The sequence below is a fragment of the Brachycentrus maculatus genome, unplaced genomic scaffold, assembly GCF_059751285.1.
Source record: "Brachycentrus maculatus isolate JH-2025_06_01 unplaced genomic scaffold, ASM5975128v1 h1tg000213l, whole genome shotgun sequence".
NCBI classification, from domain to species: Eukaryota; Metazoa; Arthropoda; class Insecta; order Trichoptera; family Brachycentridae; genus Brachycentrus; species Brachycentrus maculatus.
In genome coordinates, this window is record NW_028280964.1 from 1 (window position 1) to 288,358 (window position 288,358).

The window sequence follows — 288,358 nt, forward strand, 5'->3', positions numbered from 1 at the left end:
AAAACAAAACCCTGTTTATCTCGCTCTTCTTTGAAAGCGGCCTTAAAATCGAGTTTAAATTTTCTTGTTTTTTTTTTTTAAACTGGTATTTTTTGGATTAAAACAAAATAAAAAAGCGTTCAAAATCACGCCACCTTTTAACGACAACAAAAAGTCGTTTATGTTTAGTTAAATGTATATTTTCTAATGCCTTTTTATGTGCTCTTTTACTTCTTTTCAACTTGACTAGGCACAGCAACGCATGGCCGGGTACAGCTAGTTTAATATACTAATGCATGCATTATGAATTATGGAATAAATATTGGAAAATAAAATAAAATAATAATTCGTGTAAAAATTATTATTTAAAAAATAATTAAATTCGTGTTTGTTTTCACCTTCTGTTTAATTAAATCAACTGTTTATTTATTGTATACAAAATTAGTAGAGTCTAAAATGATCACAGTAATCGAATTCCTTTATTTTAATATGATTTTCATTATACTAGAATAATACTGTGTTCAAGTTCATTATTGTTGATTTTTGATTAAAGAGGGATTTGAAATTAAGTGCGAAAAATATGCTCCTGCATAATGCCAAATGCGTCATGGATATTTTTGCATTTCCATAATTTTTGGATGCTGCTAGGTTTAAAATTACACAGCGCCCTGCTTTGTACCTATAGTACATTTCAAATGCATTATTTGCATATAAAGCACGTTCGATGGTGCATTTGATAAACAAAATGTAATCATATTTGCAATCTGAACAGTGCGTCCACTTCTATCGCCGTGATGGATTTGTGTGTGATTGAGCGCTGTGAATTAAAAATAATTTTTTGGATTGATTTTCATGTAACGAAAACTGCAATTATTTAGAATGCTTAAATAAAGATACGGTTGGATGTGTGCAATTTTGTCATTAGATAATAATAATATTTATCTTTTTTATGTAGCGCCAATTATAGAATGTTATTAACGCTGTATTAACAATTTGTAACATTCTTTAAACATAATCATATACTCGCCCAGTTGGTTTTTACGTTAAAGAAAACTTTATGGTAATATTTGTCCATTTTTATTTAAATTTTACTGCTTTATACCTATGGTACATTTCAAATGCATTATTTGCATATAAAGCACGTTCGATGGTGCATTTGATAAACAAAATGTAATCATATTTGCAATCTGAACAGTGCGTCCACTTCTATCGCCGTGATGGATTTGTGTGTGATTGAGCGCTGTGAATTAAAAATTTGTAACATTCTTTAAACATAATCATATACTCGCCCAGTTGGTTTTTACGTTAAAAAAAACTTTATGGTAATATTTGTCCATTTTTATTTAAAATTTACTTGGTTAATACCACTATTTCTTCAAAGTAATTTGTTTCAAATATGATAAATGAAAAAAATAATGGTGATGTTATCATGCGAGTGGACCCAGATTCGATTCCCAGGGGGGTCAAAATAAATATGCATAAGTGTTTTTTCATTTAAAAATGTACTAACGTGGACTGGTAACTAAATATCAAGACTGATCCCCCTGCCTTAATATAATTAACAGTCAACATTACATTGCTTCTATTTAATGCAGTGCCCTATGCACCGTTGTGTGCATATAAGGGTCAGTAGTACAAGTATGTAATATTAGTATTTCATCCTTGCCTTTTCATTTTAAATACAAATCTTATTTGTATAAAGGAAGTCCTGTGTCAAAAATGTATAATTCGTTATACATATCGCTCACTCCTTTCAAGAACGTCATGAATCAAAAATCGTCAATTTTCAGTTGTGCATGTTTTCGGAATGTCCAGAAAATGTAATATATCCCAGCAAAAGAGGCATATTTTTAACTCAATATTTACCCGCTACAGGAGAGAACGTGTTGTTTTTGCATTTTTAAGAAAATGTATTGTTTACTTATTTTTTTTAAAGTATACAAAATACTTTTCAAATGGTAAAAAACCTTCACGTTTTACCTAAAAAGATCTATTGCACAGTAAAATGTTCAATAAGTGGCTTGATATTTATTTTGATTACGTTGTATTATATTTTTAAACTTTAAAAACGTTCTCCTAAAAATCTAGTTTTTTGATTTATGACGTTCTTGAAGGGAGTGAGCTATATATGTTCTTGTTCCTAAGTATACTCCTAATAACCTTTTTTTAAGTGTTACATTGTAAGTTGGTTCTACTGAGCTATTTGAATTCATGCCATTAGTTATAAATTTTTATTTTTGTCAACAGACGGTGTCTATATCGATGCTGCTTCGATACTCACATCATCAGATATTCGTGTTTATTGGTAAGTTTTAATGTTTTATTATTTCAGTATTAGAAATTTATACGTAATAAAACGAGAGTGTTTTAATACATTTATTTGGCCCAGTGAAATGAAGCCTATACAACTGACAAGTCTTATTTTTTTTTCAAATGAATTAATCATAAAAATATTTTATAATAAAACTAAAAACAAACAAGTACTTGAAATGCGTTAAGTTTTATCATTTTAAAGATGATGGCACCAATTTTAGAATGAGGATTAGAAAATATCTCTACACGTAGCCTGAATTTTATTTAAATTTTTCATTTACAATTTTATTTTTAATTTGCCTTAAAAATTTCCCTAGCATTTTATGTACAAGGATTTATAATTTATAGCATATTTAATTTATATGTCTTATAAATGTGGATATGTATAGTTAATAATAAATAAACAAGGTTGATCCCCAAAAACAATACAATGTATACGATGGATTCAATATCTTATTTCAATCAAGATTTTTCACATACAGTATCGAACAGACTAATTGAAACAAAACTTCTTGTTGTTGTATTTTCGTAAAAAGTTTTCTAAAATCTTTTGTTTATTAGTTAAATCACAAATTAATATTTAATATGATCTCATTTGGGCTCAATCAAAGATTTTACTCTTCTTGGCATCTATTATATAAGGTTTTGGCACGTGGATGCCATTTTTTCGTCTCGAAACCATACCTGAAACTTTTGTCCATACAAAATGAGCTTTTCCACGTAGTGCAATCAATTTTGGAGAGCCGATTCTTACAGATTGCCGATAGATTTTCAATTAGGTTTATGTCAGGCAAAATTCTTGACCACTCCTACACATTTGATTGTTTTTGTGTGAAAAATATCATAATTTTATTCGGATTTGTAATCCTGCTGAAATATTCCATTACCATTTGACCTTCGTTTTTGTATCTCTGGTAGTATCTTTTCCAGTAGAATTGGGTGATACTTCTCGCTGTTCATGATCTTAGTCACCGAAAGAAGCAGCCCTGGTCCATAATACGAGGAACATCCCCTAAACATTTTTTTTGAGAGTGTTGAAAATACGAGAAAAAAAGTTTTGTTTCAATCAATCTGTTCGATACTGTAGGTCATTTATTAGGTTTTTCCGTGGAGTCATATTTTTTAAATAGGACACCACTAAATCTGATTGATCTTCATGTCCTATAGTTTGCAGTCGGTAGGAGTAAGTACGAATGTTTCTGTCTCGGATATACAGTCCCAGCGGCAGTTAATCCATTTTCCAGCGGGCCGAGACGCTGCGATATTCGATATTCGCCATTCGATATTCGATTATTTACCGTTTCATTTTTGTGCTGCCAGATGAAACGGAAGGGTGAACTGGAGGGCTGATCAAGGGGCGGGGGATTGATAACAGAATAAACAGAAACGGAATTCCTACTGGAAAGTATAACAAGGCAGAAACTAAGTGTACAATTTTCAAACGGAATTAAAGGAAGTTTTAATTGTCAATAACTAGTGTGTCTTTGGTTTCCGGTAAAATAGAAGATTGATATAGTTGAATGCAAAGATAGCAATCATAAACATAAATTATTCAAAATATATTACTCGATTCTTAAGTTGTTTAATCGTTATTTTTCTTTATTTTATCTTTTTACTTTGAATAATTCCTATCCTTGTTTCATTCAAAATGCTTTGTGTTCTATCATTCAGAATGAATGAAATATATATATATTTAAAAAACCATCAATAATTTCTAAACGGGTGATTTTCAATCAATCAATTTGGCTGTGGAAATTCCCGTTACTTAATCTGGTTTTAATTAATTTTATTTGTTTTGGTATTACGGAATGATTGAAAAAAATGCTTTCTGAGGTTGGGAACGGCATTCTTGCTGTAAATGATCCTGTCTGATTTATGTTTGTTTTTTTATACGAAATCCAGTGCCATTGCATATCCCCCCTTTCCACCCCTTCAACCTTGTATTCCTTACCACTGACACACCCCTTATACCACAAATCCCCTTGTACTTTTAAATTTAATTATTTTCTTCTTTTTCCATTTCGTTGCGCTTGCTTGATTTGTGATCTGAACTCTTATCAAAGCATTTTTAACGCTTTGTAGTTGATAATTCGCTCACTCCTTTCAACAACGTCATTTTTAAAAAATCGACAATTTTCAGTTGTGCATGTTTTCGGAATGACCAGAAAATGTACTAAATCCCATCAAAAGCGGCATATTTTTAACTTAATATTTACGAGCTACATTTTGAAGAAAACGTATTGTTTAATTTTTTAAAAACATAAACTCAATATTTTTCAAATGTAGAAAAAAACATTCAGGTTTTACCTAAAAAGATCTGTTGCACAGTAAAAAATTAATAAGTGGCTTGATATTTATTTTAAAACATTTTATTATATTTTTAAACTTTAAAAACGATCTGAAAAATCAAGTTTTTTATTTATTTATGACGTTTATGTATTAATTTTAAATCAAACACAGATTTTTTGAGTCTACTAAGTTGTATTTTATTAACAAAAAACACATAAAAAATTATATTGTGACAATTGTTTCGCCTTGTTAGGGCATTATCAAACGAATGTGAAGATCAAATGGACTACGGTCCTTATGTAGCTATACAATTCTAAGTGACAGTTTTAACATGTGCAGCAATAATTTATGGGAGACAACAGCAGCTAATGGGGGATGTAGGTATGTACCCTTATATTTGTTTTCTGGGAAAGGAAGAATTTATTGACATGGCCATATTTTAGAGATTTTAATACAATTGTTGGTAATATTATTTTTAAGAATTTTTATATGTAGATGTAATTATTAGTTTATCAATAACGCATCATGCAAGCGTTTACATAGAGAGAGATGATGTACAGTAATAGTCTATTTAAATATATTTAGCAGTAGTGAAGACCTAAGGTTAGTTTGTTCATTAAGGATTTTGTTCATTTTGGGGGATGTAGGTATGTACCCTTATATTTATTTTTCCTTATATTTATTTTCCTTCCCCGAAAATAAATTATTGCTGCACATGTTAAAACTGTCACTTAGAATTGTATAGCTACATAAGGACCGTAGTCCATTTGATCTTCACATTCGTTTGATAATGCCCTAACAAGGCGAAACAATTGTCACAATATAATTTTTTATGTGTTTTTTGTTAATAAAATACAACTTAGTAGACTCAAAAAATCTGTGTTTGATTTAAAATTAATACATAAATTAAAATGGAGTTCTACAAATTAAACGCCAAGTCAATAAATAAATATTTATGACGTTGTTGAAAGGAGTAAGCGAATTGTACTGCGTTTTTTTTTCTAATTAAAGTAATGGGTTTCGAAATTAAAATAAGTAAAATTCGGGTTTGCAGTAAATGAATTATTGATGTCATATGATTATTTTTTATTTAACCATCGTCAACGCTATTTAAAAAATTAAGCTTTTTTGTAATTAAAATTTAGATGAATTTTATATTACGTGTGCCGAACAAACTCGTAGATTTCTTTAGAAAAACTTCATAGTTAATTTTTCGATTTATGGGAATTGGAACCAACAAACAAAATCAATTTATTTTATTCTTATTTAAACGAATTATTCACGGTATCGTATATAATCTTTGCCTTACTTTTTATTAAAAGTAAATTAAGTAAATTAATTAAATGCCAATTTTCTCGCACATGGATGCCTTTTCGTTGTACGTTTGAACGAATATCCATTATAATTCGGTAAGTCGTATTGAAAAATAAAAGTGTGCAATATATCACTCACTCCTTTCAACAACGTCATATATCAAAAAACTTGATTTTTCAGGAGATCGTTTTTAAAGTTTAATGAAATGTATTAAAAATAAATATCAAGCCACTAATTGAACTTTTTACTGTGCACCAGATCTTTTCAGGTAAAACTTAAAGGTTTTTTCTCCATTTGAAAAATATTTAGTATATTTAAAAATAATATAACATAACCTTTTCTTCAAAATGCATAAACATCACTTTCTGCCCTGTAGCGGGTAAATATTAAGTTAAAAATATGCCGCTTTTGCTGGGATATAGTACATTTTCTGGGCATTTCGAAAACACGCACAACTGAAAATCGACGATTTTTTATATATGACGTTGTTGAAAGGAGTGAACGATATGTGACTTAATAAAATGAACAGAAATTCACTTTTGCTTTTTCCTTCCCGCCAACCCCTCCCGCTAAACCTTCTCCCGCTCTTACATTCAGGTGAATTCAGTATTCACATCTCACTGAATTACAAGAAATTCAATACTCCTTTGTGTACACTTCTTTCTTCTTCTATATGAAAAAAATCTATTTGACTTTCCGTGGCATATTTTTCGTCATTTTATTACTTTTATTGAAGATTATGAGCGCAGAGTGTTGAGAAGCCATTCTCAGTTGATTTTTGAATGTACGAAAGAAAGGCACATAGAGCTACAAATCTGTAAGTAGCTATAAGTAATATTAGAAATTTATGTCGTTCACATATTTTTAAATAAAATAATAGCTCACTCACCTCATCATTTTATATTCCTCGACGCATATATATATATACATATATTTATATGTATGTATATTTATATATATATATATATATATATATATATATATATATATATATATATATATATATATATATATATATATATATATATATATATATATATATTATATATATATATATATATATATATATATCTATATATATATATATATATATATATATATATATATATATATATATATATATATATATATATATATATATATATATATATATATATATATATATATATATATATATATATATATATATATATATATATATATATATATATATATAGATATATATATATATATATATATATATATATATAAATAAATATAAATAATTTTTATTTTTTAATTTTTTAATTTTTATTTTTAATTTGCATTTACTTTGTAGAATAACATAACAATTAAAATAATAAAAATAAAACACTTTTATAAGATCTTAATAAAATTTAATTAAATTTTTTAAATTAAATTAAATTTTATTATTATTATTCAAGGTTGAATTGAATTCTACATAAATAAATATGGAATTCAATAAACCTTGTCTAATTTTACTGACTTGACCGTTTGTAATGGGATTCATATTTTTTCTGATATATTTATTCTTCTGTATTTACAGCGGACAAATAAAGTTCCCTCATAGACCCGTGTTAATTTTTATATTTTTATCATGTAGATAAAAAAAAAATGCTCCGAAGTGAATTTGCTTTCAGAATTCTAAAAATCAACATTTTTGTTTGTGTTTTAAAGTATCTATTTAATATATTTGTGAAATATTTTCACTTAACCCTAAAACGAACGAGAAATTCATTTTGTATGAATATTTTCAAACGTTTATTTTTATTTATGAAATATCCATTTCCACAAATCTCAAAAGCTATGTAGCGTGTGAATTTAACCCATTTTTTGGTCAATATGAAAATTCTTTACTGTCAAGCCAAACCGAAAACGCTGTCAAAGTTTAAATATTTCACTTTTAAATGTGATGTGGCAAATAAATATAAGTGATTTTTTCACTGTAATATTCATTCAATATTTCGCTGGACTGGAACCTGAAGCGGAGGGCTGATCACCTTTCCTTCATGTGAACGATCAAGATAACACTGCATTTATATGAAACAGTGCCCTATGCACCATTGGGGTGCAGATAAGGATTTTATAATTTATTATTATTATATGTTCATTTATTATTAAGAAATAAAGATTTTTCTATTATTATTTAATGTATATGATAACGAAAGAATGCAAGGCTGAGATTAGCATTATCGATAAAATGAATAAAACTGTGCCCAGATGGTTTTGGCATCTGAATCGAATGAGTGTAGAATGAAAAGTAAAACATATATAACAGTAGAGGAAGAATGAGGAAAACTTTGCATGAACAAGTATTTAAAATACTTGAATGTGGTCAGGTCAGGACACGGAATAATCGGCGGGTGTGTATGAGGAGATGCATAAATGTGGAAGAAGCGAAGTCAGAGCGGTTTGGCGTTTTATTCTCTCTGCCTATCCCCGCGATGAAGCGTCGTGATGATTAGTTGATCAGTAAGTTTTAGTATTAAAATTATTGTTTATTAAAGTGGTATTTCACAAAGTAAACGATGAATGATAAGGAGAGTGTTGTTTTACCATACCACAAAGTAAACAATGCTTTTTATACAAAAAAAGTTTAAATATTATTCCTAAACGCGTACCCAGCATTTTACACCGCAAATTCTCATAGAAATCGTTGTACGAATTAATGTATTATGATATCTACTAGTTTTAGATGGTAGTATATCTATCGCGTACCCAGCTTTTTATACCGCAAATGCTCATAGAATTCGTTGTACGAATTAATGTATTATGATATCTACTAATATGCATTATCGATAAAATTAAGAAAGGTGTGTTGAGATGGTTTGGACATGTGGAGCGTATGAGTGAAGAAAGAACGGTTAAACAAATTTATGAGGCGAATGTAGTTGGAAAAAGAAGCAGAGGACGACCGAGGAAAATTTGGCACAATCAGGTATGTCAAATACTTGAAAGCGGCCGGGTCAGGAGTCGTAATAATCGTCGGGTATGTATGAGGAGATGCATGAATGTAGAAGAGGCAAAGAATGTTTGCAAAGACAGAGTGGTGTGGCGTTCGATTCTCTCTGCCAACCCCTGCGGGGAAGCGGCGTGATGGTTAGTTAGTTAGTTAGTTAGTTAGTTAGTTTTTGATATCTACTAGTTTTAGATGTGGTAGTATAATATCTATTGAAGCGACTAAGGTATTATAGAAAGTAGGTCGCATTGTGCGGATGTATCCGATTTCCTTTTTTCCCCCTTCATTTCTATCCGCGTACATTTTCCGGGGACCTGTTCATTTATGTATATCCGTTTACTTCCTTGTCAGGAATTATGAATCGGCCTTTGATGCCCGCTAGTGCGTCGGAAGACCACGTCGAAGATTTCAAAAGATAAGCCGATGCAAATTTTTGTCCGGCTCATGCGATTTGTTTGAAGGAAGGTTTATTTTGTGTTCTCGTTTTTTGTTGTTTTGATTAAAAATATACATATGAAAATGCTTTTGGGATCATTCAAATAGAATATTATGACTGTATCTGATATGATGTGTACCGCCATAATATTTTTAATATAAAAAAATACTATAATACCACATTTTCGGGTTTATTAATGTAAACACATTTGTTTACATTAATTAACTCGATAGAGTAGTCTTATACAAACGTTTCATTTATATAAATATTTCAATCATGTTATCTTACAAATTTAATGTTAAGGTGGGATAATCGATATCTTGATTTTCTTTCTACTAAACCTAGGTAACATTTAACGTTTTTAATTTAAAAAAATACTTAGTAAATACCACACGTATTTCGATGCATTCCGCATCATTTTCAAACACCGTACGGTGTTTGATATTAATTAATTAAAAATGGATAGGTTTTACGACAAAACGACTGCCGAATCAATCAATGAAAAAAATTAACGGATTTGAATGTTTTTTGTTGTTGCTTAAAACACTGTTTTTGTATTGAACATGAACATGAAAAAAAAAATTCAATAATAATAAAATTTTTCAATAATATATATATTATTTAAAAAAAATCGAATTCCAATTTATATTTAAAAAAAATAATTGCGTGGACATATCTACGTGTTGTTTTCTTCACAACATTTCGGGTGTGTTCAAATCCTTATTCACAAAATCTGGATTTCTCCACTAGAAACATCATTTACATTTTCATCATTGTGTGGCATTCTATTCTCTCTGCTTACTCCTACGGAAAAGTGAATTTAAACTTGCGCATTTCAAAAAGGGTCTCTGCTATTTTATTTGATTTTGATTTGATTTTATTTGACTGGTTATTTTACTCATAATATTTTGGATCAGTTGAGAAATATTTTTTTTAAAAATATGAAATTAGGTGGGGAAAAAACAGATTGGTGTGGCATTCTATTCACTCTGCCTACCCCTGCAGGAAGCGGTGTGATATATCATATTTAAAAAAAAGTATTTGACACGATGTTGATAGAATATTTCTAGAATATTATTTCCCAAATGCTATTAAATTATTAGTTTAGCAATTTTTCCTCGTCAATTTTGACAACTTCATTTATCGACGCGCAAAGCTTTCCAATAACCTGATTAAATTATCAGTTGACCCGTCCTCGTGACGCCACCAGTGCGAGCACAATGACAAAGGTGTGTCCAATATTCGCGCACACATGGTCGGGGTGACAAAATAGGCATCGCCATTATACTCTGCTCGTGTCACCGCCTACGGTATCCGATGGTCGGACTGCCGGAAACCCTTTCAGAGGATGTTCATGCCCGCCATGTGACAAAAGGACTCTTCGAATCGACGCTAAATGGTGTCGCTTTATCGGCGCCATTTCAGCGCGGCTTTTTGATGACCTCATTATTTTTTTCAGATTTTTTTTTGCGCTGTATCGATATTTATTTAACTCTCTCCTTATCACACGCCCTTATCTTGTCCGCCTCCGTAGTGCAATGGTCAGTACGCTCGGCTACCGTTCCGGAAGTCCCTGGTTCGATTCCCAGTGGGGGAGGTCTTATAAATATATGTGATTTATTTACTCTAATATTTGTTTGATATTACCCTGGACTGGTATCCGAAGCGGAGGGCTGATCATCACCTTTCCTTCATTTGTTGACGATCAAGATAACACTGCGTTTATATGATGCAGTGCCCTATGCACCATTGGAGTGCGGATAGGGGTTTTATTGAAACAAAAACATTAAGTTAAGTGTTTTTGCTGTCGGTGAGAATTTTTTTAAAATTATTATTATTTAATTGCTTATTTTAAATTGACACTCCCAATTTGAATATTTTTTCCGAGAAAATGTTTTAAGATAATTATGATTTTACGAAAAGAATTTTTGCTTTCTAATTAGTTGTTTTTTTTTCAAATTCAAGACCTAAGCCTTTTTTCTCTGGTGGCAAATCCCACTCCAATTACTCCATAAAAATAAGCAGGAATAATTGGGCATTACTAAATGTTTCCCAGAAATTACCTACTAAGTCTCAAAAACCGCCGCCTTTCATCTTCGCTCGTTTTCTTTTCGCTTTGAAATGTACAGGAATAAAACGTCCCCATATGATCCACAGGTAACGATCTTTCAATACGATGGAACACTTTGTATAGAGCGTAAGCTCGCGTTACTATGTTACCAATCCCTTCCAATTTCCTTTGCCACAAAGAAGCAAAGTTCTGTGTATTTTTTCCAAAGCAAACCGAATAATAGTATCAACTTCGCCCCGCGTACTGAAAATATTAGAGATACAATAATACCACCCGCTTTTATGAAGCTCACATCCAATGACTGTAATACACCGAAGAAAATACACCGAAATAACGTTTTGTGTGAACATAAATGCAAACGTAACGTTTGATAGCAATATTTCAAAAGTTTTCAGATTTTACCCTCACAGCCCATTGTCGGGACAATATGTCGAGTCGTTTGTGTCATATCTACAAACTTCTTTGCGGATGATAATAATCACCAAAACATGAATATTTTTCATATTATTTTTTGACATCTTATCAAAAATGAAGACGAATGTGGAAGTCTTGGCATTTACGGGGCTGACGACCGTCATTCTACCTATTATTGACAACCACACTTGAATCACTAGAACATCACTAGAGACATCTATTGGTGAGATGAAAAGAATTATTAGAATATTCATATCACCAAAAGATGTCTCTAGTGAAGTTCTAGTGATTCAAGAACAATGTTTCTGAATTAGTTCATATATATATACAGAACTTCCAAGAATTTGAGTAGTGTGGTTGGTAATAATGAGTAGAATTGGTGAATGTTACACGTGTGTAAAGTGATTACTCAAACCAGCCTATGACGGTCGTCAGCCCCGTAAATGCCCAGACTTCCATATTCTTCTTCATCTTTGATGAGATGTCAAAAAAAAGATGATAAAAATCACCAAAACATGAATATTTTTTATCATTAGCTTCTTCCTCTTCTTCCTGGCTCTATCCCAACTTATCGTATTTGTATTCTGTTAGGCAGGCGCCACCTCCGTAGTCTAGTGGTCAGCGCGTTTGGCTACCGTGCAGGAGGTCCCGGTTTCCAGGGGGGTCAAAATAAATATAGATAATTTTGACTCTAATATTTAATTAATATCATCCTGGACTGGTACAAGAAGCGCAGGGCTGATCACCTTGCATTCGTGCAATTAACGATCAAGATAACACTGCGTCGCTACGATGCAGTGCTCTATGCGCCATTGGGAGCAAATAGAGGTTAAAAAATATACTGTTTTGGTCAGCTCTCCTCGTCCTCAGGTTTTTTCCCCTATTTATTTATCTATTTTTTTCTTTTATGTAACATAACAATTTCCATAATATATTTCATAAAACATATTTAAAAGTTATTACATACACATGCATACATACACACATACGTAAATTTACATACATACATGCCTATGTATGGACTGGTAGATAAAATAATAAGGTAATAATCAGGTAAACCGAGAATAACACCTCTGATATTTTATTTCAACACCTAAAGTAATATTTTCCTCTTAAAGACACCCTCGCCGAAGTAGGTCCTTCTATCATATACAACGTCACCTAGTTCATGCCTTTAAATCATGTTATCTTTTTGTAGCATCCATGAATTTTTTAGTCTTCCTCTAGATGTCTTTTGAGGAAAATCCATGGCGATCGTCTGGTTAGAATATGGTATAATAGCGAAAGTAACATATTTTATTGAGCGTGTTATTGAGTATCTCGTTTCAGGGAAAATACACGATTCAGTTAATTATTTTCAAGCACCCTACATTAGGCATTGGAGGCAGCCTATTTCGTTGCATAAAAATGCCACCATTAATTTCAGTCAGCTTCCATTAGCGATGTAATGAGCCTTAGAATACGTTACTTGCTTAGTTGAGTTTTTCTTTGTGTAAATGACTTGTTTTTCACAAACACGTTGCATCCTATGCTAATTAGTTTCAGCCGTACGATTCACCTTTATCTGCCTCATCAAATATTCAGCTTTAAATATTCTGCTACATTGTTATTGGATTATTTACAAACTCAACTTTCGACCTGCTCGCATAGGAAGTTCAGTTCTATGGATTTTTTTATGTAATCTAAAGTAACGGTTCTCAAAGTGGGCTTTGCGGAGCCCTGGGACTCCACTAGGCTCTTTTAATTCAATTGAATGGAAATATGAACAAAATAACGGTGGAATCAATACAGTGTCATTTTGTGTATTGTATTGTTGTATCTTGGTTCGCAAACTGTCATACATATAAGTCCGTAGGGTATAATGTACCTTTTTTTATGATTTTCATTAAATTATTAAAATTAAATCGTCAATATGAAACCAGGTGTTACTTAATTTAGAGCTATGTAAAATATTTATTGTTCAATGGATTTCGTTAGAAAAAAAGTTTATGAAGCGCTGAGCTAAAGCACTCTAGTATTTTCATAATTTTAATCTTTTCTTGTGAAAAATGCAAAAAAAATCCTAAATTCGAGTTACGAAATCTACTAAATTGCGATTTAATATACAATCTCATTTTAATTAAAAAAAACTTAATGAAACGTTTTAATTTGTTTATTTATTAAAAAAACTAAAACTGAAAAAAAATAATGTTTTGAATATTGAACGCATTAACTTTGTGGATCATATTGATATATTATTTCGAGAAATAAAAATACTTTGTGTTCTGATCCACTCACATTTTTACTAACCAACTAGTTTCGGCAACAACCTGTTGCCCTCTTCAGGGTTTATTTATTACTACACATATATATAAAAAAAGAAACAGTTTACATGTGGTTGGGTATCAAAAGGGTAGGGGTGAAACCCAACAACTTTTGAAACCCAACAACTTGTACACTGTTTCTTTTTTTATATATATGTTTAGTAATAAATAAACCCTGAAGAGGGCAACAGGTTGTTGCCGAAACTAGTTGGTTAGTAAAAATGTGAGTGGATCAGAACACAAAGTATTTTTATTTCTCGAAATAATAAAGAAAAAAATAAACCCACCAGAAGAGTGACCTAGGTGTACCCTGTTCTAATTGTCTTGAGTTATATAATTTGGATGTGTAATATAACTCAAGAACATATAAAAATATTGATTCGATGCAACTAGTATTGCATCCGCCTAAAGGCAAAAACTAGAATAATCTTCGTGTTATTCTTCTAGCCCTTAGCCGCACCAAATACTGCACTGAGCACTGCATCACTTGGACACAGTGTTACATCGATCGTCAATTACTTGAATGCCAGGTGATCAGTCGTACGCTTCATGTACGAATCAGTCCAGGGTAATGTCGAATAAATATTAAAGTGAAAAATCATTTACATTTTTCACTCTAATATTTGTCGTACGACTATTTTGGCTCTGATAATATTTTTAACCAATTTTCGTCAAATGATCGCTATTTTACGTTTCACTGGATTATTTAGAGTCCCTGTTACAGGTGAGCAATTTAGGGAACGAGTGTACTTTTAGAGAGGCTTTCTACATGCAGTTTCGCGACCCACCGTTTGACTAACTGTGCTATCAACCCCCGCTCCTCCACCTTAAGTACTCGAAGAGCTTTAGTAGGAGCTCTCCGTAGTATTATTACCCAAAGTGCTTTTGAATTTTTCCATAAACATTTTTTAATTGCTCTCAAATGTGTGTTCCGCTTCTAGCAACAAACGCTTTTCTGTTTTTGTCTCTTTCATCCGTTTTTTTCGTTTCTTTTTCTGTTTGTTCTTTCTTGCGCCGACAGGTTCATGGGAAGAACATAGTATGTTTTTTTTGTGAAATAAATCTTATGACATGTGGCTGAAAAACGAATGAGCCCGAACGGATGGATCGTGAGTAACCGTTTTGTCATTTTTATACTTAAAAAAGATAATTACTGTAAAAAAAGTAATTTATGATAAATTCTGCTCTTGATTAAACTGCGAAACATATTAATAAGACACGTTCGAAATGTCATAGTAATGTTTCTTTTCATGACATTGGTTTTTTGCCATTTACTATTGTATTATTTTTAATTTATTATCCTCACCATGAATAATATACCCTTTGATAACAATTTTTATGAGGTGGGGCCATTTCTAATCCAATAATGATTATGTCATACTTAAAATATTAATAAACACAAAAAAAATAAATGTATAAATAATACAGTGAAGTGCTTGAGGTAGTATTTTAGGAAAATTGCGCTTTATAAATTAGCCAAAATTATTTTATAAATTAATAATATTGTATAAACAACTTATAGTACATGTTAATATTATTATTAGATAATGATGTTGCGTATCGACAAGAAAGATTTTCTTATTTATTTACAAGATATCGCTAGATGTCGCATTCACACTGAATACGTGCTTGTATATATATAAGTTCTAAAACTTGGGAAGTATTTTGTCAAAACATGGACAGAATGGCGAAAGTAACGCAAGTGTAATCACAATTAAAATTTATTCAACATATTATATAATTACAAATTACAAATTACAATAATGTGCCCTCACCGAGGTTTCCCATGCCGAGGGCACAGAATTGTGTTAGGTATTATTCTAGATAACAAAAAAACTCACAACATTAAACAGAACGAGATTTATATGCTCATTTTCTTTGCATTGATTTAAAAATCTTTCATAATTAATTTTTTTCATTTCAATTATCTCAGTAATTAAAATGTAAATAAATTGTGGAAATTAGCTAGAAGACTTACGAAGTTTATATTCTTGAATATCTAAGAACGTTCTGTTTCTCAAAGAATTGATTACGATAAGTATGACGTCAAGCATTTGTTTGTGAAAGATTCGTTATTATGGAAAAGCGTCATCACTTATCGACATTAACATAATAAAGCAACAAAATAGTTTAATAACTGAGTTGCAGATGTAAGCTCTACGTTATAACAAATAAATTATACTCTATAATTTATTTGTCTTTCTTTTTGCTAACAGCATTTAAGGGGTTTTTCCCTTGCCGGATGTTGTGAGTTTTTCTCGCATCTCCTTCTATTTCAACACTCCTGCAGTTGTACTCCATTTCCGGTTTCCCTTGGGACTATTCTCCGCTTCCCGGAAACCCACCTCCATTTTTCGATCCCCCTCTTAACGTCCTCCAGAAAATAAATATAGGGTGCCTTACGAAATATTTTTAACTGGAAAATTACGTCGTGTAAGAGCAAGTTCAAAAGAAAAGTTTTCGTAAGAAAATTGAGAGTGGGGCTATGGACAGCATTTAATTGATTTTTTAATTCAGATTTTTAAGTTGCTTTAACCGTAGGTCATACTTGCAACTTGCTTGCATAGAAGACTAATGCGTAAAGGCAAATAAACTAAATACCACTATTTCTGAATATCTATTGTGACACGTATTTCGATGCATTTCGCATCATTTTCAAATACCGTATATGAAGCTAATTCTAAATTTTAGAGTTGGGTCCTTGGGACGTTGAAGGTTGAAGGGAAGGAGCTGTTTATTTTTTATTTTTTCTTATAAGTGGAAACATAGACAATAGGGGAGAGGCTTTAGTCATTGTCAATATTTTTACTATTTACTTTCTCATAATCAATTTTCTTAGCGGTAGAACTCCGCTTCTCCGTTTAAGATTTTCTGTTTTACAAACCTTGTGTATCCTTCGACTGTGGCATATCCTGACGCATCGCAACGTATAGTAACCCTACTCTAGCCTCGTCGTTGGCAGGTCCTGTTACGCACGTGTAACAACATATTCTGACGCTGTCTTAGGTAATTATTTGAACCCTGCAAACCAATGTTCCGCGTGATTGGATTGTCGATAACACTTGTCAACAATACTTAAATGTGTTATTAACACATGTTATCGGATTTTCTCGCGAATGCTTAAGTGACACCTGGAAACAAATGTCTTTGTGGATATTATTTTTATGTCCTTTTGACAAAGGATATTGTTCCTAGATCTAATGAACATCGTCATAATCAATGTTGACAGGCAAGAAAGTGCTCCGATTCGAATTAAAAATTACATACACGCCGTTATTCCTCCTAACTTGACCACTCTAAAGTATTTGAAATACTTGATCATGCCATATTTTTTCGGTCTTCCTCTGCTTATTTTTCCAACTACATTCGCTTTATAAATTTGTTTACTGTTCTCTCTTCACTTATTTGATTCACATGCCAAAATCATCTCACTACATCTTACTTAATTTTATCAATAATGTTTATCTATTAGCCTTGCGTTCCTTCTTTATATCACTTTTCGAACAACTATCATACGTCGTTTAGCAGCGCATTCGTCTGAGAGATTGAATTTTAACTACGTTAAGTTTATTTTCACCCTTCTTTGCCAAATACATGCTTCAATTCCATTAAAATAAAAGTAGAAATTAATTAAAAATTTTATTGAAGTTGTTTTTCAATATTTCATTCCCAGATTTATTTTATCCGATGAAAAATACACATTTTTAATAACCTTCAGCCCATTTTTTGCATTATATAAAAAATATATATATATATCTTATGGTTTGTTGAAATACTCCATTCGCTGTTGATATAGCTACGCACCATTTAATCGTTTCACTGAAATTTAAATAAATTTGCTTTTATGAAAAATTTAACCTGTTTATTTAGATATGTGTGCGTTCGTAAAAATAGTTTCTTTGAATTATTTGTTTACTTATACTAACTGCACACGCGCGTTTGAGCAAATCAAACGCAACGCAGCGTTGCCTGCGCATGTATGCTTTGATAAAACGCAAACCCAATTGACACTTTTGTTTATTTTCAGTTCGTTATTGACCACGATAGAAGTCTTTCAAATAAATCGTGTAATTTTACCTTAACTCGAGTAAAAAATATATTTCTTTCTTCGTTCTTCATCAAACCCTCATCCGCACCCTATGGTGCATAGGGCACTGCATCATATAAACTTTCATGAGTTAACTTGATCGTTAACGCATGAAGGAAAGATGATCAGCCATCCGCTTCCAGCCCAGGGTAATATTGAATAAATAGTAGGTTGAAAAAATCACTTACATATATTTATTTGACCCGACCTTGGGAATCGAACCCGGGACTTTCAGTACGTGGTGACCATTACACTACGGTGGCGGATATATTTCGGTACGATAATATAGAAAATAGAAACATTACAAGGTACATCATGGTACTGATTCCAGACAAAGAAAAGCTTGATTTTGTACAATTTATTTGAAAATCTAAAGGAGTTATTTTTTTACAATTTTTTTTGGTTAGTCCAAGTCCTAAATCTGGGTTTCACCACACAAAAAAAAATCTAGACATTTCAACATAGATGGAAAAGAGTATGGAATTCAGGGTATTTACAGGTTTTATTACCTGTCATAAGTTGGTTTTGTGATCACTTTACGTTTTTTTTTAACTACACAAAGTATATTTTTCTTCTCGCCTGCATCCGCACCCAACAGTGAATTAGGGACTGTATAAAAAATCTGACTTATCCAAATTTTATTCACAAAATTGTATCTGATAAATTGATTTTAGGAAAACTTGCAAAAACGTTACGAAAGGTGTCGTGCGTTTAATTAACGCGCGTGTGCATGTACTGTTAATAGAATACACGTACAAATACCGGTTTTGCAAGAAAAAATTAAAAAGCTTTGAGTTATTTGCAATGTTGTTTGTGTGTTAACATTTTTTTGTTTGCTTTCATATGTTGTACTTGTATGCTCTCGGTAATCCTTCATTCGAGTATCTCTTTTGAAAAGCATAATTACCTAACTTCCCACGTGTTACCGTTTTCACTTGAACTTTGTTTATTCATACTATGTACTCAGCTACGGTTGTGATATAAAACCCCTCGTGTGCAAATAGATATCTTTATTTGATATTACCCTAGACCTGTGGTAGGAAGACTTATTTATAAATTTGGCGTTTAATTTGTCGAATTCTATTTTAATTTATATATTAAATGTTAAATCAAACACTGATTCAATGTTGACATTCAATGCCATAATTAGGCGAAACAATTGTCACAAAATTGTTTTTTCATGTGTTTTCATGTGGTTTTGTAAACAACAAAATACAACATTTAATACTTTAGTAATTTTCATGTTGTGAATAAATTATCTGGTCAAATAATAAGCTTAAATAATAAAAATAAATATGATATATCCTGGCGTTTATCATGTTTGTGACTATAATCCAGGATTTGGACCTCACATACTAATAAAGGAGTTTCTGCTCAATAAAAAGCTTCTTTTCATCTCACCAATAGATGTCTCTAGTGAAGTTCTAGTGATTCAAGAACAAGGTTTCTAAATTGGTTCATATATACAGAACTTCCAAGATTTTGAGTAGTGTGTTTGTCAATAATGGGTAGAATTGGTGAATGTTACACGTGTGTAAAGTGATCACTGAAACCAGCCTATGACGGTCGTCAGCCCCGTAAATGCCACATTTCCTTCCACATTCTTCTTCATCTTTGATGAGATGTCAAAAAATAATATAAAAATTAGGTGATCAAATGCGCCTACATTATTTTTTACATATGATTCAAACATATGCACATTTATACAAAATACGTGCACATTTCCAAACAATAATATTTCGACCCCAGGCTGTCGTGCGGCGGGGTAGATGAGCAGCGGCGTCCACACTAATTCGTACTCACTTCCGGCGACGCGACGCCGGCGGCACTCGAAGCAAATGGCTTGGCATTATAGCGCACTGTTCGACGATGTTGAGGCCAGACGCCACTAGTGTAATCTCCCCAGTACTCCATGTCAGAAACCACTATAAACTCGCCCGACGATTGTGATTGTGTGACGATCTCATCAAAGATGAAGAAGAATATGGAAGTCTGGGCATTCACGGGGCTGATGACCGTCAAAGCGTGGTTTAAGTGATCACTTTACGCACGTGTAACATTCTTCAATTCTACCCATTATTATTGTTATTATTTTTTTAATAGAGAAATATTTGTGTTTTTGTTATTTACACAAATATTTCAATTTCATACTATTTCTGTGAGCCTAAGCGGCTCATTATAAGAAATAGGTATCGAATTGTGGTAGAGTGGGTTCGAACCGAGAAACTCTGACTTAAGAGTCCGCGACACTAACCACGGGACCACAACCCGACACTACCCCCGACTTTATTGACAACCACACTACTCAAATTCTTGGAAGTTCTTTATATATGAACCAATTTTTGAAACATTGTTCTTGAATCACTAGAACTTCACTACAGACATCTCGGCTGTCCAAATTTAAAACACAGTTAGGGACATTTTTTTTGTATAAGTTTTTTTTGCATTTATGGATTAAGTGACTCTACTTACTCCAAAAATGCAAAAAAAAACTACTACAAAAAAATGTCCCTTTCTGTGTTTTAAATTTGGACAGGCGATCTATTGGTGAGATGAAAATAAGCCTTTAATAGAGCAGAAACTCTTTTTATTAGTATGTGAGGTCCGAATCCTGGATTATAATCACACACGTGAGAAACGCCAGAAAATATCATTTTCTTTTTTATTATTTAAGCTTATTAATAACTTCTATAATTGGAGATAATCCAGTTTCGCTCAATACATTTTGGTTAGCGTGTAAATTAATCGTAAACGATAAATGATGAAATTATAAATAATGTAAGGCTGAACAAGGAAAAATTTAATCATTGTCAAACACCGTATGTGAAGTTAATTCAAAATTTTACAGTTGTGTGTTTGGGAGTTTGAAGAATAAAGAGAAAGCAGAAGCTGTTTCTTATTTTTAATGTATTAATAATTAATAATAATAAAACCCTTATCCGCACCCCAATGGTGCATAGGGCACTGCGTCATATAAACGCAGTGTTATCTTGATCGTTTACACATGAAGGAAAGGTGATCAGCCCTCCGCTTCAGGTACCAGTCCAGGGTAATATTGAATAAATATTAATATTGAATAAATAATTTAATATTAAAAAAATCACTTATATTTATTTTACCCCACTTGGGAATCGAACCCGGGACCTCCAGAACGGTAGCCGAGCGTGCTGACCATTACACTACGGAGGTGGACTATATGTATTAAAAATAATAATAATTATTATTAATTAACTTAAATTTAAAATGAATTGATTTTATCAAAACATTTTGAGTGTGTCCAAATACTTGTTCACAAATTTGGATGATTTCCAATTAAAGGAGTTATTTATCATATTATTTTTTGACATCTCAACATAGCTGAAGAAGAATATGGAATATTCGTCTCACCAATTGATGTCACTAGTGAAAATTCTAGTGATTCTTGAACAATGTTTTAAAATTGGATAATGTACAAATAGAAGTTCAAAGACTATGGATCATATTTCGGTAGTGTAATGGCAAAGGGAATATCTGTCGAATTTTTCATTTTCTAAGTTTGTTCCACAAAATGTCTAAAATAATGTATTACATAATCTGGCGAAAAGATATATCTGTAGTTGCAATACTTATTTAGTTTTTATTAAGATGTGTACATACAAAAATACATAAAACAAATGAGTTATTTAATTTCACAAGTTTGTTTTTGCCTGTAAAAATTGGTCTGATACAGATATACCCCTTTGCCTTTACACTACCGATATATAGAACTTCCAAGAGTTTGAGTAGTGTGGTTGTCAATTGTGGGTAGAATTGGTGGGTGTAACACTGTGTAAAATGATCACTTAAACCAGCCTATGACGGTCATAAGCCCCGTAAATGCCCACACTTCCATATTCGTCTTCATCTATGTTGAGAAGTCAAAGAATGATACAATTTATATTTCGTTTATCCGGTCGCCAGAAAGTAGCGTAATTTCATATCGACGCATTTGAAAAAAAAACCCTTTTTATCACGTGCTTGTAACTTATTTGGCGATGTGCTGGTAGTCATTTTCAGCAAGGTGTGCAGTCCGTAATTGAGTTAGGTCAGTGTGCGCGGCGCTTCAATTACCCCGACGCCTGGCCGCACCCGTCTGATGTGTTTCCGACTTTTATTTATTCTGGACCCGGAAGTGCCACCGTCGAGTTCCGCATTCTGTGCGGTGATTTTAAACGCCCCATGTCCGATATTGGTGGAGTAAATCGAACACTATATATTCATTTAAGAATGAAAAAATTGGACAGAATTTGTGTTAATAAATGGTACATTTGAGGTGATTTTTTTAGGCGTGATAGTGCGTATTGGCCTGGATTAAACTAATACTCATACGCTTCGCCATCCCCAAATTCAATTCGTTCGTTTCTTTCAACAACGTCATATATAAAAAATCGTCAATTTTGTCCGCCTCCGTAGTGTAATGGTCAGCACGCTCGGCTACCGTTCTGGAGGTCCCGGGTTCGATTCCCAAGGGGGGTAAAATAAATAAAAGTGATTTTTTCACTGTCATATTTATTCAATATTACCCTGGACTGGTACCTGAAGCGGAGGGCTGATCACCTTTCCTTCATGTGTTAAACGATCAAGATAACACTGCGTTTATATGACGCAGTGCCCTATGCACCATTGGGGTGCGGATAAGGGTTTATATTATATTATATTATGTTTTTGGAATGCCCAGAAAATGTACTACTTATATCCCAGCAAAAGCGGCATATTTTTATCTTAATATTTACCTGCTATAGGACAGAAAGTGTTGTTTTTGCATTTTGAAGAAAAGGTATTGTTTAATTATTTTTTTAAATATACTATTAAATTTTATGGAGAAAAAACATTCAGGTTTTACCTTAAAAGATCTGTTGCACAGTAAAAAGTTCAATAAGTGGCTTGATATTTATTTTTAATACATTTTATTATATTTTTAAACTTTAAAAACGATCTCCTGAAAAATTATGTTTTTTGATATATGACGTTGTTGGCAGTGAGCGAATTGGCAAATCAAAGGGAAGAGTGGGAGAATTGTTTTCACTCTATTAATATGCCATATATTATTTTTTGATATCTCAACATAGATGAAGAACAATATGGAATTCTGGCTTAATAAGGCTAAGTTCTACAAATTAAACGCGAAAATAATAAATACATTTTGTATATGATTAAGGCCTTACTCGCAAACCAGTAAGGGCTGACGACCGTCATAGGCTGGTTTAAGTGATCACTTTACACACGTGTAACATTCACCAATTCTACCCATTATTGACAACCACACTACTCAAATTCTTGGAAGTTCATTATATACGAATCAATTTTGAAACATTGTTCTTGAATCACTAGAACTTCACAAGAGACATCTATTGAAAATAAAAAAAGGTTATTTTCATCTCACCAATTTTAATTTGATCTACTGATTACTAGTAATCATGTTAAACCGTCCGTAAAATACGTTAATCGTCATACTCGTGGATTATTTTTTTTACGTTCGTGTCCCCTCGCGTATAGTAAATAAATATCACAGTCTAAGATATAATTATTACTGTGTGTATGGACAACAGTGCACTTCCTCAAACGGTCAGCGCAGACCATATGTGGGCGGCAAAAGGGGGTAAGTAACTAATAAAATTGTCCCAAGTACGTCGCAGAGCGCGGACGAGGCGGTATAGAGTTACGGTAATACGAGTTATTCGAGCAAACAATGCGACGGTTAGGGTAGACACCGAAGCAGGGTAGACTAACCACTCGTGGACATTGACCAGATTATGGACATATCGTAGTCGTACAGGAGAAAGTGACTAACTACCAAAACGTAAAATGTTCAGGAGGGCCATTTAAGTCTCTTTTGCTTGGCAAGAAAATAAACACCAATGCAGTTAGTCATTTTTAACAAGTCAATATATTATACTTCCAAGTTTAAAATTCTTTGGGATTTTTTCAGGGCAATATTAAGCAAGTAGGATATCAAATAGTCAATGATCACGTTTTTATAAAACAATGCACTTGGACACTTTCTCCTGTATGACTACGATATAGGAATTCACAATATTAATATTATGTACTGTATCAGATACTGGTTTTTTTACCCTACGGATGCAAACACTACAGTGAATCTACAGTTATTTTACATCTAGTTGTTATGTTTTTTTTGTAAATATAAATCAAAGGTGAAATAAATATGAATATAAATAAATCAGAGGTAATATAAATATGAACGGACAGTAAATGAACCCTTCACGAATTTCTCAACAGGTGACATAATCACTCATACTTCCTTATCTACCCAGTCGTACCAACATGGGGAAGGTAATCGAGAGCATTGCATATATACAGGTTTCAAAAATTAATACAATATGGGCAGAGTGATAACATTACACAAGTGTATAAATTAATCGCTTTAGACAGCCAATTGCCCGGTCGTAAGCCCAGGGATACTCATATGTCCATCTTCCTTTATAATGTCCAATAATGGTTCGCCTACCCTACTGCATACTCCGTCCTTCAGGGAGTGTTTGAAGAATTTTATGACACTCATTTATTCATTCATTATGACTCCCATAATGTTAATTTGTCGATTTTAAAGACATGATAATTCATATTTTTTGTAATATTCAACAATTTATCTAAAACGCCAGTTCCCACAAGTCGATAATAAGACGATATGATTACAACGGTCATTACGCTGTCCAAGAATGGTTCGCCTACCCTACTGCATACTCCGCCTTTCAGGCAATGTTTGAAGAATTTTACGACACTCATTCGTCGAACCCTTGAAGGAGGGAGTGGTTGGCCGCGCGACGGATAGAATGCAATCCAATTAAAGGTTTTTTTTTTACCTTTCGAATGACACCAAAAAATATTTACTTCAACCGAAAAATAAAACCCCAGTAATTGGCATGATAGATTTTTGTGTAGTGTTTTTTTTATGAATACGACTAGCTATACATACACGGCCACGCGTTGCTGTGGCCCAGTATGGTTAGTTGAAGAAAAAAAACACGTATTTCTGATATGCTATGCTTAATTTAACAATTCATGTGGGTAAACAATATTTCATTTTTATTTTATTTTATTTAGGAATTTTACAAAATAGTCATTCACATAAATGAGTTAAAAAATAAGTAGGTACTTATTTTTATTATTCCAGTTACAAAATTCAACATTTGTTAATTTTAGCAGCGGTCAAGAAGCACGCTGCCCGCCATTAGCAAAGCTTATTATTTGCGCTTATTGCTGTTACGTTTAACAGATGGCGCTGCTATTTTGGTAAACAAAACTGTTTTCATAGTAAAAATAATGTTTAATTTCACAACGCCTGTGGGTAAACAATATGTTAACAGCTGCCAAGAAGCAAGCTGTCCACAATTAGAAATGTTTAGTATTAAGCGTATTTCTGTTACGTCCAACATATGACGCAACAATTGAGGTAGAAAAATACTATGTTACAAAGTAAAGCTTTTATAAAATTTTAAAAAATTGACTGGTCATAAGCCCCGTAAATACCCAGACTTCCATATTCTTCTTCATCTATGTTGAAATGCCAACTCCTAAGTGGAGGAACCCAGGTTTGTAAACAAGGATTTGGACATACCCAAAATTTATTGACAATATGATATTTATATTATTTATTAAAATATAACCCTTATCCGCACCCTAATGGTGCATAGGGCACTGCGTCATTTAAACGCAGTGTTATCTTGATCGTTTACATGAAGGAAAGGTGATTAGCCCTCTGCTTCAAGTACCAGTCCAGGGTAATATTGAATAAATATTACAGTGAAAAAATCACTCATATTTATTCTTACCCCCTCTGGGAATCGAACCCGGGTCCTCCAGAACGGTAGCCGAGCGTGCTGACCATTACACTACGGAGGCGGACAATTATTAATAATATGAAAATAACTCCTGTAATTGGAGATAATCCAGATTTTGTGAACAAGTATTTGGACACACTCAAAATGTTTTACACCCAAAATGTTGTGTTCTTTATATTTTCCACCTGGAAATATGAATACAGACAATGTAGCGTGACTTTTAGGGTGTTTTAGTATCCCGGCAGTACGGTTCGCTTAGAGCTCGAAACTTGACGTATTAATTCGGAATTAGCGGGACTGTTTGCCCGTCTGTTTGTCTTGCCTCACTCTGTAGGGAATTTTTAATTTAAAGTTTTCGGACGTCCGGAAGATGGCGTCTACTCACCGCGCCTCGGATAGAAGTGAGGAAGATCTTTTCACTAATCCGGTTTCGGTAAAAACGAAGTTTTCATTTACGGGGAGATCCCTTCGTTAGAAAAAAGTGATGCGGGTTCGTTTCTTTGGTAAATGTACTCTATACAAACTGATATACATATCGTAGTCATACAGGAGAAAGTGACCAAGTGCATTTTTTTTTACAAAAATTTGATGTTACTAGCTAAATATTGCACTGAAAAAAATCCCAAAGCGATTTTAAATTTGGAAGAACATATAATATATTATTCTCAATATTATTAATATTTAAAGCATTTACTTTGTGGTTAACAAAAATGTTAATAATATTAGTATATATCCACTCTCCGAGATTTTTATGTCTACCGGTTTCGAGACGTACCCGTCTCTTCGCCAGGACAATCACTACCACAGCATGCAAACAATACCACCTTTCACCACCATAGCACCATTTACACACTTAAAACTACACAAAATGTTAACACGTGCAATTTTTGGTCGACCCGAAGACCAACATGCACTAATTTTTTTCAGCACAAACATGCGTTACGAGCCGAGATTAAATATGCAATGTTTAATCATGCAATGTATGTGGCGAAAAATGGTAAGAGGTCTCGAAACCGGTAGACATAAAAATCTCGGTGAGTATATACTAATATTATTTTTTATAACATCTTTGTAAAAAAAAATAAGTAAATAAAATATATTGACTTGTCAAAAATGACTAACTGCATTGATGTTTATTTTATTGCCAAGCAAAAGTGATTTAAATGGCCCTCCTGAACATTTTACGATTTGTTAGTTGGTCACTTTTTCCTGTACGACTACGATATATACTCTTCTTTATTTCTTTTTTTTATCTCTTAATATTCAACAGTATTCATAACATAAATGTGGAATTATTTAACTGGGTTTATCATTGTCAATGTAAGTATTTAAAAAAAAAATTAAGTACAAACTGTATATTTCCCAAACAAATGAAATAAATACAACATTTTGAGTGTGTCTAAATACTTGTTCACAAATCTATCATATTTATTCACTCGTATTTATAAAACATTGTAAGTTAAAATTTGTGCGTGGACAACTTACCGTGCAAAAAGTTAAAGGCTTAAGTTGTATGGGGAAATTTCAATTTCTTTTTCCTTGTAATCTAAAGAAGTCCACGATACGAACTATCGAGTGGCTAATAAAATCCACACCCCGAACGAAACGAATGTAACACGAAACGGGCGATCAATCATCGCGCTGAGCCGGCACACCCGGTACCGAGAACTATCGCTCGGCCTTACACATTACACGGATGAGGAAATTATAGAAACTTGAAGTATAGATATAAGCCCTGTAAATACCCAGACTTCCATATTCTTCATCATCCATGCTGAGATATCAATTAATTGTAAATAATTAATCAATTGAAATTGAAGAAAATACCATCCTGTAAGTGATGAGGTGCAAGAATGTGGAAGAGGCAAAGAATGATTGTAAAGACAGTGGTGCGGCGTTCTATTCTCTCTCCCTTCCCCTGGAAGTGGCGTGATGGTTAGTTAGTTATTTATTGAATATTTGAATCCAATCATATAAGTAGTAAATATGAAAAATTGAGGGCATAATACTATCAGATCGTATGAACAAGAATGTTACGGAAAAATAAAGTTTTAAGGAGGAAAGTATAGTTTAACTTGGTAATGCCACTATTTTTTAAAATCCACCTTGACGCGTGTTTCGATTCTGCATGATTTTCAAAACACAGTATGATGCGGTGTACACCAAAACACGTGTCAGAATGGATGTTAAGGTATTTGCCAAGTAAAACACCAAGTAAAACATGAATAAAAAATGGATAGATATTACCACAAGGCTACTGGCAAAAAAATAATGCGAAAAGTATATTCTAAGCATTTTTATGCCCTGCTCTTCTATTTGAATGAAATTATTACCACAATCTTAATACCAAATCAGTAACTAATGGAATTTAATGGTAATCCTGCAATTTAACAAGTTATTTTACAGATGAATAATATCATCAATTGAAACGAATTTTAGCGATAGATAATTCTATTTCAAATGGTTGTTATTTTATCAAAAATCTGCAATTTTCAGTTGTGCATGTTTTCGGAATGCTCAGAAAATGTACTATATCCCAGCAAAAGCGGCATATTTTTGACTTAATATTTATCCGCTACAGTGCAGAAAGTGTTGTTTTTGCGTTTTGGAGAAAATGTTTTGTTTAATTATTTTTTAAATACACTCAAAAAAATTTCAAATTGAGAAAAAATATTCAGGTTTTACCTAAAAAGATCTGTTGCACTGTAAAAAGTTCAATAAGTGGCTTGATATTTATTTTAAAAACTTGTTATTATATTTTTAAACTTTAAAAACGATCTCCTGAAAATCAAGTTTTTTGATATATGACGTTGTTGAAAGGAGTGCGCGATTTATTTGCCAGTAGAAAATTATCTTAATTTGATGAAATCTTCATAAAATAATAAATAAAATATAATAAATTAGGTCGTTATTGTCAATACATTATTCACTTGAACAACAAGCTTATTACACTATCTTGGATCAAAACAAAATTATTATCTCTAATGAGTACATTTGCGAATTTAGGTCATTTCAATCTACATAGTTTTCTAGAAGTCACATTATGGTGATTGCGAGCTAATGATTTGTTTACTGATAATCTTTGTAAGGATTTTACTTTTGTTCGACAAATTGGCGTGTTTTATACAACTTTGTCGTAAACACATCAATTATATTTGTCCTGTTCTGACTTTCATCAGATCTGCGTTATATTAACCGTATTTAACATTTTTTTTGTACATTAAAAGCATTTTTTAACTTTTTGGCATGGTAATATAACATTAAAAAACCGGTAGTCACGAAGAAGTGTTTTTTAAGTTTTTTTAAAAAGTGGTATTAAACAAAGTGATCGACGCATGATAAGGAGAGTGTAAATATCAATATTATTTATTATTTAAATTTTACTTATTTATACTGTTTATTTACTAAGTAAAACTTAATTTAAAAATGAATAAATTTCACCACAAAGTGAGTGCCGAATCAATTAATGAAATTATTTATTAAATCGGACATTGGATTATTGTTAATTTTACGGATGAGATGTTAATTTTAAAGGTGTCTCAACTTAATATGAAACATGTATATGAATGTCTGAGCATCCCTGGCATTTGCCTGGCTAAAGTGATCACTTAATACACTTGTGTTATGTTCGCCATTCTGCCCATTATTGAACATCCATATTGCACTTATTCTTGAAACTAGTATTTACGCAATTATCTTAGATCCTACAGCGTACTAGTAAGGTAAGCCTAGCATTTGGCTTTAGCCATCCAAATGCCAGGTCGTAAGCCCTGGGATGCTCAGACATCCATATATATACATGTTTCATATCAAGTTTAAAAAAATCTTAAATGTTACTTATATGAACGTGACATAATTAGTCTAAGATATTTAGTAGTGAATTATATGAAATAAGTATAATAGAAGTAAGAGTTTTAGTTTTCTGACTCTTTTTTATTTTATTTAAAAAAAACACGAAAATTGAGTGAGGCCAACTTTTCAAACAGTTGTGCTTTTCAATAACCAATTTTTTTTTAAATATATATATTTTACTTTGCAAATACATTTTATTAAATTTACTACTCCTATTATACGTCATACGATGCATTCAACATCATTATCAAACACCGTGTTTAACACAGTGTTTGATAGTAATACTAAATGCGTCGAAAATTTAAATTTAATAGTTTTTGGTGCTGGCGTATCAAAAACAAAATTTTGTTTTGATTTTTTAAAATTTAATATTGATCTGCTATCATTAATTCATTCTGCAGTCACTTTTTGGTAAAATCTATCCATTTTTTAAATTTTAGTTTTGCTTAGTGAATACCACCATTAGATTTGAATAAGTTTTGTACTGACATTTCTTGGTGGAACTGCATTTTATAGAATAAAATAACAAGTTAGTATGTAGTTTTTTCCACATGAATTTTAATTGACCAGCAACCGAGTTTCGTCGTAACCGACATCACCAGTCTGATGATGTTACGACGAAACCCGGTTGCTGGTCAAATAAAAATTACATGGAAAAACTACATAGTGTTATTTTATTTTATTTATTTAGAAATTTAACACAACATTAACATAATACATTTACAATAATGAATAACAAATAAAACAGGTAATTGTAACATTCCAATTACAAAATTGCACAAATATTAAATGAGTTAAAAAAACAGTAAGAATAAAATATAGCTAAAGTTAAGAAGATTAATAGGCATTAAAAGTACCACTAGTTCTAAGAATCAAGGGTATGTCGTAATACGGTGTTTGAAAATGATGCGGAATGTATCGAAACACGTGTCACAATAAATTTTAAGAATTAGTGGTATTTGATGAGTAAAACTTTAAATTAAAATTGATATGATCTTTGGTCATGGCTTTTGTTTGAAGTTATTCCGTTTCATGTGCGACATACGACTTTAAAGAAGCGTTGACATTCTCTGACAAGGGTCCATTTATCTTGGTACTGTATTCCCGTAATTGTGTGATCTGTAGCAACCCCTTGCTGTGCGGAACGTGGGGCGAATTACGCGGTACACGGGACAAAGGCTCTTGATTGGGTGGCGCCAGACATATGAAGAGATATGAATTTTCTAGAATGTATTATACATCCGTAAACAAGTCGCTCACTCCTTTCAACAACGTCATATATAAAAAAAAACTTGATTTTCAGGAGATCGTTTTTAAATTTAAAAAATATAATTTCATTCATTGATTCGGCAGTCACTTTGTGGTAAAATCTATTTTTTTTATTTATTTATGTTTTACTTATTAAATACCACTATTAAAAGTGGTATTTACTAAGTAAAACATTAATTAAATATTAAAAAATATAATTCAATGTATTAAAAATAAATATCAAGCCACTTTTTGACATTTTTACTGTGCAACAGATCTTTTTAGGTAAAACCTAAGTATTTTTTCTCCATTTGAAAATTATTTAATAAATTAATAAAAATAATTGAATAATACATTTTCTTCTAAATGCAAAAACAACACTTTCTGTCCTGTAGCAAGTAAATATTAAGTTAAAAATATGCCACTTTTGATGGGATGAAGTGCATTTTTCGGGCATTCCGAAAACATGCAAAACTGAAAATTGACGATTTTTTATATATGACGCTGTTGAAAGGAGTGAGCGAAGTGTGGATACTGTCATACGCGACGTATCTCATGTATGAAAAATAATCAATTCTCTATTATTTTCTATACGTGTATCTAGGATTATTAGTATGGTAAATATTTTATACTACGGTATTCATAAATTCATTAGGGGTTGATTCAAATGGAGTATGCCGCCTTCTATAACTTATGAGTTGCGTTTCAATTTCTCCTCTGATTGCTGGAACCATTTCACTCAACGTTTACGTAACTAACTAACTAACTAACTAACTAACCATCACGCCGCTTCCCCGCAGGGGTAGGCAGAGAGGATAGAGCGCCACACCACTCTGTCCTTGCAAACATTCTTCGCCTCTTCCACGTTCATGCATCTCCTTATATATACCCGCCGATTGTTACGACTCCTAACCTGACCACTTTCAAGTATTTGGCATACCTGATCGTGCCATGTTTTTCTCGGTCTTCCTCTGCTTCTTTTCCCAATAACATTCGCCTCATAAATTTGTTTTACCGTTCTTTCCTCACTCATTCGTTCTACATGTCCAAACCATCTCAAAACACCTTTCTTAATTTTATCGATAATGCTTATCTCAGCTTTGCATTCCTTCCTTATTTCACTATTCGCACATCTGTCATACATCGTTTTGTCGCACATTCTTCTGAGAGATCGCATTTCGCACACGTTTACGTGTGTTGTTTAAAACGAAATAAAATTAAACAAAAATCTCAACAGTATTATCTTTGCTCTGGTTTTCACACGTCCCTTTGCATCACAATTTTACATCTTCAAAGGAGAGAACGAGACGCGATATAACACTATATAATTTGATGATTGGACGCAAAACTCCCCACACGTTCATGAAATGCATATTATTTTATAAAAACAAATATAATTAATTTATTACTAGATGTGAATTATACGATGGTATTCGTATATGAACATTTAACATATTATTTTTTGACATCTCATCAAAGATGAAGAAGAATATGGAAGTCTGGGCATTTACGGGGCTGACGACCGTCATAGGCTGGTTTAAGTTATCACTTTACACACGTGTAACATTCACCAATTCTACCCATTATTGACGACCACACTACTCAAATTCTTGGAAGTTCTATATATATGAACCAATTTAGAAACCTTGTTCTTGAATCACTAGAACTTCACTAGAGACATCTATTGGTGAGATGTAAAGAAGCTTTTTATTAAGCAGAAACTCTTATATTAATTAGTATGTGAGATCCGAATCCTGGATTGTAATCACACACATGAGAAACGCCAGAAAATACCATTTTCATTTTTATTATTAAGCTTATAATTTGACCAGATAATTTATTTACAACATTTTGAGTGTGTCCAAATACTTGTTCACAAAATCTGGATTATCTCCAATTACAGGAGTTATTTATTTATTTATTTATTTATTCTTCTCCATCTTTGATGAGATGTCAAAAAATAATATGAAAATAACTCCTGTAATTGGAGAAAATCCAGATTTTGTGAACAAGTATTTGGACACACTCAAAATGTTGTAAACATTTAACATATAAGGGATGTCATAATAATGCTGTGTAATTTTATTTGGGAGGATAAAATAATATGTTAAGGCAGTTTCTCTTGTGATATTTATATACTCGATTCTTTCTGGTGTCTAATGGTGCGTTTATAATGGGTTGTGTGTTTTATTATTATTTCGTTCTCGGGTGAATTTAAAAAGCAAAATATATAACTATATATATTTTTTTAAACTTTGTGAAATCAAACAACCGGTTGGATAAAGTGTACTAATAAAAAGTGGTTAAAACAATGTTGTTTAATTTTATAAAGTTTATAAAATGTTTTTGTCCGCCTCCGTAGTGTAATGGTCAGCACGCTCGGCTACCGTTCTGGAGGTCCCGGGTTCGATTCCCAAGGGGGGTAAAATAAATATAAGTGATTTTTTCACTGTAATATTTATTCAATATTACCATGTACTGGTACCTTAAGCGGAGAACTGATCACCTTTCCTTCATGTGTAAAAACGATCAAGATAACACTGCGTTTATATGACACAGTGCCCTATGCACCATTCGGGTGCGGATAAGGGTTTTTATTTTTTATTTTATTTTTTTATAAAATGTGCCACAAAGTATCTGCGAAAAGCATTCAAGAAATATATATTTATTTTAACAGACGATAAAATTGCTACTATTGTATTATTGTATAAGCAAAAAGGAGTAATTATGGCATATAAAAAAGAAAAAAAATGTAAAAATTGCAGAGTTAAATATGTACATAGAAAAACAAGTAAATACCAAAACAGTTAGTTTTAAGTATAGGAATCAAATAATGTATGCGAAATGAGAAACAGTAATATATAAAAATAAATGTTACAACATACTTAAGAATATTTATAAATTTCATTAATTGATTTGGCAGTCACTTTGTGGTAAAATCTATCCATTTTTAATTAATGTTTTACTTAGTAAATACCACTATTTCTTAAAATCTACTGTGGCAAGTGTTTCGATGCATTCCGCATCATTTACATAAATAAAACATCAAAATAACCAAAAAATTCCCGAATTATATAAAACCAGCATTTTACACAAAAAATAATTTAACCAAAATTTTTAAAACACAAAATAATCCTGAAAATATATTGGACAATAGTGGCATATATAAATTAAACTGTGACTGTGGAAGTTCGTATATTGGTATGACTTCCAGAAAATTCAAAACAAGAATCAGGGAACATGAATTATGTTTGAGAAATAATAATTTTTCGGAATTCGCTTACCATTTAATAGATAATGATCACAAATTTAACCACAATAACGTAGAAATCATAAAAATAACCAATACGAAAAGCCATAAACTGCAACATTTTGAAACAATAGAAATTCATAAGAATATAAATAACAATAAACCCATAATTAACAATATGACAATGACTAAAGCCTCCCCCCTTTTGTCTATGTTCCCTCTGATAAGAAATAAAAATAAAAAATAAAAATTAAATTAATAAATAAAAATAAGAAACAGCTACTTCCCCCTCTTCAACCTTCAACGTCCCAAGGACCCAACTCCAAAATTTAGAATTAGCTTCACATACGGTGTTTGAAAATGATGCGGAATGCATCGAAACACGTGTCACAGTAGATTTTAAGAAATAGTGGTATTTACTATGTAAAACATTAATTAAAAAAATATTTATAAAATTAACGTACGTGTTAACTATGTTTTTCAAATAGCTTTATTTCTGAACATTTATTTCTAACGACTTTTGCAACAACTGGTCGGCGATCCGTATTAAGATGAAGTAAATGTTACCAATAATTTTTTTGTTACATTTTAAACATCCTTATTTTACCGAATAGGAGTAAAGTAAAGTTTGTCCATACCACGTTGTAAACGGGTTTGTAATATCACCTAAGTTAACGTATGAAATTTGAGTGCAAACAACAATCATCCTTGTGACACCCTCGGGAGAGGATAATACCGCGTGCGGCGTTGTACATTCTGTAAATTGCATTTAGAATATGCATTCTATTCGTTCCGGGAAAACCTCTCTTAGTTATCCACTTGGTGCATTAGTTTCTCCATATTTCTGACATCTCAACATAGATGAAGAAGAATATGGGTTTGAAAATATAAACACTCTCCTTACCATCCATAGTTTGCTTTGTATAATAGAAGGATATTTACTGGGTTTATGACTTGTCATAGGCTGGTCAAGTGATCACTATACACACGGGCAACGTTTTCAATTCTTTTGGAATCCTAGATAAATATATCATTAATCTCATGACACAGTACAAATGTATGAGTTCACAACAACCATTTGTGTTGGATTGAGAAAGTCTCAAACTCACATGTGAAGCGACGTTAGAATTATTTGATAAATTTATTCTATGATGGAAGCGACGTGATGGTTAATTTTTAATATTTATATTTTTGGAAAGTTTTTTCGTTTTTATTATTTGTATACATTTATTTAAATCACAATTTTACAATTTTAGAGCTTTTTTGCAGAGACCCTTGTGTGTCTTGTCGGTGGAGTTCTTTTTCAATTAAGTTTTTATTGTTTTTAACCTAATTTACACACAAAAAGAGAGAAAAATTAAGAATATAAACATTTTACAATTTTCACAAAATGAACTCTTGATCATTTACCCATTTCTTTATTTTGCCTTTGTTCCATATTTTATTTTGACCTCTAGTATCCTGTATATATGCACCTTTTTCACAGATATTGTAAAAAAATAATGATTGTGAGAAATGGCGTCTTTGTTTGTTCGCAAGACGAAGAAATGTATCGCCATTTTCTTCATTTTCTTTGTTTGTAGGCAACGTGGAAATTTATTTTCTCTGCAACGAAATGCACTGCTAATTGGTCGCCTCGGGGTTTGTTTTTAAAAATGTCCTAGACTCGCAAAAGTCAACAAAACCAAGAATAAGCTTCTAGTTAAAAGGAATAAAACGCGATCTCTTTGGATAAGTTTAGAGACTAGAAGGAATGCGTAATTTACAATAGTTTAGAGACTAGAAGGAATGCGTATTTGATTACGCATTTTTATCGATTGTTGCGCGGTATGATCGATAATCCTGAAATTATCCGGAGCATTGGTCTGTATGTTCCCGATAGTTACCTAAGACAGCGTCGGCATAGATTGTTTCACATTCCTATACACAGGACCAACCTGCCGATGGTTATGCCTGTAGGAAGAGCTACCGCTATGTTGAACAATATCACATTGGATATTGATCTGTTCCATGTGTCCGAAAGAGTTTTCCGAAGCGAGATTCTTCTACACATTTAACAAGAGTCTTCTTGTGTAATTTTTAATTTGTTTTTTTAATGTATACGCCTTAAATGTTTGTTTGTAATGTATATATTAATTGTTGAATAAATTGAATTGAATTAGGTTATCTCTCACAAATCACAAATCTAGGTATCTCCAATTAGGAGTTATTTTTGCATTTAGACATTTCAACATAGATGAAATGTGTCGCTTACTTTCAAAATCCGCCTGATCCAATTTTAAAAGATTTAAAAATAAATACTCTATCGAAATGCCTATTGTGGGTTTTATTGTTTAAAATATTTATATACTTGAAAACCCTGCTAAAAATACTTAAAAACAGCGTTGTATTTCAAATCCCGCTATATTCATGGAACTTGCCTTCTGACCCGTATCGGCCAATCAGAGAGCGGAGATAGGTCAAAAATTAAGATGACGTCATTATTGGTTTGTGTCTCGTGTTTTTTTTTTAAATACTGAAAAAAAATATAAAAAATGGGAAAATTCTCTATTTCATAATATTTTATCTAAAGATAGACAAATCTTTGAAACATAAACGTTACCCGGAGAATTTTGCATTTTTTGTAAAATCGACTTACATGGATCTGGCGGATTTCAAAATTAAGCGACACAAATGGAGGTTTGGGTTTTACAGGGCTTATGACCTATTATAGACTGGTTAAGTGATCATAATGCAACGTTCATCATCATGCCCATGACTGTTTTCTAGGGATGGAAAAATCGATAAAGACATAGAAAGGAGAGTGAATGCTGGAAACAAAGTGAGTGGTGCACTGAAATCAGTCATAGCAAATAAAAACCCATCAGCGAAATCTAAACTGGCAGTACATAACGGAGTCCTGGTTCCGACTCTAATGTATGGAAGTGAAACATGGAGTTGGCATAAGAAGGATGAAACTAGACTGAATGCAGTCGAAATGCGATGATCTCTCAGAAGAATGTGCGACAAAACGATGTTCGAATAGTGAAATAAGGAAGGAATGCAAAGCTGATATAAGCATTATCGATAGAATTAAGAAAGGTTTGTTGAAATGGTTTGGACATGTAGAACGAATGAGTGAGGAAAGAACGGTTAAACAAATGTATGAGGCGAATTTATTCGGAAAAAAGGAGCAGAGGAAGACTGAGAAAAACTTGTCACGATCAGGTATGCCAAATACTTGAAAGCGGTCAGGTAAGGAGTCGGAACAATCAGCGGGTATGTATGAGGAGATGCATGAACTTGGAAGAGGCGAAGAATGTTTGCAAAGACAGAGTGGTGTGGCGTTCTATTCCCTCCGCCTACCCCTGCAGGGAAGCGGCGTGATGGTTAGTTAGTTAGTTAGTTAGTTAGCCCATGACTGTGAATTAAAAAATAAAAATTCTGGATGATGTAATAATAAAAGACACTGTTACGAGTCAAAACTGAAAAGTGTAAGTATTTTCAAGGCTTAATACCTGTCATCGGCTTGTTAAGTGATCACTTTACACACACGCAACATTCACCATTCTACCCATGATTGTGTAGTGATCACTTAACCACCCTATTACAGGTCATAAGCTCTGTAAATACTTAGACTTGCATATTCTTCTTAGTCTATATTGAGATGTCAGAATGCTTTATTATTATTATTATTATTATTACGAGTATAATTTGACCGTGCACCACTGGTCAGTGTTCGACGTTCAGTGCCTATGGGCGCTTGTGCACTCACGGAATTTTACTGTCTGGCAGTCCGGTTTTTTCAAATTAAAGCGACTACGACAGTTAAGCGTGATCGAATTCACGCGCACCGTGATCGTGCACCGAGCGATCGCACCGATCCGGAGAAAGACGGACAAGTGCACAAGCCAATCATCCGTTTTTTCATGCTAACCGGACTGCCGGACAGTAAAATTCTGTGTAGTGCACAAACGCCCATTAGGAGTATGTGTAGTATTTACCGTCCGGCACTTCAGTTAGCGTGAGAAAACGATGATTGGCTTGTGCTTTTGTCCATCTTTCTTCGGATCGGTGTTCTTGATCGGTGCGTTAACTCGTTGCGCGTAAATTCGATCACGCCAAACTGTCGTACTCGCTTTTATTTTTCAAAACCGGACTGCCGGACGGTGAAATTTTGTGTAGTGCACAAGCGGCTTATCCGTCTGCATTTCCGTCACCCCGGAACAGGATTCCGTCGCGGTAGTGGGGGAAGTCCTAGGCCAAGATGAGACAGCAGCCTGTTCCTGATTTCCCTTAAGATTACCTTTCAAATTAGTTGATGCGAATGAGTCAAGCCGCCGCCCGGAACTTGATCAGCATTTTATCGGCACTCCTGTATTTTGAATCGTGAATAAAGTAGGAAATAAAAATCTTTATGCCATCCGCTAGCTGTGGAATAAATTATAAAAATGAAAGAGGGTGTATTTTTATGTAATCGAAGGAGGATGGGAAAAAATGTATGGGATATGTCACTTCGACAAAAAAATAATGCCAAGGCATATGGCATCTTTTGATGCACTTCAAATTGGTACTATGACGGTTCATCTCAAACGTTATATGTAGGTGAAAAAATATACCGGTATTTATGCTTTTTAATTAATGTTTTAAACAGTAGTAAAAGTAAGTTTGGATAGTTTATATAGCGTCATTTTCGTATATTATCACCTTAAGGGCGCTTTACTGTGGTTGAATTAGGGAAAGGAGAAAAAGGAAATGATTTAGTCAACACATGCGTTTGGAAAGCGCGTGAAAAATTAATTGGATAAAAGAAAAAAACCAAAGTTACAGATGTGGCTCAAAAAATCGCGGAATAAAAGTCAAACTGGGCAGCTTATGTGGCACGTTCTCGTATGTTTGATGATAGATGGACTTATTATGTACAAGGTTTATCGATAAATTAGTGGATATTTGTTTCTTTAATCTAAAAACATGTTTTATTTTAGGATAAATTAGTGTGGGCCAATTAGGAACTTCTCAGCACTTGCTCATTGCTGGGAGAAAATCACGTAAAACTCCCCAGGAGAAGCCGGACTGTTGACTGTCGTCAACAGGCGTTCCGTTCCACTAGAAGAGGGTTCGTTTTTGTGTCTTAGCTTGGTTCATGGTTCCTTCACTATTTTTATCATAAATGATACCACCTCTCTTCAGAGGTCATTAGTTCAACTGCTGTCGGTGGGGAAAAGGAAGGGACAGACGAAGAGGGGACGGGAACAGGTTTACCAGTTTAAGTGGCGCCATATCCGTTTTGGCTACTGCGTATAAAATGTAAATCTACAGTAGCCATGGTAACAGTTTACTTGATGAATATCTGTTGTGACATATTCAGTGAAAATGTCTGAAAAATTTAATGTCGCTTTCTTCCTTGCTTAGCTTATGTTTATTTGTGGATGAACACATCATTTCAATCTGTTCGGTGGATGGGGGATGGTCATAATTATTTCTTTCGAATATTCATTAAAAACATTGCCTGCTGATTCGGAAAATTTATGCGGAGAGAAATAATGTTTTTAACGACCATTTCGCATATTGTGCGCAATAATTATGAACTATCGAGGCGAACACATAATTGACCTGACATTTTGAGGTCGCTAGAAGGGGGAATCTTCCCGATTGTTGTTTGGTAAACATGTTGTTCACAGTTTAATTGAACACGTGTTGTTATTATGCAAATTAAACACGATTCATCTGGCGCCATAAAACCTTACACGCAAAACTCGAAATTTGCGCGTCCTCATTTTACCATTACTTCTGATCAATTTTCAGAAAAAATATTGAAAATTTTACAGTGAAACCTCGAAAATCCGAACTTATTAGGGCTGTGGCCTGTTTGGATTTGGAAAAGTTCAAACTAGCAAATAAATTTGTAAAACAGTACATATGTACGTAGTACTTAACACTATAGCAGTTACGTTGTACGCGCCGCCCTACGCCGCCTAATATTCATCTGTACTGTTAATGAGGTACTATATGACGTTTCTTTAAGGTAAACTTGCAAGTTTTTACATTTTAATAAAATTTTACAGTATTTATATAGTTATTTATATATTTTAAAATCACTATAATTATTTTATTATAACTTAATTGTAATGTCTACCGGTTTCAAAGCTAATCGCTTCTTTATCGAGACTGATTAAATACGTATTAATCAGTCTTATCATTAATACGTATCAATCAGCCTTGATATAGAAGCGGTTAGCTTCGAAATCGGTAGACATTATAATTTAGTTATAATAAAATGTTTATAGTGATTTTAAAACAATGATACACTTTAATTATAAAATGGAGAATCACGAAGTTAGTGCTTCAAATATAAATTATAATATTACGCTACTTAAGTAGCAATACATGTCGTCCAGTACTGTATAATTTTTAAAATTTAAAATAAATTATTCATAGATTTGACGTTTAGTTTATAGAACTTCATTTTAATTTATGTATTAATTGTTAAAATCAAACACTGATATTTAGAATCTTTTAAGTTGTATTTTATTGTTAAAAAACAAAAATAAAATTTGTGATAATTGTTTCACCTTGTTACGACATTAGTTTGAAAATGCCATAACAAGCCGAAACAACTGTCGTAAATTTTATTTTTATGTGTTTTTAGCGATAAAATACAATTTAGTAGACTCTTAAAATCAGTGTTTGATTTCAACATTTAATATATAAATATTTAATAATTTTTAAATAAAATTCGAATACATACCATATAATTGTTTTATGTATTAATAATGGTGTTCTTCAGACTTAGCGTGTTTTAAAAAAAAATCACTACAAATGTTATTCTTTGAAATCTGATTTCTGGAATTCCACTGTATGACAAATCGTTTGACACAGAAAATAATGATAACGCGTTTCTTTTCTAAATTACCTAACGTCCAAGTGACTCTGAAATCTAGCTACGCCTTATGCAACACCGTTTATCATGACTCTACTCAGGCTTTAACTTTTTATGTTTTATAGCCTATGCCTACTCGTGAGTAGATTTACTCTTTATGTTTAAAGTTACTATAATTTTGTTATTCATGAGTGAAAATTCTAGGCAAAAACACTCGCTTGATAACGCGTTATACCGATTTTCATCTACATACGTGTCTTTAAAAAAACGTCTCATTGAAAAAACGTATCTTTTGATTTTTTTAACTCAACCACCAACGACCGAAGGTTTCATCGACTCGAGATTACGTATTCGAAAGACCGAACGTCACTAGGCGAAGAGGAAGCTGGGTGATCCAGTTTCTTTTTCAAAATATATTCATTGAGATCGTAATAACGTAGGAGATTCTCTTCTCCCCCCTTTGGTACTAGGTGCTCGGTCCTTTACGTTATAATCAGATTTTCATATAAACTTGAGATTGCAGAGGCTGGTTAAGCGCTTCTACATTCAAATTTGATAAAAAATTTATAAATGTCCAAATTATCCTATATTTACTTGTTTTTGTTAGTCCAGTGTATTGGAATTTTCAAAAATATGAAGTGAATAATCATATCGCGCACTCCTTTCAAGAACGTCATAAATAAATAAACTTGATTATTCCTGAGAACGTTTTTAAAGTTTAAAAATATAATACAATGTATTAAAAATAAATATCAATCAAATATTGAACTTTTTAAAGATATTTTTAGGTAGAACCTTAAGGTTCTTTCTCCATTTGAAAAATATTTAGTTTATTTAAAAAAATATTTAAACAATACCTTTTCTTCAAAATACAAAAACAACACTTTCTGCCTTGTAGCGAGTAAATATTAAGTAAAAATATGCCTCTTTTTCTAGGATATAGTACATTTTCTGGGCATTCCGATAACATGCACAACTGAAAAATGACGATTTTTTATTTATGACGTTCTTGAAAGGAGTGAGCGATATATGTTATTCAAACGTCAGTTTCCAACCAAAGCTTTTTTTTATCTTTATTCTTTGTTTTATAAAGTATATTATTTTTTTGTCGAAAGCCGTTTGATTTTCATGAACATGTTGAGTGTGTCCAAATACTTGTTCACAAATCTCGGTTTCTCCACTTGGGAATTATTTTACATTTTTGACGTCTCAACATAGATGAAGAAGAATACGGAAGTCTGGGTTTTTACAGGGCTTACGGCCTGTTATAGGCTGGTTAAGTGATCACTTCTCATACGTGTAATATTCACTTTTATACCCACGATTGATAACTTACTCAAATTTTAGAAGTCATACATGTATGATCAATTTCATGACGTTCCATGATTAAGTTCACAACAGTCATCTATGATTGGGTTTAGACAGCATACATATTAAAATATATGGCTCTGTGAAGTCATACATAAAGCGTTATGAGATTTATGATAATTATAGGAGTTCCAAAAATTTGAGTAGTGTGGTTGTCAATCACGAGTAGAAAGGTGGTTGTGTAATGTGTTACTATCCGTTACAACAATAACACCGTTTATGGTTTTAAAATAGGTCGTCAGCCCTGTAAATGCCCAGACTTCCATATTCTTCTTCATCTTTGATGAGATGTTAAAAAATAGTACCGTTTATGGTGTTTGAAATGATGCGGAATGCATCGAAACACGAGTCACAATGGATTTTAAGAAATAGTGGTATTTACCAAGTAAAACTTAAATTAATAAGGATAGATATCACCACGAAGTGACTGCCGTATCAATTAATGAAACAATGACTAAGGTCAGAAAAAATCACCCTTCTTCTATGGGTAAAGATATTTGCCAAACTTGAGAACACCATTAATCCTATCTTAGAGTCCATGACTTCGAACCTAATTACAAAGCCTTTCTGCCCTTCCCTCTCATAACGACGCACTGCGAACTCTAGAATTTCATTTTTTAATACGCCAAGATTATGTTGAATTCCTTAAGGATCTTCTTATCTCGGCAATTCGGAGACTATTTTTAATTAGCGCGGATTCCACCCTTCAAACTGACGAATTAATTTTCGATAAGAAACGGGTCGAAGTATGCTAGAGATGATTTAGGGGATTATTATAACCGACGAATTATTAGAATATTGGACATTTTTTCGTCAATTTTAACATTATTTCGTGAACCATTTTCTAATTATGTATCGTCTTATTAGACAGCCCATTTATTATTACTCAGACAAATAAATAAAAAATCTCAAATTTGATATAATTTTGCATTAAATATTGTCCAAGAATTTAATATTTTTTATATATATACATATATCAGATCATTAAATTTAAGGCTTTTATCAATTTTCACAAGTTTTTTCTTGTATTTGATTAATACATCGATAGTTCAGGCGAATTAAACGTAAACTTAAAAGTATTTTTTTTCATCTTATTTTACTTTCATAAAAAGTAATTTAATCTTATTTAACTTTCATAATATCTATTGTATTCTTGCCAGTGCCCTTACTATGACCTAAAAAATAATGTGTACTCACACACACAGGCCATGCCTTTGTGGGATCTTTTTTTGTATTTATATATTTTTTGTAATTGCGTTTATGTTATGTTGTGAAATGCAAAAGAAATTAAAATAAAGAAAAAAAAAACATATTTTTAGGTACGTAAAAAATATTTAAAATTTAAAATTTACTCGATTAATACAATTATTTAAAAAAATCTACTGTGACACGTTTTTCGATGCATTCCGCATGATTTTCAAACACCGTATGTGAAGCTATGTAAGTTTAAATTTTAGAGTTATGTCCTTGGGACGTTGAAGGATGAACAGGGGGAAGGAGTTTTATCTTTATTTTTATTTGTTTTTTCATTATTTTCATTAAATATTAGGAGGCTTTATCCTGTTAATTATGGGTGAAATTTTTTATATTTTTTTTATAAATTTCTATCGTTTAAAATGTTTTATTTATTCCTTCATGTACAGAAAATAAATATGTACATTAGCGAGCTTATTGCTAAAAAGCAATATCTTCCAACCAACCAAAATTAGTGATATTGACCAAATCGTTTGATACCATTTATAGCTGTTTGTAATCAGAGGGTAGATAGTACTTGAACATAAAAAAACATAAATTACATATGGATCATAATAAGGAAGTCAAAGGAAAAAGGGAGTTTAGGGAAGGAGGTAGAGGGAAAAACTAAGGGAAGAGGTTTCATGGACAGTTAGGATTCTAATGATAAATAGTAATGTCTCAGACGTTTCTTAAAAATTGTTAGAGAAGGTGCATTTTTATAAGGAGAGGTAATTCATTCCATAGTCTGGCCGCTTAGACAGAAAAGGAATTACTGAAGAATGATGTGTTATGGCGAGGAATGACAAGTGTTTTTAGTTGTTAAAAATGTTGCACAGGTTTTAAGAAATAATGGTATCTACAAAAGAAAATATATAACAACATTTGTGAACAAAAATAAATATTATGAATGAAAATAACTTGTCAAATTATAAGCTGCATAAAAATTCGTCGCCTTCCTTTGCTGAAAAGGCGTCACCTCTCGTACCGAGACAGGTTCACGAAGCTTCATTTTTCCATATTCCAGATTTACATATTCAGAATACTTTTCATACTTTCTATATGCACAAGACTACATGATATGTTTGCTATTTCTTTCAATTGTGTGTTGTATTGGCGAACAACTAGTTTTCCACCGGGAGAGTCAACAACCATATTTTTAAAAATATATTTCATTACTTTATTATTTTTAAATGAAAGTCATCCACCAATCAGAATATAAGATATGACGGTCGTAAGTCCTGTAAATGCCGATACTAACGTTTTTTTGTTCATGTATATTGAAATCTTTAAAAAAAATAGTGCATTTATTTAAAAGAACAATTGTAAACTAATTTAAAATATTTTTTCGCAGAGTGTGTCTTGTCAGTGGAGTTGTTTTAACACACATTTTTTATTGTTTTCATCCATTTTAACCTAATATACACTAAAAAAAGAGAGAATGAAAAAAAATTAACTGTTTTACAATTTTCATAGAATTAACTCTTGATTATTTACCCATTTCTTTATGTAACACTTGTGTAAAGTGATCACTAATTTCAGCTTAAGACGGTCGTTAGTCCTGTTAATGCCCATAATTCTATTTTCTACTTTATCTTTGTTGAGGTGTCAACAAAATCGTAACTTTTCGGGTGATGCTTCAGCCTACCGGAAGTGCACTCAGGTGAATGCATTCTTTTGAATCTCCTCACATTCAGAGAGTGTGAAAAATTTCCTCGCGAATTTGGAATTCCATCTTTATCTAATATTGTATTTGTAATGCACCGAGATGCTTTCGACTTTCATATGCACGTATAAGATTATTTTCCCGTAATTCCGTCCTCAAATTCGATTACTTGTATTCCATCTTCATGTGTTCACATTAATTTATTTGCACCCTTGTATAGAAAAATATTTGTGTAAGGTAAGTATTAATGATGGGATTAATAGTATGTATTGTTTGATTTCAGAATCGAATAATTCGTTCGAATAAAAATATTTAACAAAAAAGTATTAGGCGGACCAGGAATTACGACATTATTTTGAAATCCGGGTTTGAACCAGTTTGCGTCCGATCTACACCATCAATATCAAACATCAGTTGATATTTTAACCAGTTTATATATAAACCCGTAGATGGAAGCATCTAAGCTTCTAAAAGTAGTCAATACAAAATATAATACTTAAGTATGAAAAACAAGAGTTTTATTTATAATTTCATTAATTTATTCGGCAGTTACTTTGTAGTAAAACCTATCTATTTTAATTAAAATTATACTTACTTAATACCACTATTATAAATGAATAGTGGTGTTTACTAAGTAAAATTAAATAAAAAATGTTTAATTTATAATTTAAATCAAACACCTTTCCGAAAGCAAGGTCCCAATAAATGTTTTGTATATGGTGTTTTTATAAAGGTATACAAATTCAAATTTCTCACAATAATTTGATGGTGGCACCTGCCGTGTGGCATGTTGCGCCATATTGTTGAAACCACAGCTCTGTCTCATCAATGCCTTTTAACTGGGGTACGAAGAACTCAGTAATCATGGTTCTGTAGCGCTCTTAATTGATCGTAAAATTCTGACCGGGTATATTTAAACCCGTCGATGGAAGTGGCATATGAAACTAGTCGGTAAAAAATATAATATTCTAGTAGTAAAAACAAGTGTTTTTTTTTTATAATTTAAATTATATACCCATTTCTGCAGCTGAGTCCCAATAGATGTTTTGTTCTTCCTCGATGTAAAAGAACATGATTAATGAACTGATGGTGTGCTACCGATACTGATAAAGCACCACGTTGGAACATCACACGTTGTCATAACCGATATTGCTATCTATAAAGGTTCGATTCATGATTAAGCGATACATGTTGTCACTTGATTTTGATGAGATTGAAAACGAGCAATATATCGGTTTAGCGAGAATATTAATTTGCAAATCAGCAGGAAATAAAACAATGATTAAAACTAAAAACATTTTATTTAGTATGTATTGATTTGGCGTTTAATTTGTAGAACTCCATTATTCATGTATTAATTTTAAATCAAACACAGATTTTTACTATTTTTTTTTTAACTAAGTAGACTCAAAAAATCTGTGTTTGATTTAAACTTCATACATAAATTTTATTTGTTGATTTGGCTTTTAATTTGTAGAACTCCATTTTAATTCATGTATTAATTTTAAATCAAACACAGATTTTTACTATTTTTTTAAAACTAAGTAGACTCAAAAAATCTGTGTTTGATTTAAAATTAATACATAAATTTTACTTATTGATTTGGCGTTTAATTTGTAGAACTCCATTTCAATTCATGTATTAATTTTTCAATCAAACACAGATTTTTTGAGGCTACTAATTTGTATTTTATTTAAAAAAAACACATAAAAAATAATATTGCGACAATTGTTTCCGCTAGTTATGGCTTTTTCAAACCAATGAACATTTTACGTGAACATGAGATAATCATTGCTGTGAATCAAATAACAATATCACAGAACTGACATTTTTAAGGGACTGCATTTTATATAATCTTTAAAAAAACACTATATAGCTACAGGGTTATCACCAGTAAATAAAGCAATGCTTAAATCTATAAAAAAATTACCTAAAATTTAACTAGAGGCAATCATTGCTATGAATCAAATAAAAATATGTCAAAATTTGAGTTTTATAATGTTATTTTTTATCTGCATTTTGTATAACAAAACAACAACTAAGTAGGTATATGTATTAATTTTAAATCAAACACAGATTTTTTGAGTCTACTAAGTTGTATTTTATTAACAAAAAACACATAAAAAATATATTGTGACAATTGTTTCGCCTTGTTAGGGCATTATCAAACGAATGTGAAGATCACATGATCTTAAATGAAAATAAGTCATACACTTTTTGTTTTATTTTATACAATATATCATTAAAAAATAACTGTTTACTACTGATTTCATATTTAAAGCGAACGGTATTTTACTGTTTTGAATACGAAGAAAGTTTTTAAAGTTTTTTTGATGTTATTTTTTGGGTAAAACTAAAAGTGTGACTTGTGGGTAATTGTTACTTTTTCTGTTACCCGATTAGGATGTGTTCTCGGTTCATATTTCTTTCCAGCTTAAAATTTTTATGTCAAATTATGAAATATTTCAAAAGCTAGAAATATCCAATACGCAGCCAAATTTTATGGAAGCTTTAAATGATCGAATCCGAAAACAGAATTTAGTAACGACGTTTAAAAATATGTTTTTGAATTCTTTTATTTTTAATTCGATCGTTAATGTTTAGTACTAACACGTTTGATACTTGTTAGTACTAAACATGAACGAAAAAAAAATGCATTATAATTTATATTTTTTAATTTCATTAATTCGCCGGTCACTTTGCGGTAAAATATATCCATTTTTTATTTAAGTTTTACTCGGTAAATACTACTATTTCTCAAATCTATTGCTTCGATGCATTCCGCATCATTTTCAAACACCATATATTTTTAACTGATATTTTTTTTGCAGTGGACTTACTACAAATGATGGAGTTCAACGTCACAGTCTCATTTCCGGCAGCTCCTCTTCTTACTGTTATCCTGGCTCTAGTTGGTGAGTAAAAAAAATCGTGTCCATACTTGTCATGACCAGTTGTTCTTAGGTTTCCTTTTTGTTATTTACCTCTAGGATTTTTTCCAAAGAATTCTCGGTTTAACAGCACTTTTTTGACTAAGCCAAAAAACAAAAAAAAATACGTCTTCTAATCTGTTTCTAATTTATTATTCTCTGGCCCCAAAATATTGTTTTTGGTGACTATTTTAATGGATATTTTGTGATCACTTATTATTTTTGCCATCGAAATTTTAAGCAAATGACCAAATATTATAATTTATAAATCATTTGAATTTGTTTATAATTATGACTGAACCGATTTTTCTGCTTCTTCTTCTTCCTGGCTCCATCCTAACTCATCGTCTTTGTAGAATGTTGGGGTCAATTCTCTTCGTATTTAGATTGTAGGTCTTTCTATCATGGACAATGTCACCTAGGATATGCCTTCGAATCATGTTATCTCTCTGTAGCAGCCATGAATTTTTTGGTCTACCTCTGATGTCTCTTGAGGATGATCCATGACGATTGTCTGGTTCACATTATGTTCAGTAGTAGTAACTGTACTAACAAATTTAAAGTTCATTTAATATATCATTTGTGTTTTACTTGATAAAAACCACTATTTGCCACGTCAAACAAAAAATAATAGTGGTTTTAAACATGTAAAAATAAAATTAAAAATGGATTACAAAGTGATTGCCGAAACAATTACAGAGGTTTAAAAAAAAATAAACATATTCATACATAACTCACATATACAAAACTTCCGATGAGTAATTTCGTTTACTCATTTTGGGACATGAGATTAAGGAAACACAATTAAGAAAACACAGGACAAGATATAAAATATAAACCAATAAAAGGTACAATAAATAGGCATGGAAAAATCTAAGGTTAAAAGCATGTTGAAAGGAAAAAAATAGAACATATAACTAACACTAATATCATTCCATTTAGTATTTTTTCAATGCATTCATTTCGGATCCCTGACTGGATTCTATTTTACATATGTCAGGCAGCTGGTTAATTTGGGTACAGACAATATATTGTAAAGACCTTACTCTAAATTTGGTTGTGTTTATCATCTCCACATGTATTTCATTATGTCCTCGTGTGATGATGAATTTTCTTTTTAAAAATCGTTAACGTTAAGTCAATAAATAAATAAATACTACCGTGCAGTTTTCTACTTATCTACTGTTTGTACAGATGTACCTTGATGTAAGTTGAAAGAAAATACAAAATGGATTTCGATTTTGGGAATTTTTTTCATAATCAAACATATCGACGGCCGCCACGTAAAGTACTCTATCTGCAAATCTGTTACTTTACAGAAGAGAGCTTAGAAGATTTTTTCAACGTATTTTTATTTATTAATTAACGGTTTTATCTGAAATTCTAAACTAGTATTATACATTCAAAAACACGATTAAATAATTTATTAAATCGTTTTAACACTTTATTCTTTGTCAAAATAAAATAGTTAGCGTTTTATGAGTTAAGTTCATTTCGAAAATTCGATGTAGATAGCGTCTTATACGCCTGAAAACTAGACGTTAAAGACGAATTTATTTTATATGTATTTTTATTTTTATTTTTTTATTTTATATTTGTAGATAACGGTCAGTTGATAACATGCACCAACTATCTCAAAATTGACAAAAATGTAGTAAGAGCACTTTACGTAGGGCACGTCGATATAATATCCGTAGAGCGATGCATGGTATGAAGGCACTCGAGTTAGAGTTATACAAAAAAGCAACACGTGGAAACCGTAACGATGGATCGCGACCTCTTTCGGGGGGCGCAAGAAGGATGATAGCGCGCAACAGGCGCCCTTGGCAGGCGGCCAAGCGCCCGGGGGGAGGCCAGGGAGTCGGCGGCAACAGGCGACTTGTTGCCGCTTCTTCACTTGTTGCCGGCGCGCAACAGTCCTCCAATCTGTCGGGATTTCCTCTTCCGCTTCCTGAGCACCGGGTAGCGGAACCGCCGAGCGCTACGTGTCTTGTGCGGTGTTAAGGGTGTGAATATGAGCACATATGCTTTTGTCAGTACTTTCAACGTACAAATTGATTTACACGTTTTTAATTTAGATTCCACTCGGTACATACCGGTATTTATTGTTACATCATAACGCTATTTATTTTAACATATCACATATAGAATCACATATCGTAGTCGTACAGGAGAAAGTGACCAACTAACAAAACGTAAAATGTTCAGGAGGGCCATTTAAGTCACCTTTGCTTGGCAACAAAATAAACATCGATGCAGTTAGTCATTTTTACCAATTCAATATATTATACTTACAAGTTTAAAATCCTTTGGAATTTTTTTTTGGGCAATATTAAGCTAGTAAGATATTAAATAGTCAATGATCACGTTTTTGTAAGAAATGCACTTGGTCACTTTCTCCTGTATGACTACGATATATTATATAATATTCCCGATGAGTAATTTGCATTACTAATTTTGGGACATTAAGGTTAATACGACTGAAACACAAATAAGAAAATTATAAAAATATGTATTAAAACTAACACAGGATAAAATATGAAATATAAAATAATAAACGGGTATAATAAATAGGCATACAAAAAAATAAAATACTATCCTTACCATCCATTGTTTACTTTGTGTAATACCACTTTTTTAAAACCCTTATTTGTGACTACCGGTTTCGGAAAATCTTTCCATCATCGGGTCATTAAAATGAAAATAAAATTATTACGATTTGACGTCTGTATAAAAATATTTGATTTTTATACAAATGTCAAATCGTAATAATTTTATTTTAATTTTAATGTCCTGATGATGGAATGATATTCCGAAACCGGTAGTCACAAAAAAGTGTTTCAAAAAAGTGGTATCACGCAAAGTAAACAATGGATGGTAAGGAGAATGTTTTATTACCATACCGCAAAGTTATCAATGCTTTTCATATACAAAATATTTAAAAAAACATAAGTTAAGAAGAAGCGTGTTTAAAGGAAACAAATAAAAAAATATAACTAATCATGAACACAAATATCCAAATTTTTTAAAATTAATTCATTCACTGGGTTTTATTTTATATAAGTATGTCGAGCAACTAGTTAATTTGGGCATTGGCATTAAACTCTTATTCTAAGGACCTTACTCCAAACTTAGTTGAAGGTTCAGTCTAGAAAACTTAGCCAAAGAAGAAGAAGATGAAGTATAAAACGTATCGGCCTCTTTTGGAATACGTTTACTCTCATCTCCCAAATTAATTTCAGCTTTCGACTCCACTTTCAGCCCTTTTCCGCTCCAACTACGCCGTACATCTTAGTAGCCCTCCCCTAGCAGTGAGTATACGACCGTCCGCTTGCCTACCTTTAACCCTTTCCGGTCCATAAAAAAAAATCCACCAGGTCCACAATAGATTTACAGCATTTCAGGGTTAAACAATACATCCAAATTTAAAAAAAAAAATTAAAACTAAACTTGTGTTAAAAAAATATTTTTATTTTGAATGTATACAATCTTTTCTCTCATCATTACATTTTACACTAAATACGAGTGAGAAAAAAATATGTTTGCTTGTATTTTAACACAAAATGATGAAGAAAAAAATGTCCCATGTCGAATGACATTCGACATGGGACTCACCGGAATAAAGTCGATGTCGAATGACATTCGACATAGGACCGGAAAGGGTTAAAAGCCGAAACATCGTTCTCCACGAGAGCCGTACTTTGCGGATCCATAAAAATGTGTGACTCGAATAGGTAGCTGCTGGATACGATTCGGGGAACGTCTTTGCGAATTAATTGTGAGATGCGAGATATCCCGTGTAGTTAGAGAAAAGAGTGGAGAAATTGCTCTACATCCGTTTAATTGAGCTGACTGCGGGCGCGCATAAAAGACAATATCTTTATATTACTAACATACATTACGGTTAAGCTTCATAGAATTCCCTTACAAACTCGGTTGTATACAGTAACTACCAAAAAGTCTTGTTTTTACTTATTTTTACGCATCTTTAACTTAACTGAAGATACAAAAACGTTTTGAAATACAATTTTCTTGAGTAATTTAGTAGTAAACTTAAATGGAGAGGATTTATTCGAATTAGAAAAATGTATTTCAATTTATCTAATATTTTAGATAAGCATGATCGTCTTAGAAAACATTCTCTTTATGACAGAATACAAATGATTTTGGTAATTTTTATTTATTATTTTCTTATATATTTTTTTATAATTATGGTTTATATATTTTTATAATTATGGTATTTCAAAAACAATATATAAATAAATACATAAATCATACAGTCGTAATTTTTTTTTTGAAGATCAGGTTTGTCAAATACTTGAAAGCGGTCAGTTTAAGTGTCGAAATGATTGGCGGGTATGTATGAGGAGATGCATGAACGTGGAAGAGGCGAATAATGTTGGCAAAGACAGAGTGATGTGGCGTTCTATTCTCTCTGCCTACCCATATATATATACATATATATATATATATATATATATATATATATATATATATATATATATATATATATATATATATATATATATATATATATATATATATATATATATATATATATATATATATATATGTATATATATATATTTATATATATATATATAAATATATATATATATATTTATATATATATATATATATATATATATATATATATATATATATATATATATATATATATATATATATATATATATATATATAATATACATACACATAACATACCGACGCACACGTATACACTCGTATTTGGCAATAGCAAAGCTTCGCCGGCTTCAGCTAGCATTGTATAAATGAAAGCCTTTTTTCACGCTTGATGTTAATGAAAGGTGCCTTTGAGTGTCGAGTTTACCTTTTGGCAATATAAAATTTGCGATTATTCTTTAAAAGACCTCTCGCTCGGGCGCGCGCGATACGATTCCCGGCGATTATACAAACAATTTGCTCGGATTCATGCCTCCATTTGATCTCGACCCGACCACCGTAGCGGACTTGATTCGTTAATATTTTCTTGGCAGACGGGAGATTGCCTTTATTCTTCTCTGGACCATATTTTCCGCGTCTTTACACAGAGTGCGATGGGATGGGGTTAAATTATAAAAATAATATTATTTCCAGAAGAAAAGGGGTGCCTTTCCGGCAACGGCGAGGGAAGTTAATCAAAATAAATCTCGGAAAAGCTAAGCCGTCATCATCCTCAATTAGTCTCCTGCTTGGCTTGTTTTCAAAAAACTTCCTGTTGTTTTGTGTGCCCGTTCCAGATTCCTTTTGAAAGAGATATCATTAACATGATTGTTTACTCGATGGGATTAGCTAATTAGGTGTATTATTCCCTTACACGTGTATCATGTTCCTACACGGGGGCTTGGTAGGTACTTCATTGTCCCAAAGTCAAATAACATGGGTATATTAGCAAAAAATCTCTAAAATCCCCGTTTGAATAATCCCTGTTATTGTAATCTTTTAGCCTGAATAAAATACTTGCTATTATACTTAAAGTTGAATTTACTTAATGTATTAAATGTTAAATCAAACACTGATTTTTTGAGTAAGTTGTATTTTTTTGTAAAAATAACATTTGTGACAATTGTTATGGCATTTTCATACGAATATGAAGATTCAATGGACTGACGGTATATAGCTATAGAATTCTAGTATTCTATTGAATTTACTTCTAAAACTACATTTTTAAAATTTTTATTTCTTTTTTCGGCATTCTCTTTGTGGTAAGATACGATTATATTGTAAAGGAAAGCACTTGTTTTACCACCTGAGTATTATATTTATTTTTAACGACTAGTTTCGAATGATACAGTTGCTTTCATCAACAGGTGAATGCTTATACTAGTATAGTCAATGATATTACTATTCACCTCGATGAAAGTCGATGAAAACTCGCATGAACGATGTTATTTTTCATACAAATGACATAATGATACCTTTCAAATTAAACAAAAAATGGTGTCTCTCTGAATAATTTATGTAGGTTTTAAATTGTATTATTTTTAATTTGTTGCCGACGGAGGTAAGAGGTAAAAATAAAATATGGAACAAAAACAAAATAATTGATTGGTTAATGGTTAATTCTATGAAAATTGTAAAATACTTATTAACATTATTATTATTTTTATTATTTCTTTTTTGTGTGCATAATTAGGTTAAAAAACGTGTGTAAAACGGACTCCACCGACCAGACACAAGGTGGCTTGGTGGGTCTCTGCAAAAAATATTTTAAATATGTTTATAATTTATTTTAATGAATGCATACGTATTAATGTATGTATTTATATGTTTGTATATATGTAGTTAACAAATAAATATTAATAATTTTAGTATATAACCACTCACCGAGATTTTTATGTCTACCGGTTTCGATACGTACCCGTCTCTTCGTCAGGCCAATCACTACCACAGCATGTAAACAATAATACTATAACATATAATAAATTAAAATATAATAAACAATATTATATATCAAAACAACAGCAAAAACCGGTAGACATAAAAATCTCGGTGAGTGGTTATATACTAATATTATTAACATTTTTGTAAAAAAAAAATATAAGTGAAAATGACCAACCACAAAGTAAATGCTTTAAACATTAATAATATTGAGAATATAACAAATAAATGCTTAAAATCCGATATATATATATTTTTTAACTTATAAAGTTCCCTGCAATACACTAGTGTTGTATTTTTTTGTATTTTATTGTTTGAGGGGTGAGAAATTTCTGAATGGCTCTCGCCGAGCTTCAAGAGTGCTCAAGTTCACATTTAAAAGCGCAAGTTTTCCCCTTTGAAAAGTTTTCACTCTGAATTAGAGTCGATGTCTGAAAACCCTTCTCCAAAATATCCGGATGACCTGGCATCGACAATGGCCTTCACACTCTGAACCTTTAACGCGACCGGCAGAAATCACTCTGGACCCCTCCGACGCCTAACTTCATACAAATATATTTCCGATTATCTTATACGGAATTCGACGGAAACTTTTCTTTTCCGTTTAACCCATCATCCTTCCTGTCGCCAAACCTTGGCGGTAGGTATGTTTTTACATTTGCAAATCAGCCGCAGTTTAAGCCACGCACCCATGCGTGGTAGTTCACATTATATAGATACTTTAGTGAGATATCTACAAATCAGTAAAGAAAGCTTTTTGTTATGCATTATTTCTTACAATTTTTATACAAATTTACTGACGACACTTGACCAAAGATGTCCCTGTAAGGATAGAATTATCATTTTCGTTGAAATATCAACTAAATCTTTACATCCCAGATATAATGTTTTATTGAGTTATTTTTTCATGTTTTCTTGTTAATTTATCACATTTCTGATCTAGACACACGATAAAATACGTGCATAATAGTTATATGTACCATATTTATTGGTAAAACAGTAAAAGTTATAATTTTATGAAATTTCATTTTCCGTTTCAATTTTTTTTGCAACCTTTAACCGCACCCGGTACATAGGGTACTCCATGATATAAACGCAGTGTTATCTTGATCGTTAACATATGAAGAAACGGTCTTCAGCTTTCGCTTCAGCTACCAATCACTACTACCAACTACTTTTATTTATTTGACCTCCCCCCTGGGAATCGAACCCGGTACCTCCAGTACGGTAGCGTCCTCACCATTGCACTATGGAGGCGGATAAAGGTTTTACTGTATTTTAATTTGTATTCAGTTTTATGAGGAATCTATGTTTGTATTGAGATTTGATTCCATCTTTATATAAACATATATTTGGAGTATCTGTGTTAGTGTACAACGTCACCCCTCACCACTCTTCGATTTCATCCCTTCCCCTTACCCCGTTTTCCGAATTTGATCCTCCCGGCGAGGCATGACATTCCCATCGATGTTGGGATTACTGAAATAAACCCTGCCTACAACACGAAAACTGTAACATCCCCTTGAACCGAAACATCGATCAAAAAGGGTGAAATCAATAATAACAACCCTCGTTCAGTTGGTTATGAAGAAAAGCGCTTTCGGTGAAGGGGTTTGTCATTTTGTTTGAACTTTTCTTGCTGTATATTGGACTATAGTTTATAATTTGTCTCGTTTTTCACGCCGTAAAACGTGTGTCTGCCATTGGTCGGTTATGACTTACTACCATGTTGTTATATTGGGATTGTTAATGTGTAAATCTGTATGTTTAACGTCAGAAAGTTGTATCAACGATTGTACGGTTTTAATAATTGACTGTTTTCCTTCTTGAAAAAATGTTCATGTAAAGTTTCCATTAGAATTCACCGACATTGGTACGATCTTTAAAATTTCGCATCCGCGAGAATGTCAATACATTCAAATAAAAACAAAATCAGGACTGCATTTAAAAAAAATGTTGATTGATTTACTGCAAGAACGATTTTATTCAAAAGTTAATATATTTTAATTTTATCACTTTTCTCGAGGGTTTCGCTTCATTTATGCATATGCTACAGGCTCTTCGGTTGGCTGCCAGCTCCCTTGTATCCTCCCAAGTCAAGTCTGCGTCCCGAAGTTCAGACGAGAACTGCCTACGAATTGTCAGCGGCGGACGTCCTGATGCCTTGTAAAAGAGGCAAGCTTGATGGTATGCATTATGGTAGATTAAAATATGAAAAAATACCGTTGCTATATGTTGCCGTATATAGTAGACAGTAAACCTGTCTGTAAAAGCCAACGTGTGTTTTTAAAGAACACTCTAACTTTTAAGGCTGTACGGCAGTGTAAGCTATGCATGGGCGATCCAGTTAAAAAAAAACAAACTAATAGATTTATATTATCCACTGACACTTCGTGATGGAATTGCATTTTTAATTTATTATTAGATTAAAACCAATATTTTTAGCTTTTCCACTTTTTTATTTGACCAGCGACCGAGTTTCGTCGTTACCGACAGTCTGATGATGTCGGTAACGACGAAACTCGGTCGCTGGTCAAATAAAAAAGTGGAAAAGCTAAAAATATTGGTTTTAATCTAATAATAAATTAAAAACAAACTAAATAAGAACTTTCGTTAAGTCGTTACTTCATTCGGTTTTTTTGATTTCATCATTCAAAGCTAATCACGCCAATCATTGCATTAATTTGGTTGCGCACCACGCGTTTCCAGCTCCTGATATATTTGACAAATCGTCATAAAAAAAATTAAGCTGGAAAGACATACAAACCGAGAAATGAAAAATAATATCATCCCATTTGGGTAACAGGTAACAGTTACCTATTAGTCACAACAAACTCGAATTATGTTTACCTGCCAAAGTACATGAAGGGAAATTCTGTTATCGTTGTAAATATGAATTGGGTAAAATGCAAAGCACACACGTTCGGTAAACATTGTTTCAGTCTGTTTGAAGCATATCCTGTTAGTTTTTAAACCAACTGTGCCTATGATGCGATGGACTGTTGAAGTGGGTTTTGGTCCAGGATGCGTTATTTCTGCGTAATATCGTAATATTTTAAAACACCGTTTGCCAAAGTGGTCTATAAAGTCCCCTGACTGTCGATATTGGCTTGAAATGAAAATGGGGATCCGTATTACCATTTAGGCAGATGATCATAAATATTTACGCGTTCTGTAAATGTCTTATTACCCCTGATGATTGTCTGTAGATTATACTTAAATCCGATACTTTTATGTTATAAAATAATAACATTTTAGTTTGTTCCACTTTATCGTATTTGTCAAGTGATCGGGTTTCGTCATTACCGACATCATCAGCCTGGTGAGAGGCTAGAAAAAAAGGCTAGACAACATTGCAAGGGTTGAAAACCATTGTTTGATATAATTTCTCTGACGAAATGAATTTAAATTAAATGAATTTAAGTAGTGTTTATATAATAATTGCATTCAAGTTGCGGTGAGGGTTTTAAGTTTTATCATTTTATGCAAATTTTATTAAATATAATCCTAGTACTAAGAGCTTTGCGCGGACTTGTTTGATTCATCAATGTGGAAAGGATAAGTAAAGAAAAATAATTATTAAGTTGGCAAGGGGTCTACAGATACAAAATAAGTGGTCCACGGGGCAAGAAAGTTTGGGAAACTTTGTTTGTAAATACCAGCTGCATTGTACTCAACATCTATTCAAATATTTTAACATTATCGTGAATAATATCGTAACTTTAATTTCGAAGGCACCTCCTGATCCTCAATCAATTTATTTTACCAAATTGGCGCCAACAATATGAGCGCCCTTGAGATAGTATTTTACGAATATGGCGCTGTATAAATTATCCAAAATTATTATTACTAACAGTCCGATTATTGGTTTACAAAACCACTAAAACAACTTTTCATTTCTCGACATAATATCGACGTGCCCTACGTAAAGTACTCTAACTAAATTTTTGCCAATTTTGAGATATTTGGTGTATGTTATCAACTGACCGTTGTCTACAAATATAAACAAACAAATAAATAAATAAATTACGCTTAGTTTTCAGGCGTTTAAGATGCTATCTGCATCGAATTTTCGAAATGAACTGAACTCCTAAAACGCTAGTTACGTAATTTTGACAAAGCATAAAGTTTTAAAACGATTTATTACATTATTTTATCGTGTTTTTGAATGTATAATACTAGTTGAGAACTTCAGATAAAACCGTTAACCAATAAAAAAAATACGTTGAAACAATCTTCTAAGCTCTCTCCTGTTAAGTTACAGATTTGCAGATAGAGTACTTTACGTAAGGGCCGTCGATATTATACATCATTTACAATAATTCGTATTCTGTCCAAGAACTTTTAATGACTTTTAATTTTTGTACGTTTTTAAAAAAAAATGTACTTAAAATAAAAGAACTATCACACGATGGTAATAAATAGGCGATTTTGAAAATCAACCTAAAAATCAGTTTTCTGAAGATATCAAATATTCATTGTGGACTGACGTGAATTGAGTTGGATCACTTGTTGAATCTTTCTGAATGAATATAGTTTAGTAGAAAAGCTCAAGTTGGTCATCCCATGTCATCGAGTTTAAAAATGGCACACGTCCATCCCAGTCAATTAAACCTCAATCTAAACCCACTTCCGGATTGGGTTCATTCGATTTGCCCACCGACCACGACTCTTGCGGTCACCTGTTATGCAAATGCCCATTTATTATTTATCCCTAATCCAGTTTACCAGAGAATGCTCTTCCGCCAAAAAGTGTGTGTCCTTTGGCTCTTCATCACTCGTGAATTCTGCATAACCCTGAAATGTTTTGCTTGCTTGTGTCAATATCACTATTTCCGCTTGTCATTCGACTGATTATTTAGCCTCCTCGGCACGTGTTTGACGAGGAAGTCGGGTAGTCGAGAGGGGGGTTTGAATATCGTCTCATCCCTAGCACAAAAATGTTGTTTATCATTCTTCTAGGTCAACTCTCCAGCTGTGGCTTATTGAGAAAATGAGATATCTTGAAATTATAACGACCTATTAGGCTCTAATTTGTTTACTTCTAATCAGAGATACATTGTGCGGTATTTTTCGCTTTTCCGTCTATTATATTCCCATCCTTTTTATCGTCCCCTTTGCTTCTTGAGCCAATTAGTTACTCGAACTATGCCCAGAATTTACCAATAGAAATATTATTTACATTACTGGATTACTGGATGGATGAGATGTCAATTTTAAAGGTTCCCAAATCCCTCGACTCATAGCGCAACAATCGACCTACTCCACGAATGTATCGAAAACCTTACCGGTATGTGGAAGAATCCAAGACCATTATTGCTTATATAAACAGGTTTCAAGAATTAATGTAATATGGATAATAATCAATAATGGGCAGAATGGTGAACGTTACACAAGTGTATAAAGTCATTGCTCAAGCCAGCCAAATGCCAGGTCGTTAGCCCCGGGATGCTCAAACTTTCATGTTCTTTCATAAAAAAAGGAATAATGATACATTTCATATCAAATTAAGACATCTTTCAAAAATAATTTACCTGTCTGATGATATGATTCACATACCTGAACCATCTCAATACACCTTTCTAAATTTTGTCTCTAATGCTTATCTCAGCCTTGAATTCCTTCCTTATATGATCACCATTCGAACATCTATTAAACATCGTTTTGCCACACATTCGGCGGAGAGATACACCAAAATAATTCCACTATAAAATATTGAAAATTCCTCCAATAACTACAAAATTATCTTTCGTGAGTTTTTTTTTCATTTTAGGGATGTATTGTAAAATAATTATTATACGACAACATTTTAAGTGTGCCCAAATACTTGTTCACAAAATCTGGATTATCTCCAATTACAGGAGTTATGTTCATATTATTTTTTGACATCTCACATACTAATAAAAGAGTTTCTGCTTAGTAAAAAGCTTCTTTACATCTCACCAATAGATGTCTCTAGTGAAGTTCTAGTGATTCAAGAACAAGGTTTCTAAATTGTTTAATATATGTAGAACTTCCAAGAATTTGAGTCGTGTGGTTGTCAATCGTGGGTAGAACTCGGTGAATGTTACACGTGTGTAAAGTGATCAGTTAAACCAGCCAATGGCGGTCGTCAGCCCTGTAAATGCTAAGACTTCCATATTCTTCTTCATCTTTGATGAGATGTCAAAAATAATATGGACCTAATATCCCACCGCCGAAGGGAGGGTGGTCGCAGACGTCATCGGCTGTTTTATTGGAATTATCTATTAAAGTGATTAAGGATGATGTGATTAGAGAACCCAATTAAAACTTTCCAAATTGAAGTGTCAAACGATTTAACCCGATATCATGAAATATTCATGAAACGTTACGTTATATTTTTTGATATTATTATTGCAGTGGAGAAAAATTTATCACCCTATCTGAAGATGTTATAATTTTTGCAAATGGCGTAGTACGTCAATCATATTTGATATTTGTGAACTAGCCAGCTGAAGTATACAAACAGATTCGGGATGGTGCAAAATGAATATTCCAATTTGATTTTCCGTCAAGTGGCTGCCGACAGTGTTGATACACATTTGTGCTCGTTTCATTAATATTTTTGTATACTGCAGCTGTCTAGCTCACAAATGTCAATATATAATTGACGTACGACGCCATTTGCAAATATCATAACATCTTACTTTGTGATTAATTTTGCATATATATATATATATATATATATATATATATATATATATATATATATATATATATATATATATATATATATATATATATATATATATATATATATATATATGAAATTTATATTTACTTCCACCTCTTTATCGCTCTTATTTGTTTCCATGAAACTAGTATTATTTATATTATTTTTTGACATCTTATCAAGGATGAAGAAGAATTTGGAAGTCTGGGCATTTATTCTAAATGAAAATGGCATTTTCTGGCGTTTCTCATGTGTGTGTGATTATAATCCAGGATTCGGACCTCACGTACTAATATAAGAGTTTCTGCTCAGTAAAAAGCTTCTTTACACCTCACCAATAGATGTCTCTAGTGAAGTTCTAGTGATTCAAGAACAAGGTTTCTTAATTGGTTCATATATATATATATATATATATATATATATATATATATATATATATATATATATATATATATATATATGAAATTTATATTTACTTCCACCTCTTTATCGCTCTTATTTGTTTCCATGAAACTAGTATTATTTATATTATTTTTTGACATCTTATCAAGGATGAAGAAGAATTTGGAAGTCTGGGCATTTATTCTTCTTCATCTTTGATGAGATGTCAAAAAATAATATGATAAATACTCTTATGATTGGAGATAATCGGGATTTGTGAATAAGTATTTGGCCTCACTCAAAATGTTGTAGGTAGTATTATTTGTTTGTGGATTGTAGATCCATCCACAATGTATCCATTTTTTTAATATTTAATTTCACTTTTTAAATACCACTATTTCTTCATATCTATCATGACACATGTTCGGTACTTCCGTATTATTTACATACGCCGTATGTGAAACTAAGTCTAAATTTCAGAATTGTATTCTTGAGACGTTGAAGAATGAATGATTTTTATTTCATTTTTTAATCTATTTTTTTTATCATTGTAAACATGGACAATAGGCGTAGGCTTTTTAGTCATTGTAATATTTTTTAATTATGGGTTTATTATTATTTTTAAATTATATATATTTTTATTATTTCAATATGTTGGCGTTTATGCCTAGTAATAATTTTATGTATTCATTTTTAAGAATGAAAAATTTTAAAGATTTATATTTAAAAAAAAAATATAGTTTTCCTCGTGGTTAAAAAATTATGTTACACATGTTTTAATTTATTTATTTTTCCGCGATCGTAACTAATTTTTAATGATGCAGAATTCATCGAAATACGTGTCACAATGGATTTTAATCATAATTATAGCCATAGGAATTATCGAAAATTTATAAAAACCATTTCTGTAAAATACCACCGCAAGGGTGCTTAAATAAAAGTTGAAATTACCAAGTAAAATTTAAATTAATAACTTTTTTGCTGTTAGCTTTGATACTGATTTTTTTACAAAGTTAAGATATAATGCATTGATATGACAAAAAAGTTTAAAAATACAATAGTACAATAGTACTGACCATGACTGCATTACTTTTTTTTTATTAAAAAATCCTGAAAAAAGGGTATAAGTATGTGTAATATATAAGTAATACAAATTTAATAATACAAATTTCACCTTATCGCAATGAGCTGAAAAGATGCGAATAAAAAATAAAATAGATATAAATATATATATATTTCCTCACAAACGCTTGTTTGTTTGTAAGCTCTTTGCAATCTGAACCTTAACATTTTCTTCATCATTTCACCTGGACTAAACTATAAACCGCAGACAGTATAGTATTCAGCACTCGTATAGTAGAAATATGGTTTATTTCCCAGATTATAGCTATTTACTCGTCGCTTGTCTATGATAAAAATAAGTACTGTGAAACGTATCGTGTTGTATCAATTTTAGTAAGATAGTTCAAATAATAAATAAAGACACATAATCTATCTTTTAAAGTGAAATAAAGATATATTGAATTATTTTTGGTGATACTTTTTGACACATTTTATAAACATATAAAATAAAACCCTTATCCGCACCCCAATGGTGCATAGGGCACTGTGTCATTTAAACGCAGTGTTATCTTGATCGTTTACATATGAAGGAAGGGTGATCAGCCCTCCGCTTCAGGTACCAGTCCATGGTAATATTGAATAAATATTACAGTGAAAAAATCACTTATATTTATTTTACCCCCCTTGGGAATCGAACCCGGGACCTCCAGAACGGTAGCCGAGCGTGCTGACCATTACACTACGGAGGCGGACAAAATTATAAACATGATGACATAAAACTATTAACTATTAATATAACTTTAAACCACTTTTATTTTTGGTACTTTTTCCAACCTGTTTCGATAAGCACCTTGATGACAAGATGTTTCTTCTGTGTTAAGTCTTCTTTAATTCTTCCATACATTAAGGTCGATGTACGTAGTAGAACCCAATTGTGTACTTTCTTATCATATTATTTTATAAATCGCTCACTCCTTTCAACAACGTCATAATAAATAAAAAAACTAGATTTTTCAGGAGATCGTTTTTAAAGTCTAAAAATATAGTAAAATGTATTAAAAATAAATATCAACCCTCTTTTTGAACTTATTACTGTGCAACAGATCTTTTTATGTAAAACCTAAATATTTTTTCTCCATTTGAAAAATATTTGGTTTATTTAAAAAAATAATTAAACAAAACTTTTTCTTTAAAATGCTAAAATAAAAATTTCTGCCCTGTAACGGGTAAATATTAAGTTAAAAATATGCCGCTTTTACTGGGATATAGTTCATTTTCTGGGTATTCCGAAAACATGCACAATTGAAAATTGACGATTCTTGATATATGACGTTGTTGAAAGGAGTGAGCCAAATATTTTCTGATATCTCACGTCCGCAGCTAAGGTGATCGAATTACCAGACTTCTTAAAACTTGCAGTTTTTCCTCCTTACCGACTTTCCTTTCATCCCGCGGACGGAATTTGTATACCGAAGGGTGGAGGCGTGGTGAACGAGGAGAAGAAGAGCATGTTGGGATATGAAAGAGACGCGGGGCGCAGAACGAGTGAGGAGTAAGCAGAGATAGCATGGGAAGCCGAGAGTGTTTGTGAAACGCGATCTGGTGGACGTTCGCCAAAAGCGGAGACGGAACACAAAGAAGACATTTTGCGGGAAGAAAAAATGCGCTGGAAGGTTAAATTTTTCTTCGGTCGTGGAGGAATATTGAAGGAAATATGAAATAAATTACGGAAAATTCGTTTTACTACCTTTTCTCGTTTTGTCTCCTACCGGAAATCGGTCGCAAGGGCTTGCTTCGTTACCGATTGGAAAGTTCGGCGCTCGACCACTATCGCCGTGAGGGTATGACAGTACAGATTTTCCTATGTTTTGAGTCTTTTTTACGCAAGCTTTATTTATTTAAAAGCTTTACTCACACATCCGTATTCTTCTTCATCTGGGTTGAGATGTCAAAATATTTACATATTCCCGCACGGATTTAAAAGGAGAAAAAAAAACGTGCTCCTGAAAAGTATTTCAACATTGTGCTTTCGTTGTATAAAGCGCGCTTTTTCTCAACCAAGGATTTAATTTTCGTTATTTTGTTCTTTATTTAAATTTGTAAATAAGGACACTTGTTTTTTTACCACTTTTTTGTCTTTTCAATTTACTTTAAAAACGCGTTCAAATTATAACGTAGAGATTATGAAAACTCAATAGCTCGTACTTTATTTTTCATCTGAACTCTCTTTCGTCCCGCTCCCCTTGTCTATTTGCATATTTATATTTATCTTGTCGCCACCCTTTCAACGCGACCGTAGAGTCGCCGAGAGAAAATTAAATAAAAATTCAATCATTTGAATTAACACCCGATTCGTTCAACAATTATACCGAGAGCTTTTAACGTAATGGCCCAAGCTTACATATTTACTTCGGGCTTTATTTTTCACGCAAACCTCATAGGTTTGCCAACAGGAATCGATATTATATCTACTTGCATCGGTAAGATTCTTCTTGACTGTCTTACCCATCATTACTGAGGGTTGTGACACTGGTGGAAGCAATGACTCTTCTCCTGTTATCCCTTGCTACGCTGCACGTAACGCTCCAACCACCGAGGTGCCTGTGCTTTCTTAACTTGATCGGTCCACCGTGTGGGAATCTTCCTCTCCCTTTCCCCTCCAGGCTACCAATCACAACCAGTCGTTCCAGGCTATCCCTGTTTCTAAGAGCTACGTGTCCAAAGATCTTATTAAAAAAATAGATAGATAAGTATTATTAAAAAATTTAAAAAAATAAAAATATAAATTTTGTATTACCATGTTAGTATTCGGCTCAACACAGGCCATGCCTAAAGAGCCGTAATACGTATAATAAATGTATGTATGAAATGAATATGTATATTGAATGTATCTATGTATTATGAAAATAAAATTTAAAAAAATAAAAAAATAAAAAAGACGAAACGCGTCACGTATATACATAAATAAATGTAGAATTCAACCAAATAAACCTTGTTTAATTTTGGATATATTACCCAGCAGTCCTCTAATCAGTTCAAAATAAGGCCCAGTCTTTTTGGTAAATTTGAACGGTTTCATACTTCAAGCATTAATTTAACCACCCTTATTAATAGTGGGATCCGAAGGTAATAATAATTCTCGCTTGACCTCTCATCCCTTTCAGAACGATTCCACGCGAACGTAGATCGCTCAGCTCCGCCGGTGCCTCTCGGCGGTCGTTAATATTGCACTAAACTTTAATTTCCCAGTCCGACGGGGTTTTAGATGTTCCTGGGTCATTAGTCTAATGAGCGACTATATGTGTCGTCTACTTTGAAAATCCGCCAGATCCAATTTTATAAGATTTAAAAATAAATACTCTATCGGAATGCCAATTGTGGGTTTTATACTACTTCCACTACCATCACGCCGTTTCTCCGCACGGGTAGGCAGAGAGGATGGAACGCCACACTCTTCTGTCCTGACATATACACTCCTCGCCTCCTTCACATCCATACATCTAGTCATACATGCCCTCCGATATTTTAAAAAAAATATCGATATTTTTTGTGGGTTTTATTGTTTAAAATATTTATATACTTGAAAACCCTGCTAAAAATACTAAAAAACAGCGTTGTATTTCGAATTCCGCTATATTCATGAAACTTCTCACCCATATCGGCTAATCAGAGAGCGGGGTTAGGTCAAAAATTAAGATGACGTCATTATAGGTCATGTTTTTTTTTAAATACTGAAATTTAAAAAAAAAAGTGAAAATTTTATAATATTTTATCTAAAGATATACAAATCTTTGGAACATAAATGTTACCCGGAGAATTTTGCATTTTTTTGTGAAATCGACTTACATGGATCTGGTGGATTTTGAGAGTAGGCGACACATATCTAATGTGCAGTATGCAGGCCCGGCTGCAGGCCTCACGGGCCATTGGCTCCGACCCTTTGCGCAAAGTGCCCTGGCATTGTTGTTTTGCCTGTTTTGCCCGTTTTGCCCGATTCGCCCCATTTGTGGATTAGCCTTCCGCGAGCGCTATTTTACACAAAACGGAGAGCTCGCGACTTAAGTATCACTCGTTTTGATTGTTTTTTCTTTTGCACGCGTAAATGAATGTTTCATGGCGGGGATGATGATAATCCGTATTATCCCGGTTTTCAGCTCTATTATCCTGTATTCGATGAAACCATTTTGTTAAATCTATCAAATGAAAAATGCCGCGATTTAAGCCTGAAAGAATCGTAGCTACCTTTAAGATTCTGCTAAGATGTTATTTGACGTCAGCTTAAAAATTGCTTTAAGCGATGGCATATATATATATATAAATATAAATATATATATATATATATATATATATATATATATATATATATATATATATATATATATATATATATATATATATATACATATATATTTATATATATATATATATATATATATATATATATATATATATATATATATATATATATATATATATATATATATATATATATATATATATATATATATATATATATATATATATATATATATATACATACATACACATATTTTTTTCACAATAATTGGAGTGTGTCCAAATACTTCTCCAGTTGAAGTTTCTCTACTTAGGAGTTATCATTTATTTTATGTATTCATTTTAAATCAAACACGGATTTTTTGAGTCTACTAACTTAGTAGACTCAAAAAATCTGTATTTGATTTTAAATTAATACATAAATTAAAATGGAGTTCTACAAATTAAACGCCAAATCAATAAATAGTTATTTTTTATATTTAATTTGATATCTCAACATAGCTGAAGAAGAATACCGAAGTCTGGGCACAGGGCTTAGGACCTAGGTAGTAGGCAGGTAGAAGGATGAATATTGCATGTGATCACTTTGCCAGCTTTTGACAGGTCATAAGCGCTGAAAATATCCAGACTTCCATACTCATATTAATCTTTGTTGAGATGTCAAAAAATGTAAAAATTAATTATACACATTTCTTTAAATAGAACTTTTTTATTTCTTTATTTTGTACATTGGCGGGCTTATTGTTAAAAAGCTATATCTTACAACTAACCAAAAACAGACTAGTGACATTGGTCAAAACGTTTGATACCATCTATAGCTGTTTGCAATCAGAGGGTAGATATTACTTGAACATAAATTACAAATTGATGTTGATAAGGAAGGCAAAGTAAAAAGAGAGTTTAGGAAATGAGGTAGAGGGAAAAACTAAGGTAGGATATTTGATGGACAGTTAGGATTCTAATGATAGATAGTAATGTCTCAGACGTTTCTTAAAAGTTATTAGAGAAAGTGCATTTTTTACAAGGAGAGGTAGTTCATTCCATAGTCTAGCCGCTTGGACAGAGAAGGAATTACTGAGGAATGATGTGTTCTTCTTAACATAAAAAACCGTGGCATTAATTGTGTAATGTCTGAAAATATATATTTACAGAAAATTAACGAATATCACACCAGCTTATTACGTTCAGTTCACTTATATAACAAGAAAAACCTATTTGGCATTTCCATATGTTGGCAAGTTTCCTTCGCTGGCTGTACTATTCCAAGATAATTTGATTTGCCTTGCGATAATCCCTTTGCCTGGAGCGATTCCGATACATTATATCTTACCATGTATTTGAATTCTAACATGGCATAGTATCTTTATTAGCCACAAGATCAGTAGGATGATACATGGGAATATCGATAAATATTTTTTACTTCCAAAAATGGAAAGAAAGCCTTGTTACCTTAACAGAACTAGCCGTTTTATTTTAAAAATTAAACGTATGTAATTTGTATTATATTATTTTATTATTCATTTTTTCAATCGACGGATGGTATCCACATAATACATACTGTATTCCTATAAGATAAAGTAAATATGGCATATTTAGTCTTGGTAATGTCTACAGATGATACAAATATAGAGATCTTATAAAAATTGAATAATTTTCAAAACTTTGAAAGTATACGTCAAATCACTAATGAAGCTGTTTTTAAAGGTTGTAGTTGAAATATTATCGGTATGTATAAGAAAACTTTCACTAATTATGCAGTTTTTGAAAGTGATAGTCCGGTTGAATTTCATGGATATATTTTTTTCACTAATTAGGTAGCATTTGAAAGACATGGCTGAAACATAACCTGTTAAAATTAATGTATAAAAAACATTCCCTTATTAGGAAGCATTTCCAAATCACAGCTTAAATATAACCGGTTAAAATTCATTATTTTTTTTTTCACTAATTAGGCAGCGTTTAAAAAACAAAACTGAAATATAACCGGTTTAAATTCATGTATAAAAAAACTTTCACTAATTAGGAAGTATTTGAAAGTCATAACTGAAATATAACTGGTTAAAATTCATGTATGAAAAACTTTCACTAATGAGGAAGCATTTGAAAGTCATAGCTGAAATATAACCGGTTGAAATTCATGTACAATAAACTTTCACTCATGAGACAGCATTTGAAAGTCATAGCTGAAATATTACCGGTTAAATTCAAGATTTTTTTCTTTATTAAGCAGGGTTTGAAAGTCAAAACTGAAATATAACCGGTTTAAATTCAAGCATAAAATTTCCAAAGCGTGTTTTGATACTCGACAAAGCATTTGATATATCTAAAAAGTATTAGTGCATAGTGTAAAGATAAATTTCACCAAAGAGCCGCGCGGCAAAACTCGCGGGCGATTTAATTTTATCGGGTGTCTCGTCGCTCGATTCGGCAATAAAGAAGCGCAAATGGTTGCTCGTGGGGTGGTATCTGGGATGGGTGGATGTGCTAAGGGGGTGAGGAGTGCATAAGGGGAAAACAGCTGGGCAGAGAGTTAAAGTACCGTAGAACGGGGCTACTTGAACTTTGATGTGTTACTTGAGCCCAGTACAAAAAAAAATAGATCTGTATTTGGTCTACAATAAAAAATGTATCGATATGATTCATTGTTTCCCTGACAGGTGACACTTATTGTCACGATACGTTCATTATTGTAGACCAAATACATATTTAAATCTCTTTTTTGTACTGGGCTCAAGTAACACATCAAAGTTCAAGTAGCCCCGTTCTACGGTATTGAAGTATTTTAAACTCACATGTGATGATCGATATCAAAACAATGCGATACATTTAGACTCCCCAATTTAGACTTAAATTTTATAACGACATGTGCATCAGCGTTAACATATTTTTATACTGTGATCAGCGAAATGTTTTTATTTTTTACAAAAGTATGTTGTTTGGACATGTGGAACAAATGAGTGAAGAAAGAACGGATAGTTATTACTTTGTGATAATATCTTATGTAAGTTTTACTTCGATAAATACCATTATTTCTTAAAATGTATTGTGTTTCGCATAATTTTCTAACACCGTATGTAAAGCAAGTCAAAACTTTTGTTTCTTGAATGTTTTTCGCAGATACTTTGTGGCACGTTTTATAAACTTTATAAAATAAAACAACTTTGTTTTCTAAATTTTTGTGTTTAATTGTGTCCTTGGGACGGTGAAGAATAAAAAAAAAGGAAACAGATCCTACCCTTCATCCTTCAACGTCCCACGGACACAACCGTAAAATGTCGAATTAGCTTCACATACAGTGTTTGAAAATGATAATGCATCGAAACACGTGTCACTTTTGAAATATTTTGGATGTTTTTATGTTACGAAGATTAATTTACTTACTTACTAACTAACTAACCATCATGCCGCTTCTCCGCAGGGGTAGGCAGAGAGAACAGAATGCCACATCACACTGTCTTTGCAAACATTCTTCGTCTCATCCACGTTCATGCATCTCCTCATACATACTCGCCTACTATTTCGGCTCCTAACCTGACCGCTTTAAGTATTTAGCTTACTGATCATGCCAAGTTTTTCGGTCTTCCTCTGCTCATTATTCCAACTACATTCGCCTTAGTATTAATTAATTAATATTTATGAATTTAATTAATTATAAATACTGAATAACTACGTATTTTTTTTATAAAATTAAACAAACTTTGTTTTAACCACTTTTTTATTGGTACACTTTATCTAACCGGTTTCGACAAGAACCTTGTCATCATCAGGGTTTATGTACTAAATTCTAAAACATTGAAATACTCATAGTAAATTATTAGTAATTATAAGTTTTTGGTAAGGGAAAGGTAATTAACTATGATTATTTCAATGTTTTAGAATTTAGAACATAAACCCTGATGATGACAAGGTTCTTGTCGAAACCGGTTGGATAAAGTGTACTAATAAAAAAGTGGTTTAAACAAGGTTATTTAATTTTATAAAGTTTATAAAATGTGCCACAAAGTATCTGCGGAAAACATTCAAGCAAAACTACGTATTTCGTCGCGCTTGTATTTCTGCGTTGTAAATGTGTTAGTTACATTGTTGCGTCATATTGCCAACCTCACTGCCGTCCACACAGTAGTTTTTGTCAACTCCCTCGGCGATGTTGCGAGGGCATTTGAAATGATTGGCATTCAAATTAAAACGGAGCCGAACGCAATTTGTTTGTATTTTGAACGTCATTTTCTCAATTTAAATCTCATCCAAATAGAGTGATACGTCCTCTCGTTTCTCTGCGATGTAGCGTAAAGGGCGGGAAACGGCAACGGCTAAAGCGTTCATTTGTTTTGTATTTTTGCCGATTCAATATGGGAGTTATTTCGAATAATATGAAGAAGCTACACTGCACCACAAAATTGATGACTTGAAATATGAGAAAACCATCACTGATACCCTCTTCCTATACAAAATAGTCAGTAACGATATCTCAGCATAGATAAAGGAAGTCTACTTGATATTTACAGGGCTTGCGATCTGTCATAGGCCGGTTTAAGTGATCACTTTACACACGTGTAATACTCACTGTTTTACCCACGATTGACAACCACACAACTTGACTTTCGGAAGTTATATTTGTGCGTCAATTGACACCTTTTAATTTTTTCAAAAATTTGTTTTACTTACGGAAATGGCAGAGCCATCTGTTGAACGTAACACCTATTTTAAACATTGTTTATGCGGACAGCGTGCTTCTTGACAGCGTTTTCGATGTTTGTGATCGAATTGTAGTTCTATAGATTTTTATTACTCCACAAACATTATGAAATTAAACATATAAGAAATGTGTGCTGTCAATTTTTTTTTATTTTTCCCATCTAACCAGACAAAAAAAAACTTTTTTCTAAAAACTCTTTGTTTTCGCCCTTACAATATCCACTAAATTTAAAATGGACCATTTTTGCCAAAAAAAGTCTTTCAACAATTTTAACATTAGTACATATAAGAAAAAATCTCAGCACTAAAACGGATAGTACTTAACATTAAAAATATCTTCACACGTAGTAGACTCAAAAAATCTATGTTTGATTTAACAATTATCAATACATTAATTAAAATGGAGTTCTATAAATTAAACGCCAAATCAATAAATCTTCACACGCGTTTAAACGCCATATAAAGGCTTGCTCGACAAGCTTTTTTATTTTACTTTTCCGTTCGCGGAATTATGGGGATGAAAAGGATATGAAAACTGAGCTGATGAGAAAATAAAGCAAGGTTCCGCAGACGAGACTAATCCACAGTTCAATCGGGGTAATTTGAATCGATACAGGAAATCTCGAGTTATTCTGTCTGACTGCGACTGAACGGATGAGAAACGCTAGGGTGACTGGTACATACTTTCTAGATGTCCCTTAGGGTGTATCGGCTTCGCAAACAAAGAATTCATTTTATTTATTGTTTCGCCATTAACTTTGTGGTAAGACATGTTACAATGATTAAGACATATAATGGTAATTATAATAACATTATAATGGTAATTATAATAACTATTATAATTACCATTATAATAGTTATTATACAGACCTGAATGATTGAAGTTTAACTTCTGAAACATGTAGTCTTTAATAAAACTCAAGTGGTAAAAAACAAGTGTTTTCTTTAATCATTGTAAAGAATTCATTTATCTGCAGAATTTTATAAAATAACGGCTGAAATTGATTATAATAAACCGTTCCAAGTGCTGAGAATCGATGTATTGATTCTGGTATACTTATGCTAATAGGGTGGCTCGTCGATATGCCGACGATGGTGCTAATTTATTTGGGAGTTATTGTCGCAGCGTACGCGTTTCTAAATTTCCGATTCATCTATAATGTTCATAAATAAACATATATTTTTTACCAAAAAGATTTTTTTGAATAATTTAAAAAATCATATGAATTATTTTACATGAATCACATTAACATATTAGCCATTATATTTAAGAACTGTTGTAATTATTGTATTGTTTATTTTGTCGTTTTTATTATTATTAAAAGCGTTGCTTAGAAAACAAAAACATACATACATATTTGTATACTCGTATGTATGTTCTTTTTGTTGCCTGATTCCTAAAAAAAGATTTTTGATGTAAAGCAGAAATCTCGTTTTAAATTATTTCATGATAAAATGTTTAAAAAAATAGTTTAAGTGCCTAAGTAAAAGCAATAAAAGTTTTTAATATGTTTCCAATTTAGAAGAATCAGGGAATTTATAATTTTCAAAGCGGATTTTAGTACTCTTATTTCTATTTTTCTCCTTTATTTTGGTTTTACTCCTTAGAAGAATTCTGATAGTTTTTAAGACTTTTTTAAAGATCCTGTTATTTTTTTCCATACTAATAATTATTTTATTTAATACAGTTTTTATGGACGTTTTTTTATCAAAGAAACCAAGATATATTATCAAAGATAAATAAAGGAACTGGATAGCGATCGAGAGTTTATATATCATGAATTGTTTAAAAAAATTATCTTAGTATATGTATATGTATATGTTCTTGTAAAAGAAAACACTTGTTTTTTACCACTTGAGTTTATTTTATGACGACTAGTTTCAGAAGCTATACTTCCATCTTCAGGTTTAAATGTAAACTAAAACATAATAATAAACATAATACTAATAATTAACTGTTCTATAAATAAGGAGAGGGGTGAGTTAAGGGGAGGAGGGGTTATTCAAGGGTCAAAATAAACTCAAGTAGTAAAAAAAACAAGGGTTTTCTTTAACAATTTTATCATGTCTTACCACAAAGTGAATGCCGAAAAAATAAATAAAATGTGTGTACGTTCTTATTGTTGTTTTTACAAATGAGGGTATACAAAAAAAAACACCGACAAACTATATCAAGTGGTTTGGTGTAGTGGATTCCTTGAATATATTAAAACGCAACGGCAAAAAAACATTTAAAAAAAACAGGATTAAATGGTAATTATTGATTTAAGCGTGTTTTGAAATAATGCTCTGAAATTCTCACAGACGCTTTTAAAATTACCAAGCAAAACAAATTATTATTATTATAATTTTTTATAACTTAAGTTTTTTCAATACTAAATCCTTCTTCCTCAATCCCGAGACCAGTTCCGGAATCCCGGGATCGAAACGGAACGCCGGGATTGTGTTCCCTACACCTCGGCACAATGCGCGAGAGGCGGGGTGTGCAGACCGGGGGTGGGCAGACCGCCGCGGGGCGCCGACTTGATTAAATCAATCCGAATTAAAGTAGATTTGCACCGGACGAGCACAATCTGTGTAGGATTTAGCCTGTCAACTCGTTGCAGGCTCGCTCGGCTGTGTGCTATGCTCGCAGGACATAGGAGACATACCGTCTTTTAGCTGTTTGTTTGTATACTTCGTACCATAAAATTGAACTTTGTAGTTCTTGTATTATCTATGTTTTTTTTCCTCTTTTATTTTTTTGCACCCTATTTATAAATACAAGGTCATGCTACGGGTAAGGGATTCTTACACTTTTACTATAGAGCTTTCCAGTATGCATTATGTGGGAAAAAATAAAAAATAAAAAGTATTATTTTATGTATTAATTTTAAATCAAACACTTTTTTTTGAGTCCTCTAAGCTGTATTTTATTAACAAAAAAACATTTTTTTTATATACGACAATATTATTCTTTATGTATTTTTGTTAATAAAATACAACTTAGTAGACTCAAAAAATCTGTGTTTGATTTAAAATTAATACATAAACTAAAATGGAGTTCTACAAATTAAACGCCAAATCAATAAATAAAAGTATCTAAAAAAATATATTTAATGTGTTATCTATGTTATTTATAAAAAATTTAAGATCAAAGAGAGTCCACCTTCATAGAGTAGTGGTCAGCGCGCTTGGCTACCGCGCTGGAGGTCCCGGGTTCGATTCCGAGGGATGTCAAAATAAATATGGGTGATTTTCATTTTCATATTTTATTTCATATCACCTGGACTGGTACAAGAAGCGCAGGACTGAGCTCCTTGAATTCGTGCAATTAACTATCAAGATGCCACCGCGTCGCTACGATGCGGTGCCCTATGCACCATTGGGTGCGAATAAAGTTTGAACAAAAATATTACCTGAATGTGGAAAAATGATTTAATCGATTCATTTGATTTTCTAAATGATGATATCGTTTGTAACATTTAGATTATGTCAAAATACTTCACAAATCTGGGGTTTTCCACACTGGAGTTATTTTACTAAATTATTATAAAATCCGCGATTGGATCTTGCTTACAAATAAAAGGGAATCTGATAAATAAAAGCTTTCTAAATCTAATCATACATGGCTGTCATGAACTCAATGACGTAACGTCATGAGCTTGATCATATATCGCTCACTCCTTTCAAGAACATCAAAAATCAAAAAACTTGATTTTTCAAGGGAACGTTTTTAAAATTTAAAAATATAATACAATGTTTTAAAAATAAATATCAAGCCACTTACTGAACTTTTTACTGTGCAACAGATCTTTTTATGCAAAACCTGAAGGTTTTTTCTGCATTTGAAAAATATTAAGTTTATTTAAAAAAATAAATAAACAATACTTTTTCTTCAAAATGCAAAAACAACACTTTCTGCCCTGCAGCGGGTAAATACGAAGTTAAAAATATGCCGCTTCTACTGGGATATAGTTCATTTTCTGGGCATTCCGAAAATTGACGATTTTTGATTTATGACGTTCTTGAAAGGAGTGAGCGATATGTATGACTTTTGATTTAAGAGTGGTGTGATTGTCAATCATGGGTAGAATGGTGAAAATTACACGTGTGAAAAGTGATCACTTAACCAGCCTTTGACTGGTCGTAAGCCCTGTAAATACCCAGACTTCCATATTTTTTTTGCATCTATGTTGTGAGATGTCAAAAAATATTAAGATTAAAAATATTTTTATTGCAATATCAACATAGATGGAGAAAAATATGGAATTTCATTGATTGATTCGCATGAATTTGGATTGAAAAAAGATGGAAGCATGAGCGTCCCAGGTCTAAGCCACCCAAATGCCAGTTCGTAAGCACTGGGATGATCAGACTTCCATATTTTTACACGAAAAAAGGAAGAACGATACATGCTTCATTAGTTATAAGTTAAGACACCTTCAAATTATTTTATTTATTGATTCAGTAGTTTATGATAATATGTATCCATTTTTTTATTTACGTGTAACTTAGTAAAACTGAATGAATGCAAAGCGGAGATAAGCATTATCGATAAAATTAAGAAAGGTGTGCTGAGATGGTTTGGACATGTAGAACGAATGAGTGAGGAAAGAACGGTAAAAAAAAATTATGAGGCGAATGTTATTAGGAGAAGAAGCAGAGGAAGATCGAGAAAAACATGGCACGATCAGGCATGCCAAATACTTGAAAGTGGTCAGGTTAGGAGTCGTAACAATCGGCGGGTACGTATGAGGAGATGCATGAATGTAGAAGAGGCGAAGAATGTTTGTAAGCACAGAGTGGTGTGGCGTTCTATTCTCTCTACCTACCCCTTCGGGGAAGCGGCGTGACGGTTAGTTAGTTAGTTTTTTTTAGTAAATACCACTTTTTCTTTAAATCTGTTTTGACACGTATTTTGATTTATTCCGTTTTATCGGTGCTTGAAATGGTGTTTGGTAATGAATACATAGAATTTTATTAATATTTTATTAGGTTTTGTATTATTATCTACAAAAAGCCCAATACTGCATTGCCTGGAATCGAATCGAACCCATGAGTTAATGCATAGTACCTCACCTAACCTAATCTCACTTGACCGCGATAACTGCTACAGTGTCGGAACGGACAAAGTGAATAGCAGTCCAAGTAATGAATTAATCGAGCTACTGGATTAGCCATAGTGGCTAATAGTGCTTAACTCAATTTTGGATGACGCAGAATAATACATATCCTACAAAGGGAATGTCAAATCCAACATCGTGTGGCTATCCAAACTTACACATATCGCTCACTCCTTTCAACAACGTCATATATAAAAAAACTTAATATTCAGGAGATCGTTTTTAAAGTTCAAAAATATAATGTAATCTATTAAAAATAAATATCAAGCCACTTATTAAACTTTTTGCCGTGTAACAGATCTTTTTTTGTAAAACCTGAATATATTTTCTCCAGTTGAAAAATATTTAGTATCTTTAAAAAAATAATTAAACAATACCTTTTGTACAAAATGCAAAAACAATACTTTTTGCCCTGTAGCGGATAAATATTAAGTTTAAGATATATCCCCCTTTTGCTAGGGGGATATATCTTATTTCTTTCCCTATTTTCTGGGCATTCCGAAAACATGCACAGCTGAAAATTGACGATTTTTGAGATATGACTTTGTTGAAAGGAGTGAGCGATATGGCATAAAGCATATTTGTGGATTCCGATTGGTCTGATGTATTAACCCTAAGCACTCCTTAATTTCTAAATCATTATTTTTATTACTATTTTGTAAATCAATAACTTATTCTACTTTTGTCCGCCTCCGTGATGTAATGGTCAGCACGCTCGGCTACCGTTCTAGAGGTCCCGCTTTCGATTCCCAGGGGGGGTGTCAAATAAAGATAAATGATTTTTTCACTCTAATAATTATTCAATACCCTGGACTGGTACCTGAAGCGAAGAGCTGATAACCTGACCTTATATTATTTTTTGACATCTCATCAAAGATGAAAAAGAATAAAGAAGTCTGGGCATTTACGGGGCTGACGACCGTCTTAGGCTGGTTTAAGTGATGTAAATGAGTTATACGTTTAAAAGAAGAAGGTACTAAGATCTGTTTTTCTTTAGTTTTTCTATATTCTTTTTCATCCATGTTTAGATGTTAAAATGCATTTTTTTTGTATTGCACCTAAACTAACTCAGTTGTTTACATAGGGGTAATTTGCTATATTTTGACATAGCAAAGCGTTTTGGAGACACGACTACATATAAGCTGAATCACAAGCCTTTGATGTCGGCTTATTGTGTCCCAAATTTGTAATTACCTACAGCTGCAGCATGTGAACCAAATATCATCCAGGCCCAGAGCCGTACGTTACTCCTCCCTAACACCCACCCACCCTAGCATAGGTAGCGGAAAATTTTGGCCCATCGAAGGCTTATGCTACATAGAGATATGTGAGAGGGAAAACAGAACGAGGACGACCGAAAAACACTTGGCACGATCAGATCAATCAGAACCTAAAATCTGGCGGTGTCAAAAGTCTGCGTAATCGGAGGGCATGTCGGCTGTCCAAACTCAAAACACAGTAAGGGACATTTTTTTTTGTAGTACATTTTTTTAAACATTTTTAGACTAAGTAGATTCTACGTAGTCCAAAAATGCAAAAAAAAGTACTACAAAAAATGTCCCTTACTGTGTTTTAAGTTTGGACAGCCGATGTATGATTAGATGTATAGATGTGAAGGAGGCGAGATGTGTATGTTAGGACAGAAGAGTGTGGCGTTCCATTCTTTCTGCCTATCCCTGCGGGGAAACGGCGTGATGGTAGTAGTAGTAGTAGTAGTGGTAGTAGAGATATGTTATGTAAAGGTAAAAGGGATGTGTATACCAAACGAATTTCTCGATAGACGTCTCACGCTTTGATCGGCTACAACAACTGCTATGGGCAAAGTGATCTTGTGCAAAATTCACAATTTAACCCATGATTGACAACCACACTTCTCAAATTTCGGAAGTCATGCATTCATGTTTTTTTGTGAAATCATTAAAAAAATCTAATCAAATATAAAAATTTTACGACCTCGATATAACTTTTTTATATTTTATTTATTGTTTCGGCATTCACTTTGTAATTTAATAGAAAATACTTGTTTTTTACCACTTGAATAATATTTATTTATTGTAACTGCAGGCAGTTGGTAGGATTCCATATTGAATTGTTGGGTAAATATATCCAAAATTAAACAAGGTTTATTTGGTTGAATTCTACATTTATTTATGTATATCCTAATACGTGACGCGTTTCGTCTTCTTAGTGTTTGATAATGTCCTAAGACGACGAAACGCGTCACGTAATAACACATACATAAATAAGTGTAGAATTCTACCAAATAAACCTTGTTTATTTTGGATATATTATTCAACAATTGAACAGTATTTATTTTATTTTAACGACTTGTTTCGGAAACTACAGTTTATATTTAGACCCGAAGATGAAAGCATCTGTGGCTTCCAAAACTACTCGTTAAAAGAAAATAAATATAACTCAAGTGGTAAAAAACAAAAGATTTATTATAAATTTTGAGTATTTAATGTTTGTGTAATCTAATTCAAAATTGAACAAATTTTTGATGAAAATGATTTTTTTAAATGAAAATTTAATTGATGAAAATAGTAAATTTGCTTGCACAGGATGATACGGTTTCCAATCCATCCGTGTAATATTCGTCCCACCTCCCCCCCCCCCGGCATACGGTTAGACCCCCTTCGCACGATCAATCAATCCCTCGTACGATGATGCCCACACCGGTCTTGCATACACATCGTTGCTGCAGTCGCTTTATGCGATGTAATTTCCAAAGGAAAATATTTGGCGACCGATAGCGCGGATTTCGTCGGACGCCGGCAAAGCGAAAGCTTGATGTTTAAAATAATATAACACCCCCTTATTGAAGTGCATGCCGTTAACTGTATCTATAACCAATCTTTTAAACCAATTTTTATTTTAAAAAAAAACATAAAAAATCACTATAAAATGTATACAGCGTTAAAATTTTCATGTTTTTTTTTTAATTTAAAGTTTTGTATAAAACGAGTACTTATGTTGGATTTTAATTCAAATTTCATACTAGCCTGATGTGAAATTTGTGAATTTACAACATTTTGAGTGTGTTCAAATACTAGTTCATAAATCTGGATTATCCTTAATTATAGGAGTTTACAATTAACTCCTATAATTGGAGATAATCCAGATAAGTTGATTTGTAGATAAACAAGTATTTGGACACACTCAAAATGCTGTAAAGAGTTTCTATCCAGTAAAAAAATTGAATTTCCAAGAATTTGAGAAGTGTGGTTGTCAATTATGGGTAAAGTTGGTGAATGTTACACGCGTGTAAAATCATCATATAAACCAGCCTATGACGGTCGTAAGCCCCGTAAATGCCCAGACTTCCTTTTTTCTTCATCTGTGCTTGATGATGATATGGAATGCATCGGAACAAGCCATAACAGATTTTAAGAAATAGTAGTACCAAGTAAACGTTTGATTTCGAATATCATTAATATATAAAATTCATATTTTACTATAGCAATATCAATCTATAGATTTTTTTACCGAATATAAATATGTTTAAAGTTATCTACGCTAAAAACTTTCGAGTGTAATCGATGCCCTGGGATGCATCTGTATGCACAGTCTACCCCTTTTAATAACCCTCCCTTAAATACACATCGCTCACTCCTTTCAAGAACGTCAGAAATCGAAAAACTTGATTTTTCAGGAGACGTTTCTGAAGTTAAAAATATAATACAATGTGCAACAGATCTTTTTAGGTAAAATCTGAAGGGTTTTTCTCCATTTGAAAAATGTTTAGTATATTTAAAAAAATAATTAAACAATACATTTTCTTCAAATTCAAAAACAACACTTTCTGCCCTGTAGCGGGTAAATATTATGTTAAAAATATGCCGCTTTTGCTGGGATATAGTACATTTTTTGGGCATTCTAAAGACACGCACAACTGAAAATTGACGATTTTTGATTTATGACGTTCTTGAAAGGAGTGAGCGACATGTATGTATCCACTCATGAACAATATGACATCGTTATAGTTTGATTGGATGGCGGATCGCTGTCTTGGTACACATCTCACGAACTCCAACCCTCTCGTCCCTTTTACAAGCGTATTGGAGTAGGGTTTCAACTCGAACAGCCGTTTGCTCAGTGTCTTCATTTCACGTTTTAAACTATTGAATAACCCACTTAATGCATTACTTGCATTCCCAGGATATGAAACAATTCTAAATTCCTCGACGATGGTTTTTTTCTACAAATAAGTGATTTATTTTTAATGATTGTTGTAAGGTTTTTAAGGAATTATACTAAAACGTACTAAAAAAACAATAAACTTCGATCCATTAATTATAATGTTAAAAGTAGAAATGTCTTTAAAATTAATTAAGTTGTATTATTTTTTAACTTTATTAAATAAATAATTAATACAAATTAAAATAAATACAAAATATATCCTGGAATGAATCACAATACGACATTTTTTTGCTTATAATTTCAAGTGCAAATTTATGACAAATAATAATGCATATTTATTTTTTTTAATTTTTAGTTTCTAGAAAATATCCTTTTTAAATGAAAAGTTCAAATTTGAAATCGATATAATGATGTACAAAATTTTGAGAATCATTTTCTGTACGTAGGGTAGAAAAACCGAATAATAGGTTTTTGTTGTTTACGGTTGAATAATAATAATTTGGATGTCTTATATAGCGCCATTTTCGGTTGGCAGCGAAAAGCCGACTAGTCGGCATTTCGCTGTTAAGAAATAATTTTTTGTTGATTATTTAAAAAAAAAATTCACACTTGTAAAAAATCACTTAATGAGTTTTATTTTTAGATTCGAAAACCAACAGATGTTTTCATTGACAGGTGAAAAACTAAAAAATAAAACTTATTAAGTGATTTATTACAAGTGTTTAATTTAAAAAAAAATCAACATGTCATTCCACAAAGTGAATGCCGAATCAATAAATAATATTATATTTTTTGTTGCTGTTGATTCAAGTTTCAACTACTCAATTTTGTACTATGATTTGTTCACGCATCAAATATCAATATTCCGTGTTTTTTAAACTGCGAGTTAATTATACAGGTACATTTTATTATATAAGGATGTTGTTACAGTATATCCGTGTTAACTTTAACTTCTCACACATCTCTCGTAATACAACGTGACAAGGCCCTTCTGCACACTTGCTCGGCCTTCCTCGCTTCCCCAACCCTTGGCGTGCCGACACCCCGACACCCCGACACCCCGGACGTCCCCGGTCTGGTAGACCGCTCCTGTTACAACTTAATTACCGCCATTAAATCTGGCTCCGGTGTTATATCGCGCCGCGACCAACGAGTGTCGTTTGTCAAAATATCAACTGTGTACTACATATTTGAGGTTAATTAATTAACACCTTATTTATTTCGCATAATATAATACTAAAATGTAACCTTTGTACTTTATTACACGTCAATATATCGTTCCAAACATTTTAAATTTGTTGCCGACGTAGGTAAGATATCAAAATAAAATATGTAAAAAAGGCAAAATAAAGGAATGGGTATTTACCCATTCCTCAATGGTCAAGAGATTTTTGATTTTTTTCTCTCTTTCGTATGTGTATATTAGGTAAAAAATAGATAAAAACAATAGAAAAACGTATGTAAAAAGAACTCTACCGACAAAACACACAAGGTGGCTTGGTGGGTCTCTGCAAAAAATATTTTAAATATGTTGATAATTGCTCTTTTAAATAAATGTATACAATTTATGTGAATAATAAAAATAAAAACTTATATTTCGCAAATCATAATATTAAAATGTTACTTTTGTTCTAAATAACAACTTCTTGGTGTAGGCTTTATGGGCTGTTTTTAGAGGGATTAGCCTCCTGCAATGTCGATTTCCAGCTGTCTATCCATATATTTTGTTGTTTGCCAGGGAATCGTAGATAATGTTTATCTCAATCTTGCATTTCTTACTTGTATAATTATTTGAACATCTATCATACATCTATCAAACATTCGTTTGAGAGATTGCATTTCGATTAGAGATTGTATTCGGTCTTATTTCATCCTTCTTTTTCCAACTTATGCTTTACATCCATGCATTAAGGTTGTTACCAGGATTCCGCTGTGTACTGCTAGTTTGGCCTCCGCTGTTGAGCTTTTGTTTGCTATAACTTAATTCAGCTATAGCAAATAAAAGGCTTGATATTCCATTTATCTTAATACTCGTATACATATTTATTTCTACATTGTTTTCAATTTCATTGATATTTTTAATAAGGAAGATAATGAAACTAACCCATGTTAAGGTATCATGCGGGCATATGATTTTATTAAAATATGACTATCCGTCACTCCGCAGGGGTAGACAAAAAGATTTAAACGCCACATCAATCTGTCTTTCAATCTGTAGTCGCCATTTCCACATTCATGCATCTCCTCACGCATCCTTTCAAGTATTTGATCATGACAAAATTTTCCTCGGTCTTCCTCTGCGTCTATTACATTTGCCTCATTTTGTTACTACTCTGTCTTCACGCATTCTGTTCATATGATTTTACGGGAGATGATTTTCTGTTTATTTGAATCCATGCCTCTGTGGGTAGCTGATAATTCACACTGCTGATGTTGAACTGATGACCAATCACCCTAATATACTGTAAAGGTAGCTATTCTCGACAAGGGATTATTTGGTCATACACTCCCCTGTTTGAATACTCGGTATCCATTAGTCAAGTCCCGAGGTTACAAACTGTCAAAACTATCGCCGAAAGTGGCACGCGATAAAAGTGTCAATCTGGTTCCATGTCTAAGCTCGTCAGGCGCCAGGGTTGATTCGGGCATTGCGCTTCGGTGGTCATATCTGTTTATAGCCGATTGAAATTCGGGGACAGGGCTTAAGCCCGGTGATGAGGCAGTGTCCGATTTCTGGGTCCGTTTATACGCTTATTGTGTCACGGCATGAGATCATTAAAATGCAAATCGAATCATAGGTGGCGCTAGACTGGCCAATAGTCACATGTTTCAGGATGCAAACTCGCGAATATGCATAAATACGGGAGCGTCTGTATTTGATACATTCTGTACTGGGAATCTATCTACGTTGGGGCATTTCTAGGAACTTGGTGGTGGTTTCACAAACTTGTATATAATTTATTTATTGTTTCGGCATTCGCTTTGTTGTAAGACAACATTTTTTACTCATTTGGTAAAAAAACGAGTGTTTTTCTTTTACAACTTGTATTTACTAATATTTTAAATGTTTAAAGTATTTACTTTGTGGTTAGTCATTTTTACTTTTGTAGTTTTTTTTTTTACAAAAATTTTAGTAATGTTATTATTTATTGATTTGGCATTAACTTTGTGTAATTACATATTGATTATTTAAAAAAATTAACACTTGTATTATGCCACTTGAGTATTATATTGAGTTTTATATCATTGAACACGACTTGTTTACGAAAAGTAAAGATGTTTTCATCGTCATATGAAAACATGTGTAGTTTTCGGCTAAAGGTTTTAAGAAAAATAATCGATTGTTTTTTGTCACAACGAATAAACAATTTTTTTATAATCAAAGGTATGGAAGCCATCATGTCGGAGTTCTTCAACGACACCACTACAGCCTTCTACATCATCCTCATAGTCTGGATTGCAGACCAGTACGATGCAGTGTGCTGTCACACTACTATCACCAAGCGACATTGGCTGAGGTGAGTTTTCCTTAAGCATATTACAACGCACTTATTTAATTGACGAGAGAACTACTAAGAAAGTATGTTTGGCGGATGTGAATAGGAGATTGGGACGAAGATGGCCGAAAAAGACTTGGCACGATCAGATCAATAACGCGAATTTAATAAAACTTTATTAAATAAAACTAGAACTTCGTTTTTAACTATTTTTTCTTGAAAAAGTTCTTGTCGAAACCGTTTGGAGAAAAGTACAAATAAAAAAGTGGTGATAAACAATGTTCTTGTTTTATTTTATAAAGTTATTATTATTATTTTATTCACCGACATAAAATTTAAGAATATCGATTAATAATTAGTTTCAAAAAGCTCCATGTATTTCTATCGAGACAATACATTTAATATTATAACTAAGTTATAATGAGAAGAAAATTTGTAATGGAAAATTTTGTGTTAAAAGGGGAAAAAAAGTAAGTGTTCCAAATATATTATTCCAAATAGAATTAATAGAAACTGTATTAATTAATTTTTAATTAAAATTTTACTTAGTAAATACCACTATTTCTCAAAATCTACTGTGACACGCGTTTCGATGCATTCCGCATCATTTTCAAACACCGTATTACGGTGTTTGAAAATGATGTGGAATGCATCGAATTACGTGTCACAGTAAATTTTAAGAAATAGTGATATCACGATATGAACGTTAATTTAAAATGTATAGATTTTACCACAAAGTGACTGCCGAATAAATAAACGAAACTTTATTTATTATTACCGTTAATATGTACGGTCACGCTTATGCCTGATAAGGGGGCCACCAATCGCTCCCCTGTCCTGCTGAAATTTACCATATCATAAATAGGGTTAACCATTTTTCTGGTTTCGCGTTTGGGACTACGAAGGCTTTTAAATATGCGCACAATGGTACAGTAATTTTAAATTGAACGGAACACCAAATTAGAGTGCTTAATAATATGCAAATTGAGAGTTTTATCCTGTTCAAAAATTGTGTTTCCACCGTAGGTAGGCGATTGCACTTGATTCAGATTTTATTATTTCATATTTTTGGATGATACCAAATATATATATAACTGATTTTTCATGTTGTGCTTCGAACACCATTGAATTTTTAATTATTTTTTTACTTGCTAAATATTTCAATTTGCAGTCGTATTTACCAAGTAAAATTAGGATATTTATACGAGTATATGGAGCTTTATGTTTGATGAGTGTTGTGTTATGTGTGTGTACTTGGAAACCGAATAAAAGCCTGTGTGATAATTAATTTTATTTATTTATGTTGATAATTAATACGATACTTAAGTTTTTTTTCGACTATCCATCAAAAAACATATATGACAGAGGGTGAAAAATATATACTGTTAATTTAAATTTCACTTGGTAAATACCACTTTTTATAAACAGTTGTATTTACTAAGTAAATAAATAAAAAAAGGATAGATTATACCAAAGTACTACTTCTTCTGTGCGTGTCATGTCAGGTCCCCCTGACGTCGACTATCACTTGAGAGTTATTGTCCTTGTCTTGGGCAGCTCTAAACAGCGCTTCTACAGTCCTGATACCAGACCAATCTCGTATATTTCACTAAAGCACTCATTATTACCAATTACAAAACATTACCTATTACAGAGTAACTACCGAATCAATGAAAGAAATTTTTTGAAAAATACGTTTCATGTACTAATCCATCTACTCGTTCTCCAAGGATTCGAGTTAATTTTAATAATTTCTAAGATAAAATCATATTTACGATAATGTCGCTGTTCATTGTTAAATAATTTAAAAAAGCGTGTCGTATGTAACAGGAGCTTGGGATAAGAGATAGATGGCGATAAATTCATAGTACAATGAAAAATGACAACGTCGTTATGAATCTCCACTCCATAGTTTACGAAATTAATTGGTCTACTTTGAATATGTGTATAAATTTCTCAGAACTAGGTGAACTTCATACTAAAACCCACGAGATCCTTTTGAAAACATGTCCCATTCGGAACAGGAGGAATGCATACCGTCAGCTATTCGTATATACAACACAGCAGAGATAATACTATAAGGTAGTCAAACGCATTATAATCAAAGGAGTCAATGCCTATCAAAGCCTTTAGAGAAGGAATGTGAGAAATTTGCCCTTAAATTTATTAAATCTAAGTAACGTACGTCTTTGTTTACACATAAGGAAACCGTGTATTTTACGTTATTTTATTAATTATTATTTATTTATTTTAAAACATATTACATACATAAGTCATACATATAATATTCCTTATGTGCAATTTCCATTTCTCATTTTGGGACATGGGATTAAGGTTAACAAGACTGAATTACAAATAAGAAAGATAAAAAAATCAATCAAAACTAACACAGGGCAAAATAAAAAATCTGAAACAATAAACGAGAAAAGTAAATAGGCATATAAAAAGATAGGGAGACAAGCATGTTTGAAGGAAACAAATGAGAAAATAACTAATCACTAACATTAATATCTTTCCTCAAAGTTATAATAATGTTTTATTATTGTTTATGCTTTACATATTAAATAAAAGTTTAATCAAACTTTCGATTCGTTATTTACCACTTTTTTCGGATTCGACAAGCGCCTTGTTATCTCCAAGGGTATACATCCATCTCTGAAGATGCAAGGCGCTTGTCGAAACCGGTTGGAGAAAAGAACCAATAATAAAAATGGTTAAAAATAAAGTACGTAAACTTTATAAAATGTGACAAAAAGTTTTAGCAAAAAGCATTCGAGAAAAAATAAATAACAGTGCTTTTAACAATCTCCTTATCATTCATCATTCACTTTGTGTAATACCACTTAAAAACAACATGAATGAACGATTCATGGTAAGGAGAGTGTTGTATTACCATACCACAAAGCTAACAATGCTTTCAATATACAAAAAAAGTAATTTCAATATTATACGGAATAATATCGCACAGTCAAATCTTGAGCTGGAATTACAGTGAAAAGATAAAAAGTATTTTTTATGGAATCTATCGAAACACATCGCTCACTCCTTTCAACAACGTCATATATCCAAAAACTTGATTATTTAGGATATCGTTTTAAATGTTTAAAAATATAATAAAATGTATTAAAAATAAATAACACGCCACTTATTGAACTTTTTACTGTGCAACAGATCTTTTTAGGTAAAATTTTTTTGATTTTTTTTCTCTATTTGAAAAATATTTAGTATATTTAAAAAAAAATTAACCAATAACTTTTCTTCAAAATGCAAAGACAATACTTTCTGCCCTGTAGTGGGTGAATATTATGTTAAAAATATGCCGCATTTGCTGGGATATAGTACATTTTCTGAGCATTCCGAAAACATGCACAACTGACAATTGACGATTTTTGATATATGACGTTGTTGAAAGGAGTGAGCGACATGTCACAAGAGATTTTAAGAAATAGTGGTATCTACGTAAAACTTAAATTTAAAGAAATAATCGAAGACGTTTGAACATCGCTTTACTAATTGCACCGTTGCTCATTGCTCACCCTTCATCCCTAACCATACACCCCGAGTGTTTCCCGATGCAGCGCCGATGCCTTGTGTGGCGAGTGCAGTCATAATCACACGCCCGCCGGAGAACTTGATTGGTGCGCGGAGAACTTGATTGGTTCGTGGAGAACTTGGGAAGTCCTGTAACCGTACCCTTCATTGCCGCCTGATAATTATGCGAGATTTCCACCCATTACGTTGTATGGCCTTAAGCTAATTTGAATCGGAATGCTATACAATATGTCAGGACACATTTTGCTTCATATTACAACACCGTCCGCTTCCGTAGTGTAATGGGCAGCACGCTCGGCTACCGTTCTGGATGTCCCGGGTTCGATTCCCAAGGGGGGTAAAATAAATATAAGTGATTTTTTCACTGCAATATTTATTCAATATTACCCTGGACTGGTACCTGAAGTGAGGGCTGATCACCTTTCTTTCATATGTAAACGATCAAGATAACACTGCGTTTATATGACGCAGTGCCCTATGCACCATTGGGTCCGGATAAGGGTTTTATTATTATTATTTTTTTTTATTTACAACACATTCGATTTGGATAAACCCGTATTTATTTATTTTTTTATAATTTATTTTAACATTTCACTTTTCGTAATTTCGTGGTGTTAACATACTAACCCATTGTTTTCTCTTTTATTATTTTTTGACATCTCATCAAAGATGAAGAAGAATATGGAAGTCTGGGTATTTACGGGGCTGACGACCGTCATATGGCGTGTGATTATGACGGTCGTCGGCCCCGTAACTCCTGTAATTGGAGATAATCCAGATTTTGTGAACAAGTATTTGGACACACTCAAAATGTTGTTTTCACTTTTGTTCGGGAATCATATATTATTTGACGTTAAGTGGGTTTTTTTTATATTTTTCTATTTCATTTGTGAATTTTTGGTTATGGTTGTATTGCTGATGTTATAATTCATCTTTACTGCGCTGTCCTACAATTGTGGGAGAATTACAGTTTTTTATTTATTTAATTTTATTGTAATTTTAATCGTATCTCCCTGTTTGATGACCTCTCAATGAATAAATAAATAAATAACTAAGGACTTAAATAAAGAAGGATGAAAGTTCACTGAATGCAGTCGATCTGCAATCTATCAGACGAGTGGACGGCAAAACGATGTATGACAAAAATGGTCGAATGGTGAAACAAGGAAAGAATGCAAGGCTGAGATAAGCATCATCGATACAATTAAAAGAGGTGTGTTGAGATGGCGTATTCCATGTAGTGACCTATGTACCATCTATGTGCAGATGGGTCAGAGTAAAAAAGGATTATTTTAAAATAACCATAATTTTATAAGAATGTTTCATTTCTGGAATACCTTTATTTTAAAATAACCATAATTTCATTAGCATGTGTCGTTTCTGCAATATATTTATTTCAAAATAACTACAATTTTATGAGCATGTGTCGTTTCTGCAATATCTTTATTTTCAAATAACCATTATTTTGCAAGCATGTTTCGTTTCTGCAATAGCTTTATTTTAAATTAACCATAATTTTATGAGAATGTTTCATTTCTGTAATAGCTTTATTTTAAAATAACCATAATTTTATGAGAATGTTTCATTTCTGCAATAGCTTTATTTTAAAATAACCATAATTTTATGAGAATGTTTCATTTCGGCAATAGCTTTATTTTAAAATAACCATAATTTTATGAGAATGTTTCATTTCTGCAATAGCTTTATTTTAAAATAACCATAATTTTATGAGAATGTTTCATTTCTGCAATAGCTTTATTTTAAAATAACCATAATTTTATGAGAATTTTTCATTTCTGCAATAGCTTTATTTTAAAATAACCATAATTTTATGAGAATGTTTCATTTCTGCAATAGCTTTATTTTAAAATAACCATAATTTTATGAGAATGTTTCATTTCTGCAATAGCTTTATTTAAAAAAAAAAACATAATTTTACTAGCATGTGTCGTTTATGCAATATCTTTATTTTCAAATAACCATTATTTTGCTAGCACGTTTTGTTTCTGCAATACCTTTATTTTAAAATAACCACAATTGAACGACATGTGTCGTTTCTGCAATATCTTTATTTTAAACTTACCATAGTTGAACGAGCATGTCTCGTTTCTGCAATACCTCCGCTCTTCTCCACACTCGTCTTGAGTGCGCCTGCCACGCGCTGCCGGCTCGACGATGGGGCCCCTCCACGCGAGTCCCGCGCAAATCTTTGCTAATTGTTTACCGCCGTTTTTCCTGCAGAGCCTTTGACGTGAGTGGCTCTCGTATGGTGATTTGCCGTATCCGGCTAATGACACTCGAGACGTGAAAAGGCGTCGAGCTTTTGAAGCTTTTCAGAGTTTGAGAGCGCTTTGTTTGGGAGCTTTTTGAGCTTTAGAGTGATATTCGAGTTAGACGGGGATTGCGAGAAATGCGGTTTGGAATGCTGTAACAGTCTTCTATGCATATCATAGACGGTGACCTCTTGACGCGGTGGTAATTATCCTATTTTCTCCTGTACAGTAAGTCCTCTACTTACGTGATTTCGACTTACGTGAATTCGTATGTACTCACACGATTTAAAAAAAAAAAAAATATATATTTCTCATGTCGTTTATTTATATATACTCTTGTGTTGATAGGAAATAAAGGGAGAAAAAACTAGAGATAAGGAGAAAAGTAATGATAAGGAGAGTGTTATGTTACTTACTTATAACCCTTATCCGCACCCAATGGTGCATAGGGCACTGCATCAAATTGACGCAGTGTTATCTTGATCATTACTTACATGAAGGCAAGTTGATCACTCTTGCGCTTCAGGAACCAGTCCAGGGTAATATTAAATAAATATTTAGTGTAAAATCACAAATTTTTATTTTCACCCCCCCCCCTGAGAATCGAACTCGGGACCTCCAGCACGGTAGCTTAACACGCTGACCATTACACCACGGAGGCGGACGAGTGTTATATTACCATACCACAAAGTTAAGAATGCTTTTGAGATACAAAATATATTCAGGTTTAGTATATAAAGTTCTACCAAGTAATGTCGGTATAATAATAAAAATAAAACCCTCATCCGCACCCCAATGGTGCCTAGGGCACTGCGTCATATAAACGCAGTGTTATCTTGATCGTTTGCACATGAAGGAAAGGTGATCAGCCCTCCGCTTCAGATACCAGTCCAGGGTAATATTGAGTAAATATGACAGTGAAAAAATCACATATATTTATTTTACCCCCCTTGGGAATTGAACCCGGGACCTCCAGAACGGTAGCCGAGCGTGCTGACCATTACACTACGGAGGCGGACAATGTAAATGTTGGTATAAAACTTATAAATGTTTGATTAATGTGATTTTGATATATTATGTATTTGTCTTCGTCACAGTCGTGGTCCTTCGGTACTGCGGCCACGGGCACATTTCAAATGAACAACGGGCCGACTTAATATGAATTCCTCGAGTCTTGTGTACGCGCCCCCTTCCCGGGCCACCCTCGGGGCTTCATCCCTCACCGGGGCTTTATTATTTTAGGGTTGTTCTTTTGCTTTCCTTGGGCGGCATGCCACCACCGCGGCGGGCAGCCTCCCGCCCACCTTTCGGCTAAGCTAGCTTGTTTCTTGGCGTTCTGTGTTTTATTCAAAGATTTGGCGTTTAATTAGTAGAACTCCATTTTAATATAAAAAAACATAAGGCATGTTAAAAATAAAGTTATCACTAAATAAATTTTTAATTCATTCTTTTTGGATCCCTGACTGTCCTATTTTATATACCATATGTCAAGCAGATGGGTAATTTGCGTATAGGCAATAAATATATTGTTAGGATTTTACTCCATACTTTTTTGTGCTTATCGGCTCCACATGTATTTTGTATTATAATAACGAATTTCTCTGTTAAAAATGGGTTTGGTGTTGGTGTGAGTCGTTTTAAACACAAATATAAAATCATTAACTGTTATTGAGAATTTAATTAAATATAAATAAAATTACAGTTTATTTTTTTTATATTTCAGGTAGTAACTTTGTGATTTTCCATTAAATAATTAAAATTTAATTTGGTTCTAAGTTATATATTATATGATTATATTAGTAATTTATATTATTGTATATAAAGTAATATATTTTAACAAAGTTATATTGAAATATAACATTGTTTAAAATATAAGCAATAAATATAAAATTATTGTTTCAAATTATATTCTCTTAGCGAGTTCGACTAATATAGCTAAAATATACAAAAACTTTTTATTAAATACAGACTTTCATCATCATTTTTTTTTTATGAAAAGTGCATTCAAAATAACGCGTTTCCTAAATACAAAAATATTTTTTATTACCAACGCATCATGCAAGCGTTCACATATCGCTCACTCCTTTCAAGAACGTCATAAATCAAAAAACGTCAATTTTCAGTTGTACATGTTTTCGGAATGCCCAGAAAATATACTATATCCCAGCAAAAGAGGCATATTTTAACTTAATATTTACCCGCTACAGGGCAGAAAATGTTGTTTTTGCATTTTGAAGAAAATGTATTGTATAATTATTTTTTATAAATATACTAAAAAAATTACAAATGGAGAAAAAACCTTCAGGTTTTACCTAAAAAGATCTGTTGCACAGTAAAAAGTTCAATAAGTGGCTTGATATTTATTTTTAATAGATTGTATTATATTTTTAAACTTTAAAAACGTTCTCCTGACAAATCAAATTTTTTGATTTATGACGTTCTTGAAAGGAGTGAGCGATATAGAAAAAGTAAAATAACGGTCTATTTAAATGTGTATGTTTAACAGTGGTGAATTTTAGGTTGGTTTGTTAATTTATTATTTTAAAATCAGGATTGTTTACTTATTTATCAATTTCTAATTGTTCTTCCCTGAAGCGGTAAGGTGTTATCACCTTGCCTTCATGTAAATAACGATCAATATAACATTTCGTCAATACGATGCAGTGCGCTATACACCATTTTGTTCGGATAAGAAGAAGGGTTAGAAGAATTGTTCTAGTATGTTCATTTTGCGGCCTTAGCTTTCAATATGTAATGGAATTGGTTTATTTGAGAGATGAATTTTATGGTTATTTTCATTTCAGTGTTTGGAAAATGAGAGTCTCGTTTTGTGTTTGTGTTTTCTCTACCTCTCGGCCAAGTCAGCCTCGGTTTGGCGCCTGTGTTTTCCCAGGTACACAATATTATTGTTTTCTTTGGACGTTTGTTCGGCGCGGAGTCCATCGGATGCAATCGTGAGATTTCGTTCCGATTCAAAGGAAAATAAGACCGATCTAAGCGGTGGGGCTTCTCTGTTATTAACTCTTTTGTATTTATTTTATTTTCAACGTTTTTCACCTAACTAATTTAGTTAGCATTTAATAATGTTTACCGATTTACGCCTCAGTGGTGCAACGGTTAGCGTGTTAAGCTACCGTGCTGGAGGTCCCGGGATGATTCCCAGGGGGGGGGGGGTCAAATAAATATAAGTTTTTTTTTATCATCTAATATTTATTCAGTATTACCCTGGACTGGTACCTGAAACGGCAGGCTGATCACCTTTCCTTCACGTGTTAATGATCAATATAACACTGCGTTTATATTATATGATGCATTGCCCCATGCTCCATCTGAATTTTATATTTGAGAGTGCACCCTTAAGGTTTAGTATCGTCATCGTCGGTATTCTGATTAGGTCATTTACCATATGCTGAATTTTTAATATGTAGATAGTACTATTGTCGGCCTCCCTTCATGCTATTATACTGATGCTACAGTATCGAACAGATTAATTTAAACAAAACATTTTTTGTTGTATTTTCGTAAAAAGTTTTCTAAAATCTTTTGTATTTTTTTATATCACAAATTATTATTTAATATTATCTCATTTGGGCTTAATCAAAGATTTTACTCTTCTCGGCATCTATTATATAAGGCCATTTTTTTCGAAACCATACCTGAATTATGGACAAAATGAGCTTTTCCACCGTAGTGCAATCAATTTTGGAGACCCGATTCTTACAGATTGCCGATAGATTTTCAATAAGGTTTATATCTGGCACAATTCTTGACCAGTTCAACACAGTTCATTGTTTTCGTGTGAAAAATTTCTTATTTTTTTTTGGATTTGTGGCAGGGGTTTAAATCCTGCTGAAATATTCCATCACCATTTGATCTTCGTTTTTGTATCTGGTAGTATCTGTTCCAGTAGAATTGGGTGATACTTCTCGCTATTCATCATCTCAGTCACTCAAAGAAGCAGCCCTGGTCCATAATACGAGGAACACCCCCGAAAAAATTGTATATGGTGTTGAAAATATGAAAAAAAAAAATTTTTTTCTTCAATTAATCTGTTCGATACTGTGAGATCTGCCACAAAGAAAAAATAATATTTTTAATGTAATAATGCATAATAAGTTTCTAAGAACCTCACAAACCTATACGTTTAATAAAAACTTTATTGGATAGGTTTCCAGCGTGACTTGTCCAGTCTAGACTGTATTGAAAGAGCAGTAACTTTTTTCCGAGTCTGACTTCAGTCGAATTCGATTCCTTTCTCTTACACGCGCTGAAAAGTATACCGATTCGTAAAGTAAAGCGATGTTAAATATTCGTTCGGTAATGGGCATGTTTTTTACAGATGGTTTTTATCTCACGTTCAGCTTCCCAGAAATCGTTCTGAATAATTTTGCAGCATTTGATTATTTTGTGTTTATCGTATATTTTTTGTTCCCGGCAGGGTGAAACGCCGTTTTCATTGTATTTCATTTGATGTAATATTATTGCCTTTATTTTAATTTTATTTCAACAGTCGAAATTGTTGATAATGTTCCTCCTCATTTATTCAAATTCAACAACACGTGTTGTTGAATTTGAATACTTTTTCATTTATTTTACTTTTTACTTTAGCAAGTACTTTCGCAAAGAAATTTCCTCAACCTAAAAAGTATCGCAGGATGGATCGGGTGTATTTTTTTTATCTTTTCGATATACCTATAAGAAATAAGCATAAAAAACTTCAGTTATGGTATTATTAAGGTATTTTCAAATAATTTCATGACTACAATGCAAGAAAGATAAAGAGAAGGAATAAGAAACGTTTTCTTTGACATCTCAACATAGATGAAGAAGAATATACAAGTATAAGTATTAACAGGGCTTATGATTTGTTATAGGTTGGTTAAATGACCACTTTATACACGTGCAGCATTTACCATTCTACCCATGATTGACAACCACACTACTCAAAATTTTGAAACTCCTACATATATCTTTAATCTCATGACGCTATACATATAAATTCACAAGAGCAATCTATGTTGAATTGAGAATGCTTATGCGTTTTTTTTTAACTAGAAAGAATAAAAATGCACTTAATAATCTATTAACCTTGTACAAATATAATAAGCAAAGTAAATGATAAATGCAACTGACATCTAAAAAATATATATACTGTAGGACGTCTGTAATCCAAACCCCCGCTATTCCGAACGTCCACTAATCCCTCCCGCGCTTCTTAAAAACGGAAATCCGTGCTACCACGAAAGTGAAGAACTGTTTGACGCTGAAGCGGTAGCAAGTATTCCCCATTCAGGCACGGTGTCTGCCTTAAATACATGCCTAGAATGGGCTGACCAAGTGGATATTCCTGTGCCAGAAGAGATGCTTTTACGTGAATTGAGAGACAAAGCTTTTTACTTGTCATTAAGTAAATTTCGACCAAGTAAATATTAGATTTCTTCAAAAAAGTTTAATACATTTAAAATTTCATAATACACATGTTTTTTTATTTGATAATAAATAAATATCCCACAGATTCTCTGTACTGTGATTCGAACGCTCCACTAGTCCGAACAGAGGTTGAAATTTCGGCCTTCGGATTATAGAGATCTTGCTGTATATGTATTTAAACAGCTCCCAACTTCCTGCACAACACCTTGGCCATGCTCCAGCCCAAGAAGACCGAGAAGGCGCAATAATGCAGCGGCTCCACTTTCCACCCTTCAGACTCAGCCGATTGACGACGTTTTTCATAAATATATATTTTTTAATCTCTCATTATCATTTTCGTATCATAACCCAAAACTGTATACGGAGCATTGGTCTGTATGTTCCCGATAGTTACCTAAGACAGCGTCGGCATAGATTGTTTCACATTCCTGTATTCACGACCAACCTGCCAATGGTTAGGCCTAAAGGAAGAGCTACCGCTATGTTGAACGTTATCACATTGGATATTGATCAGTTCCTTGTGTCCGTCCGAAGCGGGATTCTTCTACAGCTTTAAGTCTTCTTGCTTACTTTTAAAATCTACGCCTTGAATATTGTTTGTTATGTATATAAATATTTTTGTCGTTGAATAAAATTGAATTGAATTGAATCTAAGCGCCCTCGAGGAATTTTTTTTTACGAAAATGGCGCTAGATTATTCATCCAAGATTATTTTTATTATTTAACAAAAGGAGCCCAGATTTGTGGGCCAGGATTTAAAAGCAATCAAATTATGGTGGATTCATTTTAATTATAAAATTGTTTACGCCTTGTTCATTGGGGTGTGAAAAATCGTTGCTGACAGGCTTCACGTGGAAAATTCCGCCCTCCGATATGTTGGGCGGCAACCCGTCGACACCGGTTGATTCCTCTCGTCTCTCCGCCCTGTCCGGTAGTTTCCTCGAGGCGGCCAGCCGGCGCCAGGGCGCCACCCCTGCCGCCCAAACCTGAATACTGTCTGACGTTCTGCAACTGAAATCCCGCCCTGAAATGTAGGGTCAAGAGACTGGTTATCGGCACCTTATTTTATTTTTTGACAACTTAACATAGATGAAGAAGAATATGGAAGTGTGTGTATTTACAGGGCTTATGACCTGTCATGGGCTGGTTAAGTAATCTCGTTATACACAACCTTTGCCGCTTAAACATGAATTCTGTTTGACGTTCTGCAACTGAAATCCCGCCCTGAAATGTAGGGTCAAGAGACTGGTTATCGGCACCTTAGTTAATTTTTTTTGACAACTTGACATAGATGAAGAAGAATATGGAAGTCTGGGTATTTACAGGGCTTATGACCTATCATAGGCTGGTTTCACGTTTGGTGGATCACTTTACATAGTGCAACATTCACGGATTCTACCCATGATTTACAACCACACTACTCATTTTCTTTTCTTCCATATTCTTGGAAACAATCCAGATTTGTTAACAATTATTTGGGCACACTCAAAATGCTGCAAATATTTTGTTAGCACGAAAAGCTTAGGGAGTAATTAACGTTTTATTTTATGTAATTGAGTATAAACTGACGTGTTTAATGATGCTGCAAAAACTCATTTTTATTAAGCAATGAAAGTTATAAGTCAATATTATAATAAATAAATCAAAAGTATCAAAAGTAAATAATGAAAATGGAATATTTGTAATAACTGTGAAACAGAAAACGTAAAAATTATATATAGCAATAATAAACGTATGTGAAAAATACATTACTCCCAAAAACAGGGTAGTAACTTTTTTATATTTTTTCTAACCCTTATCCACACCCAATGGTGCGCAGGGCACTGCATCATACAAAGGCAGTGTTATCTTTATCATTAACTTATGAAGGAAAGGTGATCAGCCCTCCGCTGTATGTACCAGTCTAGGGTAATATTGAATAAATATTGGAGTGAAAAAATCACTTGCATTTATTTGACATTCCCCCTGGGAATCAAACCCGGGACCTCCAGAACGGTAACCGAGCGTGTTACCATTACACTACGGAGGCGGGTATAACTTTACTATAAAAAATATACAGACATTTTTGTTGTTGTTATTGCATGAAGTACTTCTAGATTAGACATATAAAATCGGTAGTTTCAATAATTGGGGAGGCTGTCAACTACTCCCCGTTTTCCCTTCCTTAATAATGAAAGCTGGCCTACCGCTGTGAATTGCTCCACTTATAATGTTTAATGATGATATTATATTTTTCCATGTTAGTAAATAATATGATTATTTAGAACAACGGTTCTCAAAGTGTGCTTCGCGGAGCTTTGGGGATGCGCAGGACCTCTGCGAGGCATCCGGAGCGACAGCCAGCAGAATATTTCATACTGCATTCAACTTTCTTCCACCACCCCTGATATTAAGAACTTGAGAATTATGTATAAATTTGATGATTAAATCAAAATAGTTTTTATTTATCTTCGAATAGGAATAATTCACGAAGCCTCTACTTTTATAGATTTGTCTGCAGTTAGGATTGTAGTAAGGATAGGGAAGGTAGATGTGAAAAATATATCGCAAACACCCAAACCAATTGAAAATAAAAGTTTTACTTGGAAAATACCACTATTTACTAAATCTATTGTGTCACTTGTTTCGATGCATTCCGAATCCTTTTTTTTATTGTACAACGTATTCATTACGGTGTTTGAAAATGTCACAATAGATTTTAAGAAACATTGATATGTACCGAGTAAAATTTAAATAAAAAATAGATATTATTTTTTGACATCTCATCAAAGATGAAGAAGAATATGGAAGTCTGGGCATTTACGGGGCTGACGACCGTCATCGGCTGGTTTAAGTGGCCACATTACACACGTGTAACATTCACCAATTCTACCCATCATTGACAACCACAGTACTCAAATTCTTAGAAGCTCTATATATATGAACCAATTTAGAAACCTTGTTCTTGAATCACTCGAACTTCACTAGAGACATCTATTGGTGAGATGTAATAATATGAAAATAACTCCTGTAATTGGAGATAATCCAGTTTTTGTGAACAAGTATTTGGACACACTCAAAATGTTGTAAAAAATATATAAATATTACAAGATTGATGAGAAAATAAATCCTTGATTTTTTTTTACAATTGGCGGGAATCGAACCCGAGACGCCAGTTTGGCAGTCGAGCCTCTACCTAACTACGTTGCGGTACCTGTCTTATTATCCATGTTTTATTTTATGTATTGGACTATTGTGTTCTGTATGGTATTACCGTGTAAAAGGCAGTAGTGTATAATGTACCTATATGCCTATGATTTCCATTAAATGATTGTAGTAAAGTAATCGTTTTGGTTTTTTAAGGTTTTGTGTTAAATATTCAGTATTTCAAAGAGGTTCCGTCGCCAAAAAAGTTTAAGAAACGCTACTAGAAAATGATTTTATTTATCACAAGGTTTGTACAGTTATTATTAAGATAATTTCTAAGAATCAAATTAAGATAATTTCTTTATCTGAATGTAAAAAATTGGGGAGATCTACTTGTCGATACACGTGTCATTTTTTATATGTAAGAATAAGTCATGAAATTGAATACGTAAAAACTTTAGTATATTGAATTATAGCACTTAAAATTATTTTTTGGATGTTAAAAGCATTGTTATCTTTGGGGTATGGTAATAAAACACTCTCATTGTCATTCATCGTTCACTTTGTGTAATACCGATTTAAAAACACTACGTCGCGACTACCGGTTGTGGAGTAATCATTTCATTATCAGGTCAAATGTAGATTTAAATGAAATTCTTACGAAAATTGTTTTGATTTATTTTCATCAGTTACTTTGTGTTAATATCTATCCATTTTGAATTAAAATTTCCCTTGGTAAATACCACTATTTCTTAAAATCTATTGTGACACGTGTTTCAATGTATTTCGCATCAGTTTTTTAACACCGTATGTTTAAAAAGATGCACAATGAAGACATTTTAAGAAATAATTGTATTTACAAAGTGAAATTTAAAATAATAATGTACCTACTAAATTTTGTTGTAACTACTTATTTGCGTTGCTTTTTCGTTGATGTTTTTTTTCTTTTAGAATACTTATGACGAATATATCGTAGTCGTACAGGAGAAAGTGACCAACTAACAATACGTAAAATGTTCAGGAGACCCATTGAAGTCACTTTTGCTTGGCGAAAAAATAAACATCAATGCAGTTAGTTATTTTTAACAAGTAAAAATATTATACTTCCAAGTTTAAAATCTTCTGCGATTTTTTTCAGGGCAATATTAAGCTAGTAAGATATCAAATAGTCAATGATCACGTTTTTGTAAAAAATGCACTTGGTCACTTTCTCCTGTATGACTACTATATATTGTAGACTACAGTTGGCATTTGAGTAAATTATTTTATTTAAAATGTATGAATCTCTGGTATTCATTGCTCCGATTTAAAGTTACAAATTTAAATGTTTTCTCATCTTCCCAGCGAGACATTTTGGAGCAAAGTCTCACACGAAAACCTACTGCGAACCTGATCGTCAGGTCAAATGTAGAAGGTGAAATTGTTACGGTCTAACATTTATACAAAACTAAAATGGAATAATTACTCCGAAGCCGGTTATCACGAAGTAGTGTTTTTTAAAGTGGTATTACACAAAGTGAACGATGAATGACAAAGAGAGTGTTTTATAACAATTTGGATAACTTTCGCGCCATTTTCGTAAAATACTACATCAAGCGCGCTTATAAAGACTTGGATAGTAATAATAATTATAGGATGATGGTGAAAATGATAAAAAAAATACATAATAAAATGTCGTCAATCGGTCTCGAGACGTCGAATGGGCTGAGTCTGGAGCGGGGAAAAGATGAGCTGATAAAAATGTAACGCTTTCCTCTCGATCCTCATGGGCTGGAGAATGGCCAAGATGTTGTGCTGGACGCATCCCTGAGCGATGGTCCAGCTGGAGAGCAGCTTGTTGTGTTACGTTCACACATGCTACATAATAGCAATTGCTCAATAATAGCACGTTTATGAGCAAGTGTATCTAGGTCTTATAATACAAGGTAGATCGTATTGTGCGTCGGGTTGATCCGCATCGTTTTGCTAATCCATATGTAAACATTTCTAGTAAATTAATTATCACGTTTCCGTATTTGGGTTCCGTGCTTTATAATAGCCTGCGACACGGTATCGGCCTATTTGGGTATACAGCCTAGGCCTGAAATATACACCGCGCTAAAGCTGACCACATCCCTTACACAATCAGTATGATGCTCGTCTATTTGTAAAATACTGTTGTATCAAACATGCAGAGGGTATATAAACGGTTTTACAATAGCAATTATAAAATTTCAAATGTTTAAAATGGCAACACGTTTTATTATTTTTAAAAGTTTATTATGTCATTTGTATTTAGAGTGAATGCAGTCGAAATGCGACCCCTCAGACGAATGTGTGCCAAAACGATGTTTGATAGATTTTGTGATTTGACAACATCTTGTGACTTCTTTCTTTAGGGTTATGTTAAGTCACATGTCGCTCATTCCTTTTAACAACATCATTTATATTAAAAAAAAAACGTCAATATTCAGTTATGCATATTTTCGGAATGACAAAAAAAATTACTATATTCCAGCAAAAGCGGCATATTTTTAACTAAATATTTTAAAATTTACCCGCTACAGGGCAGAAAGTGTTGTTTTTGCATTTTGAAGAAATGGTATTATTTTTTAAATATACTAAATATTTTTCAAATCCAGAAAAAACAGGTTTTACCTAAAAAGATCTGTTGCGCAGTAAAAAGTTCAATAAGTGGCTTGATATTTATATTTAACACATTTTATTATATTCTTAAACTTAAAAAACCGATCTCCTGAAAAATCAAGTTTTTTGATATATGACGTTGTTGAAAGGAGTGAGCGATATGTATGCTAGTAATCCGATAAATTTCAGCATATTTCAGTATGTATTTAGTTTGCTATGTTTAAACGAAGATGAGATTCATTCCGAATGAGTTCAAATATATTTTTTACAGACATAGGCTGGAAAAACATTTCATCTTTTTTAGAAACTGTTTATTAATTTTAGATATTATTGAGCAGTTGATTATAACAATAGTAATATATATATATATATATATATATATATATATATATATATATATATATATATATATATATATATATATATATATATACATATACATATATATATATATATATATATATATATATATATATATATATATATATATATATTTATATATATGTTTAATATCAGACATGCAATATAAAATCAGACAGAAAATAAATGTAGCTGATTTAATCGTTCGATCGTACATTTTACCCTTTTTTGATTTACCATGCCCCATCAGATTAAAATAGTTACGTCGAATTACACATCTGCTGTGTCTGTTATCATAGTTATAATCATCCAGGAGTACACGCATGTCCCGTGTTTGAGGTATCCCTTGCGGGTCCCTGTTTGCCGCAAACACTCCCCGATAGAACAGACAATTAATCCCTCCCAGTCTCTACGCGCCGGGAATATTAATCCGCATCCTGCGATAGTCCGGCGTGCGCCTGTCGACAGACCTTCTGGATACCCTTCGCTTGGGTCCTGTGAGTTGACCCATCAAACTTTTACTCCGATGAAAATCTCGCAAGCTGCTAATCCGGTTTTAAAACGGACAAACAGTGTTATAATTTCATCGTGTTGTGTTTAGGAAACGGGTCGAACGATAATTAATATTACGTTACGTAGCACCTGCATGGTTAAGGTTGCACAGGAGAAAGTGACCAAGTGCATTTTTTACAAAAACGTGATCATTGACTATTTGATATCTTACTAGCTTAATATTGCCCTGAAAAAAAGTATAATATATTGCTTTGTTAAAAATGACTAACTGGATTGACGTTTATTTTCTTGCCAAGCAAAAGTGACTTAAATGGCCCTCCATTTTACGAACATTTAACGTTTTGTTAGTTGGTCACTTTCTCCTGTACGACGATATATGCCTAGTGGGTCTTATGATCTAGTCTTATGATACATAAAAAATAGTAGGATAGTTGCTTATTGATTGCGTATTTTCATTATTTTTTATTTACATAAGTTGTATACATTTTTTTAAAAGAACAATTTAAAACATATTTAAAATATTTTTGGCAGAGACCCACCAAGCCTTGTATGTCTTGTCGGTGGAGTTCTTTAAAGAGAGAAAAAAATAAAAATTAAATCTATAATAAAATTTTCATAGAATTAACTCTTGATCATTTACCCATTCCTCTATTTTGTCTTTTTTCTAAATTTTATTTTGACCTCTAACCTCCGTCGGTAACAAGTTAAAACTGTTTGAAATGATATATTGAAGCGTTCGACTCCCATATTTATTGTTAATTCTTGGGACTATCAAACCTACGTTGTGGGTAAATCGTGTTTCATGGTTGTCTACTAGAAGATTTCGATATTTTTGTCTAGTTTTTTTGTTAAATGTTGTTGTTGTTATGTACATACTATTTCTTCCAAAAAAAATAATCCAGACTTCATTAATATTTTTGAAATTTGATGACTTTGGATTTGCTAACATTCATCAGCTACGTCCTCTGCACACTTTATACATCTTTGACACCAGATCCCACAGGTTTTCTTTACTATCGGCAAGAAACACAGCATCGCCAGCATCTAAAAGGCAACTGACAGTCAAATCGATATTTCTGTACTACTTTTATCATATGACTATTTTACTTCCAGATCTACAAACATTATTAAGTGAAATAAATTGTTGATAAATAATTAAAATGTTACTTTGTTTTAAAATCGCTGTAAATATTTTATTATAACTTAATTATAATGTCTACTGGTTTTGAAGCTAACCGCTTCTTTATCAAAACTGGAAACCGGTTGACATTATAATTTAGTTATAATTAAATATTGCTAGTGATTTTAAAACAATGTGATATTTTTATTATAAAATGGAAAACCACAAAGTTAGTGCTTTAAATATAAATTATAAATGGTTGATAATTAATTATTATTGCAAAATAAATTGAATCGATACGGTGACGACTTGATGGTACGAATGCATCCATTTTTTTAGATGGGTGTTGCATTTATAACTTACCTTGCTTATTATGCAGATACGTTTATATACCATTTACTGGATTTTTGTTTTTAACAGCAAAAAACATATTTTATTTTAATCTGTGTTGGGAACAGGAGAATCTAGTGTGGGCCAATCAAGAACTTCTCAGCATTTCCTCATTGCTGGAAGGAAACCACGTAAAACTCCTCAGGAGAACCTGGACTTCTGACTGTCGTCAACTGGCCTTCCGTTCCACTATAAGAGGGTTCGACATTTTTTGTCCTAGCTTAATTTATGGTACCGACGTCCTTCACTATTTTTGCCGTGTATGATACCACTTCTCGTGAGAGTTCTTTACTAACTAACACGGATCCGATTTCGGATCAATTAATATCGGATAGGCATCCCTTGAAGCATTTCCTAGGGCGTTTATAATAGACCGCCCGTTTCCACGGCGTCTGGCTTGATTCGGGTGCCGACACGGCCAGGGCGGGCTCGGCTTTATTTTCAATTATCGCCGCCATCGCTCGTCGCCTCTGCGGTGGGCCCGTCGAATGCCACCAATCAATTTGTTGTGGCCCGACACCCCGCCGACCCGACAATTACCTACGCGAGTGTCCTTGTTTGGACTGGAATTCTCCAAGTGTTTTACTACTAGTCCGTCCAGTTTATCTTATCCGTGTGCTCTGACGCAAAGATGTATTGCATCCACCTATGTACGTACCTACGTACAAAGCAAAGGTGACGGTTATGTGCAGGTACTGTAGTTTTCACTAATTGATTCGACAGTCACTTTGTGGTAATATCTATCCATTTTTTATAGAAGTTTAATTGGTAAATACCTTATTCTTCAAACCCCTTATCCGAATCCCCATGGTGCATAGGGCACTGCATCATATAAACGCAGTGTTAACTAAGGTTTCAATAACATATATCGCTCACTCCTTTCAAGAACGTCATAAATAAAAAATCATCAGTTTTCAGTTGTGCATATTTTCGGAACGCCCAGAAAATATACTATATCCCAGCAAAAGAGGCATATTTTTTATATAATATTTACCCGCTACAGGGCAGAAAGTGTTGTTTTTGCATTTTGAAGAAAGGGTATTGTTTAAATATTTTTTTTAAATATCCTAAATATTTTTCAGATGGAAAAAAAACCTTAAGGTTTTACCTAAAAATATCTGCTGCGCAGTAAAAAGTTCAATAATTTATTGATATTTATTTTTCATACATTGTATTATATTTTTAAACTTTAAAAACGATCTCCTGAAAAATCTTTTTTTTTTGATTTATGACGTTCTTGAAAGGAGTGAGCGATATGGCATAACATCGAATTTCGTCTAGCCTCCTACCAGTTTGATGATATCTCTAACGACGAAACCCGGCCACTAGTGAAATAAAATAAAAGTGTTGAAAAGTATACAGTTGATCTTCACTTCTTTATGCTTTAAAAGAGACGAATCCATCAGACATTTGAATAAAAAATTGACCAAATTTTCCTTTGCGATCGACCGGTTGGGCATCCTTGGTGTGAATACATCTACCGAAATCTCGAATTGTGGTAAACCGCGCAAATGAATACATATTTGTAACGCGTACATTCATTTAGGTTCGGCTTGTCTTCACCTGTATTTTATCCTACCCCAACTGATGTAGTTCTTCTCGTACGCGCGGTCTCTATTTCCAATTACACCCTCCATTATTCTTCTCCCAGAATGTGATTTCTCGATTCCGAGATGCTGTGACGCGGTATCGTGTGATCACTCACTTGCGGTTCCGCTCGTGTCGCTTTTACGTTTACTCTACGCCCTCTTCGTTACGTATGTTACATATATTATATGTTAAGGTAAGAGTATTACTTTTCATATTAGTATATAACCACTCACCGAGATTTTTATTTCTACCGGTTTCTGCCGGTTAGTTCAGTAAATGATTGACTTTGATTATTCAAATTCATGCATTTTTTTGACATCTCAACATTGATGAACAAGAATCTGGATGTCTGGGCATTTACAGAGCTTACGACCCACATAAGCTGATTGAAGTAATCACTAAATACACACGTGTAACATTCACCAATTCTACCCATGATTGACAACCACACTACTCAAATTCTTGAAACTTCTACATAAATGTCGTTAGTCCTGTAAATTCCCAGACTTCCAAAATATTTTTCATCTTTGTTGAGATGTCAAAAGATAATTAAAAAAAAACTACTTATTACAGGTAAACCAGAGTTTTGAACAAGTATTTGGATTTACTCAAAATGTAGTTTTATAAGTGCATATTTTTATCTCGCACAAATAACCATGAGCTCAGGGACGCCCAGATTTGTGATCAAGTATTTGGACACACTCAAAATGTTGTAAAATTAATGGACATTTTTTTCGGATGATTTTTCTGTTATTTTCGTCTCGCATGGACAGCATGCAACTAGGCGATTTTCCACCGAGAGGCGTCGCGACGCCACCGCCGCCGCCGCACCGGCGCCTGCCCCGTTACATGCCATCGCATCGTGTCACGTGGCGTCCGACTTTACATTAACGCTCCGGTCTGCCGCAGCCTTTGGGCGCTTGTCCACTACCCGGAATTTCACCGTCCGGCAGTCCTGTTTTGAAAAATGAAAGTGACTACGATAGTTTAGCGTGATCGAATTTACGCGCAACGTGTTCACGCACCGATCAAGAGCACCGATCCGAAAAATTATGGACAAAAGCACAAGCCAATTGTCGTTTTAAAACGCTAATTCTGCTTGCCGGATGGTAAAATTCCGTGTAATTCCTTGTAGTGGACAAACGCCCTTTGTTTCTTCTATTCCGTTTACGTTTGTAAGATCATCTGTATTTATTTTCGTTATCGGTGTGATTTGTGATTTATGGTAATACTTTGTTCGGCAATCTGACACACTGGTCGAACGAAGTGATCTTTCACTTGTCCCTTTCTTCTCAAACTCATTAGTTATTATTCCCAAGTATGTAGCTTATAAAAATCATTATTCTTCAAGTATTCATAATTATTTTTATTTCCTGTTTTGAATATTGAAAGGATTAACTTTGTGGATCATGTTGATATATTATTTCGAGGAATAAAAAGACTTTGTGTTTTGATCCACTCACATTTTTATTAACCAACTAGTTTCGGCAACAACCTGTTGCCCTCTTCAGGGTTTAATTTATGACTTTCTTTCTCGAAATAATATATTTTTATTTTACTTCGTAAATACCACTTTTTATTTAAATCTTTCGTGATTCGTGTTTCGATGCAATCCGCGTCATTTTTAAGCACCGTTCTAATAGATTAATTGTATAAGTATAAAAATAAAACAATTGTATAAAATCACATTTGAGTTTTATTAATATAACACGACTAGTTTCGAGAACAAGAGATGTTCTCATCAAAAGGTGAAAATGCCGTGGTTCATATTTTTACCTGTTGATGAGAATATCTGTAGTTCTTGAAACTATTCATGAAACATTAATAATCTCAAAAGTGGTTTCATATTTGTGTTTTATTGTTATTGTATATGTGTACGTTTTCTGACAGTATTTTTCAGATTGAGGAAATACACAAAATAAAAAATAAATACTTCTGACTTCTTCTTTTGAAGTTGAAAGTAACACGAGATTAGCTCAAAGTCTTCAATAGGGTTGCTTAAAAGTTTGGCGATTTATTTGCACTAGACTGATTATAATTCTGTATTTCACATAGCCCTCTCTGTGGTGTATTAGTTAACGTGTTTAGCTTCCATGCTGGAGGTCTGTGCTGGATTCCCAGGGAGTAGCGATCACCTTGTCACAACACTGCGTCAATATGATGCAGTGCCTTATGCACCATTGGGTCCTGATAAGGGCTAGAAGAAGAAATTTGACTTAGTGCCAACAACCGCTTTGCGATTTAATTTTTTTTTAAATATTTTGTATATTAAAAGCATTGTTAACGTTGTGGTATGGTAATATAACACTCTTCTTATCATTCATTGTTCACTTTGTGTAAAACCTCACTAATAAACACTTATTCGTGACTACCGGTTTCGGAATAATCATTCCGAAAATAATTATCTGTATATAATGATTATTCCAAAACCGCTAGTCACGAATTAGTGTTTATTAATGCGGTATTACACAAAGTAAACGATGAATGATAAAGAGAGTGTAAAAATATTTTTTCACCATTTTCTTAGTCGTATATTCGAAATTCCCAATCGCTATTCAATCGTGGCAGAATACTAAATCATTTCTAACTTGTGTATAACTAATCATTAATTCACTTCAGCGCGAAATGTCCACAGCACTTCACCGTCGATTGAAGCCTAATCACCGTGTTCATTTGAGATCAGGATTTCGACATCTTATTTCGATTAACTGAGGTTATTTTCCGTTCCGGTGTCTGTCATCATGAAGGTTTCATTGTTACCTGCTTAGTCCTCCAATCAACGCTAATCATTCCGCCATGAAATATTCACCCCCTCAATTCAATCCTGTTCCCATAAACAGCGTATACATTGATTGATAAATGCTGCTCTATCTGAAATATGCTTCTTGAAGTAAATCGATTATCTTTGATACATCAATTTATTTATTGTAACTGCAGACAGTTGGTAGATTTCCATTTTAAAATTTTGGGTAATTTATCCAAAATCAAACAAGGTTATTTTTGGTTTGAATTCTACATTTATCAAAATACGAGTATACGAGTATAAAATGACTTAATTAGTCATGAATAATTTAGAAAATTTAGGAATACATAAAAGTTTTTATTCAGATAAAACCTTAATTAATAATATACTGTTTCAAAATACGTCACCATTATTATCAATGTTTCCTTTTATAAAAATCTTGTTCCTTAACCCCCACTCTTCCCTTCCCTACATTTATCAACCTATATATACCCCTAAACATATTTTTTGTTCGTTAGTTTTAATTTGTACCAGAAGATGAAAACATCTGTAAGTTTTCGAAACTAGTCGCATATATAAATAAAACTCATTAAAGTGGTATATTCAAGTGTTTAATTTTAATAAAATAACCACATATTGAGTTTTATTTCATTACACACGACTAGTTTCGAAAACTTCAGTGACAGGTGAATAATAAAACTGCTTAGAGTATTCATTTCTGACATTAGTTTTTACTATAAATAATTACTAGTGTCGATACTTGGTCCAAATTGAAGGCCCCCCGTTTCACAGTTTGCCAATTTGATCATGGTGTCCTGGTTATATATTTTCCATGAAGCTCCTCGTTAGGCCGGTCTGCGTCGCCTCCCCCCCCTACATGCTGTTCCTTCAGCCCGCACCAGACGGCAGCGTAACTCGAGATAAGCCACCCCGCGCAGAATATGTCCCAAATGACCACTACTTCACTGCTGCTCCCCTATTACGGCTCCGGAATTAGTTCAACTTGACGCTCGAGTTAGCTACTATTTTTTGGTGGTTTTATTATCATCATCCAACGCTGCTGGGCTGGTCATGAATTTATCTGAAATTTCCTGAAATTTATTTCCGTAATCACATTTTGCACGTTTAAGAAAAAAAAGTCGTAATATTGTGTAAATCATCGCTTAACATTAATTTAAAATAATAAAAAAACGCATTAAAAATAGTAATTTTTTTTTGTAATAAATAAATATATTGATACAAAGATTTATTTCAGTACTCACATTCTGTACGTTTCGAAGAAGAAAAAAAAAACATAATTTTATGTAAATCATCACTTTTGTTGAAATAAAAAATTCAGGAAACCTTTTATTTTAATTTTTAGTATTATATATTGTTTTGTATTAAGTAAATGTTCCAATACAGAAAATCATTTTAGTTCTCATATTCTGTATGTTTAAAAGAGAAAAAAAATCATAATTTTGTATAAATTATCATCTTCGTTGAAATGAAAAATTACAGGGAGCCTTTTTTTTATTTTTGGTACATTTTCCAAATAAATATGTTTTCTGTTAAATAAAATATCAACATTTTGAGTGTGTCCAAATTATAAGCTTAATAATATAAATGAAAATGGCATTTTCTGGCGTTTCTCATGTGTGTGTGATTATAATCCAGGATTCGGACCTCACATACTAATATAAGAGTTTCTGCTTAGTAAAAAGCTTCTTTACATCTCACCAATAGATTCTCTAGTGAAGTTCTAGTGATTCAAGAACAATGTTTCTCAATTGGTTCATATATATAGAATTTCCAAGAATTTGAGTAGTGTGGTTGTCAATAATGGGTAGAATTGGTGAATGTTACACTATGTTAAGTGATCACTTAATCCAGCCTATGACGGTCGTCATCACCGTAAATGCCCAGACTTCCATATTCTTCTTCATCTTTGATAAAATGTCAAAAAATAATATAAAAATTATCAGTTCTCACGTTCTGTACTTTAAAAAGAAAAAAATATATATTGTACATAACATAAATCACCGCTGTCGTTGAAATGAAAAAATACAGGGAGTCTTCTCTTTTGATTTTTAGTAAATTTTCCAAATAAATTTGTTTTCTGTTTAAAAAATATCAGTTCTCACGTTCTGTGCTTTAAAAAGAAAAAAAATCTATTGTTCATATCATAAATCACTACTCGTTGAAATGAAAAATTACTGGTAGCCTTTTATTAGTATTTTAAGTTCATTTCTAATAAATTATTTTTCTGACAAAAAAATTTAAATCAATACTCATATTCTGTATGTTCGAGGGCAAAAAGGGTAAGAAAATTAAGAAATATACATCAAAAATATATTCCGAAGGCAGTATGTTTATCGTTTACAATTTCCACCTAAATGAATAAAATCTTTCCTGACAAATTTTCATGATACGAGCGGGTTGATTATTCCCTGCTCCAGGTGATGTGTATTTTCTTATCCCTTCTCCTGTGTAGGGGAGGAGAGTAGGGATGATCGCTTCCGGCGATGCGTCGATTCGTTGATAATTAGAATTACGCACGACATGTGAGATACATCCCCGCTCCACATATTATTGTAGCGAAAAACATTCCAAGGATAACAAAATTAGCGAGGCCTACCCGGGCGAATAAACATACACTGAACATACATGAGTATTGAATTTGTTAAACGGGAATCGACTGAAATACTATCAGACCATGTATGAATTTAAGCCGTTATACCGTCGCGTTCCAAGCAGAATATCGTAGCCGGCAATTCATGAAATGAAATTTATTTTTAACTAACTAACTAACTCACTAACCATCACGCCGCTTCCCCGCAGGGGTAGGCAGAGAGAATAGAGCGCCACACCACTCTGTCCTTGGAAACATTCTTCGCCTCTTCCACGTTCATCCATCTCCTCATACATACCCGCCGATTGTTACGACTCCTAACCTGACCACTTTCAAGTATTTGGCATACCTGATCGTGCCATGTTTTTCTCGGTCTTCCTCTGCTTCTTTTCCCGCTGACATTCGCCTCATAAATTTGTTTTACCCTTCTTTTCTCACTCATTCGTTCTACATGTCCAAACCATCTCAACACACCTTTCTTAATTTTATCGATAATGCTTATCTCAGCTTTGCATTCCTTCCTTATTTCACTATTTGTACATCTATCCTACATCGTTTTGTCGCACATTCTTCTGAGATATCGCATTTCGACTGCATTCAGTCTACTTTCATCCTTCTTTTGCCAACTCCATGTTTCACTTCCATACATCAGAGTTGGAACCAGTACTCCGTTGTGCACTGCCAGTTTAGCTTCCGCTGATAGGTTTTTATTTGCTATAACTGATTTCAGTGCACCATTCACTTTGTTCCCAGCATTCACTCTCCTTTTTATGTCTTTATCAATCTTTCCATCCCTAGAAAACATACAACCCAAATACACAAAATCATCTACCTGCTCCAAAATCTCTTCGTTTAATTTTAATTTATTTTTATAAACATTTATAACCTACTGGCTTTTGACATTTTGATATTTCAACGAAGATTAATAAAAATATGGAAGTCTGGGTATTTACAGGGCTTACGATTTATAAAAAGCTGCTGAGTGATCACTTCATGCATGTGTAACATTCGCTATTCTAAACATGATTGACAACCACCCTACTCGAATTTCGGAAGTTGTATATCGCTCACTCCTTTCAAGAACGTCATAAATCAAAAAACTTGATTTTTCAGGAGAACGTTTTTAAAGTTTAAAAATATAATACAATATAATAAAAATAAATATCAAGCCACTTATTGAACTTTTTACTGTGCAACAGATCTTTTAAGGTAAAGCCTGAAGGTTCTTTCTCCATTTGAAAAATACTTAGTATATTTCAAAAAAATAATTAAACAATACCTTTTCTTCAAAATGCAAAAACAACATTTTCTGCCCTGTAGCGGGTAAATATTAAGTAAAAAATATGCCGCTTTTGCTGGGATATAGTACATTTTCTGGGCATTCCGAAAACATGCACAACTGAATATTGACGATTTTTGATTTATGACGTTCTTGAAAGGAGTGAGCGATATATATCCTTTAATTGACACCTCTCGTATGCGAGTTCTTTCGGCATCTTTGGTTGAGTTGAGTAACTCGTAAAAAAATATATTCTTTTGAAACACGTAAATATTCAAAAGTTAGGTAAAAAACATTAATAAGAATAATATTTTTCCTTATTTGCAGAAAACATCGTAAACAATAATGATTCCTTCAATTTTAAAAATGGGTTAAAAATATTCCATTCAAAATAAAAGTAGTTAAAATCAAGGTTTAAGTTCTATTTTATAATGTTCATGTATAAGTTTTTTTTTTATTTCAAAATACTGTTTTTTTTAGTAGAAAGAAATACTAAAATCGGTCAATTTTTGATAGAAAAATTATTGATTTTGTATACACCTAATGAAAAGGACGATTTTTGCAAAAAATGTTTTGGATAAAAATTACTAGTAAACTATTCTTAAATTGACGTCGAAACGACTTACTCACCTTTTTTGTTGTAAAAGTTATTAAAAGTTGTAAGTTGTCTACGTTATTTTGCCGAAAGTATCTTATATTTTATTTTTCTCAACTCGTGTGTATTTTTAATGAACCTTTGCTGTATTACGTTACTCCGTATTACTTCTAATTTAATTAATATATTCTCAATATAGGTTTACACGTCTTGAGCTTAATGATGTTTTATTTTGTAGAAATAATAAGTCTGGAGGGGAAAAAGGTTAGAAGTTGAGGGGATTTTAATGTTCTTTACCTGTAAAATTTCCAGCGTTATACTTTTATAAGAAAATATCCCTCTTTGTTTCTCTTCGTAATATTATATAAATGCTATACTTAATATTATTTTTCATAACTTGATTCGGCAGTCCCTTTTTGGTAATATCTTTCCATTTTTAATTTAAGTTTTACTTGATAAATACCACTTATCATATATAATTGTGACGCGATATAAGGAAAAAATGCAAGACTAAGATAAATATTATCGATAAAATTAAGGTGTGCTGAGATGATTTAAGCATGTTAGTCGAATGAGTAAATAAATAAGAGTAAAACGAATTTATTAGGCGAATGTAGTTAGATATAGAAGTAGAGGAAGACCGAGGAATACTTGGCATCATCAAGTATTTAAAATATTTGAATGTGGTCAGGTCAATAGTCGTAATAATCTTTGGGTATGTATGAGGAGATGCATGAACATGGAAGAGGCGAAGATTGTTTGCGATGACAGGTTGGTGTGGCGTTATATTCTCTCTGCCTACCCCTGCAGGGAAGTGGCGTGATGGTTTGGTAGTTAGACCTACTTAAAATAAAAAATAAAAAGAGTGAAGTAAAAAAAGTACATTGCAACCCCCTCACTATAATATTTGAACGTTTATCAGGTCATGAAAATGTTGATAAAAAGTATATATTTATATATTTTTATAGGTCTTATTTTTTGAACAGTTTGCGAACACTATAATATTTCATCGCGACCCTCCGGTCGAGAAGCGGTGGTCTCTTCATATTGTTCTTAGATTCTTATTGTTGTCAGAATTATAAGCTCTGTCACAAGTGATGCGAAGAGACGTATTTCCTCAATACCAGTAGATACTGAATTATCGCGTGACAGATAAAAGGTAGCGTGTGATTCGAATGGATGCTTTATTGGCTCATCACATCGAATGTCTTCTTAATTAAATACTGTTACTACGTTTTAGTCATCCGATAAACATTTTCATTTCTCGTTTCGTTATTGATTAGACGTTGGTATTAATTCTGCAAGCCGTTTCGACCCTTAGAAGAAATGAACAACTCGGAGGAATGTTACTCAATATAAGGTACTACATTATTTCGTTACCTCCAGTGTATGACAAAATTATATGCCATACGTTCTCTGGGTAATATTTTTATATCGTTGTCATACAGGAGAAAGTGACCAAGTCCATTTAATTACAAAAACGTGATTATTGACCATTTGATATCTTATTAGCATAATATTGCCCTGAAAAATCCCAAAGTGATTTTTGACTCGGAAATATAATACATTGACTTGTTAAAAAAGTCTAACCGCATTGATGTTTATTTTCTTGCCAAGAAAAAGTGACTAATATGGCTCTCCTAAACATTTTACGTTTTGTTAGTTGGTCACTTTCTCCTGTACGACTACGATATACGAGTATATAAATTTGACATTAATTTAACATATCGCTCACTCCTTTCAAGAACGTCATAAATCAAAATACTTGATTTTTCAGGAGAACGTTTTTAAAGTTTAAGAATATAATACAATATATTAAAAATAAATATCAAGCCACTTTTTGAAATTTTTACTTTGCAACAGATCTTTTAAGATAAAACCTGAAGATTTTTTTTTCATTTAAAAAATATTTAGTTTATAAAAAAAAAAAAAATAATACCTTTTCTTCAAAATGCAAAAACAATATTTTCTGCCCTGCAGCTGGTAAATATTGAGTTAAAAATATGCCTCTTTTGCTGGGATATAGTACATTTTCTGGGCATTCCGAAAACATGCACAACTAAAAATTGACGATTTTTTATTTATGACGTTCTTGAGTGAGCGATATATAATATATTAATTTTCCGTGCATGATTGACAAGTCTTAGGGTTTGTCATTTGTTATGACATCTTATCTTTTGGCTATTTTTATTATTTTTTTTTTCATCAGTAATGATATGCGAGGTAATATTTTACGCTCACATTTAAACATTGTTTAAATGTGACATTGTTTAATTGTTAAAAATGTTTAAATAAAAAAATGTTTTTTTTTCACAACGTATTTGGGTAAGTCCAAATTTTTATAACAACAAAACTCAGTCACTGATCAAATAAAAGAAAATTGAAAAACTGTAAAGTTGTTTTATTTTTTTATTTTCATATAAAGAAAACTCGTATAACAGAGTTTTTCAGTACATACTTAAAGTAAACTTAGACGAATTTATCAGACAAACGGTTATTGTCTTATTATATGAAATGCTATTCCACCAAGAAATGTTAATACAAAACTCAAATCAGCTAAGTATTTATTAAAAAAAATATGTTTTTAATAAGCAAAAGAAAGAATTCTTTCAGTAGAGCTGTATGTTTTTGCATAATTCTCAGTTTATTAATATTAGGGGGTTAAGAAATCGAGGCAAAGGAGCAGCGCTTCGTATTTCCGTCTATTTACCTTGAGAAAAATCCTCAATAGAACTACTTTCCGCGAGAATTCCCATCGAAAGGAAGTGGTTCGGTATCCATCGCGTATCTCTGCAAACATATTTACAAAACAATAGCGTTTTATTGTGGAGCGCCCTCCAGGATCTACCCTATTCGTAAGGGTAGTACTCTCATATCGGGGCTAGAGTATTATACGGAAAAATCCTCGCTCTTTGATTCAAGCGTTGTTGTTTTGCTAAGCGATCTAAGGGAAATATATGATTGCACTTCACTAAGATTCGTTTTATAAGCCTGTTTTTGGGAAATCTCTATGAAAAAATATGTTGTGGTAAAATATCATACGAATAATCGCTTTAAAGATTTTATTTTTTTTCTCCACGGTGGTATATATATATTATAAATGTATATATATAGGTGGTATATATATATTATTATTACGGTGGTATATATATATTATAAATGTATAGGCAAGAGGACGGTCTCCAACAAGATGGACAGACCAAATAAAGGAATTAACCGGATCCTCGCTAAACGCTGCCATCAAGTTGGCCCAGGACCGGGAAGAATGGAGAGGACTTGTGCACCAAGTGCCTGACATTCCAGAAGACCACGACGCTCAGCATTGAGCAAGAAGATGAAGAAGAAGTATATATATATATATATATATATATATATATATATATATATATATATATATATATATATATATATATATATATATATATATATATATATATATATACATATATATATATATTTATATATATATATATATATATATATATATATATATATATATATATATATATATATATATATATATATATAAAATATATATTTTTCATTTCTTTAATATATTTACATTTTATTTATAACTCAATACATTTGAAACATTTATACATTTGGAAAACTTTTATATTTCGATTCGCTGTGTCTCTCCAAAAAAAAAGACTGAGTTCTTGTGCTTGGAGAGGGACTTACACTCGTGGTTTAATGTTATATAATAAAAGGTATAATTGTCTTTTTTTTGTACATATAAATATATATTTATATTTATGTAAATAATACACTTGCCATAAGTATTTATCTAACATACGATAAGTTTTCGGGAACTAAATATGTACTCATCAACAATGATCTTACTACTATTAAAATCACAATATTCAACGACAAAAAAACTTTTTCCGTATAAAAGCGGAAAATGTTTCATCTCAAGTGAAGACATCTATAATATTATAATTGAATATTATTCGTAAGGTGTATAATCCTGTACCTAATATTTAAATAATAATAAAAAAATAATGGAAATGAAAACTGGTTAAGAAATGATACATTAATTGATCTCGCGATTCCGATTGCCCCCTCCGTTTGCCGTACTAGCTCCCAGGGAAGGGGTGGAATCGGAAAAAGGCGGAAATCCTACAAGTGTGTGGGCGGCCCCCCCGCCCACCGCGAGCCGCCCATTGGCGCCGCCTCCGCCTCCCCGCCCAGCGGCCGCCCAGGCATAGGCGACCTGGGCGGCCTGCCACTTACACTTTTTTATTTATTTTTTATTTTTTATTTTATTATTTATTTATTTGGCAGTCATCTAATGAGAGAACGCTTCTTTAAAATGAATACGAGTCTGTTTATATTTTGGCATGTACTCATTCCAAAGTGAATGATAACTATATAACTAGGTAAAATAAATTTTAAAATTATAAATTTAAAAATGGCAGATATTCTCTTCATTTTTTTCAAGAACTCCGATACTGGTTCTACCATTAATTTATACCTTCTTTCATGTCATCGTCGATGTCTCCAGTGAAATTCCAGTCAATTCAAACAGTTTGTTTCGAAATTTATCAAAATAGTTAGAGGTTCCAAGAATTTAAGTAGTGTGTTTGTCAATAATGGGTAGAATTTGTGTAAAGTGATCACTTAAACCAGCCTATGACGGTCGTCAGCCCCGTAAATGCCCAGACTTCCATATTCTTCTTCATCTAACATATCGCTCACTCCTTTCAAGAACGTCATAAATCAAAAATCGTCGATTTTCAGTTGTGCATGTTTTGAGAAGTTGGAATGTTGGAATGAAGTTGGAGAGTTGGAATGCCCAGAAAATGTACTATATCCCAGCAAAAGTGGCATATTTTTAACTCAATATTTACCCGCTACAGGGCAGAAAGTTTTTTTTTTGCATTTTGAAGAAAAGGTATTGTTTAATTATTTTTTTAATATACTAAATATTTTTCAAATGGAGAAAAAACCTTCAGGTTTTACCTAAAAAGATCTGTAGCGCAGTAAAAAGTTCAATAAGTGGCTTGATATTTTTTTCTAATATATTGTATTATATTTTTAAACTTTAAAAACGTTCTCCTGAAAAATCAAGTATTTTGATTTATGACGTTCTTGAAAGGAGTGAGCGATATGTTGAGATTTCAAAAATAAAAATAAAAAATTATTATGGCAAATTTGTACGATTGATGATGTATAAAATATTACCTATACAATACTTATATTCAATTTCCTTTTAAAATAAATTATTCGAATTCCGATAATGTCGTCTGTACAAGTTAATGAAAATTATTCTTACTTGAGCTAAAAAAAAACATTTTGATTCCTTCTTGCAGAAATAATGTTTCTTGGGCTTTAGTATTTTCCATGTTCTGTTGAAATCATTCGCGGCCAAAGAAAATGTAATAAAAAATAAGTGAACAGATACTGGAATTCCCAATGAGGCTTATTTTTTAGAGCCTTTTATTGAGGATGAAGAGTTTCATCAACGCAAGAAAAATATTTCCACGCTCTCTGAAATTTTTTTTTGAAGCATGAAATGTTTTTCTTTCTCGACCCGAAAACTCTCGTTCTCCGTATGGTATATTTCTTTTTTAAACTTTTGAAATTATCAAAGCGCAAATATTCGAGAAATATTATTGACTACAACTAAGTTTTGTGGGGACCGAGTTTATAATTTTAATTAAAATTCACATGAAATTATAAATTATAAACTTGTTTTTTACCACGCTTAAAGCTCCACCTGCTTCTTTCTACGAGTTAGAATATATCGCTCACTCATTTCAAGAACGTCATAAATCAAAAATCGTGAATTTTGAGTTGGGCATGTTTTCGGAATGCCCAGAAAATGTATTATATTCCCGCTAAAGAGGCATATTTTAAACTTAATATTTACCCGCTACAGGGCAGAAAGTGTTGTTCTTGCATTTTGATGAAAAGGTATTGTTTAATTATTTTTTAAAAATATAATAAATATATTTCAAATGGAGAAAAAAACCTTCAGGTTTTACCTAAAAAGATCTGTCGCATAGTAAAAATTCAGTAAGTGGCTTCATATTTAATTTTATTTTAATACTTTGTATTATATTTTTCAACTTTAAAAACGTTCTCCTGAAAAATCAAGTTTTTTGATTTATGACGTTCTTGAAAGGAGTGAGCGATATACGTTTTGGTAAAAAATAAATGTTTTATTTATTATTTAACCATGTTTTACCACCACAAAGTTAATGCCGAAACAATAAATAACACAAATTCCACATCTCAAGTATGTGACAGACGTACATAGATACCTTGACATTAGCACTTCTTTAGAACACATTTTGATTAATCTTTATAAAATAAAACAACTTTGTTTTAATCACTTTTTATTGGTACACTTTTTCCAACCGGTTTCAACAAGAACCGGTTTCGTAACCGGTTGGAAAAAGTGTACCAATAAAGAGTGGTTAAAACAAAGTTGTTTTATTTTATAAAGTTAAAAAAAGTGCCACAAAGTATCTGCGAAAAACATTCAAGAAAAGAAGAAAAAACAGATTACAAAAACAGATATACATATGTTTTTTACAATTGCAAAATATCTATCTACTTGATTCGTTCAAACAAACCAACGGTGTGTTGCACGAACTAGAAATGTTTATTTTTTATTGACGGATAGAAAATATGATATGGTATCGTATCAAAAAGAGAATTGTATGTTGTCCACGAACGCTGCATTCAATTCCAAACAAGGCTTTGTCAATCAAGCATTGAATTCATCTCTCGAAATATTTATTGATTTATTTGTTTTTTATTTGTTATTTGAAATTTTTTTAAAGTTGTTTGAAATCGTAAACCTACGATTTCTTATGTACCAACTCTCAAATTGTCTCTGTATATTGTCTTTCTACCCTATTCAAACTGTCGTATTTCGTAATACTAGGTCTTCATCTCCAAGCTCGTGTCTTATTGTCACCGTCATAGTTAGGTCACTATACCTATTATAGTAAACCTACGATTTTTTTATGTACCTTCTCTCAAATTGTCTTTGTATATTATTGCTATTTATCTCATTCGAGCTGTTCTATGAAGTATTACTAGGTCTTCCTCTGCACGCGTTTCTTTCCTCATTATAACCGTGATAAGTCGGCCACTTTACCTAGTAAAGAAAACCTTTAATTTCTGATATACTTACTCTCAAGTTGTCTTTTTATATTATCGCTTTTTATCCTATTCTAGCTGTCCTATATCGTAATACTAGGTCTTCCTTGCATGAGTTTATTTCCTTATTATAACCGTGACAAGTCGGTCACTACACCTTGTAAAGTAAACCTATATTTTATGATGTACCTTCTCTAAAATTGTCTCTGTATATTATAGCTTTCTACCATATTCAAACTGTTCTATGTCGTAATACTAGGTCTTCCTATGCATGAGTTTATTGTCTCATTATAACCGTGACAAGTCGGTCACTACACCTTGTAAAGTAAACCTATAATTTCTGATGTACTTACTCTCAAGTTGTCTCTTTATATTTTCGCTTTCTATTTTATCTAGCTGTCCTTATATCGTAATACTGGTCTTCCTCTTCATGCTATTGCCTCATAATAACCGTAATAAGTCGGTTACTTCACCCAGTAAAGTATCCCTATGATTTCTGATGTACCAACTCTCAAATTGTCTCTGTATTATCGCTTAGGATAGATCCTATTCTATCTGTTATATGGTGTAATACTAGGTATTCCTTTGCATGCCTTTCACGCCTCATTATAACCGTAAAAAGTTGGTTTTTTCGCCTAGTAAAGTAAACATATAATTTCTGATGTACCTACTCTCAAATCGTCTTGTATAATCGCTTTCTATCCAATTCTAGATGTTATATGGTGTAATACTAGGTCTTTCTTTGCATGCCTTTCACGCCTCATTATAACCGTAAAACGTTGGTTTATTCGCCTAGTAAAGTAAACATATAATTTCTGATGTACCTACTCTCAAATTGTCTCTTTATATGTTCGTTTACCATCCTTTTCTAGCAATTCTAAGCATTTTCCCTCCACGCGTTTGTTGCATCATTACAACCGTTACAAGTTGACCACTTCACCCGACGAGGTGAGCGCTCGCCTTATGTAAATAGTCCCACCTTATCTCTTCGCCTCGCCCCCCGCGCTGCCTTCGCGCAGGTCCTACCCATCTCAACGTCAGCGATAACAATGGCGGGCTAGCTGAAACTGTCATTTTCCTATATTCATATTGTCTCATATACTCACTAAACAAATATGCTCTGGGAGCGCTCGATGGGGCCGCCCGGGTTATCCCGGTAAATTGAAAAAATATCTCATTCTCCGGATTATATTTCAATTTAGCAGGGAAATTCGTACGATGGAATGCCTCTTCTTATATTACGTTTGCGAAGATTTAGCCCTTGAAGATGTTTTGAATTATTTACATTGTGATGGTGAAAGATCGCTTGACCAACGTGGAACTGTTTAAAGCTATAAAAACATTAATGGTCTCACAATACCATGTCAATGAATTATTGTATGAATATCTTAATAACAGCTACGTATCTTCACGACGAATGTCCTAAGACAATTTGGTTTCTGTTTTGTATTGTTTATTTATTTCTACATGTATAAATATACTGTTAATTAAAAAAAAATTAAACCTATTTTATATAACGGACTTTCGGTTTTAACGGACACCCCCTACCTCCAACTATTCCGTTATATCGAGGTTTTACTGTACTGGAATTTAACTTCGGGCCTGTATGACGATAAATTAAAATTGCATCCGCCAGATTTGAACTGCCGCGCTTTATTTTGCACATAAAGATGAAATAACAATAAATGCTCGCCGTGTTAACACCCCACATTCAGTGGCATAATGTACGTTTTACTACCAGCGCCCAGCGCGGCGGAAAAATTCCCCGGTAATGGGCGCAAATGTATGGGACATGCAATACTGTGCGCACAGAGGCGCAGTGATGTTTTTAGGGCGGAATTATGTAAATGTCTGTATTCTTCACTCTGCCGTTCGTTGCTTACGAAATGCACTGAAAGTACACGTCATTAAGTCATTCAACTTTTGCAAGTTTGACGCGGGCGATCAAATGAAATGATGACTTGTTCAATAAAACCAAATATTATTTGTTTAATAAAACAGCAACTTTATAGTTTTTACACTTTTATTTTATTTGACATGTGACTTCAAGTTTGGCGAATGTTTTCAGTCATAGTACACGTCATTAAACCTTTAATATCTGCAAGTTAGACGTGGGTGATTGATCAAATGAAATGACGACTTCTTCAAAATAAGTTTAGTTGTATAATAAAACAACAAATTTATAGTTTTTTCCACTTCTATTTTATTTGACTACTGACTTCAAGTTTGGCGAATGTTCCCAGTCATAGTACACGTCATTAAACCTTTAATTTCTGCAAGTCAGACGTGGGCGATCAAATGAAATGACGACTTCTTCAATAAAACCAAATATCCTTTGTATAATAAAACGGCAACTTTATAGTTTTTACACTTTTATTTTATTTGACATGTGACTTCAAGTTTGGCGAATGTTTCCAGTCATAGTACACGTCATTAAACCTTTAATTTCTGCAAGTTAGACGTGGGTGAACAAATGAAATGACGACTTCTTCGATAAAACCAAAGATTCTTTTTCAAAACCAAAGCATTTTTTTTTAAATTTATGCATTTATTGTATTTAGAAATATGAGTCGTTCGAGTCCGGACCGCGCGTTATTCGGGCCGTAAAACCTCATTTATTGGTCCGTCTGTACCGTGGACGATCGGCGGCGTAAACCTCACGTGCTGTTTTCTGATTTGTGGGCATTACTCACCTCGTCTTGGATGGGGCACAATGTCCCCCTCACACACAGCCTCTCGCCGACTTACTAGTGCGCTTTACCACCCGAGCCACGGACCCTTATTGAATTTTAACTTCATACTATTTTCATAGCAGATGCTATGAAAAAAGTATAATAAATAATGAATAAAATACGATGGTACATAGGGTTCTGTATCGATCCGATACAGAACCCTATGCACCATCGTACATGAGGCATAATTCTGATTGCAGTAGACCGATGCGAGTGCAATAACATAGGAATCCTACGAGTACAAGTATGGAGGTCCTCACCAAAAAGTCAATTTTCCAATATCGCACAAAAAATCTTTTTTATTTTATTTATTTTTTTAAAATTTATGTTCTACTTAGTAAATACCACTATTTCTTAAAATCTACTGTGACACGTGTTTCGATGCATTCCGCATCATTTTCAAACACCGTGTGTTTGAAAATGATGCGGAATGATGAGTGTTTAAAAATGATGAAACGGTGTTTGAAAATGATGAAACGGTGTTTGAAAATGATGCGGAATGATGGGTGTTTGAAAATGATGAAAACGATGCGGAATTTTCAAACATACGGTGTTTGAAAATGATGCGGAATGCATCGAAACACGTGTCACAGTAGATTTTAAGAAATAGTGGTATTTACTAAGTAAAACATTAATTAAAAATGGATAGATTTTACCACTAAGTGACTGCCGAATCAATTAATGAAAAAATCATTTAAATGCAAATCTGTTTTGTTAATTGTACTCTATCGAAATTTTAATTAAAGTTGCGACAAAACGTGACTAATCCCGTGTTAAACCAATATGAAACCATTAAATCGCACCAAAACGTATCAATTTTACAAGATAGAATTCCTGATTACTTAAAATCATTTATTATAATGGAAGCGTAACATTTTGTTGAGGACCTTCACAAGTGTAAACCTTCAAATTGACAAGTTAATTCACGCTTTGTATTTTTCCAAACCCCCCTCGCAGCGCATTTCTAGGGTGGAGACCCCCCGTCCGGCGACAGCGATCCGCCATTCGACCCCCCCGCGCGACCGGAGCTAAATTACTTCAATACGGTCCGAAAAACCCCCTAGACCCCATCCCCTAACTGACATCGCGAACTGCGCCCAGAGATGTCGAAACTATTCCTTATAATTCATTGATTGATTCGGTATTCAGTTTGTGGTAAAATCTATCCATTTTTAATTTAAGTTTTATTTATTTATCTAAACTTCATGTACAGAAAAGAAATTAGTATATTGGCGGGCTTATTGCTAAAAAGCAATTTCTTCCAATCTACCAAAAACAAACTAGTGATATTGATCACAACGTTTATACCATTTTTCAATTCAATTCAATTTATTGATTTATAGTTAACGTACACATTACAAACTTAAATTTACTTCGTATACATTAACAAAAATAGAAAATAAGCAAGAATAATATTGCTTAAGGTGTATAAGAATCCCGCTTCGGAAAACTCCTTCAGACACATGGAACAGATCAATATCCAATGAGATATTGTTCAACATAGCGGTAGCTCTTTCTACAGGCATAACCATCGGCAGGTTGGTCCTGTGTATAGGAATGTGAAACAATGTATGTCGATATAACCATATATCGTTGTTTGCAATAAGAGGTACTTGAACATAATGAAACATAAATTGCAAATTGATGATTATAAGGAAGGCAAAGGGAAAGGGAGTTCAGGGAAGGAGATAAAAGGAAAGACTAAGGGTTTTACTTAGTAAATATAACTTTTTATCAAAATCTGTTGTGACACGTGTTTCTATGCATTCATTTCTATTAAACCAAACTTAGTGCCATGTAACCGGTTCATATTTTTAATATATTGTTTTGATTGCGTAGTCCGCCAGACGAATATTTAGTTATTAAGGGTTAAATAACTTTTTTTAAAGAATTTTTCAAGAGCTTTCCCTTCGTACAGAGTTGCCTCGTTACAATATGTCAAGTTTTCAAATTGCCATCCAGTTGCGAGCGCTCTCTGTCTTGGAATTATTTTTCCGAAACATCCCCTCTCAGGCAATACATTTGAATCCTGTGCATGACATCTCAATGCATTCAGCTGAATGGAAGCGCAATCACAACGATACAATATAACTACAGATGAATATGATATGCATAATCGTATTCTACATACACACATTGTAGCGATGCTGTATGAATGTCCATGCATAAGTTTATCCCATTGAATTGAACCTACATCATATCTATGACACTCTCACTTAATTTAAATATTTTCATATTTTTTCTAAATACTCGTTGCTGAAAACTGACAAAAATCAGTTTCAATATATCGTAGTCATACAGGAGAAAGTGACCAAGTGCATTTTTTTACAAAAAACGTGGTCATTGACTATTTGTTATCCCACTAGCTTAATATTGACCTGAAAAAATCCCAAAGTGATTTTAAAATTGGAAGTATAATATATTGACTTGTTAAAAATGACTAACTGCATTGATGTTTATTTTCTTGCCAAGCAAAAATGACTTAAATGGCCCTCCTGAACAATTTACCTTTCGTTAGTTGGTATTTTTCTCTTATACGACTACGATATGTATATTAAGACTTGGGCCCTTCACGTACAAGAAAATTTAAACAAGTCTTTATAGTATGTATGTCTAAAAGCTAGGACTGTGTGCCAGGGTTAGGAATGTCGAAGTCTTAATAAAGGGATGGCGAACCTTTTTGAGAATGAGTGCCAATAAAAAACTTTTTGATATAAGAAATATATGACCATAATACTAATCAATTATGATATATTGTACACAGATGTGTGCACCATTGTGTAAGACACATTTTAAATTAATTATTTAAAAAATATATAAACGTTTTTTTTTGACATCTCGACATAAATTTAGAAGAATATGAAAGTATGGGTATTTACAGGGCTTGGCCTGTCATAGACTGGTTAAAGGGATCACTTTACGTACTTGCATCATTCATTATTCAACCCATGATTGACAACCACACTACGCAGTCGGAACTCCTAGATATATAATTAATCTCATAACACAGTACTTACGAATTAACAGAATGAATAGCTCTTTTATACTTACTTTATTTTCTTAATGACTTTATGGATAATGGAAGCAGATTGCACAATTCTTATGCATAGTAATCAAATCTTCTGACCAAAAGAGGTATGTGTTAGGTTTGTTTTATGTGCTTCTGTTTTTAAAATACATTAATGTGTTTGTGTGTGAATAAAGAGTTTATTTGTCCAATACATTGTAATTTTCATATTATTTTTTGCCATCTCGTAAAGGATGAAGAAGAATATGGAAGTCTGGGCATTTACGGGGCTGACGACCGTCATAGGCTATACTCCTATAATTATATAATCCAGATTTGTGAAAAAGTTTTTGAACACACTCAAAATGTTGTAAAAAAATATTATTTTACATAAAAACACACACACACAGATTTTTTGTGAATTCTCACTTTCACAAGAAAAAATAAACCAACCTTTTCATGATTCGTCCTTCTAAAATTCTACGAAGTGCTTCGTCCAATTACCAAATTTTTCCTTACCCGAGAAAATCATTATTTTTTTAATGAAAATTACCAAACTCTTTCTTTGTCTCTGCATTGTTCCCATTGGTTCCAAGCGGAGATGGACCGCCTTTAGTGGGCGTTAGATAGGTCTTCTAGGTGGTACTAATCACTTTATTACGGTTCTTTAAATAATGAACGTCTCAAACAAATCTGCGATGACAAGCTTTTAAAATCACTTATGTGTAAGATAAAAGGATTTAGCTTTTAATCCTTAAGAAGATTTTTTTATTGCGTCCTTTTGAATAATGAATGTACAAAGAAATACGATTGTGTAATCTGGTAATCAGTGGTTCTGAACATTTTTGAAGCCAGGGAGCAATTTTGATCATAAGGAAAATTCGCGGTACATCAAAACTGAAGATATTTTTTATTTTAAATAAAACTGTTTTTTTTTTATTACAGACAAGTTAAAAATTACATTAATTAAAAAAATACATAAAAGGTAAATACTCTAAGGAAACTTTTTGCGGCGAAAATTATTTAACGTGACATCTGAGCTTGTCGGTCTTTACGAATTTCAGCGATATTAGGTCTAATATTTGATATAGCTACTCTCATTTCCTCATCCAAATTGCTAAGCCAAGGGTCACGAATCCTTTCAATGAACCTACCATTGATGGAGCACTGTCTGTACTAATGCATACACATAACTCTCATGATATTTTCAATTGTTCTAAGTATGATGATATAGAGTAAAGATATCTTGACCGCTGTTGTGATGTGAGCGCACACAACTTCACTTTGCAAGGGTGCTGCCATCTAGCCATTATATTCGCAACTCAAATCGCACAGTAAATGAGCCAACATTAAATTTTAATAATAATAACCATATCCGCTCCCTAGGTGGAGCATATGGAGTCCACAAACTGTCTCCAGGCTTTTCTGTCGGCTGCCAGCTCCCTTGCATCCTCCCAAGTCAGATCCGCGTCGCGAAGTTCTGACGAGAACTGCCGACGAATTGTCAGCAATGGTCGTCCTGGGCGGCGCGAACCTGATGCCTTGTAAAAGAGGCAAGCTTGATTAAGGCTCTCAGGAGGCATGCGGAGTACGTGGCCAAGCCAACTGAATCGCCTTTTTTTGACGACAGTTGTGACCAGGATTTGCTGCGTCCTACGCCTTATCTCTTCATTCCTCACAAAGTCAAACCACCGCACGCCTAAGATTCTCCGCAAACACCTGTTCTCAAAGCTTAGTACACGGCTGCTTTGGGCCCTTGTAAGGTGCCATGTTTCACAGCCGTATAAGAGAACAGGAGCAATGCGGGCATTGTATAGGCGGCATTTGGTTTTCACCGAGTATAAATCCGATCTCCAGACAGCCTTCATACTGTTGAATGCGGACCCAGCGAGTCCTAATCGCACTCCCAGTTCCTTTTGAAGGCTGCCATTTTCAGTCGCGTACACTCCCAAGTACTTGAAACTCTCGACCCTTTCGATGCGCTGGTTGCTCAACGTCAAGGGTTGTTGGGCATCTAGGCATGAGCTGTTGCACAACACGTGGGTTTTTGCAACATTTATTGTAAGCCCCATGTGCGTAGAGTACCTATTTACCCTGTCGACGATCAATTGAAGACCCTCGACGGAGTCATCAATTAAAACAGCATCATCTGCGTACTCTAGGTCGCAGAGTTTCCGGGAGGGGGAGATGGATATACCTCGGTCAGATGGTAATGACTTTCGAAGAATGAAATCCATGAGGATGATGAAGAGAAACGGTGCAAGGACGCAGCCTTGTCTGACTCCGGTAGAGACCCCAAACCAATCCGTGACAACATCGTCAACTCTCATTCGGCATTCACTATTGAGGTGAAGGGACTTAATTAGCTCCACTAATTTCGCAGGCACCCCATAAGCTTCTAGTACTTTCCAGAGTGTGGGCCTGTGCGGACTATCAAACGCTTTCTCATAGTCTACAAAACACATCGCCAGAGAACTGTTAAATTCCTGGCTCTGCTGTAGAATGTGGCGAATATTATGGATTTGATCCGCACAGGACCTGCCAGGCAGAAACCCTGCCTGGTTTTCTCTGAGCACCTGCATAATGGGGGCTCGGATTCTCTGCAAGATCACGTGGGCAAGCACCTTCCCAGGTACGCTGAGTAGCGTAATGCCGCGGTAGTTGTCACAGTTGAGTGGATCACCCTTCTTATGTAACACGGTAATCTCCCCATTTACCCAGTCTCTAGGGCATCGCTCTTCTTCCCACACACTGGACATTAATTGGTGTAAAGGGCCAATAATGCCAGTAACGCTGCATTTCAAGAATTCCGGGTGGATACCATCAACACCAGGGGCAGTCCCATTTTTCAATTTCGACACGGCAGCTATAATTTCTGCCTGTGTCGGTGGACCATCAGGTATGGCGACCGCCCGCGGAATGCTTGACGCAGCCTCCGTGGGAATATCGAGGATGATTGGAGGAGGAGGGCGATTCAAGACCCTGTGGAAATGATCACGCCATATTTCCTTTACACGATCCGCGTCAGATTCGGTAACTCCATTTGTGTTTTTCACAGCTCCAGGGGTTACCGAATTCTTTCCGCAGATCTTCCTTGTTATTTGGAATAATTTCCGCGTGTCATTTCCTTGGGCAGCATGTTCCGCCGTTACAATAAGAGAATCGAGATGACGGCGCTTATCGAGTCTGCATGATCGTTTGACTATACGATCTTGGCGCCTGTAGTCATCTCTGAGGGTGTCCAGTTGGTAGGGGTCACTTTCACTGTCCCTCAGTGCTTTTAAGTGAGCGCGCTCAGCCATCTTTCCCCAGGTCTCATCTGACATCCAATGGGGTCTTTCTCCTATCCTGGGGCCAAGAACCTCATTGGCGGAAGAGTTGAGAGCCGATTTGAGACTAGCCCACTGTGCCTCAATCGAGTCAACATTAATGGGCTGAGGATCGATGTCTTGCTGGACACGTTGTCCGACCGTTTCCTCGAATCTCAATCTTATTTCGGCACTCTTCAACTTGTCTAAGTTGATTCTCTTCCGCCGAGGACATCTCGGCAGACGTTTGAGCTGCAGACAGATTCTTCCGACGAGTAACTCGTGATCACTATGAATGTCGGCCCCTCTGTAGGACCTGACATCGAGGAGCTCTCGCCGGTTAGCACGTCCATAGAGGATGTGATCTATCTGCGCTCTTGTTCGTCCATCAGGGGAGGTCCAGGTGTACTTATGGATGGACTTATGGGGAAATAGCGTACCGCCAATGACAAGGTCGTTAATACTAGCGAACTCGACCAGTCTTTCTCCATTGCCATTGGCTTGCCCATAGCCGTGCCTTCCCATCACCGTTGGGGCAAGTGATGGGTCTGTTCCGACTCTCGCGTTAAAATCTCCCAATACTACCACGCGGGTTCTTCTTGGGAGAGAGGCGATGAACGCATGGAGAGAGTCGTAGAAGGCATCTTTTGTTTGGGCATCTGCAATTTCGGTAGGCGCGTAGCACTGTAGGACAGTGACAGAACTATCGGCCGTTTGGAGGGTGACGCGTATAAGCCTTTCAGAAATTGGTTCCCAACTAAGCAAGCACTTTGTTGCTCTTTCTGAAAGGAGAATTGCCACCCCTTGACGGTGATATCGTTCTTGGCCGGAGTGCAGACACATGTGACTATCCAACAACCTCTTTCCAGATCCTTTCCATCGCGACTCGCTCAGTCCTAGGATATCTAACTTGTAGTCATCCATGATACGAGTCGCGTGAATATCTTTTCCGTGGACCTGCATTGTCCGCACATTGTACGTTCCAATGCGGAAAGATGAATTGTTGGATAGGGGCCGTTTAGTGAGCGCAGTCCTAATACCACAGCCGGGTCGGGGGGTGCCAGAGAAGCCGGTGTCCGAGGCATTTCGTGGACTTATCGTAATCAAAGGGTTTAGGGAGGCAGAGTGATTGGCCCTGCGCTCCCGAGGCCTGAGGTCCGAGGACCCCTCAACAGGTCGGCTCAACCTTGTTTCCCGCTTTGTCTGGCCTCTCTTCACCAACCTGCTTGGCATGGGAGACCCTTCTGGTAGTTAGACTACCGCCATAGCCTGGTGAATCACTGAGGCACGCAAGCCCCCTCACCGCGACAAGGTGGGGATCAAGAGGGGGGAAATTTTGGTTTTCATAATTTATCGGAGTACAGCAGAGTTTTGGTTATCCGACCTTCCGAGCTGTCCGACCTACCGGTAAGACAATCACGGACTTTTTTACCCAAGCTTAAGTTTAGTTTCGTAGTTGACTGCGTCGTATGTGAGTATGTACCTACTGCAAAACATATTCTATTAGTTTGCCGTAAGTGAATTTTGATGTTTTAGTTCGTTACATTCAGTTACATTAACATATTTGAAATGTTATCGATGTGCAAATAAAATTAACACATTTTCAATGTCGTTTTTATTATTTTTCATGCTATCCGACCTTTTCGCTTATTCGGCTTATTTGCTATTCGGCCTTTTCGCTTATTCGGCCTATTTAGATTACTTTTATTTTATTACAGTTTGCATATTTTTAATCTGAAAAAGGAAACATTTAGATTTTTTTTTTGTAATTAAATTATGACAAGAGACAACAAAAGACACAGGATTATTAAGTAATACGTGCCTACGTGAATACCGCCTGTTAAAAAAAAACTCTGAAATAATTTTGCGGCTGGTTTAGGTCGGATAATCGAGACTCTACTGTACTTGCAACAAGTCCGCAGAGCACCAGTGCTCCGCGGAGCACCGTTTAAGAACCACTGGTGTAATCCTTGAAAAATAATCTTCTCATCACGAACACATTTCCTTCCCGTTATGTTTGCGACATTTTTAAGGCGTGATTATGAATATTTTTCTTTGAGAAATGATTTTGAAATTCATATATTTATCTTGTAGGGTAAGTAATCGCCTTTTGAATCGTAGCTTTTTGACGGGTGCCTGCGTCTGTGCTAATTCTATCAAAGCAGGTGTTTGTACGCTTCAAGAAACGAATTATCTTTAAAGAATTCCATGAAGTGTACTCATCAACCGTGAAATTTTAATGAATGTTTTTTAATGAAAAATAAAAATTTAAAAAATATGAGTTTAAACGAAGTATATTTCAAACATGAAATTCAAATTTATATATTAAATTTTAAAATCAAACACTGAATTTCAAAATACAATTGGCACAAATCTTACTTTTATGTGTTTTCAATAATAAAATACAATTTAGTAGACTCTAAAAATCAGTGCTTGATTTTAATATTAAATAAATTAATTAAAATGGAGTTCTACAAATTAAATTTAAAATCAATAAATCAAAATCAAGCACAGATTTTCAGGTTCTACTAAGTTGTTAGTCCATTATATCCGAAATTCGTTAAATAGAAGTCCGTTAAATCGAGGTTTTACTGTATTTAAATCATAATGTTATTCCGAAATTTTAATGACGATTAATTTTAATGACAACGCATAATTTAAACAAATACAAACAAATATAATATTTAATTATTCATGCTAGTGTGAACAATCAAAGTGCAAAAAAAAACAGTTTTTTTTTTATCTTGAATTCCTACTCCCTTGATATTTTCGATTAAAATTAAGATGAGTGTTTTTTGTTCACCCTGTTTGCCCGTAATAAGTCTGTTTTTTTATATACCTTTACAAATAATAATGAATTGGCACTCAAAATCTTAAGATGTGTTCTCAGATCATCCGAGACTTATTTTAATACGGCTTTTTCAAAAGTTAGGTAGCAAAATCACTTTATATTCGTACGAAAATATGTTTCCACCCCTGTGACTTCTCCCTTAACATTACGCCCTGGGGCAGATTATCAGAGTTGACCCTAGCCGCCCTAGGATGTTGTTGAGTTTTGAACCGAAGCATTGTTTCAGAGTTTTTTTTAAACAGACGGTATTCACGTCGGAACGTATTACCTAATAATCCTGTGTCTTTTGTCGTCTCTTGTCATGATTTAATTGCCAAAAAAAAACAATACCAAACGTTTCTTTTTTCAGTTTAAAAATATGTAAAATGTAATAAAATAAAAGGAATCATAAATATGAAATGTATGTAAACTGTAATTTAATGACAGAAATATTGAATTTGAGATGAACGTAATTTGTAGTAAAATATCAAGAGATTTGAAGATGAAATGTATGTATGTAAACTGTTATTAAATAACGAGAGCGTTAAGTAAAAAATCTGTATCCATGTATTGATTTGCCGTTGAATTTGTAGAATTCCATTTCAATTTATGTATTAATTGTTAAAAAAACATAAAAATAAATATTGTGACAGTTGTTTCGCCTAGTTATGGCATTTTCAAACGAATGTCGGTTGAAAATGCCATAACTAGGCGAAACAATTGTCGCAATTTAAATTTTTATGTGTTTTTTAACAATAATGTACAATTTTTAATTAATGTCTTAACCTAATGTTTTACCTACTAAATTAATGTTTTACCTAGTAAATACCGCTATTTCTTAAAATCTACTGTGACACGTGTTTCGATGCATTCCGCATCTATTTACTAAGTAAAACATTAATTAAAAATGGATAGATTTTACCACAAAGTGACTGCCGAATCAATTAATGAAATAAAATACAACTCAGTAGACTCCAAAAATCTGTGCTTGATTTAACAATAGATACATTAAAAAAAATATAAACTGTAATTTAGTATTATGTCTTATTGTTTTTAATGTATGTTGTTTAAACATTATTTTTCGCTCAAACGTCTGATTTCGTAGTTTTTTATAACAATATATGCGTGTTATAATATCATACCACAAAGTTAACAACGCTTTTAATATACTAAATACAATATAGGCTGGTTAAATCAAAACATTTAAAGAAGCAGAGTGGGTTGAAAGCCATTGAAAAGCCTCGTGACTTTGAAAGCGGTATTTCATTAAAAATTGTTTTACATTCGTGTAGACATAGATGGCGTACCAGTGAAACCTTATGAGATCAAGCATTTTTTCTTTTGAAGTTAAAGAAATACAATCGATACCTTTATTTGCGAAAAATTGTATTTTTGTACGGTTTCTTCGAATGTTTGTCGTTGAAAATTAATTTACGAACTAACGCTGAAAAGTTCGCGTTTTAAAATTTTCAAGTAATTTCTTGTTCAGTTAAATGTATATTTTATAAAGAAAATATACTTTTTGACACTTTTATTCAATTCTTTCATTTCGAAAACCCCTTTAAATGAACTTATATATTTACAACATTTTGAGTGTGTCCAAATACTTGTTCACAAAATCTGGATTATCTCCAATTACAGGAGTTATTTTCATATTATTTTTGACATCTCATCAAAGATGAAGAAGAATATGGAAGTCTGGGCATTTACATTTGTTTCATATATACAGAACTTCCAAGAATTTGAGTAGTGTGGTTGTCAATAATGGGTAGAATTGGTGAATGTTACACGTGTGTAAAGTGATCACTTAAACCAGCCTATAACGGTCGTCAGCCCCGTAAATGCCCAGACTTCCAGATTTTTCTTCATCTTTGATGAGATGTCAAAAAATAATATAACTTATATATTAACCATATTATTTGTTCAAAATTCTATCAAACTTCATAGCGTATTCAATTTTTTTTATTATTTACAGCACGTATTTCTCGATAAATTCTTCCCCTAACTCGGTGAAATAACACTTAAAAATACAATCTCTTTCTTTGATGTATTGAATTAAGAATTTCTAAGTTTTACATCAGTCAAATTATTAGTGAATTATTCATGTTAATTCCTGTGATTTGTCTGGTTGAAAATATATTCGGAGAATTCGTTTAATAAAAACGCTATAAAATAAAGTATCGCTACACATAGCTAAATTAAATTGAAAAAGTACTGATTCTTCTGTATTACTTCGGCATTAATCTTTGGCTATATTGAAACTTTAAATGTCATGTTGAAGTTAACTTTTCCCCGAAAATGGAATGTAAAAGTAAAAGTCACGTTTGAACAAAAGATACTTAAAATAACACTCTGCATCATTAATCGTTCACTTTGTGTAATACCATTTTTATTTTTTTTTTCTTAGAGTGGTATTACACAAAGTGAACGATGAATGACAAGGAGAGTGTTGAGTTACCATATCGCTACGTTAGTAATGCTTTTAAAATACATTAAAAACCATGATTTGATATCCTGCCTTGTTTAATATATAACATAACAATTTGTATAGCCTCCCACCAGTCTGATGATGTCGGTAACGACGAAACCCGGTCGCTGGTCAAATAAAAAATAAAGTGGAAAAGCTAAAAATATTGGTTTTAATCTAATAATATATTAAAATGCAGTGGATAATATAAATCTATTAACAAATATCCACTTAATATAATAAGAAACGTAAACAACACCTTATACATAAAAAGAAACGTAAACTATAAATGTAATTCCCATTAAAAAAAGTAGCACAATAAATCGCTTTTAATTATCTATACTCATTTTTTTAACCTTATATTACAACATTTTGAGTATGTCCAAATACTAATAAAATACATACTAAAACATCTCTCTAGTGAAGTTTTAGTGATTCAAGAACAATGTTTCAAAATTGGTTCATATATATAGAACTTCCAAGAATTTGAGTAGTGTGGTTGTCAATAATGGGTAGAATTGGTGAATGTTACACGTGTGTAAAGTGATCACTTAACCCAGCCTATGACGGTCGTCAGCCCCGTAAATGCCCAGACTTCCATATTCTTCTTCATCTTTGATGATATGTCAAAAAATAAACCTTATATTAGTTCTTGTTTTGGTCAAAGTGGCTTTTAGCGTCTTGTAAAAGAGAAGTCACTTGATCATGTGCTTATTTGTATACAACCTACTAGATACACGAAGGCCAAGGAGAGTTTGCAGCGGGGAATTCCTTCCGTTTCGGCAAACTTGCTCTGGCCTCGGGCTGTGGGTCTACAAAACATGGGTTGACAAAGTGTGGCTCCGGACCTTTGACCTTCTAAGTGCGACTCCGGCACAAATATCCGCGGGAAGGCCCTTCGATTCTACGTATTCATGCGAAGAATCCATTTCAAGCACGAACCTTATGTAAAGGAAACTGAGAAATCGTCTTTCTGATTAGAACCTGGAAACGTGCTAAAACGACATATAAACCTGACTTACAACATCTCACCAATAGATGTCTCTAGTGAAGTTCTAGTGATTTAAGAATAAGGTTTCTAAATTGCTTCATATATATAGAACCTCCAAGAATTTGAGTAGTGTGGTTGTCAATAATGGGTAGAATTGGTAAATGTTACACGCGTGTAAAGTGATCACTTAAACCAGCCTATGACGGTCGTCAGCCCCGTAAATACCCAGACTTCCATATTCTTCTTCATCTTTGATGAGATGTCAAAATATAATAAACCTGACTTGATAAAACTTTCACAGGAGACGCAAGGACATTATTCGCTACAAAGGGTTAAGGGCCGGTCCGGCGAACTCTTGAAAAATTTAGGCACCGGTTCTAGCGAAATCCCACCACTGCACCTTACCATTCACCCAACTATCAGTCAGCAACTGTTAATTTACCTCGTTAATTAATAACTGTTAATAAGCCTCGATTAGTCCAGGGCTCGTATTAAAGCAGGCATGCCATGAGCGCGGTGGACAGTCCGATAGTGTCCACTTCCACACACATAACATATTTATTTATTTTGATATATACGGTACTATTGTACCATTTACATAAATATATATTAAAAACACATCAATTGCGACTCATCAATTTAACAAGTAGTCATAAACTACTTACATAGAAAAATGTTATAAGAATAATATAAAAAAACATAAAAAATAAAAATAAACTAACTAACTAACCAACCAACCATCACGTCGCTTCCCCGCAGGGGTAGGCAGAGAGAATTGAGCGCCACACCACTCTGTCCTTGCAAACATTCTTCGCCTCTTCCACGTTCATGCATCTCCTCATACATACCCGCCGATTGTTAAGACTCCTAACCTGACCACTTTCAAGTATTTGGCATACCTGATCGTGCCATGTTTTTTTTCAAATATTATAAAAATAAAATGTTATGTGTAAACCACTTACAATAAACATTTTGGTTTTTCCAAATCCTATAAAAATTTAAAACATTAAACATATTGTAAATAAACAATAACATTAATAAACATAATATCTTTTCATCCAAAACGTGACATTCTATGGGCTAGGAGTAAATTTGTTATTGCCAATTTACGTTGTTGAAGCTATATCGCCCACTCCTTTCAAGAACGTCATAAATAAAAAAAACTTGATTTTTCAGGAGAACGTTATTAAAGTTTAAAAATATAATACAATGTATTTAAAATAAATATCAAGCCACTTATTAATCTTTTTAATATGCAACAGATCTTTTTAGATAAAACCCGAAGGTTTTTTCTACATTCGAAAAATATTTAGTATATTTAAAAAAATAATTAAATACTTAATACCTTTTTTTCAAAATGCGAAAACAACACTTTCTGCCCTGTATCGGGTAGATATTAAGTTAAAAATATGCCTCTTTTGCTGGGATATAGTACATTTTTTGGGCATTCCGAAAACATGCAAAACTGAAAATTGACGATTATTGAAATATGACGTTGTTGAAAGGAGTGAGCGATATATTATAGAAATCTATATTGGTGGCATATTCGTTACTAGTATTTTGGATTTTAAATATGGGAGCATTAAAATGAGCTACCGTCCGAGCATTTGGACGATAAAATAAAGTAGATATTTTACTAGGCCGTGGCGGTACATAGAATGATATCAGTTTTATATTGCTAATGTCGCGATGTTTATCGCGGTCGCCGCTAGGTGCGCCCAATCACCCACCTATCGCATTACTCGCTCACATGGCATTATCGGGCCGGAAAATGTCCCCATTCGGCCGGGACGCGGACCGTAAAAGCGGGCACACACGCTGTGCCCCGCCAATAATGACAGTCGTCGCTAAAATTATTCAAATTTCGCGATTGTTAAATTTGGTAACATGGCGCGTCTATTAAGGGTGAGGTCTCAAAAGTACGAATTCAGAACACGACCGGTTGCGCGAGATGAATATTTATTGGAATATGTTTTTTTTAAAATAATATTTATAGAAAATGTTAAATAAAATACTCCTAACCTTTCAATAACTCTTTTCTTTATAAAACCTTTTTATGGTATTTTTAAGAAAAAATTGAATAAGAAAATAGTGTTTCAAGCAAGAAAAAAATACCCACGTTATAAGATACCGAGGCTTAAAGTAAATTAAGTTGCAGGCTGTTGATGTTGCGCCTTAATTGATGGTCACAATAAATATTATTATTCTGTTTTATTTCTTAAGTGTTTTTTGAAGTGTTTGTTGGTGTGATATTCAATTATAGAAAACTGATACACTCGGTTAAAATGATGAATGGTCGTAATAAAATATTATATTTATTAATTATTATTAAGTGTGATATTCAATTGTACTAAGCCGATACAGTTCGGTTTAAATTATGAATGGTCATAATAAATACTAAAATGTTTTTTTTTTTAATTTATTATTATTGAGTGCGATATTCAATTATGCAAAACCGATACAGTTCGGTTAAAATTATGAATGGTCATAATAAACATGAATATTTTTTTTATTAAGTGTTATATTCAACTATACAAAACCGATACGGCTCGGTTAAAATTATCCCGCGTTTCGGAGAAAGTCAAAGACTTTGCGTAATTCACACCACGAGTTGTAGGTTGTAGTTTAACATGAGCGCTTTGAACTCCTCGTAATTAACATGTAATCGCTTTTACCCTCAGCCGCACCCTTTGAATGAACACCGAAACAGGGCCGGCTCCATATTTTATTTTACTGAAATTTTATTTTACTGATTTTTCTTGTTGATTTTGACCGATTTTTTTTTCTCTTTACCCATCCGCAGCCACTGGTGCATAGAACACTACATTAAATTATTTTGATATTATGTTTATCGCTAATTATATGTACGCAAGGTGATCTGTCTTCATGTACCAGTCCAGAGTAATATAAAAGCAAAAAATTAGCGTGAAACACATTAATGTTTATTGTTACCTTAGAAAAAAACAAAAAAACATTAATGTCTATTATTAATGTTTATTGTAACCACGCCCAAGAATTTGAAATAGTTCACCATGTCAAGTTTTCCTCGATCTTCCTCTGTATCTATTTCCAACCATATTTGCTGCATAAATTAGTTTTACTGTTCTTTCTTCACTCATTCGATTCGCATGCCCAAACTACAGTATCTACTCAATGAATTAGGGCCACCCATTATTTTTTTGAATACTCTGAAATCTTTTGGATTATTATATTTATTTTACATAAATACTTTGACTTTTCTATTGACATCTTATATCATGTATATTACCTTCAATAATATGTAAAATATACCTGGATTATTTAAGCCTTTACAAAATTTCAAACCCTTTTTCTGAGAAAGGTCCCTAATTAGCACAGTTAGACAGATAGTTGAAAGTTCAAAAAATAGTCCTATCTCATTTATTAGTGAAGTTTCTTGAGTTCTGGTTGTTGTTTTGTTCAGAGAGGTTATATAGTTATCGTGTCTTGTGAAAAAAACTTAATTTTTAATTTTAGTTCATAAAGTATAATTTTTTTTTGTAAACACAAGTGTTTTTTTTGAAAAGGACAAAATGGGAAAAAGTAAAGACATTTCTGAGGAAAAAAAGTCTAGTGTTATAGTGCTATTGAAATTAGGAATACTATCTAATAGAGAAATTTCAAAAAAAGAAAACGTTTCTCGTCAAACAGTGGACAGAATTTCAAAATCAATAAAAAATCAGTCACCCGCCACCAGCAATCGGCGAAAGAACTGTCGTAGGATTAGAAAAACAACACCGAGGACTGATCGAAAAATCGTTCAAAGTGCCTTAGAAAACCGTAGTGCATCAGCAAAAACATTAAAAATAAAATTGGAAGAAGAGGGTATAAATATATCGGTATCAACACTGAGGCGACGTCTTTACGAAGTAAATCTGAAATGCAGGCGCCCTGTAAAAGTACCAAAATTGACACCACGAATGAAAGCGGATCGATTAAAATGGGCCAGGCTACATCGAAATTACTCGGTAGATGATTGGAAAAAGGTATTTATTTAAATTGAATTTTCAACATATCATTTTAGTAAATAAACTTATATATTTGAATTAAACTTAAATTTTCATTATTTTTCAGGTCATCTTTAGTGATGAGTGCCGGTTAGAAGCCGTGACAGAGAGCCGTCGATTCGTCAGGAGAACACCAATGGAACGTTACGATGAGGCCTGTGTGGTAAAAGTTATCAAACACCCCCCTGCAACAATGATATGGTCATGTATTATTAACAATTTACCTGGGCCGTTGTTTTTCGTGGAAGGAACAATGAACCAAAATTCCTATAAGCAGGTCCTCGAACGAATTTTATTGCCCTTCTACCATACACTCGACCCAACAGAAGGTCCATACACCTTCATGCAGGATGGGGCACCTTGCCACCGGGCTAAATCAATAATAAAATTTTTGTCTAACAAAAATCTGCCTTTGCTCCCCTGGCCTGGAAATTCTCCGGACCTTAATCCTATAGAAAACGTATGGAGCAGGTTAAAAAATAAGGTTTACTCATTTCCAAATCCAACAGTAGACTGTCTAAAAAAAATATTCAAAAAATTTGGTCAGAAGACGAAGAAATAAAAAACATAATAAAACAGTGCATTTTAAGTATGCCAAAAAGAATTGAGGCAGTTATTTCTGCCAAAGGTGGAAATACTAAATACTAACTATATTTATATGAAAATATATGCATAATTTAAGCGTAATAAAGTGTTCATGTGTAAATAAAATTCAATGTTGTTTTATTCAAGGTTTTCTCTGAGTTATTCCTGTTTAAATTGAGAAATTGCGCGAAATTCTGCGTGGCCCTAATTCATTGAGTAGATACTGTATCTCAACACACCATTTTTAATTTTCATCAATATTGCTTATCTTAGCCGTGCGTTCTTTCGAACAACTATCACACATCGTTTCACCGCGCATTCGTCTGATAAATCGCATTTAAAATGCAATCAGTCTACTTTCATTCCTCTTTTGTCAACTTTATGCTTTACTTCTATACATTATTCTGTGTAAAATTACTAATAATTTTACTTTTTTCGTAATTTTATCTTTCCTTAAATCAACATCATTTCACCGCACGTTCGTCTGAAAGATCGTATTTAAACTGCATTTAATTCAATTTCATTCCTTTTTTGTCAACTCCATGCCTCACTTCCATAAATTATTTATTTTTCATTTATTACTCCATATATTATTCTGTATAATATTACAATTAATTTTACACACAATTCCGAAACTAAAATCTGACGTCTACGTAACTAAAGAACAGCCATGCATTCCTTCCTTACACCATTTGAACATCCATCATTCTACTTATTTATTTATTTTTCAAACGTATTACATACTTATGTCACTATACATATCCCCCATGAGTTATTCCCTTTACTCATTTTGGGACGTAGGATTGAAGCTAACAATACTGAAACACAAACAAGAAAGTAAAAACAAGATTAAAAATTTAAAACTAACATAGGTTAAATTATAAAAAAGCGGGTGTAGTAAATAGGCATACAAAACAAACATAAGGTAAGAAGCATGTTTAAAGAAAACAAAAATTATCATTATTTTTTTTATATTTTTTTATTTGGGTTAACAACAGCAACATATGTAAAACCAAACATCAAAAGATTTACATTAAACAAGCCAATTATAGTTAACCACGGAAACATAAAGATTAGTACAAAATATTTAGTGTAGATCTAGCAAATGAACACGTATTTATCACAGAAAATGTGCACGTGTGAAGTGTGTACTACTTTAAAAAATGACAAATATTCGTGACTAATCTCAATTAAGATAAGCTGTTCTCTGATCCGGCGCTGTGTAAGCCATCGTGCTTTGGCTGTGCCAAGATGGTATTACGATTATGAACTAATAATTAGGTACGCTGGGCTTTTCCGACCTCTGGGATACCCCGATTCGATCCAGCCTCATTAATATATACATCCGCCGTCTTAGACTTCCGTCTGCTCTACTTGACCCACTTGTCCAACAACTCTGAAAGCTTCCGCCACATTTCCAAGTCCGGTAAAAAATTCTGTTATAAAGATAAAAATTATTGCTTTCGCTTCCAAAGTCCCTATCATTGTCACTGGGGCATGTAGGTTAATACTAACGGAATTGGATGATTGATTCTGTGCCACCCTGAATTTGTTTGTATACTGCGGCTGTCTAGTTCACAAATGTCAAATGTTATTGACGTACGACGCCATTTGAAAAAATTATAACATCTTCCGATAGGGTCATTAATTTTGTGCCACCCTGTATATGTACAGATTTGGAATTAGCGTGTTAATTATTGTGTAGAATGTAATTTATTGTAAAGTAAAAAAAAAAAAAATCTGAAATGATTAAGATTTTTTATCATGGACCAAATGATGATTTATACAAAAATAATCATAACACCTTTGCAGTGTATTCTTCTAACCCTTGTCTGCACCCAATGGTGCATAGGGCACTGCATCGTATCTATACAGATGATCACTCTTGCGCTTCGTAGACCAGTCCAGCGTAATATTAAATAAATATTCGAGTGTAAAATCGCATATATATATTTCCGCCCCCCTTTGGGAATCGAACTCGGGACCTCCAGCACGGTAGCTAAACACGCTTAGATCCAGCAGTGTATGTCATACCTTATTATTTTCATGAACTTTACTGCATGATCGTTACTGCGATCAAAAACCATCAAAAGATTGCAATAAACGTCAGTTACCACCAATCCCTTAGTATATTCCTGCGTTATTACTATGAGTTTTACTATGCCACATAGTGCTCGTCACAAGTTTCGCGAACATCTTGTATAAAATGTTCAAAAGTTACCTAATATCATCATCGTATGACGCTGGGGAGAAAACGTAAATCAAAGGGAGCTGTCTAGATGTGTGAAGGTTAGATGTGTGTACGGTTGGCTGTGTGGGAATTTGCATCTTTGCGCTCTGAATAACACGCAATTTGCAGCGTTTGCCGAATGGAAATTTATCACCTGCATTTGGCAAGATACAGTTTATATTAATTTTCTTTTGAAAGCTCTCCTTATAAACGCATTGCATCCCCAATTATATTTTGACTGGCACGTATTCGAAGCCGAGTTGTGCGTAAGGCACCTGTTGTCGGTTTATTTTTAAAATTTCATTGATTGCTTTGGTAGTCACCTTGTGGCTCTATCCATTTTAATGAAATAATAATTTGAGTTCGATAACCATTCAAATAAAAACATTCACACATTTGACAATAATAACGTCAATAAATCCTTTAAAAAAATATTGAAATGAAATCAATTTTTCTTTACTGTACAAGTTTTGATGATGTAAATTCATCTTTATCGTACGAAAATGCATTGTAAAAAAATATACTAATGCATTAGTTTAAAATTTCTGCCTTCTTTTCCCCTAAAATTGTTTCTGAAGCAAAAAGTATCCATATCTACTTCGTTTTATACTATTTTTGATAACATTTATTAAGTCTTGATAACATCATCTTTATTCTACGGAAATATCTGTTAAAAAATACACGAATCCATTACTTTAAAAAATTCGCCTTTTCTATCCTTTAGCTTGTGAAGCAAAAAGTAGCAACATCTACTTCGGTTAGTGCTTTTTTTTATTAGGTTTATCAAATTTTTATTAGTTCATGTACAAGTTTTGATAACATATCTTTATCTTTATCTAACGGAAATGTCTGATTTAAAAAATATACAAATCCATATGGTAAAAAATCCGGCTTTTCTTGCCCTTAACGATCTTGTGTAGTATAAAGTATAGATATTTTATTCGATAAATGCTATTTTGATAACTTTTAACTTTTGTTTGTCCATGTACAAATTTTGGTGACACAATTTTCACTATTATAAAACATGATGTATGTATACGATGAAGTCTGTCGTCATTCCTCGCCGGGATTCATCTCCGCCTACTTGCCCTTAACGATCTTGTGTAGTATAAAGTATAGATATTTTATTCGATAAATGCTATTTTGATAACTTTTAACTTTTGTTTGTCCATGTACAAATTTTGATGACACAATTTTCACTATTATAAAACACGATGTATGTATACGATTAAGTCTGTCGTCATTCCTCGCCGGGATTCATCTCCGCCTACTTGCCCTTAACGATCTTGTGTAGTATAAAGTATAGATATTTTATTCGATAAATGCTATTTTGATAACTTTTAACTTTTGTTTGTCCATGTACAAATTTTGATGACACAATTTTCACTATTATAAAACACGATGTATGTATACGATGAAGTCTGTCGTCATTCCTCGCCGGGATTCATCTCAGCCTACCGTGTAAAACTGTGAACATTCTCACTTTATGATGTATACGAGTCAGTCATAAACAAGACGCGCTCATTTTAACACGACTCGGATGATATATTTAAAGCATTTCAGCATTTCGTGCCGTAAAGGCGACCGGGCACCATTATTGTAGGCAAGTCTCGCTCCCTGGCGGGCGGGAACTTCGCTAATATACCGGGGACGTAAGCCTCGTAGTGTGTGATTTCCAGGTAGTTTGCCCATACAGAAATACACCGGAGGATGAATAAGGCGCGTATCTTTTATACTTGTTATTTTAACAAGAGTTAATAAGTAGGGCTGTGAATACCCATTTGCGGGGCATAAACTAATTTGTGCAATATTACCGAGGCTGTTTACCGGCGTACTGGAAAGGGCGCTTCAAATTGCTGTTATTTCTTGTTAAGTTTTCCTACAAGAAAAAATTGCCTAATGGTTTTCACGGGTGGAGGGTGTTAATTCATTAGACCTCACGTTTTGAGTGTGTCCAAATACATACTTCTACAAATCTCAACAAATATGATTGAGATGACGAAGAATATGGGAGTCTGGGTATTTACAGGGCTTATGACGTGTCATAGGCTGGTTAAGTGATCACTTTACACACGTGCAACTATCACTATTCTACCCATGATTGACAACCACACTACCCAAATTTTGGAACTTCTACATACTATATCGCTCACTCCTTTCAAGAACGTCATAAATCAAAAATCGACAATTTTGAGTTGTGCATGTTTTCGCTATGCCCAGAAAATGTACTATATCCCAGCAAAAGCGGCATATTTTAAACTTAATATTTACCCGTTACAGGGCAGAAAGTGTTATTTTTGCATTTTGAATAAAATGTATTGTTTAATTATTTTTTAAATTATACTAAAATTTTTCAAATGGAGAAAAAATATTCAGGTTTTACCTAAAAAGATCTATTGCACAGTAAAAAGTTCAATAAGTGGCTTGATATTTATTTTTAATACACTGTATTTTATGTTTGAACTTTAAAAACGTTCTCCTGAAAAATCAAGTTTTTTGATTTATGACGTTCTTGAAAGGAGTGAGCGATATATCATTTATCTCATAACAATGTTTGCGTGAGTTCACTAGAGCCATCTATAATTGGATATTTTTTTTTAATGTGTAGTACGTTTCTTAATCATGGGGTGCTAAATGTTGGACGTGTTTAGTGATCACTTATGACAGGTGATAATCAGCCTATGACAAGTCATAGGCCTTGTAAATACCCAAATATCCATTTTCTTCTGTATCTATGTTGAGATGTTAAAAATGTTAAAATAACTCCTAAAATAACCCAGATTTGTAAACACATATTCGAACACACTCAAAATGTTGTGAATATTTAATATTACTAATATTATTTTTGACATCTCATCAAAGATGAAGGAGAATATCTTCTTCATATTTTATGAGATGTAAAAAATAATATTAAAAATACTCCTTTAATTGGAGATTATTCAGATTTGTGAACAAGTATTTGGACACACTCAAAATGTTGTAAATTAAATTTTATCTTGATCTTAAAACTAAGTCTGTCTTTAATAATAGTACCATAGATTTGTGGCGTTCAAGTGTTCCTCAATGCACCACTTGAACGTTTCTAACGAACGTTCTTGTTTCCCTATTTCCAACGACTTTGTGGCGGTTGTGCAGTGTTCTACGCGTGTCGCCGGGTTTCCGTCCCACGCGTGTTCGGTTTGCCCGGAAATGCTTACTTTGATCCCCTTACGATCCCGTGTTCAACCCTCCCCAGAATACGAGTCGTGGATGCGCCACCAGTGTTCTACTCAGCCAGTGTTTGAATATTTCCCGTATCGTAAATTCTCATATCATAATTCTCGATTGTAAGTTCATATGTCGCTCACTCCTTTGAACAACGTCATATATCAAAAATCGTCAATTTTAAGATGTTCATGTTTTCGGAATGCCCAGAAAATTTACTATATCCCAGCAAAGCGGCATATTTTTTACTTAATATTTACCCGTTACAGGGCAGAAAGTGTTGTTTTTGCATTTTGAAGAAAAGGCATTGTTTTATTATTTTTTTTAAATATACTAAATATTATATTTTTCAGAAAAAACCTTCAGGTTTTACCCAAAAAGATCTGTTGCACAGTAAAAAGTTCAATAAGTGGTTTTATGTTTATTTTTAATACATTTTTTTAATATTCTAAAACATTAAAAACGATCTTCTGAAAAATCAGGTTTTTTTTATATATATGACGTTGTTGAAAGGAGTGACCGATGTGCCTCTTAATATCCTTCATTTTCTTGAGTTTTTAATAATTAAACAATATCTTTTCTTCAAAATGCAAAAACAACACTTTCTGCCCTGTAGCGGGTAAATATTAAGTTAAAAATATGCCTCTTTTGCTGAGATATCGTACATTTTCTGGGCATTACGAAAACATGCACAACTGAAAATTGTCGATTTTTATTTATTACGTTCTTGAAAAGAGTGAGCGATATGTTATTTAATATAAATACCTGGAAGAGGGACGGGAGGGAGGAAAGGGGGAAAAGGGAAAGATCAAACCTCAAGTCCAAGACAAATTATGTGAAAATTGAGACACACCACGATATGAATATCGGCTTACTATGTACGCGATCTCAGTGCTGACAATGTCGAGTAGAACATATCGAAATTCCCATATTCATCATTGATCTTTTTACGATAAATATAGGAACCTTGTTTAGAGTTTTTTCTACTCGTGGGAAGCGCTAAGGTGCCAGTTGCCTGATGATCCGATCGGGAACTCTACAACTTATACGTTCCAGCAATTCTGGCCAATCAATGTATGAGTTTAACCATTTATAAAAGAAGACGCATCTGCTGATTAAACGATATATTGTACTGATCGTATTTCAAATATCGCTCCATCGTGTTTGCAGAAACATCAAGCGAATGATCGCTAATGCAATACGTTACTAATTCCGTTATCCGTAGAAAGAAATAGTTCGCCACCCCCTATGTTTGGCTCGGATATTCAATTTGGTTCGTTTCTCCGCCCGCCCGCGGTCGGAATTTCCCGCCCGAGGCATTGCGGCCGAACGGGCGGCCGTGGGGTGCCGACTACCCTACCTTGCGGGATAAAGCACACCGACCCGATTCGACATGGCCTCCAAAATGCCCGGCCGATTTCGACTAGCTCAAGTCAAAAGAGACCGGCTTTTTACGAGCGACGGGCGCTAGGCCCTTATGTTTCGAAGTACGTTTAAGATATTTTTTATCAGTCGAAATCGGCCTGATATAAAAAAAAAAAAATAATAATAAAATTATATAATTTATTATATGTGGTGCACAGACGTGGATATGATATGATCATCTATCGACAAAGCGTCGAGTATGCGGATTTTGAAGAATGATTTTGAAAAGAAGAAAGCAGCTTTTCATGAATTTTCTTGTTTTCATATATATGTATATATATATATATATATATATATATATATATATATATATATATATATATATATATATATATATATATATATATATATATATATATATATATATATATATATATATATATATATATATATATGTATATACATATGTATATATATATATATATATATATATATATATACATATGTATATACATATATATATATATATATATATATATATATATATATATATATATATATATATATATATATATATATATATATATATATATATATATATATATATATATATATATATATAAACTCGTATGTGCTGTATGTATGGACATTTATGAATACATCTTGAATTACGGATTTACGTGTCTTAGAAAGAGTGAAACTTTATTTTACTCCCTTTTTACCCTTTGCAAGCTTAGGGCACTGTATGAAATTGATGCGATGTTAAGCTAATCGTCTTGTGCTTCAGGTACTAGACAGAGTTATTTTAAATAAATATTAGAGTGACGAAACACACACATCGCTCACTCCTTTCAAGAACGTCATAATTCAAAAATCGACAATTTTCAGTTGTGCATGTTTTCGGAATGCCCAGAAAATGTATTATATCCCAGCAAAAGCGGCATATTTTTAACTAAATATTTACCCGAGTAAAGGAGAAAGTGTTGTTTTTGCATTTTGAAGAAAAGGTATTGTTTAATTATTTTTTCAAATATACTAAATATTTTTCAAATGGAGAAATTACCTTCAGGTTTAACTTAAAAAGATCTGTTGCACAGTAAAAAGTTTAATTGTAAAGGCTTGATATTTATTATCAATACATTGTATTACATTTTTAAACTTTATAAATGTTCTCCTGAAAAATCAAGTTTTTTGATTAATGACGTTCTTGAAAGGAGTGAGCGACATGTCCAAGTGACAAATGATTCTCAAGTGGAATACTAAATATATTTTTTTATTTGTACAAAATGCTACTTATTCCCTTTTGCCTAACGACGCATGTCTATTTGTTTGGCGGGTGGAGTGGCTTGCTTCGCACCTAATAGCTACGGAGTGGCACGATTTGATTTGACCGCGGGCTAGCACATATTCCGGGGATTTTCGTTACAACCGCTAGTTTGTTACTTCAGGATACGGTGATTTGTTTTTACAGGCATTTCATTTTGCTAATGTAACGTTTGATTCATCTAGAAGCTCTTGCCATTTTTTTATACTCACTAAAGTGATATTTGAATTACACAATATATCGCTTACTCCTTTTAACAACGCCATATATATAAAAAAAACTTGATTTTTCAGGAGATCGTTTTTAAAGTTTAAAAATATAGTAAAATGTATTAAAAATAAATATCAAGCCACTTATTGAAGTTTTTACTGTGCAACAGATCTTTTTAGGTAAAACCTGATTTTTTTTCTCCATTTGAAAAATATTTAGTTTATTTAAAAAAATATTAAACAATACCTTTTCTTCAAAATGCAAAAACAACACTTTCTGCCCTGTAGCGGGTAAATATTAAGTTAAAAATATGCCGCTTTTACTGGGATTTAGTACATTATCTGGGCATTCCGAAAACGTTCACTACTGAAAATGGACGATTTTTGATATATGACGTTGTTGATAGGAGTGAGCGATATGATATAAGTCTTAACTAAAAAATTTAAAATACCAAAAATGTTTTTTCCTTTCACCCCATTTGTGTGTGATTGTGCATATAGTACATTATCTGGGCATTCCGAAAACATTCACTACTGAAAATTGACGATTTTTGATATATGACGTTGTTGAAAGGAGTGAGCGATATAAGTCTTAATAAAAAAATATAAAATACCAAAAATGTTTTTTTCCTTTCACCCCATTTTTGTGTGATTGTGCATAAACCAGTGTACAAGATATTCGTTTTATAGTTTATTTCCATAATAATTAAAATGGCTATTTTCGCAAAATTTCGTCTTCAATTCGATTGAATAACACATTGTATTAGTACTGTATACTGTATTAAGCGAACTGTAAGACGTATTTTTTTGCATCTGGCAACATTGTAGTGATGGGGAGTCGTACGACAAAAATGTAGTCCGCCACACAACAAACACCATACGTGCATTTGTAGCATGCAAAACACACAAAAATTGTGTAATGCGATGTTTTCCGAAGGTAACAGAGAACAGAGATGATTTGCAAGGATTTTAGAGACCAGTTCGGTTTTATTAACTAAGATTTTTGCTTGTCTGATGTTTTTAATCTATTTGTATCTTGTAAATAAACAAAGTAATTTTTAAAATGCCTTTAAATTGTAAAAAAAAGTCTTTTAGTCCGTTAAATTCGATACGTACTTACGAGTGCGTTGATTCTAAAAAAAAACATTGCAGCCATACGAGTATGTTATATATCAGCGAGCCTGATGGGAGAGAAATACATATTTGCCATCATTAAACTTGTTTTTATTTAAAGAAATCTGTAAAAATATTTCAAGAGCTTGAGAGGTTAGGAGTTGTTTCGCGTTTTCTGCGAGCCAGCTACAGTGGCATTACGCGTCATGAAATATTTATAAAAATAGACGACACAGATAAGGTGCGATATTAGGGCGCCTTCCGGCTACCGTGCTTTCGAGGAAAGGGCTGAAAACTTTCCAGAGACTTTCCGGGGATCCTTCGCGCGGAAAATAGGTAACGTCTGCTGTCCTCTATATCGATCTTTCTAAATCACATGCCGTGCGGTAAGTAGAGAGTAAATAATGCCCCACACATGGAAAGTTTTCGCGAAAGACCCCTCCGGTTAGCCACTCTCTCGTCCCTGTGTTCGCGAGAGTGCGTACTTAACAAATATTTTATTCTCAGGCAGAATCTGAAAAAAGTATAAACAAACATTCCCTGAAGGCATTTTTTATATTTTATTTTTATTTATTCATCTATTTTATTCATATAAACGCCCGGAGAGCTTTCAAAAGTAGGATAGATATTTTTTAAAGATTTTTAAAAATATTTTATTCTCAGGCAGAATCTGAAAAAAGTATGAACAAACATTCTCTGAAGGCATTTTTTTCATATTTTATTTTTATTGATTAATCTATTTTATTCATATAAACGCCCGGAGAGCTTTCAAAAGTAGGATAGATATTTTTTCAAACAAAAAAAATTGAAAAATAAAAAAAAGATGTTTGTACATTAAAATGCTACTTATAATAAGAAGTATTGCTATAGATACACATTTCTATTTATTATTTGCATGTTTTGAAATGTATTATGTTCCTGTGTAAAATCCGAGCAAAAATAACGAAAATGTATTTATTTATAGCATATAAGTAATGAAGCAAAATAAATTTTACTTAAAAAACATCAAAATAACGAAAAACACAATGTTTGTAGTTGTTTTTTGACATCATAATTATTAGCTTAGTTTTTCATTTATATTTTTGGTGGGATTGCTGATACATTTAAAAAATATATAAATCATACCTAGAAAAACACAGCACAAAATAGCAACAACATAAAAAAAATTCTTTTTCTGCATTATATGAATTGACTTTGTTTTCCACTTATCTTTTAGTGGAATTGTAATAAATAAAACAAAGATACATTTTGGTAAAAACGTGTTAACGTGTCATAGTAATCTCTACCACAACGCCATCTTTTTGTGATACGTAGTATAAAGTAATGTGTATACTGCAGCTGTCTAGTTCACAAATGTCAAATATGATTGCCGTACGACGCAATTTCCAAAAATTATAACATCATCCGATGGGATGATAAATTTTGCGCCACCTTTATTACAACGTTACATTTATTCATGAATATCAGATTTACGTACGTGGTATTGAAATTAGTTACATTGTTTAGCTTGAAACGACTGCTTGTACGAGTACTTCGCTAATTAACGTGTTTATACACGTACTAAGAGCATTATGACTGTTAATTATGCTCACCCATTATTAATGATACGAGGATTGATATGTTTCAATGAATGCTTTTCATCCCTCGAGTAACGGTGTCTGTATACACCCGAATAATGTAATACAAATAATTCAATGCACCCTAATAACACTCAAGAAACGTAGCGAAATGTATATATTTTTTTAAACACATACGCGATCATAATTAAAATGTAACTTTGTTTGAAAATCACTATTAATATTTTATTATAACTTAATTATAATATCTACCGGTTTCGTAGCTAACCGCTTCTTTACCATGACTGATTAATACTAAAACACTATCTACTTTACAATATTAAAACTAAAAATAAAACAATTGTTAATATTGTTTAGTAGATAGTGTTTTAGTATTAATCAGTCTTGATAAAGAAGCGGTTAGCTTCGAAACCGGTAACATTAAAATTAAGTTATAATACAATATTTATAGTGATTTAACAAGAAAGTTACATTTTAATTATAAAATGGAAAATCACAAAAGTTAGTGCTTCAAATAAAAATTATACATCCGAGATTGTTTGAACAAAAATATGTTTTGCTAACTAATAAGTTTCACGACATACTCACATGTTGTACTTAAATTTAAAATCAATAAAATAATGCTTAAAATATTTATTATATACCATGAGATACTTTAAAAATGTTTTCATGGACTAATCCATCGAAGTAGCTTAATCATTTTATTTCACCTTATATTATTTTTTTATTTATTGGCAATAAATAATAATAATAATATAAGGTAAAATAAAATGACTAAGCTACTTCGATGGATTAGTCCATGAAAACATTTTTAAAGTATATTTCACCTTATAATACAAATACAATGCCGCTATCTCGAAGACGCTCATAGGATAATTTGTCTGTTAACTTAATACGTGTTTACACGTATCAATTACGCGCGTTAGTCGACACAATGAGTAACAGGTAAACAAATATCAATCATTAGAGCTGTTTTGTTCCGTATCGTCTCTCATTGTCTTGTATTCGCTGAATGATGGTAACATTATACTGTTCTTCCGAGGCACTTACGGTAGAGAAAGGATTGGAGTTACAAGTGTGGCTTGTGTACCTTTCAACCTGTAGCTTGGAAAAGCTTGTTTCGACCCTATTGTCAACACGTATCAATACGTGTGGGCTTTTAGCGCTATTTGGTATTTATCACATTTTTCTATTATCTATGACCCATTGTGATGGAACAATGCTCTCTCATATTAATCCGTAAATCTTCTTTTGAGTTGACACCTTATTGACACATATAAAGCCTTTTTCTTTGTAATATATACAAATACTCATATCTTGACAATGTGTAGATATTAGGTTACCGGAAATTGTTTTGTTTTTCTAAGATTTTTGATCAGATTTGCCGTAGAATATATCGTTCACTCCTTTCAACAACGTCATATATAAAAAAAACTTTATTTTTCAGGAGATCGTTTTTAAAGTTTACAAATGTAATAAAATGTATTAAAAATAAATATCAAGTCACTTATTGAACTTACTGTGCAGCAGATCTTTTTAAAGTAATACCTGAAGGTTTTTTCTCCATTTGAAACATATTAAGTATATTTAAAAACATAATTAAACAATACCTTTTCTTCAAAATGCAAAAACAACACTTTGTGCCCTGTAGCGGGTAAATATTAAGTTAAAAATATGCCGCTTTTGCTGGGATATAGTACATTTTCTGGGCATTCCGAAAACATGCACAGCTGAAAATTGACGATTTTTGATATATGACGTTGTTGAAAGGAGTGAGCGATATGATACACACGTACGAACTTGTACAATGTTATATGGAATTAGCCTCATGTGAAATCAATTGTTTAAAAAAATCTCCTCTTTATCCATTGTATTACGTATTATATATATTATAAACATGCGTGTAAGATTAATTATAATCGTAATAAATATTTTTTTAAATTCTGGAGTTGTCGAATGTGCGACAAATCGATGTATGATAGTATTTTAAATTACTTTAAAAGACATATAGTTGGAAATGAAAAGAGTAAAATACTAGATGGGAATATAGAGCTGTGCTTAATGCGCGACAAAATCAAAATGTGTGACAGAATTAAATATGATTATTTTAGGAATATAGTTGAAAAGATCGAGAATTGAATACTATAAGGGAATGTAAAGCTGTGAATAATGCCTGAAAGTATGACAAAATTAGAAATGATACTAGAAGCGAATAATGTACGACTTAGTTTTGATAATAAAAAGATAAATAAAGGTTATTCAAGGTGATTTGGACATGTAGAGCAAATGAATGAAGAAAAAAAAATTTTTTGGTCATTATGGTTATCTCAAAATGTTTTTCTTTCAAACCATTTTCTTTCGGTATACATTATTAGTACTTATTTTTGTTTTATTTAGTTTGTATAGATATAAATAAAATATGTCGTCCAAAAAAGAGACTTAGCTCATGTACTTAAAGAGAAACATACACTCATTGTTTATTGTTTATATTTATGAATGATATAATAGTTTTTTCTTATAAATAATGTTTTTTTCTTACATTATAACCCAAATAATAAATTCTGGGTAGTACATTTTTGTTGTTTTACATGGTTTGTTCATTGGTTTGTTTATTTTCATTTGATATTAATATTATTTGTTTTTTTGTTTGTTTTCAGATTCTTCTATCTGTATCACTTTTCCTTCTACGGCTACCACTACCGGTTCAACGGACAATACAGTAGTTTGGCTCTTGTCACCTCTTGGCTTTTCATTCAGGTACGTTTTCCATTCTCATATTTCATTTGATATGTTTTTAAATAAACTTATCTGTTTTTATTTTAATACATTTATACTTCTTTGTTCTATGTGATCTATGTACATTTTTATTAACCCAACTTGAATTTTGACAGATAATATATATAATAGATACGGTAAAATATCACCATAATATCGACATAAATATTTTTTAGAAGTAGTTAGCTTTTCAGTTTATTTTTTTGCATTATTATAGTGTAAAAAAATCACTTTACACATTACTGCTCAGCATAGAAGAATATGTTTATAAAGGCGGGAAAATTGATATTATAAAAATACCATCACCTTTGTAGGAAATCTGTAGGATCATCTGTAGTTTTCGAAACTAGTCGGTGAAATGAAATAAAACTCAATAAGTGGTCTAATACAAGTGTTTTCGCCTCCGTAGTCTAATGGTCAGTACGCTCGGCTACCGTTCTAAAGGTCCCAGGTTCGATTCCCAGGGGGGGTCAAGTGATTTTTTTCAATCTAATATTTGCTCAATATTACCATGGACTGTGGTACCTGAAGTGGAGGGCTGATCACCTTTCTTTCATGTAAGCAACGATGAAGTTAACACTGCATCAGTGTGATGTAGTTTCCTATGCACCATTTATGTGTGGATAAGGGTTTGAAAATGTGTTTAATTTTTAATAATCGACTGATAGTGTCACTTTAGTTGTATTTATATTTGTAGAGATACTTTATTGCATTTATTGCAAGGAATTTCGTACAATTGTTTCTACTATTCTATCCATTACCACCCTCTTCCTTTCTGCCTTCCGCCCGATGTGATGGACTGGCCTTTGACCCGATTCTCACTCGGATCATTTATATCCACAGCCCCTTGTATAAACAGACAATCCCTCCGATTCGCCTCACTTCGGTATTAATGAATGCATTTATTACATTAATCCCAACACAGATTTATCTGAGCCATCCGATTTCTGATTTAAAACAAGCCCCAAAGCGACATTATGGAATTATACACTCCAAATACGCGTAGAGTCAAACGAGCTTCTTTGCTGCAAAATATTGGGATTTTTTAAATCATTTTAATTTATTTTCTACATATTTCTACTTTAACAATCTTAAAATTAATAACGCAGTTCTTTCCAATAAAGAAACTAAGCTCTTGTGACTTGAGAGGGACTTACACTTAATATACATGTTGTGAATAAAAGTTAAGTTCATTTATCACCCCCTCCGTAGTGTAATGGTCAGCACGCTCGGCTACCGTTCTGGAGGTCCCGGGTTCGATTCCCAAGGGGGGTAAAATAAATATAAGTAAATTTTTCACGGTAATATTTATTCAATATTACCATGGACTGGTACCTGAAGCGGAGGGCTGATCACCTTTCCTTCATGTGTAAAAAACGATCATGATAACACTGCGTTTATAAGACACAGTGCCCTATGCACCATTGGGGTCCGGATAAGGGTTTTAATAATAATAATAATAATATCACACTCTGTCGAAAGAGAGAACCTCATTTACAACATTTTGAGTGTGTTTTAATACTTGTTCACAAATCTGAATTATTTTTGACATCTCAACATAGACCGACTTCCATGTTATTCTTCATCTTATTTTATTTATTGTTTCGGCATTTACGAGTTCTTTGTGGTAAGACATGTTGACATTATTAAATAAAACACTTGTTTTTTTACCACTTGAGTTTATTTTATGACGACTAGTTTCAGAAGCTAAGCTTCCATCTTAAGGTCTTAATATAAACTAAAACAAAATAAATAATAATTACTGTTCTATAAATAAGGAGAGGGGTAAGTTAGAGGGAGGTGGGGTTAGTCAAGGGGGTGGAGTTTGAAATACAGGAAAAATAGAAAGCAAAGGTGAAGAATTTTGAAACAATATATTATTTATTAAATTATTATTAGAATTAACGTTTTTTGGATTCCTAAATTTTCTAAATAATTCATAATTGGCCTTTGTGTGGTACTAGGTGTAATAAATTTAGCGAGTGGAATGAGTTATTTTTATCTATCATGTGATTTATAAATTCCGAAAAATATGAGGATGGAAGTTTAGTTTCCGAAACTAGTCATAAAATAAACTCAAATGCTAAAAAACAAGTGTTTTCTTAAATAATTCTTCATCTTTATTGAGATTTCAATAAATAATGTATAATCTCATTTTTCTGATGAGATTTACTTAGTTTATTATTTCACTGAAAGTACTTAAAAATGACGCGTATGGCAAGGCTAACACGGTGCCGAAAGTTTCGCGTAATACGTTTCACGTCCGAAAAGCGTTTCGAGATTCCTCGAAGTGGGCATAAAAGTGACGCGCAAACTTTCGGACCTCTGTAATAAAGTTAGTTCCCGTGAAATATTCCTGTGTCTTTTTTGAGATATCGCCCCTCGCCGGATTATGATGCCCCGAAATCTTATTACTCGCTCGGCGGTCCATTTGTTCCACAACTCTTCCACATGTCACCCGTAATGTGGCCGTTCCGATTCCCCTCACGCCCCGGGAAGATATTTCAATAGAATTTTATAAAGCCCTTTGCAATTTATTCTTGTTTTCCGTGTCTTAGAAGTCATTAAGGTGGATGATCGAAAATAAACCATTCTTTTGTTTATTTTAAATTGCTTACTTATTTATTTTAAATATGTATTTTTTGTATTCTTTTATTACAGCTACAGTGACGTGTGGTCTGTACATATCGTCTGTACATATCCTTTAAAAATGTCTTAAATAAAAAAAAAGATTTTTCAGGAGAACGTTTTTAATGTTAAAAAATATAATAAAATGTATTAAAAATAAATATCAAGCCACTTATTGAACTTTTTAAGTAAAACCTGAATTCTTTTTTCTCCATTTGAAAAATAAATAGTATATTTAAAAAAATATTAAACAATACCTTTTCTTCAAAATGCGAAAAACAACACTTTCTGCCCTGTAGCGGGTAAATATTAAGTTAAAAATATGCCTCTTTTGCTGGGATATATGTAGTACATTATCTGGGCATTCCGAAAACATGCACAACTGAAAATTGACAATTTCTGATTTATGACGTTCTTGAAAGGAGTGAGCCATATAGTTATGTATATTATTAGTTCGATATCTGTGTCTGATAAGAAATAGAAATACACCCCTTTTCTACGATACACAGAAACTTGATCTAACAGAAGGTTGCTTATAGCGAAACTATGACGTCTTACCGTTCCTTGAGTCTGTCCGTTTACCATGCTGTTTCTAATTAATTAGAAGCTCCTTTTTAGTGCAGAATGTTTAAAGGAAAATCAAGGATTCTTCTTCGCTTCGGGCCTTTTCCCGCACCACGTGAATTCTGTATGAAATTGACGTAACGTTAGTGGAAGGAATTTCCGCTGCCGCCAAACGAATTCTCCGTTACCTTATATAATATAATACAATATTAAGTTATTCTAGATTTAAGCTACATAAAGCTGTTTAAAATGCATGAATAACAGTTAAACTAGGTGATTTGGCAGTCACTTTATGGTAATATTATGCGGAATGCATCGTAACACGTGTCACAATAGATTTTAAGAAATAGTGGTATTTACCAAGTGAAATTTAAATTTAAAATATTTTAGTTCATCATTATCATTTTTACTGTTAGTTTTCTACAATTATTTGTAGTTTTATTAATCAAAAGTATACTTTAACATATGGTTCTTTACATGTTTTTTAATAAGATCGAATATTAATTTTTTTTTATTTAACATTTTAAAGTATTAAAGTATAGCTCTGAGATTAACTATTTTGTCGGTTTTCATAGTTGTATTAAGATAAAAATTCACATAAAAAAACTTTGTATTAAAAAAAGACATATTTTAAAAATATTACCAATTTACTCGAAAATATTTCGCAGTAAAAATATTCTATTAATCGTGATTGTAAAATGTTTTAAATTTTAAAATTTTAGTAATGATCTCATTAATTAATTCAGCAATCCCTGCGTGATAATACCTTATTAATTTTACTTGATAAATACCATTTTTAATTTATGTTTTACTTGATAAATACCACTATTTCTTAAAATCTATTGTAATACGCTTTTCAATGCATTCCGCATCAGACTGTGAAGTATTGAAATATGGTGTTTAAAAATTATTCGGAATGCACCGAAACACGTGTCACGATTTTAAGAAATAGTGGTATTTTCTATTTAAAATTTAATTTAAAAAAATTCATAGTGATATTTAGATTATGTACGTATATTTACTTTGGGCAAGGAACGATTGTAAAGCCATCGCCTTATTAAACTTTTCTCTTACGGTAGGTTCTGAATCTTGACTTTTCCTTCGTTTTCTTCCCGCATTTTCCCGCCGACACATCTGAGCCATGAGAAATGCTTCTCGGCTGCTTTTTGCGTTATTTATGTTTCATTTCGAGCTTTGTCTAGCACCGGAGCTTTCCACAAAACACCGAAGTTTTAACAAATACTCTAAACAAACATTCAACTAGTGAGAAAGGTACATTTATTATGTGCATACTTTTTAAATAAGTAATGAAATATTTTTATTTTATTTTTTTATTGATTAATTAAATAATACAGTTAATGTCACAACTTAAGATGATATATCAATTTTTATAATACGAAAGTAGATGGAAAAAGGGAGTATTCCAAGGCTTACGACCTTTTTTTTTTAATTACCTCTGAAATCTAGCTACGGCTTATGCAACATCGCTTATCATGACCGTACTCAGACTTCAACTTTTTTCAAGTTTCATAGCCTATGCCCACTCGTGAGTGGATTTACTCTTTATGTTTTAAGTTACTATAATTTCATGTAATTCATTAATGAAAATTCTAGGCAAAAACACTCGCTAGGCTTACGACATGGCATTTGGCTGGCTTATATACACTAGTGCAACGTTCACCATTTTACCGCACTCATGCCTTTGACGAGATAGCGTGTATTTGCATAAAATGTTTCAATCAAGAATTACATGAAATTAAAGTTACATTTTTCATAAAGAGTAAACCCACTCACAAGTAGGAATAGGCTATAAAACTAATAAAGTTACAGCCTAAGTAAGAGCATGATAAGCGGTGTTGCATAAGCCGTAGTTAGACTCAGAGTCACTCGGACGTCGGGTAGTTCAAAAAAATATTCCGCCCATTGTTGAACGTATGTATTGCATTAATAAAAAATATTAATACATGGACTGTCGTTAGATTTTCGTATGTCAGCTGTAGTTTTGACGTGGAATTTTATCCGACGGTGACTACAATTAAGAATTTGTCGAGTACATATCACTCACTCCTTCCAATAACGTCATATATCAAAAATCGTCAATTTTCAGTTGTGCATGTTTTCGGAATGCCCAGAAAATGTACTAAATCCCAGAAAAAGCGGCATATTTTTAACGTAATATTTATCCGCTACAGGGCAGAAAGTGTTGTTTTTGTATTTTGAAGAAAAGGTATTGTTTAATTATTTTTTGAATATACTAAATATTTTTCAAACGGAGAAAAAACATTCAGGTTTTACCTAAAAAGATCTGTTGCACAGTTAAAGGTTCAATAAGTGTCTTGAAACTTATTTTTAATACATTTTATTATATTTTTAACCTTTAAAAACGATCTCCTGAAAATCAAGTTTTTTTGTATATGACGGTGTTGAAAGGAGTGAGCGATATCAATTACAGATGAAATATCTATCTTTTACAGTAAATAATTATTAATAAATTATATATTTAAATGATCCCTGATTTTATTGCACTTTACCAGACTTAATTAGATGATTCCTTCCTTAGCCTTGAAATATTTTTTAAATAGGACTGTTTCATAAATGTTTCGACAGTTTATAAATAATTGGCCTTCTCTATGCTTTTTTGATAATATGAAATTCTAACAATGACGCTTCATTTCCCGCGTCGAAAGCTGCCACAGAAATTGAAATTTACAGTCTTAAGTGTTTCTTCCCCCGATATCCTCCTTCACTACTATTCCCAACATGTTCCCTGTTTCCTTATTCCTTCATCGTAGCATACGTACTTCGGCAAAGTGTTTTCTCTCTCAATATTTCACAAATTAAGTATTTAAAATAAATATATTAATGGAGGGGAGTCAAAAAATCTATGAATGAGCGTAAAGATTTTAAAATACTTTTTCTACTGTAACTTAAAAAAAATTAATACTGTATTTCCTAGTTGTATTAAAATTACCTTTGTTCATTCACTAATTTTTGACACAGTCAATATATTTGTAGAAGAATGCTTCATGAAAGATAATATACCAATAAAAATATCTATCAATATTATTTTTTCACAGCAACATTTTACAAGAGTATTTCTTATTTTTTATTTAAGTTTTACTTAGCGAGTCCCTTTAGAAAAATCTAGTGTGATACGGGATTACTGTGATCTATAGGAAGATTTTTTGTATTTTTTTAAACATAAACACCCTATCCTCACAAATTATTAATAAAAGTCATGGGTTAATAAACTGAACAGTGAAAACGAAATTTTTTTGTTAATAGTTATCTAGGTTATATATGTTAATAGTACTTTAGATATTCTTTTGAATACAAATAGCTTATGTTAATAGTATAGTATAATAACCTTTGTTAATAGTATAGTATAATAAATAACCTACGTTGATAGTAATTTTTGTAATCTTTGTTAAAAGTAATCCACGTTTATAGTACTTTAGATATTTTTTTCAGTATAAACAGTCCTTAAACTGTGGGAACAAGTCAGGCGAGTTAACCCTTCGCTTCCGATACGGTGCCTATTTTTCACGACGACACTTGCACAGTTCGCAGCCATGGACGCCTCTCGGCCGCTATGTTTTTAATTTGCAAGCCGCGGTTTCAGTATGCAAATGGCGTGTTTGCCGGTTATTATTATCCGTACGGAATCGTGGTCCATTTTTCACTCGCCGCCAGCCGACGTTCCGCCACCCTTACTCCTGTTTTCCAACCCTTTCGGAAGCTCGACACTGCGTCTTGCGAGAAACGAAAAATTTAAAAATTTCAAGGTCCTTTTTTAGGCTTTTATACTGAAGGACACGTCGTTACTTTTATGCATTGCATTTAAAATTATATTTTTAAGCCACAATATTTTGAAAAGCTTAAATTTTTTAAAAACAAATTTATGAGGCGAATGTAGTGTAATGCTGAGATCTCATAGTTTTTTTGGCACCTGCCATTTGGCTAGCTTAAGTGATCACTTTATTCGCTTGTGTAACGCTTACCATTCTACCATTGAACATCCGTGTTGCATTATTTTTTTGAACTTGTAAATATGCAATGGTCTTGTATCCCTTTCACGTGTGGGTAGTAATTCAATCCATTTGAATAGGGTGAATAATCCAGTGACTGATGTATTTATTAATAAATTGTTTCCTTTTTCGGTTTTCACGTGTAAAATGATATTTATATAGAACCGCGTAGGTAAGAGTCAAAAGGTTTTTAAATCCCGTGTGAAACCTTTAACGAAATATTATGTTCATTGATCAGGGAATCGCCCGTTCATTGAATTCGACCTCCCGAATCCGACAGAATCAAATAGCAATTACACCCCCACATGGGTATTACGACTCTGATTTCCGTCGCGGCGGCGAGAGGGTTAGGGGTCGTCTAGCAATATATCGTCCCGTTCCCACCCCCATCCACAACGTACCGGGTGATAACGTGCCATAATGAATTGGGTGTTCAACCCGGAAAAGGAGCAATGCGCCCGTGTAAATACTTATAATTAATTAAAATTACCGCCTTATTCGTGGCCTACATTCGTTTTTAATATCGTTTAAGTAAAGAATTGCACTCAGTCTCAACATTATCCAATGTAATCCACGTTACAATGTTACTTGGTAAATACGGCGAATTATGTTGCATGCATCGAAACATATCGTTTACTCCTTTCAACAACGTCATATACCAAAAATCGTAAATTTTCAGTTGTGCATGTTTTTCGGAATGCCCAGAAAATGTACTACATTCCAGCAAAGCGGCATATTTTTTACTTAATAATTACCCGTTGCAGGGCAGAAAGTTTTGTTTTTGCATTTCGAAGAAAAGGTATTGTTCGATAATTTTTTAAATATAATATACTAAATATTTTTCAAATGGGGAAAAAACATTCAGGTTGTACCTAAAAAGATCTGTTGCACAGTAAAAAAGTAAAAAGTAAAATAAGTGGCTAAAATAAGTTTTTTGCTAGCAATTTTAAATATCCATATTAGGACCAATATTTGAGAATGACGCGCTCACTCTCTGTACAATAGTGAGAATTGTATCAGCGTGATCACCGAATTACACATCATTATAGAATATTTAAAAAAATCTCGACATTTTTAATGACTCTGAAGTATTATTTTTCGCAAGCGTAATTTTAAATATCCATAATAGGACCAATATTTGAGATTGACGCGCCCACTCTCTGTAAAGTAGTGAGAATTGTAACAATTGTTTCATTGGACATCTGGACGCAGATAGCAGCTGCTGAAACTATTACACGGCGGCGGTTTCCATACCCTTTCCGCAATATCTTGGCAACTTTCCCCCGTAAAGTTGCCTCGTCCGACTCTCTTTTATCCTTATTCTAGTAGACTTAAACTCTCTGACTTTTACAACAGAGCTTTAGAATAAAATGTTGGGTACATTTGAAACTTTGCGGTAAATTTGCTAGTGCCCTTCTTTGTGACTTTTATTTTTAGTGAATACTTTTTTCCTCGGTAAATATTTTTCTCCGCCTCCGTACTGTAATGGTCAGCACCCTCGGCTACCGTACTGGAGGTCCCGGGTTCGATTCCCAGGGAGGGCCAAAAAAATATAAGTGATTTTTTCACTCTTATATTTATTCAATATTACCCTGGACTGGTACCTGAAGCGGAGGGCTGATCACCTTTCCTTCATGATCATGATAACACTCCGTTTATATGATGCAGTGCCCTATGCACCATTGGGGTGCGGATAAGGGTTTAAATGAATGAATAATTTTTGTAATTTTCACTCATATAACTTGTGTAATAAATCACTTTATGCACGAGGCGCCGTGGCGTAGTGTGGCAGACGCCCGACTGCGAAACTGGCGTCGCGGGTTCGATTCCCGCCAATTGCAAATTGAATTCAAGAAAGATTTATTGTCAATTGGTCTGGGTGTTTGTGATGTATTTTCCTGTAGACAAGCCTCTTAATATAAAGGCTTTGCGGTTATTCCTTGAAAAAAGTGATATACTCGCTATAAAAATTAAATGTACTACTACTACTCAAATTAGCAAAACAACAAGTACATGTTTTTATCAGCTAATGCAAATTAAAAGCATTCGCAAGAATCTGCCAGTTGATGCTGCCCGTCAATTAATAAATGCGTTTGTAATATCGAGAGTAGATTATTGTAACGGTATATACACGGGTCTACCAAACAATAAAATGACTCGACTGCAATCAGTGTTAAACGCAGCAGCGAGACTAATTTTTGGAATTTCTAAATTCAGTCACATCACCCCACTACTTCACAAACTCCACTGGTTACGCTTTCCCGAAAGGGTTGAGTATAAACTCTGCCTACTCATGTATAAATCAATACACAATATGGCTCCAGAGTATCTTAAGGAGCTGTGTATTCCAGATGAATTGGTTGATAGACGTCTCACGCTTCGATCGGCTACAACATCTGCAATGGGCAAAGTTATCTTACCAGCTCGCAACCAACGCACTAAATTTGGCGAGCGTGCCTTTGCTGTTGCAGGACCGACGGCGTGGAATGCTCTTCCACCAATGGTTAGAAATAGTGAGAGTGAGATGATATTTAGAAAGAGACTAAAGACACATTTGTTTGCTAAATCATTTCCACCATAATATTTTCCCCAATTCATTCACCGTGAAGCGCCCTTGAGGTATTTTTTTACGAAAATGGCGCTATATAAGTTATCCAATTTTATTATTATTATTATTACTACTGGGACCTCAGTATGATTTGCCCGGTTATTTGGTTTATAGATGCATTTATAAAAATGGATTCAAAATTTGCCATGCATTTGGTACGATTATCCCATAAGTCTGGAACTAATTTAAAATATTATTTTTATTTATTATTTTATTTAATTTATTCGGGAATCGTGCAGCTTACATATAAAAAAGATATAATAAACAATAGTTACATTAACAATAATAAACATTACATTACATTAACAAAAAATAGTTACGTTAAAAAAAAGCCAATTAAACAATTCCACAATTATGTTATAAAACTATTAAAAAACATTCAGAGATTTAAAAAAAAGGTATGATATAAAATAATAGATTTAGCAGGAAGGAGAAGGAAAGGAGAGGAATTGATGAGGGTATTATTTGGCGGTAAAAAAAAACATTATTTTTTAAAAACACTCGTTGTAAACCATTTGATGAGTTTTATTTTTATTATACACGACAAGTTTCGAAAACTTACATATTTTTGCTCGTTAGTTTTATTTTTCACGTGAAGATGAAAACATCTGTATGTTTTCGAAACCAGTCGTGTATAATAAAAATAAAACTCATGAAGTAATTTATAACAAGTGTTTATTTTTTTTTAATAATCAACATGTCATTCCACAAAGTTAATGCCGAATCAATAAGTAATGTAAAAAACATTTTATGTTTTTTTTTTATTTGTTCTAGTTTTTGTTTGTGTTGAGATGGTTTGGACATGTGGAACGTATGAGTGAAGAAAGAACGGTTAAACAAATTTACGAGGCGAATGTAGTTAGAAAAAGAAGCAGAGGAAGACCAAGGAAAACTTGGCACAATCAAGTATGTCAAATACTTGAAAGTCGTAATAATCGTCGGGCATGTATGAGGAGATGCATGAATGTGGCAGAGGCGAAGAATGTTTGCAAAGACAAAGTGGTGTGGCGTTCGATTCTCTCTACCTACCCCTGCGTGAAGCAGCGTGATGGTTAGCTAGTTAGTTAGTTAAAACTTAGTAGACCCTTAACCCTTCACTGCATGACTTTTTTTTTGCATGACTGCATTGACAGTTCGTAGTGAAGTTGTTATTTTGGCGTTCATAGCGCGTCTTTTGGCTAAATTATGAACTATATACGTGAGTTATGAATTTATCCAATCAGTAACAACAAAGAATGGTCGGTTATATTTTTTTATACATTTATACACTATGCAGTAAAGGGTGAAATCAGTGTTTAGTTTTAAATAACAATAATAAATAATAAAACCCTTATCCGCACCTCAATGGTGCATAGGGCACTGTGTCATATAAACGCAGTGTTATCTTGATCGTTCACACATGAAGGAAGGGTGATCAGCCCTCGGCTTCAGGTACCAGTCCATGGTAATATTGAATAAATATTACAGTGAAAAAATCACTTATATTTATTTCCCCCCCCTTGGGAATCGAACCCGGGACCTCCAGAACGGTAGCCGAGTGCGCTGACCATTACACTAGGTGTTTAGTTTTAGTATTAAAAAATGTTTACTTCTCTGGCTTTTTTCTGGCTCTTGTTTTTAATATTATTTTCCTATATTGTCGAGTTTTTAAAGAAATATTGTATGCAAGCCCCGTCAGAGTGTCGCCGGAGGGGGTGAGTTGCGGGAGGCGGGGGTCGCGTACAGGGGCGAACGGGGGATGGAAATATGATTTTTAATGAGTTGACGCGGCCGAATTACATAAAATTTATTTTATGCCGGGAAAATTCGAGGCCCTTTTAATGTTTTCATTACTTTCAGTATTTCATCACGTAAACATACAAAAAGGTGATGTTATTTACTTAAGAAAACACTATTTTAAATTTCCATTTTGATGTATTGTAATGAAAATCAACTGTAGTATACTTCTTATTTGCCTTCATAGTGTAATGATCAGCTCAATCGACTACCGTACTGGAGGTCCCAGGTTCATTTCCTAGCTAGGGAGGGATCAAATAAATATAAGTGATTTATCATTGTAATATTTATTATAATAAATATAGGTGATTTTTTTACTCAAATATTGATTCAATATTACTCTGGACTTGTACCTGAAGTGGAGGGCTGATAGTCTTTCTTTCATGTGTTAACGATCAAGATAACACTGCGTTTATATTATGCAGTGCCCTATGCACCATAGGGTTGCGGGTAAGGGTTTGATATTTATTATATATAACCTTGGACTGGTCCCTGAAGCGCAGGGCTGATCGCCTTTCTTTCATACGTTAAAGATCAAGATAAAACTGCTTTTATGTAATGGAGTGCCCTATGCACCATCGGGTGCAGATAAGGGTTTGGATAAGAGGATTGAAGATACTTCTTACATGAAGAACAAGAATTGAAATGTTTTAAATATTGAAGTTAAAATTATCGTTTTGACTGTCTGTTGCCTTTTATATGCTGACGATGTTGTGTTGCTTGCCGATAGCAGAGAAGACCTGCAGGAGCTGGTGACAAAGGCGTACCATGTGTGTAAGTAACGCAATTTGCTGATGAATGTGCAGCAAATCCAAAGTCATGGGGTTTGAAAGAGATGAATGTAGATCTGGATGTAAAATTGTAGTAAACGAGGAAATTCCGAAACGGGTAGATAATTTCGTATATTTGGGAAGTATATTTTCTTAATAAAGAAAATTGAGTGAATGCTGGGAGCAGAGTGAAGGGTGCACTGAAACAATTTATAGCAAAAGAAAACCTATCAGCGAAAGCTGAATTGGCAGTGCACAAGACCTGGTACCAAACCTTATGTATGGAATTGAATGGTAAAACGAATTTATGAAGCTAACATAGTTGAGAGAGGAAGACGGAAAAAAACGTTGTATGATCAGGTATGTCAAATATGTGAAAACGGTCAGGTCAGGAGTCGATGTAATCGACGAGTATATATGAGAAAATGTATGAATGTGGAAGAGGCCAAGAATGTTTGCAAAGACATAATAGTGTGGCGTTCTATTCTCTCTGCCTACCTCTGCAGTAAGCGGCGTGATGGTTATTTAGTTAGTTAGGATTTTTACAAAATTTAAGTTAAACTTATAATAAAATATCAAAAGTAAGTCACTGGTCAAATAAAATAAAAGTGGGAAAATGTGTATTTGTTGTTTAATTTTATGGAGTATAATTATTTTAGATTTAATTTTTTTACTGTTTCTTATCGGAAGGTATGAGGCATGTAAACACTAGACGCAAATGGCATACTATATGTAACACAAATATTCAAGTAGTTTCCGAATAGCTAATCGAGATAACATAACCAATACACTTCTATGTAGTTCCTTAAGGGTTCTCTTCTCAATCTACAGGGTGATAAAACCCTTATACTGTTAGTTGAAGAACATCCCAATTTGCCATGAAACGTATTTTTCTTTTAAAGCAATTTTAAACAATAAATCATTTTATAGGTTTCTCATTTTGAGATGAACCGTCTATCGTTTTTTTTATAAAAATTGAGTTTAATATGAAAAATTTATATAAAACAGGGTCTGAGTATTTCAGGGCTTACTACAGACCTGGCATTTGAGTTCCAAAAATTTGAGTAGTGTGGTTGTCAATCGTGGGTAGAATTGGTTAATGTTACACGTGTAAAGTGATCACTTCACCCTTAGGCTTACCATAGACGGTTGTAAGACTTTAATTGCTCAGACTTCCATATTCTTCTTCATCTTTGTTGAGATGTCAAAAAAGGAAAAAAAAATAATTCCTTAATGGAGATAATGCAGATTTGTGAACAAGCATTTGAACACACTCAAAATATTGTAAAAAATGTGTTTTTTATGTAAAAATTTTATAGATGGTTCAATTGTATTTTTTTGATTTAAAATATAATTTTTTGTGCTTTAAATAATCATACTTCAATTCCCTTCTATTTCTGTGAGCCTAAACGGCTCATTATTAGAAATAGGAATCAAAGTGTAGTAGAGTGGGTTCGAACCGAGATATTTTGACTCAAGAGTCTGCGACACTAACCATGGGACCACAACCCGACACCGTTTTTATTGATTTATTTGTAAATTGAACAGGAGTCGAGAAACAATAAGGAGCTATTTCGGGCGCTCTAAAATAGGAAAACATTCTCACGAGTGATAGTCAACGTTGAGAGGATTCGACGCGATACGTTAAGAGAAAGAAAAAATATATCGATATCTATTATACGTTGAGAATATGTGTCTGCTGAGAATTTTAGGCGTGCGGTGGTTTGACTTTGTGAGGAATGAAGAGATAAGGCGTAGGACGCAGCAAATCTTGGCCATGTACTCCGCATGCCTCCCGAGAGCCGCCATCAAGCTTGCCTCTTTTACTAGGCATCAGGTTCGCGCCGCCCAGGGCGACCACTGCTGACAATTCGTCGGCAGTTCTCGTCAGAACTTTGGGACGCGGATCTGACATGGGAGGATGCAAGGGAGCTGGCAGCCGACAGAAAAGCCTGGAGACAGTTTATGGACTCCATATTCTCCACCTAGGGAGCGGATATGGTTGAAAAATTAATTGTTGAGTTGTCAAAAATGTTAACGTTTAAATATTACCGCGAAAGAATTTGACTAAAGTCCTTTTTGATCCCCCCGTATAAATATAATATGTTTAGATTCCGTAATGCAGGTGAAGCAGTATAACCTCGAGAAATTCCCGTATATCCGCCGTTGCTAGATCAATCGGAGCAGCGGGCGCAAGCAGTAGCAGTCTGTCAACTTCTCCGACCGAGTTCACTATGCAAATTGGATTCCCTCCTTGCGGATAGCGGTTAATTCCCAAATCCCGCCGAGATGCATCCCGATTCGCCGCAGCCAATTTGTGTGTTTGCGTCATGTAACCCACACTTGCTTGCACTGAAGGCAAACACGTCCCGGCTCACTCAACTATTGCCAACCTGCGTATGTACTAAGCTCCGCCACTCTAGTTTACTTAATCTGAATTTAAGAAGATGCAACGTATCTCGACGAAGTCAAATCATATCAATACGGAAACATTTCAACACTAAATTCTGATATTATGATACAAACTCATTGACTATGGGTGCAAGGATGGATGGATTTTTCTAATTAAAATGATCAATTTCGTATTATTTTTAATTTGCCATTTTATGCTTCACGTACGATGTTTGAAAATGATGGGAAATCTATCGAAACATGTGTTACAATAGAATTTAATAAATAGTGGTAGTTACCAAGCTAAATTTCAATTCAAAATGAAAAGGTATTACCACAAAGTATTTTTTTCTCTCTCTATGTTTTACTTAGTAAATATCACTTTTTCTTCAAATCTACTGTGACACGTATGTCGATGTATTTTGTATCAATTTTTAACACTGTATGTGAAGCTTCGTCTAAATTTTATTGTTTTGTCCTTGGAACATTGAAGGATTAAGGGGGGGTTGGGGCTATTTCTTATTTTAATTTAATTTTATTATTTAACGTCCCAAGAACACAACTCTAAAATTGCGTTTTAGCTTCACATTTGGTGTTTGAAAATGATTCGGAATGCGTCGAAATACGTATCACAAGAGATTTGAAGAAATAGTGATATTAACCGAGTAAAACTTAAATTAAAAATGGATAGTAATTACCACAAACTGACTATCGAATCAAGTAACTAAAAATATAATGTTCATATTATTATTTTGTCAAAGTCTGGGCATTTACGTGTCTTGCGACCGTCTCAGACTGGTTCAAGTGATCGCTTTATACACGTGTAACAATTAAATACTTGTTCACAACTCTTTATGGTCCAAATGGACACACTCAAAATGTTGTAAAAATATTGCTCTCCATATATTTTTTGATAGGTCCATGTACCTTTTCCTCAGCCGCACATTCAGCGAATCGATCAATTATCAAATACAGTCGATCATCCGTTTTCCAATAAAGCTGTATACAGGCATTAAAAATAACGATGTTGTCTGATTTCTGTATCATCCAAGGCGAGGGCTGTCCTCGAGTTGGCACACTTTTTTCGCCTCGGCACAAGTTTTAATTAAGAAACTTGTCCCCGGCGCGCTCCAGCATCCCCGCTAAATTATCTTATATTTAAGTTGACGAGGCAACTTTGACATCTCCGAAGACTGCCGGCTTTGGCCACGCAAACTTCCGCGTCTGTGAACTTTTTTCACGCCCACCGTACTTTTTACGCTTGCAACGTGTTTATATTTTTATTTGGGCTGATTTCCTTTTTATTACTAGATTCCGGATCATTGATTCGGCTGTGCGCCGTACAAGTAAGCATTTCATTCGTCCCAGGCACACGAATAAGGAGGTAGCACTCCTGAATGGTGAAAAATACATATCGCTCACTCCTTTCAGCAACGTCATATATCAAAAAACTTGATTTTTCAGGAGATCGTTTTTAAAGTTTAAGGATATAATTAAATTTATGAAAAATAAATATCAAGCCACTTACAGAACTTTTTACTGTGCAACAGATTTTTTTAAGTTAAACCTGAAGGTTTATTCTCCATTTGAAAAATATAAAGTATATCTAAAAAAAATAAAAAATAAAATAAATCCTTTTCCTCAAATTACAAAAACAACACTTTTTGTCCTGTAGCGGGTAAATATTAAGTTAAAAATATGCCACTTTTACTGGGATGTAGTATATTTTCTGGGCATTCCGAAAACATGCACAACTGAAAATTGTCGATTTTTGATATATGACTTTCTCGAAAGGAGTGAGCGAAATGTGAATTTGCAATAAGTTTACGCATAACTTGTTTTCTGGAGTTTAAATATTGGTTAATGAACGACTACCAGAAATCAATGGCTAGGTACCTTAATTACGCACAGATTACAAGTTTTCTCGTTCAACAACTTCCTCATACTCGAGTGCAAAAAATGTTTTCCAAGTCGCTCAGCGTTGTAACAAATTTGTAATAATTTTCCAGGGATATTTAAATTAATTACGCTGCGTTAGACGTTAATTTAACATCTCTTTTACCTTAAGTGGGTAAGTTATTATTGTTTTGCCTCGGTTTATTATCATGACCGGGTTTTGGGGGTTAATTCAAATCTTATTTTATGGCTGTTCTTATTGATCTAATAAATGTTTTGTTGGCTTAAATTTTGCGTGACTCAATTACTTCATTCTTCGAGAGATTTGTGATTATATATATATATATATATATATATATATATATATATATATATATATATATATATATATATATATATATATATATATATATATATATATATATATATATATATATATATATATATATATATATATATATATATATATATATATATATATATATATATATATATATATATATATATATGTATATATAAATATATGTATATATAAATATATATATATATATATATATATATATATATATATATATATATATATATATATATATATATATATATATATATATATATATATATATATATATATATATATATATATATATATATATATATATATATATATATATATATATATATATATATATATATATATATATATATATATATATATATATATATATATATATATATATATATATATATATATATTTATATATATATTTATATATGTATATATATATATATATATATATATATATATATATATATATATATATATATATATATATATATATATATATATATATATATATATATATATATATATATATATATATATATATATATATATATATATATAATATATATATTTATATGTATATACCTATATATATATAGGTATATATTTAATTTTTTTATTTAATATATTTACATTTTTATGTATAACATAATACATTTGAATCATTTATACATATGGAGAACTTTTATATTTCGATTCGCTGTGCCTCTCTGCTTTTTTCATCTAATCGATGTATTATGAAGATAGAAATTATGTTTTAATAATTTTATTTTAAAAACCTATTCTAAATATTTTTAATTATGACAAAATTACACACAAATATACAGATGTCATTGCTATACAAGTTACATCATACTAACGGACTTCGGCGTTCATTAACGTCGATACTCCTTTAAGGAAAATTTGCACTGACGTTCATTTACGTCCATACTCTCGGACAGGTAAAGTTTATTTTTTAGAGTGTTCGTTTCTTTTATATTTTCAATTTCTAAAGGGAGGCTGTTGAACTTTTTTATTCATAAGCATAATCTGTCATCTCTTCGCAAAATGCAGCTGAATGTGTCAGTTACTTACCTCTTATTAATCAGGATTTAGCCAGCAGCGCCATTTCGTCCATCAATTATTGTAATTACTTACCTATTTTATTTTTATCTTTGTTTATGAGGCGAATGTAGTAGAAAATAGAAGCAAAGGAAAACCTAAGAAAACTTTTGAGTTTTTTCTCATTTAATTGTAGTGAAAGTTTTTTCGTAGATACTTATGAAAAGGCACCATCCATCCCCTTGTTACAAACGCCTGTATTGAGGCTCAAACTATTAGACAGTGTGGTTACTTAGTTTTTCAGTTTTATTTATCGATTATTATTTCATTCATTCATTCATTCAAACCCTTATCCGCACCCCAATTGTGCACAGGATGCTGCATCATATAAATGCAGGGTTATCTTGATCGTTAACACACGAAGGAAAGGTGATAAGCCCTTAGCTTCAGGAACCAGTCTAGGGTAATATTGAACAAATATTAGAGTGAAAATAAACCCTTATTATATATATTTGACAACCCCCTGGGAATCGAACCCAGGACCTCTAGCACGGTAGCTACACACGCTAACCATTACACCACGATAGAGGACAATAATGAAAATATATGAAACAATAATCTAAAATAAAATGTATAACTCTGTCTACCATACGCAATTTTAAAGTATTGCGTGTGTTGCTGTAACGTTCAATAGATGGTACTGCCATTACAGTTATAAAAAATTACAAAACAGTGAATGACATTACACTATAAAGGCTGACAAAATTAGGCAGGTTATTTTTTACCCTTATTTTACTTTTAATGTATGTAGGTATGTGTTTTCTTTACAATATTTTGAGTGTGTCCAAATACTTGTTCACAAAATTCTCCATATTCTTCTTCATCTTTGATGAGATGTCAAAAAATAATACGTATTTTCTGTTTGTTTCAGCATTCAATGTTGTATTTCTTCCACCACTACGAGCTGCCCGTGATAATCCAGCAGGCGCAGTTGCAGCGCATCTTGCTGAGGACGCAGCACGCGGCGGGTCACGCCCAGCCGCCGCCGGCCCCGCCGCCCGCGGGCACCGCCACCCAGACCTCGCCGGCGGTCACCGCCCAGTCCACCACCCAGACCGTGAACTCCGCCACCACGCAGTCCACTACACAGACCACGGAGACGGGCGTCACCACCCAGACCCGCCAGTCCACGACGCAGACCCCCCAGTCCGCGACGCAGACACCCCAGTCCACGACGCAGACCCTCCAGTCCACGACGCAGTCCCCCCAGTCCGCGACGCAGTCCCCCCAGTCCGCAGCGCGGACCCGCCAGTCGATCACCAGGGCCGCCATGGAGACTGGTCAGACAATAGCCCAGATACTAGCTCAGTCGGGAGCTCAGATGACGCAAACGGGTCCAGATGCGAATCAAGATTGGGATATCCAACATGTCAATCCCTCTCATTTGATCAGGACTATAGAATCCATCGTCGACATTCTCGTCCCTGATGGTCCTTCCACATCTGGTTGGGACGCGTCGAAACCCATTCCGTCTCCCGATGACGATGCGTTCGACCGTTCCGGATCGCGGTCGGAAAGAACGTCTCAAGAGGAAGACGCTCACGACGTTGATCCCGAGTCTACTGCTGACCCGTCATATGATCAATCGATAGACCAAGACACTCTGGGAGTAGGTATCCGGTTACGTTCGCCACAGCCGACGAACGAATCGGATCCGTTCACTTCGGGCGTTTGCTTCGACGACTCGAGACCGTGCAGCAGCGGTCTGCAGTCATTCGATGGAAGTCCTCGAGCAAGTCACTCTTCCAACACTTCAGATAACATTCTGGATACGTTAGACTAGTTATATCGGTAGATCTTCACTTCTCTTTATCGCTTTGCTGTCGATTTTGTTCCAATAACTAATGTAATAATCAATAATATTAAAATAATGTCGACACACTATATGTTTATCCCTCGGTAATGAAATATAATCTCTTTTACCCAGTCAAATTAATGTTTTTATTTATTTAAAATATTTTAATGAAACAGGTTTTTCACTTTTAATTGGATGCTTAACATATCAAATTGGACTTATATAAAATTATATATATATATATATATATATATATATATATATATATATATATATATATATATATATATATATATATATATATATATATATATATATAAATTCATATTTGTTCTACATATACCGTCGATGTGAATACCTACCTGCCTACATATTTTATTCTCTAGACTACCAAGTGCGTTAGTCGTCAAGTTGGCAAGCATGCGCGGCGCGCTGACATAGTCTGTGCGCGCAATGTGTACTGAAGATACACTGGGTCCAATTTGGTATGTTAAACGTCCAATTTGAAGAGAAAAACCTGTACAATTTTTGACCCAATTTTCTTTCAATGCTCAAGGTAGAAAACCCAACTAGCATGTACATTAACCTTGTAAAATAAATCTTTAATCTTTATTCTTCAATCTAAAATATTTATATGTATATTTTTTTTAAAACTTTATTTTTATGTTTTTTTTTGGAAAATTACTCCTCAATTCGCCTCTGTTCACTTCGTCGGGTTGTGGTCCCGTGGTTAGTGTCGCGGACTCTTAAGTCAGAGTTTCTCGGTTCGAACCCACTCTACCACAATCTGTACCTATTTCTAATAATGAGCCGCTTAGGCTCACAGAAATAGTATGAAATCGAAATATTTGTGTATGTAATAAAAACACTAATATTTCTCTTTTATTCAAAAAAAATATATGTATCAGTTTATCTTTTTTCTTCTTCTTTTTTCTCTTACAATCAAGTAAGTATATAACCTTCAATATCTGCTTCCTTGAGAATTAAATATGTTCCTTTGTATTTTTTCTAACTGCACCTCCTAGCGGAATGTTTATTGTATTCTTATATATAAAATGAAATTCTTAATTGATATCTACTTTATTCTGCGAATCGAGTGGGTGTACAATTATATGACTGTATTAGAAATGTTTTTGTGAAAATACAGGGTGTCCCATAATAGTTAAGTAGGTAAAGTAAAATATCGTAAATTTATTACTGTTTTTAAAATGACATAAATTTAACAAACTTTTAAAATAACTTGCCAGGTTAGCATCGTATATATTTTTTTCATGGTGAAGAGTCAAAGTCACCTAAATATTTATTTTAAAATCATTGACCGGGCATTAATATTTTTTTCCGGCAAGGCAAGCCAGTATTGGTAATATTTTGGACTGCGATCAACAGAATAGTTATTCAGTATTATATAACTAAAATTAGAATCCTAAAACGTGAAAAATCCAAAAAGTGGCACTCAAAAAACTGATCTAAGGGTAGATGTTCGAAAAAAAAAATTGCTTTTTTAATGAAAAATGAGCTGATTTTATAATTACTTCATTATTAGAAATTTTGATATAAAGAATTGCTTTGTTTTCGTAAAGTGAAAAGTGTTTATGTTCAATTATTTTTTTGTGTGTCATTATGAAACATAAATAAGAATCCTAAAACATGAAAATTTGAAGAAGTGGCATACAAAAAACTTATCTAAATGGTAGATTTTCGGAAAATTCATAAAAGTGGAAATTTCTGGAAAACTAAGGTACTTTTACGTAGGTCATATTTTTATTTTTTGGTGAGTCATAAACTGGCCTAACACCCCTTAAAAGGAATACGTTGGATTACGGGACACCCTGTATATGTGCTGAAATGTATGATTTACTGTATTTGAAATTCAATATATATTTAAAGTCTTATGCTGCCCTAGTAAATGTATTCAGCATAAAATTATTTATTTATTAAGGGTGCTGCAAGGGAAATAAAATACAAATAGTTATTAAAAATCATGTTTATTTTTAAAAATTGTTATTAAGATCATTGTTTATTAAATGTATAAATTTCGAATGAAAATAAATAAAACACTCTTTTTTATATAAGATTTGATACATTTGAATAAATTATCCTCTCATACATTATTTATTCCCATAATTTTTATTGTTGTGGATCACATTTTTTATTTCTTTTCTTTTTAAAATTTTGAAAATATAAATTAAAGGGAAAGTAAAAAAGACATACATTTTACAAGCATAAAATTTTTATTCAGTGTTAATTAAAAATTTTAACAATCACAAATGATAGAAATGTTTTTTTTTTACATTTAAAGTTAAATTAAATTTCCTATGAATAATTCTTTATTTTTTTATCTGACACTGGATTATTCACCCTTAGAATGATATATCAATATGTATTAATTTAGAGACCTATAATAAATATTCACATATCGTAGTCATACAGGAGAAAGTGACCAAGTGCATTTTTTTTACAAAATGTGAAAATTGACCATTTGATATCTCACTACCTTAATTTTGCCCTGAAAAAATCCCAAAGGACTTTAAACTTGGAAGTATAATACATTGACTTGTTAAAAAAGACTGCATTGATGTTTATTTTCTTGCCAAGCAAAAGTCACTTAAATGGCCCTCCTGAATATTTTACGTTTTGTTAGTTGGTCACCTTCTGCTGTACGACTACGATACGTATCTTACATTATTTGTACAATTCTTTGTAAACGATTGATATAAATTTTTATATGTTTACAATATCGTTTAATATTATGTAATATATAATTTTTTTAAACAGAATCCAGTGTCTATAAATAAATATGTACATACATATGTGTTTTACGTATAGATATGACATTATGAATAAAAATTAACGCGTATGTACGATATGATTATTATGTTCTTGTATTTGATATAAATAAATTCGTAAAAACTTTTCTTTTGGTTGTATATATTTTTTATACTCATATATCGCTCACTCCTTTCAAGAACGTCATAAATCAAAAATCGTCAATTTTCAGTTGTGCATGTTTTCAGAATGCCCAGAAAATGTACTACATCCCAGCAAAAACGGCATATTTTTAACTTAATATTCACCCGCTTCAGGGCAGAAAGTGTTGTTTTTGCATTTTGAAGAAAAGGTATTGTTTAATTTTTTTTTTAAATATACTAAATATTTTTCAAATGGAGAAAAAACCTTCAGGTTTTACCTAAAAAGATCTGTTGCACAGTAAAAAGTTCAATAAGTGGCTTGATATTTATTTTTAATACATTGTATTATATTTTTAAACTTTAAAAACGTTCTCCTGAAAACTCAAGTTTTTTGATTTATGACGTTCTTGAAAGGAGTGAGCGATATGATGTATTACCAAACCAACGACCATGTTATAAAATATTTCATAATATATAAAGTAATGATCACATTTGTATTGAAAATATTCAGCATTTTTTCAGGAAACATTTGAAAACCGAATATGTTTGTTAAATTTTTATACAATATAGGAAACATTTTGCAGTTTATTTTGAAATCAAGACATACATTTAAAAAAATGGATGTTAATGCTAAAATAACCTACTCAATCCGATGGTGTGAGCATGATGACTATTTTTCATATATCCAATTCATGACTTAAACAAGGGATCAACAATAGAAATATACAAAAATTTTGACATTTGTATTTTTTTTTTGGTCTCAAGGTTTTTGACTAATCAATCATTTGTGTTCAAAATATCGCATTTTACATGGAGTCACACATCTGAAGACTTTTTTCCAGACGAATTCATAAATGACAATAACATTTTTTTATCACTCACACCAAGGACTATGTTGTCGTACTAAGGACAGAACAGGTATCAACACTCTTATTGACATTCTTTTAGTGTTATATGATTTTGAGAAATAAAAAGACTTTGTTTTTTGATCCACTCACATTTTTATTAAAAACCAACTAGTTTCGGCAACAACCTGTTGCCCTCTTGAGGGTTTTTATATCACAATGATCCACAAAGTTAATGCTTTTTATTTAAAATATTCTTTTCGTCATTTTTGCTGTGTAAAAGTTGCTAAAAATTCTGCTTTTATTGTTCCATAGTTTATATGTATATATCACAACTCTTATCATAGTGGTGTCGATATAACGTTCAACACTATCGATCACCGATATATATATTGATATTTCGGTGCCTTTTATATATCGCTCATTTGGTGCAACAATGGCTTATTTACACTTTTAGAAATATTACAGGAGATTCCATTCAGACGTAGCAACAGAAATGGTGCCATTTTACTCAATTCTACAATGACACTCGCGCCATCTCGCAGCATTTCACCACAAAATCAATTCAGTCCATGTTTCTCCCGATGTCAATAGTCTTTTGGGACATTTTGACATATAATAATAATAACAAATCCCTTACCGCACCCCAATGGTGCATAGGGCACTGCTTCATATAAACGCAGTGTTATCTCTATCGATTACACATGAAGGAAAGGTGATCAGCCCTCCACTTCAGGTACCAGTCCAGTGTAATATTGAATAAATAATAATAATTTTGACATATAACTTGTTTAAAAAAAGTGTAATTACGGCATTTTTGCACCAAATGAGCGATATGCCGATAAAATGAGTCTCTTTTTGGTATGTACATTTGGTAGTTATTGAGTTATATGTGGTCCCCAATTCTGTGCTTAGTACGCCAATATAAACATGGTTTCGTTTTACACATATCAGCAAAATGTATCCGCTACCATAATCTGGATTTTAAAATTATTTAAACATAAAAACAATATATTTTATATATTTTTAAAGCCTTGTTAACTTTGAGGTGTGGTAATATAACATTTTCCTTATTATTTATCGTTCATTTTGTGTAAAATATTCCCATTGTGATTCATTTGTCTTTTTTCTCTCTTTCAAGCTTTTATTTTTGTGTAAATGTCAGACCGTAAATTTTTCATCTAAGTTCGACCCGATGATGGAATGATTGTTCCGAAACCGGCAGTCACGAAGAAGTATTTTTAAAATAGTATTACTCAAAGTGAACGATAAATGGTAAGGGGAGTGTTGAAAACAATATTTTATTTTATTAAACTCAAACTTTTTTTTTGGTTAACTTAATTATATTTTAAAAATCATCCAATATTTATTTTATGTTTACTTTAGTTTGGCATCAGATAACCATTTTTCAAAACTTTTTTGCTATTAACAACCTCACGTAATTATTATTTTATTTGTTTTTTTATTTTCAAAATATAAATTATTCATCAAATATCAATTATCAATCATTATATGATATGGAATTTCGTTGCTGTAATGAAAAATAAAGGCTTGATTGTAATAATATTAATTTATCATAATTACGTTTATGCTATGTGTAATATATTATAAAAATAACTGATGTGATTTTTTTTTTATTATGATTATTATGATCCAAAATGTCAGTATTGTTTCACGTTTTATTTTAAATCTTCCTAAACTATATCTATCGTCAGCAACCGATTCTGACTTCGCGATTATGTTCGAACCTATCATACACCTATTGAATATTTAACGTCTAACCCTTATCCGCACCCAATGGTGCATAGGGCACTGCATCGTATTGACGCAGTGTAATCTTGATACTCACATGAAGGCAAGGTGATCACTCCTGCGCTTCAGGGACCAGTCCACAGTAATATCAAATAAATATTGTAGTGTCACTAATATTTATTTTCACCCTCCCCCCTGGGAATCAACCCGGGACCTCGGAATCAGCGCGGTAGCTAAACACGCTTACCATTACACCACGGAGGCGGATTGAATATTTCAAATGTATTTAAATATAATGCAATATATGACAAGATATTCGACGCTGAAATTGATGTTTTTTTTTAAATGTAATAATAGTATTTTATGTAAAATACAATAGTAAACCCCCCTTTAACGCTGAGGTACCGCTTTATCAGAAGGGAAGTCATGGAGAAGTAAATGTTTTAAATTGTATTTCAATATTAAATGACTCATTTAAGTCATTCCCGCTAGTTGCAATGTACAAATACAATTTAAAACATTAACCTCTTATAAAATTCCCTAAGGTAAAGGGGTACCTATGTCAACTTTGTAGGGGGGTTATCTCTAATATTATTCTGAATATTTTTCTTAGAAAACTTGATATTTTTTTTATTTTTATTTTTCTTGGAAAATTTAGTTTTTATTGGCATTTTGGATAATAATGATTGCATTATTTTCAAACGCAGCTATTTGCATAAAATTAGGGGTCATGAAACATTTGATGTTTAATTAATGATTGTACATATATATTGGTCATAATGTACATGGATAACGTGGTTGGATGTATCTTTAATTATCATCTCTTAGATTAGACTGTAAAGAAATACGATTATTATCGTACGTAGTTTAGGTAATGCATTGACATTTGGTGATTAAGGTTTAATTATGCTCTTAAATACATTTAATATATAAAAAAAATATGATTCATATTTTTTGTCTTATTCGAAAATAACCCATCCTCGTCCTAATCAACAGGTTAAAATATATCAAGATTTTTAAATCAAGAATAATTTTTAACTCAACAAAAAGATGAAGAAATTAATGAAGACAAGAATATATTTCTAATAAGTGGAATAATAAATTTATAACGACATTTTTGGGCTCTTTTCAGTACGCAAAATTTTTCAACCATATAACTCATATATTGTATATATATCGCTCACTCCTTTCAAGAACGTCATAAATCAAAAAACTTGATTTTCCAGGAGATCGTTTTTAAAGTTTGAAAATAAAATGAAATGTATTAAAAATGAATATCAAGCCACTTATTGATCTTTTTACTGTGCAACAGATCTATTTAGGTAAAACCTGAATGTTTTTTCTCGATTTGAAAAATATTTAGTTTATTTAAAAAAATAATAAAACAATACCTTTTCTTCAAAATGCAAAAACAACCGTTTCTGCCCTGTAGCGGGTAAATATTAAGTAAAAATTATGCCGCTTTTGCTGGGATATAGTACATTTTCTGGGCATTCCGAAAACATGCACAACTGAAAGTTGACAATTTTTGATTTATGACGTTCTTGAAAGGAGTGAGCGATATATATATATATATATATATATATATATATATATATATATATCATATATATTCCTTCATTCCTGCTCATGCTTGTGAATACTCGGATTTGATATTTAAGTTCATGAAGAAAAGGTGGTAAGCCATGCGCTTCAGATACTAGTCCAGAGTAATATGAAATAAATATAAGAATGAAAAATCACTTATATTTATTTTGACGCCCCCTTCATGGGAATCGGACCCAGGATCTCAAGCCAGTCGCGCTGACCACGCGATATACATTAGCCAATTATTGATATTTCACATTCTCATCTTTATAAATTTCTTCATTTCTGTTAAGATATCAATAAAATGTCTCTGATACTTGAAAACTCTTTATTTCATAATATTTTACACAAAATATACTTAAATAAGTACTTTATTACGTGTACAAATAATTACATACTAACAATACGACAATAACCTACTGTTTTAAAGATATCGCATACTCCTTTCAACAACGTCATATATCAAAAATCGACAATTTTTAATTGTGCATGTTTTTAGAATGCCCTGAAAATGTAATATATCCCAGCAGAAGCGGCATATTTTAAAATTAATATTTACCCGCTTCAGGGCAGAAAGTGTTGTTTTTGCATTTTGAAGAAAAGGTATTGTTTCATTATTTTTTTAAATAAACTAAATATTTTTCAAATGGAGAAAAAACCTTCAGGTTTTACCTAAAAACATCTGTTGCACAGTAAAAAGTTCAATAAGTGGCTTCATATTTATTTTTAGTACATTTCATTGTATTCTTAAACTTTAAAAACAAATCTCCTGAAAAATCTAGTTTTTTGAAATATGACGTTGTTGAAAGGAGTGATCGATATGTGAAAATTTAACAACCCTTTTTTGATATTTTGTAGTTATTTTCTTAAATGGACCAAACGTGTCAAAATACGAATCCTTTTATGCTTTTTAAAATATTTTATTTTATTTAAGGATGTGTTGTGCCTTTTTAAAATCATACTTTTACATTGTTTCGGGTTTTATTTTTTGCCGTTTTTTAATTTGGTCAATTTTAGAATTTATCCCTGTTTACAATTAATTAATCACACGTTATATCTCAAGCGTTCAAATATTTCAAAAAGTTAATAATTTAGTTAAAAGTTATTTATTCATCTAAATTGCAATGGACGGACCAAATAAGGGAATTCACAGTTTCGTTTCGTAATTCTGCCATGGATACGATGCCAATCCTGAAGGTGCGTAGAGGAGATGTGGGCCGATTTCAGATAGATGATTAGGATGATCCCCGCTGAGCAGCGTAAAGGAAAAAATCACAAAAACGATATTAGTTAAGTATAATATGAATTTGAGTGTGTAGGGAATGAAATTTATTCAAACCCTTATCCGTACCCCAATGGTGCATAGGGCACTGCATCATACAAACGCAGTGTTATCTTGATCGTTAACACATAAAGAAAAGGTGATCAGCCCTCCGCTTCAGGTACCAGTCCAGGGTTGTATGAAATAAATATTAGAGCGAAAAAATCACTTATACATATTTATTTAACCCCCCTCGGAATCGAACCAGGGACCGCCAGAATGGTAGCCGAGCGTGCTGACCATTACACTACGGAGGCGGACAAAAAGGAAAAGAAAACAACTTCTCAATTTTTTTTGAATTTCTTAAAAGTTGTGGGAATCAAACCCATTTTTCATGAATTTTGATAAACTTTTATGATCGAAATGTAATCAATTATGATTCAATATTAAATCTTACATATTACTCAACAACAGATCTATTGTCTTGTTTTATATTACAAAATTGAGAAAAATGTAGGTACGATAACACGTTTCTTACCTTATGATTCCGATGAGCTTTTTAAAGCATCTTCTCTCGTAGCGATGTTCAGAGATGCAGGAAGCCAAGGGAATTATAGGACTGCCAGATGTGTCGTCCAGAGAATATGTCTTATGACCCTCAGAAATGTTGGGCCAGATTGATAACGATGAAAAAGGGTATAAAAAAGAATTAGTATATCATTATATATATATATATATATATATATATATATATATATATATATATATATATATATATATATATATATATATATATATATATATATCGCTCACTCCTTTCAACAGCGTCATTTATAAAAAAAAACTTCATTTTTCAGGAGATCGTTTTTAAAGTTTAAGAATATAATAAAATGTATTAAAAATAAATATCAAGCCACTTTTTGAACTTTTATTGTGCAAATATTTAATAAGTTAAAAAGTATTTAAAAAAAATAATTGTACAAAACCTTTTCTTCAAAATGCGAAAACAAGACTTTCTGCCCTATGGCTGGGATAAATATGAAGCTAAAAATATGCCGCTTTTGCTGGCATTCCGAAAAGTACATTTTCAGGGCATTCCGAAAACACGCACAACTGAAAATGAACGATTTTTTATATGACGAAAGGAGTCAGCGATATATATATATATATATATATATATATATATATATATATATATATATATATATATATATATATATATATATATATATATATATATATAACTTACCACTTAAAATAGGACATAAAAAGTTAGTTTAATGATAGATCTCAACACGTACAAAGCGGTGGCTTAGATCTCTCTGTACCACTAAAAAAATACACGACTTTTTACTAAGAGGGAAAAATACTAAACTAATAGCCGAGCTAGCTGACCTACGGAGGAGGACAAAAAAATGCATTAATTTGAAATCTGGGACACCGTTGTAGGCGTGACGAGATAGACATGGCTTAATATCGACTGGATAGTCTCCGATTTCACGATCCATGGTATAAACGATGGACCAATCACCGACTGGAATTATAATCTGCCGTGTATCGATGCTGTGCTCCGCTTGATCCGGTGTATCTGAAGATATTAACAGGAGTTTTACAGCAGTGCAAAAAAATGTGAACACCTTTTATCTATTCTTCATTTTTTGGCACTCCCATAAAATAACTGTTTTTAGGTGATCGATCACGCTGGGCTGGTCTTAATGGTCGATGTACTATGTGAAAAGGTCATTATAGTTATTATTGACGTTTCACGACTTAGTTATAAATCGAAAAATCTCAATAATTTACATTTTACGATTTTTGTAAATAGATTTATACTATCCACTGACACTTCGTGATGGAATTGCATTTTTAATATATTATTAGATTAAAACCAATATTTTTAGCTTTTCCACTTTATTTTTATTTGACCAGCGAACGGGTTTCGTCGTTACTGACATCATCAGACTGGTCAGACTGGACCAGTCTGATGATGTCGGTAACGATGAAACCCGGCCGCTGGTCAAATAAAAATAAAGTGAAAAAGCTAAAAATATTGGTTTTAATCTAATAATATATTATTTTTGTAAACATATCGTGAGCATACTGCGATAACTGATCGACCCAACCTTAATAAAATGTTCTTTCATGAAAATGTAAATGGTCAGCTAAAACTAACTAACCATCACGCCGCTTCTCCGCAGGGGTAGGCAAAGAGAATATAATGCCATACCAACCGGTCTTAATTTAATTAAATTTTATCCAGATAAGCATCATGGATAAAATAAAATAAAAAAAAGACGGCCGTTGGTTTTAATTTTGGCCCAAACATTATTTTTTCTTCAGTTTGACAAACAAAAATAGTGAATTATCATTATCGACGGTTTGGACGTGTAAGATAAATGAATTAAATGACGAACGGTAAAACGAATATATATGAAGGGAATGTAGTTGGAAATAGCAGCAGTGGAAGACCAAAGAAAACTTAGCCTAGTCAAATATCTCAAATACTTGTAGTGGTCAGGTCAGGAGTTGGAATAATTTCCTGCATGAATGTGTAGAGGCGAAGAATGCTTGCAAAGACAGATTGGTGTGGCCTTCTATTCTCTCTGCCGACTCCTGCGGGAAGCGGCGTGATGGTTAGTTTGTTAGATAAATGACGTTTTATTGATGATATTTGTGACGATAAAATATCGTTTTCCGGTGAATATAATCCTTCTAATTTGCAGTTTGTAACTTCCTGCCACTAGCACAGAGCCTAACAGTAGTGTTTAAGCAATGGGTAAATATTTTTTGATGTCGTCAGTATGCAGTTTGCTCACGATATGCGAGCCATAATAACAAGAACATTGAAAGCACCCTCCACGTACCCGGATCTGATACAGAAGCTTTTAGCTTCCTGGCAGACCCGCACTTGCAAATCAATATTTTATTAAAGAAAAATGTATCAAAAATTATTTGAAATAATTTCAATTGTGACCAGAATTTACACTGAATTTATTTTTGATAGCTTTCAATGTCCCTGTCACTGAAAATCCAAATGAAAACAAACTTGGAAACGTCCAAGTGCAGTGAAGTGACATTGAAAGCTCCCACCACGTACCCGGATCTGATACAGAAGCTCTTAGCTTCCTGGCAGACCCGCACTCGCAAAACAGTAATTTAAAATAATGTAGAGAAAATAATAAATGTTTTATCCCGAATTTATATGAATTTACATTTGATAACTTTCAATGTCCCTTTTACTTACAATCTTATAATTATTTATTCTATCAGACATTGCATTATTCACACTACAGATGAAATATCTATCTTTTTATATTATATGAATGTCAGTACTTTCAGTGAAATTTGAGCGTCCTGTGGCTTACTAAGGCATTATGTATAGTTTATATTTAACGGTATTTCCACTTTTGGAAACTGTCCTGGAACGCTTTTTGTGATGTCCTTCAGCTGCTTTGTCGCATTTGCCCTAATCTTGGAAATTTCAGAACACGAATTCTGAAACCTGAATGGGCTGAAGCTGACGCCAACGCCCATGACAACGCTCCAGCCCAATCAAGTTTGAGAACTCGCGAGATTTGGCCTAAAACACGATCATCGTGCTAACTACCTACACTATTCACAGCAACGATCGAGTGTTTGGCCAAAAAACTAACGAGTTCTGAAACCTGAATGGGCTGAAGCTAACGCCAATGCCCATGACAACGCTCCAGCCCATTCAGGCTTCAGAACTCGTGAGTTTTTTTATCCCAACACTCGATCGCTGTTCTTTTACATTCCCTTGCTCACCTGATCTCGCTCTTTCTCACTTATTCTTATTCCCTAAACTCAAAAGACCTCTGAAAGGAAGAAGGTTTGAGACAATTTCCGAGAATAAGGCAAATGAAATGAAGGAGCTGAATATCACAAAAGAAGCGTTCTAGGACTGTTTCGATAAAAGGAAACACCGCTGGGATAAGTGTGTGCGTCAGGAAGGTGACTTCTTTGAAGGGGATCCAGAGATGTAAATTATACATAAATCAAGTACATTTTGTTTTATGACGTCAGTCTACGTATGTATTGATTGAACAGGCAATTATATTGAACATATAATCCTCTAAACATAATGCTGTAAATTAAAAAAAACTCTTATGGAGATAAAGTTTTTGGAGATAATGCTTTAAAAATTAAAAGAAGAAGGAAGATGAATCTTAATCACCAGGTCCGCCAAGACGCATAAAACTGGAAGTGTTTACACAAGAAATCGAGTCAAGCTCAGAATTGACGATTCAAGAATTGTCTGACAAACTTTAGAAGGTTTAAAGATACCACATAACCTTACTGAATACAACGAAATGGTACAGATAAACACTTGTTTGGCGCTCAAGGATCACTTAAATCCTGGGATGCTCGGACGTCTATCTGTATAAAAAAATACGAATCAGATATACAAAAACGATAGATTTTTCATTACAAGTAATTTTTCCTGAATGATAACAGTTACAGTACAATTTTCAAATCTGACTTGTTCAAATTCGTTATGTGTGTATATTTTTACGATAGATCATTGTAAAAGTATACACACATCGCTCACTCCTTTCGAGAACGTCATAAATCAAAAATCGTCCATTTTCAGTTGTGCATGTTTTCGGAATGCCCAGAAAATGTACTATATCCTAGCAAACGAGGCATATTTTTAGCTTAATATTTACCCGCTACAGGGCAGAAAATGTTGTTTTTGCATTTTGAAGAAAAGGTATGGTTTAATTATTTTTTTTAAATAAATTAAATATTTTTCAAATGGAGAAGAAATCTTCAGGTTTTACCTAAAAAGATCTGTTGCATAGAAAAAAACTTTAATATGTGGCTTGATAGTTATTTTTAAAACATTGTGTTATATTTTTAAACTTTAAAAACGTTCTCCTGAATAATCAAGTTTTTTGATTTATGACGTTCTTGAAAGGAGTGAGCGACATTAGTCAAAGACATAATAAAATTACAATAGAATGTGTCTTATTATCTACATATTTTAAAAACTATACAATACAAAAAATGAGCCATGTCGTCATCTGTCTTCTTTTCAATTTCATCAGTTAAAATCTGGATTTTTTAAAAATAAATACATCTATGTTTAAATAGCTAACTCCTCACCTTCTCTATTATTACAAAAACAAATATTGTATTTTGAGATTTTAAGATTTCATTGAAAAATCATAATAGAGGTGAGATGAGAAGAAGTATGGGTATTTACAGGACTCACGATCTATCATAAATGACTCAAAAGTAATGGTGAATACGGACTTAAGTCCATATTCACCATTTTACATTTGATTGACGCATCATTCAATGTAAAATTGAGAATCTTCTATATTCACTGTTGCATTACCTTGTAAATCATATTCTTTTTATTGTTTCTGCATTAACTTTGCGGTAAGACATGCTGAAATTATAAAAGAAAACACTTAAGTGGTATAAAAACAAATGTTTTCTTTAATAATTTCAACTGTTTACTCAGTTTTGTATATTAAAAGCATTGTTTTTAAAAGTGGACTTGTACTTTAGTTTGATTCGTTATTTATTATTTATAAGTAAAGTAATTAATTAACCTAACCATAATAATAACCAATTAAATTTAACAACAAGTCCACTTTTAAAAATATTCACACTGTGATTCATTTGTCTACTCTCTCTCTCTTTCAAATTTTAGTTTTGTTTCAATGTCAGACCGTAATAATTTAAATTAAGTCTACATTTGACCTAATTGTCGAATGATTATTTAAAATAATTGTCGTTAATTATTCCTTAATCGGCAGTTACGAAGTATTTTTTTTAAGTGGTATTACACAAAGTGAATGATTTATTTATAAGGAGAGTGCTACTTGTTACTTTGGCAAAAAAATGTACCAAGGAATTGCAAAACAATTTTCGTTATGTAGGATTCCTTAAGTGACACATCGGTACACTGAAAGCTCCCTCCACGTTCCCGGGTCCGATACAAAAGCTCCAGACTTCCTGTCCGACCCGCACTTGCAAATCAAAATTTTAGGAAATAAGTAGCGAAAATTATTAATTAAAAATATTGTCCCGATTTTACTGTTATTTACATTTAATAGCTTTCAATGTTCCTGTCACTGACAATTTAAATAAATTAAAATTTGTAAAAGTATCACTTAGTTACCTATAAGTGCCCTAGTTTATTTATTTATTTTGGTGATAAGTACAGGGTGGGGGGTGCTCACTTCCTTATTTTAAATAATCATTACCCAAAAAGTATCAACAGTATGGATTTGATTTTCTCTGTATATAGGGGCATATTAAATTTTTATTTCATTGGGTTTTCAAAACGACCTCTCGAAGATGGCCACCGTCCTCGTCAATACGTAAGGTTATCTGAATTTTGAAATTTCCATCCACCTTTTCCAGCCTATGTCGGCAATAGCAGCGTGAATATTGTCCTTCAGCTCTAACTTTAAGATAGTCCCACAGAAAATAGTCACAGTGAACTTAATCTGGCGATCGTGGTGACCATGAAGATCTCCCCTAAGAGAGACGAGGTGTTCGGAAAAGTTATCCCGACATAAATTGATAGGAGTGCGAGCCGTAGCGCCATAGTGTTAGAACCACACATCCCCAACATTCATTTCTTCGAGTTTGGATAGAAAAAAATCGAAGAAGTGGATGTGACGACGACGTCTTCGACTGTTGATGTTTTCAGGCGTCCTGTTGGTTCTGGAAGGTCCATTACATTTCTTCTTCAGACTACTAGCATCCCTGAACGTGTCCACCCACAAACAAATCAATTTACGATCATGCATATGACTTGCAGGCGCGTTATTGAATTGTTTTCTGAATACACGCTGAGTTGCGATGACCGAACGGTTGAAGGAAAAGCAGGCCTCCACTGCAAACGCGCGCTCCTCGTTCGTCCACGGCACGATTGATACTAAACTAACCGCAAAAAACTTTAAATTACGTGCTTTTGAACGCGCTTTAGGAACGTGCTCTAGGAATAACTGTCGCTTTGTAGCGCGAGTTTCAAAAAAGGAAGTGACCCCGGCCCACTCTGTATCTAGTAAGTTCCGTTAGACAGATAGATATGAGTGCTAACTAATCGGTGGTTGGTATGGAGATCCCTCCACAACCCCGACCAGCACAGCAAAAGACAAGAAGCCATGGCGAAGTATGTGCAGAAAAGGTTCAATTGTTGCATTTACCACTCAAACATTTTTCATTCGCACGATCTCACGAAACCCTTTCACCAGTAACGTAATTTTCCTAACGCAAACCTAACAAAAAATCCACAAGCAGCCTTAACATATATCCTAATGCACACCCTTACGCAAAGCCATTAACCACACCGAAAAATAACAACACAATGCAGTACCCTAACATGGAAAATTGAAACACACCACTCTTCATACCAATAATCTCTTTCAAAATAACATCCTGTTTGATCCATCAGTCATACCAGATTCCTATCTCATACGCACCGGTGAGAAGCGAGGGACACCGCTCTTCCAGGTACAAAGCAGGTGCAGATCTAACTTTACATATTTGTAAAGTAAGGTGCCTTCCCTCAATATTTAGGTTAAAACTATTATCACAGAATTTGAGTTCCATTTAGCCGGCCGCCGTGGAAAATCCCGCACTTCCTCCTTGCGATCTCGAGCCGAGCCCGCGAGGAGGAGTGATTGTACTGCGCCCTAGACTCCCGTTAGGGTGTCCCACTATTCCACCCTCGCGCTTGCAAAATGTGACAATTTAAAGCAGTGTTTCGTGCTTTTGAAAAAGTTAGAATTCCACGTCGGCCGAACAACCTCTGTCGTAGTTTACTCTCCAAAACGGAGCAAAAAAATGGGTAGGGCTGCGGTCGGGTCTTATAAGTCTCTGCTCACTCAGAAGTGTCTTATGGACATTTCTGTATCCAACATTATGGTGTCCTGCAGCGCACTTCAGCTGGGCCACATTTGTGAATGAGTGCAGATTATCAAATTTTAAATATCGCTCACTCCTTTCAAGAAAGTCCTAAATCAAAAATCGTCAATTTTCAGTTGTGTATGTTTTCGAAATTCCCAGAAAATGTAGTAAATCCCAGCAAAAGAGGCATATTTTTAACTTAATATTTACCTGCTATAGGGCATAAAGTGTTGTTTTTGCATTTTGAAGAAAGGGTATTGTTTAATTTTATTTTTTAAATATACTAAATATTTTTCAAATGGAGAAAAAACCTTCAGGTTTTACCTAAAAAGATCTGTTGCAAAGTAAAAAGTTCAATAAGTGGCTTGATATTTATTTTTAATACTTTGTATTATATTTTTAAACTTTTCTTTTATTTTTAAACGTTCTCCTGAAAAATCAAGTTTTTTATTAATGACGTTTTGGAAGGAGTGAGCGATATGTGGTTGTCAATCATGGGTAAAAATGTTAATCATTACACAGGTGATGATTACTTAACCTAGGCAATAACACGTTGTAAGCTGTGTAAATACCCACACTTATTTATTTCAAAAAAGTCTTAATCTATCTCGAGATATCAATAAAAATATTTATATAAAATTTAAAATTAACATTTGAAACACTAAATTACATAGCTTATAAAATAACTTTGTTTTAAATTATTATATATTTTATTGAAATACAAGTAAAATGTCAACAGGTTTCAAACAAAACAGCCTTGTCTTTAAATTACTCAAAAGAAAGAACTTGTTTGGTTCGAAACCGATCGGCATTATATTTAAAATATAAAAGGATTTACTAGTTTTTATCAGTTATTTTGTAAGTTTTATTGTATAATAGTTGTTTAAAAAAATAAAAAGGAACAAAATGTTATGTTACTATTTAATATAGCCACTCACCGAGATTTCAGTCTTCCGGTTACGAGGCGTACCTTTCATCAGGACAACCAGCATGCAGAAAACACCTACCTTAACACTATATAGACACCTAACTGCATAAAACCTTCATCACATGCGTTATTAGTTATACCGAAGGCCAACATGCACTAAGGGTGTTTGTAAAAAGGTGGTCAAAGATACATGGGAAGGAGACAGTGAAGAGTACCAAATGATGTCAAATAAAACAGAGAACGACATATCTAATTAATTCGGTTGTTAATTACAAGAATGATATTCTGACGGGCCTTTCGAGCATGAAATATTACTACGTCGTCCAGTTTTACCCTTTTTTTATTTTTAGAAATTTAATTGTCGGGTTGTGGTCCCGTCGTTAGTGTCGCGGACTCTTAAATCAGAGTTTCTCGGTTCGAACCCACTCTACCACAATTTAAAATCAATTTCGAATAACGAGCCGCTAAGGCTCACTAAAAAGTATGAAATTGAAATATTTGTGTAAATAATAAAAACAAAAATATTATTCTTTTATTTAAAAATAAAAATCAAATAAAAATAAAGAATACCGTCGTACTTATATCAAAAAAGTAATAAGACTGTCCCCAAACAATGATTGACATATAATTCTTCATCCCAATGATTTACAAATACAAAATAGTTGTTTTTGTTAAGAAATTATTTCCCTTTATAAAAACAACTATTTTGGATTTGTTCTTTAATTATAAAATGGAAATTTCTCAATGTTCTTCAGATCTAAGTATATTTATGGCTATAATCATAATTTATTATGACAGTAAATTGTATACTCTATTATATAGCGATATAATCTAGAATTCAATGATTATATGAAATATTATTATTGTTTTATAGGATGTTGCCAAAATATTATCGATTATTAGTACAAAATTAACATATACAATTATTGGTAAAAGATTTAGACACTTTTAGTTACTTGTATTTTTTTACAAAAAGGATTTTAATCCATTACTTTTATTGTCAATATGTTGTTTTAAACGGATATAAAAAAATAGTTTTTTCCAGTTTTTAAGGTTGTGGATTAATTTTGTACCGCATCAATTTTTTATATCAACTTGCTTTATTGAATCGAGTTGTTTTTTTTTTTTTTTTAATTGAAATAATTCGATGACATTGAATGAAAAACGGAGTTTCTTCAATTGATTCGGCAGTCGCCTCGTATAATCCCATTTTGAATTGAACTTTTACTTGATATACACGACTGTAGTATTTATAAAATCCATCGTGACACGTGATTCGGTGCATTTAACAGTGATTGATAAAAATGTTGAATGTATCGAAACACGTGTCACAATAAATTTTAATATATGGTGATGAAAGCCTCGTCTTTTATGGGTAGCTGGATAGTTTGTTTTACTATCGATGACCGTGTCTGTATACTGGTGTAAGAAATATGTTAAAATGTGTGTATAGTTAGTAATAAGTCTAACTCTTTGGATTTAGACTTGCATGCTGGTGTAGTAATTGTCCTGATAAAGAGACGGGTACGTTTCGAAACTAGTTGACTGAAATATCGGTGAGTAGTTAAGTACTTAAAGTTAATGCTACGAATATTGAAAATAAAATAATAATGACTAAATATAAATTACGTTAAAAGTTATATGCTGGGAAACTAGTTACATCACTATTTGTATTTTAGTCATATTACATCGGCTGTTATTACATCATATTTTTATTTTGCTACTAAAAAAATTAGCCAAAGTTTTGCTTACTAATTTTGCTTATTAAAAAAACTAGCCAAAGTTACTTTCGACATTCATAAAGCCTAAATGCTACCTCAGAAATTTACTAAGTACAGTGCCAGCTCTCTAATCCGAACGCTCCGTAATCCGAAAGGCGCTATAATCCGAACAATCCCAGTTTTATTTTTCAATTCCACCTTCTGAAGCTGTGAAAGCTTAACATAGCCTTCAACTGGGCTGAAGAAGTCACCCAGAATACTAAGGAATTGATGGTTTTGAGACGAATGCGTGATTTAACCCTTGGACCTCAGTTAAGTTCGTTGATTTAAAAGAAAATATCTGACTTTTTCAAGCTAAAATGAAAATGTTAATATTTTTAACTGTTCATTCAGTAGGTACCTAAATATATATTTTTAAAGTTTTGTACTGACATTTCTTGGTAGCACTGCATTTTATATAATAAAATCACAAATATATGGTTTTTTCTACATAAATTTGTTTCATTTTTTCGTAACCAACTTCATCAGACTAGCCTGGCGATGTCGGTTATGAAAAGACGAAACCCGGTTGCTAGTCAAATAAAAATTATGTGGAATAAACTAAACATATAGTTGTTATTTTATTAAATAGATATATATATATATATATATATATATATATATATATATATATATATATATATATATATATATATATATATATATATATATATATATATATATATATATATATATATATATATATATATATATATATATATATATATATATATATATATATATATATATATATATATATATATATATATATATATATATATATATATATATATATGTACATGTAAAATGAAAATCCAATTTATTAACAGTTGATTTTCTATATTTTTTCTTAAAATACTCGGTCATCCGAATGATTCCTAATCCGAATGATTTCTTAATCCGAATGATTCTCTAATCCGAACGACCTGATTAGTTTGCTGACACTGAACTTGTTTACAAGTGTATCAGCTTTAGTTTCAGGGTAAGAATGTGCATATTCTGAGAATAGAAGGCGTGTCTGTGTGTGACTCTGGTGATATGTCACTCACTCCTTTCAAGAACGTCATAAATCAAAAATCGTTCATTTTCAATTGAGCATGTTTTCGGAATGCCCAGAAAATGTACTTTATCCCAGTAAAAGGCATATTTTTAACTTAATATTTACCCGCTACAGGGCAGAAAGTGTTGTTTTTGCATTTTGAAGAAAAGGTATTGTTTAATTATTTTTTTTAAATATACTAAATATTTTTAAATGGAGATAAAACCTTAAGGTTTTACCCAAAAAGATCTGTTTCACAGTTGAAATTTCAATAAGTGGCTTGATGTTAATTTTTAATACATTGTATTATATTTTTAAACTTTAAAAACGTTCTCCTAAAAAATCAATTTTTTTTTCATTTATGACCTTCTTGAAAGGAGTGAGCGATGTGTAAAGTTACGGTGTGACAGAAGAAGACAGGTATCCGTCGCGCGTCTGGCATGCGTGGATGGGACGCGCCTCGAGCGTGCTCGCAGCGCTAGACGTGCTAAGGCGTGCTTAGTGCAGTGCAGCGGGAGAGCAGCCCGCACGATACCGGTCTTGTCCTGAGCGGGTGTGGCCGACGCGACGAAGCTGTTACTTGTCAGCTACGTGTATTCTCAAGCAATAACAACTCTCTAAGGTGTGTTAATTCCCCAAGAATACGCGTGACCAACCAAGTAATTGAACTTAAAGCTGATTCAGCTGATTCTGCTGATTCTGGTGATTCTGGTGATTCTGGTGAGTCTTCTTTTCGTGGGTTCCGTCTTCTTATTTTTATATTAAAATTATTTTTCGTACATTTTTAATTAAGCGATTTATTATAATATTTTTCAAAATTTCCGTTTCTTTAATTTGTATTACGGATATTTTATGAAAATTCCAATATATATTAAATTATTGTAAATATTATTGCAGCTCTTGTTTTCCTTCTAACTGTTCAAGATGTCAAATCAAAGATCAGAAGTTTTGATTAATTATAATTTCAATCTTAACATATTGGTCTACGAAGTATATACATACATATAATTATTGTAATTCTTATGAAATCATATATTAACTTTCATAAATTGATTCGGCAGTTGCTTTTTGGTAGAATCTATCCATTTTTAATTTTTTTTACTAAGTAATTACTACTGCTTCTTAAAATCTTTGTTGTTAAAGTCTATGACACGTGTTTCAATGAATACTGCATCATTTTCAAACACCGTAACGATACGGTGTTTGAAAATGATGCGGAACGCATCAAAAACGTGTCAGAATTGGGTTTAGGAAAAAGTGGTATTTACTAAGCTAAACTTTAATTAAAATATTACCGTATGTAATTACAAAATATTTTTTAAAATTGTCGTTTCCCTCAATAGTTCTTGAGTGTAATATAAGAGAATAGTTCTTAAATCTAATTTTCCTAAAAATGGCCCAAAACTATGATAAATAATAATATCTGACTTAACGTATAAATCTATTGCCCTGCGTTTCATGACAAACTTTAATTACTATATAATGTAAAAAAAAATTAAGCCACCATTCTGAATTATCCTTAATCCTTGGTTTGGCAGTACAATAATTTTTCGTTATCCGCGAGAATTAGGCACCATAAATATTTATATACCACATACCGTATAGTTAAACTGTGGATATGAGTTCTCATAAAAAAGTAAGGGTTGCTTATTCATTCGCAAATTTTACGTGATTATATTAAATTTTACGCGTTTTTATATAGTATGCAAGGATGGACTCTCGAAATCTCTATGATGAATAAAATAAAGGAATTTTAAAATGTGGATATACAAAAGAAAACTGCGTATCTCATGTACTGATTGAGTGCCCAATGAAAGGGGTCCTTAAAATAATGTGTAAAGATACTGAGAACTGCTAACCACTGTCAAAAGACAAAAAGGCAAATACTTTGGCTACATATTATGTGGAGAAAAATATGCTTTTCTACAGCTATTAGTAGAGGAAAAGAAAGATGGTAGACAGGGCTTGGGGCGTAAGAGAACATCATGGCTCAAAAATCTTCGACAGTGGTTTGTAATACCGGAGGCAGCAATCTTCATCAGGCTGGCCCAGGATCGTGTGGAGTTAAAGGAGATGGTCTCCAACCTCCGATTGGAATGGCATGAGAAGAAAAGGATATAAAAGTCGTTTTTTCCGCATTATAACTATTAAAATGTCATATTTTATGTCGTTGTTATAGCAAATTCACGATATAGTGATTTTAAAACAAGATTTTCATTATATTTATAATTTTATAAAACTTGTGGTGTATTTTACGCCTATCCGCGGATAAAGAGAAATTTCTGTTTACATACATAAACGTGCTTATTGTTTATTCATGCATCAAGTAACAACTACCAAAACTACGAAACATGCCATTTGGTATTTATATAAAAAATTTCGATGAAATTTCTTAAACTGCCATGCCGTACACAATGAAATGGTTGGTCATGAAAATTTAAGGAATTTAACCACGAAAGTTTAGTTAGGAGATTTATATCACTAAGAGACAGGACCAGATGATGAACGCTAAAATGCGTTCTGAAACGTGGATATAAGTAATTAACAAAAACACAGTAAGAATCCAACAACACTACCACTAAAAAATGTATAACTACTATACTAAATACCATACTAGATGTACTAAATATTTTCTACAATGATTTTCTTTTTACTAAAAAATAAATATTTAAACTAGTTAATTAAAATAAATTCACATTTGATCTGTGTCACAAAGTGGGTAAGGAAGATTTGTTTTTTAAACAAAAACTATATGAAGTTTTAAAAATAATATTTTTCATGTTTTGCAAAATATTGTTGTATTGATAACTTCATTTCCTAAATCTTGCCATCAAAATACATTTTTACAAAATGGTGTTTCATTTTTTTTCCTCACCCAATGGTGCATAGGGCACTGCATTGTATAAAAGCAGTTATAAATTGATCGTCAAATGTATTAAGAAAGTCGCAGTCTGCGCTTCGGGTACCAGTCAATCAAATAAATATTGGAGTGAAAAATTACTAATATTTATTAATATCCTCCCGGGAATTGAACCTGGGACCTTCAACATGGTAGCTTAAAAAACAGCTTAAAAAGTAATAAATCAAATTTGCGTTTTATTAATATATTATCCTTATTTTTTCCCATTTGCACCAAATGGCGCGATGCATACTTATATTGATGTATGCTTTAAGGGTTAGACTGTTTTATTTAATTTATTTTTTAACTAAGAGGGAGTTCAACGCGGGATCACTGATGCAAATATCAAAATTCAATCCCTAATATGTTGATGGTAAAAAGAAAATCAAACCGTTACTGCAATATTCGGTTAGTTTTACTACAAAAATATACAAGTCAATGAATGTCCCCGCCGCTGACCCGGAACGATTTGCGTTCCGCTCATTCAAAATTTGTTCGAGAAAAAAACGTTTTTTTTTTAAAAGATTTTTTTCCGCGATTTTAGAATTGAATTAGAAAAAACACATTCATTGACCATATCAATACTAGATGGCAAATAATAAAAAATAAGCAAATTATAAATATTTTACCCTGGGTGTAAGATAGTAACATCTGTAAATTTCGTTTTCAATGTCAAAATAAATGGTAAAACTGTTCTTCAGATCATAAAAATTATGTAAATTTATACTTGTGTTTACAGTTACTACTATTTTACAGTGAGAGTAAAAATATAATCATAGTATTGATATAGATTTTCTAAAATTACAATAATTAAAAAAGTCAAAATAACAATTACAATAAAATAATAAAGCAGTAATGAACCGACCGTTATGGCTCCCCAAAAAGTACATACCTAGTATGTTAAATAAATTTCTTTAGATTAGATTTATTTAGATAAATATCTTATTTATCTAAACACTTATTACTAATTAATGTAGGTAAATAATCCGTATTGTAATGTTTTGATTTCAAATGTATCAGGGTAACATAACGGTCGCATCATCTTATTTTTATTATATAATATACATTTCAGAGTATATGTCGGCACAAAATATGGTCAACTGTCTAACTGAACCCCATATGTATTAGTTATCAAACTTTCTACATTTTCAAAAAAAAATTATCAACAATATTGATTTTAAGCTTAGCTCGTCTTTTAATCAAAACGGATACAAAATTATCAATAATCAATATTTAAAAGTATATATACATTTATATAAATTTTCAGGAAAAGGTTTAGGTTCTGTTAGAGAAAGCGTCATCCCATATAATGTACCACGCAACAAGATCTATGCATAAAATAGCATTTTATGACTTAGGTATAAATTAGCTATATTCAAAACAAACAAAAATACCACAATATCATTTCATTGACTTCTAAATCTTTTTGTACGATCAGATACTGCAATGACGCCATTATCGTTAAATTTGAAACATGTGCGGTGGAATGTGATTCGATTTTTCAACAAAGTGCTCATTATATGTTCAAAAATATACCACCTATCAATATATGTATAAATAAATAACCTTTTTTATTGTTTTACCTTTTCAACCTTGAATTACCTTGTATTATCGCGCTGGTGTGACCTAGAAAGAAAAGAAAACAATCCTTGAAAATTCAAATTTCATAAATTTAACTTATTTTACTGGAAGCTACAGGTATGAAAACTTTTCACCTTTGTAACATGACTATGACCTATATGACTTTTATACGCTGATTGATACGTTTGATTTTATTTTACCGTTTTATTTCATTTGGAAATTTTCTTCTTCAATACCTCATCCGCACCCGATGGTGCATAGGGCACTGCATCAAATAAATGCAGAGTTATCTTGACCGTTAACACATGAAGGAAAGGTGATCAGCCGTCGGCTTCAGGTCCGGGATAATATTGAATTATATAAAGAGTGAAAAAAATCACTTATATGTATTTGATCCCTCCCTGGGAATCAAACCCGGAACCTCCAGTACGGTAGCCAAGCTTGGTGACCATTACACTAACGAGGTGAAAAAAATTACATATTCAAAAATGTGTATTTTTTTCTAATCAAATCATAACTTTACATTTTGATCGTTGGTTACAAATACCTTTATACTGTAAATTGTTATTGTATCTTTTATATGTAATGTATATAATCTAATATTTAAAAAAAAAAAAAACAATAATATTAAAAAAATGTAGTAACATGTAAGAATTTCGGCTCAACACAGGCCATGCCTAAAGAGCCGTTATACAAATAGTAAAAAAAAGTATGTATCTATGAAATAAATAAAATTAAAATAAAAAAATTCACCCCGACTGGGAGAAGGCCATTATAATCCGAAAATATTGGTTGTTTATGCATATTTATGCTGAGATGAAAGCGAATTATTTAGACGGCAAAGTGAAACATGACTACCTATGGGATGTATATGGAAATATTGAGATGACAAGAGTGTGGAAGGAAAGAAAAACTCTCGTATTCCGTCAATAGTATTAAATTAAATGTCTCCCCCGGCGGCAGCTTTGATAAAGAAAGCATAAAATTACTGTCCATTATCTCAATAAAATGTATTAATATTATTATGGCAACATTTTCTTTGGATTTTTTATACAAATTGCAGATAAATTATTAATCGCATCAAAATAAACCCCTCCTTACGACATACAAAATATTTTATTTAATAAAAAATGAGCAATGAATAACATCTCAACACATAGTAATACTTCAAAAAAATCACATCAGTTTTTTGTATTTTATATTATACATAGCATAAACATGATTAAGCTCCGCCTCTGTAGTGTAATGGTCAGCACACTCGGCTACCATACTGGAGGTCCCGGGTTCGATTCCCAGGTAGGGTCAAATAAATATTAAAATTATAAAGTGATTTTTTCACTATAATATTTATTCAATTTTACCCTGGACTGGTACCTGAAGCGGAAGGTTGATCACCTTTCCGTCATGTGTAAACGATCTAGATAAAACTGCGTTTATATGACGCAGTGCCCTATGCATCATTGGGGTGCGGATAAGGGTTTTACTTACTTACGATACCCGAATATTTTATTAATGTTCAAAGTTTGTGTTATAAAAACGCAGGTTGTAAATAAGAGATGTCTTAATAATAACAATTTTTCGGAATTCGCGGACCACATCTTATCTAATAATCATTCGTTCAATTTTGAAGATGGGATAAAAATTTTGCATTGTAATAACAGAACTTGCCAAATTAATAATTTAGAGGTGTTAGAAATAAAAAAAAGCGGTTAAACAAAAATTAAATATAATTAATAACCAAATAAACGTTAGTCAAAGTCCCATTTTTAATATATTTCCCATAAAATCAAACCCAACCTAAACAGAGTTATCCCCTTCCTTGCTCTTACCCCTCCTTAAAACACCATTACCCCCACCCCTACCCTTTTGAAACCCAACAACTTGTACACTGTTTCTTTTTTATATATTTATATATATTTAGTAATAAATGTAACCCTGAAGAGGGCAACAGGTTGTTGCCGAAACTAGTTGGTTAATAAAAATGTGAGTGGATCAGAACACAAAGTATTTTTATTTCTCGAAATAATATATAAATTTGAACCTGTTTTTGCCATAATATGAGTTAATCTGGAAGCAGTGTGAAAATTATTCAAAAATATAAGGGTAGGTAATTTATTCAAAATTCCTCTCGAGTGAATTTTTCGCCGCGCGGTTGTCACCCGTTAATTTAATATCCGACACAACGTCTCGCCGTATTATTACGTGATTTGGCACAAGATGTATCCCATATTATTCAGCCCTAAGCGGTTTTAGTTTTTAACCTACTTAAAAAAATGAATTTTTCGTGAATTCGCATGAAAAAAACTTGCGAAATTTCACTGGTGTGCCTCTCAATCATGTGTAGAATGATAAATGTTACACGTTATATAAAGTGATCACTTAACCAGCCTTTGACAGGTCATACGCCCTTCAAATGCCCAGATTTACATATTTTAGGATCTCAATATAAATAACTTCTTGTGAAGATAAAACTCAGAATTTGTGAAAAAAAATTGATACACATATTGTTATAAAAATACACATAAAATATACGATTTTTTTATTGGATATAAATCCTTCCTGACAGGAAAAACGAGAATATATCAATCTTCTTCATCTTTGTTCAGAAAATAAAAAATCTTGATATTTTTTTATAAGTTTATCGTTTTCTTTTATTTTATTAATATTATATATTAACAATGTTTTATCTGAATCAAAGTGTTTTCCAGAAAATGTTATTTTTCTTTTATTATTTTTGACATCTTAACACATGTAGATGATAAAGAATATGGAATTCTGGGCATTTACAGGGTTTATGACCGTCAAAGGCGTGGTTAAGTGATCACTTTACACACGTGTATCATTTCATATTCTTCTTCTTCTATGTTGAGATGTCAATTTTTTAAAATTGTTTATTGGAGATAATCCAGATTTGTGACACACTATGAAAAATAAGAACAGTGTGTTCAAATACTGAAAGTTTTTGGATACACTCAAAATGTTGTAGATAATCATTTTTGTACTATGAACTACTTACTAAATACCCTATGTGTTAATTAGCGTAAATCCCAACACGGAACCAAGCTACTCCCAAAATGTGGGACCATACGAGTACACAATTTATATGAGAATCATCCTGCGAGAGAGGTTTGGTCTATTTACCACGCTACATGTGATATTCCAACCCCTCGGACCCTCAAATTAACGGGGAAGGCAAACATCGACCCCTGTTAGGGGTCGTGTACTCACTGCCAATATGTTTGGTTAGGCGTCTCCAGATCCAGGGATGTGACATCCTCTACAGACGAGTGACATCGCCATACTGATTTGCTCAAATAATTATTCCCGTATTTATATATCTGAGCAGCATTAAACTCTAGTGCCATTAGTACGATGACTTTACACAAGCTTTTTGTCTCAAAAAGCTCGATCATCGTATTTTGATAGCGTTTAAAAAAAATTAATTAATTGACTTTTATACTTTTTTATGAAAATATTAGTGATATTAGTATATAACCACTCACTAATCGGTAATAACATTTTTAAGAAAAAAATATATAATAGTAAAAATGAATAACCACAAAGAAAATGCTTTAGATATTTATAATATTGAAAATAATATAAATTGAATTTTAAAATATGTATGTCAAATAAATTTATAAAATTTAAGCGTAATTTAAAAAAAAATAAAATGATAAAAATTAATTAAATTAAAAATAAAATGTTTAAGATAATTCAAAAAACTGAAAACATAATAAATATTTTAAATCCAGTTTTCTTACACATATAATAATAAGTTAAGAACTTGCTCATTTGACGAATGAAAGTGAAAAGGCTAGATAGTTGTTACAACATTTTGTGGGTGTCTAAATCATTATTCACGAATGTAGGTTTTCTCCGGTTAGAAGTTATTATTACATACTGACATCTCATCATAGATTTTAAAAATATAAAAATTTAGATATTTACGTAGCTTTTACCCACGATAGGTTGGTTTAAGTGGTCACTTTATACACGTGTAAAATTCACCATTCAACCTATGATTGACAACCATATATCTCAATTTTTCAGATCACGATAATTATACATATGGCATATACATAAATCATATAATTCACACGTCATGTCATATGTGGGTTCTTGGCAGCATCCATGTTCAATCTGTTCCCAGCATTAACTCTCCTTTCAATATCTTATCAATCTTTCCATCCCTATAAAGTATCCCCATCCCCAAATATCCCCAAAATAGACTACGCAACCTAAACAACACATAAAATTTTAAAAACCCTTTCATCTTGTAACGGAGCAAATAAGACTATATAATACATTGCCATCGCTACGCACTGATGACAATACGATTTCACTTGTTGTGGGTAGTGTGCACTGATCACTGTATTTACCATTTTAATAAAATATTTTGGTTCTGTTTTTTCTTCTCAAAGCCTCTCCTGCCTCCTCTTTCCTTTTTTCCATATTTTTATTACTCATGTATGATTCACTGATATACACATACACACCCTCTTACATACACATATACACACACACACACTCACCCCAACCACAAACATTACTTTCATTCATCACTCATCATAATAAGAATAACATTATCGGCGGATTTTTGTAATTGGCTGTAGATTTATTAATTGTAATTGTATATTGTATTGTTATAGCTGTAAAAATCCCAAATAAATAAATTAAATAATGAAACGTTAAAAAATGATGAATTTTCTCTAGTATAAATCGCCAAATAATATAATTAGAATATTTGTCGTATTATTTGATATTTCGCAAATCTTTTGTAAAGGAATCAGTGCGCGAGAATGACCCCTCCATTAGGGTAGGGAGGCAGACCTGAGAGTAGGCAGTAGTTAGTGGCCAGAAGGCAGAAGGTCGCGAGGGGTGAGATGAAAGGAAGAGAAAAGAATTGTCGGAGATGATGGATGGCAACAGCTGCCCTAAAACCTAATAGCTTTGTAAGGGACTTCGAGGCGACTTCACTATGGGGCGGGGTGTCTCGACCGACACAAATGAGGAAAACTTCATAGTTCGTCATATTTTTCATGCTTAGGAATAAAATAATAATACAATTGAGAAAGCTTTCACTGAGCAGAGACCGTTTTATTGGAATTATTTTGTAATTTTTATTTACAACAGCCCTGTAAATATCCAGACTCCATATTCTTCTTGATATATCAAAAAAAGATATATCAAGAAGAATATATATCAAAAAAGATATTTCGAGAAGATATATCTATGTTGATATATCAAAAAATTGTAAAAATAACTCCAAGTGGAGAAAACCCAGATTTGTCAACAAGTTTTTTGTTGTAAAATGTTGTGAATATTTCAGTACACTCCAGTTTCGACTTGGTATCGGAAGTCAGTCAGATTTCCGAGTATTTGCGTAAGTTTGGCGCAACAAGTACTCGCCACAAGTTCCGGAATGTGATCGGAGACCGCAGCATGACCGGAACGCTTCGCAAAGCGCCGGTGCGCTAACAGTAACGGAAGCGATGTAACGGAAACCTCTAATTCGATTAACAGCCCTACAGAGCGAAGCGCTCTACCGCCTAGCGAAAATGCTACAGCTCATTTTTCATATCGGTATTTGACTTTATTACGACACCACATTGTTGTTTTGAGATTTATAATGCGTTGTTTTAAGATGTAAGTTAACAAATCATTAAAAAAATAAATATCTCAACATAGATGAAGCAGAATATGGAACTGTAGGCATTTACAGGGCTTGCGAGCGTCATAGGCTTATTTATAAGTGATCACTTTACACACGTGTAACATTCGCCAATTCTACCCTTGATTGACAACCATACTACTTTTTGAAACATCTATATATAAATTGATCAATTTCGAAACATAATATGCGAGAGTTCACTAAAAAAATAATTAAAAAAATAACTCGTAATTGGAAATAATCCAGATTTATGAACAAGTATTTGGACACACTCAAAATGCTGTAAATCAATAAAAAGTATTATTTATTACATATGTACTCATTGCAATATTAAAATGTTTTAAATATGCATATAATAAAAATAATAAAAAATGTTTTAAAAAACGTGTTTTATTTTCTTATTTATTGATTCGGCATATGCGTTTTGTAATAATATGATGATTAATACATAAAAAATAGTTTATACTTTCACCTGTTGACGAGAAGATTATCTGTTAACGTTTTCTCTAAAAAAGTCGTGTTAACAATAAGAAGCTAAAAAAGTGGTCTTAAACAATTGTTTCATTTTTCCAATATAATTTTCATAATAATCTCAACATTTCTAAAATATGTGCAGTATAATTGCCAATCATGGTTAGAATGGTGAATGTTACATTGAATAAAAGTTTACCACCTAACCAGCCCATGACAGGTCATAAGCCTTGTAAATACCCATACTTAATAATAATACTAATAATAATAATAATCATCATAATAATTTACCCAGCGTCATTTTCGTAAAATACTGTAAACTACGTCTAGAACGCTTATAAAGGACTTGGAATAATAATAGGATGAATTAACTAACTAACTAAGCATCATGCCGCTTCTCCACAGGGGTAGGCAGAGAGAATAGAACTCCACACTACTATGTCTTTGCAAACATTCTTCACCACGTTCATGCATCTCCTCATACATACCCGCCTATTATTTAGACTCCTAACCTGACCGCTTTCAAGAATTTGACATGCCTAAACACTTACATTTCATCACATCACACAATTCGTTCATTTATCCATCCGTACGTCCTCTTATATAATAATTGATTAGAGAGAATAAAACACCACACCACTTTATCTTTGCAAACATTCTTCGCCTCTTCCACGTTCATGCATCTCGTCATACATACCCGCCGATTGTTACGACTCCTAACCTGACCACTTTCAAGTATTTGGCATGCCTGATCGTGCCATATTTTTTTCGGTCTTCCTCTGCTATTTTTTCCACTTACATTCCCCTCATAAATTTGTTTTACCGTTCTTTCCTCACTCATTCGTTCTACATGTCCAAACCATCTCAACACACTTTTCTTAATTTTATCGATAATGCTTATCTCAGCTCTGCATTCCTTCCTTATTTCACTATTCGCACATCTATCATACATCGTTTAGTCGCACATTCTTCTTAGAGATCGCAAAAAAAATAGGAAATGTAAAATTACATTTTTATTCTAAGAATGTATTGCAGTGTCGGGATTTTTCTTTTGGAATTTCTCGCGCCGACGTAATATAAATATTTTTGCAAAGGTATGAGGGGGCCGTCTCGTATTTCATCCGCCGACTGCAGTAGATCAGACGGAGGAATGTAACAAGCCGTTTCAAATGTCGTTATAATGACTAACGGCGTTATAACGCGCCACGCCACTCGGCAATGTGCATCGGGAAAATTCAGAAAACGTACGTATACCTTTGCTTCGCGCTAAAGGAGCAATCCTATCTCACGCTTGCTTGGGTTTAATTTACATAGTTCCCGCCGTTATGACGTCAAATATTTACACAATTATTGTAAAAGAGGGATGCTGAAATACATTAAAATGAAAACGAATAGGATTTGAGTTACACAGATATTTCAAGCAGAAATGCCCGTATTTAAAATCAAACTTTTAAAGATATTTTTCTTTATTATTTTGAGAAATAATAAAGAAAAATATGTTTAAATATGGAACAGTTGCAAGAATTTTTATATCTAGGAAGCATGTTCACGAGGGATGGAAAAGTGGATAGGGATATTGAGAGAAGAATGAATGCAGGGTATAGAATAAATGGTGCTTTGAGCATAGTGATTGCAAATAAGAATATGTCCATGGAAGCCAAGCTAGCGATTCAGAACGGCGTGCTGGTACCGACACTAATGTATGGAAGCGAAATATGGAATTGGTAAAGGAAGGATGAAAGCAGAGTGAATGCTGTTGAAATGCGCTCCCTCAGACGAATATGTGGAAAATCGTTGTTTGACAGAATTAAAAACGAAGAAATAAGAAAGAAATGTAAGGCTGAACGAGGAATAATTGAGAAGATTAGGAAGAGTTCTTTACGGTGGTATGAACATGTGGAGCCAATGGATAACGAGAGAATGACTAAGAAAATATATGTAGCGAATGTGAGAGGGAAAACAGAACGAGGACGACCGAAAAAGACTTATGTATGACTAGATGTATAGATGTGAAGGAGGCGAGGAGTGTATGTCAGGACAGAAGAGTGTGGCGTTCCATCCTCTCTGCCTACCCCTGTGGAGAACCGGCGTGATGGTATTAGTAGTAGTAGTAGTAGAAAAAAATGACGTTAATTTTTGATCCACTCACATTTTATTAAAAACCAGCTAGTTTCGTCAAAAACCTGTTCCCCTTTTTTGGGGTTAATTTTATGACTAAACATACATACATGCTATATAAAAGAAACAGTAAACAAATTATTGGGTTTGTTTTCTGTTTCTAACACCAATCATTTGTTCACTGTTTCTTTCATATATCATGTATGTTTATTCATAAAACAAACTTTCATTAATTGATTCGGCAGTCACTTGGTGGTAAAATCTATCCATTTTTAATTTAAAGTAAATACCATTATTTCTTAAAATCTACTATGACACATGTTTCGATGCGTTCCGCATCATTTTCAAACACCGTGTTTGAAAACGATGATGACACATTAGATCAGAGAAAAAATTCCTGTCAAATGAAATACGAGTAAACTATACATATGAATTAAAATTTTAATAATATGGATGATCAATCGCTACATAGACAATAATTATATAAAAAATAAACCTTGCTCAAATTTAGAGGTAATTTTATTGGTATTTCACTTAACTTTTGAAATCTCAATGTTTTTTATCTCATTATTTTTTGACATCTCATCACAGATGAAGAAGAATATGGAAGTCTGGGCATTTACGGGGCTGACGACCGTCATAGGCTGGTTTAAGTGATCACTTTACACACGTGTAACATTCACCAATTCTACCCATCATTGACAACCACACTACTCAAATTCTTGGAAGTTCTATTATATGAACCAATTTAGAAACCTTGTTCTTGAATCACTAGAACTTCACTAGAGACATCTATTGGTGAGATGTAAAGAAGCTTTTTTATTAAGCAGAAAATCTTGTATTAGTATCATCTTCATCTTTGATGAGATGTCAAAAAATAATATGAAAATAACTCCTCTAATTGGAGATTTTGTGAACAAGTATTTGGACACACTCAAAATGTTGTTTTTTTATCTTAGTTTAATTATTAATAATAATCTTATACCCTTCATATCGTAATAAAAATTACCGTGTAAAATGAGCATCAAAGTTATTTGTAAGAACATTTGTGTTATCTGAGCTCCGTTTTATTAAATTTAAATTATCTCTACCCCTTTAAATAAATTCCCGATAAACTTACGAAGCAGGTGCTTGATTCAGAGTAATTGCCAATTACCGTGCATGCCTCAGTACACTGCAGACGAAGTCATTAGATGAACTTCTATCGAAAATATACTAGTTGTATAAATCTTATGTCTTATAATATTCAGCGCTTGTCTCTTTAAACTCCTGCGTTGGTACAAGATACTAGAGTCTAAAGAAGACACCCTTTTGTGTGAAAAGGTTTTTTTTAATAACATGGTAACAACCAATCAATTAGTAATTTCCGAAAAAGAAACATTGTAGCTAGAAAATTAAAAGTCCTCAGGTGCGAAAAAAATTTTGAATTTAATTTTTAATTGCACTTTTAAATGTGATAAATAAAACTCGCATTTTCATACCAAGATCTTTTTAAAACATATTTTATTAATTTTTTATTCAAGTTTCATTTGTTAAATACCGATATAAAAAAAACATTACAGCTAGAAAATTAAAAGTCCTCAGATGCGAAAAATGTTTTGAATTTAATTTTATATTGCACAATGTGATAAATTAAACTCGCATTTTTCATACCAAGATAAAACATATTTTAATTTCTAATTTAAGTTTTATTTGGTAAATACCAATATCAAAAAGAAATATTGTAGCTAGAAAATTAAAAGTCCTCAGATGCGAAAAATGTTTTGAATTTAATTTTAAATCGCACTTTTAAATGTGATAACTAAAACTCGTATTTTCCATACAAAAATCTTAAAACATGTTTTATTAATTTTGAATTTAAGTTTTACTTGATAACTACCGGTATTTTTAACAATCTATTATTACACGTGTTTTGATGTGATTTTGGTCATTTTCAAACACCGTAAAATGATGCAGAATGCATCATAACCCGTGTCACAATAGATTTTAAGAAATGGTGGTAAATACCACGTAAAACTGGATGGATATTATATTACACAGTGACTACTACAGGTTTACAGGTTCAGTGCTGCAGAACAGCGTTTATTATTTAATATAATTTTGTACTTAAGTTATACATATCTATATATATATATATATATATATATATATATATATATATATATATATATATATATATATATATATATATATATATATATATATATATATATATATATATATATATATATATATATATATATATATATATATATATATATATATATATATATATATATATATATATATATATATATATATATATATATATATATATATATATATATACATATGTATATATATATATATATATATGTATATATATATATATATATTTATATATATATATATATATATATATATATATATATATATATATATATATATATATATATATATATATATATATATATATATATACATATATATATATATATATATATATATATATATATATTTATTTATTTATTTATATTTTTTTATTTTTTTTTTATTGGACACTGTCTATCCTCACTAGGTATTTGGAGAAACCTGTTCTGAGGTATACTGAATCAATTAATGACATAATTTATTATAAACCTTATGTTTTTGACAGCTAAACGTAGATTAAGAAAAAGTCGGGATTTTTATACGATCTGTCACAATCATAAGCCTGATTCATTGAATATTTGTAAGTGTATCCCGTGTTGTTTATAAATACATACATATGTACAACTTGCAATTTGATGTAATATCATAATTACATTCGTTACTGAACCACAAACCTGAAATCAGGAATGATATTAATATCGTATATTCTACAGTTTTGTTTTTGTTGACGAAAGTTATTTTACTGAATTAATGTTAATTTACATTAACCTATTGATATCAAATCACTTCAAGATTTAACACACTTCACAACAACGATTTAAAAAAACAACAATAAATTAACCATTCTTGTTTTTTTAATTATTATGTTGATGAACAGATTGCTTTATTTATATTTGTATATCATACATATAATAACAGACATAATAAATTTAAATTATATTGTATGCGGACAAACGAATTTATGAAAATTCATTCAAATTCAATTGATTCGGCATTTACTTCGCGGTAAGAATATTTTATTTTTAAATTTAAATTTTGATTCGTATAATAACATTCACTTAGTGAAATTTCAATTGAAAATGGACAGATTTCTTACAATTTATTGTAACAAGTGTTTCGACGCATATATACAAAAAATATAATTAAAAAAATATATAGGTACGTAGTCAATCTTATTAATAAGTCTTCCAATAATAATTATAATAAGCTTTCGAATAAACCTACTAATAGGTTAAAAAAAAAAACTATAAAATAATCGGAACTATTAGTATCGGTTACAAATAGGTTTTCATCCTTTCCATTTTCCCACTGTATTGTATTAAAACATATAATTAGGAGGGTGCCTAATTGCCTTGATAAGATTGCACGCTCTAAGGCTTTCAAGGAAGGGAACCTGTTGCCTGAGCATCGTCGAGCTACCAGGAAGGCAGAAGGCTGTAGGAGCTCTTAGCTCCGACTGAGTGGGTAAGGAGCTTAGTTCATCCGCCCATTCCTCCAATAAGGGGGGACTGAAAAGCTGATATTTTGTGTCAACATTTGGAGATAACGTTGGAACTGCGGTTACGAAGCTATGTATACTGAAATTACGCTGAAAACGGTATTAAATTAGTTGACCTCTTTTCTGGTATAGCTAATAGTTTGTTTACAATATTCTTGAGATCAATTAAGTTTCAATTCATAAATTATATTAAAAAATAAATAAAATTAACCATTTTTTTGATGACGATGAAATAAAAATATTTACCAATCAGAATTTCTGAGAACGATATTTCACACGATATTTTTTCTTCAATTGGAATTCTTTAATAACATGTCGAAGTATGTTTTTTACAAAATGCTTTTTTGTTGAAATAGTTTATTTAGTATGTTTTCTATCAATACCAGAAAAATACTAAAATCGGACATTTTTATAAAAAATGGCCATTTTGCACACACATAAAAAAATAAAAAAACATTAACCAATTTTAGCATGGCATAGCTATTTAAATAGTGGTATTAATTTTAAAGAAAAATGGAAAGGTATTACCACAAAATGACTGCCAAATCAACTACAATACATAAAAACATATATTTTCTTTGTTTTTTTTTTTAAATAATATAAATAAAACACCTGCATACCACTTAATGAGTTTTATTTCATTACACACGACTAGTTTCGAAAACTTTAGATTTTTTCATCAATAGGTGAAAAGTTAAACTGACAAGTGTTTAATTTTTTTTTTAAATAATCAACATGTCATTCCATAAAGTTTATGCCGAATCAATTAATAACATATTTTTATTTTCTCCATAATCTACCTACACGTTGAATTCTGATGTATATACTTACTTATAAGTATGTTACATTACAAATCTACTTTTAAATTTGAGGACTTCCGCATCCTTTACATTCCATCTTCATAATAATGGCAATAATGTCAAGAATTCCCCATGAATTTACCATACTTTTACGAGCGGATCCTTGAGATTTGTTTAAAGCATCGGTTATGGATAACGTGTGGAGCGATCGGGGGAAATTTGAGAGTATTACAGGAAAAACATTATTATGAGATTGCTTTACGATATTTCTAGAATGAATCTGATAAATAATAATCCGGCTTAAATTTCGTGAAGATGAAAAAAAGAAGTACGTTTTCTTTCGTATCTTTTTTGTTGTTGTTTTTATCTCGAAGATTTTCTGATTATATTTATCCTTAAATTATAACAAATAACTATTGACTTGAGTATGAGATTGAAAATTTAAAAAGAGTTTAAGATCAAATTCCGATTTGTTATAAAAAATCGTAATTTTTTTAGGTAATTTGCAGCATTCGAAGATAAAATAAGTTTTATATTTATTTCTTTTAAATGAGAATAACCCATCCCTTCTGTTTATATTTCTTTATTAATATTTTTTATCTTTTTTAAATTTATTTAATATATTTACATTTTCAAGTACAACATAATACATAATACATAATACATATGTCAGACTTATAGTTTTAGATTCGCTGTGCCTTTCCAAAAAAGAGACTGAGCTCTTGTGCTTGGAGAAGGATGTGAATTTTTTTATTTTATTTTTAAAGTATAATTTTTTCATATCTAAAAAAACTGTGTTTGTAATTCTTCCACACTTTTAACTATCTCAAATATCAAATAAAACATCAGTGTATTTAATAAAATAAAACAATATTACTCGTATCAAGTATTTTCCATACACAATATTTTATCTAACCAGTGAATAGGTCTTGTCATCAGACTAATAATATAACCAGTGTATTTATTTTATTTTTTTTAATCACGTAACACTTCCTTCTACTACTTTTTTAACCGCGTACCTTCGACAAAAGTTTGACTACAATTGTTGCACGAAAACGTAAAAAAAAACATAATTAATCAAAAGACCACGTGAAAACAAATAAATACGGCGGGACACATTTTACGCTCGCTTTAAGTACCCTCGTCCTTGCGCAGGTGATCTATTTAAAAACTCGGTCGTGTTCCCAGGGCCGGCGTTTTACTTTAAGTATTTTATAGCCGCGAACGCGATCTCAAATTAGGATTTACGGCCCGGGCAATTTAGCCCGACGCGACGCGGAAAGGGGTGGCCGCACGGAAGGGCGGAAGACCGAGAAACGACCGAGAAAAGACCGGGAAAAGACCGGGAAAATCAACTGCAGAGCCATCTTGTCTCGGGAAGGTGCCGTGAAATATGGACACGGGAAATTTGTCTCCGGCGTCCTTTGCAATTTCCGCCCGGAGAGAGGAATTGGACATTTTAAAGTGCGCCGCTGATTATGGTTTATGGTTTCCAGTCCGGGAACTTTTGGTTATTTTTTAATTAAATTTTACTAAGTAAATACCACTATTTCTTCAAATCTATTGTGACACATGTTTACTAGGTGAATTCCACTTTTTGTTAAAATTTATTGTGAAACGTGTTTTAAGTTTTACTTGGTGAATCCACCACTTTTTGTTAAAATCTTCTGTGACACGTGTTTCGATGCCTTGTGCGTCATTTTCAAACACAAAATACGGTGTTTGACAAATTTGACAGAGAAAAACTTGGCAGGATCATGTATTTCAATTATTTGGGCATGAACAGGTCAGAAATCAAAATTATCGACGGGCATGTGGAATAAACGAAGATTGTTTACAAAGACAGAAGTGTGGCGTTCTAATCTCTCTACCTGGATAAGTAAGGGCTTACGAGAAGCCGCGCGATGTTAAGATAGTTTATTTTTATTTATTTATTTGATTTTTTGAGAATTATACAGCTTCTATATAAAAAAAAATAAAAATAATTAGATTGACAATGATAAAAACCAATTAAATAATTCCTCAAATATGTTGTATCGTTAGTTACAATAGTTGAGACTGATTTTTTTTTAAACCCTTATCTACTGCACTGCGTAAACCCTTAAGGCACTGCGTCATTTAAAAGCAGTGTTATCTTGATCGTAAATGAAAGAAAGGTGATCAGCCCTCCGCTTCAGGTACCAGTCCAGGGTAATATAAAAAATCACTTTTTATTTATTTAGCCCCCCCCCCGGGAATTGAACCCGGGACCTCCAAAACGGTAGCCGAGCGTGCTGACCATTACACTGCGGAGGCGGACACTATTACACTACACTACGAGTGTGCTGACCTACGGAGACTTTAAATACCACTTCTTATTTAGCAATTATTTTTTGGAGAAATTGAAGTTTTCATGAAGAAGTATTTACGATAACTTTTATGCATAACATTTTACTTGCATGTTAATTATTTTATATAAAAAAGGTTTTTATCCCGACTTTTCGCAATGAGTAATATATTTTTAATAATATATTTTTTAAATTAAAGTTGTGGTCTAAAACAATTACTAAAACACCAACACTTAGTTATCCGATAACAACCAATTAGGGTACAAGGGTTGAGTTTACTATCATAACAATACCTTGTTTATGGAAAAGATGCTCGAACGAATATCAAAATCGGGAAATTTCAACGGCTCCGTTGAGCACGGATTACTTTTAACCCAGTCAAATATGTTTATCTTTACCGGCTAAATGCTGGTCCTAAAAATACAAAACTGGCCTTCGTATATCAAACAAATTTCAATAATTAATTTATTCTGGATAACTTGCATCAGGCGAAACGATATTCGGTTTTTACAATAAAAATATTTTTATTCTTCATTTAAAAAAATATTTTTATACATGGTAGTCAGTGAGAAGATATTTATTTACAAACAAAATAATAACAACATTTTGAGTGTGTCCAAATTGTAAGCTAAAATAATTAAAATGATAATGATGTTTTCTGGCGTTTCTTATGTATGTAATTACAATCCAGGATTCGGACCTCACACACTAATAAAGAGTTTCTGCTCAGTAAAAAGCTTCTTTTCATCTCAAAAAAAAATCTCTGGAGTGAAGTTCTAGTGATTCAAGAACAACGATTCAAAATTGGTTCTTTCGAAATAGAACATCCAAGAATTTGATTAGTGTGGTTGTCAATAATGGGTAAAATTGGTGAATGTTTGACGTGTGTAAAGTGATCACTTAAACCAGCTTATGACGGTCGTCAGCCCTGCAAATGCCCAGACTTCCATATTCTTCTTCATCTTAAATGAGATGTTTAAAAATTAAACTAAATAATAATTAATTTATAATAATATACAAAGAAATAAAAAAATTTTTATTAGTTTTAATGCGTTTAGTTCTACCATTCATTTTAAAATACATCATAAAATCAAGTGTAATTATGGATTTAAGCAACTTTAATATCAAGGTTTAACGTTAGATTTCATATAATAACAAGACGATCCCGACACTGAATAAATTGAAAAGAAATAAAAGAATCAGCTCGTGTGTTGAGAAAGGAAAATATGATATGATTTCCAATACTTGAAAGTGTTCAATTCGGAGTCGTTATAATCGGCGGGTATGTATGAGGAAATGCGAGAATGTGGAAGAGGCGAAGATTGTTTGCAAAGAAAGATATTGTATGAGTTCAATTCCCGCTGCCTACCCCTACGGGGAAAGGCTACTAAAGGCCCTAATCTGGCTTCTTCATTTGTGACCCTATCCGCCCTTAAAATAGGAAGCATTTTGCGGTAAAGCCACATTTCAAACGCTTGAATACGAAGTGGTCTAGCCAACAATTTTTTTTTTTTGAAAAATTTATTTATTTAATCTTTATGTACAGAAAAGAAACGTATATATTGGCGAGTTTATTGTTAAAATCAATATCTTCCAATCAAGCAAAAACAGATTAGTGATATTGATCGAAACGTGTGATACCTTAATAGCTGTTAGCAATCAGAGAGTAGATAGCGCTTGAACATTGCCTTGATTTATTAAGTTGCTTTGTATTGACAACACTTGTGACCATGGGTTGCTGCGTTCTACACTTTATTTCCTAGTCCTTTATAAAGTAAAACTACCAAACTATTATTCGAGGACATCCGTTCTCAAATCTGATTATAAGCTGCTCTGGTATCCTTGTAAGGTGCTATGTCTCATAGGCGTGTATGAGAATAAGAATAATTCTGGCATTATAAACGCGGTGTTTGGTCCTCGCCAAACACAAATCCGATCTTCAGACAGCCATTATACTGTTAATTGCGGTGCCTGCAAGAAGCATTCTCCCAGATATTTATGAAGGGTGCAAATTTCTGTTATGTACACCCCTTAGTACTTGAAACTCTCGACAATTTCAATGAGCTGGTCACTCAGCTTTAAGGGTTTCTGGTCATCTAGCCAGGAGCTGTTGCACAACACAAGCTTTTGATTAAATTAAACACAATGCCAGAACAAACTGTACTAAACATACAAATAAAATTATACCTTGCAATCACAGTTGTATTTCATATTATTTTTTGACATCTCATCAAAGATGAAGAAGAATATAGAAATCTGTGCATTTACGAGGCTGACGACCGTCATAGGCTGGTTTTAGGGATCACTTTACACACGTGTAACATTCATTAATTCTACGCATTATTGACAACCACACTACTCAAATTCTTGGAAGTTCTATATATATATATATATGTGAACCAATTTAGAAACCTTGTTCTTGAATCACTAGAACTCCACTAGAAACATCTATTGGTGAGGTGTAAAGAAGCTTTTTACAAGTATGTGAGGTCCGAATCCTGGATTATAATCTCATACATGAGAAACGCCAAAAAATATCATCTTCGTTTTGATTATTTAAGCTTATAATTTGACCAGATAATTTATTTACAACATTTTGAATGTGTGTGTGGACACACTCAAAATGTTGTTAATAAAGTTGTATTTAGTCGAATTTTTGTTTTTTTTTTTTATATATCATTTAATACAAGGCAAACAAAAAACATGAGTTTGTGTGAACTAGATTAGGTTGGAATGATATTATCACTTTTTACTATGTTAAGCGAGATCTGACATTAGAATTATTATTCTTTTTCTTCTAATTCTTATCCGGATTCAATGATACATAGGACACTGCATCGAATTCAAGCAATATTATCTCTATCGTTATACAACAAACACGAAAGAAAGATGATCAGCACTCCGCTTTAGGTATCAGTCATGGGAAATATTACATAAACTTAAACATAAAATAAAGCAACTTTGTTTCAACCACTTTTCATTGGTACACTTTTTCCTACATTTTTAAAATCATATTTTCATATGGTGTACGGAGTGCGTGGAAGTTTTTGGTATCGTAAGGGAAAGGTTATTAACTTTAACCTAACTATGAGTATTTCAATGTATTAGAATTAGTACATAAACCCTGAGGACGACAAGGTTCTTGTCGAAACTGGTTGGAAAAAGTGTACCAATAAAAAGTGGTTAAAATAAAGTTGTTTTATTTTATAAAGTTTATAAAATGTGCCACAAACTATCTGCAAAAACATTCATTATTGACTATCGAATAAATTAATGAAATCACTGATTTATTGTTTATAAATTATCTTAGAAATAATATTTCAAATCGACCTGCTGAGTTATCAGTGAACTATTTTGAGTATAGATAAAGCATAGAACGTAAGCCCCGAAGATATTTACACGTGCGAAAAGAGAAATATATGTTTGAAAGCAAATAATACAAGAGTTCAGGGTGGTGAAGAGACAGGGGGATGAAAAGGCAGAATTCCGCCTGAATAAGGGTGTATATTAACATCTTATGTTTACCCTCTACCATGCGATAAGTGTGTATGTTTGTATAAGCCAAAGTATCTGATATAATACCTCTTTGATATGTTTATTATGATACGTGTATGAACTAAGTATTCCAATTTGGGAATGAATGCCAATTGAAAAGGCTCAGATAATAATATATTTTATACGGAAGATTAATTTCTTACCTCTGAATGTTCTAGTGTTCTTGTTATGTACTGAATGATTTTCTTTATTTAAATATATATATATATATATATATACATATATATATATATATATATATATATATATATATATATATATATATATATATATATATATATATATATATATATATATATATATATATATATATATATATATATATATATATAAATATATATATGTATATATATATATATATATATATATATATATATATATATATATATATATAAATATATGTATATATATATATATATATATATATATATATATATATATATATATATATATATATATATATATATATATATATATATATATATATATAAATATATATATGTATATATATATATATATATATAAATATATGTATATATATATATATATATATATATATATATATATATATACATATATATATATATATATATATATATATATATATATATATATATATATATATATATATATATATATGTAATAAAATAACTAGGTACCTACCTATACATTTTATTAAGTACTTACAAAAAGTACCTACATAAAACAGTTCTACCACCAGATGCCGCATGCGTCGCTCAGAAGAAAACAAAAGACTTCCGATAATATTATTAACTGTCAGAATCAGATAGATAGATAGATAGATAGATATAAAAATTATTATAAAGATAAATTAAGAATAAACTTTAATTACAAAGCAACACATTGTTTATTTGATTATTATACACCCACTTTACATATTATTTACACTTAATTTTCAAAAGGAAAATATTACCACGTTATATATATATATATATATATATATATATATGCATTAATATAATATTTAAATCACCTTTTTATTAATTATAGTAATTATACAAATTACCCTTCCTTGCCAAAAACAAAAGTTTTTGGTAAGAGAAGGGTAATTAACTATGAGTATTTCAATGATTTAGAATTAAGTAAATAAACCCTGATGATAACAAGGTTCTCGTCGAAACCGGCTGGATAAAGTGTACCAATAAAAAGTGGTTAAAACGAAATTGTTTTATTTTATAAAGTTTATAAAATGTTCCACAAAGTATCTGCAAAAAACATTCAAGAATAAAATTAATTGTTTTATTTATAATTTATTAATGTTTGAAACTTAAGTAAATTTTGTCATTGAAACGTCCGACTAATATTTCTGAATAGAAGATTAAGATATTAAGAATTAAGATCTTAAGGTAAAACAATTATATGGCATAATTTGAATGCATCGACTGTGTATAATTAGCTTTACTTATATCCGGATTTCTGTGCATTTAAAGCTATACCATGAATATTGGAGTGGCAGGAATACAAACAAACCGTATTTAGTGTTGGCCTAACTGCTATTAGGAGCCACCGTCTGGAATATTATGCCACCGCAATTTAATACAGCAATTGCATTCGAGTTCAAGTTGTCTAAACTTCAAAATAATTTCACCCTTATGGTTTTCCACTTAACCATACTGCCGGGAATCTAATCCACACAATGCGACGGAGGCATTATAGACCTAAGTTTAGATCGGAACGAAGTGGAATTATCGGACTAAATTATGACAAATTTTTCGTAGTTTTGCTCCTCAACTTTCTTAACTCCTGGTATTAATTCGCTACAATAGATAATACATTTTATTTTAAAAAGCGAGCTTTTTTACAAACGTATTTTTTTACAATTGATTTAATATTCAACGTACCTATGTAAACAAAAATGTAAATAATCGTTTGCTCAAAATCTTAAATCTCCTTAAATTATTCACCGATTGCTTTGAAATTTAAAACCAATGCTGGATAATACGCGTGTGTTTTTTTGTAACCTTTCTTTATTAATAAAATCGTTAACATTTGTTTGTTCAGCTGACATTTTGAGATTTTGACACAGCGTTGCATTTGAATACGCGCATGTTTTTTTTTTTTTAATTTAATTTATATGTTTATATAAATAATATTTTTACACCCGTCACATGCAAAAAAGTGCTATTTTTCTACATAATGCAGTGCCATCTATTGAACATAAAAGCAATACGTGTAATACTAAACATTTCTTATGGTGGACAGCGTGCTTCTTGACATTCGATGTCACTGAGGATTTTTCAATGCCTTCGATCGCATTGTTGTTTCATAGTTTTAATAGTTTTATTGCTTCTCAAGAAAACATATTAGAAATGTATACTTCATTTTCTTTCTTTTCCATTTGACCAGACTGAGGAAAAAAATATAAATAGGTATCCCAAAAATCATTTATTGATTCGACATTAACTTCGTGGAATGACATGTTGATTATTTTTTTAAATGCGATAAAAAATACATTGGCCAAACTGCGAGAAGTCTAAAAATTAGAATAAGAGAACGTCGCCGTAGATTAACAAGTAATTATTTTTCGGAATTTGCAAATCATATCATGGAAACTAACCACTCATTTGACCGTCATACACTTAAATTATTACACTCTGTTACAAATAAAGGTCAAGTCATGAATAATTTAGAAAATTTAGAAATACAAAATAATTTAAATTCTGATAAAACGTTAATTAATAAAATACTGTTTCAAAATACGTCACCAATATAATCAATGTTTCCTTTTACAAAAAATCTTGTTCCTTAACCCCCCCCTTTTCCTATATTTATTAACCTATATATGCCCCTAAATATATTTTTGTTCGTTGGTTTTAATCTGTACCAGAAGATGAAAACATCTGTAAGTCTTCGAAACTAGTCGTATATATAAATAAAACTCATTAAAGTGGTTTATTCAAGTGTTTAATTTTTTTTAAATAATCCCAAATATCCATTGGTCCACATTTATGTTAAAATCACAACGCAGAGACAATCGTTACTATAAACTGTTTATTTGAAAACAAACTTTTGCCTCCTAATACCCATATGAATTTTCATTAATCCTTTCGTTCATGTTCGCTAGCCGGATACTATCACGATTGTCTAAGGTCGGGCGGTATATAAAGTAAAATTGAGTAATAAAGACGGCATGCATTCCTAGCCAACCCTTGCGATACTGTGGGGACCGTAATAGCGAGTTAGCCCCGTATTCAAAATTATTTTCAAACCGATTCGAGGGCTCATTCATCCCCTAGACCCAGACGGGAATAATCCTATTGTACCCAGTAATCCAAACCAGACCTGCTGAAAGAAACCTTTTTCAGGAATACTTTATCTGGGGGTTTCGCATGCGACTAAGAATATGTGGTGATTTTATACATATATGTTTAGTGCATCCATTATAGACTTGCTTATTAGGATAAAGTCTCTAGTTATATATACATAGAAGTGATTTTAATATTATTACCCATTCGCTGTTGAAAATACAGACCGAAACAAATGCCTATAGTACAGATATTCCAGTTAAATTTTATTTTAAAACTAGCAATACTCAGTCACGTGTTGCTTTGGTATGTCTGGTTTAAAAGAAAAAAAATAAAACCGAAAGCATGTATTTATAAAATATGATTTTACAATTCTAGTACATAAAGCAATAAAAATATTAATGTATGAAACAATAATACAAATAAAAACAATTGAAAATACTTTTTTAGTATTTTCAATTTTTATTTCATTAATTTTTATTATTTACAATAGCACCTTTTAAGGTACATATATTATTTGCAATAGCACCTTTTAAGAACACGATATTCACCATACGCAATGTTTAGTATGTTTTTGTTAAGTTCAATAGCTGTCACTGCCATTGCAGTATAAGAATGTAAAACTCCTTGCTTTCGTGCATTTTATGATAAGACAGGGTTACAATATTCAAGTGAAATTTTATTTTTAAAAATAAATTTTAATTTTATTCTGGCTTGACTTCGCCATGTTGTGTTCATCACAACATAGTAAAATAAAATTTAAATAACAACAATAAAAAAGTAATAAAACAATTTTTGGTGGTTGCACAAATTGACTAAGAACCCTTAGTTTTTTAAAAACGTTTCTTATTATTAATTATTTAAAATTTGAACGGACACAGTTAAAATATTAATTTAATAATTTTAAATAAGTTGTAGTGGAAAAGAAAAGAAATGATACGTATAGAATATTTTGAAGAGGTGGTAGGCGTATGTTTTGAGCGAATTAATTATTTATATGGATAGATCTGTTCGGAAAAGTTATGTATATATTTGAGATATCGGTTATGTTAAGATAATATTTATAACCGAATAAAATAAAAGTCATTCTAGTAATGTGTATTCGCCCGTTGCCCGTAGGGGTTGTTGCTACTTCTTCCCTTATTCATGGTATTATTCCCATCTTTTCTTTCCCTCGTTGTCTGGTATAGGTTACTCGTAACTACAGGGTGGATCTCTAGTTAAATAAACTTCATTATTTACAACATTTTAAGTGTGTCCAAATACTTGTTCACAAAATCTGGGATATCTATAATTTCATATTCTTCTTCATCTTTGATGAGATGTCAAAAGGTGATATGAAACTTCATTATCTTTAAAAGTCATTTTTCATATAAAAAAGATGAAAAATAAGTATTCCATGGCTTACGAACCGGTGTTCGGATGGTTTAAGTAATCACTTTGTACACTTTTGTAATATTTTTAAGTCGATTTTATTTTTAGAAATAAAAAGACTTTGTTTTTTGATCCACTCACATTTTTATTAACCAATTAGTTTCGGCAACAACCTGTTTCCCTCTTCACGGTTTAATTTATGACTTTTTTTCTATTTAACCCCCTGAAGAGGGCAACAGGTTGTTGCCGAAACTAGTTGGTTAATAAAAATATGAGTGGATAAAAAAAAACAAAGTCTTTTTATTACTCAAAATAATATATCAATTTGATCCACAAAGTAAATGCTTTCAATATTAAAAAAAAATTATTAGTATGCCTATTATTGAACACTCCATACAGCATTAATTTTTTAAAGCTCCGCTGTTGGACTCCTTTCGCATGTTAGTTGTAATTTTGATTGATATGGAGCTTTTAGTAGTCGATGCTACTCTTAGTTGAAAATTCGTATATATTGTAGTTTTCTCTAATTCAAATTGTTATTTTCAATTTAAGTTTTACTTGGTAAAAAACACTTTTTCTAAAATCTATTATGATAACTGATTCGATGCATTCCACATCATTTTTTTAAAAAATTTTACTTTGTTTCACATACGGTGTTTATTAAAAAAAAATTATGTGGAATGCGTCGAAACACGTGTCACAAAATATTTTAAGAAATAATGGTGTTTAAGTAAAACTAATATTTAAATTGATAGATATTACTAAGAAATGACTGCCGAAATAATTTAGCAAATTGTTATATTTTTTTTTATAGAGTTTTTATAATCTAATATAATATCTTAATCCGGTCCTGTTCATTTTTTTTTTATAGAGTTTTTATAATCTAATAAAATACCTTAATCCGGTCCTGGTCACTGTTGTTAGGGTGGCTTTTCTTCCTTCAGAGTGAGAAATAATAAGTCCAACGCATTGTACGTGCTTTTTAAATTTACTGTGGAATTTCCCGGCACTTTCAAAAGGGTGGAATATTATTTTCGCGTCGTTTTTCATGCCGGACATAAAATTCGGGATGACTTTCACTCTTAATAAATTTATTTTGACTGCGGCAAGCGACGCATCCATCAAATTACAATGGATTACACCCTATTAATTTTAATTGACTACATAATTTTATTTACAAATATAATGTCGAGGGATTCGAATAAACTGTCGAATAATCAAAGTGCACTTTGGCAATGACCGTTTTTATCGCATCAAAATATATATGAAAACGGAAACGTTACTATGCACATTTCTACGTTGGGGTCAAAATTATCAGAAACTACTTACATTTAAAAAAAACTGTTTTAAAAAATGCTACGAATTGGCGCTTTGTGACTAATCCACATGCATCGATGCATTCTGCATCAATTTAAACACCGTATGAAGTGGAATGCATCGAAGCACGTATCCCAAAGAATTATAAGAAATAGTGGTATTAACAAGTGAAGTTTTAATAAAAAAAATGTGAAGATGTCACCACAAAGTCTCTAATTAATAAAAATATTAATAATATTCATTATAAACTAGATATTGATTTTTTGGAGAATGCAAACAATTGTTATTAATTATGAAAGGAGAACCTTCACCTCCGTAGTGTAGTAGTCAACGCGATTAATTACTGTACTGAACGTCCCGGGCTCGATTCCCAAGTGTGTCAAAATAAATATAAGTGATTTTTCAGTCTTACATTTGTTAAATACTACATTACCCTGGACAGTTAACTACAGAACAGGGTAGATCATCGTTCCTTCGTGTATTTAACGATCAAGCTTACACTGCTTACATATTTTGCATTACCCTATGCGCCACTGGATAAGGAATAAGAGATAAAAAGAAGAAGAAAAAATAGATCTTACCATGTTACATACTCATATATTTAAAAAAAAAAACAAGAAAAGCTATGTGTTCCTACCAGGTTAGCAGACGCGTGAGTGAAAATGTATATAAATTCATGAAGCCTGACTCAGCTTCTCCGGCCTCTGACTAGAGTACATAGTATACCCTCGTTGCTACCCCTAGTTCCCAGTTAATTCTTATATAAATCCTTAACATCTTATATTCTGACTGCGGTTTCACGCTACCAGACCAAATAAAAACAAAGATAATCGACTAAATTGATATACATTAGGCTATTCCGGCTTAACCTTTCTGGCGCTGCTTTTATCTCCCCTCTCCACCGCATAGAAGCAGTTAACCCGGCGATAATTGATGTTTAACCCCCGAACTCTCAGTTATTCAGTTAGGGTTATCTTGTGTAGTTAATTTAAACTTCATTTTACGCACACCGCAAAAATCTTCTCACCGCTTTCCATGGCTCACTGATATTCTTAGTCATTTAAATTTTCACGAAGATTTTGCGGAATGTATTTTTTACTTTATCTTCTGTATCAAGCGTTTATTTACTATCAAACAAAATGTTAGTAATTTTAATCCACTTACTGAGATTTTAGACTATTTTAGGTCAAAAAAAGTTTATAGTTATATTTACTAACGTAGCAATTTTTTTTTAATCTAATTTTTCTTATTTTTCAATTTGTCTCTGTTTTATGTTTAGTATATATCCATGCCTGAAGAAGACAAAGTATTTGTCAAACCGGTTTGAAAAAATGGACCAATGTACCTGTAAAAGTGGTTAAAACTGAAGTTTTCGTTAACCGATTTTTATTAAGAAAAACGTGTTGAAAAAAAAGGAATAAAGTAAAATGTATGTTATATCAAATAATATTTTCGTAAACTTAATATTGTCTCGAAATTTAGTTTGTATGATAAATTTTAATTTGTATCATCAATTTCTTAAAAAAAGTTTTCAGAGAATATTTTTAGAAAATTCAGAACAAATATTAATTCTATATTCGTCATCGCACGTCGGATTTCATATTGTTGTCCTTAAAAAAAAAACTCTTTTACTTCAAACAATTTTCTCAGAAAAAGACGGATAAAACTTCACTCCTTTCTCTCTCCGTTCTTTGGCGAGCTTATAGCGTAAGTCTCACGGTATAAGTCATATAGAATAAGTGCATTTTCAAACAAAAGCAGATGTTGCAGTGTGGCGACGGAAAATAAAATCGCATAAGTCAAGTCTACGGCGCAGATTCATCCCCCAGGCAAACAACCCCTCTCAGGAATTATCCCGTAGGTTCCATTCTCTTTGTGAGGAATCAAATTGCTTTTCACAGTTGTTATTATTTGTCCAAACAGAATTTTAACAAAAAATCCGTGTGGCCTTTCATATTACGAATATGTCCATATTTGATTCAATTTTGATATTAATTTACATTAAAGGACACACTTTCAGAGTCATATAATTTCATTAACTTGAGTCAGGCTTGTAGGTTGTATTAGATATATTTTTGACCATTATATTTTATTGACTATTATATTGTCCGCCTCCATTAAAATTAATGGTCATCACATTCGGCTACAGTGCTAGAAGTCCCGGATTCGATTCCCAGGGAAGTCAAATAAATAGAAGTGATTTTTTCACTGTTAAATATATTGAATTAATATTTATTACCCTGGACTTTTAAGCGGACGGCTGATCATCTTTCCTTCATGTATTAATGATCAAGATAACACTGGGTTCATATGATGCAGTGCCCTATACACCATCGGGTTCGGATGAGTGTTTGAAGATTATATTTTTTATAAATACATATTTGGAAGCTTGTAAAGGGCACAAATTGTAAAATAACATCTCTGGTTTAGGCCAGGCTTATAAATCGTATATTACATAAGTTTGACTTTAATATATGGTACATTAAATGATACATTTTCACAAGCTTGTAAAATATTCTCTCTTGTTTAAGTCACGGTTGTAAATTGTATATTATATTATTTTGACTCAAATATACATTATAGGACACATTTTAAGACGCTTGTAAAAAAAGAATCTCACTTTTTAAATTCAGGTTTGTAATTATACAATTGTATATTATACAATTTTGACTTTAATAAATATAAAGGCTACATTTTTAGAAGCCTGTAAAATAAATTTTTTATTTAAGTTAGGCTTATTAATTGTGTATTGTATTTTTTTTACTATAAAATACACTTCAGGTCACATTTTCAGAACCTCGTAAAAATCTCTCTAGACAGGCTTGTAAATTGTATACTTTTGAATATTTTGGACTATTAAATATATAAAAAGTGACATATTTAGAAGCTTATAATAGAGTATCTCCATTTTAAATCAGAATTGTAAATTGTACACCATACAATTGGGACTTTAATACACATTTAAAGTCACATTTTCAAAAGCTTGTAAAAGAATCTTTCTGGTCTAAGTCAGGCTTGTGAATTGTAAAAAAAACCCTAAGAAACGATTCATGATTCTGTTATGTTAAATGTAATACCATCAGTCCAAAATGTTTTCGGTATTAAATCATCCATTTTCATTGTAATTGTTTCCATCATTGTATCCCTTCGCTTTGTGATCCAGCCGACTCGACTGTTTACATAAAACAGTTAATCGGCGCTTTTGAAGTTCTTAAAAAGCCTTTAAGTATTCGACAAAGAATGGTGAAGAAATTTGAAAGAAATTTGTAACAGAGCTTTCTCGTGTTTTTCCGCGTACATATTTGAATGTTTCCATTCTCTCGCTCTTTGATTGATGACTTCCAAGCTAGCTTCAAACAAAATCTACTGATAAATTAATCGTTTAATAAAATTATTTGATGAAACTTGATCCAACTCGAAATAAAACGTTATTTAAATCAGTGCTCCGCAAAGTGTGTGCCGCGGCACACTGGTGTACCGTGGTGATTAGTTGGTGTGCCGCGGAAGATAGCATCCTTATAAACAATTGATCCGAATTTTGATCGCCTGCGCTCAGTTAAACAGGGTCACATTTCGCATTAAACATAATACGTTATATATGTTTTCGTTTAATATAAATTTTTAAAATAAATCAATATTGATTATTAAATAAACATTGTTTTTTCTTTGGTGTACCTCAACACTGATACACTGATACCGGAACACTGATTTAAATCATGATATTTCTCTCTGTTCAAATAAAGTACCTTATTATTATATGCACTTTTAATCATGGCTTCATAAAAGCCGACTTCAACCGACTATGAATAACACGATTTATACTACCCGAATATTGATTGATAGTATTGTAGTATGTCGACACATTTGACTCATCTTTGCTACGATACGTACAATTAGGCGCGAAAGGTGAAAAAAACTCACATTTTTTTACAATTAATTCAATATTGATATCTCAACACAGATGAAGAAGAATATGGATTTTTTAATTAAAGTTTTACTTTTATTTATTATTTCGGCATTAACTTTGTGGTAAGACATGTTACAATGATTAAAGAAAACACTTGAGTATTAACTCAAATGGTACAAAACAAGTGTTTTATTTCATCATTGAAAGTTTTACTTAGTAAATACCAATATTAGGTACCAATAGTGGTTTTTGCTTGTAAAACTTGATTTAAAAATGGATATATTTTACCGCAATGTGACTGCCGAATCAATTATTGAAAGAATACGGAACTCTGGGTATTTACAGGGCTTTTGACCTATCATAAATTATCATTTATGATAGGTCAAAAGCAAAAGTCAAATTTGACTGTTTTAAATTATCACTTTATACACGTGTAACATTCATCATTATACGCATGAGCGAAAACCAAATATAGGAAATTTTATTTATGTTTCAATTAACACTTTTTACATTCTATACGTATTTCTTGGCACCATCTGTGGTTGAGTTTCCTCTTGAGTTTTCTTTTTAATTAGCAGAGACCTTTATGAAATGTATGTAACATTCTTCCCGAATTATTTTACATACTAGAAGACGCTTGAAAATACTATTTTTAACTTTTTTTATCAAACTTATATATCCACCAATTATTTATTCATGATTTTTTGAGTATGTCCAAATATTTGTCAAAAATCCGGGTTTCGTGAATTTAAGAATTATTTCACATTATATTTAATATTCATTATTATATTATATCTAAATAAGGATGAAGAAGTCTTCTTCATGTAAGATATCACTTTAAAACAAATTCTAAGAGGACAAAATCCAGTTTTGGTAACAAAGATACTAGATAAAAATCATAAATTTAAAGGCTACCGGATTCGAAGAAAGACATTTGTGTAATATTTACAAGTTTTGTATCAAAATTATATTTAAAATATGCGCCCTTTTACACGATTAAAAAAATTCACCCCAAAAAAAAATTTGATCAAAATTTCTTATTTTAAATATAAAAAGTGTCAAAGATATTGAATATCAAATTTACCCCTCCAAAGGAGTCTCATATTTCCCTCTCTTTCTGGTCTCCACGAGTGTGGAAGGCAAACTTTGGAGGTCCTCACCAAAACGTTACATTTCCATTATAAATGAGTTTAACTAATCACGAACTCTAGCTTGTAAAACTGTTATGCTTTGGTGCGATTTAATGATTTCGTATTGTTTTAACACGGGTTTGGTCACGTTTTGTCGCAACTTCAATTAAGATTTCTATTGAATACAGTAAAAAAACGGACCCTCAGCCACATCAGATGGTGCATAGGGCACTGCATCACATAAACGCAGTGTTATCTTGATCGTCAACACACAAAGGAAAGGTGATCAGCCCACCGGTTCAGGTACCACCAGTCCAGGGTAAAATCGAATAAATATTAGAGTGAAAAATCGCCTATATTTATTGTAACTGCAAACAGTTGGTAGAATTCCATATTGAATTTTAAGTGCGTTTGATAATGTCCTAAGAAGACGATACGCGTCACGTATTGACAAATATATAATATATATAATAAAATAAAACCCTTATCCGCACCCCAATGGTGCATAGGGCACTGTGTCATATTAACGCAGTGTTATCTTAATCGTTTACACATGAAGGAAAGGTGATCAGCCCTCCGCTTCAGGTACCAGTCCATGGTAATATTGAATAAATATTAGAGTGAAAAAATCACTTATATTTGTTTTACCCCCCTTGGGAATCGAACCCGGGACCTCCAGAACGGTAGCCGAGCGTGCTGACCATTACACTACGGAGGCGGACATTGACAAATACATAAATAAATGTAGAATTCAATCCTACAACCCTTGTTTTATTTTGGATATATTACCCAACATCACTTATATTTATTTATTTTACCCCCCCTGGGAATTGAACCTGGGGCCCCCAGTACGATAGCCGAGCGTGTTGACCATTACACTTCGGAGACGGACAACAGTAAACAAAACAGATTTGCATTTAAATGTTTTTTTTGTGCAATATTGGAAATGAAACTTTTTTGTGAGGACCTCCATAACTAGTTCTATCGCACCCCAATATAAAGAAACATCGAATAAATCACTTTTTCCGGCGAGAGTGATACCGAATATCTTTGAATCGGAATACTCATTCTTGTATATAATATTATATAAGGTGAGGTATGGAAGGTGGGGGTATAGCGGCGTCCCTCTTGCACAGTAAACAGCCTTAAGCCTGGAGCGTTTATGTACGTATAGCGGAACGTGCCTTTCGCGAATCTCGCCTCATTAAAGCTACAATGCTTTGGTCCGGCGTGTTTCAAATATAATTATTGTCTGGATTTTTTCATATTTATATTAGGTCACAATTTTCTCTTTTTTTCTCTTTTTAAATGTCCTGATTTAAGAAAAATTCAAGTTTTCAATAATTGATCTCGCAGTCACTTTGTGGTAATATCTATCCATTTTTAATTTAAGTTTTACTTGATAAATTTCACTTTTTCTTAAAATATATGTAATATTAAATAATGCATTCCGCATCATTATCAAACGGTGTTTGAAAATGATGGGGAATTCATCGAAACACGTGTCACAATAGATTTTTAAGAAAAAGTGGTATTAACCAAGTAAATTTTACATCAAAAAATAATATGCCACAGATTTTCAAAATTTTCCATTTTAAAGACATTTTACCCTTTTTTTCAATATTTTTAACCGAAAATGCCTGAATCTGAATGTTTTTATTAAATTATATTATATTACTTATATTGATATTATTGTATTATATTATATTGTATTATATTATATTATATTATATTGTATTGATATTACTGTTATAGATGTTGATATTTTTCTGACGCTGTGAAAAAATCATTTATTTTATTATATAAAATGCAATTCCACCAATAAATGTCCATACAAAACATGCACAAAACTTAAATCTGTTGATTTTACTTTTAGGTGAAATTTTTTGAACCTACCATGTACGTGTACTAATGAATGTATGTTAGAAAAGCGAAAAGATGATATGTTAAGGTGAATTTTTGAAATTGGCCCTCGGTGGTACGTTTGGCAGACAAAGTAAAATCATTTTTCAGCCTAAGTAAATGGATTTTCATCCTAAAGCATATTGCTACTGTTCGCAGAGGTAAACCTAACAAAGATTTATGAAAAACAAATTACTCGTTCTTCTTTGTAACTCTAACCTTACAATGAAATATAAAGAGTATGTGTAACACGCGAATAAATTAGCCGCGAACACGAATATGGGATTTTTACGACGCAAAACGGTGGATAAAGTCCCATGACGACATCGTAAAGTGACACAAAATTGTTTTACATTCATTTCTCTTTGGTGGGCTTATAAATTACCATGCCCTTGACATATTTCTATTAACCGAGATATTATATCTTTACATTGAAACCTTTCAATTAATTGTTATGGATCATTTTAAATTTTTATGACACTTATCTGGAGCCAATGGTGCATAAGGCACTGCATGAATTTAATACTATCTTAATTTGAACAAGTATATATGAAAGGAATGTGATCTTTCTCGTGTTTCAGGTCCAGTCTGAATAAAATAAATATTAATGTGTAAAAATATTTTTTTTTTATATTTTCAGTATTTATTTTGACACCTCTGGAAATCGAACCCAGGGGCTCCGGAACGTTTGCTCGACGCGCCAGACATTACACTATGGTGGCGGACAGTAATCGGAATAAAATCTTTAACTTAAATATTTTATAAATAAACTTTGTGTTTTACTACATATTTGATTGAACTAATACGATTGTTATAATTTGAATAATTTCATAAAAATAATGGAAATCCAAAAAAAAAATTCTGTCCAATATTTTAAATTAGAATATAATTACTTCATTCCAAACATTTTACGAATTTCGATTTGTACCTGTATCTCAAAAATTTCATGATAATTCTTTGAATTCCAAAATCATATGTTTTATGTCCGATATTTATATGATTGAAATTAAATCACTTTACTGGTAATATTTATCGAATATTGCTTTATATTTTACTATTAAATTGTACTCAATTTTTACAAATTTTATAAAATTTCGTTGAAATCTAAAAAACATGTGTTTTTCCAATATTTTAAAAGATTTAAATATAATTAGTTTATTGTAATCATTTTATTAATATCGGTTTATATTTTATTGTTTAGTTGTACTTATTTTTTGCGAATTTCATGAAATATTAAAAAGGTTTTACAGTACGATATTTTAATAGATTATTTGAATATAACCACTTTACTCGAAACATCTTACAAATATCACTTTATAATGTTATTATTTAATTGTATTTCATTCTTACAATTTTCATTAAAATTATTTAAAATCCTTAAAATATCTTTTTATTCCGAAGTTATGAAAGATTGAAATATTATCACATTGCTCGAAACATTTTACGTATATCGCAGAACTTTCAATACACGAGTTAATAAAGGAAGCGCATTTAGCACACGGGATCTCGATTTTCATACTGTGGAAATATTTCCGATATTATATCCACGCAGGATTGTAATATCAGACATTTGTAACGCTTCAAAACACACACTTCAACAATTGCCTACTTGTATTCGAAAGCTTTATTTCCCCATTGGAGCTTAAACTCCCCCATTGCGAAAAACACTCCAAACATATATGCAACCTACCTTGTTAAGAGAACTTTCACAATTTCCGATTAAGGCTACCTTTAACACAAACAATCCTGAATTTAGGAGTAAATAACAAGTTGTTCGCAATAGAATATTAGAATCACGAGTAAGAACATATCATTTACAAACTATGCGGTATTGCGTAACTAAATAAAATTATTTTGCATATTTTAAAGTAAAAAAGATTTTTTGTCTATATTTACTTAAAATGTATATATATTAAACGGGAGAACAGAACGAGGACGGCTTAAAAAGACTAAATCAGAACGTAGAATCTGGGGGGCAAAAGTCATTGTAATCGGATTGCATGTATGAATAGATGTATGGATGTGAAGTAACGTAAGATTGTAAGTGAGGACAGAATTTGTCCTCTCGGACTACCCTTGCAGGAAATCGGCGTGATAGAATAGTAGTAATAGAAGTAGTTTATGTTTTTTTTTTTTTATTTCGATGATAACAATTACATTAAAAATATTATTTAATTATTTTTTCCAAATTCTTAACATTGTTATTTCGTACTTAATTTACTAAATACTTAATAAAGGTTACTTAATATTGATTAAAAATAGTAAAATTAATAGTAGATTTACTTTTAACGATAAGCTATCATTACAGAGATAAACTATGTATTAATTGATTTGGCGTTTAATTTGCAGAACTCAGAAAAATTTATATTTTAAATGTTAAAACCAAACACTAATTTTTAGGGTTTACTAAGTTAGTAATCTTATTATTTTGAAACAAAAAAATTTAATTCGTGACAATTGATTTGCTTTGTTATGGCATTATCCAACTACAGTAATTTTTAATTTTTATTCTTTTAAAAAATAAAATATACAACTTAGTAGGCCCTGAGAATCAGTGTTTTATTTTTATATTTAAAATAAAATCTACTTAATTGAAATAATATCGTTCGGTTTCCTGAACACTTTGCGGAATGTTTCATCTCCGTATGTTTTTCACCAAAAGGGGTCGCTTATTTCAACCGCTGAAATATCCGAAATCTTTCTCGTATTAAATTTCAAAAGAGTTCCACCCCACTTACACCCGTCTACCGGATCTTTTCATCCCTTTGCATTGCTGTAGGTACATCTGACAAGTAGGCTACGAGCCATCTTGCGGTAGCCCACTCGATTGTCGGCGCCGCACTACGTTAAAAGGATAATAATCCTCGAAACAATGAGGTACAAAATCTATTAAAATTAAGCGATTTATAACAACACTCTCAAATTCAGTTGAAATTATTAGATTTGAGTGACTTGTAAGAGCAATTAAAGAATTTAATTTGTTTTGTGGAATGTGTGTGTTTTTTTTTAACGAATTACACACATAAAAATTCAATACTAATATATGTGTCTATGATTTTCAGTCATAGTTAAGTTATTGACTACCAGAAATACTAAAGTTTTTTACAGATTTAATAAAAAAATATGGACAAAAAAAATTGTTAAAAAATAATTTATAACTATTAAAGAAATACCATTTGCGGACATTTAATAACTACATAAATTTCTTAACTTAATCAGTGTTTTATAAAATATTTGCAAGTAATTTCAGTTATACACTGTACAACCAAATTTTTTAGAAGATCTAGATATCTAGATGATGTTTTAAAAAGTTTTGAGTAAAATTTTACCATCTCGAGTTTTCGATCGATATAACATGGGTCATCTTTAGTACTATAAGAGTCAAATTTTATTTGTTTATTTAAAGTGGGTTTTTTTTATTTATTTCAGCCGTGTAAATGAACGAATATAGAATTTTTTATGGATTAAAAATAAACCAGGGGGAGGAAAATAGATACAAGTGATTTTTTTACCCTCATATTATTAAATATTACCTGAATAGCAAAGTGAACCTCGTTTCTTTTATGTGTTTAACGATCAAGATAACACGGTTTCTGTACGAAACGTGCCCTATGCACCATTGAGTGAAGTAAAGGATTAAAAAATGAAGAAAAAATTTTTTTTAAATAGTCTTTGTATAGTGGTTAATTCAATATTCATACCCGCATGGAACAGGAGGTCATATTTCTGAGGAGGTGTTATAACCGTTGTGCTACCGCATACGTTAGCTAATGATGGAAGTCCGAGGGCTTAATGAATTAGCGGGGACGGCTGGGGTCACCCGCGGAAGATTAACTGCCTCTGGGCAGGGTCGTTTCAGTACTGCCAACATCCGATATAATCTCGCACATTGTCTGCTGTAATAGGAGAGGATTAGCCACATATGACACGAGCTGTCAGGATAGGTACGAATATTCCCATGCATGGAGGAAATAGAGAGTGCCGTTCAGAATTATTTCGGTTAGATAAATATACAAATTGAATTTATGTTACCTTGGGATCATTTCGGGTATTGAAGTACAAAATCTATAAAAATTAAAACTTCTATGGTTATCAAATGTAAAGTAATCTATAAATCTATATTATTTATTGATTTGGCATTAACACCTTGATTGCCGACCTGAAAAGTTGAGCCAAATGTTAAATAATCTATAATCTAAATACAATTTATTGAATTGGCATTAACACGTTGATTACCGATCTGAAAAGCTGAATTTCATGAGATAAACAAACTATTTATTTTCAATAATAACGATTTTACATTAATACTTATTTTACACTGTAATATTATTTAAAATTACCCTGGAATGATCCCTGAGGCGCAGGAGTGATCATCACCTTGCATTTATATCCGTAGCGTCAAGATAACACTGCATCAAAACGATGCAGTGCCCTATGCACCCTTGGGTGTCAATAACCGTTAAAAAAATTAAAGAATTTTCATACTATGGTCTCAATTTATAAATGAATACAAACTTGTATTTTGCAACTTCTTTGGTTATATTTTCTACGTAAAAGGGAGAAGTGATGACAAAATGTATTATAATTCATTTGTCACTATCATCCGACTGGAGAGATAATTCAAATTAATTTTTAGGTTCTCCCCTGGCGGCTGGACCAAGTTGACATTGATTAAGCAGACATTTAGGGGTGGGAAAATGAAGATTCTCTTCCGTCCTGAGGGTGAACTACGTGAGAAAACACTAATACTTCTTAAATTATAACAATCTAAATATATTTATATTTTCAATGTTTAAATCAAACACTGATTTGTAAACTTTATAAAAAGTTACTTTATGGTAAGGGAAGGGTAATTAATTATGAGTATTTCAATGTTTTAGAATTTAGTACATAAACCCTGATAATGACAAGGTTCTTGTCGAAATCGGTTGGATAAAGTGTACAAATAAAAAAGTGGTTAAAAGAAAGTTGTTTGATTTTATAAAAATTATAAACTGTGCTACAAAGTTTCTGCGAAAAACATTCAAGAACGGATTTGTAAGTCTACTAAATTGTGTTTTATTTTTAAAAACACATAAAAATTAATTTTATGACAATCGTTTCGCATTTTAATGGCATTTTCAAACGAATATGAAGATTAAATGGACTGATGGTCCTTATATAGCTGTACAATTCTAGGTACCTACTTCAGTAATATTATAGTTGTCTCCCGCAAATTATTACTGCATTTGTTAATCTGTTTGAAGTCAAATAGAATTGGAAAGTAAGATCTGATTAATACATTTTAATATATTATGTTCATACAAGCACATGTTGAAGAACGTCACAAAGATAATCATAAAGTGGCCAGGGAAAATCATATTTTCATAACGTTTTCGCCTTACCAGTTTAACGTCTTACAGCCGTCATACGGAAGCTTTTGGTAAAGGGATTGGGAAAACTTTGTTCACAAAAGATTATCTCAAATTTCAAGTAAGCATAAACCATCTTGGTATCTAACGATCTACATAATAGGAAAGCAAAACATACGGGTCTAAGTTTTATCAAATATTTTGCTTAGTTTCTTGACGCAATTTAAATAAATGATAAGGATAAAAAGTCGTTTTATAATAATAATGCATATATATTTTACATTGATCTTCATAGAAAACTTATTTATTTTCCCCACCTTCCTGAAAGCTTTATTGCACCGAAATTACGTTTGGGTAAAATTTTAAATATTAATTAAATACATATTAAACAAATGTCACGTGTAAAAAATTAACAGTAAGTACATAAATTGATTTGGTAGTCACTGCGATAGTATAATATATATCCATTTTTTATTAACTTTATTTATAATTTTCAAACGCTGTTAGAAAATGATGCGGCATGTATCGAAACACGCGTTACAGCAGATTTGAAGAAATAGTGGTATTAACCAAGTAAATAGTAGTACTGGAACCATCTGTGTCGCGGACTCTTGAGTCAGAGTTTCTCGGTTCGAACCCACTCTACCACAATTTGATACCTATTTCTAATAATAAGCCACTTAGGCTCACAGAAATAGTATGAAATTTAAATATTTGTGTAAATAATAAAATCACATATATTTCTCTTTTGAAAAAAAAATCTTTACATTTTCAACACTTATGTAATCTCTGTTCAATTAGTACAAACCTTGATATTTTAAACTTCTAGCTATCTAAAACTTAGAATCAATTAAATAGCGTTATTTCCCTCCTTTATCTTTATTTACCTGCTATAAGTAGATCCTATTCCTTTTATATAACTATAGAGGTTGGAAAAAAATTGATTTGTATGGTGCATCTAAACTCATCTGTAAAAAAATGGCCTAAAGTATGCAAGGTTGCCTGCCACTGGGCTATAATATTGAGTCTAGAACGTGTCTACGTTCGCAATATAGGAAAATTTCTTGCACAGCGTTTGTAGCAACGAGGATGACATTCTAACGCCTATAAATATATTCAACGACAAGGATATCGACAATCAAACATAGAGGGTGAAACCTTCCCAAGTTCTCCGTTCCGCAGACAGGAATAAGGGGTTAGAATACAAATAAGAGTCGGTCTTGCAAACTGTATCGCAATATTTAACTATTTTACGAGGAAAAAGGGAAAAAAATCACCCCAAATATTTGATTCCTTAGAACTTTTCAGAAAACTTGAATTGGAATATTAAAAAAAAAAACGTAAAATGGCACTTTTTCCAGACTAGTACAATATGGAAAATGGTCTGTAATGCGTATAAATGTAGTAAAAAATAAATTTCTTCTGTTATTGACTATTACATTGTTGATGAGTATCGTTGTTAGGTAAACGCTCTACTGCGAATCTGGTGTCGCGGGTTTGGTTCCCGCCAAGTGCAAAATAAATTCAAGAAAAAAATATTTGTTTGTTATGTATTTTTTATATCAACCTTTTCTTTCCCTAGTATCCTACCTGCACATGAGCCTCTAAAACTAGAGCCTTTCCGGGTTATTCCTTTAAAAAATAAAATAATAATAATTCGGCAGTCACTTTGTTAAAATATGTGTGTATCAATTTTATAATTTAATGTTAATTTGGTGAATTACACTACACGTTTCTTTATCTTAAATCCGGTTTTCGATATAAAGGTCGTAATTATGTAAAAAATCAAACAAAACTCACCTGAATCAAACAAACTTACCTGAATTGGTTGTGCAGCCAATTTTTCAGTAAAATCAAGTGTAATTTCATAAGTTAATATTATAACAACATTAAAAAACATGCTCAAGTAGGTACTACAAATACAGAAAAAAATAGCACATTTATATTTATTTTTGACTACGTAGCGCAGTGGATACTACGTTTGGCTAGCATGCATGAATGCTCGAGTTCTATTCCCGGCTGGGTAAACATTGTTTTAATATGATGTCGTTTTACTTAGGCATACTACCCTCATCCAATAAAAATCTTCAGTTTCTTCGCAAGCTGAAAAACCGAAGAGAACAATTTTTTCAAAATGGATATTGTTTTGTGAAAAAAAAACTGAATAATAATTCCAAGTGTAACTTGTCCATGATTGACAACCACACTACTCAAATACTTGACACTTCTAGATATATTCATAAAACTCAAAACACAGTATGCGAGAGTTCACTAGAGACATCTATGGAGTGTGTTAAAATGCTGAAGAGACATCTATAGTATTTGGACACACTCAAAATGTTAGAAATAATATCAACCCTCATCAGCAACGTGAAAACGCTTTATTTATTGAGAGGTAAAGTATAATATTTTGTTATTTATAGATTTGGTGTTTAATTTGTAGAAATCCATTTAAATTTATATTATATATTCAAAAACAAAATCAAACACTGATTTTATGAGTCTTCTAAGTTGTATTTTACTGTACACATAAAAAATAAATGTTGTGACAATTGTTTCTTCTAGTTATGGCATTTTCAAACGAATGTGAAGATTAAATGGACTGATGGTCGTTGATAGTTGAACAATTCCAGTACTTAAGTAATAATTTAAATATGTGCAGTCATAAAAAACTTTGTAATTAAATTGTAACTTTGTTTTAAATCACTATAAATACTTTATTATAACTTAATTATAATGTCTACCGGTTTCGAAGCTAACCGCTTCTTTATCAAGACTGATTAATAATGAAGCGGTTAGCTTCGAAACCGGTAGACATTATAATTAAGTTATAATAAAATATTTATAGTGATTTTTAAAAACGAAGTTATTTTTTAATTTTTAAATGGAAAATCACAAAGTTTGTGCTTCAAATATAAATTATAAAATAATTATGTTTAAAAAAATACAACTTAGTAGACTCAAAAAATAAGTGTTTGATTTTAATATTTAATATATAATATATATTTTGTCATGTTAAAATTTGAGCTTTGAACATATTTCAAGAATATGGCCGTTATTCTGTCAAAATATATTTTATCAGACGCGATTCTTCATCATCTAACTCCCAGCGAGACCATATTGCCCGCATCAACCCGTGCCGGAGTGAGAGGCAGCCAGTGCTATTTCCAGCGGAGAGAGCGGGACAGAGTGACGGATTGAAAAATAAAATGGGCCAACTCCGGCGAGCTAACAAGCAGTAATAGTTAAGCCAATGTTTAATTCATAACCGACAGTGTCGAGACACTTTATTAACGAGGGTAGGTACTGCAAAACAAGGGGAGAAGAGAGAAGCCGCATATCCAATCTTTTTATTCATAAGTAAGAAACAAGGTGAATATTGAAAGCGTGAGATGGGGAATCATTTTTAAGACCCCATCGAACTGAATTGAAACAAACATTTTTTAGGCAATCTAGCATTCGTAATGAAAAAAATATATAAACTAATTATCCATTTTTTTCCGCATCCGTAGTGTAATGGTCAGCATGCTCGGCTACCATTCTGGAGGTCCCGGGTTCGATTCCCAGGGGGGGGTCAAATAAATATATGTGATTTTTTCACTCTAATATATATTCAATATTACCCTGGACTGGTACCTGGAGCGGAGGGCTGATCACCTTTCCTTAATGTGTTAACGATCAAGATAACACTGCGTGTATATGATGCAGTGCCCTATGCACCATTGGGGTGCGGATTAGGGTTTGAATGAATTATCCATTTTAATTTTTTTGTTAATTTTTATTGGCGTATTTTGTATTTTTAAAGCAGTCTACCATTCATAATGAAAAAAAGTATATAAAATTTTAAATAATTTTATATGTTTTTTTTTTAAATAATTTTTACTGACGACTCCAAAGTCATGGTTTTTGTATTTTTAAAGCAGTCTACCATTCATAATAATAAAAAAATATAAAAATTTAAATAAAAAAATAATAAAAAAGATTTTTACTCACGAATCCAAAGTCATGTTTTTTTTTTAAAGAGATGGATGTAAATATCGATGCAAAACAGTAGTAAATTGGTTAATTTTGGAACAGCTTAAATTGAAAGATTGATAATGATGTAGAAAAGAGAGTGTGTGCTGGGAACAGACTGAATGGTGCACTGAAATCAGTTATACAAAATAAAAACTATTCAGCGAAATCTAAACTGGCAGTGCACAACGGAGCCCTGGTTCCAACCCTAATGTATGGTGAAACATAGAGCTGGCACTATAAGACTGAATGCAGTCGATTTTCGATCTCTTAGAAGTGATATTAAGAGAAGAATGCATGGCTGAGATAAGCATTTTCGATAGAATTAAGAAAGATGTGTTGAGATGGTTTGGACATGTCGACCTAATGAGTGAGAAAAGAACGGTGAAATAAATTCACGAGCAAATGTTGTTGGAAATAGAACAAGAAGGAAATGGAAATAGACCGAGGGAAAATTGGCATGATCAAGTATTTCAAATACTTGGTCAAATCAGGAACCGGAACAATCGGCGGTGTGATAATGTGGAAGAGGCGAAGACTGTTTGCAAAGACAGATTGTTGAAACGTTCTATTCTCTCTACCTACCCCAGGGGTGCGGGGGAGGCGTGTGACAGTAATTTAGTTAGTTACTCAAATAAAAGCTGAAATAATTTTTGGTCAAATATATACAGGCGCTGTACTTTTAAGTGAGCATGTTTTTCACTACGTTTGTATTCGCCATTAAGGCTGACATCTAAAACGATGAAATTCAGAACGCGAAGGACCGTGCTAGTATTTGAACGTGTTTCTGCTGAGCATGATTTTTTACAATATATTTTGGAATTTGACTTTTTTCAGAATATACGGTGGAACCTCCCATAACGAATAATTCGCATAACGAGCAAAAAGGGGAAAAAGTTGCTCCCTTAACGATCGACATTTCGCAAAACGACTCAAGAAAAAAGGCAAGTCCCTTTTTCATGACATTCACTTGTGAACTGGACTTCCGTGCCAGTCAAAACAAAAAATGTTTTGCTTAACGAGTAAGATTCTGGAACGAATTATGCTTGATATGAGATGTTCCACTGTATATTGATTTTTTTTAAACTCCTTACCTAAATTATCCTGCTTTTTAAAATCTTATATTTATTTCAAAGAGAAACTTATTTTTACAAACAAAAGCGGTATTTTAAGCAAAAAAAGAATTATATCAATGTAACCTGGGTTTAAAGAAAACTAAGTAGCGATTTATCGTATCTTGGGCTTTAAAAGAATGCTGTAAAAATATATTTAACTCAAACTTCGATGTGAACGGAGAGACACTCACTTTGAAGTGATTAAATGGTTGTCCCTGTTTGACTTAGCAGATCTCTTTTGTGAATTAAATTGGGGAGAGTCCTAATTAACATTAAAATCATTCCTATGGGCAATATGATAATGAAGGAGAATTCATCAAAGTCCAACTCATCTCTTTCATTCTGGTTTAATATACCCTTTCAATTATTTTAATGTCGATTGGCATTTGAGAAGTATGTCCAAAGTCATCAATTAAGGCCCTTCTCGCAATAAAATAATTCATTAGCGTCCGAGTGCGCTGAGAGCTCACGTCACTTCATGCCCATTTTTTTTTGTAAAAACATATTTTGAAAAAAAAATTATATATATATATATATATATATTTTTTTTAATCCTTCCCTTTTAATTACTTTTTTATTTTCAAAACTATATAGGTACATATTTATTTCGAAGGAAAACTTATTTTTATAAAACGCAAAAGTTTTATGTCATATTTTGTATATTAAATAATATAATTCTAATGCGTTGCTTTGATTTACATAAGTTGAATCTAAGGTATTCGTTTTTGTCAATTAGTAAAAAATAAAGTTAACTTTTAGGTTTTAACTATGATATAAATATATATTATTAATTACACATACTCTTATTACAGAATGATCCTATTAAACATTTTTAAAATAAAAATCTGCAAAATATATTGCACGTTTTGATATTCAAGAACTTAATTTATAATACAAATTTTAATTTTTATATGACTTAAAAATAATCGCAGCACAAATTCAATTTAAATTTATAAAAATCCCAAGACGACTTTCCACTATTTTTCTGAATCCCCTGCACCAACACATTTGATAACGTCGGTGAACAAGGAATCGCTTGCAATTGAAATAAAGCCTTTTTCCGGTTTGTTTGAGACCGCTTACAAGTGCAGGGAGAGGGCGACAGGTGTCTCCCACCCCGGGAGCTTTAGTATTTCCGGTTCCCGGAAAACTTTGTTTTAGATGTTTCGGTGGCCTCGCATTGAGCTTCTTACATGCGGATAGGTACTCCGAGAGAATGTAGGATCAGAACGTAATGTGGGAGATTTGTTCCTCACTTGGAATAAGAACTAAATATTGTCTTCTCTTGAGGTAAGAAAAATAACAAATAGGTTTGTTTCCCAAGGTATAAAAGTATCTTCATTTAAAAATAATTATAGGATATTTTTTTGTTAATAAATTATAATTTTAAATTTTAGTTTTACTTGGTTAATACCACTTTTGTATTTTACTTGGTAAAAAGTGGTATTCACCAAATAAAACTTTAAACAAAAATGGATAGATTTTTACCACAAATGACTGCCGAATCAATAAATGTTTTCTTTTTAAAAAAATTATCGTTAATGACCCTTTTTTAAGAGTCAATATATTTTATTAATAAAATCTACTTATAAATATTTTTTGTAAACAAAGTTTATTATGTGCACATTTACTGACCCAAAAAACGAGTAGATGGCTGTTTTGAACTCATTTATACTGTGTCATGAGATTGATCAATATATAGGCAATCGTGGGTAGAATGGTGAATGTTCCAGTGATCACTTAACCAGCCTATGACAGGTTATAAGCCGCAACCCAGACCCAGATGTCAATATTAATCTTCACCTTTGTTGAGATGTCAAAAATAATGCAATGTTTTGTTTATTGCGATTAAAGAATATTTAAACGTAAAGTAGAAACGGACACATTTCCATATTTTTTTATAATAAAATAATCAACATGTCATTCCACAAAGTTAATACCAAATCAATAAATGAGACATTTCTATGTTTAAAATACTTTTTTTTATACACTTTTTAGAATGCGGAAAATACTTTTTCATTTTTTTATATCATTTTAACACAGCCTGTATAAATTGCTTGTGTAAAATTTCAATTATCTCTCGAGCTTGATTTTTCTTATTTTATCGTGGAAATAATTAAAAGTGTTTAGGGGGCTATTTCGACTTCATTGAATTTTAAACCGCTTTAATTTCAGGCGGAAACGACCCTTGTATTATACATGCCGCATATTTTTGTTGAGAAAGAGGTTGCCAAGGGAGGGTGCAACCCACTAAGTGAATTGTGTTAATTAAACCATAAAAACTTCGATAAATTGAGATCGTCGAAGCCAATTTCCGCGGCGGCATACTTCGGTGATAATTTTATATAACCACTCGTAAGGGGTGGTTCTGACCATGTCACCCGCCTCTGCGACGCCATCCCTTGGCTCGATTCAACCCAGACTTAACCAAAAAAAATCTAGGGGATGAACGCTGCAAAAATGTTTTTTCCATGGTAACATTTTTTTGTAATAATATCATCGATGAGTTCTAGCAACGAATTATTAAAGCTTTTTCATCAAAAAGTGTTTTCCTTTTTTTTGTTATCTCAACGAAGATAAAAAAGAAAATAGAAGTCTGGACATTTACAGAGCTTGCAACCTGTGATTGGCTTGGTTAAGTGATCATTTTACACACTTGTAACATTTGCCAATTCTACCCATGATGCTGCAAAAATGTTTTTTCCATGTTAACATTTTTTTTGTAATAATATCGTCGATGAGTTCTAGCAACGAATTATTAAAGCTTTTTCATCAAAAATTGTTTTACATTTTTTTGTCATCTCAACAAAGATGAAAAAGAATATAGAAGTCTGGATATTTACAGAGATTACAACCTGTGATTGGCTTGGTTAAGTGATCATTTTATACACTTGTAACATTCGCCAATTTTACCCATGATTACAACTACTTAAATTATTGGAACCCCTAGATATATTGATCAATCTTGTGACACAGTACGTGTGAGTTCACAACATTTGAGTAGTGTGGTTGTCAACCATGGGTAGAATGGTGAATTTTGCAAGTGTATTAAGTGATCACTAATAAGCCATGTAAATACCCAGACTTCCATTTTTGTTGAATGTCAAAAAAAACTCCATGAAAAAAAAGTGATGAAAATCCAGATTTGTGAACAAGTATTTGTACTATCTTTCTATGATAGGTCATAAACCCAGTAAATACACAGACTTTACTCGTGTGTAAATTGATTACGTTACTCGTTAGCCCCGTAAATTCCCAGACTTCCATTTTCTTCGTCATCTATGTTGAGATATCAAAAATGTTTGAATTAATACGAGTTCATTATGTTTTTACCCATCTCAGTAATTTTCTAAGCATTTTAATTAATAAAAATAAAGATAAAATTACATTTAATGATTATTTTTTGACATCTCATTAAAGATGAAGAAGAATATGGAAGTCTGGGCATTTAAGAGTTAACGACCGTCATAGACTGGTTTAAGTGATCACTTTACACAAGTGTAACATTTACCAATTTTACCCATTATCCTGTTCTTTGATAAGATGTCAAGAAATGATATTAAAAATAACTCCTATAATTAGAGATAATCCAGATTTGTTAACAAGTATTTAGACACACTCAAAATGTTATACATAAAATTATATCGATTTTATTCCGTAACGATCCCGTAAAAAACGTTGAAATTGACCTTGATGAAAAACGATTATTTTTCTAAAATCAAAATGTCCCAACTCGGAGTAGAAAATAGAATTTCTTAAGTACTTCCCTCGGGAGGCTGTTCTCTGTGGTCTGTTCTCGGGAAAAGTTTTGATGCGCAGCATTTAACAGTTTATTGTTTTTCGAAACAATCCCTTCGTCTCATGGACCGACTTCTGTTATTCCTATACGGTGTATGGCTACGTGACCTGGCTCTATTATTAATGTCGTTTCAAATTGTATTTACGTCCACTCCAACTATTTGTAAACATCTTTCTTGGATATTTCTCCAGAGGATCGAACTTAGTGAAGTGATGCAGTACTTATTTCGTCTGGATACTTATAGGTTTCTTAACTGAGAGAAATAAAGAAGAAGAAAAAAAGAATGAATAACATATTTTACGTAAAAAGAGTTGAATTAAGGAGTTACTTTCTTAAAAACTTTAAAAAACAATATATTTTAAATAATAATTAATGTATGTAATAAAGGAATGTAGAATAAAGATTAAAGAATACATACTATTTTGTTTAAATACATCTGAGCGGTCTTACATAATTTTGTTGAATCCAGAAGGGTTTTCCCATGTTCAAATAGCTAAAAAAAATTAAATGCTCCTTGTGTGTGGTCTAACCAACAATTACAATATTCGTGGAATCTGGTTCTTATAAAAACCGTCCAAAAACTGGTAGAAAAAGGATAACTTCAAGTCGCAAACACCGAATTTTAGTTGATGAATCATTAAAAAATCGTCTAAGTATGTCTTTAAAGCTATCTGCTGGACTATATATGTACACAACACGATTCCATTTTGCAGTCGGGTTGTGGTCCCGAAGTTGGTGTCGCGGACTCTCGAGTCGGAGTTTCTAGGTTCGAACCCACTCTACCGCAATTTGGATACATATTTTTAATACGCTCACAGAAATTGTATAAAATTGAAGTATTTTTGTTAATAATAAAAACACAAACATTTCTTTTAACTTCAAAAAGTATGTAGTCAATTTTTGTATGCAAAGTTTTTTGTCTCTATTTTCCCAATCCATACTGACACTTCCAGTCGCAACCAAATAAAGCTGACATTCCCTTAACATCCTATCAGACTTGCTCGCTGGCTTATACATGTAGAGTAGTAAAATGTGCTCAATGTGCTGCGAGGTGTCTCCCGTTGGAAAACACTTAAAATGCAAATCGCAGGGGTTTATGAGACCCCTTATTTGCTTCCAGCAACCCGCTACAGCCTTCTGTGGTCCCGGTAGCATGTTAGACACCCTTCTGAGGGATGTGGTTCGGCAATACCCCTCCATAATTGTCACGTGTTCGGATACAATTAAATCCTTGCACCGTTTTTTTGGTTTTTTATTTAAATTTTTAAATCGTTTAAATTTGCAAATGTTTAAACGTTTTTTTATGATTCTTTTGGGTCTAACATCATGTGTTTGAATATTAAATAAGCAATAATAACGTGCTTTTTACGAATGAAATTTTGAGTCGAGTTGTTGTTCCGTGGTGAGTGTCGCGGGCTCTGAATCAGAGTTTCTAGGTTCCAGTCTACTTTAATGACCCCTCTTTAAATCGAACCCAAAATTTCCAACATAGAAGAAAAACTCGCTAACCACTGCACTACGGGGACAGACATTTCAATATATCAAAAAATATATGTTTTGGAAACTTCAAAAATACCTGTTTTTTTTAAAACATAGGATGGAGGGGAAGTACTACAGCGTCTTATTTTAATTTCTATGCTTTTTTATTAATTTTTATGAAACGCTGTTTTTTTGCATTTTTTGTAAGGACGTCAAGGATAAGTGCGGAAAATATAACGTTTTCATAAATTTTACATAATGCAACTCTGAATTATAAAAAAAAAAATTATTCCGTATGATATTAAAGTAGAATAAGATTTTTTAAATGTATTTACGAAGAAAAGCGGGACCTACGAATGTATTATGACTTCTGTGAATACAAACATAACATAGATTTTTCCACTGCTTTGCACTGCATGCGAGAAAAGTACTCAAATTTAAGACCGTTTTATCTTGTCAAATAAGATTTGAATACTCGAATAAAGGTTCAAAAACAAGCGCTTCATGATGAAGTCGTAAAACCAATATAAACCTTTATATGGTACTTGTATTCCTGTCGCTTGTGCATCTCTCAAAAGGAATACATATCTCTTAACGGCATTGGAAAATCGAATGAGTGTTCACAAATCGCGTGTAAAATATTTTGCAAACGGAAAATACACGTTCTCCTTATAAAAAGAGCATCAAAATATATCTGAGACGTTTTATTGCCAAGAGTTCACTTCAGGATATCAAGTAGACGAGAATTTCATATTTATCTTTTTTTTCCTCATTTCCTATTTGATTTAGGCGTGCAAGCGTTCAACGGAAAATAATATACTTATCTATATTTATCCGGATGCACATTTTTATTAGTATGAAAAAAAAAACAAAAATATTAATATTAAACGAGAATTTAATATTCTCAATATTATTGATATTTAAAGCATTTACTTTGTGGTTAGTCATTTTCACTCACCACTGAGTGCATATATAGTAATATTACTAATATTTTTGTAAAAACAATAAATAAGAGAATTATATTTTTTGACATCTCAACATGGATGGAAAAGTATGTGTAAGTCTGAGTATTTATGACCTGTTTTAGGTTGTATAAGTGATCACTTTAGTGTAATATCCACTATTGTGCTAATGATTGATCACCACACTACTAAAATATTTGGAATTCATACATTTGAATATCTTAAATCTCATGACCAAACAAATATTAAAGATCCCAACTGGAATCTTTTACATACTGGGAAAACATGATTTAAATTTTTTTTTCATGCAGCTTATAATTTGACCAGTAATATCGTTTTCCTTAGTTTCCTCTACCTTGCACCTTCAACAACCTATCTGGTCCTTATTCCTATTTTATAGTATCTTTTTGTATTTGAGAAGAAAGACATACTAAAATCGGTCAATATTTTAAAAAATATTGATTGAATGATTTTTCTTCTTCAAACCCTTATCCGCACCTCAATGGTGCATAGGGCACTGCATCATATAAATGTAGTGTTATCTTGATCGATAACACTGGAAGAAAAGGTGATCAGCCCTCCGCTTCAGGTACCAGTCCAGGGTTATATTGAATAAATATTAGAGTGATAAAATCACTTAAATTTATTTAACACCCCCCCCCTGGGAATCAAACCCGGGACCTCCAGTACGGTAGCCGAGCATGCTAACCATTACACTATGCAAGCAGACAACTCACGCACTCAATAAAGATTTCCATTTTTGCAACAAAAAAAACTTCAGCAATTTATTTAGTTGGAGAACAGAAAATGTTTGTTTTATTTTATTTAATACTTTTTTGAGATATGATGAAGAAAATAACAGCAAATTTCTCTGTGAAAACACGTTAAAAAAATTAAATACTACTCTTGGAGTAAGAAGTAAAGAAACCATTAAACTCTGTTATGAATTACGTGAAATTAAATCGAGTTAAGCAACGCACCTAAACCAAATAACGTTTTCTCTTAATTAACAGGGCAAGAGCAGAGAGGGGGTGAGGGATGAAAAAGAGAGGGTTTGCACACAAAAGTCTACTCGACTAAATGTAACGACGCCAAATATTATGTCGTCTTCAAGTCGTTTTGTAATTCTGCCGCCGAAACCTCGTGCTTTGTAACCGCCTGCTGGTAATCTTATGCCACTTGAGTGAAGTAAACTAACTTTAAACCAATCAAGATAACAGTGCGTTAAAATTATGCAGTGCTCTATGCACCAGTTATCTTTTTTTTAATATTTATATTGACCGCGAAAAGCATTGCATTATTAATTACATACTGTAAAAAGTTTTTTTTAAAGTTTTTTTTAATGGATGGGTCCAAATGCAAACCAAGAGTTTCTATACCGGACCTGGGAATATGGTGGAAGCTTTCAGACAGTGCGCTATGCACTATTGGGTGCGAATAAGGGTTGGTAGTATGGAAAGATTTTTTTTCCAATAATCTATTAATGATAAAAATCCGACATATATAGCGTCCTCAAATTTATTCGCAAATCCAAATTTTGTTTACTTAGGAGTTTTTTTTATTTATTTTTTATAAAGATATCTCAACATACAAAAAGAAAAATATTGAAGTCAGGGTATTTAAAAAACTTATTGTTTTCAAATCTTTGTTCACATATCTGGGTTTCGTCCAATCAGGAGTTATATATATATTTTTATATATATACACAGATATCCCAACATAGAAAAAGAAGAATATGGAAGTCTGAGTTTATACCGTGTTACAGGACTTATAACGTGTTACAAGTCGTCAGTCCTGCAAATACACAGACTCCCATATTCTTCTTCATTTATATTGATTTATCAATATATAAAAATTTAACAATTATTCTCGTAGAACTGCAATTTTTCAAACAATATAAGTAATCTATTCGAACAAATGACCCCTTTTTTGAAAAAAAAAAATTAAAAGATGTATGTTTAACGTGTATGTCAGTTACATGACTTTGCGTTTGTGAAATTAACAATTTACAGTTTGCAGCATCCATTTCAGTCAATGTTAGATTTGAGAATATAGTATAAAATGCAAGAGTGACGAATTATTATACTTCATTTATGTGTGAAACCTTAGCCAAAAGTAATAACCATTACAAAACGTCAAAAAAATCAAAAAATTCTACTTAAAAAATATGTCTAAACTTACCACAAACAACCCAACCGTCCGTATCCGAGGGTCTGGACCTGGAATAATAATATATATTAGTTCTTTATGCATTTTTTTTATTTAAGTTTTATTATAGTTAGTTTATACCACTATTTCTTAAAATCGATTTATGACACGTATTTAGGTGTTTGAAAAATATGCTAAATTCATCGTTACACGTGTCACAATATATTTTTTTAAATAATGGTATTTACTGAGTAAAACTTAAATTTAAAATGGCCAGATTTTACCACAGTGAATCAATCAATGAAATCTTATGCAATGTTAGATAACAGAGGATGCAAAGAGCTCTTCGACTGCAACATTTACCAGAGGTCATTCAATCTAACTAGTTTTCAGAGGGAGTCGCTAAGTGCTTAATTGTTACCGAAATAAGGGTAGTTTGCGAAGTTGCTTCACTTGACAATGTGTCAACAACTCCTGAAATACACTGGAATTTCAGACTTAAGCAAGGTGCTGATACACCAAAATTTACCTCCAACTTTGATAAATAATTGAAAACAAAAAAATTAAACTTAAATCTTGTTTTATTGTCATAAATGGTAATTTTTGACATTTAAACAAAAACGAAGAAGAATATGGAAGTCAGAGCATTTACGGAGCTTACGACCGTCATAGGCTAGTTTAAGTGATCACTTTACGCACGTTTAACATTCACCAATTCTACCAACGATTGACAACCCGGACTCACACAATCACACTCTCACAATTGACAACTCAAATTCTTAGAAGTTCTATATATTTGATCCAATTTCGAAACTTGGGATTGAATAACTATAATTTTACTAGAGACATCTATTGGTGAGATGAGAGAAGCTTTTTATTGAGCAGAAACAGTTTCATTTGTAAAGGAGGTCCGAATTCTGGATTATAATCACATACATGAGAAACGCCAGAAAAAATCCTTTTCATTTTATTATTTAAGCTTATAATTTGACAAGTTAATTTATTTACAATATTTTGAGTGTGTCCAAATGCTTGTTCACAAATCTGGATTATCTCTAATTATAGGAGTTATTTTTCATATTTTTTTTTGACATCTCAACATAGCCCCGTAAATGTTTTTTTTTAAATAATAAATAATAATTATGATTTTCGCAAATCCAAAAAGCACAATCAAATAGATATCAAGGAAGTTATTCCATCAACAAGCGCTCGAGTGGTTCCCAACAATCGAAAATTCAACCGGCTTGTCAAATAAATAATTCCCTCTACGTTCAAAGACAGCTGCGAAAAGATCCGACGTTTCGGAAAACAAACAGAAGCCTTCCTCCGGTTGTGTTTACGATGAATTAATAAATGAGGCTGTAGATCGGCAGGCTAGGGTCGGTAAACGTAAGATTCAAACCCTTTATGACTTCATTATTATTTAACGGCGGTGAATGCGTGATGGAAACAACGTTATTCAATCATTTTTCGCCATCCGCGATACGAATTTCCGTTATGCAGGAAAATATACAAATATGTTTATTTAAATACAATATATCATATTAAAATACTTGGTATTATTATAGTTTTACATTTAAACCAAGTATAAAAGAAACGATTTTTATTGGATACATTTTTTGATATTTTCTACTTCTAACCCTTATCCGCACCCAATGGTGCATAGGGCACTGCATCGTATTGATGCAGTGTTATCTTGATTATTACTTATATGAAGGCAAGGTGATCACTCATATGGTTCAGGGACCATCCAGGGTAACTGATATATATTTTTACCCCTCCCCCTGGGAGTCGAAGCCGGGACCTACAGCATGATAGCTAAACACCCTAATCATTACACCACGGAGGCGGATATAAAATTGGAATTTAATAATACGTATTTTAAATACATCGCATATATACTTTTTAATGTATGGCAAAATATTTTTTTAGTATTACTGCATTTTAAACGGTATAAAACCAGAATTTTGTAAATAGATTTCAACGATATTATTTTATTTAACTAGAAACCGAGTTTCATCATTACCAACATTATCAGAGTAGTGAGGGGCTTAAAAAATTCTATGCCATATGTACAACAAAATCAAGGTTAAAAAACATGATTTTTTATAGAAAAATGTGAACAAAACCCATGTTTGTAAACAAATATTTGAACACACTCAAAATATTTTGGACATATCGATTGCACAGAGTGTAAAACAATCAAAGAAGCTAAAGCCTTCAAAACATTAACCAAATCAAAGTAATTATTTTTAATTCAACCTAATTTTCATTTTTTTAATGAAAAGAAACGCATGATACAAAATTTTCTTTCCGCCCTGTATCAAGATTCGTTTCACGCGGTACTAGGAAAGTTGATAGCGTGTAAGATGAGAGTTTCATTTAATTATAGATGAAATGAGTGTATATTCGAGACGATACAAGCTAATTTGTACTTTATGAGTGGGTTTATAACGGACTATATTGCTGAATCCCCCATATGAACACAGCCTGCTTTCGACATGTGCGTTCTGTTCAAAGAGCGTGTAAATGTTTAAGTACTTAAATACTTTATCGTTACTTTTTTTCTTTTCAGCTTTCCACCCTTCTTGATATTGTGACTGGGTTAACCTACCATTTTACATGTTTTATCTTATTTTTAATTAAAAGATAATAAATGGCCATCATAATTAAGTTACGTTTTGTAGTTTGAAAGAAGTTTTTTAAATAGAATAACAGTACTTCTTTTACGAATTTCTAAGATGATTCTTATTTTTTTATCTCAAATAACCTCTTTTGTTAATCTCCTATAGAGGGAATAAAATGACTTGTTGATTTAACTTATATTTGTAATTTTACACAATAAATTTTCACATCTCTACATAGCTTTTTTTCTCTAGATATACCGTATTTCTTTTAAATGCAACGCTATGCATTATTTGTCAGATATGTGTCGATTTTGTGTAAACGGATGAGAAAATAAAAAAAAACGATAAAATATTTTTATCAGACACAGGATTTTTGATCCTACTGATGATATATCAATGCTATAGGTGTCTCACGTCCGCCTCCGTAGTGTAATGGTCAGCATGCTCGGCTACCGTTCTGGAGGTCCCGGGTTCGATTCCCAAGGGGGGTAAAATAAATATAAGTGATTTTTTCACTGTCATATTTATTCTATATTACCCTGGACTGGTACCTGCGGAGAGCTAATCACCTTTCCTTCATATGTAAACGATCAAGATAACACTGCGTTTATATGACGCAGTGCCCTATGCACCATTGGGGTGCGGAGAAGGGTTTTATTATTATTATTATTATAGGTGTCTCAACTCATTTATTTTTTTGTATGAATTTTTCGTAAAAAAATTTAAATGAAAGAAAATGGAAGTTTGAGCATCCCAGGATTTACGAACCGGCATTTGGCTGAATTAAATTATTGCTGTGTACACTTATGTAACGTTCACCATCCTGCCCATTATTGAACATCCATATCGCATTAACATTTAGAACTTGTATAAATGCAATTTTCTTGCAGTACCTTTACATGTGGGTAGAAATTAAGTATATCTGGGAGAAAACCATTTTGATTGATTAATTGTAAATGGTGTAATGATCTTGTCCGCCTCCGTAGTGTAATGGTCAGCGTGTTTAGCTACCGTGCTGGAGGTCCCGGGTTCGATTCCCAGGGGGGGAGGTGAAAATAAATATTAGTGATTTAACACTGTAATATTAATTTAAAATTACCCTGGACTGGTTCCTGAAGCGCAAGAGTGATCACCTTGCCTTCATGTAAGTAATGATCAAGACAACACTGCGTCAATTTAATGCAGTGCCCTATGCACCATTAGGAGCGGATAAGGGTTTTTAAAAAAAAAATTGTAAATAATGAAAAACTCTACTTATCACTCATCGTTGACTTTGTGTAATACAACTTTAATTTGGTATTACACAAAATGAACGATGTATGATAAGGAGGGTATTATATTACAATACTCACAACATTTTGAGTGTATCCAAATACTTGTTCACAAAATCTGGATTATCTCCAATCACAGGACACACTCAAAATGTAGTGAATAAATTAACTGGTCAAATTATAAACTTAAATAAAAAATTAAAATTATATTTTCTGGCGTTTCTCATGTGTGTAATTATAATCCAGGATTCGGACCTCACATACTAATAAAAGAGTTTCTGCTTAATAAAAAGCTTATTTTCATCTCACCAATAGATGTTAAGTGAAGTTCTAGTGATTCAAGAACAATGTTTCAAAATTGGTTCATATTTATAGAGCTTCCAAGAATTTGAGTAGTGTAATGGGTAGAATCGATAAATGTTACACGTGTGTAAAGTGATCACTTAAACCAGCCTATGACAGTCGTCAGCCCCGTAAATACCCAGACTTCCATATTCTTCTTCATCTTTGATTAGATGTCAAAAAATAATATTACAATACCACAAAGTTAACAATGCTTTTAATAAAAATAATAATGTTCACCCACTTGTTACTAACAATGTTGTCTCTTTTATACGAATATCTCTTCTCCCAAAATAAGGGATGATGTGGGAGTAGTCGACTTTCCGATCAAACACCGAACGCCCTCAAAGAAAAATCGTCTCAAAGAAAAAAGACTCTGACTTGTGAATTTACCCTAAAGGATTTACCCTTGCTTGCACTAAGGCTATAGAAGTGACAGACTCTTTATCTAACCATGATTTACATATTTATTGTAATAAAATATATATTTGAAACACAAACTGATGTCAGTAATAATACCACATCTTTAACAATGCAGAAATTAAGGATTTTAAGGCATTACTCGTAAACTCAGAATTCAATAGCTCCCAAAGGAGAGAACCTATATTTGTGAACAAGTAAAACAAATTTATGAGGCGAATGTTTTAGAAAAAGGAGCAGAGGAAGACCGAGATAAACTTGGCATGATCAAGTATGCCAAATTCTTGAATGTGGTCAGGTTAGGAGTCGGCAATCGGCGGGTATGTATGAGGAGATTCATGAAGTGGAAGAGGCGAAGAATTTTTGCAAGGACAGAGTTGTGTGGCGTTCTATTCTCTCTGCCTACCCATGCGGGGAAGCGGAGTGATGGTTAGTTAGTTAGTTAGTAAACAAGTATTTGGACACACTCAAGGTGTTTGTAAAATTAATCGCAATTTAAATATCATATTGATATTTGATCGAGCCCAGAACGAAATATCAATTTTCGGCTCGGGCTGTGATCCGGCCGAAGTCGCTCGTCAATCGGCTTGTGATACTTGCCGGGTAAATTAGTTGTCAGACCGGATCGTAAAGCGCGATGGAGTTGCTTGTCATTCTTCCGGGGATGGTGACAGGTCCGGATTTCCGGCCCTCATCACCGCGACGCTAATCTCGCGGACAGCGGTCGGGAACCTTCGGTGACAGTAACAGTTTAGCGCTGATTTAAAATGGTGTCGGCGATTATTTTTGAAGGGGATTTTTATGACCCACTAGGGTTTGATACAGGTGGAAGGATATTAGTTTATTTCCTTGATTTTCTTTAACGAGGTAAAAATATTTAATTTATTTATGTTTATATATATATATATATATATATATATATATATATATATATATATATATATATATATATATATATATATATATATATATATATATATATATATATATATATATATATATATATATATATATATACATATATATGTATATATATATATATATATATATATATATATATATATATATATATATATATATATATTTATATATATATATATATATATTTATATATAAATATATATATATATATATATATATATATATATATATATATATATATATATATATATATATATATATATATATATATAAATATATATATTTATATATATATATATATATATATATATATATATATATATATATATATACCTGTATTTCGACAACTATATATGGTAAATACTTTAAGAAGGTATGGACATGTGAAGTCAATGGATAACGAGGAAATGACTGAGAAAATATATGTGGTGAATGTGAGCGAGAGAAAAGAACGAGGACAGCCGAAAAAGACGATCGGTACGATCAGATCAATCAGAACCCAAAATCTGGTGGTGTCAGAAGTCTGCGTAATCGGAAGGCATGTATGACTAGATGTATGGATGTGAAGGAGGCGAGGAGTGTATGTCAGGACAGAAGAGTATGGCGTTCCATCCTCTATGCCTTTGTGGAAACTCAGTTTAATTAGTGGAACTCCATTTTTATTTATACTGTATATTAAATCTTAAAATCAAACACTGCTTTTTTGAGTCTACAAAATTATATTTTATTATTTAAAAAGCAGAAAAGAATAAATTTTATGACCATTGTTTTGCCTTGTTATGGTATTTTTAAAGGAATGTTTTTTAAACAATAAAATGCAATTTAGTACACTCTAAAAATCAGTGTTTAATTTTAACATTTAATATTGAAATTAATAAACGTATAAAGTAATCAAAGTTTTTTTGACCAAATGAGGTATATGTAAAATTTTGTTTGATATATATCGTAGTCATACAGGAGAAAGTGACCAAGTGCATGTTTTACAAAAACGTGATCATTGACTATTCGATATCTCACTAGATTAATATTGCCCTGGAAAAAATCCAAAATGATTTTAAACTTGGAAGTATAATATATTGACTTGTAAAAAATGAACAAATGAATTGATGTTTATTTTCATGCCAAGTAAAAGTGACTTAAATGACCCTCCTGAACATTTTACGTTTTGTTAGTTGGTCACTTTCTCCTGGACTACGATATGTCTATTTTGTTTATCTTGTAGTTGTCTGTATGTTACTATAGAGTATACGTTGTGATTTGTTCGCTTTCCTGCGGGGTGCTTCCTTGTGTTATGTGAGAGTTATTCTTATTTTGAAGGGATGCGAGAGAAGAAGTCGACCCAGATCATTGGGATGTTTCGACACCATATTTTCCACGGATATTTTTGTATTCCGGAAGCTGTCAAGATAAGCCAGACTTCCGACATGTGCGAACAGGTATATCATACCCATAAAGATATTTTTTTCAAAGGTATATTTGAGATATTACTTCTCAGAACCCTTTTACAGTCCAATGATTCACGTATCTTTGGAATGTCCGAATTGAAAATATTCTAACTTTATTTTTCTCTAATTCTGAACCCTTGTTGCATAATCTGTCAAATTGTATTCATATTATCTTTTCAAGTTTTTTTCAGTCTTCCTCTGCTTCTTTTTCTAATTACTTTCGCCTAATAACTTTATTTAACCGTATTTTTTTGACATCTCATTAAAGATGAAGAAGAATATGGAAGTCTGGGCATTTGCGGGGCTGATGACCGTCATAGGCTGGTTTAAGTGATTACTTTACACACGTGTAACATTCACCAATTCTACACATACTACGACTACCACACTATTGAATTTCTTGTCAAAAAATAATATGAAAATAACTCCTGTAACGTACTCCTGTAGTGAGATAATACAGATTTTATGAACAAGTATTTGAACACACTAAAAATATTGTTATTTTACTGTACTTGCCCCAATCATTCTTTTCACATGTCCAAACCATCTCAACACATCTGTCATAATATGTAATACTATCAATAATGCGGATCTCAGCATTAGCATACTTTCCTTATTTCGCCATTCGAACATCTACCATACAAAGTTTCGCCGAACATGCATCTGAGAGATGGCATTTCGACTGCATTCATCTTTTTAAGGAAAAAAACTTAGAATTCCCGCAAGCTAATAATTTGAGAGAAGTTTTAAAAATAGTGTAAAATGCTTGTAATAAACTTCAAGATTTTACACCATTTTTCAAACTTCTTTTATATTCTTAGTTTGCAGGGAGCGCCCTTAAAGATTGAACAGTGTAAAATGTTGAAATTCTTTACAAGTATCTCTTACACTCATTTTGTCGCGGTCCAAAAGCACCCGATCTCCTCATCTATGTAAAACACCCTATCCCATTTATTTCTAGTCAGCTTTCTCATTACTCCACCCCGTGGCGAGCCAAAAGAAACGGTAAACTTAATTTATATAATGACTAAATTCCTTTAGCAGGGGTGAGGGAAACCCGGCTTTATATTTAGTTAAGGCTCACGTCTTACGAGAAGGCGCTTTTTAAACACAGCAGAAGTCTTATCGAGCTTTATTTTCGTTATATTGTTTAACGGTAGTTTTATCTACTTTGTGACCAATAAAAACTTGAGTTTATAAATTTTTTGATTAAAAAAAACATGCTCGTATTCAAATGCAATTGTGTCCAAATTTCAAAAGAATCGATGAAGAAGACTTTAGGAGATTTAAAATTTTGAACAAAAAAACAATTACATTTTTATTTACAAAGATTTTTAAATTGTTAATAAATACAATATTTTCATAATTAATATCATATTACATATTATGTATTTATTGAATAATATCAATATAATGGAAAAGATAATTAATTACTTATTAAATATGTTTAAATTGTAAAATAAACGCAATATTATAGAAATTAGTATTACGTATTACATCTTTATTAAACGGTAAAGACAATTATTTGTGTGAATTCTTTGAAAATAATTATTATTTTATAATTTATATTTGAAGCAGCAACTTCGTAATTTTACATTTTATAATCAAAATATAACTTTGTTTTGAAATCACTAAAATATTTTTTTGAACTTAATTATAATGTCTACTGGTTTCAAAGCTAACAGCTTCTTTTTCAAGATTTTTTTATATATTTCAAGTATTAATCGGTCTTGAAAAGAAGCGGTTAGCTTTGAAACCGGCAGACAATATAACTAATAAATAATTAATATAATCAATAAAATATTTATAGTGATTATAAAACAAAGTTATATTTTAATTATAAAATATTTTTTTTATTTACCACAAAACTTGTAAATGCATAAAAACTAAATGAAACCTGTAAATTTAATAATATTAGCCTTCAATGTAAGTATACAAACCAGTTTAAACTTTTAACTGATACCTATGTACATTAAAACGATTAATACAACAAATTGCCTAACGCCATGACCGAATAATCTAAGGGAAGGTAGCACAAGGACAATTTGTTTCGCGGTATAAAAGGGGAGGAAGTAAAGGTGGAAACAGAAACCAGGAAAGTAGAAGTAAAAGGAGGATAGTAGAACCTTAAATCTCAATTAACTCTAAGTAAGACAGCAAAGAGGTTCGTCGACCATCCCGCAGTACACTTTGGCCTTAGGGTGGATCTCGAATGTGCGGGGTTTTCTTTATTTAATAAAAAGAGATTCAAACACCATGCGACAAGTTTCCGATCCCGGCTTAAAAAAAACGTGGGAAGTAGTATTTATCTATTTGTTCTATTCTTTTATTTCTTGGAGGGTAAATAGTAAATTTTAAAGAAGTTTCAAAGACAAAATAAAAATTTGAAAATTTGTACTATTATTGTACAAACTGTTTGTAAAATTGTTTTGTAAAAATAAAAAATTGTTTTGTAAAAATAAAAGAATATTTGAAAACAATTGGTCAACAATTTTTTTTGATTATTTGAGTACAACAAATACTTGTTTCACCACTTATTTGTGTTATTATACATTTTTGACATCTCAGCGTAGATGAAACATAAAAGGTATTTGGACACACTCGAAAATGTTTAAATATTGATATATAAATGGTAAAGTAACTGGTCAAAGATCACGCTATATTAAAATTGAAAATCAAGTTTTAAGGCGTTTTCCATCATGCAAAATAATCCGGGTTCGTATCATGCATACAAATAAAATAAGTCTCTGATAAATAAAAGATATCTTAATCCAATCATAGATGGCTGCCGTGAACTAAATCATGGAACGTCATGAGATTGATAATATATGTGTGACTTCCAAAATTTGAGTTGTGTGGTTGTCAATCATTGGTAGATCGGTGAATGTTACACGTGTGTAAAGATCGTAAGTCCTGTAAAAATCCAAGACTTCCATTATTTTTTTCATCTATGTTGAGATGTCAAAACATGTAAAATAATTGATGGTGACTCTTAATTTAATTTCCCTAATAAAATCTCAATGAAACGCCATTTTACGAAAATACCGCCATATAAATTTTTATCATAATTCCTACTACAGCTACATTCCATACTACTCGGGGTTTATGAAAAAAGACTATTTGAATCGCTCCTAATGAATAGTGCAGGTAATCTAAATTTACAAATAGCGGCGTTTATAAATGGAAACAAGTATTTATGCTATCGCCCATTAGAGTTCGTTTTGGCAATACGAAGGACTTACTGCTCTCTGGGGTCGCTTTATAGGGATGACGTGACGGAGACCAATAAAGTCAGACAGATCCTTATTTTCTTTCCAGTTCACGTAATTAAATATTTAACACCAGGATAGCACGACATTTCCAGGACGATTTTTCTTTCGTTCGTCTCCGTCGAACAAGGAAAAGTTTATTTATTTATTTTTATTTATTTATTTATTGTAAGGCCAACAGACAATTTAGTATAACATAAATATACATTCAATTAAGTAATATTTGTAATGTCCAATTACAGGCTTTAACATAATTGTTACAAATAAGTAAGGTACCTTTTTGTTTCTGTGCGCATATATACCAATGTTCATAATTACATGTAGAAATGCATACACCATTCACTGGTGTGATAGTGCCTTAAATGAAAAGTAGTGTAACTTATTTTTTCCATAAACATAATTAAATTAAATTTCATGAACGTGATATGCATGCGCATGCGCACATAGGTACACGGTGCACATACATATATATATACAAATAAGCAATAATAATTACATACTATTTTCAAGATTAAAGGATTCTTCAATTTCTTTCTTAAAGGATTGTAGTGTAATATTGAATATATCTGTATTCTCATATTTATTATTAATTAAATAACAGGTTCTGTTAATGAAAGAATTTTGATATGACTTGGTATTACATTTCGGAACGTGAACAATACTTTTGTTTCTTGTCTGGGTCCCAGGAACCCTAAACCCAATCTGTGACAAAAGCTGTGGACAGTCAACAAGATTATTAATGATTTTGTAAATATATATAATATCGGCCATGCTTCGTCGGAATTTAAGTGATTTTAGGTTAAGTTTAGTAATAAAGTCACTTGCTTCACTTTCTGGAACTTTCATCGCAAATTTACAGTATGATATAAATTTTGATTGAATAGATTCAACTCGATCGATGTATTTTTTATATTGAGGGTTCCAAACGGGGGAAGCAAATTCCAAAGTTTATACAGTATCGAACAGATTAATTGAAACAAAATTGTTGTATTTGCGTAAAAAGTTTTGTAAAATCTTTTGTTTGTTAGTTATATCACAAATTAATATTTAATTTGACCTCATTCCAGCTCAATAAAAATTTTTACTCTTCTTGGCATCTATTATATAATATATAAGGTTTTGGCACGTGGATGCCATTTTTTCGTGTCAAAACCATACCCTAATTATGGAATGGGCTTTTGTACCGTAGTGCAATCAATTTTGTAGAGCCGATTCTTAAAGATTGCCGATAGATTTTCAATTAGGTTTATGTCTGGCAAAATTCTTGACCAGTCCAACACAGTTCATTGTTTTTGTGTGAAAAATTTAAAAAAAAATTGAGGCGGGGGGTTAAATCCTATTGAAATATTCCATTACCATTTGACCTTCGTTTTTGTATCTCTGGTAGTATCTATTTCAGTAGAATTGGGTGATAAAATACGGAAAAAACATTTTTAGAGGGTGTTGAAAATACGGAAAAAAAGTTTTGTTTCAGTTAATCTGTTCGATGCTGTATATACATAACAATCAAGGGTTATATCAAATAAACATTACAGTGAAAAAAAACACTTACATTTCAAGCTTTCTATGTTGATATCTCAACATAGATCAAGGAGAATATGAAAATCCAAGAATTAATAGGGCTTACGATCTATCATAGGCTGGTTATAGAGACATTCACCATTCTACCATTGACAACCACAACACTCAAATTAGTTTAATAATATTTACTTTGACCCCCGTGGAAATTAAACCCGAAACCTGTTAGTTAAATTTAACAACGTAATAAAAGTTTTATACCACAAAGTGAATGTCAAAACAATATATAACATAATGTCATAGTTAAATGTACTAATCATTATATTATAGGGGCGGACAAAATGGAAGTTTACACTATGGAGGCAATGTACATATCGTAGTCGTACAGAAGAAAGTGACTAACTAACAAAACGTAAAGTGTTCAGGAGGGCTATTTAAGTCACTTTTGCTTGGCAAAAAAAATAAACATCAATGCAGTTAGTCATTTTTAACAAGTCAATGTATTATACTTCTAAGTTTTAAATCCTTTGGGATTTTTTCAGGGCAATAATAAGCTAGTAAGATATCAAATAGTCAATGATCACGTTTTTGTAAACAAATGCACTTGGTCACTTTCTCCTGTACGACTACGATATATATCAAACAATATGTTTCAGGTGTATTAAAAATTGTAATTTAAAAAATGATTCTCGAATAAATATCAAATTCCAATTCAATTTCAAGATCGTAATTGCGTTATTTATTTTTGATTCTCGCTTGTATTATTTCAAGTCGGTTTATTTTTCTGCGTAAAATTATTCGGCCCGTTAATTATGGAAGGTTATTCTGTATTCTAAGATGAAAATAATGTAATCATAACACGAATGGAGGCTTGTCAAGTCACCGTAAATTCAGATTCAAGTTTCCTACTTCCCTCGAGCTCTTGTATCCCGCTTGCAAGAGTCGCTAGATGTACTGTTCAATGTAAGTATTCAATTTTGGGTGTATTGAAAAAAAAATGTAAGTACAATACGGCTGTCCAAACTTAAAACACAGTAAGGGACATTTTTTGTAGTAGGTTTTTTTTTTTAATTTTTGGACTAAGTAGATGCTACTTAGTTCAAAAATGCAAAAAAAAACGTACTACAAAAAAAATGTCCCTTACTGTGTTTTGAGTTTGGACTGCCGAATAGTTTTACTACGATATGAACGTTTTGGCATCTTATTATTAAAATATATTTCATTTAAACCCTTATCCGCACCCCAATGGTGGATAGGGCACTGCGCCATATAAACGCAGTGTTATCTTGATAGTTAACACATGAAGGAAAGGTGATCAGCCCTCCGCTTCTGGTACCAGTCCAAGGTAATATTGAATATATATTTATATATACATACATATATATATATATATATATATATATATATATATATATATATATATATATATATATATATATATATATATATATATATATATATATATATATATATATATATATATATATATATATATATATATATATATATATATATATATATATATATATATATATATATATATATATATATATATATATATATAAATATATATATTTATATATATATATATATATATATATATATATATATATATATATATATATATATATATATATATATATATATATAAATTACTTTATTGGCATCTATAAAAATGTTATTTTTTATTCTGGTTTTATTTTTCTTTAAAAAAAAAACAAAATGCAATAAGCAATAATTTTCCATTTTATTACTTCTAGCTGTACCCGATGCGATGTACTGTTCAATGTAAGTACAAGACACTTAAAAAGGTACTTGTCGCGATAAACATTATTTTATTTTCATGGTAAATACAAACTGAATTGATATATAAATATTTCTATGGAATTTTTTTAAGCTATAAAAATTGTACAGAGTTATTATTGAAAACGATTTATTTTCCGTCTTTTAAATCCCTTTGTTTCACAGAAGTCATAAATAGAAATTACCTAAATAGTCACAAGAAAAATAAAATCCCTGTCATTGAATAAAATCGTCTGACAAGCGAAAGAACATCTAGTCATTTGTTTAATTCAAATTGAATTTCATAAAGCTTCTGTTTTTTGAAGAAATTCGTTTGAATTCTAGAAGAATTGAAGAAATATTCTTCCGTTCTCTTTGGCAATCCTAGAACTCATTTCGAGCATTGTTTTGATTCAAAAGTTATCCTTGATCCTGCGAAGGCTCTCCCGCGGCGATGTTTTCCTCCCTAGCATTTTTTTTTAATTCTGGCAAATTGTTTTTGCCGACAATCGTCGTGGCTTACGAAACATTCTGCAACCGCAGCCGTATGAAAATATAAGATTTTTCACCGCGAGTTGGTGAATTTAATATTCCAGGCAATTTATTACGTTTAAAAGCATGTCTGAATTAGTTTATATTCTTTTGTCTTGAAAATCTCGTCTTTGTCGTGAGGAAATAGGTTTTTTTGCGGAGAGAGTTTAAAATGTTTTATAACAGGGGTGAATTTCAGTCAAATGAATGTTAAAAGTTAGGTAATTGATATGGCCACTTTGATGATTGTTTACTTAGATGAAATAATTTACATTATCAAGATTTTATTGATGACTCCGGATAGATAAACAAATGTTTAAAGATGAGAATACTAGATGTAAGTTTGATCTAACGTTTCTTGGTAGAACTGCGTAACGTATTATATATAACAAAACAACTATTTTATAATTTTTCCCTTACTTTTATTGTATTTGACCAGTGACTGGGTTTCTTCGTTCCCAATATCACCTGTCTCGAGATGTCAGTACGACGAAACTCGGAAACTGGCAAATCAAATAAAAGTGGGAAAATTTTATTTTTTTTAAATTTCAGATGAGTAAATATACTGAAGTTAGTTTTAACCCTATTTGAAATATAAAAAATAAACTACTCATGAAATACCACTTTTGAGTTTTTCAATGTAAATACGACCAGTTTCAAGAACATCTGTAGTTCATAAGTGGTCTTATTCAAGCGTTTTTTTTTAAGTTTGAAGGTTGAACAAATGTTAGTTAATTTAATGCAGTGTGTGTTATGTTATTCAAGCTTTATAATCCAATGCGGAAAAAGTTTGACTTATATAAAATTATTTTTAGACAATTCTTTATTAGTTTAAGTATTTTTTTAGAAATTAGAATAAAATTTTATTTAATTGATTATTTTCTTTTATTGGTCACAAAATAAAATTTTCATGAATACTTGAATACATGAGTTAAAATAAATATTTCATTGTATTTTTTAAATACAGCAAATACATTTTTATTATCCTGCCATATTTTTACATTGGGACCTAAATTGAAAATGTGTGAGAAAATAACATAAAATTGAACGAATTTATGTTGAAAAAATACTGAATATAAACAGCACATACTCGGATAAATAATAAATAACTTTATTGTGGGACCGAATAAGTAATAAGAAAGAAAATAAATAAATTACGACTTACAAGGATGTGATGATGGTTTACGTATGTATTAAACGCGTCAGCACCGACGTACGCAGGTATATGTACAGTACATATGTCAATAAAAAATGTACTAGAGAATGAACAATGAAGAGAAAAATATAATGTTAAAAAAAATCTGATATATTTCTGCATTTAATGGTGCATAAGGTACTGCATCAGACCGACGCAATGTTAACTTAATCGTTAATTATAAGAAGTTAAGGTTATCAGTCTTGCGTTTCAGATATCAGTTTAATATATAAGTATCAAAAATATATATATATATAGGAGTGAAAATTATTTAAATATTTGAATACACACATATATATACATATGTGTCTATTTAAATATTTAAATTAAGTATTGATTTACTTTATCTTGTGTAATGATATGGTTATTAAAATATAAAAATAAAACACTAGCAAAATATCACTTTTGAGTTTATTATTGTAAGTACTACTATTTTCAAGAACTAAAAATTTCTCATCGACATGAGAAAGTTTGCACAATATTTCGATCTGTTTATGGAAACATTTTTTCTCTCGAAACTAGTCGTGTCAACTTAAATAAACTCAAAAGTTTTATTTTTATATTTTTATGAAAATTTAATGTTTTATTACATACAAAAATGCGCAAAATTGCTTTTAATATTCCTAAGAAAATTATACAACGCAAATTACATAAAATAACTTGGTGATAATAATGAATAACAATTTTTGATCTTTTGCGTAGCGCCATTTTCGTAAAATACTAACTCAAGGGCGCTTCACTGTTACTTATTAAATTTTACTTATTTGAATTTAATTTTAAGTACTTAAAGTAAATTTATTTTTTTGATACAGTCAAATTATCCCCCAAAGCTTAAATATCGGGATTTTTTAAAAACTATTATCATGTTTGAATGGTAAGTTTCAAGTTTTATTACGTACCTTTTACCAATGTAGGTAATGAAAAATAAGTTATTTTTGTGAAAATTATTTAAAAAAGCGAAAATATAATAGATTTCAAAACCCACTTCGACAAACAGCACGGGCTCCTTGATCGCTCAATATTTCACGTGGAAAGAGAGTTCACCTTCCCCCACGTAATAAATCTCACATTTCATCATATTACTTTTATAAAGGTTTACCCGTAACTAATGGCGAAAGTTGGAATGTAGATACTTGGAAGTCGCACACATATATTCATGACATATTAACACTCACGTTTGAACATATTTTTTTACTATGTTAAGCTATTAAAAACATAAATATTATTTTTAGACATCTCATCAAAGATGAAGAGGAATATGGAAGTCTGGGCATTTACGGGGCTGACGACCGTCAAAGGATGGTTTAATTGATCACTTTACACAAGTGTAACATCTACCAATTCTACCCATTATTGACAACCACACTACTCAAATTCTTGGAAGTTCTATATATATGAACCAATTTCGAAACACTGTTCTTGAATCACTAGAATTTCACTAGAGACATCTATTGGTGAGATTAAATGTTTTTTTTTTAAAGCAGAAACTCTTTTATTAGTGTGTGAGGTCCGAATCCTGGATTAAAATCACATACATGAGAAATGCCAGAAAATATCATTTAATTTTATTTTTATTTTGGTTTATAATTTGACCTGTTCATTTATTTATAACATTTTGAGTGTTTTATCCAGATTAGTGAACAAGTATTTGGAAACACTCAAATTAGTATATTTATCAATATTAAGTTATTTGAAAAATAATCATATTTTATTGTTAATTAAAATAAATCATGATTTTTATTGATATCTCAATTTACTCGTAGATGAACAAGACAATTTGAGATGGGAATATGGAAGTCTGGAAATCAATAAGGCTTACGATTTGTCAGTGACTGGTTTGAGTGATCACTTTATATACTTATTGAACAACCACATTGGATTAATTTTGTATTTTTGTAAAACTTTATTTTAGGGGTGAAATTCGAGCAAATGGTACTTGGAAAATGTATAGCTTTCACCGGATGAAAATATTTGAGATTCGTTCCGAAATAATTGACATGAAAATAATGGGCAGAATGGTGAACGTTACTCAAATGTGTAAAGTGATCACTTAAGCCAGCCAAATGCCAAGTTGTTGGTTTTAATACTCAGATTTTTTTATTACGTTATGAAAAAAAATGTTTCGTCTCAGGTGTGACACCTATAATATATGTATATTTAAAATACAATAATTGTGTTTTGTAATATTTATAACATCAAAAAATAAAACTTTTCATGGTAACGAAAATGAAATTTGAACATATTCACAGGGTGTGAAGGAAGTAAGTTTAGGTACATCTCTCAAACGAAGGGGAAGATTGTTCCACATCGTTTTTTTAAAAACATCTAAGTCAGTCGGTCGTATTTACGAGGGGTGAGCCTTGAAGGGTGGATTGATAATAATATTTGAGTGAAAAAACTGATCTCCGACTACGTCGAATTTAATATTACTGTAAAGTATGTATTTTGTACTTCAATATAGAAGGACAAATTAAACTTATATAATAAACGACACATAATATATAATACGTTTGATGACATACAAATATTCGCAATGTATTTTTTAAATCGTATTAAATATATATAAAAACATTTTCCAGCTGAAAAAAAAAACATGAAGACTACAAAAATCTTTGATTAATCAAGGCTTTTACTTTTTCCGTATTCATCTTCAAATAATGATATGATTTTTAATAATTTGATAATTATTTATTCTGGATCAGACACTGGATAATTCACCCTACGGATGATATATTTATAATTATTCTTCCATACTTCCATACTTACAAATCTATTGAATTGTTAAAGTTCCAAAATAATATATTTTAATGTTCAATAATGGGCAGAATTGTGAACGTTACACAAGTACATAAAGTGATCTTAATGCCAGGTCATAAGCCCTGGGATGCTCAAACTTTCATCTTTTTCATATAAAAACGGAAGATGTTTCAATTTGAGATACTTATAATATTTATATATTTTTTTTGAAAGAAAATAGAAACATTTGTGTTTTTATCATTTACACAAATATTTTACATTCATACTATTTCTGTGAGCCTATGGGGCTCATTATTAGAAAAAGGTATCAAATTGTGGAAGAGTAGGTTCAAACCGAGGAACTCTGACTTGAGAGTCCGTGACACTAACCACGGAACCACAACCCGACACAATGACGAACACATTACTTTTGATAACAATACGAAATATTAATATATAAAGAATTAATGATTTTCTACTCCGTGTCTAAACAAAAAAGGTTCAACCTCCATTTATGGGCTTAGTGATGGATTCATGTATCGGATAAAATCAATTGTTTACCTCAACTGTTGTAAGACAAAGAATTTTTAAAAATTTTATTTCGATATTTTATATATTTTTTTGTCCGCCTCCGTAGTGTAATGGTCAGCACGCTCGGCTACCGTTATGGAGGTCCCGGGTCCGATTCCCAAGGGGGGTAAAATAAATATAAGTGATTTTTTCACTGTAATATTTATTCAATATTATTATCCTGGACTGGTACCTGAAGCGGAGGGCTGATCACCTTTCCTTCATGTGTAAACGATCAAGATAACACTGCGTTTATATGACGCAGTGCCCTATGCATCATTGGGGTGTGGATAAGGGTTTTATTATTATTATTATTATTTCATATTGGAATTTGAAGCTACGACTGATATATTTTTTAATTTCCGATATTTCCTAAATTCATTTTACACTTATTAAATTTTAGTTTTAAATAATGATAAGTAAGATTTCTGTAGATGTAATAATTCTCAATACGTTAGAATAGTATTTAGTCGAGAATGTATTACGTGTATTTTTAATGCGAGTATGAAAAATAATTTGAAAAATGCTCAGCCATGAAAGATTGAGATGTCACGTTATTTGAAGCTAAGCACGTAGGAATCTTTCAGGATATGCAATATGGGATTTGTTACGTCATACTAAAATTGAAATAAAAAATAAGACGTCATATAACATGACAATGTAAATAGACTATGGAGACGAAACGATATATGTCTAGAACTTGTAAACATTGCTAAATGTGTCGCTTACTTTCAAAATGCGCCAGATCCATGTAAGTCGATTTTACAAAAAATTAACAATTCTCCGGGTAACATTTATGTTTCAAAGATTTGTCTATCTTTAGACAAAACATTATGAAATAGAGAATTTAGCCATTATTTTGGATTTTTTTTCAGTATTTAAAAAAAAACACGAGACACAAACCGATAATGACGTCATCTTGATTATTGACCTATCCATGACCTCTCTGATGGCCGATATGGCTCAGAAGGCAAGTTCCATGAATATAGCAGAATTTGAAATACAACGCTGTTTTTAGGTATTTTTTAGTAGGGTTTTCAAGTATTTAAATGTTTTAAACAATAAAAGCCACAATTGGCATTCTGATAGAGTATTTCTTTTAAAATCTTATAATAATATTTCAAGTTACATAAAAAATGTACTGACATAAAACCCCTTGATCGTACTTGTAGCGCCTTAAATAACTGACTCAAAACACCCCTTATGGTTTTTTCCGCGGAATAAGGTTTCTCCACCACTGGAAGTACTTTATTGCCGTTTATATTGACAGAAAATCATATTATACGCTTCAGATTTCACGTAAACTGAGCAAAAGGCTCTTTATAAGCCAGGCGAAGGGTGCAAGGCGATACCCTAAAAATAATATAATATACTGCGTCACGATGTGGGAACATCTGTAATGTATATTGTTAATGAAATCTCAGATCTTATTGGGTTTCGTTATGGTTGGGTAATAATCTTGAGATAAGTAATCAAGAATTTCGTAAGAGGTTTGATTTACTGTACAAACGGTAAGATGTTATGAGTTGGACTCCGAGAGGGGTTGAAAAATGTGACTCAGTTTAAGTTAAGTTAATAAGTAATAAATTATTTAATTATTTTTTTTAATATTTTATTTATTTAATACCAGCGTAAGTGAAAATAAAATAAATACAAAACAATAATTTATAATAATTTTACAATGCTTTTGAAGCAATGAAAATATTTAAAATCCATGCAATCGAAAACATTAAAATTGCTTACGAATATATCATAATATGACAACAGCTGACAAGAAGTACGCCATGAGCAATTGCGAAGATATGTTTTTCAAAAAAAAAATTTAAGCTTAATTTTCATAGGTAAAAAAACAATCAAGTGTTTTCTTAAATAATTTTATGATTACTTTATTATATAAATATCAAGTATGCTAATTCTAAACCTAAAATATTATAGATGTTTAAAACTAAGCCAATTGATAATACTAAATAAGCCTTTATTTAATATTTCAAACTATTTAAAAATTTACATAAAAACAACAGTAAAAAACAAGATATTTTTCCAAAGTAAAGGAGCGTTGAAAATTCAACCGATCACATAAATAGACTTTGGTGACAAGGCAATATGGCTCCAAAGAAAATTGATATAATAAGGGATGTTGTCGTATATAGTCGAGATGTGAGATAAAACTGTTTGTAAAGGACAATCGGGACACTATTTTCGCTCACCTGTCGGTGAACGGTGAACCTTGGCAGCTTCACTTATCTTAAATTGGATGGCTAGAATTTTGTTGCAACTTTTTACCTTACAAATTACAAGAAGACTAGAGTGAAAGCCGAGAAGACAGACATTTTACTTAATACGATCAGGAAACTACTAAAGATTAGTTTTCATCATGAAATATAAAAATTTTAATGTTAAATATTTGACGATTTATTGATTTGGCATCAATAAATCATCAAACATGATAATTTTAATATAAAATAAAACATATTATTTTTTGACATCTCATCAAAGATAAAGAAGTATATGGAAGTCTGGCCATTTACGGGGCTGACGATAATATTCCTATAATATGAGATTATCCAGATATGTGACAAGTATTTTGACACTCAAAATGTTGTAAATAAATTATCTGATCAAATTATAAGCTAAAATGATTGCAACGAATTGATATATGGCGTTTCTCATGTGTGTGATTTATAATCCAGGATTCGGACCACACATACTAATAAAAGAGTTTCTGCTCAATAAAAAGCCTCTTTTCATCTCACCAATAGATCTCTCTAGTAAAGTTCTAGTGATTCAAGAACAATGTTTCAAAATTGGTTCATATATATAGAACTTCTAAGAATTTGAGTAGTGTGGTTGTCAATAATGGGTAGAATTGGTGAACGTACACGTGTGTAAAGTGATCACTTCAACCAGCCTATAACGGTCGTCAGCCTCGTAAATGTCCAGACTTCCTAATAAGATTTTTTCGTGATAAAATAAGAATTTTCTTGATTGGTGTTTATATCAGTAGTTTTGTATTTTAAAATTTGTAATATCTGTTAAAAGGCAATTAAAATGTTTAATTTTCAAATATTTACAATTTTGTTAGAATTATTTGGTGTTGGATTTTACAAATATAATTTGATATTCCTGAAAATAAATAAATGATGACTTTTTTCTTGAATGTTTTTCGCAGATATTTTGTGGCACATTTTATAAAATAAAACAATTTGTTTTAACCACTTTATATTGGTACACTTTATCCAACCGGTTTCGACAAGAACCTAATCATCATCAGGGTTTATGTCCTAAAAACATTGAAATACTCATAGATAATTACCCTTCCCTTACCAAAAACTTCCACTCACTCCGTACACCATATGAAAATATGATTTTAAAATACGATTTTAAAATAATATGATGTAAAAACATTGTGAAATTAACATTGTATTTTTTTTTATAAACTCTGATGATGACAAGGTTCTTGTCGAAACCGGTTGGATAAAGTGTACCAATAAAAAGTGGTTAAAACAAAGTTGTTTTATTTTATAAAATTTAAAATATGACCTCTTTGCGCACAATTGTTTGTCAAATGAACGTGTTTACCATAAAGTATCTTTGCCTTTTTGTTATCAACCTAATTTAGGAAGTGATTTAATAAAACTTTTGAATAAAGTGGTAATTAGTGCGTTACATAAAAAGCCATTAGAATTGGAATTAAATATCCAATAAAAATGGCAATAAAGTTCCTGACAAAATGGCAAATTTATAACCTGTTAACACGTCAACAATTTTCTTTTCAAAGACTCGAATCGTTTTTCCTCAGAAGTTCTTACACCGTCTACCGGGGCTCGAATTTCCACCCCACCCACTCGACAACCAATTGGAAAACTCGACGGAAAGAGAAATTGGAAAATTGTAAACATTTATCAGGTATCATTTGACAGACACTTTTATTGGAAAACTTTCCCCGCATCGTCATGTGCTCGGATCATTGAAAATATTAGTTTGAACTCTAATAAAATACTCAATCGACGGGTGAATAGCTGAAATAAAACTTTCCGGCTGTAGTTCATATTTCTGTGCAACCAATTCTCGACAAACTTCATCCCTCATCTGGTTTCATTACTTTTCGGAAGCTGTACTTGATCACTTCGATTCGTTGAATAAAGTTTTTCAATTAAATAACCATGTAAGTTCATGAGATCAAACATCAGAAGACGTGTGTTTTTTGTACAGATGGACCGTCCCATCCCCATATTAATGTTTGACAAATTCATTGAAACGTAAGTAAAATCATGTTATACTTTTCCACACTAAAACTTTTAATATGTGGTACGTAGGGCACCGTATTGAAAAGACGTGTTGCAAACATGATCAGATGATTTGTATGTTCTACTAATACCATCACGCCGTTTCTTTTGCAAAGATGACAGCTCTTGAAAGCAGAGAGGATAAAAGACTGTCTATATATATCACCCAGTTTTTAATTAAGTATTTAATAAATAATGAATTATTTTCCAAGTATCTCTTAGTACGTTAATAGGGCTGAAATATAAAACCATTCTAATTGCTATGTAATAATTTTATTAATTGATTCAGCAGTCACTTTTTGGTGAGTAAAATTAAAATTAAAAATGCATAATAATAACAAAAAAATTTCAAATCAATTAATTTCCAAAATAGGTATATTAATTTATTTTTGAGCATGCATTTATTTTTTTGAAAATTAATTTTTTGTTATAGTTGAGATGTCTATATATGTATAAAAAAAATTAATTCACAACATTTTGAGTGTGCCCAAATCCTTTTTTACAAATCTGGGTTTCTACATTATGGAGTTATTTTTCTATTGACATTGACACGAAGATTGAGATGAAGAGGAGTTCTAAAATTTTGAGTAGCATGGTCGTCAATCGTGTGTAAAATGGTCAAAGTTAATGTATAATGTGATAACTTATAAACCAGTCTAATATGGGTCGAAGGTCCTGTAAATACCAAATATTCTTCTTTGTCCGTGTTGAGTTGTTAAGAATATTGTTATATATAACTACTAATTGGAGATAATCCAGATTTGTGAATCATTATTGGGACACACTCCAAATGTTGTAAATAAATTTGGTGATCAGATTATAAGCTTAAATAAAAATTTTAAATGACGTTCTCAAGCGTTTCTCAAGAATGTGACTATAATCCAGGATTCGAACCTACATATGTATACATATGTATATCTCTAATGAACTTTAGTCTACTGTGTTTCAAATTTGATCAATATATATGTATGGAAGATTCAAGAATTTGAGTAGTGTAGTTGTCAATCATAGGTGAAATTGGTGAATGTTGCATGTGTGTAAAGTGATCATTGCAACCAGCCTACGACGGTACGACCGTAGCCCTGTAAATGCGTAAACTTCCATATTTTTGTGTTGAGGTGTAAAAAAAAAATGAAAAAAAATGAACTCCTAATTGGAGAAAATCCAGATTTGTGAACAAGTATTTGGACATACTCAAAATGTTGTACTTTAATTTTGTGTGCCACAAATCCAAGAAAAATATCAGCTGCAAAAGTAGTTCTATTCTGATGGTTTATTCATTGCTTGCCAGATACAATGGCATCCTTTCCCGCTGCGAAGACAGGGAGATGATCTGTGTAGCTTATTCCGGTGGCTTATTCGGTTCAGATCCCAGACTTGCTTATCTTATCTAGTGCTGTGCCGTTTGCCTGCTTATATCGGGTGGCGCATCCACTCGGTGTATGTTTGCACAATGCGATGAAAATACCACAGGTGAGTGTGGTCTTGTGCGGGTTTCGAGAAAGCAAAAATACCATATGGCATCCTATTCAAGTGGAGTGACTTTCCGTTATGGCGGTTGGGAAATTCACCTGAGTCTATTTTGAAATACTTCGACCGTATTTCGCTAGCTTTCAGAAAGCTAGCGAATTGCAACAATGCAACTTATTTTATGTATTTCACTTATTTACTTAATTGGATATAATTTTTTTTTTTTTTTCAATAATTGAAATGATTTTTTGTGTGTTCATTAATTGATTCGGCAGTCCTTTTGTGGTAAAATCTATCCATTTTTAATTAAAGTTTAACTTAGTAAATACCTAATATAATAATACTTAATATAATAAAATGATTTTTTTATATTAAAATGAGTTGATATCGGCGTTACTCCTGTGAATACAAAGAATTCTACATTATTCTTCTTCTATGTTGATACGTCAATATAATTAACTCTTTAGTGGTTAAATCTATTTTTTTAACTCAAAGTATTGTTAATAAAATAACTGGTCAAATTATGATCTAAATATAAATTGAGTTCATGTTTTCATGCATCTCCTAGTATATAAAATAATCCGGGAAGAATCTTACGTACATTTCACGAAGGTCTCAGCTAAATAAAAAACGTAATCAATTCAATTTTAAATGATGACGAGAACGCGCATGTGAAAGAAGTTGTCAATTAAAGAACATTCATGTTTTAAAAAAAATTGTAATGCGTTCGACAATCTTCTAGAATAAATGATATACGTGTATGAAGTGATCTGGTGAACGAAGTTGTGTGTGTGTGTGTGTGTGTGTGTGTGTGTGTGTGTGTGTGTGTGTGTGTGTGTGTTGTGTGTTTCCCTGATAAAGTTAATAATTCTCCCATCTTAATGGCTGCTTACATTTTACGTTGACAAATAAAATATAAAATGAAAAGAGCAAGTAAAGAGCCGGGGTCATATATCTCCCCATACCTGGATGCACTCGCTCCTGGCCGCGGTTTTATTAACCCCTAGAAGTTGTTTATGGTCTAAATAACGACTAAGATTTTCCACGACCACTAAGCCGTTGTGCATTCACGGCGAGAATTTTAAATACTCGTTAAACGTTTAGGGCCAACCAAACGTAGCCACTTCAAAATCACGAAATCATCTAGTAAATTCTTTATTGCTTTTATTCGCCACCAGGGAAATTTAAACACCCAAAAATAGTGTTTTACTAATTAAACATTTAGATAAGATTTCATTTATAGAACAAACTTCTTTAAATTCCTTGATTTTTTTACTTATAACTAGCTTTTTTTCAGATACATCCATCTCCATTATCTTTTTGTGAATAGCTCGTTTATGCAAAGTTAATTTTTTTTAAAGATTTTATGGATAATAGATATTGCAGAATAATCAAGATTCTTTTGACGAAAAGGTTTTTTTATATTATATTATTTGAACTTATATTTTGTATGTTTTTTAAGAGTACAATATCAGTAATTTTGTATTATTTATTTATATGGCTTTGTCAATTATTTATTTATTAACTTTGCGGAATAACACGATGATTTAAACATAAAAATAAAATACTTGATGTAAACCACTTTTTTAGTTTATTGATGTGAACTCTACTTTTTACAAAATCTGCGGATGTTCTCATCAACAGGTAAAAATACATATATTTGTAATTTCAATTCTTGATAAGAACATCAGTAGTTATCAAAATAAAATAAAAAAATAGTATAAAAAAATATGTATATTATATTGAAAACAGTACTTTTAGCTCCACTTTCTCATTTTATAAGTTCTTGATAATTTTAAAAGTTAAAAATTATATTCTATGTAAAAAAAACAGTTAAGTATTTTGTTTCTCTTAAGCTAGGTTCTTAATTGATTCCTTAAGGGTGTACTTTCAATTATACAAATTCAGAAGGCGACCGGCTGCGCGAAGAGGCTACACGTGTTGTATGAGCACATTTTAAAAAAATGTTGAAAAATATTTTTAACTTCTTAACTTTCAACGACTTTTATGTTTTTATAATTTTTTTTTAAGATAATTTTTTTTTTATCCTAAAACTTTTTTTTAGCAAAAAGTTAAATTGAGATAAATGTTACCTGGGTTTGAAGAAAATAAAGTTGCGGGCTTTTAAGTATAAAGAATAAGTATCCGCACTGTCTACAATACAAAAGTAAAGATTGATGAAAATATAGAAAAGGTAAAAGCTCTCTGGGCAATAAAACAGTTCAGGAAACACACCGTTGGATTAGGAGCATAAATTTAACGGCGTTTTTATGACAACTCCTTTATACACTAGTTTAACCGCTAGGGTTTTAAAGGTATCACTAAAAGTCTCTTAAGGATGTACGACTATCTATGATAAATTTTTAATTTCCTACATCGTTAACATATTTAAACGAACGTTTTATTACATTGTCATGAAATATTAAGAATCTGTTGACTTGCAATAAGCGAAAATTTAATGTTGATTTTAAAACCGCGAATCATTAACATCATTTTAAAATCCACAAATCTAACATATCGTAGTCATCCAGGAGAAAGTGACCAAGTGCATTGTTTTACAAAAACGTGATCATTGACTATTTGATATCTTACTAGCTTAATATTGCCCTGAAAAATCCCAAAGGATTTTAAACTAGGAAGTATAATATATTGACTTGTTAAAAATGACCAACTGCATTGATGTTTATTTTCTTGCCAAGCAAAAGTTACTTAAATGGCCCTCCTGAACATTTTACGTTTTGGTAGTTGGTCACTTTCTCCTGTACGACTACGATATGTTGTGTCACTAAATACGTTAGTTCAAAATAATAATTTTTCCTAAGTTATTTGCTGATTTCTTTGAAACTAACACAACATTGCAAAAAATTGACTGGTGTTTTTACCTGTGACAGGTAACAACATGATTCATTCGAAAAACTGTTTTTTGACCGCAATGGCAGCGCCATATATTTTTGTAAATAATATGATGTTTTCGCCCTAAAAATGTTGATAAATATTACTATGGACCATTTTTAGAAAAAAATAAGAAATTTCAGCCAATATTTAAAAAAAATTCAGCATAAAAACAGTTAAAGATTAATGTTTTTTGTAATCATTTTTAAACATTATTTTATTTGAATGTAAAATTTTTAAAAAAAGTTTTTAAAAAATATGTTTTTAGGTACACATTCGTAATTGATGTTTAATAATTTCATTCAAATAAAAGGGTAGTGTATAAGAATGCCCACAATATTTTTTTCTCCTTGAACTTCCATTTTTCCTGATAATGATTTTATGACTTAATGCATTTTACTAGTAAACCCTAGACATATTGTAAAACTGTCATGAATCTGGTAGAACTTTCAAGTTTAACTTCCATTATCCATTGAGTCCAAATTTCTAAATCTATATTGAATTTTAAGTTTCCGCTTTCACGAGTAGAATAGCTCTCGACAAATAAAAGAATATCGTCTTTGGTTCAGCTGAGCAAGTTTGCCTTGAAATTTGTGTCCGCGGCACACTCAGGTGGCAGTTTATTTCCGTGAAAGCAATACCTCAGGGGTGGGTGTGCCGACACTTAGGGGTGACTCGGCTCCCCTCAGACGTGCAGTAAAGGAGATGTTTATTCTTGGAGTTGTTATAAAACTTATCGCATAAAGAGTACACACCGACCAGTTTTCAATAAACGAAGAATTTATTAGAAAGTCCTGTATAAAATAAAGTTTTTAAACAGGTTGAAGGAGTTGTATCGTGGAAGCGGGGTGATACACGCTGCGCATTTTAATCCCCACAAGAAAGCTCTTTGAACCTTGTACTTTCATCCGATGGTTTTAGGATTAAGGATAATCAAAAGTTTCTGCATGGTGTTGCTTTACTTTTTAATTTTCTTATAATTTTCTATAGTTTTATTCAATTTTTTGTGACGTCGAACCAAATGTTGTAACGATAAGGATAGTCAAAAATTTCTGCAAGAAATTGCTTTTTTTTAATTTTCTGAAAATGTACAATATTTTTTGCAAATAACATTTTTTGTGAAATCGCACTGAATGATGCAAGAATTATGATAATTAAAAGTTACTGCAAGGACTTACATTTTTTTAATTTCCTGAAAATGTATAATATTTTTACTTATTCGAAAAATATTTTTTGTAAAATCGAACTAAATGGTTTAAAGATTAAGGAAAATCAAAAGTTTCTGCATGCTATTGCTTTACTTTTTAAGTTTCTGTCAACTTACAAAAAAAAATTTTGAAGTCGAACCAAGTTGTATAAGGATTAATACAATTAAAAATCACGCTGCTCCCCAGAGAGGTAGACATTTTTAAACAATCTTGGCCTCTTCCACATAAAGCATCTTACAATACATACTCCTGTACGTATTTGAAATACTTCATCATGCCTTTTTTATTTCGTTTTTAAATTTAAATACGTCCCATTGGAGTCAAGATTTTTTTTCGTTCAAATTATTGGTGAATAAATTTAGTTTTTCATAATAAATAAAATATAATTGTAAATATTGTTTATTTTCGTTGATTTACCTATGTACAAAAATTATATGACCTCTTATTACAAACGGCTCAAAATTTTGAACAGTGTCACTATTCCGTATTTGTTACTTGTTTTTGTTAATTGTTTGCAAAAACAGATTGGTTGTGGCGTTTTTTCTCTCTGCCTACCCTTGAGAGGAAGCGGCGTGATGGTTAGCTAGTTTTTTTTTTTAAGTGAAATGAATGCACTTCGATCGCAGGCATTATTTTTAAGAATAATCTCCTCAGATAGCTCGCACTCAAAGCTCTAACATTTGAAGGGGATCTAATTCGATAATCCGAAGGGTGTAAGTCACATTTCGGCCCGAATCGCCCGCCATTGTTACCGCGCAACGTCCAGAAGACATTCACGACATTCCAATTTTAAATCTCTCGCTTTACGCATCGGAAATTCTTATTTGGGTAAAAGCGCCAGTTTCGACGAAATGCCAAAATCATCCCTATTAGTCTACGGAAGGGATCGCAAACTATTTACCAAATTATCAGACGAAAACAAAGGGTGTTTGAAAATGATGTGGAATGCATCGAAACAAGTGTCACAATACATTTTAAGAAATGGTGGTATTTACCTAGTAAAATATAGATTTAAACAGAAAGGGAAAACCCGGACGCTGATTAGTTATACAAACTTAGTGTAGTGAAAGTAAATATAAAAGTGTTAGATATGAAAATTTATACCTAGTACCTATATAAGTACACTAATAAGTAAAATCATAAAATTGAAATCATACGTAATATACCTAAGTAACTTGATAGCGAACTTAAAATCATTGAAACCATAGTAAGCGATAGTTTTGCCTAGAATTTTCATTCGTGAATTACTTGAAATTACATAAACTCTAAACAAAAGAGTAAATCCACTCACAAATGTGGTGGGACTAGGCTACAAAACTAATCAAGTTGGAGGCTAACTGGGGCCATGATAAGTGGTGTTGCATAAGCCGTACCTAGATTTAAAAAATCATTTGGACGTTTTGGCATTGATCTAGGAAATGGCACTTGTTAAGCATCATTATTTCTCAATTTATTATTATGGATTTGTTTTATACGAATGTAGATAGAAGACCACTCCATATGTGAAAGGAATCCGTCTTGGATTGCATATACTCGTGTGTATACATGTTCCAAAAATCGATGCAATATGGGTGTTCAAAAATGGGCGGAAAAGTTAACGTCTGATAAGTGTACAAAGTGATCACTCAAGCCAGCCAAATGCCAGGTGATAAGCTCTAGCATTCTTAGACTTCCATCTTCTTTACATAAAAAGTTAGATTTTTGATATATTTAGTCATATAATTTAATTTAACAAAAAATTAAGACATTGATTTAGTATCCCTGAACTGCTTGTATTCGTGACGTAGCATAGAATTTCCCGATGTAATGAAAGGAAAGAGAGATGCTAGAAGTGGAATCAATCAATTTGAGCGGAGTTTCGATCGCACTTAGAAAGAAGGAACCTGCTTTGGTAAGGAAAAGGGGCCTATGTACTAATTTATTCCCAATAATTACTTAAATACGTACTTGTTACCTCTCAGTAAGTCTTCCAAATAGGCGGATTACATATCGAGCTAAAAGGGATTTTCCGTTTAAATTTTCATTCATGATACGTTAGTTCCAACAATTATCATTTTATTATACATATATGTATTGAGTTGGCATTATCTTGTGGAATAACAAGATTTATGTATTAAAAAATAAAACACCTAAAGATGAATTTTATGTTTATCATTGTAAACACGACTAGTTTTGAGAAGTATAAATATTCTCATAAACAGGTGAAAATACAAACAGTTTGTTTTTTCACCTGTTGATACGAGCCTCTGTAGTTCTCGAAACAAGTCGTGTTTTCATTAATAAACTCAAAAATTGGTTTTAAGCAAGTGTTTTTCACACATATTGAAATTTTCTCACTCTTCAAAAATATTAAAATTTTTAGATATTTAAAAAAAATCATAATACGAATTGCATTTAATTTTAACATTTAAACATAGGATTTTTAGTATGAGAATATTTATTTTTCGAATAATCAGAAAATTAAGGAATTTCCTTAAATTAAATTGATAAAGCAAGGTTTCTCAAACTTTTCTGCAATGAAAATTTAAAATTATAATTTAATGATTTAATTCACAAACCACCATATTAGATATTTGATTCCCAGAATTTAATAACGACATTTTTAAAAGATGTCACAAGTATTTTTTTTAACAACATATTTATATTAGATCATTTAAAGCTAATCACGCCAATCAGTGAACGAATTTAGTTGCACATTGCGTATTTCTAGGTCCTTATATATTTGACAAGTTGACTTTAAAAACTAAATGGAGTATAAATCGAGTAAAGTAACGAAAACTATCTCATTCGGTAGCCGAAAAAATAACAGTCGTATATCTTACGTCAAAAGTTTCTGTGGCCATTAATTATGTAAGAAATATTCTAATAAATATTTAAGTTTAATAATATACACATTTCGACGTTACAATTATCGAATATTTTATGACTTCCATAATAATCTTATGTTGAATGATATTGAATGAGAAATTTAGAAAATACGAAGAAAAAAACAATCACCATTCCCCATTTTTTTTGCAAAAAAATATTCCAAAGATTCCAAGGGTAAAATTGAAAAAAGATGTAATCCGAGGAAGATAAATTTGTCAACTCGTTTGATTTTATCGCGAGATTTTGTTTATTATAACGATGGGGTGGTTTCGCGGGCATTGTTACCTAAAATGTCGCTAAATGATTGATGAGCCGGGCGTGGAATGGCGGTCTGGGGTTCGACACACGCTCTTTATAGCCGCTTTATGGCGACACCGCCTTCCGCCAGGTATGAGAAGACCCATTGTGGCGGGCTTCTTTTTATTACGTCGATAATGATTTTCAAATATTGTTGTATAGCACACTGTTTGCCAGGAACATCCAACAGTCTCCTTCACCTAATGGGCAATTTGTTTTATTGGCAGGAAAATACATATTGATATTTTTATTAAAGGATCGAGGGTATATTTCGCTTTTATGTGGATTGAAGAGACTGTTATATTTTCGTTAGCGCGGGAAAATAAAATAATCCGGTGAGAAGTATAACGATCCAGAAAAGAACGATTGAATTTAATAACCGAATCAAATAACGAGTTTTTTCTTTAACGAAAGAAGTCGTTACTTAATACGGTTTTTGGATTCGATCACTTGAAGCTGATCACGCCAATAAGTGCACAAATCTATCGATGTATGACAGATGTTCGAATAGTGAAATAAGGAAGGAATGCAAAGCTGAGATAAGCATTATCGATAAAATTAAGAAAGGATTAATGAGATGGTTTGGACATGTAGAACGAATGAGTGAGGAAAGAACCGTAAAACAAATTTATGAGGCGAATGTAATTGGAAAAAGAAGCAGAGGAAGACCGAGAAAAACATGGCACTATCAAATATGCCAAATACTTGAAAGTGGTCAGGTTAGGAGTCGTTATAATCGGCGGGTATGTATAAAGAGATGTATGAACGTGGAAGAGGCGAAGGATGTTTGCAAAGATAGAGCGGTGTGGTGTTCTATTCTTACTGCCTACTCCTGCGGAGAAGCGGCGTGATGGTAAATTAGTTTGTTAGTTAGTTAGAAGGAATTCAGTGAACCAAATTCTAAAGTGATTTAAAGTCCTTCACAAAAATTCTCAAAATGTGTACATTACATTCAGTAAATGATGGATATAGATGTGGAATGACTGACGGTGATATTATCGGTAGGGTAAATTATCCAGAATCTGATAGTTTAAAAGATGTCTTTATTTAAATTGAGGTAAAAAAAAAACTGAAAGGCGATTACATATGTAGTTATCAAACTTATATTTACGTTTTACACTGACATTTCTAGTTGGAACTGCATTTTATATAACAAAACAACATCTTTACCACCGTATATTTTTTTCGTTTTTACGAGTATTTTATTTAACCAATAGCAGAGACAATCTATTTAAAAAAAACACCGGACTTTCCGATACAATTGTGAGGTAGAAGGATTTGTCAACCAACGGTTTCATATTCACATATCGCTCACTCCTTTCAAGAACGTCATAAATCAAAAATCGTCAATTTTCAGTTGTGCATGTCTTCGGAATGCCCAGAAAATGTACTATATCCCAGCAAAAGAGCCATATTTTTAACTTAATATTTACCCGCTACAGGGCAGAAAGTGTTGTTTTTGCATTTTGAAGAAAAGGTATTGTTTAATTATTTTTTTTAAATATGGTAAATATTTTTCAAATGGAGAAAAAACCTTCAGGTTTTACCTTAAAAGATCTGTTGCAAAGTAAAAAGTTCAGTAAGTGGCTTGATATTTATTTTGAATACATTGTATTATATTTTTAAAGTTTAAAAACGTTCTCCTGAGAAGTCAAGTATTTTGATTTATGACGTTCTTGAAAGGAGTGAACGGTATACGTTATTTAAATATAGCTACAAAAATCTATTTTTAAATTAATATTTTATTGAACCCTGCTTAGAACGCTTAGCATATTTTATTTGTAATTATTTTTATGATACACCTCAAAATTATTCTATTTCAATTCATTTCGCCAGAATTATTTTTGATTAAATCCTTGCCAGGCCTTGTTGTGCATATAATATAGAATTTTGTCTTGCCTCCCACCATTAGTTGATATCGGTAACGACAAAACTCAGTTACTGGTCAAATAAAATAAAAGTGTAAAATTTTATATATGTAGTTTTTGTTTATCAACCTCCATAGTGTAGTTGGCAGCGCGTTTGGCTACCGTGCTGGAGGTCCCAGGTTCGATTCCCAGGGGGGTCAAATTAAATATAAGTGATTTTTACTCTTCTATTTATTAAGTACGTTGTCTGCCTCCATAGTGTATATTTATTCAACATTACCCTGGATTGGTACCTGCAGCGAAGGGCTGATCACATTTCCTTCATGTGTTAACGATCAAGATAACACTGCGTTTATATGATGCAGTGCCCTATGCACCATCGGGGTGCGGATAAGGATTTGAATGAAAAGAAAAAAAATATTTAATATCACCCTGTATTGGCAAAAGAAATGCCAAACTGATCACCTTGCCTTCATGCAATTAACGATCAAGATAACACTGGGTCGCTACAATACAGTACCTGACAAGGATTAAAAAGAAAGAAAATGTTATTATTTTAATGTATAAATGTACATATGTAAATTATTTTCAGCTTAAAATGCAATCAATTTTTTCAATTTTTTTTTTCAAATAATGTACGTGGGATGAGATTACTACGAAAACATCTGCCGGAAGTATTTGAGATGTTTGCAGGAGGATGGATGTATTATCTTTGGCTGGAGTGAAACTAAAAGGCACAATAGCTATTCCCCCACAGAGAATAACAGTCACTCAGGCGGGACGCGCCGAGGAGCATAGCACATAACACACCCCGGCCGCATAAATGTTTCATAGAGGTGAAAGTTGAGAAAAAGTATGGGGTGACTATATTTTAAAAATTATATCATCCATTTATGATAATGATAAAAAAATTAACACTTGTATTAGGCCACTTATTGAATTTATTTTATTTCATCCGACTAGTTGTCAGCCTCCTTAAAAAAAAACAAAAGAGTGGGACACATTAAAAATAATAAATGATATATTATTTTGAGAAATAAAAATACTTTGTTTTTGATCCACTCACATTTTTTTTACCTTTTTAGGTTAATAAAAATGTGAGTGGATCAAAAAAGAAGTATTTTTATTTCTCGGAATAATATATCAATATGATACACAAAGTGAATGCTTTCAATATACAAAACATAATAAATGATATTTTTTAAAACAGAAAAATATTTAAGAAAAAAACAAGACTAAAACACAAATTTCCGCCTCCGCAGTGTAATGGTCAGCACGCCTAGCAACCGTACCGGAGATCCCCGGTTCGAGTCCCAGGGGGGTCAAATAAATATAAGTGATTTTTTCAATCTAATATTTATTCAATATTACCCTGGACTGAATCCTGAAGCACAGGAGTTATCACCATGCTTTTATGTAAATAGCGATCAAGATAGCACTGCGCCAATACGATACAGTGCCCTATGCACCATTGGGTGCTGAAAAGGGTTAGAAGAAGACTTATGACCATAAATAGAGTTTTTTTTTCATTTCAAACGTATAGTTTCGAAAGTAAGTTTAGTTTTTGTGAGCACATGTCGATGAAAACATCAGTAGTTTTCTGTCTAGTACAAGTGTTTAATTTTTAATTACTAATATGTCATTCCACAAAGTTAATGCCAAATTTGAGACATCGTTATTTTTTTTTCAAACAAAATAAAATATGATAAATATTTACAGAGAAATTATCAAAGTTTGGTTGGAAGATATTGCTTTATAGCAATAAGCCCGCCAATTTACACACATATTGTACAAAAAGTTCAAATAAATAAATAAAAATTTTAATGCGAATTTACTTCCAATATTTTTATGATACAACCATTTATTTTCTGTTTAAATTAAATCATCCGAGGAAAAAAAACAAGAATTTTGATAAAAAGTTTTATAAACAATGAATCTTACACACATTTCATACGAGTTGCTGACAATTAAAAAAAGCTTTCTAGACTCAACCGTAAAGTATCACGTGAAAAAAGATGTCAACTGAAGTATGAAAATACGTTCCGAAATTTAAGTAGTGCGGTTGTCAATCATAAGTAGAATGGTGAATGTTTTTTAATCACTTCATTGATCGCTCAGCCCATGACAGGTCGTAAGCCCTGTAAATGCCTAGACTTCCAAATTCCTCTTTATCCGTGTTGAAATACCAATCACATTTTCTCGTTTATATTTTAAATCCGTCATTATTTACAAATATGGATTTATTTAAAATATAATTGAAATGTAACTTTGTTTTAAAATCACTGTAAAAAAAAATGTGATTTTAAAATAAAGTTACATTTCAATTAAGTGAGTGCTTCAAATATAAATTATACCATTGAGAATAATTCGTATATGTTGAATGAATGGTCACCCTAAATGTACCCTACACAGTGATGTGTATACCTTGTGTAGACTGCCGCTTTCCCTCTGGGGATTTTCCATTTCATGCTGAGATTTTTCAGGCGGAGTTAATGCACTAAGTGGCTGATCACAGCCTCCTGAATATATGTATTGTACCTACGAACGTAGTATGTATACACTGACATTAGACTGCTTCAGTAGATCAGATGGCCATGAATTTACTTTCAACAAACTACAAATATTATAGATGTTTCAACTTGAGATGAAAAATCTATGATTTTTTTATATGAAAAGAAACTAAGCATCCCTGAGCTTATGACCCAGCATGTAACTAGCTTAAGTGATGACTATATGCACTGTTCACTTGTGTAATATTCAACATCCCGCTCATTATTGAATGTCCATATTTCATTAATTTGGTCTTGGATCACTTTCATGTTCTTGGATCACTTTCATGTCCAAGTAATTTTATTTTATATTTTAGTTATTATTTAGACCCGACGATGGAATTTTAGCTTCCGAAACTAGTAGTCATTAAACTCAAGCGGTATAAAAACAAGTGTTTCCTTAATCATTTTAACATTTACCACAAAGTAAATACCGAAACTAAATAAAATAAATAAATAAAATATCCAAGTAAGTTTGGAAGTATGGCTGAATTATTTTAGTACTTTTTTTAAGATGGGAGTTACATTTATTATTCCTCCGTGGTGTAATGGTCAGCACGCTAAGCTACCGTTCTGGAGGTCCCGGGTTCGATTCCCAGGGGGAGGGGTTAAATAAGTGATTATTTAAATCTAATCTTTATTCAATATTAACCTGGACTGGTACCTGAAGCGGAGGGCTGATCACCTTTCCTTAATGTTTTAGCGATCAATATAACATTACGTTTATATAATGCAGTGCCCTATGCACCATTCGGTTGCGGATAAGGATTTGAAGAATAATTATTTCTAACAAAGTTCCACCATAGTCGTGAAATGAGTACTTAGCAATATAATGAATACTTGTAAATGGTAAACAATATGTTCTGGTAAGTTTGTTTTTTTTTTAAATAAAAATTAACATTACTCGTTGAAGTTTGAAGTTATTAAGCCTGTTGAACTGAGAAAGAACTTCACACAGTATATTTCTCCCGTAATTGACAGTTACTTCCACTTTACGTAATATTAAGGGGAAATAGCTATCGAATAAAACAAATTGCCTTTGAATAATACAATATTCTTCCCCCTGTGGCGACACTATGACAAGTGGTTGGAAGAGAAACAGATTTCCCCCGAACTTCCGCCGTGTAGGGTGACCATTCATGTTAAACTACCCTTAATTTTTTATTTGTTTAATGTGATAAACCGCAAGCGTCTATTTTAGAAGCTTGTCTGCAGATATGATAGTAAGGATAGGGAAGGTAAATTGAAGCGCATATATAAAATTCGAAATCCGAAAAGTGTATTTGTCAATCATGGGTAGAATGGTAAATATGACACCTTTATAAAGTGATCTCTTAAACCAGCCTAAGATAGGTGGTTAGCTTTGTAATGCCCAGACATATTCTTCTTCATCCATATTAAGAGGAGTTCTTAACGGTGGTATGGACATGTGGAGCGAATGGATAACGAGAGAATGACTAAGAAAATATATGTGGCGAATGTGAGGGGGAAAACAGAACGAGGGCGACCGAAAAAGACTTGGCACGATCAGATCAATCAGAACCTAAAATCTAACGGTGTCAAAAGTGTGCGTAATCGGAGTGCATGTATGACTAGATGTATGGATGTGAAGGAGGCGAGGAGTGTATGTCAGAGCAGAAAAGTGTGGCGTTCCATCCTCTCTGCCTACCCCTGCGGGGAAATGGCGTGATGGTAGTAGTAGTAGTAGTATTAAGATATCAATGTAAATAAATAACTCTTAAGTGGAAAGAAACTTAATATTTGTTAACAAAGATTCGGACACACATTAAAAGTATTGTGATATATGATTGAGTTTTGTTAGTTTTTTTTTAATTAGCAGAGACTTTTATGAAATATTTTTAAAAAATTAAGTACATTGAAGAAAAAATAAGAATAAAAATATTATTGTAATAAGCAGAATGTGTGCACACCCTAGCAGTCTCGGAATATGTAACAGGAAGCCTCCAACAGTTTCAACACGGTCCCAGCCTTGGATGTTTATGGACTTCCTTTATTATGTCTATCTCCTCCATGAATTTCGGAGCTCGGACAGCGGAAAAGATTTTTCTTACTTTACACCGGAATGGTTATGAATTGAGATGGCATGACCGTAATACCGAATAAGGAATTAGGAAAAAAATTCTTATAGGCTTGAAAAAATGACGATTACGTCTTGTAAAAAAACATTTTTACACATTGTTTTTCTTGAGCGTTTCGTATAATAAATAAAGCACTTACTGAACGGGTTTATTTGTTTTCAATTCAAATTTTACTTGGGAAATACCACTGTTTCTTAAAGTTTATTGTTATACGCGTTTTTATTGATTCCGTGTTATTTTCAAACACCGTTTTTTAAGCTAAGCCTAAATATTTGAGTTGTGACCTTGTGATGTTAAGGAATGAAGAGGGGATAAAAAAAATTGAATCTTATTTTTACCAGTAGAAAGATGAACTAAAATAAGCTGTGTAAAACTTATCACAACATTTGAAATGGTTGTGTATGAAATAATTTGGTATAATCATAAGATCAATTAGAAAATCATGTTTACAGGCGTCTCCTATCATGTAAAATAACCTGGTTGAAATCTGACATACATATAAATAAAAGAATCTCTAATTAATCATAGCTTTCCCAAACCAACCACGGATGGTTCTAGTGAACTTACACACAAAGCGTCATAGATTTATGATATATGAAAGACTTCCAAAATTTTAGTAGTGATATTGTCAAACACGGGTAAAATGGTGAATGTTACACGTGTATAATAAAGTGATCACTTTATGCACGTGTATGATAACCAGTCTTTGACATAAGGTGATAAGTTCTATAAATACCCAGTACAATACAATACAATACAATACAATACAATACAAACTTCCTAATGCTTCTTCGTGTACGTAGAGATCTCGAAAAATTTATTCTCATTTAAAATTAAAATGATTGATAATTTTCTCTTTTAACTAGTAAACCTTTGCATCCAGATAAATAAAGCATTTTCTTTTGAACGCCTGAACGCTTTAATCAAATTGAAAATAAGGAGTTTGAGAAATGTTGTTGTCAATCATGGTTGATTACTAAACCAGCCTATGAGATAAGGTTATTAGCCCTTTAAATACCCAGACTATTATATTCTTCTTCATGTTGAGTATATATATTTTTTTAAATAAAAAGATAAGTATTTGTGATTTTATCATTTACAAAAATAATTCAATTTCATACAATTTCTGAGAGCCTAAGTGACTCATTATTGAAAACAGGTATCAAATTGTGAGGTTTGTTTGCATAAAATGAACTTCAACTCAATGTTCAAAAAAAACTTTTCTTCTTTAAACTGTATTTTATTTCAATTAAAAATATTAGTCTGTTTTAAAACAAAGTTATATTTTAATTATAAAATTTAAAATCACAAAGTTATTGCTACAAATATCAATTATATGTATTATATTACCTCGAAATATGTTTGGATGACTTATATCAGTGATTCCCAAAGTGGTCTATATCGACCCCCAGGGGTCTATGACAACTTGCAAGGGGTCTATGTTTTAATTTGAATTTAAAATAAAAATGTATAAAACCTAACAAGTGTGGTTTAAAGAGAGTAACACTACATATACCGGCTGTCAAGTTAATGAATTTGATAAAAATCAATATCAGGTAAGGCAAGGGGTCTACGAGATAAAAGAGTTTGGGAACCTCTGACTTATATGATAAGATTAATTATTTTTGTTCCAAAAATCGATATAGAGAGTGCAAGCTTCTAAATTTCATATGGTATATACATTTTGACATCTCAACATAGATGAAGAATATGGAAGTCTGGGTACTTACAGGGATTATGACCTGTCATAGGCTGGTTAAGAGCTCAAATTCACCATT

General features: G+C 32.2%; 1 protein-coding gene and 1 long non-coding RNA gene across 2 annotated transcripts in view; one reads left to right on the forward strand and one right to left on the reverse strand.

The window, feature by feature from the left end:
- Positions 1 to 2,226: 2,226 nt before the first annotated feature.
- On the forward strand, positions 2,227 to 173,765 carry LOC148306999 (uncharacterized; the record flags this gene model as incomplete). The annotated part of the gene is made up of 5 exons (XM_088264066.1): positions 2,227 to 2,284; positions 48,293 to 48,376; positions 84,555 to 84,687; positions 153,611 to 153,710; positions 172,705 to 173,765. Coding segments are annotated over 5 exons (1,287 nt in total), but the record flags the coding sequence as incomplete, so codon positions are not given.
- A 22,953-nt stretch (positions 173,766 to 196,718) lies between these two features.
- The window catches only part of LOC148307000 (uncharacterized), a 108,813-nt gene continuing 17,173 nt past the window's right edge, over positions 196,719 to 288,358 (reverse strand). Inside the window, exons 2-3 of the long non-coding RNA XR_015837914.1 lie at positions 248,450 to 248,487; positions 196,719 to 198,127 (exon numbers count right to left, since the gene is read on the reverse strand). This is a non-coding gene — a long non-coding RNA (uncharacterized LOC148307000). The remainder of the gene's footprint in view (positions 198,128 to 248,449; positions 248,488 to 288,358) is intronic.